The sequence below is a fragment of the Polypterus senegalus genome, chromosome 8, assembly GCF_016835505.1.
Source record: "Polypterus senegalus isolate Bchr_013 chromosome 8, ASM1683550v1, whole genome shotgun sequence".
Classification (NCBI taxonomy): domain Eukaryota; kingdom Metazoa; phylum Chordata; class Cladistia; order Polypteriformes; family Polypteridae; genus Polypterus; species Polypterus senegalus.
The window spans coordinates 178,545,310-178,833,667 of NC_053161.1; the positions used below are offsets into that span (position 1 = coordinate 178,545,310).

The 288,358-nt window shown below is 41.7% G+C and overlaps 8 protein-coding genes and 1 long non-coding RNA gene across 13 annotated transcripts; 2 read left to right on the forward strand and 7 right to left on the reverse strand.

Moving 5' to 3' along the window:
* Nucleotides 1-1,643: 1,643 nt before the first annotated feature.
* On the reverse strand, nt 1,644-2,234 carry LOC120534729 (gastrula zinc finger protein XlCGF49.1-like). Its single transcript, XM_039762314.1, has one exon. It carries the CDS (start codon nt 2,232-2,234, stop codon nt 1,644-1,646), a length of 591 nt encoding a protein of 196 aa, XP_039618248.1.
* Nucleotides 2,235-9,843: 7,609 nt separating this feature from the next.
* Nucleotides 9,844-23,974, reverse strand: LOC120533535 (gastrula zinc finger protein XlCGF17.1-like). Its single transcript, XM_039760470.1, has 2 exons — nt 23,861-23,974; nt 9,844-11,039 (listed from the first exon to the last, which is right to left on the reverse strand). The coding sequence occupies exons 1-2, from the start codon at nt 23,946-23,948 to the stop codon at nt 10,066-10,068; spliced, it is 1,062 nt and encodes a 353-aa protein (XP_039616404.1). The 5' UTR covers nt 23,949-23,974; the 3' UTR covers nt 9,844-10,065.
* Nucleotides 23,975-43,869: 19,895 nt separating this feature from the next.
* On the reverse strand, nt 43,870-61,554 carry LOC120533552 (zinc finger protein 391-like). The gene is made up of 3 exons (XM_039760485.1): nt 61,487-61,554; nt 51,686-51,800; nt 43,870-45,672 (listed from the first exon to the last, which is right to left on the reverse strand). Exons 2-3 carry the CDS (start codon nt 51,720-51,722, stop codon nt 45,107-45,109), a joined length of 603 nt encoding a protein of 200 aa, XP_039616419.1. The 5' UTR covers nt 51,723-51,800; nt 61,487-61,554; the 3' UTR covers nt 43,870-45,106.
* Nucleotides 61,555-71,690: 10,136 nt separating this feature from the next.
* Nucleotides 71,691-87,400, reverse strand: LOC120533506 (gastrula zinc finger protein XlCGF57.1-like). 4 transcript variants are annotated; one of them, XM_039760424.1, is made up of 3 exons: nt 87,325-87,400; nt 78,557-79,021; nt 71,691-74,199 (listed from the first exon to the last, which is right to left on the reverse strand). In XM_039760424.1, exons 2-3 carry the CDS (start codon nt 78,981-78,983, stop codon nt 72,713-72,715), a joined length of 1,914 nt encoding a protein of 637 aa, XP_039616358.1. In that variant the 5' UTR covers nt 78,984-79,021; nt 87,325-87,400; the 3' UTR covers nt 71,691-72,712. The 4 variants fall into 4 exon arrangements, with proteins under 4 accessions (XP_039616358.1, XP_039616355.1, XP_039616357.1 ...); XM_039760421.1 differs by having other exon boundaries at nt 71,691-74,202; XM_039760423.1 differs by lacking the exon at nt 87,325-87,400 and adding an exon at nt 82,668-82,743 and having other exon boundaries at nt 71,691-74,202.
* On the forward strand, nt 82,893-85,811 carry LOC120533563. Its single transcript, XR_005634535.1, has 3 exons — nt 82,893-83,246; nt 85,006-85,364; nt 85,580-85,811. It is a non-coding gene; the product is annotated as an uncharacterized LOC120533563 (long non-coding RNA).
* Nucleotides 87,401-92,156: 4,756 nt separating the features above from the next.
* On the reverse strand, nt 92,157-119,679 carry LOC120533505 (gastrula zinc finger protein XlCGF57.1-like). 2 transcript variants are annotated; one of them, XM_039760419.1, is made up of 3 exons: nt 119,606-119,679; nt 113,293-113,724; nt 92,157-94,078 (listed from the first exon to the last, which is right to left on the reverse strand). In XM_039760419.1, exons 1-3 carry the CDS (start codon nt 119,631-119,633, stop codon nt 92,589-92,591), a joined length of 1,950 nt encoding a protein of 649 aa, XP_039616353.1. In that variant the 5' UTR covers nt 119,634-119,679; the 3' UTR covers nt 92,157-92,588. The 2 variants fall into 2 exon arrangements, with proteins under 2 accessions (XP_039616353.1, XP_039616354.1); XM_039760420.1 differs by having other exon boundaries at nt 119,554-119,677.
* A 129-nt stretch (nt 119,680-119,808) lies between these two features.
* LOC120534731 (zinc finger protein 271-like) lies at nt 119,809-178,413 on the forward strand. The gene is made up of 5 exons (XM_039762315.1): nt 119,809-119,891; nt 127,764-128,233; nt 135,534-136,507; nt 160,260-160,746; nt 176,899-178,413. The coding sequence occupies exons 2-5, from the start codon at nt 127,798-127,800 to the stop codon at nt 177,870-177,872; spliced, it is 2,871 nt and encodes a 956-aa protein (XP_039618249.1). The 5' UTR covers nt 119,809-119,891; nt 127,764-127,797; the 3' UTR covers nt 177,873-178,413.
* A 20,697-nt stretch (nt 178,414-199,110) lies between these two features.
* LOC120533511 (gastrula zinc finger protein XlCGF57.1-like) lies at nt 199,111-217,768 on the reverse strand. The gene is made up of 3 exons (XM_039760431.1): nt 217,453-217,768; nt 208,370-208,835; nt 199,111-203,548 (listed from the first exon to the last, which is right to left on the reverse strand). The coding sequence occupies exons 2-3, from the start codon at nt 208,776-208,778 to the stop codon at nt 202,410-202,412; spliced, it is 1,548 nt and encodes a 515-aa protein (XP_039616365.1). The 5' UTR covers nt 208,779-208,835; nt 217,453-217,768; the 3' UTR covers nt 199,111-202,409.
* Nucleotides 217,769-225,151: 7,383 nt separating this feature from the next.
* Nucleotides 225,152-256,347, reverse strand: LOC120534732 (zinc finger protein 585B-like). Its single transcript, XM_039762316.1, has 6 exons — nt 256,224-256,347; nt 245,400-246,501; nt 243,357-244,518; nt 228,823-229,087; nt 228,668-228,734; nt 225,152-226,806 (listed from the first exon to the last, which is right to left on the reverse strand). Exons 1-6 carry the CDS (start codon nt 256,344-256,346, stop codon nt 225,668-225,670), a joined length of 3,858 nt encoding a protein of 1,285 aa, XP_039618250.1. The 5' UTR covers nt 256,347; the 3' UTR covers nt 225,152-225,667.
* Nucleotides 256,348-288,358: the final 32,011 nt, after the last annotated feature.

Below are 288,358 nucleotides of genomic sequence, written 5' to 3' on the forward strand. Positions count from 1 at the left end.
AACTGTACAGGACAGCCGTAACACAGAGCACCAGACCACTTTAGGAATGAAAATTAAATTATTATTTCTGTTCATGCAATCTTACATCTTTGATCCGATTACAGATATGCTGGCTCAGGAGATAAAAGACCAGTCCCCCTGGCGTGGGCTTTGTGTGCATGACCATTGTGTTATGTAGCACCAGAAAAGTTGGAAATGGACAGGAAGATGGAAGAATGGAGAAGATCTTATAGGAAGAAGACAAAATATATGAGATGTAATGATGATCAGGGTCTAGAAGTTAGCCTGCAGGGAAAGCTATTGAAAAGAGTGGCTAGGTTAGGATCAGTGGTAGTGTTAGGGGCAAAGAGGCAGAGATAACACTCAAAGTGCAATGTGAATGGAACAGTTAGAAGAAGGTGTCAGGAGAGCTGTGTGATCAAAGAATTAAAATGAAGGTTAAAAAATGTTAGTAAGATAAACAATGATGTATGGAGCAGAGACATGGGCAGTAAAGGAGAAGACATTGGGTATGACAGAAATGAGAATGTTGAAATGGATGTGTAGAGTTACCATAAAAAAAGAATTAGAAAAGAGGTTTAACCTGAGTTCGAGAGATATCTAAGAAAGTACAGGAAAGCAGGATGAAGTGGTATGGACATGTGATAAGGACAGACAAGGAATATGTGGGCAAAAAGAGGAGGACCTAAAAGATGACAACTTCTGTCTACACAACAAACAATGAACCTTCCACCTTAATTAAAAGTAGAAGTGTCTGTGTGTGTCCCTCCCATTGCTATGTCACGGTTATATGCCAAATGGTATGAGATTTGAAAAAGTGGTACTAATGTTTGTGATGTGCCGTGTATTGGAACAAAAAAAAAATGCAATGCATTACAAAAATACCTACGGTGCAGTTCTTTATCGGAAATGTCCTCCAGAGCCTGCTAACCTTGTGAGAAAAGATTGTGGTAATGTCCACCACATCAGGCAACCATTACCTACTGAATACAAACTCCACAAACCAGTATTCACTAATGGAGTGGATTACATGGCTACTTCAGAATCCTGCCGACTATTCCAAGTGTTTTGTTCTTGGAAGATCCTAGAGTAACCCTATTGCCCCTTTCAGACTCTTGGTGTGCCCCAAATGCCATCTATAGTCCTTATTTTTCTTTTACCAGCCTCATCAGTGTCAGCACTGACTGCTACTGTAGTTCAACAGTTTCCCCTTCCCCCTCCCCCCCATCTTTCATCCCTGGTACTTAAATAGAATACCAGAGCAGACAGGACAGTAAGTTACACTTTTTATTCATATATTAAATAATTGTTATCAAATTGTGCCCATATATAAGCAAAGTAAAACTTTGGAAAAAATAATACCAATACACCCTAAGTAATAAGCAGTTCGTCTTGTGTGCTTAAGCTACCAGATGTCGTAGTATGTCGATCGGTCTCTGGACAGATATGGCCATCGGATAGAATGGTTGAGACACAAAATGGATGGGTCTTCAGAGACAAAAACATCTTTCTGTAAGCCTTAGTTTATCTTGTCCTGTGGTTCTTGACACACCTCTGGGACCACTGGGGGTGTTTTATATTTTCCTGTCGGGCAGACTTCTGCTCCCCCGTCCAACCAGAGTATCCCTTCATGTATGTTCAAGTTAGTTGCTCTTGAATGAGAATTGTTTACCACATTCACAACAGGAATACGGTTTCTCCCCAGTATGAACTATTTTGTGGGTTTCAAGTCCATTTCTTTTTGAAAATACGTTCCCACATTTACCACAACAATAGGGTTTACCTCCATTATGAATTCTTTCGTGTTTATATAGATGGCTCCTTGTTGAGAATCGTACACCACACTCGGAACAGCAGAGAGGATATTCCCCATTGCGAGTTCTCATGTGCTGGTTAAGATTTCTCCTGTCACCGAATCGTTTACCACATTCTACACAGCCGTATGGCTGAGTTCCAGTATGAATTGTCATGTGGCTATCGAGACGATGCTTTCTTGTATACCCTCTTCCACATTCAGAACAGCAATGGGGTTTCTCCCCAGTGTGAATTCTATTGTGGGTGTTAAGATTGGAGTTTCGTGAAAATTGTTTTATAAATTCAGAACAGCCATAAGGCCCTTGAGTCGTTTGGCTCCACTGATTGCCTTTGTCTTTAGATGCACATTTCAGAATTTTATTTTGCACTTGCAAGACACATGTTTCTTCCAAAGGAGTATTGTTCTCTTGTTGTGGCATGTTAATTGCGTCTATCTCCATTTAGTGCACAACTGGCAGAGAAATCAGAGGAATGATGAAGGAATTCAGGGAAACCAATCTTACCAAAGCAATTCAATTTAAATCAATTCACAAGAAGTTAATTAGTAGCACAAACACGGCACTCAATATATATAAAAAAAAAAGGGTTAGAATGAAAAATCTGTAGCCACGGTGGTCCCCTAGGACCAGACATGGTGACCCTTACTCTAAATCACATGGGGCTCTGATCTCTCCCTTAAAAAGTCAAACGAGGATTTTTAGCGCGATGAGAGAAGTCACAAAATCAACCGGAATGTTCAAGTAAATTCTAGAAAAAATAAAAAAAAAACACGATCCAAATCTATTGTCTCGTAAAAAGTGGACAGTCATATCTTCGAGATCTGAGACTGATCCACTTACACCTCCATCTCTACATCCAGACAAATGGCCGGTCTCTGACTGAAGGTCTTCTCCCCAGCCTCTTCCTTAATGCCCACTGTCCCCTGTTCACAATCCTCATTTTTAATGCACACACTCTTTGGTTTATGATGAGCGTATTCCCATTCACAGTCCTCTGTCTTAATATTTATGATCCTTTTCTACATCGCATTCATGTCAGACTGGTAAATCTCCTCTGTCACATCCATGTAAGTTCAGGTGTTAGACTCATCCTCCCACACTCTGTTGAAAGAACAGCAGATGAACAAAATGGAGTACAGAAAAGTTAGAATATCTCCTTTAAAAAGTCAGGTCAGACAGTTTAGAGACACCAAACCACAGTAAAAAAAATACAGGAACTTTGAAACAGTACACTCTTTGAATCTAAACCAAAGTGCATTTTTGGATTTAATTTCATCTCTCAGTTTTGAGCGGGTCATGCCAGTTGAATTCAACAAATTATCCAAAGAGTTTGCATCACTATTTGTATGTGTTATTTGCATATTAATGTGACAGGCACCTACTGTGAGTGCCAAGGTGGAAGGACAGGCGCCTCAGCCACGAATGAGGAGGAATTAATGCTGAAAGCCTACACCTTCAATAATGTAATTATTTCTTAATTTCAAATCCATTGTGGTGATGCACAGAGCTACAATTATGAGAACTGTTATCACTGTCCAAATACTTAACTGTAATAACTGTTTATACAGTGGGTATAGAAAAGAATCCTCCGCTTTGAAATATTCCTATTTCTTTTAAATGAAAACACAAACCAATATTTTCCAGCTTTACTTACGCAATGCAATATGTAACATCCAAGTGAAAGATATCAGAGCTACAGTTCAGAAAAACAAGAAATCTTGAGAAGAAAAAGGGATCCAATCCCCCCAAACTCTATCAGGTGTAAGTGCCCACCATCTCCATTGCGATTCCTGGCTTCCTTTCACCTGTGCTCAGTTGTAATGCTTGCGATTAGTGAAGCTGTTCCTAGAGCATTCATTCCCTTGCTTGGTAGAGCAACTGACAGCAAACAACTGACCATGGGTGGCCAGCTACTTTGAAAAGATCTCAGAGGGCTGTTCCACGAAGTGAGCTTATAAAATGGAGGATTATTTGTAATAGCCTCGCTTGAGTTAGCCTAACAGTTCACTTCAGGCTCATTGAGTTCCACGAACAAAATTCAGGTGTATTTAATCTCCGCTAATTCAAGCCAAGCTTGATAAGCGAGGCTCGTGCGCGTCCACGCGATATAAAAGGCAGCCTTGTTAATCGATGCTGGATAAGTAAGAATGGAAACTAAGGAAAGAGCTGCGTTTTTTTCGCAGGCGGAGCAAGAATTATTATTACAAGCCTATGAGGACTACAAAGCTATAATAACTAGAAAGGGGAACACGAGCTGTATTATCAAAGCTCGTGAGGCTGCATGGCAGAAAATGGCTGACAAGTTAAATGCGTAAGAACATGATTTTAGTAACTTTTGTGTTAAGGATGTCAAACTATTTAACAACTAAATGAGAACAGTTTCAAGCCTTCAAAATGTATAGTCATTAAAATTTCCTTTTACATATGCATTTTGTTACCAGTTGTAAGGTACTTGAAGGTTATTTTAACACATTGATAAACAGGACAGCATGTTAATTATATGGGTTCATCTTGGATAAAAAGTGATATATAATTGTAATTATTAATATAATTATTAATAATGCTTGGTTTCAGGAGCAACATGAGTGGAATGAAAAGGTCCTGGCAGCAAGTGAAGAATGCGTCATTATTGGCATATGCTCCAGTATTGCCACATTATGCAAAACTGCACAGGCTACTACAATGTCCCACGCTCTGTCTGGTGTAACTCTGAGATGCCGCAGGCAGTTAAACCTGGATTTTAACTGTCCAAATGTCATTTCAATGCGTGCCCTTGTCTTACAATGGGCATGGTTGAAATGTCTTTCTGCTTGTGTTGCAGGATCTGTATATGGTGTGAGAAGAAACGGTAGACATGGGTATCCTCTGTCACCAAGCAGCACACCAGGAAAAATTTCTATGATGGAAAGTAGACACATTAGACTGTAGTATAATAAACTATCGTATATTTGTGAATTTTAGTTGACTTGCCTTGTCTGAGGCTTTGAGCCAGTGAAGACTCGCGAAAAATTCTGGCATCATGTACTGATCCTGGCCATTTTGCCACAATGTTTGAAATTAGATGTTCAGCAGTGCATACCATCTGAAACATTTTAGGAAATGGTAATGACATACATTGCTAATGTTGGACGACTACACTTTCACCTCTTGTATATAAATGTGAGATATTCTCAGTACTTACCTGTACATTAATACTGTGATATGATTTGCAGTTTATGTAATCAGACTCTGTTGGACCTGCTGGAGCCTTTATCCTCACGTGTGTACAGTCAATGGCTCCAATGACGTTAGGACAGCCTGACAAATTAAATTCAGTTACTTATCAGGTAATGATTTATGTGCTGTAAATGAGTAGATGTTTAAAGATTAAGCACCATTAATTCCAAAGAAAGTTTCCTTAATGGCAAGAATTCCTGGGTGGCCAGGAAAGGTAATGAATATATTTAAAAAGGACTTTAATGCAACGCAAACCTTCCTGATTTCACGGCACACTGTAGCTTTGCTTAAATGTTCAGCATCCCCCACACTGTACAGAAATGAACCACTGGCAAAATAACGCAAAGCGATACACAAAGACTGTGCAACCGTAAGGGCTTTAGAGCGACGTGTGTTTTTAGAAATGTAAGGTTCTAATAACTGACACAAATATGCAATACTGTGTCTACTAAATCTATAGCGCAGATAAATAATCATCCGCAAAATGCAACGGATCTATCCTGGGCGAAGTAATTGTGGAACCTGTTGCCTTAAAGCTCTACGAATGAGCCTCGCTCCCTCATCAACTGGATTATGAATAAATGGGCACGCCATGGTTATTCATGTAAAAGCCTTCAATGCACTCCTGGTCATTTTATACTTTCTAAGTAATTAGAATCGCCTGCATGTAATCTGTAATAATTTTATATTGGAGGGTCGATGTGTGCGAAAGAGGGAGTGAACGGCAGCAGAATAATCCCAGCCCCGCAGAATGTCGTGCTGTGACATCACATGGCTTGTCCAATCATATTCATCAAGCTAAGCTAAGCTTCACAACTAACCTACCACGGAGCAGGCTTGTCCAAGAGCATATGTTGGCATAGTAATTAAGCGGAGCTTCAGGTTAGCCTCGTTCGTGGAACCGAATTTGGAGAAATTAAGCCGGGATTATCGAAATAAACCTGGATTTTGAGGTTAGCTCGCTTCGTGGAACAGCCCTCAGGGATAGAGTTGTGGACAGACATAAGGCAGGAGATGGATACCAAAAACATCTCAAAGGCTGTATCAATCCCAGGGAGCCCAGTAAAGTCCATCATAAAGAAGTGGCAATTGTTTGATACTACTAGGACCCTCCCTGGATCCGGCCGTCCCTCCAAACTGGATGGAAGAGCAAGGAGGAAACCTGTAGGAGAGTCTACCGAGAGGCCAGTGGCCATTTTGAAGGAGTTACAGGATTTGATGGCAGAGAGTGGTCATTAATGGTGTGCGTGTGACAACAATTTCACAAGCGTTCCACAATAGTGACTTGTGACTTTTTCCTTGCAATCCTCTCAAACTTCTCAAGAAAAGCCACATTAAGGCTCGCTTGAGCTTTGCCAGAATGCACCTTGATGATTCTGATGCCAAGTGAAAAAGGGTCTTATGGTCAGAAGAGACCAAAATCAAACTATTTGGCCTCAATACCAAACGGTACACCAATGCAGCTCATCATCCACAACACACCATACCTACAATAAAGCATGAAGGGGGCAGCATCCTGTTGTGGGGGGCCTGGGGCTCTTGTTAGAGTAGAAGGAAAAATGGATGGGGCAAAATACCATCAAATTCGGTAAGAAAACCTGCTACCCTCTGCCAGAAAGTTGAAGATGGGCAGAATGTTCACCTTTCAGAAGTTAGGGTTATGGATCTCAGGATTAAGAGCAAATGGGAATGAATCAGATGAAAAATGATACTTTTACATTTCTTGAGAAGCATTTAGAAAAACAAGTTTTACATAGTAGTCCCTGTTACTTTTGGGAAGTTCTCACCTTCTTTGAATGTAGAAATTTAAGTGAAATGAAAGTTAGGAGCATTTGCTATTTCACTGTGTATATATTTCAAGTCCCCTCTGTTCCTGATACACTTCACTTCACCTCCTCCCTGACTGTCTCCACACTTAAAAGCTCATCCCTTTTCAGACTTTGTCATATCTGTTCAAAATTTGCCCTACCAAAGTTAAACTTAAAAAATGTTATTCTGTGCATCTACGTTCCTCCAAAACAGTGTGAATTGCACGACATTACGGTGACTTGACCAAAGCAGTTCAATCACCTCTACGCCCTCAATTCTACCCTGATTATTACTTAAATACTAAATCCCAGACCCCCTCCATTGGTGTTTTAACATACCGTGTTAAAAACAGTCACTAATTAGGTCTAAACACTCTTGTATTTGTACCCATTTATTTGTAAGGTTAGACCAGTTAATATTCAGGTGGGTGAAGTCACCCAGGACTATAATATCACCCTTGTAAGCCTACATTTTAAATATTATTACACAGATGCAAATTAAAATTGCTGTCTTCATTGCGGGGTCAGCAGCACACTCCTAAAATAAGGCCACTTTACTTGATGCTTTCTAGCTGAATCCAGACGTCTTCACTAAGATGGGGCTCATCATTCAACTGAAGAAGACTTGCACTTACATTCTGTTTTACATAAATAGCAACCTTCCTTCTTTACGTTTCTGTCCATCTTTCCTAAAAATGTGTATCCATCTATTTTATACTCACGCCATCTTTGTTAATTATTCTCAGCTACATACAACTCCAACCTGCTTGTTTTATTTTCGATACGTTTAGCATTTAATTAAGTGAAATTTTAATGTGCTACTTATTTTACTTTAGCATTTTAACTTTGGGCTACAAATTCCATTACTTTTTTTTTTTAATTTTATAGAATTTATTAAAATCAAATAACATTCCATACAAATAACTCATGTTTTAGAAAACTAGGTTCGAAACAAATCGACCCCCCACCCATGAGAAGGAGAGCTAGGTCAGCAGAGTAAAACTATAATAGTAGGGAAAATAAGTAAATAAATAGAATAAAAAAGGGAAGAGAATCTGCTTCCTCAATTTAAATGCTTATTCTAAAATGTTATTATTAGATCCTGCCAGGTTTTGAAAATGTTTTGCACAGATCCTCTAAGAGAGAATTTAGTTTTTCCCAATTTCAAATACTACATAACATCAGTTACTCGCTGACTTAGAAGAGGTGAGTTAGGATTCTTCAGGTTGAGCTAAATAAGTCTACGTGCCAATAGTGAAGTAAAGGCAATTACAGTTTGTTTGTCCTTCTCCACTTTAGGCCTCTCGGTGAGCCCACCAAACACAACTGTTAGTGAGTTAGGAGGGATTGTGACACCAAGGCTGTCTGAATGGCATTTAAAGATTTTGGTCCAAAACCTACAAATTCTATTACTTATACATATTTGTTTTCACACTGGTGTTCACCCCGTTGTGTACTGTTCTAAACCTGCCCTGTCGTAAATTCCTTACTTCCCAGTCCTCCATCTCAACACATTGGTGTCCCTCTGTTTCAAATGTAACCCATCACATCACAAGAGGTCCCATCTGTTCAAGGAGTAGCACTGATGCCCAAGAGGTCTGTACGCCCCTCTATCCTACACCAAGATTAGAGCCACATGTTAATAAGCCTCCTGATCATCTCAGTCTTACATACAGTAACATGTGGCACAGACAGAACTTCAGAGAACATCACCTTGTCAGTTCTGGTCCTCAGTTTGGAACCTAACTCTTTAAATTTGGGCTGCAGAACTGACCGCATGCCCTTATTCATGTCATTTGATGGACAATGACCGCTGGATCCAACACCACTTCAGCCAAAGGTCCATCCACCCTTTCAATGAGGCCTCTAACCTGTGCACCCGGAATGCAACATACCATTATGAGGTATATCGTGTGAAAGAAAGTAAAGATGATCAAGGGTTAATATAGTCTTTTATTATGCTTTATTGCACCTATTTTAGAAGTAGCATGAAGAGACTGCTGCAACAGTCAGGTATAGTAACTACAGCGATTAGGAAACCAGATGGAGCAGGCCACAACCTTATTAGGAAACCAGATGGAGCAGGCCACAAAAAGATGGCAGACTACTACTCCCTTTCTGTGAAGAAAAATTAAAGATGCACCAGTAAGCTTCCTCCTGCCTGATTTCTGACTCAAAAGGGGTCTTACGGCAACAGTTTCTTCCACCCATATTATTAACTACAATCTATTTAATGTAAATATAGGGAATCCAACACAGACAACACTTAAGTCTTCTCTTATTGTAAAGGTTCTACTCTTAAAAGACATTACAGATGTGAACAACGTACTGTCAAAGATGAGGCAGTCATATGGCATGAATAGTTTTATTTTTAAATGGGCCGTCCTTCTCTACTTAACACTTGCCAAAGTAGGTATATAAAATTATTTCATTACAATTTTGCAGTTCATCCAAATGAGAAACAAAAATGATTTTTTATTGGTGCAGGCCGTAATCCTCTATAATGAATGAAAGGAATCCGTTCATTAAACAGGTATTTTGAATGAATTAAATCAGTAAAATACTTTAGCATCATCCTCTGTGATAGATGATGATGTTTTTATACATGATAATAGAATCCTGATAATAATAAAAACCAAAGTAGACCGATTTTTCATTTCAATCCTACCTGAAAAAGACAAAATGTTTTGGATGCATCACAGTAGAAATATGGTGATAGTTACAGCATAGGTTATTTTTTTGGTTTGCATTCATAAAGGTGCCTAACCCTTCAATAGATGGCTTCGTCGTATAAAAAGTAGCAGAACAAGATCAGCCCTTTATCTTCAAGTGACCACTAGACTATGACCAGTCCTCTTATTTTCTTGCTCTAGCTACACTGCTGTGGACTGACACCACATTCAAGGTCTTTTCTTCATCTGAAGATATTTCACTATCACTACCATCACCACCTTCCTAAGTACAGAAGCATCGGTTGGCCTTTTTTTTTTTTTTTATCCTGGGAGATGTGCTGTGTCAAAGTTAAAATCATGAAGCCAGTAATCAGTATGAATGACTTTATTGGGTCCTCATACTACACGAGTAGTTTCGTCTTGAAGAGATTCCATAGATATACTGTATAATGCAGCCTACCACATGAAGGTACTCGTCAAAACTAGAGTAGTTTGGAGAGGCAATATTTCACTTCTTCCTTCATTCTCTTCTTCTTCACCCTCCATCTTACTCCTTCAAGACATCCCCCCATTGTGTTTTTCCATGTGCTTCTTAAGCTGTCTGTTTTCTGAGAATCTCCTGCCACATTCCAAACAGCCATATGGCTGCTCCCCAGTATGCTGTCTCATGTGGATCTTAACATGCTGTTTTCTTGAAAATCCTTTCCCACATTCAGAACAGCCATAAGGTTTTTCTCCAGTATGAATTCTCTCATGGTTTTTGAGACCCTCTCGTTTTACAAATCCTTTCCCACATACAGCACAGCAGTAGGGTTTTTCGCCAGTATGAGTTCGTGTGTGGACCTTAAGGTGTGTACTTCTTGCAAATCCTTTCCCACATTCAGAGCAGGAATGGGGTTTTTCACAAGTATGAATTCTTTTCTGTTCCTCAAGACTGCTGTCTCTTGAGAAATATTTACCACACTTGGAACAACAGTGAGGCTTTTCCCCAGTGTGAGTTCTCTTGTGGCTCTTAAGTCCTCCACTTCTGGCGAATCGTTTGCCACATTCAGAACAGCAATAGCGTTTCTCTCCAGTATGAATGAGTGTGTGTCTCTTAAGATGTGTTCTTGTTGTAAAGCATCTCCCACATTCAGAACAGCCATAGCGTTTCTCGCCAGTATGAATTACTGTGTGTTTTTCAAGATACTGTTTCTTTGAAAATTGTTTTCCACATTCAGAACAGCCATAGATTCTTTGACTTGTATGGTTCTGCTGACTGCCGTTGTCTCTAGTTTGGCATTTCAAACTTCTCTTTTGCTCTTGACAGACATGCACAGCTTCTGGATTTGCACTATTCACCCGTTGTGGATTGTTACTAATGAAAAAAAAAAACGGATGAGAACTTATCTGCAAAAAGGATCTTTTCAAAGTCTCTGACCCAAATGTTGATTTCTTCATATTTTCACCATGCGGTGTCTGTTGTGGGTTGTCCTGATGTGAAGTCTCAATGGGTAAAGATGGAGAAAAGCGGAGATTCACCTTTGTGTCTGCAGAAAGAAATAAAAAAGGCACAATTGTCAGTGATTATGTGAAGTTGAATGGAAGACGTGACAAGTGGCCGCCATTTAGTGTAAATCGGCTCATTCCAGTTCAGACAATCCCAATTAGCACAAACGCTCTATTCTCGGTACAAAGTTTCATTTCATTTCTGACAGTTTATGCTTAGTCTGCTTAGGTCTGCAACTAAGAACTATTATAACAGTTGAGCACTTACTCCATTATTGTTTTAATTAAGTGATTGGGGTTTTAGAAGAAAAAAAAAATCCAACCATTTTATTCAAAAATGAAAGTTTTTTTCTTTCTTAACACATGATATAAAATGTTCCGAAAAAAACGCATAGCAAAATGTTACTAACAGTAAGGAGGGCTGAAACTATTGGTAAACTTTGATTAAAAAAAGGGACTTTAGCCACTAGATGGCAGAAAAGGGCCCAAGATGAACTGAGCTTTGCACATATGATGGGCACACATCCACAATTACATATAAAAGGACTACTGTGGGAAACTGCACACCGATTATAGAAGTGAAAATGCAGGCAAGTTTAATGTACAGTAGAGTAGCAACCCAGCGAGAAAATGACCTGCTCCATTTGTTAATAATAAAACTGCCCCACTGTCCAATCCTGCCTCAAGTCCTCCATCATTGTTCCGCTGCCAACAAAATCCATCATGAACAGTCTGAATGACTTCTGCCCAGCGGCACTCACATCTGTCATCATGAAGTACTTTGAGAAACTGGTGCAGAGTCATATCATCACCTGCCTGCCAGCAGACCTGGACCCATTTCAATATGTTTACAATGCAAAGAGATCCACGCAGGACGCTGTGACCACAGCCCTTCAAGCTGCCATGACCCACCTGGAGCAGCAGGGCAGTTACTGCTCTTTGTGGACTTCAGCTCGGCATTTAACACCATCCTCCCACACCGACTGGTGTCCAAACTGGCAGATCTGGGACTTCCATCACTCACCTGCAGTTGGATACTAGACTTCCTGTCTGATCACTTCCAGAGGGTCCGCCCCGGGCGGCACATTTTTGGGGGCGGCATTATTGGCCACAAGGCTCAGTACAATTTGTGTGTAAGCAGCAGGGTTCGGAAAAATATCACTCATGTATGAAAAAAGTCAAATTCCCTGATTTTTAACCACAAATCCTTGAAAAATAATGTTCAGACTGTCCTTCTGCATCAGACACAGCAGTTGAAATGTATGAGGCAATGATAAAAATAAACAAACATTACACCGATAAGAAATTCTAGGAAGATAAACAACTAATTTACAATTTAGAATTTCGTTATTAATCCAAATGCGTTCTTGCTCTGCGCAGAAAACATCCCCACCTATCACTTTGGTTCTGGTGTCTGAGCGGCACAAACTCGAGCTACGCCACTGGATATGACAAACGTTTCAAAGCCTTTCCTGTACGGACCTCGCGGTTCAGAAACAGTTTCATACCAAAAACTATAAAACGCACTCAATCAGTCCATCAATTGCACCTTGTAGAACTGTTTGTACTTATAAGTACGATCACCTCACTGTAAACTTGCACTACAGTTATAATATTGCACAACTTGCGGCACTTTATAAAGCACGTATTTACATATGATGATGAAATCATTTTTTAAATGAAATTCAAAATATGTTTATCTTATTATACAGATAAAACTAACTTTAACCACGCGGTGCCGCAGTGCTAGCGAGGAGCTGGCGCTCTGTTCACAGATTGTTCCTGCCTCGCGCTGTATTGTTGCTTGTGCAGACACGACACTGGAAAGATCGACGAACAGAATAATTAAACATGTACAGTACTACGAAGATATTTCAATGTTCCTTAAATGTTTTGAAGAATCCGCGTTCTAAGCTTACAGACGGCTTAACATCTGTTACAGAGATGATTGTGTGGCGATTGGGTATTTGGAGAAAGAAAAGGAAGGACAGGACTTGGAGGTTAGTACGTTAGAAAGAGACAGGACTGCTACAATGAAGTATTTCATCAAAGGTCGCGCACGGCGCAGCAAGCGTCTAGCGTGAGACATGGACAATCACTGCGCCATCGTGTTCCCATGTTTAATAACTTACTTTAACTCCTATCATCATGAAAATGATATCACGTATACATCTCAGCATTTTAACTACTCAGAGAGCTGCAATATCACAAATCTAACGGATTCTGTGTCCTGTCGGAGGAAGACAAAGCCCAGAAGCACATAGTGATTCACACACATAGAAGATCACGTACAAAACAAAGCATTTAACGTGCTACTTTAGTTATAATGGGATTGAGAAACTAGTAAATTAAACTATTTAGGACGAAGTTTATGATGTTCTACTTTAAAGACAAAATAAAACTACGTGATTAAAGTGGAAATTTAGAGCTTTAGTGTTTTTCCCCCCCCCAATGCATGCCTTTTTTTTTCTCTGTACTAATAAGTTTTTATAGGACACTCAGACGGTGGGCTACGACTCGCCTTTTCAAGGCGACTTTGATATCTGACAACTTTTTTTATTTCAGGCACTGTGCGACTTTGTGAACTTGAGCTAAATTAACAGTACAGATATAAAAAGGCTTGATTTTCATGTTTTTTAGCATTTATTTTAAGCTGTATTTCTCAGCTACAAGAGAAAACGTGAGAGAAACCATTTAGAATACACTCATGTTAAAATAAATCAGGTTTTCCAGGATTGGAGCATTCTTGTTTTTTTAACCCGGGGTTGAAACCCCAAAAAAAACGCTGTTAAAATGGTGGAATCACTGGATCTGGCCATCCCTCAAACTGGATGGAAGAGCAAGGAGGAAACTTGTAAGAGAGGCAACTGAGAGGCCAACGGCCATTGGCCACTTTGAAGGAGTTACAGGATTTGATGGCAAAGAGTGGTCATTGTGTGGCTGTGACAACAATTTCACAAGCGATCCACAATGGTGGCTTGTTCAGGAGGGTCGCACTTCTCAAGAAAGGCCCCATGAAGGTTCGTTTGAGCTTTTCCCAGAATGCAACTTGAAGGTTCTGATGCCAAGTGGAAAAAAGTCTTATGGTCAGATGAGACCAAAATCAAACTATTTGGCCTCAATACCAAATGGTACACCAATGCAGCTCAACATCCACAACACACCATACCTACAGTAAAGCATGGAGGGGGCAGCATCCTGTTGTGGGGGGCCTGGGGCTCTCATTAGGGTAGAAGGAAAAATGGATGGGGCAAAATAACATCAAATTCTGGAGGAAAACCTGCTACCCTCTGCCAGAAAGTTGAAGATGGGCAGAATGTTCACGTTTCAAAACGACAACAACCCAAAGAACAAAGCAAAATGGAGCACACAGTGGCTGAAGGAGAAAAATGTTAATGTCCTGGTGTGTCCAGTCAGAGCCCAGACCTAAATCACACTGAAAATCTGTGGAAAGATCTGAAGATAGCAGACCACCAACGCTCACCATCCAATATGACCGAACAGTTAAACTGTAAAGAAGAGTGGGGGGCAAATATTGAGTGGGCTCAATCGAGATGTGCAAAGCTGATAGAGAAGAATCAACAGACTCAAGGCTGTCATTAAAACAAAAGGGGGTTCAGCAAAATGACATTGACATTGGGGGGTCCTTTATTAATCTCAGTAGGTCTTGTTTTTGACTTTTTATAATTCTTCTGAACTGTAGCTGTGATATTTTTCACTTGCGTGATCTGTACAGACCTTCCCCAAGTAACAACAGTACCTCAGTCAATGACATTTTTACACAATCTGTTCTGTACTCTGCTCTCTATAAAGCTGTTGAGTCAACACAAGTCTACTTTGGCTCTGTTTTTAAGAACCTGACATTGTAAAGTGCCGTTAAAAAGCAAAGATTTATTGTTGTCTACTAACACATGCAACTGCATTCAAGTGTCACTTTAATAAGCAAAAACGCACTAACTGACTCTTTGATGAAGTAACTCAATTGTTACACATTAGTAACTCAAATATTTCAACTACATCCCCAAATGTACTGCCATGCAAACATTTTCAGACTTGTTGATCTGGGTGACACACGGCGGTTATGAATTACACCTTCATTTTATTTCCCCTTGACATACAGAAGCACTTTTCTTCACCACCAACAGCAAAACAAATGACAGTGTTTTCTCATGAGCTGTGCTAAAGAATACGAGCTGAATGGGACCATTTCAAAGAAACCAGCCAGAACTAGGAGTTATGGAGCTTTGAAGGAAAAAAAAAAACATTTCCCTTGGGTGTTTTTTCTTGCTGTTTTTTTTTTGTTTTTTGCTGTCTACAATGTGTCCCAACCTCAAAGGAAATGGCTTTAAAAATTAGCAAAACTAGTGGGCTTCACCCCCTGCACGCTTCACTTGTCAACCCCCCTGACCTGCGCTATGCATCAGCCACTTCGTGTCTCTGCCACTCACGTATGTGGATTTCACTTTCACCAAACAACAAATCTTTTCATTCTCACAGATACGCATCTTCGTTGGGAAGAAACATTACTTTTCGCTGGTGGCAACACAGATCAGATGATCTACTAGACTTAAAGTTTAAAGCCAAACAATATATTCAATCTCTTTTCGCTGTTCCGTTATTTCACCGAGTAATAGTTTCCGTTTGTTTGCTCTAATGCGATCTTTACTATCTGTGTTTTTGAGACTTTTGAATTTTTGTACTTCCATTATCTTTAACCTGCTCTGCATGTGTATCTTACCAAACGTTTTTGAATTCCTTTTACGACGTGCCAAGAGATTTAACTACACCCAGTTAATAAAAGACAAAATCTCGTCTTGCAAGATATGAAAGTATCTCTGAAAAAGTCTTGTCTAAACCCAGGACTTTATTATAATAGAGAGACACATTTCTCAGCTGTGGAAGGCTGGTGTAATTCATATGGTAGATTTCATCCAAATCATAATTAGTGGTGCAAAGGCTGGGCCATCTTAACAGCATTATAGGCCCCCCCCGGGCAAAGCAGTGCACTGTGGCGACCACTCAGCAAGTCACAACATACATAGATTAGCATGGGGGGCAAACGCGTTAAGACAGCCGTGTGCAAAGGCTATTTGTTAAATGAAAGTAGAATGAGCTCTCGATTTCTGCTATGCATACAAATGTAATTAAAAAAAACAAAAGTGGTTTTTAATTACGAACATCTTCTCTGCCTTATGGGTTTTACTTTTTATTGTACTCTATAGTTGGGTGAAAGTTCAGCATTACCTCCCCACTCGTTGATTTAAATCCCAGTGCTGTTGGACAGCATCCAAGAGAAACTGGCCCTCTGGGATCCCTCAAGGGGGCCACTGAATGAAGTGACAAAGACGTCTAAGCTGCGCCTGTAGAAGGACTCGTCACCCCTGCGCGCCTCACGCCGACTGATGACGTATAAACCGAAAAAAAAAAACAAAAAAAAAACACTGCGGCAGAGTGGAGACGGCATCCGGAAAATTTGCCCCCGATACAAGTTCACCGCAGATATTTTTGCTATCACCTACCTGAATCATTTAAACTTTGTTTAAAATTACCATAATCTGTATTTTTTTAATTTTGATTTTATTTTAAACTAGCAAAATACCCGCGCTTTGCAGCGGCGAAGTACTGCCTTAAAATTTTTATTAAGAAGAAAATTAAACCTTTTTAAACTGAGGGAGAATATACCAATAATTATTTGTTAAGGATCTCTTTGTATACCACATTGTCAGTTCGGCCCTCTGGTTGTAATATGACCAAGCTGTGCGCTGAGCTCACTCTTGAGCATGTAACGTACAGTCAGCCATGTGAACAGTAATCTTGTCTCAAATCTCACAGCTTGGATTGCTGCTGTCATAATCGGTTTGAGTTTCATGGTTTGTTTCAATTACGACAATATTTGCAGGACTTGTGTTGTAGAGACATTCAGCATCTGTCAAGCGTTGTAAGCATACAACCGGTTTCATCAATAACTTCACATCCAGCTTTTGAGAGTTTAAACATTCATAAACATCAAAGTGTCCACTACTCAAATCATCACCTGTGAATCTAAGATGTTTAAGAGACATTGGTGGTTGTCCAAAGGTGTAAAATATTTGGCCATTTCGGTAAACTTGAAAGTGACAACCGAACAATTCAGCGGCAGCCATCAACTCACATGCAGAACCATAGGTGAAGGGCTTAAGCATTTCACTCTTATAGTGCTACTTTGTAGTCTAATTATCTCTTGTACCGTCATCAGTCCACACCTTAAACCTGTCCCAGTCATTCAATACATAAGACACAATGTTCCTCTGGATATCAAGAGAGAGCCTGATATGGCCGTGCAATATGTAACAAAGGGAAAGGAAAAGGTAGGTGGTATCTCCGGGCATGGAAACCACTCGGTAAGTGACAGTTCTTTGATCGACGGTGATCACCTCGATAGACACGTTAATGGGGGTACGGTTGGAATGATAAAGGAAATGGCTACCTGAGAAATGTAAAGTAAGTCTAAAATACCTACACAATAACTATAATCGTAATAAACGAACAATAAAACAGCGGAGAAGCCATGGATTAAATAAAAAAGCTGCAGTTATCAGCAGGGAGACGTGAATCCCGTGGCAAAGTGTTTTGATTTGGGAAAATGGTTCAAGGGGTTCTTTAGTGTAAGTGGGCAAAAACCAGAGAGAAGAGGTCCGATACTTCAGTAAAATTTACTTATTCAATTATAACATATAAATACATATAATGCAGTATAATGCAGTAGTGATAGATTATAGAAACAAGTATATGCTTACAGTAATATCAAAAGACACAAACTTATGCTTACAGCAATATCAAAAGACCCAGAGCCATCATCCTAGACCAGTAGACTGAGGGAGCCCGCATGTCAGTCTCGTCAGAGGATCAACTCGTTAACCTTATCAAAGTACCGGGCGGTGTGCACATTCCCCACGGTTGAGCTTCCAAAGAAACTGAAGGCGGAACCTTCCCTTATATACTAATTGAGTGTCCTTGCCCCAAAAGTGGCTTACGTGCAAGCAGTGTATACAGAAGTGATCAGTTTCAGTACACACCCTTCCACAGGACACGGTATTGTTTTTCTTCTACTTGGGCCTGATTAAGGCAAGTGCACGGTACTAGAAGACACAGTAATATGCTTACATGTGAAAAAAGCCTCTCAAAGTGAAAAACAACTCCTTACATAGCCTTGGCTGTATCTTTAGAACATTCCCGGCATTTTCCCAAAACATTAGTCTTTGCAGCTGGCTTTGCGCTGGAGCGACCAATGCCCATCTGCACTCCTGATTCCCTTCCTCTCTTTATTTCACCTTTGCTTTTTACAGAGAAAAATCCTTCCATTACACAAAGCAAGGAAGGGAATGTAGAGACTGGTGCGACAGACAGCCAACAATGTGGGAGGCGTTGGGATGGGGACCCAACGCCGCCTCACACGGCGACCGAGCTGCAGGCTATGGACGTATATATGTACGTAAGTAGGATTCAGTTAGCGTTGGGAACCAACAACAACATTTATTTATATAGCACATTTTCATACAAACAGTAGCCCAAAGTGCTTTACATAATAAAGAATAGAAAAATAAAAGACACAATAAGAAAACAAAATAAGTCAACATTAATGAACATAGAATAAGAGTAAGGATCAATGGACAGGGGGGGACAGAAAAAACAAAAAAAAACTCCAGACGGCTGGAGAAAAAATAAAATCTGTAGGGATTCCAGACCATGAGACCGCCCAGTCCCCTCTAGGCATTCTACCTAACATAAATGAAACAGTCCTCTTTGGATTTAGGGTTCTCACGGAAGGGCTTGATGAAGACCCACATACCAAAATTCTTGAAGATGGGCCCATAAGTAACAAAGTTCAATACGGTGGCCGACAGTGGCGTCATACCAGCGAAGTAAGTACATTGGTTTCGGTTAGCGCAGGGAAGCCGCCTACCAAATTTCGTGAAGATGGGGCCATAAATAAGAAAGTTCAACATGGCGGACGTTGTCGACCGTTATCAACTGTTATGTGTAGAATTTCGAAATGAAACCTGCATAACTTTTGTAAGTAAGCTGTAAGGAATGAGCCTGCCAAATTTCAGCCTTCTACCTACACGGGAAGTTGGAGAATTAGTGATGAGTGAGTGTATGTGTATATATATGTATGTGTCTATGTGTGTGTGTGTATAGCTTTGGTCACCGAGTGCAAGGGAAAAATAATAAAATATAGTCTATAAAGTTATTAAACAGTAAAACATTAACGTTTTAAGAAGTACAGGTACATTGAGCACTACTGGAGTGGTTGTGGGTAAACTACATTTTAAAGACTGTGTAACACAACAGGTAAGTAACTAACAGCAGCTAAAATGTATATGGATCATCTCTCGGTAGTTGATCCCTTTTGAAAGGCGCTACACGACGGCTGTGGTATAGAAATTACATTTTCTATGTGAACGTTCAAATTTGTGCCTCTGGTAATGTGCCTTACCGGCATTTAAAGAAAATTAGTTTTGTGTCCTCTGCACTGTTAAGAGAGAAAGGCTTTGGTTTGGGATAAAAGGAAAAAAGGTGTAAAGAAAGGAAAGTTGCCTTTTTATAGAGAGTATAGAGATGTGTTCGCTGACGTTATGATCGCCTTTTGGGGACAGTCGCGGTGGGTCTTGTGTAGACTGGTGAGACGTCCCGCCATTAATCGGCTGTGATGGCACTGTCAGTCCTCCACTCGTATGCGTGTTTTCATAATCCGAGCTGAGGACCTCATAATCGTATACGTGCAAAAGAAAGTGTGAATCGCCTTAATATTAGTTTGCCGCGGTGTATAAAAGGGGTCCCGTGTTTGCACTTGTCTGGGCTATAGCGCAGGGGGAGGATGAAAAAAAAAAATTAAAAGTGCTCACTTTGACTTAAGGCAGAAGCGCAGTCAGCGTCTCAAAGGCGGCACAGCTATGCAGCGCTGGCTGCTCGACTTTTGCTGGGCAGGAGACGCCATTTTTTGCAGACACATTCACGTGATCAAAAGTCTCAGCGCTCTTTGGAGGTCATTCATATATTATATATATAGCAAAATACCCGCGCCTCGCAGCGGAGAAATAGTGTGTTAAAGAAGTAATGAAAAAGTAAAGGAAACATTTTAAAAATAACGTACCATGATTGACATTGTCATGAGTGTTGCTGTCATATATATGCCTGCCTAAATAAGTCACCCTCGCTTTGCTCTTACTTTATTTACCGTTCATTTAATCATGGCTAATGGCGGAAAAATTATAAAATGGAAGGAGGATGGCTTTACCAAAACAATTATTGATGGCGAATCGATTATTCATAAAGCTTGAATTGGTGATCTGTTTTTCTGTGTTAACCTCATATTTTTCATACTTCTTCTCAAACTAAGGTGGTGCGAGGGTAAAATGAATCGGGATGCGCTGATCAATGTAATCGGTGTACCAGGAAATCATGCATTGACAAAAGCTCCCCTTTGCTTGTAATGCAAAGTGTGATTAAATGCATTATTTTTAAACGCGTTATGGAGCACATGCATCGAAGCTTCTCAGCTGTGCTTGTGCTAAGAATAGGAAAGATTTTAAAAATAACGTAACACGATTGTCAATGTGACCTTTTGTAAGTAGTGCCTGGAGGATTCAGTGTGGAGAAACTCTAGAGACAGCGTGTGTATTAACTTGTGGATTTTTCTGGGAGTATTTGGTGGCAGTCTGACAAAGTTGCTTCGGAAGACGTCGTTAGCTGCGGAGCTCAGCTCAGAGCGAAATGAGGTGAATGGGAGGGGAGATGATGACGTGACTCCCCCACCCGCCTTAACTGTCAATCCCCCACAAACACAGTCTCACGGAATTTGCATTAGCACACCCCTTCACCTACAATTTTAACTTAGTTACAAAGTGATCAAAACTCTCGTTTATATCCTGCGTCCTCTCATTAAACTTGTATCCCGCATTACCTGTGGGCATGTGAAACGCCAGCGGCAGCCTGTCTATGAACTTAATTTAAAGTGTAGGTTTACATCGTGCTTTGTTTCCGAAGTAGCAGCACTCATGAATATGGTAGTATATGTCACTCGCTCGCTTCTTATTGTTTCGCTGCCTTCTCAATTATATAATGCATGTTTTCTTAAGCGCTTTTTGGAGGTCTTCCTGGTTTTCTACGCACTGCATTGACAGTCAGTTCACGTGAGTATATGGGCGGCGTGATGATGTAACATGAAACTCCGCCCCCCCACGGCTTTCGAGCTCAACTCCATTACTGTAAATGGAGAAAAATACCTTCCAGTTATGACCATTAGGCGTAGAATTTCAAAATGAAACCTGCCCAACTTTTCGTAAGTAAGCTGTAAGGAATGAGCCTGCCAAATTTCAGCCTTCTACCTGCACGGGAAGTTGGAGAATTAGTGATGAGTCACTCAGTGAGGGCTTTGCCTTTTATTAGTATAGATAAAAATGTACAATGGCAAAGAGATCCGTCAATAAGGGGCAAAAGAAAATTGGTAGAAAACGACAACCACATTTACGGGTTTTTAAAGAGAACGGAAAATGAACAACATGGAATCTGGGTTTGTGAAAAACGTTCCACCTGCAAAAGGCGTGTTTAATTTTTTTGCCAATTTTAACATGTGCATTTATTAAACTAAAATAAATTACAAGAAATAAAAAAAATTGTGTGCATTAATTACATTTCTCTAACATACTCATTATCTACAGGGGGCAAATTCTGGAAGGCGAATGGGTTGTATTAAGCTGACGTCATAATCAAAGCACGCACAAATGAAAACGAGGCGGCGGCCATTTTTACCGCGGAAAGAGTTGGACGACCATGACAATCAATGTATATGTAGTAACAGCAGCAAGAAAAATCCTAAGCTAAGTTTGTGTATACCGTTCGGTTTGTAAAAACCAAGGAAAAGAAACCAAAGAACTAACGGAAAGCTTGGCTAAAAGCCATCAATCGGAAAAACTTGAACGACCATACTGCCAGGAAGTGGCACGCTGTGCGTTTGCGAGCATTTCCTTACAGGTAGGTTAGATCCACACACAAATTGACTTTTATAAACGCAGTAAATATATTTCCAACTGCAGTTTCTTTCGGGAATGACAGGCTAAGAAAACAAAAATGTGACGGCGATTACTGACCGCATCAAAAGCTGCAATCTGGTCTACAGTTATAACACATACGTACGTACACATTAGTGCCTTTTAAAATAGGGATATAAAAGTGACAATTATTGATGAAATGTTAAAAAACATCCTGTATCCCATAGTGAGTCTTATCTTTAAATAAATCCATTTTGAAAAGATTTGTATTATCGAAAGGGTTTCTTTTAATTAAATACCAAGTATTCGCTTTCAATTCCAAATCAGCTAATTCTCTTGCAACTCAGCAAAGCATCTTTTTGACAGGAGCACCAGCATATATGCAGGATGAAGTCAACCCTGACTGGGTTCCTAACTTCAAACTAGGCTATGCTGATGACTCACAAACAGCAGTACTTAGTACAGTCAACCGATATATTCGTCAAAAGAGAAGGAATCAATGCCATACAACTAGTGATTCCAAAAAGAGAAAGGTAAATTTTATTTTTGTCATTCTTCTCTGTGATTAGACTTTACTTGCAATACCGCATCGAACTTTCTGCATCTGAGTGACGTACTACTTCTACATTTCTGGTAAAATGGCCGCAAAACCTAAATTGTGACGTAATACGCATGTAACTTAATACAACCCATTGTTGGGGGTGGAATGTGAGGGGTGACTTTTCCATAAACCAGTGGAGACTAGCGGGTGATCTGAGGCTGAAACGGGTCTCGAAAAACTGAAGCGGAGACACGTGTGCTGTGGGACTGACGATATTCTCTGCATTTCACGTGGACCCCCAGTGGATGATGGGCGTAAACACTAGGTTTGTCCAGTATGGAGGTAACGTTGAAGCTTCGCCACATTCAAGTCAAGTTGTGGAGCATGCACTGGTACAGCACGTTGCCGCACCCACTAAACGACGAAACAACTCAGGATCCCGGTATGCAACCCCCCAGGCAGACACGCGGTCCAGTCCCACTCTCCGGCAATGGCCCTCTATCTGCCGCAGCCAGGTGTTATGTGGGCGCCACTTGGCCTGGTCCAGCCACTCGGGTCCCCAACAATGAGGATCTTTCGAGCCGGATCGCCCTCGGGGAAACGCGCCAAATGGACGTAACTGACGCTCCCTCAAAATGCAGGTGATGTGCCTCATTCGAGACTCCATGAGTAACCGCTCATTCGACACAAAGTCAAACCAACGGTACCCAAAGATTCTCCGGACAGACACAATACCGAAGGAGTCCAGTCTTTGTCTCAGGTCACTGGACAGCGTTCATGTCTCGCAACCACTCGATAAAGAATTGGACCGTCGTCCTTGTGCAAAGATATCGGGAGCGCCACACACCCCTTTCCAGCGATCTTATGAGGACTGGGAGAGCATAGGGGATCACCAAATTACACATCACAAAACAAAAGTATACAAACAAACAATCAGGTTAGCCAGGAATGGCAGTATTGTGATCGAGGTGTATTACGAGTAACGCGCCACACGACCGAGGGCATTTTGTGTTCTTTTTATTTTTTTCGCTTTTTCACATCACTGACCGGGTATGAACGAGGTCGCAGAAAAATCGGAAGGAAAAACGTGACGAGAGAGGACTGGAAATTCAAAAAGATGAACAAAGCGAGCGGGGAGAACACGCGGAATCAATCAGCACTCGAAATATAGAGAAAGTAAAGACGATGGACACGAATGTGCCACTCGGTTCGGACCTAGAAGAACGGACAATCCGTCTCCATTTATTTTTTCTTTTTTTATTAAATAAACAAACTAAATTCGTTTACTCACCCCCTGTTCCTCGGTGCTGAGGTTTTCTGTACAATGCACCGCGTCCACACGTGCTGGGAAGTTTGTTGTTTCCACTTTGTGACGTCATGCGTCCCGCCTTGTCGTCCGAAGAAAGATAAGCTTTCTGCTGATTGGTTACGCCATCCTCATAGTAAAGTCTAATTGGTCACAACAGAAAGAAATACGCGGCGGTGAGACTGGTGGAGGAGCGGCTGCGGATTTACAGCTGTGGCCAAAGGTTTTTCAGAATATCTCAAGTACTGTATTGGTTTTCACAAAGTTTTCCGCTTCAGTTTTTTGAGATATTTTTCTCAGACGTTTCTAACGGTATACTGAAGTATAACAACACGCACTTCATAGGCTTTAATTTAGAATTGCATAACGTTTATAACATTTTGCCTGACGAAGGGGCCAGAGTTGCCTCTAAAGCGTGCATATTGTAATCTTTAGTTAGCCAATACAAGGGGTCATTTTGCTGGGCTTCTCACCACCTTCATAATGGCTAACACGGTACAACACCCAAAGTTTATGCAAAGAGTCAATATTTAGATAGATAGATACTTTATTAATCCAAAGGGGAAATTCACATAGTCCAGCAGCATACTGATAAAAACAATATTAAATTAAAGAGTGATAACAATGCAGGTATAACAGACAATAACTTTGCATAATGTTAACGTTTACCCACCGAGTGGAATTGAAGAGTCACATAGTGTGGAGGAGGAACGATCTCCTCAGTCAGTCAGTGGAGCAGGACGGTGACAGCAGTCTGTCGCTGAAGCTGCTCCTCTGTCTGGAGATTTGCATTGTTGGCCCTTCTTTCTCTTAAAAGACCTCTGCAATTCGCTCTGGCAGGCTGTCTGTCCATCAACTTCTGGGCCAAATCCTTATGGCCTGGTGCTCCATCATGCTGTAAAAGGCATTTTTGGTCACCAAGCTGTTCCTGAATGGTTGTGAGAAGCTGCTGTCTGTTTTGGTCCCATTCTTTATTCATGGCTGTGTTCTTTGGCACAAATTGTGAGTGAGCCCTGCACTCCCTGGGCTGAGAGGCAACCCCACATGACATGAATTGTCTCAGGATGCTTTACTGTTGACCTGACGCAGGACTGACCTTAGCGCCGCTCACCTTTGATTTTGTTCCGGATGCCCAAACAATCAGAAAGGAGATTTATCAGAGAAAATAACTTAAACCCAGCAGTCCAATCCCAGAATATCAGTCTGTCCCTGATGTTTTTCTTGGCTTTTTTGCTGCCGCTCTGAACAGGTGGTGCCGAAGAACACAGATGGTACCAAAACATCCTCCAAGACCAACTTCTCCCAACCATCCAACAACAGTTTGGAGACCAACAATGAAAAATCCAGTGTGGATGTCGAAGTCGGTAACAACAGGAGACAAACACCAATTTAAAGTAAAAAGCAATTTCTTTATTCTTGGTGAGTCAGAGAGGTAGCAGCTGCTGAAAGTTCATACTGCGACAAACCTCTCGCCTGCTAGCAGGAAGTCTATCTTCCTTTATACTCGAGTTCTTTGACAAGAAGAAAAAACAGAAACGTGGCAGATCATTGTGAGGTCATGCATAGATCGTTACAGCTTGCAGTCACACCCTGGATTGAAACATTCAGGAGCGCAGAGTGTTTCTAGCAGTTAAGAGTTATTAGCACATTCATGGTCTTAAGCCCTTGTTAGCATAAATACACCCAAGACCAAGTGCAGCGATCGCCCAGCTAACTGTCACAGGGTGTGTGCAACCTAAGCAGATTTAAACAATACTCACTTCCTCACTTTTTCTGCATGCACAAAGCTTATACAATATCAAAGGTTACATAAAAGTTCATTCAGTACATTACATTAGTTTAATACAAAATACAGTCTTAAGCTTGGCATTTTGTATTCTATTAGCACCATAATTTTATTATTTGGAAAGGCTGAAGCATTGTAATTCTAAATATTCTCTCTCTCCACCATGATGGAGCTCCGGGTCAGAAGGCAAAAGTGAGAACTAAGTGTCTCAGAGAAAACTTTGGGTCCATGGCCAGGAAACTCCCCAGATCTTAATCCCATTGAGATATTGTGGTCAATCCTCAAGAGGCGGGAGGACAAACAAAAACCCACCAATTCTGACAAACTCCAAGCATTAATTAAACAAGAAAAGACTGTCATCAGTCAGGATTTGGCCCAGAAGTTGATTGCCAGCCTGCCAGGACAAATTGCAGAGGTCTTATTATTATTATTATTTACTCTCTGCATAAACTTAATGAAATTGCCAATAAAAGCCTTTAAGACTTCTGAAATGCTTGTAATTCTACTTCAGTATATCTTAGAAGCATCCATCCATCCATTATCCAAACCCACTGTATCCTAAGTACAGGGTCACGGGAGTGTGCTGGAGCCAATCCCAGCCAAAACAGGGCGCAAGGAAGGAAACAAACCATAGGCAGGGCACCAGTCCACCGTAGACACACACACCTACACATCAAGCACACACTAGGGACAATTTAGAACCGCCAATCCACCTAACCTGCATGTCTTTGGACTGTGTGAGGAAACCCACGCAGACACATGGAGTACATGCAAACTCCACACAGGGAGGAGGAAAGCGAGAAAACACTGAAAATTAATATTTGTGTCTCAATCATGTGTCTCGCTCTCTGTGTGAATACAAGGTGGTGCAACTCTGGACATGTAAACGTCAGAATTTCCACTTACTGCCAGGACATTGAATTGCTGGCTGTAAATCTGCGTTCCTATTACTTGCCCAGAGCGTTGGGACACGTCATTGTTGTTACTGTTTGCATCCCTCCTCGGGTGGACGTGGAGATAGCGAGTGACGTCATCCATTCTGCTGTTACTAAACTACAAACGCAGCACCCTGAGGCACTTGTGCTAATCGCTGGAGACTTTAACCATGTAACGCTGGACAAAACATTACCTGCCTTCTCCCAGTATGTGGATTTTAACACCCGGGGAGATAGGAGTATTGACCTACTGTATGCAAACGTTAAAGACGCATACAGTGCCACCCCGCTGCCTGCACTTGGGAAAGCAGATCATAACCTGGTTCTGCTTCAGCCTCACTACAAACCAAGAGTGAGAGAGCTACCTACAACCACACGATCATTCAGGAAGTGGTCCCCTGAAGCACAGCAGGCTCTGAGAGACTGGAACAACGGACTGGGATATCCTGCAGGGGTCACATAGTGAGACCATTGAGGAGGTTGTTGACTGCACTACTGACTACATCAACTTCTGTATGGACATTGTAGTTCCAGTAAGAACAGTACGCTACTATGCTAACAACAAGCCATGGATTACAAGTGACATCAAGGGCCTTTTGAACCAGAAGAAAAGGGCTTTTAAAGGCGGTGATAAGCATGAGCTTAAGTGCATGCAGAAGGAACTCAGAGTCCAGCTCAAGGCAGTGAAGGAGCAGTACAGGAGAAAGATGGAGCAGAAGTTGCAGAATAACAGCATGAAGGAAGTGTGGGATGGGATGAAGATCATCACTGCCTGCAGCTCGAAGCGGGGTGCCACCATCGAGAGAGAAGTGGAGAGAGCAAACCAGATGAACAACTTCTTTAACAGGTTTGACCACCCTAACCCACTCTCACCTCAGAGTACTGCATCCTCCAACGATCCTTCTGCTGATACCAGCATAGGAGAGAGTTTCCCCCACCCACAATTACAGGAGCCCAGGTAAGCAGAAAGCTGAGGAGACTTCATGCCAGCAAAGCAGTGTGTCCAGATGGAGTATCGCCACGACTGCTGAAAGCCTGTGTGTTGGAGCTGGGGAGTCCTCTACAGCGCACCTTCAACCTGAGCCTGGGACATGGAATAGTTCTGAGGCTTTGGAAAACATCTTGTATCACCCCAGTCCCAAAGGTATCACATCCTAGTGAGCTGAACGACTTCCGGCCTGTCACTCTGACATCACATTTGATGAAGACCATGTAGTGGCTGCTGCTTCACCACCTGAGGCCACAGGTCCACCACGCCCTCGACCCTCTGCAGTTCGCATGCCAGGAGAAGGTGGGAGTGGAGGATGCCATCATCTATATGCTACACCAATCCCTCTCTCATTTGACAGAGGCAGTGGTGCTGTATGAATTATGTTTCTGGACTTCTCTAGTGCCTTCAACACCATCCAACCTCTGCTCCTTAGGGACAAGCTGACAGAGATGGGAGTAGACTCACACCTGGTGGCATAGATCATGGACTATCTTACAGACAGACCTCAGTATGTGTGTCTCGGGAACTGTAGGTCTGACAATGTAGGTCAGCAGCACAGGAGCCCCACAGGGAACTGTACTTTCTCCGATCCTTTTCAGCGTATATACTGTACATTGGACTTCCAATACTACTCGTCCTGCCACATGCAAAAGTTTGCTGACAACACTGCTATCGTGGGTTGCGTCAAGAGTGGGCAGGAGGAGGAGTACATGAAGCTAATGAAGGACTTTGTTAAATGGTGTGACTCAAACCACTTACACCTTAACACCAGGAAAACCAAGGAGCTGGTGGTGAATTTTAGGAGAACCAGGCCCCTCATGGACCTCGTGATCATCAGAGGTGACTTTGTTCAGAGGGTGCAGACCTATTAATACCTGGGAGTGCAGCTGGATGATAAATTGGACTGGACTGCCAATACTGATACTCTGTGCAAGAGAGGACAGAGCCGACTATACTTTCTTAGAAGGCTGGTGTCCTTCAACATCTGCAATAAGATGCTGAAGATGTTCTACCAGACGGTTGTGGCGAGCGCCCTCTTCTACACGGTGGTGTGCTGGGGAGGCAGCATAAAGAAGAGGGACGCCTCACGCCTGGACAAACTGGTGAGGAAGGCAGGCTCTATTGTAGGCATGGAGCTGGACTGTTTGACATCCGTGGCAGAGCGATGGATGCTGAGCAGGCTCCTGTCAATCATGGAGAATCCACTGCATCCACTGAACAGGATCATCTCCAGACAGAGGAGCAGCTTCAGCAACAGACTGCTGTCTCCGTCCTGCTCCACTGACAGACTGAGGAGACCCCACACTATGCGACTCTTCAATTCCTCCCGGGGGGGTAAACGTTAACATTATACAAAGTTATTTATTGTCTGTTATACCTGCATTGTTATCACTCTGTAATATTTTTTTATCATTATGCTGCTGCTGGAGTATGCGAAGATCCCCATGGCGATTAATAAAGTATCTACAGTATCAAAACTTTTGGCTATGACTGTACAGAGAATCAGATCACCGACGGACATGAAGGTAATTGAACAGAATTTGGACTGTTTGTCCCCAAGAAGTACGGACTTTGGCACGAAAAATGCAAATCAACCCCAGAACAGCAGCAAAGAACCTTGTGAAGACGCTGAAGGAAATGGGCAGACGAGTACGGGTATCCACATAAAAATGAGTCCTAGATCGACATAACCTTGAAAGGATACTGCTCAGCAGGGAAGAAGCCACTGCTCCTAAAAAAGGCAGTCTGCAGTGGCACATGGAGTTTAGATTTTACCCTTTGGATAAATGTCCTCTGCTCTGATGAATCTAAGAATGCACTGTTTGGCCATAATGACCACCATGATGTTGGGATGAAAGTTCATGAGGATTGCAAGTCAAAGAACACCATCCCAACCGTCAAGTATGGAGGTGGGAGCATCATATTATGTACATGGGGGGTGTTACACGGCATTTGCAGCAGCAACATCTCAAAACCTCAGCAAGGAATTAGTCACAAATGGGTCATCCAAATGGACAAGGACCCCAAGCAGACCTCCAAAGTTGTGGCGAAATGGCTCAAGGGCAACAAGGTCAAGGTATCGGAGAGGCCATCACAAAGCACTGACCTCAATTCAAACTGAAAAAATGCATATGAGCACAGGAGGCCTACAAACTTGTCCCAGTTACACCAGTTCAGTCTGGAGGAATGGGCCCAAATTCCAGCAACCTGTGGAAGGCAACCCAAAACTTTTGGATCAAATTAAAACAATTTAAAGTCACTGCTACCAAATATTAACAAAGTGTATGTAAGCTTGTGACCCACTGGAATTGTGATCTAGTAGATAAAAAGTGAAATAATCGGTCTGAACCTTGTTGGAAAAAATTACTTTTGCCCTGCATAATGTAGATGTCTTAAGTGATAGGCCAAATTTATAGTTTGTTAGTATTAAATCTGTGGAGGGCTTCTAAAGTATGTTTGAAAGAATTCACCCAAAGTGGATGGAAACCTCTGCCTTCAAACTGTACAGGACAGCCGTAACACAGAGCACCGGACCATATTAGGAATGAAAATTAAATTATTACTTCTGTCCACGCAACCTTACATCTTTGATCCGATTACAGATATGCTGGCTCAGGAGATAAAAGACCAGTCCCCCTGTTGTGGGCTTTGTGTGCATGACCATTGTGTTATGTAGCGCCAGAAAAGTTGGAAGTGGACAGGAAGATGGAAGAATGGAGATCTTATAGGAAAAAGACAGAATATATGAGATGTAATGATGATCAGGGTCTAGAAGTTAGCCTGCAGGGAAAGCTATTGAAAAGAGTGGATAGGTTAGGATCAGTGGTAGTGTTAGGGGCAAAGAGGCAGAGATAACACTCAAAGTGCAATGTGAATGGAACAGTTAGAAGAAGATATCAGGAGTGCTGTGTGATCAAAGAATTAAAATGAAGGTTAAAAGGTGGTGATAAGACCAACACTGACATATGAAGCTGAGACATTGGCAGTAAAGGAGAAGAAGTTGGGTATGACAGAAATGAGAATGTTGAAATGGATGTGTGGAGTTACCAAAAAATAAAAAAGAATTAGAAAAGAAGTTTAACCTGAGTGGGAGAGATATCTAAGAAAGTACAGGAAAGCAGGTTGAAGTGGTATGGACATGTGATAAGGAGAGACAAGGAATATATGGGCAAAAAGAAGAGGACCTAAAAGACGACAACTTCTGTCTACACAACAAACAATGAACCTTCCACCTTAATTAAAAGTAGAAGTGTCTGTGTGTGTCCCTCCCGTTGCTATGTCACGGTTATATGCCATTTGGTATGAGATTTGAAAAAGTAGTACTAATGTTTGTGATGTGCCGTGTGTTGGAATAAAAAAAAAATGCAATGCATTACAAAATTACCTACTGTGCAGTTATTTATTGGAAATGTCCTCCACAGCCTGCTAACTTTGTGAGAAAAGATTGTGGCAATCTACACCACATCAGGCAACCATTACCTACTGAATACAAACTCCACAAACCAGTATTCACTGATGGAGTGGATTACATGGCTACTCCAGAATCCTGCCGACTATGCCAAGTGTTTTGTTCTGATAGGATCCTAAAGTGACCCTATTGGCCCTTTCAGACTCTTGGTGTGCCCCAAATGCCATCTATAGTCCTTCTTTTTCTTTTACCAGCCTCATCACTGTGAGCACTGACTGCTACTGTAGTTCAACTGTTCCCCCTACTACCCCCCCCAACATCTTTCATCCCAGGTACTTAGATAGAATACCAGAGCAGACAGGATAGAAAGTCGCATTTTTATTCATAGATTAAATTATTGGTATCCAATTGTGCCCCATATATAAGCAAAGTAAAACTAAGAATTGGAAAAATAGTACCAATACAACCTGAGTAATTACCAGTTCATCTTGTGTGCTTGGGTTACCAGATGGCTCTCAGTTGAAGTATGTTGATTGGTCTCTGGACAGATATGGCCCTCGGAAAGAATGTTCGAGACACAAAATGGATGGATCTTCAGAGACAAAGACATCTTTCTGTAAGCCTCAGTTTATCTTGTCCTGTGGTTCTTGACACACCTCTGGGACCGCTGGGGGTGTTTTATATTTTCCTCTCAGGCAGACTTCTGCTCCCCCGTCCAACCAGAGTATCCCTTCATGTATGTACAAGTTAGGTGCTCTTGAATGAGAATTGTTTACCACATTCACAACAGGAATACGGTTTCTCCCCAGTATGAACTATTTTGTGGGTTTCAAGTCCATTTCATTTTGAAAATACTTTCCCACATTCACCACAACAATAGGGTTTACCTCCATTATGACTTCTTTTGTGTTTATAAAGATGGCGCCTTGTTGAGAATCGTATACCACACTTGGAACAGCAGAGAGGATTTTCCCCATTGTGAGTTCTCATGTGCTGGTTAAGATTTCTTCGGTCTCCGAATCGTTTGCCACATTCTACACAGCTGTTTGGCTGAGTTCCAGTATGGACTGTCATGTGGCTATCTTGTAAACCCTCTTCCACATTCAGAACAGCAAAAGGGTTTCTCTCTAGTGTGACTTGTTCAGTGGCTGTCAAGATGAATCCTTTGTGAAAATACTTTTCCACATTCAGAACAGCAATGGGGTTTCTCTCCAGTGTGAATTCTATTGTGGGTCTTAAGATTGGATTTTCGTGAAAATTGTTTTCCACCTTCAGAACAGCCATAAGGCCCTTGACTCGTATGGTTCCACGGATTGCCTTTGTCTTTAGATGCACATTTCAGACTTTTCTTTTGCTCTTGTAAGACACACGTTTCTTCCAAAGGAGTATTGTTCTCTTGTTGTTTCCGATGGGAGTGTTAGTGCCTCGGAAATATGTTCTTTAATATTGCGGCGTTTTAATAAACCTTTTCTATAAATAATTATAAATAATAACGGCGATATCCCTCTTTTCATCGATAGGCGGCGTCAAAGTCACAGAAAAGACAGAATATACTTAGCTTGTTTAATGCGGCTTACGTTGCTGTACAGACAGGGAAGACCAGCTAGTTTCATCTTTCACCGAAGAGGTCTTTTTAGTTTCTTTTGCTTTCGGGATTCGGCCGTGTAGAAACTGCTTTTTGCTGTCACAACGGAGAACTTTTGAGTCAATCGCTTCCACTCACTCAGGTCCTCAAAGGCTGGCAAGGTGCCAGCCTCTTATATAATGTGCCCACACGACCAAATCCCCAGTTCAATTACCAAAGAAGGTAGACAAACTTGTGCTAAGCATCAGACAGGCAGATCAAATAACACTTAGTCCTTTTAGGGCTGACAACAGCTGTCACTGTCTGTCTTTATACTTTGCTTGTCCCAGCAATTCTGACTGCTGACACTCTGTGCTAAATCTGGCTCAGCTCTTCATGGCATAGTACACAGAAAAAGAATGAAAAAATACATATAAAAGATCTAAAACAGATACAGTGACACAATTCTTAATATTATAACAAACTTATTATAACAGTTGTGGCGTGTTAATTGCGTCTATCTTTGTTTTGTGCACAACTGGCAAAGCACACAATTGCATGGGGGATCTTGTCAAAATATCTGATGCAAATGTCAAATTCATATTTCACCATGTGCTGTCTGTTGATACTTCACATCAGGACAGACCACAACAGGTAGACACAGAGAAAAGCTGAGACACTCCAGTCTATCTGCTGAAAGACATAAAAATGCACAATTGTAAGCGATTACATGACGTTGACAGATATGACAAGTGGCAGTCATTTTGTGTAAATCGTCTCATTTCAGTTCAAATAATAAACACCACCACCCAAATCCCACAACAAAGTTTCATTTTACTCCTGACAGTTTACTTTTAATCTGCTTAGGAGGCATCTTACTAGTATACCTGTCTTTTGAATCATTGATCAAGTGCAGCTTTAAAAAAAAAAAAAATCAGAGGAATGATGAAGGAATTCAGAGAAACCAATCTTAACAAAGCAATTCAATTCAAATCAAATTAATTCACAAGAAGATAATTAGCAGCACAAACACGGCGCTCAATAAAAAAAGGGTTAGAATGAAAATCTGCAGCCATGGTGGTCCTCCAGGACCGGACTTGGAGACCCTTGCTCTAAATCACAAGGGGCTCTGATCTTTCTCTTAAAAAGTCAAACTAGGATTCTTAGCGCGATGAGAGAAGTCGCAAAATCAACCGGAATGTTCAAGCAAATTCTAGAAAAAGAAAAAAAAAACATGATCCAAATCCATTCTCTCGTGAAAAGTGGACAGTCATATGTTTCAGATCTATATATATATATATATATATATATATATATATATATATATATATAGTAACAAAGGCGCTATATAGGCGCCTGATCCCACACAGATGGACACAGAGGCACGTATAAAAATAAACACACTTTTATTTTTCTTCACCCGTGGGCGCAAGTCTTCCCCGTGACCCACAGGCAATACACAGTCCAAAAGCACAACTCCACCACACAGCAACGCCACTTTTCTTCCTTTACCACCACTCCTCCTCAAGCTTTGTCTCCTTCCTCCCAACTCTGGCTCCTCGAGTGGTGGTGGCTGGGCCCTTTTATAGCCCACCTGGAAGCTTTCCAGGTGATTGATCACCTGGTCCTAATTGCACTTCTCGGTGGGGCTGAAGAATCGTCCAGCTGGGCTGTTGGAAGCAGACAACCCCCCCCAGCGGCCACACCGGGCACCAACCAAGCTGTACAGGACTCCATCTCCCATGTAGCCCTGCAGGTGGTTGAGGAATCACCGTTGGCCAGGGAGGCTGCCACCAAGTGTCCTGGGGTAGGTATTGGACTGCCCATGGTGGTTCCTCCAGAACATAAGCAGCAGGGGCATTCCTGCCGGGCATGGGACCTGGCTTTCCTTCACAATATATATATATATATATATCTATTGTGAGGAATTGCATCCTGGCCAACACCCCCAAACCACCAGATGGAGCCATCCCTGCAACATGGAAGGGCCCCGAATTTCAGCAGGGCATCATGGAACTTGGAGTCTTTCATCACAGCCTTGCTGGATAACATGGGGTCCACCGGAGGACGCTGCACGGTGGCCCAGGGACTTATACTTTCCTTATAACCTGGAAGTAATTCACAATCGTGGAAATGGAAGAAATGATATACTTCCGGGCTGAAGAAAAGAGTAGTTCTGATCTGACCTGGAAGTGCTAGGAATCAGAGGGCTTGGGATCAGAGGCATTTCCGGGTCACGGACTATAAAGGACTCTGGGAAATTCCAGACAAACGAGCTGGGCTGGGGGGAAGGGTGGCAACACATCTGGGAGTAGGAGGATTGGTTTATTGTGATTATTGATTTGTGTATTGATTAGTTTATGAGTATTGTGGATAGGAGGGTGCTTGTACACTGTACAATTGTCCAAATAAAGGATTATTGGACTTTTACCTGGTGTCTGGAGCTGGATCGAAGGGTTCAAGAGGACGATAGCACCTCTCTCTCTCTATATATATATATATATATATATATATATATATATATATATATATATATATATATATATATATATATATATATATATATATATAGATATATATATATATAGATATATATATATTCAGCAAAAAAAGAAACGTCCATTTTTCAGGACTGTGTATTTCAACAATAATGTTTTAAAAATCCAAATAACTTTACAGATCTTCATTGTAAAGGGTTTAAACAATGTTTTCCATGCATGTTCAGTTAACCATAATCAATTAATTAACATGCATCTGTGGAATGGTCGTTAAGACCTTAACAGCTTACAGAAAGTAGGCATTTAAGGTCACAGTTCTAAAAACGCAGGACACTAAAGAGACTTGTCTACCGACTGTGAAAGATGCCCAGGGTCCCTGCTCATCTGCGTGAACGTGCATTAGGCATGCTGCAGGGAGGCATGAGGACTGCTGATGTGGCTAGGGCAATAAATTGCCATGTCCGCACTGTGAGACGCCTAAGACAGCGCTACAGGGAGACAGGAAGGACAGCTGATCATCCTCGCAGTGGAAGACCACGTGTAACAACACCTGCACAGGATCGGTACATCCGAATATCACACCTGCGTTACAGGTACAGGATGGCCACAACAACTGCCCGAGTCACAGCAGGAACACACAATCCCTCCATCAGTGCTCAGACTGTCCACAATAGGCTGAGAGAGGCTGGACTGAGGGCTTGTAGGCCTGTTGTAAGGCAGGTCCTCATCAGACATCACCAGCAACAACGCCGCCTATGGGCACAAACCCACCTTCGCTGGACCAGACAGGAGTGGCAAAAAGTGCTCTTCACTGATGAGTCATGGTTTTGTCTCACCAGGGGTGATGGACGGATTCGTGTTTATCGTCGAAGGAATGAGCGTTACACCGAGGCCTGTACCCTGGAGCGGGATCGATTTGGATTTTTAAAAACACGTGGGTACAAAAACAGCTCTAAAGAGTTTGTTTAAATGAAAATATCAGACATTTTCCTGGAATTTGCTAAATTAACTGTACAGATATAATAAGGTTTGATTTTTTTTTTTTAGCATTTATTTTAAGCTGTACTTTTCAGGTACTAGAGAAACCATTTAGAATACACTCATGCTAAGATAAATCAGGTTTTCCAGGACTGGAGCATTCTTTTTTTTAACTCGGGGCTGAAACCCCTAAAAACCTCTCTTAAAATGGAGGAATCCCCATGTCTATCGCATATTAAAATTCAAGCCCTGCATTGCACTTTGCTATTTATGAATGCTGATGCTAGTTGACTTAAATGATAGTTTGATTCACTACTCGTTGACTGCACCACTGTTTTAAAGCTGCCGTGACTGTTCTTCTTCTTTCAGCTGCTCCCATAAGGGATCGCCACAGCAGATCATCTTCTTCCATATCTTCCTGTCCTCGTCATCTTGCTCTGTCACACCCATCACCTGCATGTCCTCTCCCACCACATTCATAAACCTTCTCTTAGGCCTTCCTCTTTTCCTCTTCCCTATCAGCTCTATCCTTAGCATCCTTCTCCCAATATACCCAGCATCTCTCCTCTGCACATGTCCACACCAACTCACCTCTCTGAGTTTGTTTCCAAACCATCCAACTTGAGCGGACCCTCTAATGTCCTCTCACAATGTTCTATTCAAACAACAAAGGCACAATATCGATCATTTAAGTAATGAAGGGACTTTTTATTAAAAAAAAAAAAAAAGCCATTGAATGGGATTTCTATTTTTGCTCTGGTATCGTACAGGTATCAAGTATCATGAACATTTACTGTTATTGATATTGAATGCAAACATTCTGGTATTGTGACATACCTAATTTGAAAATCTTTTAACAAAGGCGAGAAAATATTAGGCGAAACAGAAACAGTGTATTTTTAAACAAGGTGTGCATAGTCAGACACAAATCAAAATCAAACTGGTGCGTTATCAAAAATAGAATCACCAGCCCGAATCTGAGAGACTAAAACAGAAACTACCAGGAAGGCAACAATTAAAAATTGGGTACTTTTCTATTATCGTGACGGAAAGTGCACTTGGCTTTTATTTTGATACGTTCTCATGATGAAGTATTGCTTTAGTCCTGCACTGACCAATAGGCTGCAAGTAATTCCTGTGGGTTGTCATTAACATGAGTTAAACACAGGAATTAACTGTCATGTGACTCTATGAGAACGTATCAAAATAAAGGCCAAGGGCGCTTTCTGTCACAATAATAGAAAAGTACCAAAAATTATAATCCGCACACTAACCAGGGTCATCCACCAATCTCAGACAGTGATGGGACATGAAGGGTGACTCATTCTAGTGGATTTTGGGACAGACTGCCTAGGAGACACTCAACGTCTGCGCTCTGAAAGGGTGGTGCTCACAGGAAAACAAAGATAGCATTGTGACGCAACAGTAAATATTAAATTTAAGATGACATCAAAAAGTAACGTGATAGTCAGAATCACTGTGATTAAAAAAAAAACAAAAAAACACGAACAGACATTCTCAGTAAAAACCTTTTACAGGACAGCTCACAATAAAAACCCTAATTCTAACAAATTTGATTTTCAAACATTACTCCCACAAAAGCTGACCCTATGTGTTGACTTTTTGGTCTCCACTTACTTTCTCCAGACTGATTCGTAGGTGATGACTGGTCTCCTGGTGGTCTCCATGATGTTTCCTCAGTGGTCTTTGCATCGGAGTAAATATCAGACTTCTTGCTGACAGAATGCTGCTGAATGGGACATCTTTTACCTTGCGGGGAGACTGATCCACTTACACCTCCATTTCTACATCCAGACAAATGGCCGGTCTCTGACTGAAGGTCTTCTCCCCAGCCTCTTCCTTAATGCCCACTGTCCCCTGTTCACAATCCTCATTTTTAATGCACAGACTCTTTGGTTTATGATGGGCGTATTCCCATTCACAGTCCTCCGTCTTAATATTTATGATCCTTTTCTCCATCACATTCATGTCAGACTGGTACATCTCCTCTGTCACATCCATGTAAGTTCAAGTGTTAGACTCATCCTCCGACACTCTGTTGAAAGAACAGCAGATGAACAAAATGGAGTCCAGAAAAGTTAGAATATCTCCTTCAAAAAGTCAGGTCAGACAGTTTAGAGACACCAAACCACAGTAAAAAAAAATTACAGGAACTTTGAAACAGTACACTCTTTGAATCTAAACTAAAGTGCCGTTTGGATTTAATTTCATCTCTCAGTTTTGAGAGGGTCATTCCATTTGAATTCAACAAATTACCCAAACAGACTTTGCATCGCTATTTGTATGTGTTATTTGTATATTAATGTGACAGGCACCTACTGTGAGTGCCAAGGTGGAAGGACAGGCGCCTCAGCCACGAATGAGGAGGAATTAATGCTGAAAGCCTACACCTTCAATAATGTAATCATTTCTTAATTTCAAATCCATTGTGGTGGTGCACAGAGCTACAATTATGAGAACTGTTATCACTGTCCAAATACTTAATTGTAATAACTGTTCATACAGCGAGTATAGAAAAGAATCTCCTGCTTCGAAATATTCCTATTTCGTTTAAATGAAAACACACAAACCAATATTTTTTCCAGCTTTACTTACTCAATGCAATCTGTAACATCCAAGTGAAAGATATCACAGCTACAGTTCAGAAAAAATTATTTAAAAAATCAAAAACAAGAAATCCTGAGAAGAATAAGGGATCCCACCCCCCAAAAAAAAAAAACAAAAATAAAAAACTTGCGGTTACTCGCTTCCTTCCCCCTCTGACCAATTGTAATGAGTGTGATTAGTGAAGCTGTTCCTGGAGCATTCATTTCCTTGCTTGGTAGAGCAACTGACAGCAAACAACCGACTATGGGTGGCCAGCCACTTTCAAAAGATCTCAGGGACAGAGTTGAGGACAGACATGAGGCAGGAGATGGAGACCAAAAACATCTCAAAGGCTTCATCAATCCCAAGGAGCTCAGTAAAGTCCATCATAAAGACGTGGCATGTGTTTGGTACAACTAGGACCCTCCCTGGATCCTCCAGAATGGATGGAAGAGCAAGAAGGAAACTGGTAAGAGAGGCTACCAAGAGGCCAATGGCCACTTTGAAGGAGTTACAGGATTTGATGGCAGAGAGTGGTCATTAATGGTGTGCGTGTGACAACAATTTCACAAGCGCTCCACAATAGTGACTTGTAGCTTTTTCCTTGCAATCCTCTCGAACTTCTCAAGAAAGGCCACATTAAGGCTCGTTTGAGTTTTGCCAGAATACACCTTGAAGATTCTGATGCCAAGTGAAAAAGGGTCTTATGGTCAGAAGAGACCAAAATCAAACTATTTGGCCTCAATACCAAACGGTACACCAATGCAGCTCACCATCTACAACACACCATACCTACAGTAAAGCATGGAGTGGGCAGCATCCTGTTGTGGGGGGCCTGGGGCTCTTGTTAGGGTAGAAGGAAAAATGGATGGGAGAAAATACCATCAAATTCGGTAAGAAAACCTGCTACCCTCTGCCAGAATGTTGAAGATGGGCAGAATGTTCACCTTTCAGAAGTTAGGGTTAGGGTTATGGATCTCGGGGTTAAGAGTAAATGGGAATGAATCAGATCCCTCTGGTGCCAGGCCTGGGGGTGGGGCTCGATGGCGAGCGCCTGGTGGCCGGGCCTGCACCCATGGGGCTCGGCCGGGCACAGCCCGAAGAGGTAACGTGGATCCTCCTTCCCATGGGCTTACCACCTATGGGAGGGGCCAAGGAGGTCGAGGGCAGTGTGAGTTGGGTGGTGGCCGGAGGCGGGGACCTTGGCGGTCTGATCCTCGGCTACAGAAACTGGCTCTTGGGACGTGGAATGTCACCTCTCTGAAGGGGAAGGAGCCTGAGCTAGTGTGCGAGGTTGAGAGGTTCCGGCTAGATATAGTCGGACTCACCTCGACGCACAGCTTGGACTCTGGAACCAATCTCCTTGAGAGGGGCTGGACTCTCTACCACTCTGGAGTTGCCCCCGGTGAGAGGCGCCGAGCAGGTGTGGGCATACTTATTGCCCCCCGACTTGGAGCCTGTGCGTTGGGGTTTACCCCGGTGGACAAGAGGGTGGCTTCCCTCCGCCGGGAGAGGAGGGTCCGTCGGATAGTTGAACCTCGGATTCAGGAGGAACAGTGTGGTTTTCGTCCGGGTCGCGGAACAGTGGACCAGCTCTACACCCTTAGCAGGATCCTGGAGGGTGCATGGGAGTTTGCCCAACCAGTCTACATGTGCTTTGTGGACTTGGAAAAGGCGTTCGACCGTGTCCCTCGGGGAATCCTGTGGGGGGTGCTCCGGGAGTATGGGGTACCGGACCCCCTGATAAGAGCTGTTCGGTCTCTGTACAACCGGTGTCAGAGCTTGGTCCGCATTGCCGGCAGTAAGTCGAACCCGTTTCCAGTGAGAGTTGGACTCCGCCAGGGCTGCCCTTTGTCACCGATTCTGTTCATAACTTTTATGGACGGAATTTCTAGACACAGCCAGGGTGTTCAAGGGGACCGGTTTGGTGGACTCAGGATTGGGTCACTGCTTTTTGCAGATGATGTTGTCCTGTTTGCTTTATCAGGCCGTGATCTTCAGCTCTCTCTGGATCGGTTCGCAGCTGAGTGTGAAGCGGCTGGGATGAGATTCTGCACCTCCAAATCCGAGACCATGGTCCTCAGCCGGAAAAGGGTGGAGTGCCCTCTCAGGGTTGGGGGGAGATCCTGCCCCAAGTGGAGGAGTTTAAGTATCTTGGGGTCTTGTTCACGAGTGAGGGAAGAAGGGATCGTGAGATTGACAGGCGGATCGGTGCGGTATCTGCAGTGATGCGGGCTCTGCATCGGTCTGTCGTGGTGAAAAAAGAGCTGAGCCGTAAGGCAAAGCTCTCAATTTACCAGTCGATCTACGCTCCTACCCTCACCTATGGTCATGAGCTATGGGTAGTGACCGGAAGAACGAGATCGCGAATACAAGCGGCTGAAATGAGTTTCCTCTGCAGGGTGTCTGGGCTTTCCCTTAAAGATAAGGTGAGAAGCTCAGTCATCCGGGAGGGGCTCAGAGTAGAGCCGCTACTCCTCCACATCGAGAGGAGTCAGATGAGGTGGCTCGGGCATCTGATCAGGATGCCTCCAGGATGCCTCCCTGGTGAGGTGTTCCGGGCACGTCCAACCGGGAGGAGGCCCCGAGGAAGACCTAGGACACGCTGGAGGGACTATGTCTCCTGGCTGGCCTGGGAATGCCTTGGGATTCTCCCGGAAGACCTGGAAGAAGTGGCCGGGGAGAGGGAAGTCTGGGCTTCTCTGCTTAAGCTGCTACCCCCGCGACCCGACCTTGGATAAGCGGAAGAGGATGGATGGATGGATGGAAATTAAACTTGCTGTCTTCGTTGCGGGGTCAGCAGCACACTCCTAAAATAAGGCCAATTTACTTGATGCTTTCTAGCTGAATCCAGACGTCTTCACTAAGATGGGGCTCATCATCCAACTGAAGAAGACTTGCACTTACATTCTGTTTTACATAAATAGCAACCTTCCTTCTTTACGTTTCTGTCCATCTTTCCTAAAAATGTGTATCCATCTATTTTATACTCACCCCATCTTTGTTAATTATTCTCAGCTACATACAACTCCAACCTGCTTGTTTTATTTTCGATACGTTTAGCATTTAATTAAGTGAATTTTAATGTGCTACTTATTTTACTTTAGCATTTTAACTTTGGGCTACAAATTCCATTACTTTTTTTTTAATTTTATAGAATTTATTAAAATCAAATAACATTCCATACAAATAACTCATGTTTTAGAAAACTAGGTTTGAAACAAATCAACCCCCCACCCATGAGAAGGAGAGCTAGGTCAGCAGAGTAAAACTATAATAGTAGGGAAAATAAGTAAATAAATAGAATAAAAAAGGGAAGAGAATCTGCTTCCTCAATTTAAATGCTTATTCTAAAATGTTATTATTAGATCCTGCCAGGTTTTGAAAATGTTTTGCACAGATCCTCTAAGAGAGAATTTAGTTTTTCCAATTTCAAATACTACATAACATCAGTTACTCGCTGACTTAGAAGAGGTGAGTTAGGATCCTTCAGGTTGAGCTAAATAAGTCTACGTGCCAATAGTGAAGTAAAGACAATTACAGTTTGTTTGTCCTTCTCCACTTTAGGCCCCTCGGTGAGCCCACCAAACACAACTGTTAGTGAGTTAGGAGAGATTGTGACACCAAGGCTGTCTGAAAGGCATTTAAAGAGTTTGGTCCAAAACCTACAAATTCTATTCCTTATACATATTTGTTTTCACACTGGTGTTCACCCCGTTGTGTACTGTTCTAAACCTGCCCTGTCGTAAATTCCTTACTTCCCAGTCCTCCATCTCAACACATTGGTGTCCCTCTGTTTCAAATGTAACCCATCACATCACAAGAGGTCCCATCTGTTCAAGGAGTAGCACTGATGCCCAAGAGGTCTGTACGCCCCTCTATCCTACACCAAGATTAGAGCCACATGTTAATAAGCCTCCTGATCATCTCAGTCTTACATACAGTAACATGTGGCACAGACAGAACTTCAGAGAACACCACCTTGTCAGTTCTGGTCCTCAGTTTGGAACCTAACTCTTTAAATTTGGGCTGCAGAACTGGCCGCATGCCCTTATTCATGTCATTTGATGGACAATGACCGCTGGATCCAACACCACTTCAGCCAAAGGTCCATCCACCCTTTTAATGAGGCCTCTAACCTGTGCACCCGGAATGCAACATACCATTATGAGGTATATCGTGTGAAAGAAAGTAAAGATGATCAAGGGTTAATATAGTTATAGTCTTGTATTATGCTTTCCATATTAATATATTGCATCTATTTTAGAAGTAGCATGAAGAGACTGCTGCAACAGTCAGGTATAGTAGCTACAGCGATTAGGAAATATAATTTAAACTTGTTTAAGCAACCTTATTAGGAAACCAGATGGAGACTGTGCGAGCCACAAAAAGACAGAATGTTCTAGGTGGTGATGAAAGACAATGGCAACTGTAAGACTTGAGAGTCATCACATACACAGAAATTCCATGAAAGGATAAGAGCTGAACGTACAAAATATTAAAAAGGCCAAGAATGTAGTGAAATGAGACTTTTACTCGGATTGTTTCATTAACTTGTATACCTAAATAAATGTCATATGTAAGTGTAGACATTAGTTCTGCGCTGTCAATTGTCTAAAAATATGTGATTCTGACTTTGCTCTGGGACCATCTCTTGACACTTCTCCTCCCAGGACCGTCCCATGGCAGACTGCAGCTCCCTTTCTGTGAAGAAAAATTAAAGATGCACCAGTAAGCTTCCTCCTGCCTGATTTCTGACTCAAAAGGGGTCTTAGGGCAACAGTTTCTTCCACACACATTATTAACTACAATCTATTTAATGTAAATATAGGGAATCCAACACAGACAACACTTAATAAGTCTTCTCCTATTGTAAAGGTTCTGCTCTTAAAAGGCATTACAGATGTGAACAACGTACTGTCAAAGATGAGACAGTCATATGGCATGAATAGTTTTATTTTTAAATGGGTCGTCCTTCTCTACTTAACATTTACCAAAGTAGGTATAAAAATTATTTCATTACATTTTTGCAGTTCATCCAAATGGGAAACAAAAACGAATTTTTATTGGTGCTGGCCGTAATCCTTTTTAATGAATGAAAGGAATCCGTTCATTAGACAGGTATTTTGAAAGAATCAAATCAGTAAAATACATAATAATGCCCATCACTAGGGGTTATCTGTTGTAGACCAGAAGCTTCAATCATCCTCTGTGATAGATGATGCATTTTTTTTTTTATACATGATAATAGAATCCTGATGATAATAAAATCAAAGTAGACCGATTTTTCATTTGAATCCTATGTGAAAAAGACAAAATGTTTTGGACGCATCACAGTATAAATATGGTGATAGTTACAACATTGGTTATTGGTTTAAGGATACAGAAAGCCTTGAAGAACCTCTAGCATAGCTGGCTTCAAATCAAAGTGGGCCCTAGCATGAGGTTTTCCATCTCCTGCTCCTTTTCCTATTTCATACCATCTTTTGGTTTGCATTCGTAAAGGTGCCTAACCCTTCAATAGATGGCTTTGTTGCATAAAAAGTAGCAGAACAAGATCAGCCCTTTATCTTCAACTGACCACTAGACTATGACCAGTCCTCTTATTTTCTTGCTCTAGCTACACTGCTGTGGACTGACACCACATTCAAGGGCTTTTCTTCGTCTGAAGATATTTCACTATCACTACCATCACCACCTTCCGAAGTACAGAAGCATGGGTTGGGCTTTTATTTTTTACCCTGGGAGATGTGCTGTGTCAAAGTTAAAATCAGGAAGCCAGTAACCAGTATGAACGACTTTATTGGGTCCTCATATTATACGAGTAGTTTCACCCCGAAAAGATTCCATAGATATACTGTATAATGCAGCCTACCACATGAAGGTACTCGTCAAAACTAGAGTAGTTTGGAGAGGTATATTTCACTTCTACTTTCATTCTCTTATTCTTCACCCTCCATCTTACTCCTTCAAGACATCCCCCCATTGTGTTTTTCCATGTGCTTCTTAAGCTGTCTGTTTTCTGAGAATCTCCTGCCACATTCCAAACAGCCATATGGCTGCTCCCCAGTATGCTGTCTTATGTGGATCTTAACATGCTGTTTTCTTGAAAATCCTTTCCCACATTCAGAACAGCCATACGGTTTTTCTCCGGTATGAATTCTCTCATGGTTTTTGAGACGGTCTCTTTTTACAAATCCTTTCCCACATATATCACAGGAATAGGGTTTTTCGCCAGTATGAGTTCGTGTATGGACCTTAAGGTTTGTACTTCTTGTAAATCTTTTCCCACAATCAGAACAGCCATGCGGTTTTTCTCCGGTATGAATTATCTCATGGGTTTTTGAGACTGTCTCTTTTTGCAAATCCTTTCCCACATTCAGCACAGGAATAGGGTTTTTCCCCAGTATGAGTTTGTGTGTGGGCCTTTAGTTGTGTACTTCTTGCAAATCTTTTCCCACATTCAGAACAGGAATGGGGTTTTTTCACAAATATGAATTCTTTTCTGTTCCTGAAGACTGCTGTCTCTTGAGAAATATTTACCACACTTGGAACAACGGTGGGGCTTTTCCCCAGTGTGAGTTCTCTTGAGGCTCTTAAGTCCTCCACTACTGGATAATCCTTTCCCACATTCAGCACAGCAATAGGGTTTTTCCCCAGTATGAATGATTGTGTGGCTCTTAAGATGTGTTCTTCTTGTAAAGCCTTTCCCACATTCAGAACAGCCATAGATTCTTTGACTTGTATTGTTCTGCTGACTGCCGTTGTCTCTAATTTGGCATTTCAAACTTCTCTTTTGCTCTTGACAGACATGCACAGCTTCTGGATTTGCACTATTCACCCGTTGTGGATTGTTACTAATGAAAAAAAAAATAGGATGAGAATTTATCTGCAAAAAGGATCTTTTTAAAGTCTTTGACCCAGAAGTTGATTTCTTCATATTTTCACCATGCGGTGTCTGTTGTGGGTTGTCCTGATGTGAAGTCTCAATGGGTAAAGAGGGAGAAAAGCGGAGATTCACCTTTGTGTCTGCAGAAAGAAATAAAAAAGGCACAATTGTCAGTGATTATGTGAAGTTGACCAGGAGACGTGATAAGTGGCAGCCATTTAGTGTAAATCGGCTTATTCCAGTTCAGACAACCCCAACTAGCAGAAACGCTCTATTCTTGGTACGAAGTTTCATGTTATTCCTGACAATTTATGTTTAGTCTGCTTAGGACTGCAAATAAAAACCTACTATACCAGTTTACCATTTACTCCATTATTATTTTAAATTAAGTGATTGGGGTTTATAAAAAAATCCTATCATTTAATTCAAAAATGAAAGTTTTTTTTCTTCCTTAACAGATGATATAAAAGTATATTTACCAAAAAAAAAAAACCATAGCAAAATGTTACTAACATTAAGGAGGGCCAAAACCACTGGTAAACTTTGATAAAAAAGTGACTTTAGCCACTAGATGGCAGAAAAGGGCCCAAGATGAACTGAACTTTGCACATATGATGGGCACACATCCACAATTACATATAAAAGGACGACTGTGGGAAACTGCACACCGATTATAGAAGTGAAAATGCAGGCATGTTTAATGTACAGTACAGTAGCAACCCAGCGAGAAAATGACCCGCTCCATTTGTTAATAATAAAATAAAATTCATAGGGTGTTCCAATGCTTCAAAGCACATCACTCAATTAATTTAGATTGAGTGATGTAGTACTAGGGTGTTGTACCGTTAGCCATTATGTAAATTGATAATGAAGTTTAAACACTTTCATGAATAACTGTACCTCAAAAACATCACACCCTAAACTATTTTTACTTTAGATCTCCTTTGCTTATTTATCATCATCAACTAGCTATCCTCCGCGGATGCGCCCACGTAGTAGTGAAACAGGACAAACTTTAAAAATCAATAGACGTTTGCACCTTATCCGATGGTGTTCAGCTCTGATGCGAGAGCGTCCCCGGCACGGAGAGAAGAGCACGTGGCCATGATGTCCCTGGCAATCAGCAGCTGCCCTGTAAGACAGGGGTCGCCAACTCCTGTCCTGGAGGACCACCATGGCTGCAGGTTTTGATTCAGAAAATCAACAATTTTAGAAATGTCTGCTAATGCACCACAAGAGCAGCTACAAGCCACAGAATTAAAGAACGGGTGTCATTAACGACAAGAACTGGCAGCTAGTTGGGGTGAAATTGGTTGGAATTTGAGGCCCTGACTCAGTTCTGCTGGCTCACTCACTTCACATTTCCATTCTGTTTGGGTGCAGTTTAATAAAAGAAATGAAGCGACTCAGGGGAAGGATGAAGATGAAGGAAACCAATCTTAACAAAGGAATTCAATTCAAATGAATTCACAAGAAGTTAATTAGCAGCACAAACATCTCTCTATCTATCTATATTATATATATCTATATCTATCTCTATACAGGGAGTGCAGAATTATTAAGCAAGTTGTATTTTTGAGGAATAATTTTATTATTGAACAACAACCATGTTCTCAATGAACCCAAAAAACTCATTAATATCAAAGCTGAATATTTTTGGAAGTAGTTTTTAGATTGTTTTTAGTTTTAGCAATTTTAGGGGGATATCTGTGTGTGCAGGTGACTATTACTGTGCATAATTATTAGGCAACTTAACAAAAAACAAATATATACCCATTTCAATTATTTATTTTTACCAGTGAAACCAATATAACATCTCCACATTCACAAATATACATTTCTGACATTCAAAAACAAATCAGTGACCAATATAGCCACCTTTCTTTGCAAGGACACTCAAAAGCCTGCCATCCATGGATTCTGTCAGTGTTTTGATCTGTTCACCATCAACATTGCGTGCAGCAGCAACCACAGCCTCCCAGACACCGTTCAGAGAGGTGTACTGTTTTCCCTCCTTGTAAATCTCACATTTGATGATGGACCACAGGTTCTCAATGGGGTTCAGATCAGGTGAACAAGGAGGCCATGTCATTAGTTTTTCTTCTTTTATACCCTTTCTTGCCAGCCACGCTGTGGAGTACTTGGACGCGTGTGATGGAGCATTGTCCTGCATGAAAATCATGTTTTTCTTGAAGGATGCAGACTTCTTCCTGTACCACTGCTTGAAGAAGGTGTCTTCCAGAAACTGGTAGTAGGACTGGGAGTTGAGCTTGACTCCATCCTCAACCCGAAAAGGCCCCACAAGCTCATCTTTGACGATACCAGCCCAAACCAGTACTCCACCTCCACCTTGCTGGCGTCTGAGTCGGACTGGAGCTCTCTGCCCTTTACCAATCCAGCCACGGGCCCATCAAGACTCGCTCTCATTTCATCAGTCCATAAAACCTTAGAAAAATCAGTCTTGAGATATTTCTTGGCCCAGTCTTGACGTTTCAGCTTGTGTGTCTTGTTCAGTGGTGGTCGTCTTTCAGCCTATCTTACCTTGGCCATGTCTCGGAGTATTGCACACCTTGTGCTTTTGGGCACTCCAGTGATGTTGCAGCTCTGAAATATGGCCAAACTGGTGGCAAGTGGCATCTTGGCAGCTGCACGCTTGACTTTTCTCAGTTCATGGGCAGTTATTTTGCGCCTTGGTGTTTCCACACGCTTCTTGCGACCCTGTTGACTATTTTGAATGAAACGCTTGATTGTTCGATGATCACGCTTCAGAAGCTTTGCAATTTTAAGAGTGCTGCATCCCTCTGCAAGATATCTTACTATTTTTGACTTTTCTGAGCCTGTCAAGTCCTTCTTTTGACCCATTTTGCCAAAGGAAAGGAAGTTGCCTAATAATTATGCACACCTGATATAGGGTGTTGATGTCATTAGACCACACCCCTTCTCATTACAGAGATGCACATCACCTAATATGCTTAATTGGTAGTAGGCTTTCGAGCCTATACAGCTTGGAGTAAGACAACATGCATAAAGAGGATGATGTGGACAAAATACTCATTTGCCTAATAATTCTGCACTCCCTGTATGCATGTATGTGTATATGTGTGTGTGTATATATATATATATATATATATATATAGAAAAGGGGTTAGAATGAATCTGCAGCCACGGTGGTCCTCCAGGACTGGACTTGGTGACTCTTGCTCTAAAACACATGCAGCTCTGATCTCTCCCTCTCAAAAATGTCAAACGTTACTCCTTAACAATCTGTAGACGATAATGTCTGCTGCACAAACAGGTATTGCTAGCTAAGTGGAGGCAAAGTGCACTCCAACACGTGGCGAGAGGTAGAGCAACTCGAATAGAGGCTGGCACGAGAGTGAGGAGGGCCCCGTCTCTTCGGATTAGCGCGAATATATCGCTCCTGTTAGCGAACTAGGATTCTTAGCACGATGAGAGAAGTCACAAAATCAACCAGAATGTTCAAGCAAATTATAGACAAAAAAAAAAACCGATCAAAATCCGTTAAGTAGTTCTCGTTTGCTAACTAAGTGGAGTTAAGGAATCCCGAGGCTGGCACGTGAGTGAGGAGGGCCCTGTTCACTGCCCCCTGTCCTTGGCCTGCAGCATCACACTCTGATTTGCGAAAATAAATTTATACCACAAGCAAACCATGATACTTAGTGTAATGAGAGAAGTCACAAAATCAATCGGAATGTTCAAGCAAATTCTACAAAAAAAGAAAGCAAAAAAAAAATTAAAAAATACACCGAACCAAATCCACTCTCTCGTGACAGACAGACAGACAGACAATGTGTTGCCACCCACCCAGCCAGTCAGTAAGCACGTCACTCACTATCTCTCTAACTGTTTTACAGAAAAAACAAACCTCGTAGCTCATCACCACACTACACTAGCCACTCATCCTAACGCGTGTACATAAGTATATGATATAAAAAGAGGGTCAGATTTAAACAAGTAAAACAGGAGATGTTTGTGACATTTGAAATTTGAATCAGATTTGACTCATCCATTAAACGTTACTCTATTAAGTTTTTAACCTGCCAATGATGCACATTTAAATCTTATAATTGTAAACGTTACCAACCTGGCAGGAAGGAACTGTTCGACAAACTGAATTTCAAAAACATGTGGGTACAAAAACAGCTCTAAAGAGTTTGTTTAAATGAAAATATCAGACATTTTCCTGGAATTTGCTAAATTAACAGTACAGATATAATAAGGTTTGATTTTTTTAGTATTTAAGATGTATTTCTCAGCTACTACAGAAAACGTGAGAGAAACCAGTTAGAATACACTCATGCTAAGATAAATCAGGTTTTCCAGGACTGGAGCATTCTTTTTTTTAACTCAGGGTTGAAACCCCTAAAAACCTCTGTTAAAATGGAGGAATCCCCATGTCTATCGCATATTAAAATTCAAGCCCTGCATTGCACTTTGCTTTTTATGAATGCTGATGCTAGTTGACTTAAATGATAGTTTGATTAACTACTCGTTGACTGCACCACTGTTTTAAAGCTGCCGTGACTGTTGGTAGTTCTTCTTCTTTCAGCTGCTCCCATTAGGGGTTGCCAGAGCGGATCATCTTCTTCCATATCTTCCTGTCCTCTCCATCTTGCTTTGTCACACCCATCACCACAGCCATAAACCTTCTCTTAGGCCTTCCTCTTCTCCTCTTCCCTGGCAGCTCTATCCTTAGCATCCTTCTCCCAATATACCCAGCATCTCTCCTCTGCACATGTCCACACCAACTCACCTCTCGGAGTTTGTTTCCAAACCATCCAACTTGAGCGGACCCTCTAATGTCCTCTTACAATGTTTTATTCAAACAACAAAGGAACAATATTGATCATTTGAATAATGGAGGGACTTTTAATGAAGAAAAAAAAAAAAAGCCATTGAATGGGATTTCTATTTTTGCTCTGGTATCGTACAGGTATCAAGTATCATGAACTTTTACTGCTATTGATATTAAATGCAAACATTCTGGTATTGTGACATACCGAATTTGAAAATCTTTAAACAAAGTTGAGAAAATATATTAGATGAAACAGAAACAGCGTATTTTTATACAAGGTGAACATAGTCAGACAAAAATCAAAATCAAACTGGCGTGTTATCAAAAATAGAATCACCAGCCCGAATCTGAGAGACTAAAACAGAAGCTACTATTCATAAACCAGGAAAGCAATAATTAAAAATTGGGTTCTTTTCTATTATCGTGACAGAACGTGCACTTGGCTTTTATTTTGATACGTTCTCATGATGAAGTATTGCTTTAGTCCTGCACTGACCAATAGGCTGCAAGTAATTCCTGTGGGTTGTCATTATCATGAGGTAAACACAGGAATTAACTGTCATGCGACTCTAGATCAGGGGTTCTCAACGTCGGTCCTGGGACCCCCCGTGGCTGCAGGTTTTTGTTCCAAGCAGATTCCTAATCAGTGACAACACCTGATAGCACTGAGCTCATTTCATTAGCTGGTATTTTTTTTTCTTTTGTTCGACGTTCAGAAAAGCACAGCAGCATGATCTTTACATTTATAAATATTTCTGCTTTTGCTTTAGATTTAAATGCCTAACTTTCTTTTGTTGATTTCATTTTACTTTGCCCTTTCTCTGTGCAGTTTTTTTTCCCCCTTCATTGTTTCTTAATAATTACAACTTAAAACGAGCAGAGCAGACAGCCAGGCAGACAACACTGAATAATTAAAGGCTGCAGTTACTTTAGAGTCAGACCCACTAATTAGTAAATAATGGATTAACTAAACAATTAGAACACCTAGAAAAGTAGAATGAAAATACTGTTAAAAAGAAAAAAAAATACATTAACAACTGCTTGGTACATTTTTATATATATATTTTTTTTAGCAAACTTAGTGTTCTAATTTCTATATTGTTCCTTAACCACAGAACTTGGGAAATATCAGTTCACTAAATTAGCCCAGGAGTCCAATTAAAAACAGAAGCTGGTTGGAACAAAAAAAAAAAAAACCCAAAAACCTGCAGCCACAGGGGGTCCCCAGGACCGACGTTGAGAACCCCTGATCTATGAGAACGTATCAAAATAAAAGCCAAGGGCGCTTTGTGTCGCGATAATAGAAAAGTACCAAAAATTATAATCCGCACACCTACCAGAGCCGTCCACCAGTCTCGGACAGTGATGGGACATGACGGGTGACCCTTAGATAGCGTTGGAGCACCGATACCTTCAACACACATTTCTGAATCTCGAAGACATGTTGGATCACTAGAAAGAAAAAAAACAAAAAACACAACAAACATTTTAAGAACCACTGCAGTAAAAACTTCAGTATCTTGAAAAGCGCTCTAAACAGGGCCTTCAGAGAGTATTCAGATCCTTCACTTTTTAAACATTAGGTTGCAGCCTTGTGTTAAAATAAGTTAAATTCACTTTTTTTCCTTATCAAACAACACTCAGAATGACAAAACAGGACTTTAGGAATTTTGGACATTGTATTAAAACTGAAATCTCACATTGACATGCGTATCCAGAGCCCTTCCTTCATCTCAGGTACATCCTATTCTAATGCTCAACGTTTTTTGGAGTCCACCTGTGGACAGTTCAGCTGACTGGATACAATTAGGACTGATGCACACACCTGTCCATAAAAGGTCCGTCAGATGAGCAACAAGAAACTGTCTGCAGAGCTTCTGGACAGGACTGTGTTGTGGTACAGATCTGAGGAAGACTGTGGGACTGAAGGCTCCCAAAAGCACAATGACTTCTATAGCTCTTAAATGGAAGAAGCTTGGAGCAAGCACAACTCCTCCTATTGCTGACCACTTGGCCAAACTGAGCGGTTGTGGGAGAAGAACCTGGAAACAGCTGTCCACCAACCTGACAGTTTGAGAGGATGTCCAAAGAAGGAGAGAGAGAGAGAGAGAGAGAGAGGTTGGGCGCGCGCACCCACCACATGACGAACCACCTCAGGATCCCAAAGTAGGACCCGAGTGCAGCCGTCCATTATGGCGATACCTCCGAGCCACACTAGTTCAGAACAGTAGGAGGCGGAGGTCAAATCCTGCCAACACACACCACGTTTATCCCTACAAATTGGAGGACCTGCTTGCCTAGCAAAGAAGAATGGCAGAAAAATCCCCAAATCCAGGTGTCTGAAACATATCATCTCAAACTCAAGAAGACTCCTGGCTAGAATTCAGTAAGTACTGAGAAAAGGATCTGAATACTTGTGTCGCTCTGACATTTCAGGTTTTTTTTTTTAATTATTGCTTTTAATAAATTTTCAAAAAATTCCTAAAAATGTTTTTTTGTTTGTTTTATCATTCTGGGATACCCATGACCCTGATCAGGGGGGTTTGGTAAATGGATGGATGGATGCATGGATTCATCATGGGAGTACTGAGGGTTGATTGTTGAGAGGAAAAAAAAAAAAGTTTAAATGATGTTAGCACTTCAACCCACTGGGCGTGCAGATAATAATAATAATAATAATAATAATAATACATTTTATTTGAAAGCGCCTTTCAGAACACTCAAGGACACTGTACACAGTAAAAAATAATAATAAAAGAAAAATAAAAAGCAGGCAAAAGAGCAAGTAATTTACAAGATCATAAAACAGTTCCAAGATAGGAAAATGGAGAAAGTTATGTGGGATAAGCTATTTTGAATAGGTGAGTTTTTAGTCTAGACTTAAAAAGAGAGAAAGAGGTGATGTTTCTTATTTCAGGAGGTAGGGAATTCCAAAGTCGAGGAGCAGAGCAACTGAAAGCCCTGCTCCCCATAGTGGCAAGACGGGGGACAGGGACAGAGAGAGAAAGAGAAGAAGAGGATCTGAGGCACCGAGATGGGATGATGATCTGTACCAAATCAGAGAGATATGGAGGAGAGAGATGATGAATAGCCTTAAATGTATACAGAAGTATTTTAAAATTAATGCGATATTTGACCGGAAGCCAATGGAGCTGCTGGAGAACAGGGGTGATGTGGTGAATAGAAGGGGTCCTGGTGATAATACGGGCAGCAGAGTTCTGAACACGTTGAAGCTTATGAATTGATTTTTGAGAAAGACCAAAAAGAAGTGAATTACAATAATCAATAGTCCTCACACCTGCCTGCTGCCATTCCTGAGCAAGCTCTGCACTGCTGGTGCCCTGATCCCGAGCCATGAATAAGGAATGGGACCAAAACATGCTCCAAGAGCAACTTCTCCCAACAATCCAAGAACAGTCTGGTGACACACAATACCTTTTCCAGCATGATGGAGCACCGGGCCAAAAGGCAAAAGTGATAACTAAATGGCTCTGGGGAACAAAACATCGACAGTTTGGATACATGGCCAGAAAACTCCATAGACCTTAACACCATTGAGATATTGTGGTCAATCCTCAAGAGGGGGCTGGACAAACAAAAACCCACCAATTCTGACAAACTCCAAGCATTAATTATGCAGGAATGGGCAGCTGCCATCAGTCAGGATTGGGCCCAGAAGTTGATTGGCAGACAGCCTGCCAGGGCGAACTGCAGAGGTCTTGAAAAAGAAAGAAGGACCAACACTGCAAATATGGACTCTGTGTAGAAATGTCATGTCATTGTCAATAAAAGCCTTTGAAACTTATGAAATGCGTGTCACTCTACTTCACTATACAGTACCATAGAAACATCGGACAAAAAGGATCTAAAAACACTGAGGCTGCAAACTTTGTGAAAATTAATATTTGTGTCATTCTCAAAACCTTTGGCCACAACTGTAGAAGGCAAGAGGCTCTATAATCTTTTCTGAGACAGGACAGTGTAGTCTGTAAAAAGTTCCTAACATGAGAGAATCAGACAAAGACTAACATTGCAAAGGTTCCCTAGGGGTAATTGCTTCACTTCACCTTCACGTGGAAAACTGATCCCGAGTAGGGATTATCCAACACAACATGGACAACAGCTCATGCTTGATCTACCTAGCAGGCAGTGTGGTGTAACAGTTAAGGCTTTGAAGTTCAAACCCTGACGTTGCAGGCTCATACCGTGTAACGGACACTGCGTGACCATGAGCAAGTCACCTCGCCTACCTGTGCTTCAACTGGGAAATACGAAAACAAAAGTAATGGAACCAATTGGTCTTGTCCAGCAGATTATAAACAACATGAGCTGTTTTTCCACCTTCCAGGGATGGCGCTGCTCTTCTAGCAATTGACCCCTTAGTAGATATTCTGCTTACTCCACACACTCAAGTTGACAGAGGTGATCAGAGAGGCCTGACAGCCCATCTTAACCAACCCTTTGTGTACTCACTTGAGAAGTACGGTCTGTAAATTTAAAAGGTTAATAGGTTTGCATTTTCTATTTGTGTTAATATTTGCTGTGAAACTTAATTCTAATATATATATATAAAAGTATTGGCTGGGATTGGCTCCAGCAGACCCCGCCCTGTGACCCCTGTAGTTAGGATATATGGCTGAATGGATTCTCAAACAGCTCTGACTCCCATCGTAAACAGAGCTCTTTTCAGTCGTAGTAGCTGTCATGGAGGCACTCTTTTTCACCTTCAGTACAGTATGACTGATGTTTGCTTTGCTAATGTCCATACTAGGCTTTTTCACAGGGTTTATGGCACGAATAACTCATATTTACTCGCTTTATTTCAATATGGTTTTCAACTATAAAAGAAGAGGAGATGCAATAAATCATCATTCCTTTCTACATACAGTATGTTTGGAAAGAGTATTTCTTCCAAAAGGACAGTATACCAGTCAAAAGATCTCAGGGATAGGAGTTGTGGACAGACATAGGGCAGGAGATGGATACTAAAAACATCTCAAAGGCTTCATCAATCCCAAGGAGCCCAGTAAAGTTCAAAGTGGCGGCAAGTGTTTGGTACAACTAGGACCCTCCCTGGATCCAGCCATCCCTACAAACTGGATGGAAGAGCAAGGAGGAAACTGGTAAAAAAAAAAAGGCTACCGAGAGGCCAATGGCCACTTTGAAGGAGTTACAAGATTTTGTGGCACCGAGTGGTCATTGTGTGGATATGACAACAATTTCACAAGCGCTCCACCATGGTGGCTTGTTCAAGAGGGTCACACTTCTCAAGAAAGGCCACATTAAGGCTCGTTTGAGCTTTGCCAGAATGCACCTTGAAGATTCAGATGCCAAGTGGAAAAACGTCTTATGGTCAGATGTTAACAAAATCAAACTATTTGGCCTCAACACCAAACGGTCCACCAATGCAGCTCACCATCCACAACACACCATAACAACAGTAAAGTATGGAGGGGGCAGCATCCTGTTGTGGGGAGCGTGGGGCTCTTGTTAGGGTAGATGGAAAAATGGATGGGACAAAATACCATCAAATTCTGGAGGAAAACCTGCTACCCTCTGCCAGAAAGTTGAAGATGGACAGAATGTTCACCCTTCAAGACGACAACAACCTGAAGAACACAGCAAAACTGACCACACAGTGGCTGAAGGAGAGAAAAGTGAATGTCCTGGTGTGGCCAGTCAGAGCCCAGCGTGAAATCACACTGAAAATGAGTGGAAAGATCTGAAGATAGCAGACCACCAACGCTCACCATCCAATGTGACCGAACTTGAACAATTAAACTGTAAAGAAGAGTGGGGGACAAATATTGAGTGGGCTCAGTCGAGATGTGCAAAGCTGATAGAGAAGAATCAACAGACTCAAGGCTGTCATTTAAGCAAAAGAAGATTAAGAGGTGACATGATTGAAGTGTTTAAAATTATGAAGGGAATTAGTCGAGTGGATCAAGACTGCGACTTTAAAATGAGTTCATCCGGAACATGGATACACAGTTGGAAACTTGTTAAGGGTAAATTTCGCACAAACATTAGGAAGTTTTTCTTTACACAAAGAACGATAGACACTTGGAATAAGCTACCAAGTAGTGTGGTAGACAGTAAGACGTTAGGGACTTTCAAAACTCGACTCGATGTTTTCTTGGAGGAAACAAGTGGATAGGACTGGCGAGCTTTGTTGGGCTGAATGGCCTGTTCTCGTCTAGATTGTTCCAATGTTCTAATTCTAATTCTAAAGCAAAAGGGGGTTCAGCAAAATGACATTGACATGGGGGGTCCTTTATTCATCCCAGTAGGTCTTGTTTTTGATTTTTTATAATTTTTCTGAACTGTAGCTGTGATGTCTTTCACTTGGATGAGTCAGCATTGAGTAAGTAAAGCTGGGAATAAATATTGGTTTGTGTGTTTTCATTTGAGGGTGTAAAGCAAAAAATGGGAATATTTCAAAAGGGGATTCTTTTCTACACCCACTGTCGATGCAACATTTTTGTCCTTACACTGTGTGTGTGTGGCGTGATCTGTACAGACCTTCCCCAAGTAACAACAGTACCTCAGTCAATGACATTTTTACACAATCTGTTCTGTACTCTGCTCTCTATAAAGCTGTCGAGTCAACACAAGTCTACTTTGGCTCTGTTTTTAAGAACCTGACATTGTAAAGTGCCGTTAAAAAGCAAAGATTTATTGTTGTCTACTAACACATGCAACTGCATTCAAGTGTCACTTTAATAAGCAAAAACGCACTAACTGACTCTTTGATGAAGTAACTCAATTGTTACACATTAGTAACTCAAATATTTCAACTACATCCCCAAATGTACTGCCATGCAAACATTTTCAGACTTGTTGATTTGGGTGACACACGGCGGTTATGAATTACACCTTCATTTTATTTCCCCTTGACATACAGAAGCACTTTTCCTCACCACCAACAGCAAAACACAGGACAGTGTTTTCTCATGAGCTGTGCTAAAGAATACGAGCTGAATGGGACCATTTCAAAGAAATTGTTTGGAGTTTTCCAATCAGCCAGAACTAGGAGTTATAATGATTTAAAGGAAAAAAAAAAAAAAGTTTACCTCGAGTGTATTTATTTAAATGGCTTTAAAAATCAGCAAAACTAGTGGGATTCACCCCCTGCACGCTTGTCAACCCCCCATTCCCCTCCGCTATGCACCAGGCGTCTGTCACTCACGTATGTGGATTTCACTTTCTCCAAACAAAAAGTCTTTTAATTCTCGCAGATAGCCTCTTCATTAGGAAGAAACATTACTTTTCCTGGATGGCAACATGAATCAGACGATCTACAAGTCTCCGAAAGTTTAAAGCCAAACAATATCTACATACTTCTGTCATATCACCTATGTCCATATATTTGATCTCTTTTACCTTTTCATCAATATCGCATTAAATTTTGATTCCATATGCGGAATTACATCTTGACAACACCGCATATAACTGCCCGTGAGTGAATATCGTTTCTTTCTGTCTGACAAGAGCATTCACACAAATGAGAAATGATCGAACCGTGTGCGTGGCTGTAAATGTTGTAGATTTGTTCAAGCCTTTTCCAAATCTCTTTGCGTAAAGTCTTGTCTAGCAGGGCTTGAAATTTTCTCTCACAGGATGTCACTTTCACCAAACAACAAATATGTTAATTCTCGTGGATATGTCTCTACATTAGGAGGGCACATTACTTTTTTCTGATGGCAACACGAATTAGACGATCTACTAGTCTCCGACTTAAAGTTTAGAGCCAAACAATATATTCAATCTCTTTTCGCTGTTCCGTTATTTCACCGAGTAACAGTTTCCGTTTGTTTGCTCTAACCCGATCTTTACTATCAGTTTTTTGGAGAACTTTGAATTTACGTACTTCCGTTCTCTCTAACCTGCTCTGCATGTGCATCACGCCAATGTTTTTGAATTCTTTACGACATTCTACTTTGTCATCTACTCTTTGTGCCAAGAGATTTAACCACGTCCGGTTAAAAAGAGACAAAATCTCATCTCACAGGACATGAAAGTCTCTCTCCGAAAAAGTCGTCTCATCCCAGGATTTTTTTGTTATTATAATAGAGAGAAATATTCTCAGCTCTGGAAGGCTGGTGTAATTCATATGGTAGATTTCATCCAAATTAAAATTAGTGGTGCAAAGGCTGGGCCATCTTAACAGCATTATAGGCCCCCCGGGCAAAGCAGTGCACTGTGGCGACCACTCAGCAAGTCACAACATACATAGATTAGCATGGGGGGCAACTGGCCGGCGTGCCCACGCGTTAAGACGGCCCTCTGCAAAGGCATTTTGTTAAATTAAAGTAGAATGAGCTCTCGATTTCTGCTAAGCATACAACTAATCGTATATAAAAAAAAAAAAATCGAATTTCAAAGTGGATTTTAATTATTTACATCTTCAACACTGAGGCAGAGTGGAGGCAACCCGATATAGTACGGAGGCGTATTAGGGCCACGGTGAAAAGAAAAAAAACAAATACGGACACAGTGAAGAAAAAATCTAAATGTCGACATTTCCACTTTATTCTAATAGTTTATTTTGTCAGTAGAATGTCGCAAACTAAACTTCATCTTAAAGTTTAAAGTTCTGAAAACTCTGAGGTCTAAGTTTATAACTTGTTTTAATTTCACAAAGACGTTTATCGTGTGGTGATTTGTTATTTGCAGAAAGAAAAAGCAAGCATAGGACCTGGAGGTTTAGTACGTCAGACAGACAGCACGCCTGCAATAAAGAAACCCCACTGAGAAGAACATCCATTGAAATATGCTATCGTGTCTCCGATCATCACATCACGAAATCCACATTTACACGATATTCCAGTTAAACCAGTGCGATACCCATTCATATATCCAGTTTTTTGGAGTCTCGTCACACCTGCCATAAAGTTCTCTACACTGAACGTACAACTGGGGACCCCTTAATGCGAGGGAGCAGCACGACAGCCACGCCACCTATGTTTAATACATGCTTTAATGCATTTCATCGTGAAGAAGATATCAAATATTTATCTTAATATTCTGAATGTTCTTAGAGCAGGAATATCATGAAGTCAATGTGCGGCGGTCACTGCCGGCGCCTCTCAGTGCAAGAAGTCAGTTTAAGAAGCGCGTAGAGATTAACAACTGGGTCGGGGAACACTTAATATGAAGCATTTAATGTGCTACATTAACTTATGACGGGGTTTGAGAAAATCTAGTAAATTAAACATTCATTTTAAGTATTAGAATAAAGTGGAAATGTCGACTTTAATCTCGACGTTTAGATTTTTTTCCATCGTGGCTTCCGTAAATTAGAGTTACTGGGTTTCGCAGAGATTTCTCGTCAGCACCATTACACAATTTAATGCGTCCGAACACACTACGGCCGGTACGCAGCGCGCGTTTGCAGTTTTTGCCGCCTCACTATCTACGGTGCATCGCGGTGCTGAAGAACAAGCAGTGCGTCGCAGACAGTGCAATATCAATATATACGCACTGCGCCGTATAATACAGGGTGGCCCACGAAAAAGTAGCCCGCCTCCCTGGCGAAAAAAGGCGCCCTTCCATAAAAAAAGAAAGAACTTGAAATGCAAAAATCTTTACTCACTTTACAGAAAGTGCTGAAAATGATCTCCTTGTGCGTCAATACATGCCGCTCGCTCGTACTCACACGTTTGCACTACGTCTACACAGCTTTCGTGATGAGGGTAGTCAATCGGCGCGCCACTCTGGCAGGAAGGCGGGCTACTTTTTCGTGGGCCACCCTGTATAAAAATTTACAATGGCAAAGAGAGTGCCGTCAATAAGAGGCAAAAGAAAATTAGTAGATAATGACAACCACATTTACGTGTTTTCAAAGAGAACGATAAATGAACAGCATGGCCTCTGGGTTTGTGAAAAACGTTCCAATTTATTAAACTAAAATAAATTACAAGATAAAAAAAAAATAGGTGCATTAATTACATTTCTGCAACCTACTCACTATCTACAGGGGGCAAATTGTGGTAAGGGAAATATGTGGAGGGGTGAAATGTTGGGGCGACTTTTCCATAAACCAGTGGAGACTAGCGGGCGATCACAAGCTGAAACGGGTCTCGAGAAAGTGAAGCGGAGACACGTGTATCGTGGGACTGGCGATATTCTCCGCATTTCACGTGAACGCCCCCCACAGATGTGGATGATGGACATAAACACTGGGCTTGTCGAGTAGGGAGGCAAGTCAAGTTGCGGAGCATGCACTGGTACAGCGCGTTGCCACACCCACTACACGACGAAACAACTCAGATCTCGGTTTGCAACCCCCCAGGCAGACACGGGGTCCAGTCCCACCCTCCGGAAATGACCCTCGATCTGCCTCAGCCAGGAGTTATGTGGGCGACCCCTTGGCCTGGTCCAGCCACTCGGGTCCCCAACAATGAGGATCTTACGAGCTGGATCACCCTCTGGAAAACGCGCCACTTGGCCGTAGTGCCGTACCCTCACAATGCAGGTAACGTGCCTCATTCGGGACTCCATGGGCAACACAAAGTCAAACCAACGGTACCCAAGGATTTTCCCGAGAGACACAGTAACAAAGGAGTTGAGTCTTCGTCTCAGGTCACTGGATAGCGTCCATGTCTCGCAACCATATAGCAAGGCAGGAAGCACCATGACTCTAAAGACTTAGACCTTCGTCCTTTTGTATAGTTTTCAGGAGCGCCACACAACCCTTTTTCAGGACCTCATGACGATTGGGAGACCGGGGGTTGGGGGGTCACCACATTACACATCACAAAATAAAAGTATACAAACGATCCGGTTGGCCAGAAATGGCATTAGTCATTAGTGTGATCGAGTTGTATTAAAAGTAACGCACCGCACGCCCGAGAATATTTCGTATTCTTTTCATTTTGATATTTTTTTTTCGCTCTTCCACATCATCGACCGGACATGAACGCGGACGCAGAAAAACCGAAAGGTGAAACGTGACGAGTGTGGAATGAAAATTCAAAAAGATGAACGAAGCGAGCAGGGAGAAGAAGCGGATTCGGTCAGCACTCGTAATAAAGATAAAGGAAAGACCTTGGAGTCGAATGTGCCACTCGGTTCGGGCCTAAATGTACCGAAAATCCGCCTTTTTTTAAATAAACACGCTAACTTCTTTTACTCACCCCCTACTCCTCGGTGCTGAGGTTTTCTGTACAATGCACCGCGTCCACACGTGCTGGGAAGTTTGTTGTTTCCACATTGTGACGTCATGCGTCCCGCCTTGTCGCCCGAAGAAAGAGAAGCTTTCTGCCGATTGGCTGCGCCATCCTCATAGTAAAGTCTAATTGGTCACAGCAGAAAGAAATACGCGGCGGTGAGACTGGTGGAGGAGCGGCTGCGGATTTCAAGCTGTGGCCAAAAGGTTCTGAGAATATCCCAAGTGTTGGTTTTCACAAAGTTTGCTGCTCCAGTGTTTTTAGATAATTTTTTCAGATTTTTCTGTGGTATACTGAAGTATAAAAACAAGCACTTCATAGGCTTTAATTTAGAATTGCATAACGTTTATTACATCTTGCCTGAAGAAGGGGCCCGAGTTGCCTCTAAAGCGTGCATATTGTAATCTTTTTAGTTTGCCAATAAAAGGGGTCTTTTGCAGGACTTCTCACTACGTTCATAATGGCTAACACGGTACAACACACTAGTACTATAAGGTTTATGCAAAGTGTCCATATTTGCATTGTTGGTCCTTCTTTCTTTTACAAGACCTCTCCAATTCGCTCTGGCAGGCTGTCCATCAAACTTCTGGGTCAAATCCTTATGGCCCGGTGCTCCATCATGCTGGAAAAGGCATTTTTGGTCACCAAACTGTTCTTAGATGGTTGGGAGAAGTTGCTCTCTGTTTTGGTCCCATTCTTTGTTCATGGCTGTGTTCTTAGGCAAACATTTGTAAGTGAGCCCTGCACTTCCTTGGCTGAGAGGCAACCTCACACATGAATGGTATCAGTATGCTTTACTGTTTACCTGATGCAGGACTGATGGTAGCGTTGCTTACCTTTTATTTTTTCCGGATGCCCCAAACAATCAGAAAGGGTGTTATTCAGAGACAATGACTTGAACCCAGCAGTCCAATCCCAGAATATCAGTTTGTCCCTGATGTTTTTCTTGGCTTCTTTGCTGCTCTTCTTGATACCCATCAGGCCATCCACCAAAAGTCTTCACCTCCCTCTCACCTACCTTCTGCCATTTCTGAGCCAGCTTTTAACTGGTAGTGCCTAAGAACACAGATGGTACCAAAACATCCTCTGACAGCAACTTCTCTGAACCATCCGACAACAGTTTGAAGACCAACAATGAAAAATCCAGCATGGTGGCGCACTGGGCCAGAAGGCAAAGTGAGAACTAAGTGTCTCAGAGAAAAGTTTGGGTCCATGACCAGGAAACTTCCCAGATCTTAATCCCATTGAGATATTGTGGTCAATCCTCAAGAGGCGGGTGGACAAACAAAAACCCACCAATTCTGAGAAACTCCAAGCATTGACTATACAAGAATGGGCTGCCATCAGTCAGGATTTGGCCCAGAAGTTGATTGACAGCCTGCCAGGTTGAATTGCAGAGGTCTTGAAAAAGAAAGAAGGGCCAACACTGCAAATATTGACTCTGTGTAGAAATGTCATGTCATTGTCAATAAAAGCCTTTGGATCTTATAAAATGCTTGTAATTCAACTTCAGTCTACCATAAATCATCCATACATCCATTATGCCACCCGCTATATCCTAACTACAGGGTAATGGGGATCTGCTGGAGCCAATCCCAGTCAACACAGGGAGTAAGGCAGGAAACAAACCCCAGGCAGTGCGCCAGCCCACCGCAGGGCACACACACACACACTGGGCACACACAGAGCATTTGCCTTTGCTGTAGAAGGCACTGATGCACTTCACAAAATAGATGACATCTCGCGGAAGGAAAATGATGAGAGAGACACTGCAGCAACATCTCAAAAGCTCAGCAAGGAATTAGTCGCAAATGGGTCATCCAAATGGACAAGGACCCCAAGCGGACCTCCAAAGTTGTGGCGAAATGGCAACAAGGTCATGGAATTGGAGAGGCCATCACAAAGCCCTGACCTCAATCTGAACTGACAAACTGCATATGAGCACAGGAGGCCTACAAACCTGTCCCAGTTACACCAGTTCAGTCTGGAGGAATGGGCCCAAACTCCAGCAACTTATTATAAGAAGCCTGTGGATGGCGTCCCAAAATGTTTGGTTCAAATTAAAACAATTTAAAAGTCAATGCTACTAAATATTAACGAAGTGTATGTAAGCTTGTGATCCACTGGAATTGTAGTCTAGTCGGTAAAAACTGAAATAAACGGTCTAAACATTGTTGGAAAAAAATGACTTTTGCCCTGCACAGAGCAGATGTCTTAATTGATAGGCCAAATTTATAGTTTGTTAGTATAAAATATGTGGAGGGCTTATAAAGTAAGTTTGAAAGAATTCACCCAAAGTGGTTGGAAACATCTGCCTTCAACTGTACAGGACAGCTGTAACACAGAGCACCGGACCACATTAGGAATGGAAATTAAATTATTACTTCTGTCCACGCAACCTTACATCTTTGATCTGGTTATGGATGTGTTGGCTCAAGAGATGAAAGACCAAACCTGTGTTGTGGGCTTTAAGCAGATGACCATTTTGTTGTGTAGCTCCATAAAAGTTGGAAGTGGACAGGAAGAATGGAGAAGATCTTATATGAATTAGACAGAATATAGGAGGTATGATGATGATCAGGGTCTAGAGGTTAGCCTGCAGTGAAAGCTATTCAAAAGAGTGGATAGGTTAGGATCAGTGGTAGAGTTAGGGGCAAAGAGGCAGAGATAGCCCGCAATGTGCAACGTGAATGGAACAGTTAGCAGAAGATGTCAGGAGTGCTGTGTGATCAAACAATTAAAGTGAAGGTTAAAAGACGGTGGTAAGACCAACAATGATGTTTGGAGCAGAGACATGGGCAGTAAAGAGGACAGAAATGAGAATGTTGAAATGGATGTGTGGAGTTACCAAAAAAAAAAAGAATTAGAAAAGAGGTTTAACCTGAGTGGGGCAGATATCTAAGAAAGTACAGGAAAGCAGGTCGAAGTGGTATGGACATGTGATAAGGAGAGACAAGGAATATGTGGGGGCAAAAGAGTAATGGGAATGCAAGTATGGGAGAAGAGAATACTAGGGAGGTCAAAGTGAAGGTGGACAGATACATTAAAAAAAAAAAAAGGAGGGAAAAGGGTCTGGTGGATGAGAAGGTGCAGAACTAAGCTGAATGGAGAAGGTGGATCAAGCACATCGACCCCAACCTAGACGTGGGAAAAGATGAAGAGGAGGACCTAAAAGACGATTTACTTCTGTCTACACAACAAACAATGAACCTTCCACCTTAATTAAAAGGACGAGTGTCTGTGTGCGTCCCTCCTATTGCTATGTCACCGTTATATGGCATTTGGTATGAGATTTGAAAAAGGCTGCTAATGTCTGTGATGTGCCATGTGTTGGAATAAAAAAAAATGCAATGCATTACAAAAATACCTACTGTGCGTTTCTTTATCAGTAATGTCCTCCACAGCCTGCTAACCTTGTGAGAAAAGATTGTGGTAATCTCCACCACACCAGGCACCCACTACCTACCCAATACAAACTCCACAAACCAGTATTCACTAATGGAGTGGATTACATGGCTACTCCAGAATCCTGCTGACTATGCCAGGCGCTTTGTTCTGGTAGGATCCTAGAGTGACCCTATTGTCCCTTTCAGGCTCTTTAAATGGTGTGCCCCAAATGCCATCTACAGCCCTTCTATTTTTTTTCTTTTACCAGCCTCATCACTGTCAGCATGGACTGCTACTGTAGTTCAACAGTTTCCCCTTTTTTTTCCCCCCCTCATATCTTTCATCCCAGGTACTTAGAATAAATACCTGAGCAGACAGGACAGAAAGTTAACACTTTTTATTCATAGATTAAATAATTGGTACCAAAAATTGTGCCCATATATAAGCAAAGTAAAACTAAGGATTGGAAAAATAGTACCAATACACCCTGAGTAATAAGCAGTTCATCTCGTGTGCTTGGGCTACCAGGTGGCTCTCAGTCGCAGTATGTCGATCGGTCTCTGGACAGATATGGCCCTCGGATAGAATGGTTGAGACACAAAATGGATGGATCTTCAGAGACAAAGACATCTTTCTGTAAGCCTTAGTTTATCTTGTCCTGTGGTTCTTGACACACCTCTGGGACCGCTGGGGGTGTTTTATATTTTCCTCTCAGGCAGACTTCTGCTCCCCTGTCCAACCAGAGTATCCCTTCATGTACATCCCTGACATTTCTATTCTATCTTTTCATGGGACAACACTGAAGATATGACACTTTGACCCAATGTCAAGTAGTCTGTGTGTAGCTTGTATAACAGTTTAAATTTGCTGTCCCCTCAAAATAACTCAGCACACCGCCATTAATGTTTAAACCGCTGGCAACAAAAGTGAGAACACCCCTAAGTGACAAATGTCCAAATTGTGCTTAAAGTGTCAATATTGTGTGTGGCTGGCCACCATTATTTTCCAGCACTGCCTTAACTCTCTTGAGCTTCACAGGTTGCCACTGGAATCCTCTTCCACTTCTCCAGGACGACATCACAGAGTATGGAAAATAAAATTTGTATATTCATGTATTAGCATAAATAAATATATAAGCATTAACTTTAGTGCAAATATTAATGCAAGTTAGGCCTACTAAACAAATGGTTAAACAAAGGCACATGCCATATTTCTTTTTTAAATTGCAGCTTGGCTTTAGCTGCCAATAAAATTAAGCACGAGGACCCAGGAAGGGAGAAGATGAGGAGGCAATGACAGCCCAAGGATGGAAGAAGGGAAAACACCTGTTGGCTCTCAGCCGACCTAAAAAATAAGCGAAGCAGAAAAAGAAAAGATAATTGACAGAAAATAATATTGATGGTTCTAAAAAAGAGTTAATTAGGCCAGCTGCAGAGGACAGGGGAGTCAGATGAAGTGGCGAATGGGCTGCTTCGAGCGAGGTCGGAATGATAAGAAATGAGATATAAACTGTGATTTTTGAACTGTTCGGGGATCGGCCCGATTCGGCCAAATTGGGTTGAGTCCGTGTCGTTGTTTATTGCAATAAAACAATAAACTTGTTTGCCCATCCTCTTGACTCTTGAGAGCCTTCATTCGGGGTGAAGACCTCTGGTGTGTCTTTGCGACGACAATTTTCTCTTCGACAGGAGCTGCTGGATGTTAGAGACCTTGCGCTCCTCCATCTTCCATTTGAGTATAGGGTTTAGGTCTGGAGACATGCTTGGCCAGTTCAGCACCTTTACCCTGCGGCCCAGTTTCTGAAGGGAGGGGATCACGCTCTCCTTCAGTATGTCACAGTACATGTTGAGATTCATGGTTCCCTCAATGAACTGTGGCTCCCCAGTGCCGGCAGCACTCATGTAGCCCCAAACCACACCACTCCCACCACCATGCTTGACTGTAAGTAAGACACACTTGTCTTTGTATTCCTCACCTTGTTGCCGCCACACACGTTTGACACCATCTGAACCAAATAAATTTATCTTGGTCTCATCAGACCACAGCACATGGTTCTAGTAATCCATGTCCTTAGTCTGCTTGTCTTCAGCAAACTGTTTGTGGGCTTTCTTGTGCATCATCTTTAGAAGAGGCTTCCTTCTGGGACGACAGCCATGCAGACCAATTTGATGCCGTGTGTGGCGGGCGTATGGTCTGGGCACTGACAGGGTGACCCCCCTCTGCAGCAACAACATTTATTTCTATAGCACATTTTCATACAAACAGTAGCTCAAAGTGCTTTACATATTAAAGAATAGAAAAATGAAAGACACAATAAGATAACAAAATAAATCAACATTAATTAACATCGAATAAGAGTAAGGTTCAATGGCCAGGGGGGACAGAAAAAACAAAAATAAAAACTCCAGACGGCTGGAGAAAAAATAAAATCTGCAGGGATTCCAGACCATGAGACCACCCAGTCCCCTCTGGGCATTCTACCTAACATAAATGAAACAGTCCTCTTTGGATCTAGCAATGCTGGCAGCACTCGTACGTCTATTTTCAAAAGACAACCTCTAGCTATGACGCTGAGCACGTGCACTCAACTTCTTTGGTCAACCATAGCGAGGCGTGTTCTAAGTGGAACCTGTCCTGTTAAACCTGTCACTCTATGGTCTTGGCCACCGTGCTGCAGCTCAGTTTCAGGGTGTTGGCAATCTTCTTATAGCTGTGGCCATCTTTATGTAGAGCAACAATTCTTTTTTTCAGACCCTCAAGAGAGTTCTTTGCCATGTTGAACTGCCAGTGACCAGTATGAGAGTGTGAGAGCGATAACACCAAATTTAAACACACCTGAGACCTTGTAACACTAATGAGTCACATGACACCGGGGAGGGAAAACTTTAAAACACTGCTGAAACACATTACTTTAACATGGCCTTCTCCTAACTTCACTTTAACTTAATACTGATACTCTGTATGTTCAATTCATCACAATAACTATTCATAGTGGCTCCGTACTGACCCCAACTCTCTCTTCTGTTTCTTTTCCGGTGGCCTGCGCCACCTCCACCTACTCAAAGCATCCTGATGCACCAACATTGATGGACTGAAAGCCAGAAGTCTACGTGACCATCATCATCAGGTCCTTCCATGAAAACCCTAAATACTAAGAGGACTGTTTCATTTATGTTAGGTAGAATGCCCAGAGGGGACTGGGCGGTCTCGTGGTCTGGAACCCCTACAGATTTTATTTTTTTCTCCAGCCTTTGGAGTTTTTTTTTTTTTGTTTTTTCTGTCCACCCTGGCCATCAGACCTTACTTATTCAATGTTAATTAATGTTGACTTATGTTTATTTTTTATTGTGTCTTCTATTTTTCTATTCATTTTGTAAAGCACTTTCAGCTACATTTTTTGTATGAATATGTGCTATATAAATAAATGTTGGTTGATTGATTAGGGGTGTACTCACTTTTGTTGCCAGCGTTTTAGACATTAACGGCTGTGTGTTGAGTTATTTTGAGGGGACAGCAAATTTACACTTTGATACAAGCTGTACAAGGTCTACTTGACACTTGGGTCATATCTTCAGTGTTGTCCCATGAAAAGATAGAATAAAACATTTACAAAAATGTGAGGGGTGTACTCACTTTTGTGAGATACTGTATGCACAAGTTACTTCCCACTTGCTCCGATTTGGTATTTCAGCCTGTGGCTAAACATCTATGTGCAGAAGTCTTCTTTGATCCGATTAATCATACGTGTGCCTGAAAGAACTGTCTTATACATTATTTTTTAAAAATGTAAACTAAAAATATGGCTTATTTGATAAGACAGTCTACAAAATTATCACTATATATGCTAGAGATCAGTGCTGGGAGGTATGATATGGATTTTTCTTATACCGCAACACTGGTTTAAATAGCCTAAACAACATTAGGAACGTGGCGCAGCGGGAAACTATTCAAGGAGGGACCTTTTTCACTGCTACACCGCTAAACTTGCACACAACGGAGTACATGCGGTAGTAGAGGTATTCACTGGTGAAAATGGACAGAAAACATTCTGAAACTGAACCTGCAGCAGACGATAAAGTTGAACATGATGACACAGAAGAACGTTTGCCGAAAAAGGGAGCCATGTCTGTTGTCTGGAGATACTTTGGTTTATAAAAGGTCAGATGTGGACCATTATGTTCAAAAGTGTGAATACGGTTTGTACACCACTGGATAATACTGCAAGCCAAGTTGTACTTTGTTTTATTCTTCAATACTGGGTACGGTGTAATAGTGTGCGACATGCTGACTTTAATCGCGACATTTCTACTTTATTCTCGTCATTTATGTCGTCGACATGTAGATTTTCTCGTAATTTGTCATTGAAGTACAACATCGTAAACTAAACTTCATATTAAAATGAATACTTAATTTGCTATATTTGATCAAACTCTGTCATAAATTATGTAGCACATTAAAGGCTCTGTGTTAAGTGTTCTCCAAGCCAGCCATGTTAATCGCTATGTGCTTCTTAAACTGACTTCCTCCACACTAAGAGGAGGCGCAGGCAGCGATCACCACACAGAACACATTCACGTCATGATATCCCTGCTCCCTGAACATTTACAATGCTAAGATAATACTTGATATCATTTTCATGATGAAATGCATTAAAGCAGGTATTAATCATGTGGGGGCACAGTGGCATTGAGTTTGCACTGCTGCCTCGCATCAAGGGGGTCCCGGGTGTTCCCTGCCTTGAATTTGCACGTTTTTCTGGTGGGTTTACTCGGCGTGATTCAGTTTAACCTTTCACAGTCATATAGGCTGTGGGGTTTTGTTCTGCTATATTGACCCTGCTAGTGTATCTGTTACTCGTATTGTAATGGAAGGATTTTTCTAAAGAATCAGGAGAGCAGATGGGCGCTGGTCGCTCAGTGCAAAAACCAGCTTCAAGAAGGAAAAGTACTGGGAATATGGCCAAAGGGTTATGCTGACTTGTTTTTCACTTCGAGGGGCTTTTTATTATACAGCTCTTATTTTTGTGCGCCTCCTGGTATCAGGTGCTGTCTGGTTATGCTGACTTGTTTTTCACTTTGAGGGGCTTTTACTGTATACAGCCCTTATTTTTGTGTGCCTCCTGGTACCAGGTGCCGTCTCCATCAGGACCAAGTGCAAAACAACACCGCGTCCCGTGGAAGGGTGTGTACTGAAACTGATCACTTCTGTATACGCTGCTTGCACGTAAGCCGCTTTGGGCAAAGACGCTCAATTAGTATATAAGGGAAGGCTTCGCCCTCAGTTTTTTCGGAGGCTCAACCGTGGGGACTGCGCGCACCGCCCGGTATTTTGAAGGCAAATGAGTTGGTCCTCTGAAAAGAGGGCCCCCTCAGTCTACTGGTCTGGGATGATGGCTCTGGGTCTTTTTATATGTCTGTAAGTATTGTTTTGTTTTGCATGTCTGTGCATTATATGTGTTTGATTATTATAATTGATTAAATAAATAAAATAGAAGTATTGGACCTCTTCTCTCTGATTCTTTGCCTACTTATGTTCTAATCCCTTGAACCATTTTCCCAAATCAAAGCTCGTATTCACCCTGCGATGGGCTGGCTCCCTGTTTATGATTTGCTCCTGCTTGCTGGGATGGGCGCAACCCTGAATGGATGGCATAATTAAACATGTACAACAAACATTTTTTTAAAATTCTGAACAATTTGTGGTCCGAGTTTATAACTAGTTTTAATTTTACAAAGACGTTTTTTGTATGGCGATTGGTTAGATGGAGAAAGAAAAAGGAAGGATAAAAGCTGAGGATTTGATTCGTCAGACAGACAGCACGTATGCAGTAAAGAAAGCCCGCTCAGAAGAACATCCATTGAATTCTGCGTTTGTGTCTCAGACCACCAGATCACACAATTATTAAGTTAAATCTGTGCGATACCCATTCATACATCCAGTTTTTTGGAGCCTCGTCACGCCTGCCATAAAGTTCTCTACACTGAACGTACACCTGGGGACCCCTTACCGTGAGGGAGCAGCACTACCGCCACACTACCGTGCAGGTTTAATACCTGCTTTAATGCATTTCATCAGGAAAATGATATCAAATATTTATCTTAGCATTCTAAATGTTCAGAGAGCAGGAATATCATGAAGTGACTCTGTGTGACGATCGCTGCCTCTTAGTGCAGAGGAAGTCAGTTCAAGAAGCGTAGTGATTAACAACTGGGTCGGGGAACACTTAACATAAAGCATTTAATGTGCTGCACTAACTTATGATGGGGTTTGAGAAAATCTAGTAAATTAAACATTGATTTAAGGATGAAGTTTAGTTTACAACATTCTACTTTAATGACAAAATAAACTATGAGAATACATTGGAAATGTCAACTTTAATCTCGACATATAGTATTTCTTTTTTTTAACACGGTGGTCCTAATACACTTCTGTAGGGCTATACCACAAATAACATTATAAATGCAAGTTGCAGTTTTACTGTTTATGTATATAGCTTAGCGTGAAGCAAGGTCCTTATTAATGCAATTTGTCTTAATGATGGTGCAGCTGGTAAAGATGTCATCACCAGGTTACACTTGTTTTATTTTAATTTGGTGAATTGCGTGTAATGTAGCTGGGCTTGAAGTCTTGAAGTAATAGTATTATTACTGGAAGTTGCACTATTATTTATTTTATTGCTATTATTTATTAGTTTAAATATTATGCAGTTTAATGATGGTAAAGTTTAAAAAGTGACTTTAACATGTCAGTGGACAGAGACTGTTAACATTAACAAAGTGTAGTTGGTTGACAAAAAATATTTACTATTTCTTTTCTAAGACATTTTCAGTGCGATACAACTTTTGACAAGCACCTCTGGACATTTTATTAAGTCTAAATGCCTCTTTGGATGGTTGACAATATGTTGTCAAAACATTAGTTTAAGTTTTTGCACAATTTGTTCAATAAATACGTTCGATATTTTGACTGCAACTTGCATGCAATGTGATTCCTTCTCTTCATTAGTGCCACCCCCTTGAAAACTATCACTTTATAGGGCCATGCAAGCCTGTATTAATACTTGTGTGCACATTAAAATGTTTTTGTTTTTTTTTTTGTACAATGCACAATTCTCATGACCGTGGAATAGATATTTCTTAGCCAGTAATTGCAGTGGAAAATGTGGTTAACATCCACTCATGCATGGGAAAAAAATACCATCCAATACCGTTAAACCGGGATAATTTTGAAAAATACCATGTTATCGAAATTTGGTCATACGGCCCAGCATTACTAGAGATTACTAATTTTTTTCCCACTTTAGTTGGTACTCAAGATTATATTTTTCGACCCCTCCGTTTTCTGCAAGCCCCTCCTGTCATATTCCTTCACTGAACATTCTGGGTCAATGGTGTAAAAGCAGCAGCACATCTCCTCTTTATGTTCAGCTGACCACTGGATTGTATCTAGTCCTCTTAAAATGTCTTTTTCAGTGTATGCCTACATGTTATTTTCTGTTGCATTGTGGTGGGATCAGCAACACCGTCTATCTGCACTGTTGCCACAGTGAAGGTCTTCTCTTCATCTGAGTATTTTTAATTACCATCACTACCACCTTCATCTGCCCTTGTGTGGGGACAAGAGCTTGGCACATTCTTATCCTGCAAGAAGTGCAGGCCAGTGACGAGGAGTACTTTTGACCATGTTCTTACTAAGAAAGTAGCTTTGCCTTGACGTGATTGGGTACAGATCTTGTACAATGAAGCCCACCACATGAAGGTACTTGTCAAGGCTTAAGTAGTTTTTCCTCCTCTAAAATTTACTCGTTCACGGCTTCCCTCGAGTATGAACTCTCATGTGGCTCTTAACGCAATGTTTTCTTGAAAATCTTTTTCCACACTCAGAACAGCTGAAGGGTTTTTCCCCCTTGTGAATAATTGTGTGGCTCTCAAGGTGACTCTTTTGTAAAAATCGTTTTCCACACTCAGAACAGCAAAAGGGTTTCTCTCCAGTGTGAATTTTATTGTGGGCCTTAAGGGTGCTACTTTTTGAAAATCGTTTTCCACATTCCAAGCAGCCAAATGGCTTCTCTCCAGTGTGACTTGTCATGTGGTTGCTATAGCTGCTCTTGAAAGAGAATCGTTTGCCACATTCACAACAGGAATATGGTTTCTCTCCGGTATGAACTGTTTTGTGGGTTTCAAGTCTGCATCTTTGTGAAAATCCCTTTCCACATTCAGAGCAGCAATAGGGTTTCTCTACAGTGTGAACGCTATTGTGAGCCCTAAGATAGGATTTACTTGAAAATCTCTTTCCACATTCACAACAGCAATATGGTTTCTCTCCTGTATGAATTGCCATGTGGTTCTCAAGATGGCCTCTTTGTGAAAATCGCTTTCCACATTCCGAGCAGCCAAATGGCTTCTCTCCAGTGTGAGCTTTCATGTGGCTTTTATAGGTGCTCTTGAATGAGAATTGTTTACCACATTCGCAACAGGAATACGGTTTCTCCCCAGTATGAACTATTTTGTGGGTTTCAAGTGCATTTCTTTTTGTAAATACTTTTCCACATTCACCACAACAATAGGGTTTACCTCCATTATGAATTCTTTCGTGTTTATATAGATTTCGCCTTGTTGAGAATCGTATACCACACTCGGAACAACAGAGAGGATTTTCCCCATTGTGAATTCTCATGTGCTCTTTAAGATTTCTCCTGTCACCGAATCGTTTGCCACATTCTACACAGCTGTATGGCTGAGTTCCAGTATGAATTGTCATGTGGCTATCGAGCCGATGCTTTCTTGTAAACCCTCTTCCACATTCAGAACAGCAAAAGGGTTTCTCTCCAGTGTGACTTATTCTGTGGCTGTCAAGATGGATCCTTTGTGAAAATCTTTTTCCACATTCAGAACAGCAATGGGGTTTTTCCCCAGTGTGAATTCTATTGTGGGTCTTAAGATTGGATTTTCGTGAAAATTGCTTTCCACATTCAGAACAGACATAAGGCCCTTGAGTCACATGGTTCCACGGATTGCCTTTGTCTTTAGATGCACATTTCAGACTTTTCTTTTGCTCTTGTAAGACACACGTTTCTTCCAAAGGAGTACTGTTCACTTGTTGTGGCGTGTTAATTGTGTCTATCTCTGTTTTGTGCACAACTGGCAGAGCACTTAACTGCATGGGGGATCTTGTCAAAATATCTGATGTAGATGTCAATGTTATATTTTCACCATGTGCCGTCTGTTGATACTTCACATCAGGACAGACCACAACAGGTAGACACAAGGACAAGCTGCGACGCTCCAGTCTATCTGCCGAAAGACATAAAAATACACAATTGTGAGCGATTACATGACGTTGACAGATATGACAAGTGGCAGTCATTTCGTGTAAATTGTCTCATTTCAGTTCAAATAATAAACACCACCTAAACCCCACTACAATGTTTCATTTTACTCCAGACCGTATACTTTTAATCTGCTTAGGAAGTATCTTACAACGATACCTGTCTTTTGAATCATTGATCAAGTGGGGCTTTAAAAAAAAATTAAGAGGAATGATGAAGGAATTCAGGGAAACCAATTTTAACAAAGCAATTCAATTCAAATTAATTCACAAGAAGTTAATTAGTAGCACAAACATGGCACTCAATAAAAAAAAAGGGTTAGAATGAAAAATCTGTAGCCACGGTGGTCTCCTAGGACCAGACTTGGTGACCCCTGCTCTAAATCACATGGGGCTCTGATCTCCCTCTCAAAAAGTCAAACGTTACCCCTTAACAAGCTGTAGATGGTAATGTTAGCTGAACAGACAGGTATTACAAGCTAAGTGGAGGCAAAGTGCACTCCAACATGTTGAGAGAGGTAGAGCAACTTGATCGGAGGCTGGCATGAGAGTGAGGAGGGCCCCGCCTCCTCTGTCTCAGATTAGCACGAATATATCGCTCCTGTAAGTGAACTAGGATTCTTAACACAATGAGAGAAGTCGCAAAATCAACCAGAATATTCAAGCAAATTACAGAAAAAACAAAACCTGATCTTAATCCGTTAAGTAGTTCCCTTGTTTGCTAGCTAAGCGGAGGTAAGGAAACCAGAGACTGGCGCATGAGTGAGGAGGGCCCCGCCCACTTTCCCCTCTCCTAGGTCCGCTGCGTGTTTCTCAGATTCGTGCAAACAAATTGGTATCGCAAGCGAACTATAATACTTAGTGTGATGAGAGGTCGCAAAATCAACCAGAATATTCAAGCAAATTCTAGAAAAAAACAAAACACACACGATCCAAATCCATTATCTCGGAAAAAGTGTACAGTCATACAATTTGATTATATTTATACACTGCTCACAAAAATTAAAGGAACACTTTTTTTATTGGGCCTGGCATGAAATCAATTAAACCTGTCTGATAATTTTCTGGTTGGTTAAGCAGCTGAGGTCATTGTTAATCACTTTCAGCTGTATTCGTGTTCATGGACTTAACGACAGGTGCACTAAAGTGGCAACAATTAGAAAACCCTCAAAACAGGACTGGTTTTACATGTGGAGGTCATTTCAAGTTTCTCCCTCTTGATCTTTTTTGGCTGGTTTTCCACTCGTGCTAGTTTTGGCTTGAGACATCCTGTAGTGGGCCCTGTGCTCACTGCCCAGCACTGTGGAGTTCGACTGGCATTTGCTCAAGAACACCAGAATTGGCAAGTCCGCCACTGGCGCCCTGTACTTTTACAGGCGAGCAGGTTCACCCTGAGCAGCTGTGATAGACGTGAAAGAGTCTGGAGAAGACAAGGAGAACGATATGCTGCCTGCAACATCGTTCAACAGGACAGGTTTGGTGGTGGGTCAGTGATGGTCTGGGGAGGGATATCCATGGAGGGACGCACAGACATCTACTGCGTAGGAAATGGTGCTCTGACTGCCATAAGGTATCGAGATGAAATCCTTGAACCCATTGTCAGACCCTACGCTGGTGCAGTAGGTCCTGGTTTCCTCCTAATGCACGACAATGCCCGGCCTCATGTGGCAAGAGTATGCAGGCAGTACCTGGAGGATGAAGGAATTGAAACAATTGAATGGCCTTCACGATCCCCTGACTTAAACCCAATAGAACATCTGTGGGACATTATGTTTCGGTCCATTAGGCGCCGCCAGGTTGCTCCTCAGACTGTACAACAGCTCAGGGATGCCCTCATACAGAACTGGGAGGAAATGCCACAAGACACCATCCGTCGTCTCATTAGGAGCATGCCCCGACGTTGTCAAGCATGCATACAAGCTCGTGGGGGCCACACAAGATACTGAAAAGCATTTTGAGTTGCAGAAATTAAGTTTTTGAAAAAATGGACTAGCCTGCCACATCTTCATTTCACTCTGATTTTAGGGTGTCTACACAATTGAGCCCTCTGTAGGCAGAAAACTTTTATTTCCACTAAAAGACTTGGCATCCTTTTGTTCCTAAGACATTGCCCTGTCGTTATTTGTATAGATATCCAACTTCATATTGAGATCTGATGTATCTAATGTGTTTCTTTAAAGTGTGCCTTTAATTTTTGTGAGCAGTGTAGTTTTGTTTTGTTAGTTTTGTGTTTTGTTATATATCTATATAAAAAATATGTGTTGCCACCCAGCCAGTCAGTAAGCACGTCACTCACTATCTCTCGGACTGTTTTACAGAAAAAACAAACCTCGTAGCTCATCACCACACTACACTAGCCACTCATCTTAATGCGTGTACATAAGTATATGACATAAAAAGAGGGTCAGATTTAAACAAGTAAAACAGGAGATGTTTGTGACATTTGAAATTTGAATCAGATTTGACTCATCCATTAAACGTTACTCTATTAAGTTTTTAACCTGCCAATGATGCACATTTAAATCTTATAATTGCAAACGTCACCAACCTGGCAGGAAGGAACTGTTCGACAAACTGAATTTCAAAAACATGTGGGTACAAAAACAGCTCTAAAGAGTTTGTTTAAATGAAAATATCAGACATTTTCCTGGAATTTGCTAAATTAACAGTACAGATATAATAAGGTTTGATTTTTTTTAGCATTTACTTTAAGATGTATTTCTCAGCTACTACAGAAAACGTGAGAGAAACCAGTTAGAATACACTCATGCTAAGATAAATCAGGTTTTCCAGGATTGGAGCATTCTTTTTTTTAACTCGGGGTTGAAAGCCCAAAAAATCTGTTAAAATAGAAGGATCCCCATGTCTATCGCATATTAAAATTCATGCCTTGCATTGCACTTTACTTTTTATGAATGCTGATGCTAGTTGACTTAAATGATAGTTTGATTAACTACTCGTTGACTGCACCACTGTTATAAAGCTGCCGTGACTGTTGGTAGTTCTTCTTCTTTCAGCTGCTCCCATTAGGGGTCGCCAGAGCGGATCATCCTCTTCCATATCTTCCTGTCCTCTCCATCTTGCTTTGTCACACCCATCACCACATCCATAAACCTTCTCTTAGGCCTTCCTCTTTTCCTCTTCTCTAGCAGCTCTATCCTTAGCATCCTTCTCCCAATATACCCAGCATCTCTCCTCTGCACATGTCCACACCAACTCACCTCTCGGAGTTTGTTTCCAAACCATCCAACTTGAGCGGACCCTCTAATGTCCTCTTACAATGTTTTATTCAAACAGCAAAGGCACAATATCGATCATTTAAGTAATGGAGGGACTTTTAATAAAATAATTAAAAAAGCCATTGAATGGGATTTCTATTTTTGCTCTGGTATCGTACAGGTATCAAGTATCATGAACTTTTACTGCTATTGATATTAAATGCAAACATTCTGGTATTGTGACATACCGAATTTGAAAATCTTTTAACAAAGGTGAGAAAATATTAGGTGAAACAGAAACAGTGTATTTTTAAACAAGGTGAGCATAGTCAGACACAAATCAAAATCAAACTGGCGTGTTATCAAAAATAGAATCACCAGCCCGAATCTGAGAGCCTAAAACAGAAACTACGATTCATAAACCAGGGAGGCAACAATTAAAAATTGGGTACTTTTCTATTATCGTGACGGAAAGTGCACTTGGCTTTTATTTTGATACGTTCTCATGATGAAGTATTGCTTTAGTCCTGCACTGACCAATAGGCTGCAAGTAATTCCTGTGGGTTGTCATTATCATGAGGTAAACACAGGAATTAACTGTCATGTGACTCTATGGGAATGCATTAAAATAAAAGCCAGGGGCGCTTTGTGTCACGATAATAGAAAAGTACCAAAAATGAAAGTCTGCACACTAACCAGAGCCATCCACCAAACTCAACAGTGATGGGACATGAAGGGTGACCTTTATCTTGTCATTCTGATGGCATAAAAGTAGTTGCTCATTCCGGTGGATTCTGGGACAGACTGCCTAGGAGACACTCAACGTCTGCGCTCTGAAAGAGTGGTGCTCACAGGAAAACAAAGAAGGCATTGTGACGCAACAGTAAATATTAAATTTATGATGACATCAAAAAGTAACGTGATAGTCAGAATCACTGTGACAAAAAAAACAAAAAAAAACCAAAAACAGAAATATTCTCAGTAAAAACTTTTTACAGGACAGCTCACAATAAAACCCTAATTCTAACAAATTTGACATTCAAACATTATACCCACAAAAGCTGAAATTTCAACCCTGTCTGTTGACTTTTTGGTCTCCACTTACTTTCTCCAGACTGACTCGTAGATGATGACTGGCCTCCTGGTGCTCTCCATGATGTTTCCTCAATGGTCTTTGCATTAGAACAAATATCAGACTTCTTGCTGACAGAATGCTCCTGAATGGGATTTATTTTACCCTGAGGGGAGACTGATCCACTTACACCTCCATCTCTACATCCAGACAAATGGACGGACTCTGACTGAAGGTCTTCCTCCTTGACTTGTTTCTGTATCCCACTGACGACAGGCTTCTCCTCAGCCTCTTCCTTAATGCCCACTGCCCCCTGTTCACAATCCTCATTTTTAATGCACAGACTTTTCCGTTGATGATAGGCGTATTCCCATTCACAGTCCTCCTCCTCCTTAATATTTACGATCCTTTTCTCCATCGCATTCATGTCAGACTGGTACATCGCCTCTGTCACATCCATGCAAGTTCAAGGAAGTGTTAGACTCATCTTGCTACACTCTGTGGAAAGAACAGCAGATAAACAAAATTGAGTCCAAAATATCCCCTACAAAAAGTCAGGTCAGACAGTTTAGAGACACCAAACCACAGTAAAAAAAAAATATACAGGAATTTTGAAACAGTACACCCTTTGAATCCAAACCAAAGTGCCATTTGGATTTAATTTCATCTCTCAGTTTTGAGCGGGTCATGCCAGTTGAATTCAACAAATTACCCAAACAGACTATGCATCGCTATTTGTATGTGTTATTTGTATATTAATGTGACAGGCACCTACTGTGAGTGCCAATATGGAAGGACAGGCGCCTCAGCCACGAATGAGGAGGAATTAATGCTGAAAGCCTACACCTTCAATAATGTAATCATTTCTTCACTTCAAATCCATTGTGGTGGTGCACAGAGCTACAATTATGAGAACTGTTATCACTGTCCAAATACTTAACTGTAATAAGTGTATATACAGTGGGTATAAAAAAGAAGCCCCCCTTTGAAATCGTCCATTTCCTTTGAAATGAAAACACACAAACCAATATTTTCCCAGCTTTACTTACTCAATGCAATCTGTAACATCCAAGTGAAAAATATCACAGCTACAGTTCAGAAGAATTTAAAAAAAATCAAAAACAAGAAATCCTGAGATTAATAAAGGACCCCCATCCTCTCCTAAACTCCATCAGCTGTCAGTGCCCACCATATCCATTGCGATTCCTGGCTTCCTTCCACCTGTGATCAGTTGTAATGAGTGCGATTAGTGAAGCTGTTCCTGGTCCATTCATTCTCTTGCTTCGTAGAGCAACTGACAGCAACCAACTGACTATGGGTGGTCAGCCACTTTCAAAAGATCTCAGGGACAGAGTTGAGGACAGACACGAGGCAGGAGATGGAGACAAAAAACATCTCAAAGGCTTCATCAATCCCAAGGAGCTCAGTAAAGTCCATCATAAAGACGTGGCATGTTTTTGGTACAACTAGGACCCTCCCTGGATCCTCCAGAATGGATGGAAGAGCAAGGAGGAAACTGGTAAGAGAGGCTACCAAGAGGCCAATGGCCACTTTGAAGGAGTTACAGGATTTGATGGCACAGAGTGGTCATTAATGATGTGCATGGGACAACAATTTCACAAGCGCTCCACAATTGTGGCTTGTTCAGGAGGGTCACACTTCTCAAGAAAGGCCACATTAAGGCTCGTCTGAGCTTTGCCAGAATGCACCTTGAAGATTCAGATGCCAAGTGGAAAAAAAAGTCTTCTGGTCAGATGAGAACAAAATCAAACTATTTGGCCTCAACACCAAACGGTCCACCATTGCAGCTCACCATCCACAACACACCATAACAACAGTAAAGCATGGAGGGGGCAGCATCCTGTTGTGGGGGGCCTGGGGAACTCGTTAGGGTAGAAGGAAAAATGGATGGGGCAAAGTAACGTCAAATTCTTGAGGAAAACCTTCTACCCTCTGCCAGAAAGTTGAAGATGGACAGAATGTTCACCTTTCAACACCCCAACGACACAAAGAACAAAGCAAAATGGACCACATGGTGGCTGAAGGAGAAAAAAGTGAATGTCCTGGTGTGGCCAGTCTGAGCTCATACCTAAATAACACTGAAAATCAGTGGAAAGATCTGAAGATAGCAGACCACCAACGCTCACCATCCGATGTGACCGAACTTGAACAATTAAACTGTAAAGAAGAGTGGGGGACAAATATTGAGTGGGCTCAATCTAAATGTGCAAAGCTGATAGAGAAGAATCAACAGACTCAAGGCTGTCATTAAAGCACAGGGGGGTTCAGCAAAATGACATTGACATTGGGGGGTCCTTTATTCATCCCAGTAGGTCTTGTTTTTGATTTTTTATAATTCTTCTGAACTGTAGCTGTGATATTTTTCACTTGGATGTTAGAGGTGGCATTGAGGAAGTAAAGCTGGGAAGAAATATTGGTTTGTGTGTTTTCATTTAAGGGTGTAAAGCAAAAAAATAGGAATATTTCAAAAGGGGGGATTCTTTTCTACACCCACTGTAGATGTAACATTTTCTGTCCTTACACTGTGTGTGTGTGGCGTGATCTGTACAGACCTTCCCCAAGTAACAACAGTACCTCAGTCAATGACATTTTTACACAATCTGTTCTGTACTCTGCTCTCTATAAAGCTGTCGAGTCAACACAAGTCTACTTTGGCTCTGTTTTTAACAACCTGACATTGTAAAGTGCCGTTAAAAAGCAAAGATTTATTGTTGTCTACTAACACATGCAACTGCATTCAAGTGTCACTTTAATAAGCAAAAACGCACTAACTGACTCTTTGATGAAGTAACTAAATTGTTACACATTAGTAACTCAAATATTTCAACTACATCCCCAAATGTACTGCCATGCAAACATTTTCAGACTTGTTGATTTGGGTGACACACGGCGGTTATGAATTACACCTTCATTTTATTTCCCCTTGACATACAGAAGCACTTTTCTTCACCACCAACAGCAACACACAGGACAGTGTTTTCTCATGAGCCGTGCTAAAGAATACGAGCTGAATGGGACCATTTCAAAGAAATTGTTTGGAGTTTTCCAGTCAGCCAGGGCTATGATAGGAAACAGAGTTATGGAGCTTTGAAGGAAAAAAAAGTTTCCCTCGGATGTATTTTTTTTTTTTTGCTGTCTACAATGTGTCTCAACCTCAAAGGAAATGGCTTTAAAAATTAGCAAAACTAGTGGGCTTCACCCCCTGCACGCTTCACTTGTCAACCCCCCTGACCTGCGCTATACATCAGCCACTTCGTGTCTCTGCCACTCACGTATGTGGATTTCACTTTCACCAAACAACAAATCTTTTCATTCTTGTGGATACGCCTCTTCATTAGGAGGGAACATTACTTTTCCCTGGTGGCAGTATGATTTAGATGATCTACTAGTCTCTGACTTAAAGTTTAAATCTGAACAATATATTCAATCTCTTTTCACTGTTTCATTATTTCACCGAGTAATAATTTCCGTTTGTTTGCTCTAATGCGATCTTTACTATCTGTTTTTTTGAGACTTTGAATGTTTGTACTTCCATTATCTCTAACCTGCGCTGCATGTGTATCGCACCAACATTTTTGAATTCTTTATGATGTTCTACTTTGTCATCTACTCTTTGTGCCAACAGATTTAACTACACCCGGTTAATAAAAGACAAAATCTCGTCTTGCAGGACATGAAAGTATCTCTCTGAAAAAGTCTTGTGTCGTCCCAGGATTTTTTTTTTATTATAATAGAGAGACATATTTCTCAGCTGTGGAAGGCTGGTGTAATTCATATGGTAGATTTCATCCAAATTAAAATTAGTGGTGCAAAGGCTGGGCCATCTTAACAGCATTATAGGCCCCCTGGGCAAAGCAGTGCACTGTGGCCCCTACCTACTCGACCACTCAGCAAGTCACAACATACATAGATTAGCATGGGGGGCAACTGCCCAGCGTGCCCACGCGTTAAGACGGCCCTGTGCAAAGGCTAAGGCATTTTGTTGAATGAAAGTGAAATGAGCTCTCGATTTTTCTAAGCATACAACTGCAATTGAAAGAAAAAAGTCAAAGTGGTCTTAATAATTACGAACATCTTCGCCGCCTTATGGGTTTTACTTTTCATTGTGAAAGTTCATCATTACCTCCCCACTCGTTGATTTCAATCCCAGTGTTGCTCGACAACGACCGAGTGAAACTGACCCTCTGGGATCCCTCAAGGGGGCCACTGAATGAAATGACAAAGAAGTCAAAGCTGCGCCTGCAGGACTCGTCACCACCGCGCGCTCACTGATGACGTATAAACCGAAAGAAAAAAAAAAGAAAAAAAAGAGAGTGGAGGAGAAGATTATCGCTGCGGACCGGAGACATTGTGGGCGGATCTGAAGGCGGGATAACTGTAAATGCAAGTGGATAGTATCGGCTAATTCAGAATTTCAACGAATGAGATTGGTGTTACTCTATGACAATCAAAAACTGTCCAATTATCACCGTTTGAAGTTGTCTATCAAGTGGAACTTTAACCAAACGTTTCGCAGTTCGTGTTCCCTACCTCTTTGAGTTCCGTCTTATAGAGTGTCTTCTTAAATAAACTGTTGTTGTACCTAGCGACGAGATTCCATTAAATGAAAGGAGGCAAAAATAAGAAGCTGCGGCGATGAAACTCCATTAGTCAAAAGAAGACGTGGCGACGAAACTGATTGCTCGTATTTTTGACAATGGAAGTAAGTGTGCTTCGAAATGAAAACGTTTGAAATGTGCAGTATTTTTCGTATTTTTAATCTTTGTGTTGCATGGTTATGCTTGTACCGTAAACCTTTACGTTTGTATTAATCATCATTTTCGCTGTCGTAATTGATTTTAATTCAGGTTTGAAGTGGACCGGTAGTCGGCGGTACCGGCAACTGTATAATTATACATATAATTAATATTTTACAATGCAAGTTTCACATGAACTCCTCGACTGCGCATGGAAAACAAAAAAACTTTTACAAACATCTAGGAAACGCCTGATCACGATATTACATTTTTTTCAGTTTAGCTCCTTATCTTGGAGTAATGTGTCTGAATTGTAATACCAAATAATCTGCCATGTTTTTGTACCGTCAATTTTAATAGAATTTCATGGTAGTTTTGTGCTGATGATGCCTGCCATTTCTAAACTGTTGAAGACTTTCCTGCAGTGGGCAGTGCGCCACTAAATTATACGTGAGTCAGACTGACAGTCGCGATGTTCACAGAGCCTTTCAGTTTAATTACAAGTGACATTTAGATTTTTTTTCCTTTCAGCCAACTTGCTACAAGAATATCTTCTGGAAATTGTAATTTACCGGATTTTACATTAACATCCATTTCTTAAACTCTTAATTCACTCGTAGTGTTTGACTTTCACGTGTCTTTTTATTTTTCTTTCCTTCTTTTCCTAGGACATCCCTGCTGGTTCAGTAGACTGTGGAGTAGACACGTTGATGGTGTTTGAATATGAACTGTAGGCTTTATGTGACTTGACATTTGTGTTTCGATTGTGTAGGAGTTCAGTTCTTTATCTCTTATTCTCTCTCAGTCTGCTCTTTATCTGACCAGTAAGGACCCTTTGATTTTACTGTCACTCTTTTAAAGATGCGGATATTTATTTTTCTTCATGTGTGGCATACTTTTAATTGTGGCATTCATTTAACGTGCCCTCCACTATTAATGACACCCCTTATAAAAATGTTAATTTTAAAAATATTTATTTCTTAATGAGGGCTTTGTTTTTCTTTGAATACATTTTTTTTTTCAATTAGTATACAAGTCAGATGTTCCTAATTTTTTCAGTTCAAGGTGACATTTCTTCAGCAAACAGGGATTTTTTTTTGTAACCCTTCTTAATAATTTTTACAAGAGGTACCAATAATAGTGGAGATCACTGTATTTATCCTGTTTATCTTAGGATGACATGCCTGTGACTTGCATATTACTTTACGTAGTGTCCAGATTGGGGTATTCATGATACTCTGAAATAATTGATGTATTTTAAAAAAAGCTATTGAGATAACCATGAACAAGAGTTTTTGTAATGAACCACAGAGTAATTCTCACAGTTTGAACTCCATTCCAAAGTGTCTACTTTTATGAGAAAGCAGGAGTATTCAGGCCAAAACCAGACATCTTGCACAAGACAAATACTTCATGTGACAGTCTGATGTATTTATTTGTGTGTCCACCGTGTAGGACAGCAGGCTGGCTGTGTGGCTGGCTGTGGGGCAGCTGACTGGAGAACAAGGAGCTCAGGTTTATGAGGCTGCAGATATCAGCAGGGCCTCCAGGAGGACTCAACATGAAAAACTGTTGGAGTTCATCATAAAGGGCCATGGAGCAGATGATCACTTGCTGTTAACTTAGTTCAGATAACAAGTTAAACTTTATTATTGTAATCTATCTAGTAGCAGAGAGCTGGGATGACTTTAGAGCACCAAACTCTTGCATTTTCTTGTCCAACAGGCTGTTGTATCTCAAAGGTGTCATCCAAATGCATTAAAATGATCCTAAAGGTCACCGGGTAATGACCTCTATACAGTAGAAGATGAGGAGCTGACAGATGGCCTCTACAACTACCTGATGAAGTGCTGTGAAGAGCTGTAGGCACTTTGTGAAGATCCACAGAGTTCACGTCATTCTGGATGTGCTGATGCCGGAGGCTCATTTGGCTTCAGTGAGTCTCTGAGTACAGAAAGTGTCTCTGTGAGTGACGTCCTCTCTGTTTCTGTGTCTGTCATCGGTTCTTAATAAAGCTCGAGGAACAGTTGAGAGGATTTCTCTAGCAGAGGCAGAAGGTCTGATCATTGATGGACCAGCAGACGGTGAGTGGGACGTCATGTGGTGTTGGGGGGTAGAAAGTCTTTTCTTTTCAGCACCATTCGTCTGTTAATCAGAATACCATTTTACTGGTAGTGGATTTAAACCAGAATCTAAACTAAATAGATATAAATGTAAATATATGTTTAAAGTGAAATTTAAAATACGCATTAATACACTTTTAGTATTGTTGAAAGTTTTTTTTTTTTTTCTTTTTAAGGTGAGTGAAGAGCTTGACACACTTGAGCTTCAACTGTTGGGAGTACAAAGACAGACAGCATCACTGAGACTTTTCAACTTGGGATTCCATCTCAGCGCCTCCTCTGATAAACGTGTCACTGGCTTTACTGGTCTTTGGCCTTTTGGATTTCTGAGTGCTGAACTGACTGACGAGTTGTGGAGATTTGATTTAACTATTGATGTCAATAATAAAGTCCTGCATGTTTGAAATGGTCTCTGTATCTGTTTTAGCCAATTCATTCCATCTGCATTTTTTTCTTTAATTTTTATAAGTGCATTTTACTTCTTTGAACATTACATGCAAACAATACAAGCCCTGCTTCAGTATATTCCCCTGTTTTGTTGGAATGCACAAAGAAGATTAATTATTCTTTCAGTTCAACTGACCCATCATTATTGTTAATTGTAAATATTTCTTGAAATGGCTGTACAATTTATACTGAATAATTATTAATAACATTTTGTTTTTGGTAGTGACAATACTAAGTGTTTAGTTTCATTTGTGCTGGTCCAATCACCTCGTGTATTAACACAACTAGAACTGATAGATGTGAGCAGAGCCTCCTCTTGCATCAACAGTGTCTACAAATGGCACTTTGCTGGACTCGCCGGTAATCCCACAGGATAAAACATCTTGGAAACTGAGCATCCTGATCAAGACTTTACTGTTCACTTACAGTCATAGTCTACAACAATAAGGGTCTTACTGATTATCATTATTTACGTGTCACATTTTCAATAAAGCCCTGCCCGGGGTTTGTTTCCTGCCTCGCGCCCTGTGTTGGCTGGGATTGGATCCAGCAGACCCCTGAGACCCTGTAGTTTGGATATAGCGGGTTGGGTAATAGATGGATGGATTTTCAATAAAACTTGCATTGTCTTTAACTGAAAATGCAGCTTGTATATATATATATATATATATATATATATATATATATATATGAACAAAATTAAAGGAAAAGAATTGAATACTCCTGATAAATGGAGAGTCAAAACTTTTGAAGCTCAGTATTCTAAAACCACAACTCACAGCAAGAACCTCGTTATTGTAAAGTCTTGACAAAGTGTGTGTCAGTGTTCTCATTATCTACATGGGGCAAATTGTGGAAGGCGAAATATGGTAAGGGAGAAATGTGGAGGGGGTGAAATGTGAGGAGCGACTTTTCCGTAAACCAGTGGAGACTAGCGGGTGGTCAGAGGCTGAAACGGAGACACGTGTGCCGTGGGACTGACGATATTCTCTGCATTTCACGTGAACGTTCCCCCGAGTGGATGATGGACGTAAACACTGGGTTTGTCGAGTAGGGAGGTAACGTTGAAGCTTCACCACATTACACATCACAAAGTAAAATTATACTCACAAAATAAAATTATACAAACAATCAGGTTAGCCAGGAATGGTATTATTGTGATGGAAGTGTGTTACGAGTAACGCGCCACACGCCCGAGGACATTTCGTATTCTTTTTATTTTCATGATAAAACCAAATCGCTCTTCCACATCACCAACCGGACACGAACGAGGACACAGAAAAATCGGAAGGATAAACGTGACAAGTGTGGACTGAAAATGCAAAAAGACGAACGAAACGAGCAGGGAGAACACGCGGATTCGATCAGCACTCGACATAAAGAGAAAAGAAGGACGATGGAGACGAAAATGCCACTCGGTAAGGAAAATCCGCCTCCATTTTTCAAAATAAACAAGCTAACTTCGTTTACTCACCGCCTGCTCCTCGGTGCTAAGGTTTTCTGTACAATGCACCGCATCCACACGGACTGGGGAAGTTTGTTGGTTCCACATTGTGACGTCATGCGCCCCGCCCTGTCGCCCGAAGAAAGGCGAGCTTTTTGCTGATTGGCTGCGCCATCCTCATAGTAAAGTCTAATTGGTCACAACAGAAAGAAATACGCGGCGGTGAGACTGGAGGAGGAGCGGCTGCGGATTTCCAGCTGTGGCCAAAAGGTTTGAGAATATCTCAAGTGTTGGTTTTCACAATGTTTGCTGCTTCGGTGTTTTTAGATATTTTTGTCAGATGTTTCTATGGTATACTGAAGTAGAAAAACAAGCACTTACTAGGCTTTAAATTAGAATTACATAACGTTTATTATAGTTTATTACAAATGGCCTGAAGAAGGGGCCCGAGTTGCCTCGAAAGCGTGCATATTGTAATCTTTTTAGTTTGCCAATAAAAGGGGTCATTTTGCTGGACTTTTCACTACGTTCATAATGGCTAACACGGTACAACACACTAGTACTATATGGTTTATGCAAAGAGTCAATATTTGCATTGTTGGCCCTTCTTTCTTTTACAAGACCTCTGCAATTAGCCCCGGCAGGCTATCCATCAACTTTTAGGTCAAATCCTTATGGCCCGGTGCTCCATCATGCTGGAAAAGGCATTTTTGGTCACCAAACTGTTCTTGGATAGTTGGAAGAAGTTGCTCTCTGTTTTGGTCCCATTCTTTATTCATGGCTGTGTTCTTAGGCAAAAATTGTGAGTGTGCCCTGCACTCCCTGAGCTGAGAGGCAACCTCACATATGAATGGTCTCAGGATGCTTTACCGTTGACCTGACGCAGGACTGATGTTTTCTGACCCTGATGTTTTTCTTGGCTTCTTTGCTGCCCTTCTTGACACCCATCAGGCCATCCACCAAAAGTCTTCACCTCGCTCACACCTGCCTGCTGCCATTCCTGAGCAAGCTCTAAACTGGTGGTGCCTAAGAACACAGATGGTACCAAAACATCATCTGAGAGCAACTTCTCCCAACCATCCAAGAACAGTTTGGTGACCAACACTGAACAATCCAGCATGATGGAGCACCAGGGCATATGGCAAAAGTAAGAACTAAGTGTCTCAGAGAAAACTTTGGGTCAGTGGCCAGGAAACTCCCCAGATCTTAATCCCATTGAGATATTGTGGTCAATCCTCAAGAGACAGGTGGACAAACAAAAACCCACCAATTCTGAGAAACTCCAAGCATTGATTATACAAGAATGGGCTGCCATCAGTCAGGATTTGGCCCAGAAGTTGATGGACAGACAGCATGCCGGGGCAAATTGCAGAGGTCTTGAAATTTAAAGAAGAGCCAACACTGTAAATAATGACTCTTTGCATAAACTTCATGAAATTGTCAATAAAAGCCTTTGGAACTTATGAAATGCTTGTAATTCAACTTCAGTTTACCATAGAAACATCTGACAAAAAGATCTAAAAACACTGAAAATTAATATTTGTGTCATTCTCAAAACATTTGGACATGGCTGTACAAAGAATCAGATCACCAACAGACATGAAGGTAAGTGAACAGAATTTGGACTGTTTGCACCCCAGAACAACAGCAAAGAACCTTGTGAAGATGCTGAAGGAAATGGGCAGACGAGTACGGATATCCACACTAAAATGAATCCTAGATCTACACATTCTGAAAGGCTGCTGCTCAGCAAGGAAGAAGTCACTGCTCCTAAAAAAAAGGCAGTCTGTAGTGGCACATGGGGTTCAGATTTTTACCTTTGGAGAAATGTCCTCTACTCCGATGAATCTAAGAATGCACCGTTTGGCCATATTGGCCATCATGATGTTTGGAGGAAAGAACGTGAGGATTGCAAGCCAAAGAACCCCAACCCAACCATCAAGCATGGAGGTGTGAGCATCATGTTATGTGGATTGTTCGGGGAGTTTGGGCATTTGCCTTTGCCGCAGAAGGGACTGGTGCACTTCACAAAATAAATGGCATTGCAAGAAAGGAAAATGATGGGGAGACACTGGAGCAACATCTGAAAAGCTCAGCAAGGAATTAGTCACTAATGGGTCATCCAACTGGACAAGGACCCCAAGCAGACCTCCAAAGTTGCATCAAAATGACTTAAGAGCAAGAAGGTCAAGGGATTGGAGAGGCCATCACAAAGCCCTGACCTCAAGCAAAAAACTGAAAAAGTGCATATGAGCACAGGAGGCCTACAAACCTGTCCCAGTTACACCAGTTCAGTCTGGAGTAATGGACCTAAATTCCAGCAACCTGTGGAAGGCGACCCAAAATGTTTGGCTCAAAATAAAACAATTTAAAGTCAAATATTAACAAAGTGTATGTAAGCTTGTGACCCACTGGAATTGTGATCTAGTCGATAAAAAGTGAACATTGTTGGAAAAAAATGACTTTTGCCCTGGACAGAGCAGATGTCTTAATTGATAGGCCAAATTTATAGTTTGTTAGTATAAAATATGTGGAGGGCTTATAAAGTAAGTTTGAAAAGAATTCACCCAAAGTGGATGGAAACTTCTACCTTCAACTGTACAGGACAGCCATAACACAGAGCACCGGACCATATTAGGAATGGAAATTAAATTATTACTTCTGTCCATTATGGATGTGTTGGCTCAAGAGATAAAAGACCAAACCCCTAGTGTGGGCTTTGTGCGGATGACCATTGTGTTGTGTAGCAGCAGAATAGACAAAGTGGACAGGAAGATGGAAGAATGGAGAAGATCTTTGGAAGATAAATAGAAAGAAGAGAGAATATACAAAGTATAATGGTGATCAGGGTCTAGACGTTAGCCTGCAGGGAAAGCTATTGACAAGAGTGGATAGGTTAGGATCAGTGGTACAGTTAGGGGCAAAGAGGCAGAGATATCCCTCAAAGTGTAATGTGAATGGAACAGTTAGAAGAAGGTATCAGATCAAAGAATTAAAGTGATGGTTAAAAGATGGTGGCAAGACCAACAATGACGTATGGAGCCAAGACATGGGCAGAAAAGGAGAAGAAGTTGGATATGACAGAAATGAATGTGTCGAGTTGCAAGAAAAGAATAAGAAATGAGGTTTACCCTAGTGGGAGAGATATCTAAGCAAGTACAGGAAAGCAGGTTGAAGTGGTATGGACATGTGATGAGGAGAGACAAGGAATATGTGGGCAAAAGAGTAATGGGAATGCAAGTATGGGAGAAAAGAATACTAGGGAGGTCAAAGTGAAAAAGGAGTGAGAGGCTAGGAGCAGGCGCTGATACAGTGCATTGCCGCACCCATCACATGACAAACCAACTCAGGATCCAGATTAGGACCCTAGTGCAGCCATGCACAACGGGTGACACCTCAGCACCACACTAGTTCAGATGGAGTGAAACAGTCGAAGGGAAGGTGGACACATAAATAAAAAGGAAGGAATTGGGGATTTCCCTCCCGTTGCTATGTCACGGTTATATGCCATTTGGTATGAGATTTGAAAAAGTGGTGCTGATGTTTGTGATGTGCCATGTGTTGGAATAAAAAAAAATGCAATGCATTACAAAAATACCTACTGTGCAGTTCTTTATTGGAAATGTCCTCCATGGCCTGTTACCTTGTGAGAAAAGTTTGTGGCAATCTCCACCACACCAGGCACCCAATACAAACTCAACAAACCAGTATTCACTAATGGAGTGGAAGACATGGTTACTCCAGCATCCTGACAACTATGCCAAGTTTTTTGTTCTGGTAGGATCCTAGCGTGACCCTATTGTCTCTTTTAGACTTTTTATTATGTACACCTAAATGATGTGCCACAAATCCCATCTATAGCCTTTCTATTTTTTTCCTTTTACCAGCCTCATCACTGTTAGTACTGACTGCTACTCTAGTTCAACTGTTCCCGCCTTTTTCCCCCCTCACATCTTTTAACAGGATAGAAAGTTACACGTTTTATTCATAGATTAATTACAGGTATCCAATTGTGCCCCATATATAAGCAAAGTAAAACTAAGAGTTGGAAAAATAATACCAATACAACCTGGATACTAAGCAGTTCATCTTGTGTGCTTGGGCTACCAGATGGCTCTCAGTCGCAGTATGTCGATCGGTCTCTGGACAGATATGGCCCTCGGAAAGAATGTTCGAGACACAAAATGGATGGATCTTCAGAGACAAAGACATCTTTCTGTAAGCCTTAGTTTATCTTGTCCTGTGGTTCTTGACACACCTCTGGGACAACTGGAGGGGTTTTATATTTTCCTCTCAGGCAGACTTCTGCTCCCCTGTTCAACCAGAGTATCCCTTCACATATGCACAAGTTACTTACTGCTTGTTCCGATTTGGTATTTCAGCCTGAGGCTAAACATCTATGTGGAAAAATCTTATCTGATCTGGTAAATCATACGTGTGCCTGAAAGAACTGGCTTATACAGCTTCCCCTTAAATATTATTTTTTAGAAACATAAATTAAAATTACGGCTAATTTGATAGACAGCCTACAAAATGATCACTATATATGCTAGAGATTACTAATTTTTTTCCCTACTCTAGTTGTATTGTTTCAGTTGGTACTTAAGATTATATTTTTCGACCCCTCCTGGCATATTCCTTCATTGAACAATCCGGGTCATTGGTGTAAAAGCAGCAGTACATCTCCTCTTTATGTTCAGGTGACCTCTGGACTGTATCTCGTCCTCTCCACTAACAGACTGAGGAGATCGTTCCTCTCCCACACTATGCGACTCTTCAATTCCACCCGGGGTTAAACGCGAACATTATTCAAAGTTATTGTCTGTTTTTACCTGCATTTTTATTACTGTTTAATATTGTTTTATTGTATTAGTATGCTGCTGCTGGATTATCGTGAATTTCCCCTTGGGATTAATAAAGTATCTATCTAAATGTCTTTTTCAGTGTATGCTTACATGGTCTTTTCTGTTGCATTGTTGTGGGATCAGCAACACCATCTATCTGTACCGTTGCCACAGTGAGAGGTCTTCTCTTCATCTGAATATTTTTAATTACCATCACTACCACCTTCATCTGCCCTAGTGTGGGGACAAGAGCTGTGCACATTCTTATCCTGCAAGATGTGCGGGACAGTGACAAGGAGTATTTTTGACCATATTCTTACTAAGAAAGTAGCTTTGCCTTGATGTGATTGGGTACAGATCTTGCACAATGAAGCCCAGCACATGAAGGTACTCGTCGAGACTTGAGTAGTTAGGAGCGTGACCACTTTTTTCCTCCTCTAATTTACTCGTTCATGGTTTTCCTCGAGTATGAACTCTCATGTGGCTCTCAACACAATATTTTCTTGAAAATCTTTTTCCACACTCGGAACAGCTGTAGGGTTTTTCTCCAGTGTGAATAACTGTGTGGCTCTCAAGGTGACTCTTTTGTAAAAATCGTTTTCCACACTCAGAACAGCAAAAGGGTTTCTCTCCAGTGTGAATTCTATTGTGGGCCTTAAGGGTGCTTCTTTCTGAAAATTGTTTTCCACATTCCAAGCAGCCAAATGGCTTTTCTCCAGTGTGACTTGTCATGTGGCTGCTATAGCTGCTTTTGAAAGAGAATCGTTTGCCACATTCACAACAGGAATATGGTTTCTCTCCGGTATGAACTCTTTTGTGGGTTTCAAGTTTGTTTCTTTGTGAAAATCCTTTTCCACATTCAGAGCAGCAATAGGGTTTCTCTACAGAGTGAATGCTATTGTGAGCCCTAAGATAGGATTTACTTGAAAATCTCTTTCCACATTCACAACAGCAATAGGGTTTCTCGCCAGTATGAATTGCCATGTGGTTCTCAAGATGGCCTCTTTGTGAAAATCGCTTTCCACATTCCAAGCAGCCATGTGGCTTCTCTCCAGTGTGAGTTTTAATGTGGCTTCTATAGGTGCTCTTGAATGAGAATTGTTTACCACATTCACAACAGGAATACGGTTTCTCCCCAGTATGAACTCTTTTGTGGGTTTCAAGTCCATTTCTTTTTGAAAATACTTTCCCACATTCACTACAACAATAGGGTTTACCTACATTATGACTTCTTTCGTGTTTATAAAGATGGGTCCTTGTTGAGAATCGTGCACCACACTCAGAACAACAGAGAGGATTTTCCCCATTGTGAGTTCTCATGTGCTGGTTAAGATTTCTCCTGTCACAGAATCGTTTGCCACATTCTACACAGCCGTAGGGCTGAGTTCCAGTATGAATTGTCATGTGGCTATCGAGACGGTGCCTTCTTGAAAACCCTCTTCCACATTCAGAACAGCAAAAGGGTTTCTCTCCAGTGTGACTTGCTCTGTGGCTGTCAAGATGGATCCTTTGTGAAAATCCTTTTCCACATTCAGAACAGCAATGGGGTTTCTCCCCAGTGTGAATTCTATTGTGGGTCTTAAGATTGGATTTTCGTGAAAATTGTTTTCCACATTCAGAACAGCCATAAGGCCCTTGAGTCACATGGTTCCACATATTGCCTTTGTCTTTAGATGCACATTTCAGACTTTTCTTTTGCTCTTGCAAGACACACGTTTCTTCCAAAGGAGCACTGTTCACTTGTTGTGGCATGTTAATTGCGTCTATCTCCGTTTTGTGCACAACTGGCAGAGCACTTAACTGCATGGGGGATCTTGTCAAAATATCTGAATCAGATGTGAATTTCATATTTTCACCATGTGCCGTCTGTTGATACTTCACATCAGGACAGACCACAACAGGTAGACACGGGGCAAAGCTGAGACGTTCCAGTCTATCTGCTGAAAGACATAAAAATACACAATTGTGAGCAATTACATGACGTTGACAGATATGACTAGTGGCAGTCATTTCGTGTAAATTGTCTCATTTCAGATAACGAACACCACCACCTAAACCCCACTACAAAGTTTCATTTTACTCCTGACAGTTTACTTATAATTTGCACCAGTGTTTTAAATCATCAATCAAGTGGGGCTTTAAAAAAATAAATAAATAAGCAAAAAGTGGCAGAATTTTATTTAAAAATAAAACGGTTTGTTCCTTACACAATGTTATAAAACTACATTTTCAAAAAAAACAGCAACTGTAAGAGTAGAACAGGTATCCCGGCCAGGAAGGAGGATGGTGTCATACCTGGCTGGTAGACCACAACAGAAAGACAAAGTGATTGGCCGTGAAGACTAGAAAGTAAATTTGTGTCCAACAGGTCAAATAATGGATGGACCAGCAATAGCCAGTGTTGTGGTGTGAAATTTTGCATATAAGTTGATAAATATTTTGTATGTCTTTATTTGTAACTAATAACACTAATGGCTATCATTGGTAAGAACAGCAGTGGTTATATGGTTAAGTACCCCTTCCCCGACTTTTAAGACTTATACTTCACGCGACGCGACGCATTCTGCAGCAGGCGCTGCACGCATACTTTACATAAATCTGGAAGAATCCACCAGGTGGCAGTGTGAGATATTATCACGGTGAGAACAGGTTCGGCTTCGCTGTGTTGTGAATTGCCTGGAACAGCCATTAAACTCTGATGACACCTTACCACAATATTATTGAAAATAATGTTTAATGATTAAGTCCATCGATCCAGGGATGTGCCCATTCCAGCTAGCATTGGGCACGAGGCTGAAACAATCCCTGGATGAGGCATCAGCTCATCGCAAGGTGAATACAAGCACTCGCATACACGAGCGTCATTTTAGTGTCACCAAATCTGCATGTCTTTGGAAGGAAACCGGAGCTCACTCTGGAAACCCAGAAGGAAAACATGGAAACTCCAGGCAAGGAATATCAGCTACGTGACTCCTTGTGAGACAGCAGTGCTACTGCCCTGCCACTGTGTCACCCCATGTGTGTAATTATTAACAGTATTCATCATTTAAACGAAATTAATGATTTATCTGTAAAATGTAACGTACAATGCATTTCTTCATGAAAGTGATATCAAGTATAAATCTAAGGATTCTAAATGTACAGAGAGTTGGAATATCATACATTTAATGTGCTCAGTGTGGCGATCTATTGCTATTTGCCATTGCTGTCAGTACCAGAGGAAGCCCTAGAAAAAAAGACGGCACAGAAGATGGAATGTAGGACTTTTTAAAATGTATCGTGTCATTACAATCCGGAATATGCAACGCTTGAATATAAAATCACCACAAATGCATCTGTATGCTGGCATTTTGCTTCACCACTTCGAACCATTCATCAAACATCGAAGCGTGCACACCGATCTCGTAGGATCCGCAAAGCGGCTTTCTGTCACATGTTGATAGTAACCAGAGACTCTGACGTCACATTCCAACTTTTATCACACTGCGCCCCCCGACTTTTACTGGTACTGCAACTCGCATACGCATGCCATTAATTTCTGAGTATCTGCTCAGAGGACGCATCAAATGAACGCTGGGAACGAGTGGCAGCCATGATGCGGGCGCTTACACGTTCTGTGTGTGAAGTATAAATGAGCTCTTCATCTCTTTGTAATTTTACGACAGTGCCTCAAACCAGTTTGGCAAGCAATTCTCTGCAGGACTCTCTCAGTCAACCCTCAAAGGAAAGCCAGACCACCTAGCTGTCAAGATTCATCTTAACAAATGGTTTTGGGGGCAGGTGTGAAAGGTTGTGTGTGCCCCCATTGGTCTGAAGTATGGCTGTTTGGAATTGGCCTGAATCAGAGGCCATTCTGGAGCATGGCACCCAATTGGTGTAAGAGTTTGGACAAAGAATGCATCAACTCAGTTGCTTTACCTCACACTTTCACTCTCTTACCAACTGATGAAGGAGCATCTCACACACCATGAATTGAAAAGGACAACACTATGAAGAGCACAGCTCGGCAGCCATATTGAGACAGGCATGCGGCCTGTTCTGAAGAAAGTTAAACACAAATGAGGACTTAACGAGAGACATTTTAAGTAACTAACAAGTCTGTGTGCCACCTGAAACTACACATCAGCATTTATCAGGTTGTATGGCTGCCAATATTCACGTGTACTTTGCATATTGATATTATTTATGAAAATTATCTCAAAAAAAAAAAAAAAACACACAATGCTGGTCTTTTACTATACCTAATTGCCTGAGGTTATAAATGTAGAAGGGAAGGTGGGGAGAGGTTATATGGTACAATACCTTATAAATAGTGGTAAGTCTCGGAGATTTGAGGCATATTGAGGCTACATATTAATAATACAATAGGGGAAAGCAGAGTAATTACTCTACCAAGACAAAACAGCCAGGAATCTGGAACAGTTCCATCTCCCATATGCCAGGTGCAAGTGGTCCTCACATTGGAAACCCAGTGGAGACCCCTGCAGGGGTGCTTGGGATATGGAGTCCAGAAATACAGCCCTGTTGGGGTCACTGGGTATCGATAGAGGGTGCTGTCTGGGGAGGACCTCCCCACTTTCATTAGATAGATAGATAGATAGATAGATTTCTACTTTATTAATCCCAAGGGGAAATTCACATAATCCAGCAGCAGTATACTGAAACAAAGAAACAATATTAAATTAAATAGTAATAAAAATGAAAAAAAATTAAAATAAAATTAATGTTCGCATTTACTCCTTATGGCTTGGAAGTACTTCCTGGAAGAGGTGGCATGACACTGGAAGCACTCCCCGAATATGGCTTAAAAAAAGGGGGGGCTCCATGCCACATATGGATGACTCCAAGTCGGGAGGTAGTGGGGTACACTATTGGAGGAGGAGGAATTGCAACTGGATCATTTGTGTCGTGTGATCATTGGAAAAGAGCCGTGTTTGCATAAATACCTTTTATTTGAAGAATTGACTTTCTTTCTATCCATTACGCAGAGGCAACAAAAGAAAAATTACAAAAAGATATTTTGTCATCTGGTAGAACAGTGCATTTGGAAAGCATTCGTCTTATACAAACATGTAGCTGGAAGAACGTATGCCAGCTTGTAGAACAAATCACTGCCGTACATCCACACTACCACTAGAGAGACACGGTCAACCAACACATCGCAGATCAATCTAGAGTGTCTTATTGGTAGACATGTTATCGATTATATACCTCCAACAGAAACAAACAAACAAAAACAAAAAAAAACAAAATCCACCTGTGCAGTGTGCTGTTGAAAAACTGATAAATCTGGAAAGAAAATCGGAAAAAAAACACGCAATTATTGTTTCGACCGTGATGTTGGATTGTGTCTTTCACCGTGCAAGATTTAACACACAAAGGAATCATTTTGAAATTATATACTGTTTTGGCATCGTCACTGTTATTATTCATTTCATATTATTACTGTATCATTACTATTATTTGTATTATTATTATACTTTTCAGATTTAATAAAAATTTAATTTTCATGTCAAAAAAAAAAACAAAACACAAATGCAATGTTTTTTACATGTTTTTGTTTTTTGAATAGAATGCAACGCTAAGGAGGTTAGAGGGTAGGAGGCTGAAACAACTGCTAACTTTGACAAAAAGGTGTCTGGGGTGTGGTGTTCGAATTTAGTCACTAGATGGCAGCAAAGCCACAAGATGACATGGCCTTTCTGCATTTTGGGCGCCTTTTTCTTCATAGTATGCAGAACTAGGGTGATGTACCGTGTTAGCCATTATGGATATGGTGAGAAGTGAAGCAAAATGACCCCTTTTATTAGCTTTTGTCACCAACACAGAAATTTCAACGGTGATGGCTCAACCCAAAGGGTATGAGAAAGTCACCAATATAATAAAATGGGGTTTGACTTTTAATAAGTCATTTGAGCCTGTGAAGATATCGATTTCTACCACAATTGACACATCACTTAGTTTATTAAGTATTTTGCCAACAGAAGAAAAGCAAGGTTTAAATGAGTAGCAGTTTTTCTGCTCATTCTTTTGGCAAAACGCAGTTTGATTCATAATCAGTTTTTTTTTTATCTTCATTACACTGTGATTGGAGGGATGGCACACACTTCTGTGCAGGAAAGTCAAATGATATTTATTGTAGGCTACCATCTTGTGCTGATCATGATAAACTGAACTGTAACAAGTAGTCTCTGTTCTCTATCGACTGGAGTATTCATTTGATGTATGTGGATTTATTTTAGGGATGCTTTGCAATGGGAAATCACCCAATTCATGCCTAAATCAATTCTAGTTATATTGTAAAATACGTTTAACTCAAAATGTTCTCCTATTGTTGCTTTAAGTGTGCTTATTGACTAGACCAGGGGTCCTCAATCACGATCCTGGAGGCCCAAAGTGGCTGCAGGTTTTTGCTCCAACCCAGTTGCTTAATAAGAAGCCCCAATTGCTCAAGTAACACTTCTGCTTCACTTTAGTTGTCTGGCACTTTAAGATTTTGAACCCTTATTGCTTATTTTAGTCTTGAACAGCCGTATTCTTGATTTTTAAATCGATCCTATTTAGCAATAACATGCAGGTGACAAAAGACAGCAGAAGTTCTCCATTTCGCTTGTTACCATTTACACCTCTGTGTATATATTTATCATGCACTGTTGGGTTTAATTAAATACTTGGAAGAAAGTGAAGAACTGAGAATTGCTCCTCCATTTTAGCCTTCAAATCATTTGGATGAGATCCTTAGAAATACGAGAATGAGCCGACATAGAGTTCAAGCAGTAACAAGACATGAAATTAAATTATTGGCAAGAATTGCTTTCTAATTAAGCAACCGGGTTAAAACAAAAAACCTGCAGCCACTGTGGCCCTCCAGGACTGGGACTCAGGACCCCTGCACAGGAGCATGGGGTTCAAACTGTGCGATGCTCAAGCAGCTCTTAGGGGATATGAGGGAAAGACAAAAAAATAAACTGGGAACAAGTGATCCTTAAAAAAATACACCAAGCCTGATCTCGTCTTTCTGTGCCGTGAGCCTTCACTCCCATCTCTCCCACCCCACTGTGCTCTCCTCAACTGACAGGATTAAATAAGTGCATTAGGAGGAAGGTTGATGTAATACAGGGGTGCCCAATACGGCAAATCGCGATCGACCGGTAAATCGGAAAGGTAGTGCAGGTAGATCGCATTGCATTTTAAATAAAAAAAAGTTTTTTTAAACGTTAGTCTATCATATATCCTCCCTATGGTATTTGCCACTTCAGGGCGCCAGTCTGAGATCTCCTTTCTTCTAACACACTGGTCATCCTGCACGCACGATCAAACGCGCGAGCTACTGCAAAACTACAGCTGTGATCCAGTAAGCCTTCCAGTTTATATCAACTAAAGAAGGGATTTAAAAAAAAAAAAGTGTTTTTATGGGTTGGATGTGGAATTGGAAGAGGATTTTTTTTCTCTCAGAATGTCCCAATCGAAGTGCGTTTGTCTGATCTGTCAATCTATCATTGCTATTCCAAAGAAGGAAAATGTGGAAAGGCACTTTCAAACTGTTCATAAAAACTATGAAACTGACTTCCTTCCAAAAAGCGATCTGAGAAAGAGAAAGGAGAGGGAACTAAAATCGCAGTTAATCGGACAGCCGTCATTTTTCACTCGGCTGAATTCAGAAGGAAAGGCAGACACAACGAAGCGTCGTTCTGGGTGAGTCACTCGATCATTAAGCATAAGAAGTCCTTCCAAGATGGAGAGATGATGAAAGAGGCCTTCGTTGAGACAGATGGCTAGGGAGAAATTCTTGCTGAGATTTTAAGACCCCCTTGTCATTAAACATGCAGAATACAAGCAACTTAATAACGATCACTGGCCGCTAGACTTGGCATTTTTATTCCGATCTGACCAACATGTTGAATGAGCTTAATTTACAGCTGCAAGGAAAAGACAAAACCAATATGGTGAATATGATTAGCTCAGTTAATGCTTTCAAATGAAAAATGCAACATCTATCCTCAAAGCTGCAGCGCCTTGATTTGGGGAACATCCAAAACCTCGCGTCAGAGCTGGAGACGCAATGGAAGGCGTGTGTGCAACTTGACTGCATACGCTATACAGAGCAGATTGAAAACTGCCTCTCAGACTTTGACAGACGATTTCAAGACTCAGCTTTACTTCCATCCATCCATTATCCAACCCGTTATATCCTAACTACAGGGTCACGGGGGTCTACTGAAGCCAATCCCAGCCAGCACAGGGTACAAGGCAGGAAACAAACCCCGGGCAGGGCGCCAGCCCACCACAGTCAGCTTTGACTTTATATATTCCAACGCTGACTTTATACATTCAGGAGCGACTTTATATATTCTTTATATATCCGTAATTACAAAGAGGAATATTTCATTTATGTTAGGTAGAATGCCCAGAGGGGACTGGGTGGTCTCGTGGCCTGAAACCCCTGCAGATTTTATTTTTTTCTCCAGCCGTCTGGAGTTATTTTTCTGTTTTTTCTGTCCACCCTGGCCATTGGACCTTACTCCTTTTCTATGTTAACTAATGTTGTCTTATTTAAATTTCTTATTTTGTCTTTTATTTTTCTTTTCTTCATTATGTAAAGCACTTTGAGCTACTTTTTGTATGAAAATGTGCTATATAAATAAATGCTGTTGTTGTTTATATATTCTGACGATAACTTTATATAATCAGGTGTTGGTGTTATATATTCCAAAGACTGACTTTATATATTCTGAAAATCATTATATTTGCCTGTTTGGCACCCCATATAAAGTATACTCAGTATGTATCATTTTTAATGTACGTAGATCATTTCGACTTGGTCATTTTAGAAGTATCTCGCAAGGCGAAAAAGTCTGGGCACCCCGATGTAATAAAACACAAAAGGTACTAAAAAGAGGACTAAAAGATCAGCACATGACCTGTGAACAACAATTTCTATAGCATGTTTTCATAGAAATGATGTGCTTTACAGGATGAAGAAAGAGAAAAAAAGAAATATAAAAAATAAAATTAGGCAATACTAATAAACACAGAATAAAAATAAAGTCCGATGGCCAGGGAGGACAGAAAAAAAAAAGAAAAACACAAACCAGGGGTTCCAGGCCACGAGACCACCCAGCCCCCCTAAGATCAATTATCTCAATCAGTCATCTGAACTGGGCAGTTGTCACCAACACAGAAATTTCAACGGTGATGGCTCAACTCAAAGGGTATAAGATAGACACCAATATAATAAAATAGGCTTTGACATTAAATAAGTCATTTGGGTGTAGACCAACAGACCAGCCAGAGTAAACGTATGCATTGACCGACACTGTATGTAAATTGAACGGTTAATAAAACAGACTTCTCTCCTTTCAATTTCATCTTTCTGTGACAGCCTGCTGTGATGGATGCTCCCTCCTCAGCCTGGTGCTGCCAGAGTAATAAACGACGCAGATGAATGGGCTTCCTCCTGCCCGATTACAGACTCGAAAAGGTTTTACGAAACTTGACCTGGTAAAGGATAGGTGTCTTTCTTTAATTAAGATGTTGTTTTCTACCATAGTTGACACATCTCTTAGTTCAGTTGTTTTGGCAAAACACAGTTTGATTTGTGATTAGTTTTATCATTACACGGAGATTGGAGGGAAGATACACACTTCTTTGCAGGGAAGTAAAAAAAAAAAAAATCGCATTTATTGTAGGCTACCATCTCATGGTGAACATGACGACTACTTGGCACAATTCAGTTTCTGTTCTCTATCGACTGGAGTATTCCTTTGATACATGTGGATTTATTTTAGAAATACTTGGCATTGAAAATCGGCCAATTCATGCCTGAACCAATTCTAGCTGTTTAACTGTGCTGTAAAAAGCCCGGGGGGGGTCCTAGAACCCATTGAAATTGTTAGGAAAAAAATTGAAATGTAGAGATATCAGGTAATTGAAAAGAACTGCTCTGGGTATCTCTCTCCTAGGAGGATTGGTTTTGCTTATGTGCTCACCTCACTTGTGTATTAGCGGCGGGAGGAAAACTAAAAGGGATACCGTCTTGCAGATGTTTGCAGCTAAGCGACGTTGTCCTTCTTCCTAGGTTTCGTTTTGCTGAGGTGCTGGCCTCACTTGTGTTATTAGCAGCTAAGCAAGTTTTCTGTTTAGTTTTCTGAGCCCTTACCCCGACTCCACCTCTCACTTCTAGGCCGGCCGGACAGACACACGCACTTCCACACGAAGACGTTATATAGAAGATATGTACAACTCAAAATCTGCGGTGGGCTGACGCACTGCCCTGTGTTGGCTGGGATTGGCTCCAGCAGACCCCCCTGACCCTGTAGTTAGGATATAGCAGGTTGGATGATGGATGGATGACTCAAAATGTTCTTCTATTGTTGCTTTAAGCTAGTCCCACTATCAAAGTGGTTATTGACGAGAGTATGGGGTTCAAGCTGTGCGATACTCAAGCAGCTCTTAGGTGACATGTGAGGGAAAGACATTTACACCAAAAATAAACTGGGAACAAGTGGCCCTTAAAAACACCGAGCCTGCGTTTTGACAGGGTCAGGGCCATCTTTCACACCCCCTCATCCCCCCAGAGAGAAAGCTGCACAGTATGTGTGTGTCTCTCTCTCTCCAACGTCTAAATATTGTAATGTTGTTATTTTCTAAGAACATTTGCAGAAAGTTTGACTATCATAGAAGCACAAACAATAAGGAACAAAAATGAATGTTATAATCATTAGTTGCTCATGGAGTCCCGAATGAGGCACATTACCTGCATTGTGAGGGAACATCAGTTACTGGACTATGGCCATGTGGTGCGATTCCCTGAGAGTGATCTGACTCTTTATTGTTGAGGGCACAAGTGGCTGAGCCAGGCTAAGGGGGCACCAACAGAACACCTGGCTGTGGCAGATACAGTAGGGGGTCATTCAGGGAGGGTGCGACTGGACAGCGTATCTGCCTGAGAGGTTTCCAACCAGAATCCAAAGCTATTTCATTGTGTGGTGGGTGAGGCTATGTGCTGTACCAGTGCATGCTCCCCAACCTGATCGGGCTTGTAACATTACATTTTAGTGTTTATTAATATTAATCAACAATGAGAACCAAATAAAAATAAAAACACAAAGAAGGCGGTAATCCAAGATGACAGCAAATAGTAAATGAAAAAATATAAAATGTTTATATATTACTCCCTACTATAATAAATACAAAAAAAGCTAAATGTTCTCAATCCAAACGACTCCTACTTTGGTGATATACAGAAAGAAAATGGGTAGTTCACCAACCCCAAATCCATAAAAAGAAACAGCTTTTAAATTAGCCCTAAACAAATAATATATATATATATATATATATGAGTGGTGCATGGCCGGCCATTTATCCCGGCCAATACCCCCAAGCCAACGGGTAGAACCCACCCTGCAGTATGGAGGTTCCCCGAAGACCAGCAGGGTATCATAAACATTGAAGTTTATATACGCAGGGAGACTCTAGGAGATGCTGCAGGGAGGAACAACGGGTATTTTCCCTACCCGGAAGCACACATGGACAAGGGGAATGACGTGCTTCCGGGGTGAAGAAAAGAACATTTTACCTGACCCGGAAGTGATTGAGAGTCACATGGACTGGGATTGGGAACACTTCCAGATCAGGGAATATAAAAGGACTATGGGAGCTCCCAGACGGCGAGCTGAGCTGGGTGGAAGGGTGGCAATGCGTCAGGGAGTGGAGGATTGTATTATTGTGATTATTATTGGTTTGTGTATGAGTATAGTGGAGGAGAGGGTGCTTTGTGCACTGTGGCAATTTAATGTCGTGGACAAGGGTTCAAGGGAGCGAGAGCACCCCCTATCTGTCACTATATATATATATATATCATAAAGTAGTTTTTAATCCTGAGCTTTCAACCCCTACCAGGGGTCTTCATCAGAGGATAATGCTTAGACTTACAAGAATCAAAGGCAATATATAGCAATACCTTACAGGGGGAGGAGGGGGGTGGTGGCTAGGTCCGTGTGTTGGGGTGAGGTTGTTGGGAGTAAAGCCCAGGATTAAAAACTACTTTATGATACGTGATTCATTTTCTCCCTTAGTGGATCTCCAACTGCTAATATGCAAACCGTATCACAGACCTTCTCTTCCATATATATATAGTGAACTGGGACCCGGACACAGGCAGATGGACATCGTATATTCACCCACAAACACTGTTTATTTACAATACATTTACAATTTGTTTCAGTGCACTTCCCAGTGCCTCCAGCACCATTCCCCCAAATGTCCAGGCCTCACAGTCTCTGTGCCTCTCTCTTGGCCCCTTAAATAGGAACCCGGATGGGCTCCAGTTGCTTCCCGGCATTCCTCCGTAGCCATACCCCAGTGTGTCGGAAGTGCCCGGCTGCGCACCCGGAAGCCGTCCGGGTGTCCCCTGTCTTCCTCCCAGCACTTACTGGAGTGGCGAAAGTGCTGGGCTCCCGGGATATTCAGGCACTGGGGCGTCTTCCTCTTCACAATACCACATAGATTTTCTATGGGGTTAAGGTCAAGCGAGTTTGCTGGCCAATCAAGAACAGGGATACCATGGTCCTTAAACCAGGTACTGGTGCCAGGTCCTGTTGGAAAATGAAATCTGCACCTCCATAAAGTTCGTCAGCAGCAGGAAGCATGAAGTGCTCTAAAACTTCCTGGTAGATGGCTGCGTTGACCTTGGACCTTAGAAAACACAATGGACCAACACCAGCAGATGACATGGCACCCCAAACCATCACTGACTGTGGAAACTTTACACTGGACCTCAAGCAACGTGGATTCTATGCCTCTCCTCTCTTCCTCCAGACTCTGGGACCTTGATTTCCAAAGGAAATGCAAAATTTACTTTCATCAGAGAACATAACTTTGGACCACTCAGCAGCAGTTTTGTCTTTAGCCCAGACGAGACACTTCTGACGCTGTCTCTTGTTCAAGAGTGGCTTGACACAAGGAATGCGACAGCTGAAGCCCATGTCTTGCATACGTCTGTGTGTGGAGGTTCTTGAAGCACTGACTCCAACTGCAGTCCACTCTTTGTGAATCTCAAAACACAGTTTTGTTTCACAGTCCTCTCCAGGGTGCGGTTATCCCCATTGCTTGTACACTTTTTTCTACCACATCTTGTCCTTCCCTTCGCCTCTCTATTAATGTGCTTGGACACAGAGCTCTGTGAACAGCCAGCCTCTTTAGCAATGACCTTTTGTGTCTTGCCCTCCTTGTGCAAGGTGTCAATGGTCGTCTTTTGGTCAACTGTCAAGTCAGCAGTCTTCCCCCTGATTGTGTAGCCTACAGAACTCAACTGAGAGACCATTTAAAGGCTTTTGCAGGTGTTTTGAGTTAATTAGCTGATTAGAGTGTCGCACCAGGTGTCTTCAGTATTGAACCTTCTCACAATATTCTAATTTTCCGAGATACTGAATTTGGGACTTTCATTAGTTGTCAGTTATAATTATAAAAATTAAAAGAATTAAACATTTGAAATACATCAGTCTGTGTGTAATCAATGAATCTATTATACAAGTTTCACTTTTTGAATGGATTTACTGAAATAAGTCAACTTTGTCATGATATTCTAATTTTATGACCAGCACCTGTATATCTACACTCACCTAAAGGATTATTAGGAACACCTGTTCAATTTCTCATTAATGCAATTATGTAAATCAACCAATCACATGGCAGTTGCTTCAATGCATTTAGGGGTGTGGTCCTGGTCAAGACAATCTCCTGAACTCCAAACTGAATGTCAGAATGGGAAAGAAAGGTGATTTAAGCAATTTGGAGCGTGGCATGGTTGTTGGTGCCAGACGGGCCGCTCTGAGTATTTCACAATCTGCTCAGTTACTGGGATTTTCACGCACAACCATTTCTAGGGTTTACAAAGAATGGTGTGAAAAGGGAAAAACATCCAGTATGCGGCAGTCCTGTGGGCGAAAAATGCCTTGTTGATGCTAGAGGTCAGAGGAGAATGGGCCGACTGATTCAAGCTGATAGAAGAGCAACTTTGACTGAAATAACCACTCGTTACAACCGAGGTATGCAGCAAAGCATTTGTGAAGCCACAACATGCACAACCTTGAGGCGGATGGGCTACAACAGCAGAAGACCCCACCGGGTACCACTCATCTCCACTACAAATAGGAAAAAGAGGCTACAATTTGCACAAGCTCACCAAAATTGGACAGTTGAAGACTGGAAAAAATGTTGCCTGGTCTGATGAGTCTCGATTTCTGTTGAGACATTCAAATGGTAGAGTCAGAATTTGGCGTAAACAGAATGAGAACATGGATCCATCATGCCTTGTTACCACTGTGCAGGCTGGTGGTGTAATGGTGTGGGGGATGATTTCTTGGCACACTTTAGGCCCCTTAGTGCCAATTGGGCTTCGTTAAATGCCATGGGCTACCTGAGCATTGTTTCTGACCATGTCCATCACTTCATGACCACCATGTGCCCATCCTCTGATGGCTACTTCCAGCAGGATAATGCACCATGTCACAAAGCTCGATTAATTTCAAATTGGTTTCTTGAACATGACAATGAGTTCACTGTACTAAAATGGCCCCCACAGTCACCAGATCTCAACCCAATAGAGCATCTTTGGGATGTGGTGGAACGGGAGCTTCGTGCCCTGGATGTGCATCCCACAAATCTCCATCAACTGCAAGATGCTATCCTAGATAGATAGATACTTTATTAATCCCAAGGGGAAATTCACATAATCCAGCAGCAGTATACCGATACAAAGAAACAATATTAAATAGTAATAAAAATGAAAAAATAAAATTAATGTTAGCATTTACTCCCCCGGGTGGAATTGAAGAGTCGCATAGTGTGGAGGAGGAACGATCTCCTCAGTCTGTCAGTGGAGCAGGACAATGACAAAAGTGTGTCACTGAAGCTACTCCTCTGCCTGGAGATGACACTGTTCAGTGGATGCAGTGTATTCTTCATGATCGACAGGAGTTTGCTTAGTGCCCGTCGCTCTGCCACAGATGTTAAACTGTCCAACTTTAATCCTACAATGGAGCCTGCCTTCTTAACAAGTTTGTCCAGGCGTGAGGCGTCTTTCATCTTTATGCTGCCACCCCAGCACACCACGCGTAGAAGAGGGCACTCGCCACAACCGTCTGGTAGAACATCTGCAGCATCTTACTGCAGATGTTGAAGGATGCCAACCTTCTCAGAAAGTATAGTCTGCTTTGACCTTTCTTACATAGAGCATCAGTATTGGCAGTCCAGTCCAATTTGTCATCCAGCTGCACTCCCAGATATTTAAAGGTCTGTACCCTCTGCACAGTCACCTCTGATGATCACAGGGTCCATGAGGGGCCTGGGCCTCCTAAAATCCACCACCAACTCCTTGGTCTTGCTGGTGTTAAGGTGTAAGTGGTTTGAGTCGCACCATTTAAAGTCTTTGATTAGCTTCCTGTACTCCTCCTCCTGCCCACTCCTGATGCAGCCCACAATAGCAGTGTCATCAGAGAACTTTTGCATGTGGCAGGACTCCGAGTCATATTGGAAGTCTGATGTATATAGATTGAACAGGACGGAGAAAGTACAGTCCCCTGCGGTGCCCCTGTATTGCTGCACACAATGTCAGACCTGCAGTTCCCAAGACGCACATATTGAGGTCTGTCTGTAAGATAGTCCACAATCCATGCCACCAGGTGTGAGTCTACTCCCATCTCAGTCAGCTTGTCTCTAAGGAGCACAGGTTGGATGGTGTTGAAGGCGCTAGAGAAGTCCAAAAACATAATTCTTACAGCACCAGTGCCTCTGTCCAAGTGGGAGAGGGATCGATGTAGCATATAGATAATGACATCCTCCACTCCCACCTTCTCTTGGTATACGAACTGCAGAGGGTCGAGGGCGTGGTGGACTTGTGGCCTCAGGTGGTGAAGCAGCAGCCGCTCCATGGTCTTCATCAGATGTGACGTCAGAGCAACAGGCAGGAAGTCATTCAGCTCACTAGGACGTGATACCTTTGGGACTGGGGTGATACAAGATGTTTTCCAAAGACTCGGGACTCTCCCCTGTTCAAGGCTCAGGTTGAAGATGCGCTGTAGAGGACTCCCCAGTTCCAACGCACATGCCTTCAGCAGTCGTGGTGATACACCATCTGGACCCACTGGGCCAACATTTCTAAAGAATGCTTTCAGTACCTTGTTGAATCAATGCCACGTAGAATTAAGGCAGTTCTGAAGGCGAAAGGGGGTCAAACTGGTGTTCCTAATAATCCTTTAGGTCAGTGTGTGTGTGTGTGTGTGTATATTATATATATATATATATATATATATATATAAATAAAATCCAACCTGTCTGTCTGTCTGCTTTTCACCAGAGAACTACTTAACGGATTTAGATCAGACTTTTTTTCTATAATTTGCTTGAATGTTACAGTTGATTTTGCAACTTCTCTCATGCACATGTATCATAGTTCACTTCCGGTACCGATTTATTTGTGCAAATTGGAGAGAGACGCAGAGGGCCTTTGGGGGGCCCTCCTCACTCACGCGCCAGCCTCGGGTTTCCTTAACTCCACTTAGCTAGCGAAAGAGAGAACTACTTAATGGATTTAGATCGGTTTTTTTTGTATAATTTTCTTGAACATTCCGGTTGATTTTGCGACTTCTTTCATTGCACCAAGTATCATAGTTTGCTTGTGGTACCGATTTATTTGCACAAATCATCCGAGTGAACGGGGGCAGCAGGGTCCTCCTCATTCACATGCCAGCCTCGGGTTTCCTTACCTCCGCTTAGCTAGCAAATAAGAGAACTGCTTCATGGATTTAGATCAGGTTTTTTTTTTTTTCTCTTTTCTGGAATTTGCCAGTTGATTTTGCAACTTCTCTCATCACGCTAAGAATCATAGTGCATTTGCAGGAGTGATATACTCGTGGTAATCAGGGACAGAGGCTGCAGGCCGATGGGAGGGGGTGAGCGTGATGTCAGGAGTGGGGAGCCGGGCAGGGAGCTCCTCACTATCCTGTTTCACTACTATGTGGGCAGAACTGTGGGGCATGGCTAGTAAAGAAGGCGGCTAAGGAAGGCTCCCAAGTTTGCCTAATGTCCTTACCTTGCATCCATCAGCTGAGCCACCTGGCCTTCCTTACACTGGTGCACTCTCTCTCTCTCGCTATATATTTTGCTATTCCATTTGATCAACCATCACTGGGACTATTTATGAAGAAGAAGCAATTCCCCCAGCTACCAGACCTCACTCAGGGAGCCACCACTCAAAATTAAAAGGGCGTTAGAAAAAAAAAAAATATGCACATACGCAACTCTGATCAAAACACAAGGACTAAACCAATATTCAATAACTAAAATATCAACACAAAATGATCACCCAAACCAAAATGTTATATCAAAGCAAAACTGCTGCTTCAGCATTGCTTCTCTTTTGAAGGACATGCCGATTACCTTCAAGCACTGCCATCAGCACCTCTAGTTTGTTATGAAGGTGTGTTAATCCAGATGAACATATCCATGATTGTATGAGCCAACTAAACTCTGTGTTTTGGTACCGGCTGATCCGCTGCTGCAAAACTTTGGTATAGTAAGCCAGGAATTGTTTTGAGATGAAGAATTATTCAATCTCTCTTACTGGAACTGAGCTGCGGTCATTTGTCCCTGGCTTTGTGGTCTTAAATAACAAAACATACAAAAATCAGTAGAGCCATCTTCTCTTATATATAAACATCTATACGTGGAAGTGTGTCCGTCTCTCTAGCCCTGAAGTGTGAGGCTACAGCACGAAGCTCAAAGAAAGCGACTCTGTTTCCAAAGTGAAACTTGCTTAGCCGCTAATACACAAGCGAGGCGAGCACATCGGCAAAACAGAAACTTTGGGGACAGAAAAGCTCGTTTAACCATTGATAGACAGTGGAGGAGAGCAGGTTGGCAAAACGAAACCGCCAAGAAAACAGAATCTCGCTTAGCTGCTAATGCACAACTGATACGATTGATTGATTGATTGATTGATTGAAGTGCCAGAATCCATGGTTTCTAGGAGTCTCAGCTTATACAGCTATTCTTATATATAAACGTCCACATGTGGAAGTGTGTGTGTGTGTGTGTGTGTGTGTGTGTGTGTGAGCGTCTGCCTGTTCGGCCCGTAAGTGTGAGGCTACAGCATGAAGCTCAAAGAAAGCGACTGTCACCAAAGTGAAACTTGCTTAGCTGCCAATGCACAAGCGAGGTGAGCACTTCAGCAAAACGAAACCTCAGAGGAGACAGAAGTTCGCTTAACCACTGATAGACAAGGGGGGGTCGAGCACATCCGCAAAACGAAACCTCTGAGGAGCCACTAATGCACAACCGATGCGATCGACTGATTGAAGTACCAGAATCTGTGGTTTCCAGGAGTCCAGGCTTTTTACAGCAGAGGCTTACACAGCTAGTATTTAATAAAAGCTGATCAGGATAGAAGCAAAAGTCAATCCTAGATCCAGGTATCTGGTAAATGTAGGGTAAAACATGCCACCCTCATCCAGAAAGCTGAATTTAAAGAATACATTTCACTTTCCAAGATGGAAACAAAAAGAGCAAAACCAACCTAAGGAAGGAATGGCTAAAAAACAAAAAAAAAAAACAAAACAAAAGGACAACCCTTTCTCTGAAGTGGTCCAGTCGGAGTGAGGACATCAAACTTACAGAAAATATGTGGACTCACCTATAGAGGGTGCTGTGTACAGGAGATCCCCAAGATCTTGTAGTTTGACCTCGTCTCTAAATAAATGTAGGAGGAAAGTACAAACTCCAGGAGTGCCAAACTGATAGAGAAAGAGAGTTGATGGCGGAATCAAAAAGGGGAAGGGGAGGGGAGGGAGGCACACTTGAGTAACATCAAGCTACTAAATGTTTGTCATTTTTTTATTTGCCCAAAAATTCATTTGTTTTTATACCATAATGTTGTTTACAAGAATCATAATGAAGGAAATAAAATAATTTTGGTTTTGCTATTGAGACTTAACATTAACAAAAGGTGTCATTTCAATAAGTTTTGTGGCGGACCTCCCCTGGAGAGCTAGATGGCAGCCCCCTTGGATTGTACCGGTACCTAGGACTTATGGGAGTTGGAGTTTGGTGCAGCGCTGTTGGGATTCCTGGACGCCAGTAGGGGGTGCTGTAACTGCTGCAGAGCAGATCTTCTGGCAAACTCGGATGTGCTGCTAGAAATAAGTCCTCAAACACCTGGAGCACTTCCGGGTGATTTACAGTCCCTGACAAAAGTCTTGTCGCTTGTGTACAAATTGACCTGAAGTGCCGCTAAAATATATTTCTAATCAAGATTTTGTTACAAGAAATGGGTCATTTCAATCCCATCAGCTTTTGTAATAATGTTTCAGTGCAAAACGAAACTGACAAAAAGTATTCTAATATTTACAGCTTGGTAAAGCCCATTGAGTCAATTTTTGGCAAGACATAAGTGTTGTCGCCTTGTCATATGAGCTTCACCTGTGATGACTAATGGATCAATTAGGGTCTCAGGTGTGTATAAAAAGAACCCCAGTACACTAGACCTTCACATCAACTGCAACTAGACCTCTGCAAACATGCCTAAGATTCACCCTGAGACTAAAGTGTTGATTATCAAGAGGCTGAAGACCAAATCCACTGCTGCTGTGGCAAACACCTTCAATGTGTCTCAGCGTCAAGTTCAGAGGATAAAAAAAAGATTTGAAGAGACTGGAGACGTTTTTGACAAGTCCAGGTCAGGAAGACCCCGCAAGACAACTGCTTGAGAGGACCGTTTGTTGGCTCGAAAATCCAAGGCCAGCCCATTTTCTACTGCAGCAGAGCTCCACGAGACCTGGTCACCTGAAGTCCCTGTGTCAACCAGAACAGTTTGTCAGATTCTGTCTCGAAATGGCCTCCATGGTCGAATCAGTGCCCATAAGCCAGCACTAAACAAAAGACAATTGAAAAACCGTGTGGCATTTGCCAAGGCCCACAGCCTGCTAAAAGGATGGATGCTGGAAAAGTGGCAGAAGGTGGATTTTTCAGTTGGATCTTCTGTTGAATTACACCACAGTCACCGCAAATATTGCAGGAGACCTACTGGAACCCGCATGGAGCCGAGATTTACCCAGAAAACAGTGAAGTTTGGTGGAGGCAAAATCATGGTCTGGGCTTACATCCAGTATGAGGGTATGCGAGGGATCTGCAGGGTGGAAGGGAACATCAATAGTCTAAAATACCAAGAAATCTTAGCTACCTCTTATATTCCCAACCATAAAAAAGGCCAAATTCTGCAGCAGGATGGTGCTCCATCGCATACTTCCATCTCCACATCAAAGTTCCTTAAAGCGAAGAAGATCAAGATGCTCCAGGATTGGCCAGCCCAGTCACCAGACATGAACATCACTGAGCATATGTGGGGTAGGATGAAAGAGGAAGCCAAAGAATATTGATGAACTCTGGGAGGCACGCAAGACTGTTTTCTTTGCCATTCCTGAGGACTTCATCAATAAATTGTATGAATCCTTGCCAAACCACATGAATGCTGTCCTTCAAGCTCATGGAAGTCATACAAGATATTAAATTTGGATCTCACAGCACCACAAGTTAATTTGCTGACATATTTTTGGATTTGCAGTAAAGTTTTTTGTTTTCTGTATAGGCGACAAAACTTTTGTCTTGCCCAAATTTGACCTTTCTGTCTTGATTAAATGATAAATCTTTTTTCAGTGAAACTAATTTATTTCAGTGAAACTAAACATCATTTGGGAGGGCTTTAGCTTTTCATATGAGCTATTTTCTAACACCAGTTGATTAATTAAAAGTCAAGTTAATAGCAGGAGTTTCTACAAAATAGAGAAGCGACAAGACTTTTGTCAGGGACTGTATAAAAGGAGCCCGCAGCCACTACTCTGGGAGCCAAAATTGGGAGGAGTAGAGCGATGCTTGCCCAGGGAGAGTGAAGGAAAAAGAAACAAAAGGAGAAAGAAAAGTGTATTGTTATTGTGTTTGGGACTGTGGTGCTGTGCTTGTGGGAGATGGGGAAGATGTTTCCCATAATGGAAAAGAGAAAATAAAAGCCCCCTTTTTTTTTTTTTTAAACTTGTGTCCTACGCCTGTCTGTGTCAGGGCTGCCTTTTACAGTGTGTATAGACATTTTTAAGTCTCCACTTACCTTCTCCACACCGATTTGCAGATGATGGCTGGCCTTCTGCCATTCTCCATGATGTTTCCCCAGGGATCTGTGTGTCTGAATAAATATCAGACTTCCCACTGACAACATGCTCCTCAACAAGACAATTTCTACTTGGAGGGAAGACATATCCACTTACACCTCCATCTTGACAGCCAGACTTTGACTGAAAGTCTTCTTTCTCGTCTGGAGTCTTACACTCCTGCAAGTCACCGATGACGGGCTTCTCTTCAGGCTCATTCTTAATGTTCAACGTCCCCCGTTCACAATCCTCATTCTTAATGCAGAGCCTCTCCTGTTTAGGCTGGATACGATCCCATTCACAGTCAAAAACCTCCTCCTTGATATTCACAGCCCTTTTCTCCAAGGCATTCATGTCCGCCTGGCAAGTCTCCTTCGTCGTATTCCTCCGGTCTGTGGAAACAAAATATTTTAGCTCAAATAGAGTCAAATGAAAAGAAGATCTGAACTCATTTCAGTTTTTTTGTTATTGTACCTCCTTAACAAAGTCAGCTCAGAGAATTTGGAGATAAACTATAGTGAAGGTCTAACAATATGGGGGGGGGTGTTTGAAATGACACTCTTGTAGTTGGTGCCACATGTACTACTAATGCACTGATGTCAAACTCCAAGCCTGGTGGGCCACGGAGGTGGCAGGATTTCATCCTAACCCTTTTTTTAATCGGTGAACAGGTTTCGCTGCTAATTAACTCCTTTACCCTTCAGTTTAATAGCCCTGTTTTTAAGGATTCAGTCTTCCGAATTGATTCTTTTCATCGTTAAATGGCAGCCAAACAGAAATGAGATGTGAAACGAGCCAACAGATGACCAGCTAAAACGGGGCTTTAACCTGCAAACAGTTTTTTTAATGAGAAACCAATTCTTGCCGTTAATTAAACCCGTTATTTAATTCCGCAGCTTGTTGCTGCTCTCATTCTGCCACAGCAGACATTTCCAAAACTGTTGATTTTCTGTTTTTTTCTAAGAACACATGTCAAGATGTTCTGGTGACCTGAGAGATCAACCTTACCAAGACCTTCACCTTTCTTTATTTTCACATATTGTGTGATGGGCGCAGGTGAGCTGGTCCTTGTTTCATGTCCCATTATTGTTTGGCTGCTAAGTAAGGAAAAAGAAACGACAAAGTGGTCTGAGTCAAGTTAAAACTAAAGCTAAAGAAGTTCATTAATGAACCAGTTAATTCACTAATTAAGAAGATGGTTGGAATGAAAACCTGCAGCCACTGTGGCCCTCCAGGACCAGAGTCCGACACCCCTGCCTTAATGCATACCAGAGAAAATCGGTTGCTGTGGGTTCGCCCCATAATGGGGATAAGGAGGAGACATGGCGCAGATTGGGCTGTTGGCCTAAAGCGGATTTAACCTGGAAAGGGAGGAGAGGGGGAGACATCAGGTTAGAGTTGAAGGAGCAACAGGGTGTTAGCACAGAAAATCTCCAATGGGAGCCACCTGCGGGAAGATGTTTTTATTTCTTCAGGGTCACAAGTGGGACGCGTCTCAGAAGACAAACTGTTTTATATTTGATCTGGAGTAACCAACGTATTGACCAGTAGGGCAGAACATTACTTTTATTGCCATTGGCTGGCTGTTTTGCTTCCGGCTTTTCATTGTCCTCTTACAACCAGACTGTGGTATTTTTGGGAAAAGCATTATCAATCGTGATTGCATCACACACCCTAATTTGTTAATTTCCAACTATGTTCTAGTACTGTAATGTATTGTGGGGGGTTAAGTTATTTGTCTTTAAATACGTAAACACATTTTTTCGCTTCTTTAATGCTTCTCATGGAGTGCTGGCTTAAGATATACAGAGAGGGGGTTAAATAATGCCGAGTGTTGGTCTCTGAATCCCAATTAGATTTCTGTTAAGTAATTAAGTTTGCAGTTATTACTATAGTGGTGTCCTGATTGAGTGGCTGCACTGGGGTTAGTCCGTCTCCTTGGGGTAGCAGTCCACACTCATTGAACCCAATCCAACAGTGCTGCTTTGACTTAATCTCACTTGTCCATTATGAGAGGGTCATTCCCCTACCGCTAGATGAGACTAATGTGAGAAATACTGGCCACAATGCGGCATTAGTCTTACACTATCATTTAATCAGCAAGGCTCCAGACATAGGGTCAGATTTATAAAACTGGCGCGCGCACGCACCAAAAGAGACTTGAAATGTACGTACACACCTTTACATGCAAAAGTCAGGATTAATAAAACAAAACTTGATGGGAGAACTTGTGCATATTTACAGCAACTCTGACCTACGCATGCACAACCTCTTGGAGTAAGTGGGAAATGGCGACACCCTTTGTCAAGCAGGGAAGACTTGCACGTATAGTAACTCCCATCACCAAGCTGTAATTATAATGTGCATTGACATCACCAACACAAAGCTTAAAAGTGATGAGAATGATGTTCAGGCTCTATTTTGGTTCCCTTTTCAGAGGGCCAATGCTGTGGGTTGTGATGTGAAATTTTGCATACAAGTTGATAAATATTTTGTAAGTCTTTACTTGTAACTTAGACAAAGCAATTTAATATTAGTGTTACATTATTGATAACAACAGCAATGGTTTGATGGTTTAAGAATCCTGTTGTGGGCTGGCGCCCTGCTGCTGCAAGAATTATTACAAGAAAATACGAACACACAACTCCAGTTCTTAAATCCTTACACTGGCTCTCGGTTAAGTTTAGGGCAGATTTCAAAATCCTCCTTTAAACATATAAAGCATTAAATGGCTAAGGTCCGGCTTACTGGTCTGAACTTATCATGACTTACAAACCTGAACGCACATTAAGATCTCAAGATGCTGGTCTGCTTATGATTCCAAGGATTAATAAAATAACAGTGGGAGGTCGAGCTTTTAGTTACAGGGCCCCTAAACTGTGGACTGGTCTGCCTGCTACTATAAGAGATGCCCCTTCAGTCCCAGCTTTTAAATCCCAGCTGAAGACTCACTACTTCAGTTTAGGACACCCTGACTAGAGCTGCTGATTAACTCTACAGACTGCATCTCTGTTGTTAGTCATTAGCATTAAAACATAAGTAACATGATTGTTATAATTTGTTACTAACCCTCACCTATTCCGTTTCTCTTCTTGGTACTCAAATGTGGCACTTGGTACCACGGCCCACCTGCCAAGTTGTTTTGCTTGCCTAAAGTAAAGTCATCCCTGATGGAGAATCACAGAAATCGTTGGGTAGAGGGGTCCTTTCATCGGATTGGCTGGCCCAGCACTGTCTCAGCTGTGGAATGGCCAAATGGGGGAGGGCATATCCTGGTATATCCTGGACAAAAACCTTCTCCAGAGTGCTAAGGACCTCAGACTGGGCCGAAGGTTTACCTTCCAACAAGACAATGACCCTAAGCACACAGCTAAAATAACGAAGGAGTGGCTTCACAACAACTCTGACTGTTCTTGAATGGCCCAGCCAGAGCCCTGAATTAAACCCAATTGAGCATCCCTGGAGAGACCTAAAAATGGCTGTCCACCAACGTTTACCATCCAGCCTGACAGAACTGGAGAGGATCTGCAAGGAGGAATGGCAGAGGATCCCCAAATTCAGGTGTGAAAAACTTGTTGCATCTTTCCCAAGAAGACTCGTGGCTGTATTAGCTCAAAAGGGGGCTTCTACTAAATACTGAGCAAAGGGTCTGAATACTTAGGACCATGTGATATTTCAGTTTTTCTTTTTTAATAAATCTGCAACAATTTCAAAAATTATTTTTTTTGTCTCTCAATATGGGGTGCTGTGTGTACATTAATGAGGGAAAAAATTAATTTAAATGATTTTAGCAAATGGCTGCAATATAACAAAGAGTGAAAAATTGAATTGGGTCTGAATACTTTCCGTACACAATGTAAATCACAGAGCCTCCAGAATGAACAGCAGCCCATGAGCCAACACCTCTCTCACATCACTTGTGTTGGACTCTGGTATTTATAAAGCTACTGAGTAACCACAAGCTGATCACCTGAAGGGACAACCGAGGAAGTTACACACAGGACAAGCCACAGGGCCAGATGGAGCGAGTCACTGACCAACTTTGTGGTGTTCTCTGTCACCGGTTCAGTCTGCCCCTATGGCCCCAGAAAGTGATTGTGCTGAGAGACAGCGAGCACAAAGTGTGCTAAATAAAAGGCTGAGTGAAGGAAAGGAAGCTTACAAAGCCAAAATAGAAAACAAACTCATTCAGAATAACATGAAGGATGTCTGGAATGGACTGAGCATCATTACTGGACTCAAGCAATCCACAGCTCAGGTGCTAGAAGGGGATGTGGACAAAGCGAACACCTTCAACCAATTCTGTAAGCGATTTTTAACTTACACTTTCTTCCAATGACCAGTTTTCCCACACCATCCTTACTACATCAACAACTCCTACCATGTCAACAGGAACGGCCAGTGACAAGTCCACCTCTGACTACCAAGTGTCCATAACTGAAGACCAAGTAAGGGGACAACTAAGGTAGCTACACAGAGGAAACACTGCAGGAACAGATGTAGCCTGTCCTCGAGTTCTTAAGGCCTGTGTTGACTAACTTTGTGGTCTCCTCTGTCACTTGGCCAGTCTGTCCCCAAGGCTACAGAAAGTGTCACTGCTGTGGAAAATATCCTGCAGTGTTCCTGTTCACCTAATGTCTACAGACTAGTGGCAATTACGTCTCATATCATGAAGACCTTTGAGAGACTAGTCCTGGACTATTCGAGTCTTCTTGTGGCAGACCACCTGGACCCACTGCAGTTTACTTTTCAGACAAAGATCAGAGTGGAGGATGCAATTCTCTATCTGCTCCAAAAGACTTATTCTCACGTGGACAAAGCTGGTTACACCATGAGGATTTTTTTTTTTTTGGTTTCTCAAGTACCTTTAACACCATCCAGCCATCCCTGTTAAGGGGTCAACTCGGAGATATGCTGGTGGATAAGCCTGTGCTGTCCTGATAATGGACTATCTGTGGGGCAGACCGCAGTTTGTGAGCACCACAAGGACCAGTCCTGACTCCTTTTATCTTCACTCTGTACACCTCGGACTACAAATATAACAGCTGGTCATGTCACTTGCAGAAATTCTCAGATGACTCTGCATTTATGGGGGGGCATTACTAAAGGGGATGAGACCGAGGAGAGGAGACAGATGGAGGCGTTTGTTTCTTGGTGCAAAACTTAACATCAGTTAAACCAAGAAACTGCTTATTAACTTTTGGAGCGCAAAACATCCTCTATGTTTGGTCACAATTCAGGGAATGGTTCAAGAGGTAGTGCACTCCAGTACTTGGGGGTCCACATCTATGACAGACTGGTGTTGTAACACAGCGGAACTATATAAGAATGGGGGAAATGACATCCTTCTATAACTTTGTAATGGCCAGTGCATGTTCCTACAATGTGGTGTGCTAGGCTGGTAACATCTCTTTACGAGAGACCCACCAAATCAACAAGGTAATTAAAAGGGCAGGGTCAGTTATGGGATATACTTTGGACCGCCTGTTGAGGGTAGTGAAGAATTAAAACATAACTGAGTGTCATTATGAACACTGCTGCACATCCTCTTTGGGACACTGAAGACTTACAGTCAATTAACCATTCAAGGGAAGAGAGTCAAAAAACCTGCCTTAATAGCAACAGCCTGTATTGCACCTTACTATGACTGTCAAGTCAGAAGTTTTCATTATTTATTATTTTAAATTTTCTTCCTTTTTAGCCATTCTGGTTTGTGTTCAAACTATAGTGTACCTGTGTACACATAAACAAATAAATGGCTTCTGTAAAAAAAACAAATCTCTCCCTGGGGACAAAGTTCTATCTAAACATAAAATCTAATATAAATTTATCGGTGTCTAATTTATTGTTTTTCTTTTCTTGGACATCACGTAAAGCACTTTCAGCTGCATTCCTTTCATGAAAATGTGCTACAGAAGTAAACGTTGTTATTAAAGCTCGACTCCTCACGGACTCTCTTAATGAGCTGCTCGACACACAGTACGTGACCAGGTGGACACAGCAGACTGACTGGAGAAAGAATCTCATAAATGAGACGGTGACGGAGTGAAAATAAACTGAAAGACAAAACACCGAAAACCAGGGCAGTGCAATGAGACGGAGACGCCGAGGCCTCGAAGCGGTGAGGGCAAACGAGCACCACTGGGCGCAAGAAGAAAAAAAAAACCAAAGGGCTGAAGAAACACTTTTTAACTCAAACAGCCCGAACTCCGTTCACTTACCCCGTACTGTATGTCTTTTCTGTTTAATAGTTGTTGAGAAACCAAATCATACCTCGTATCCCTCGGTGATTTGATTTCATTCTCTACAGCACAAACCACCAACACCGCTGCAGCTTCTCCGCCGACTTGCCTTTCTGTTGTGACCAATCACAGTCAATGTTTACGTTGTTGTGAGGCTGCAGCAGCCAATAACCAGCAACTCGATAATAATGGAGCTCCGCCCAAAATTTACGCAAAAGAACAAGGCGGGGAAAGTGACATCACACACGGAAACGCTAAACTTTCCTAGAGCGCATACTTAACGCGGCGTCTTTTACAGAAAAGCAAAGGGCACGGAGGTGAGTGAACGAAATTTGACTGTTTACTTTAAAATATGGGGACGGAATGTTTGAGCCAAGCGGTGCATTTACGTCCATCGTCTTTCCTTTGTCTTTATCTCGGGGGCCGATCGAATTCTCCGGTGAGCTGTGCGTCCTCTCCGCTCGCTTCGGTCACAGTCCCCACACTTCTTCTCCTACTTCTGTGCGTACAAGTTAAAGTCGGCTCGGTGCTCCGTAAGAGCGAGAAAACTAATGTCATGAAATTAAAAAGAATATGAAACGTCATCAGACCTATGACACATCGCTCAAAATTATGGAGGAATATTTCGGACAAAAATAAATAAATGCGTAAATAAAAGTACTGTGAAATGTGAGCATAAATAAATAAATGTGTCATGAAATGAGAGCATAAATAAATAAATGTGTCACGAAATATGTTTTTCGCTGCTTATTTATTTATTTCATTTTGTCCTTAACATTCCTGCAAACCGTCATGAAATACGACTTGAAATAAAACTGTCACTTTCACTCGTCAAAGTTGAGAGGGTGGGCTCTAACACGCCCTCTAGTTACTGATTGGTGAATCGATAGCACAATAATTAATTAGAAAAATGCTTACTACTGCCGATGAAATGGATTCTGCCGAAGATATTACGTATTTCAGAGAGAGAATTGAAGATTTATCGGAAGAAATTACAATGTTGGCGGCCCTTTTAGATCCCGATTTAGATTTAACTATTTTTGAAATTATCGAAGAACAGGTGGACCGGACTCTACTACACTCCAGTTCAGGTGACGCAGTTCCCTGCTCTGGACGTCCATCCTTTGACATTCCAGCTGAGTCAATAGAACACCTTCTGTTATGCGGTTTAAAAGTACAACAGATTGCAGATCTATGTGGTGTATCGGAGAAGACGATCACAAGGCGAATGAGCCAGTTTGATATACGGTAAGCTGCACCGGCTGTATTAGTTTACAGTGGGTACGGAAAGTATTCAGACCCCCTTCAATTTTCCACTCTTTGTTATATTGCAGCCATTTGCTAAAATCATTTAAATTAATTTATTTCCTCATTAATGTACACACAGCACCCCATATTGACAGACAAAAAAAAAGAATTTTTGAAATTGTTGCAGATTTATTAAAAAAGGAAAACTGAAATATCACCTGGTCCTAAGTATTCAGACCCTTTGCTCAGTATTTAGTAGAAGCCCCCTTTTGAGCTCATACAGCCAGGAGTCTTCTTGGGAAAGATGCAACAAGTTTTTCACACCTGGATTTGGGGATCCTCTGCCATTCCTCCTTGCAGATCCTCTCCAGTTCTGTCAGGTTGGATGGTAAACGTTGGTGGACAGCCATTTTTAGGTCTCTCCAGAGATGCTCAATTGGGTTTAAGTCAGGGCTCTGGCTGGGCCATTCAAGAACAGTCACAGAGTTGTTGTGAAGCCACTCCTTCGTTATTTTAGCTGTGTGCTTAGGGTCATTGTCTTGTTGGAAGGTAAACCTTCGGCCCAGTCTGAGGTCCTTAGCACTCTGGAGAAGGTTTTTGTCCAGGATATCCCTGTACTTGGCGCATTCATCTTTCCCTCGATTGCAACCAGTCATCCTGTCCCTGCAGCTGAAAAACACCCCCACAGCATGATGCTGCCACTTCACTGTGGGGACTGTATTGGACAAGTGATGAGCAGTGCCTGGTTGTCTCCACACATACCGCTTAGAATTAAGGCCAAAAAGTTCTATCTTGGTCTCATCAGACCAGAGAATCTTATTTCTCACCATCTGAGTCCTTCAGGTGTCTTTTAGCAAACTCCATGCGGGCTGTCATGTGTCTTGCACTGAGGAGAGGCTTCCGACAGGCCACTCTGCCATAAAGCCCTGGCTGGTGGAGGGCTGCAGTGATGGTGGACTTTCTACAACTTTCTCTCATCTCCTGACTGCATCTCTGGAGCGCAGCCAAAGTGATCTTTGGGTTCTTCTTTACCTCTCTTCCCCGGTAGCTCAGCTTGGCCGGACGGCCAGCTCTTGGAAGGGTTCTGGTCGTCCCAAACATCTTCCATTTAAGGATTATGGAGGCCACTGTGCTCTTGGGAACCTTAAGTGCAGCAGAAATTTTTTTGTAACCTTGGCCAGATCTGTGCCTTGCCACAATTCTGTCTCTGAGCTCTTCAGGCAGTTCCTTTGACCTCATGATTCTCATTTGCTCTGACATGCATTGTGAGCTGTAAGGTCTTATATAGACAGGTGTGTGGCTTTCCTAATCAAGTCCAATCAGTATAATCAAACACAGCTGGACTCAAATGAAGGTAATCTCAAGGATGATCAGAAGAAATGGAAAGCACCAGAGTTAAATATGAGTGTCACAGCAAAGGGTCTGAATACTTAGGACCAGGTGATATTTCAGTTTTTCTTTTTTTAATAAATCTGCAACAATTTCAAAAATTCTTTTTTTTTGTCTGTCAATATGGGGTGCTGTGTGTACATTAATGAGGAAAAAAATTAAATGATTTTAGCAAATGGCTGCAATATAACAAAGAGTGAAAAATTGAAGGGGGTCTGAATACTTTCCGTACCCACTGTATATAACATTTGATACAAATGTTTCCTGAATAGAACAATGAAACCGATAACAAAGCATTAAATAGAATAAAGAACAACAAACCAGAGTAAGATACTAAATTCAATACTAAAAGAAAAAGCCTAACAAATAACCTAATTTGTGATATAACAGAAACACAAATTATCCTGAGCACCTGGACAGGGAGGTAAACTGAAAGAAAGGGCAGAATGTTTAGTTAAGTTAAAAGCCTTCTTAAATAGATGAGTTTTAAGTTGTTTTTAAAAGAATGAATGGAGTCGGCTGATCTAATTAATTTCGGGATGTCATTCCAAAGTCTGGGTGCTATGGAGCTGAAGGCCCTGCTGTCACCCATAGAGTGTAGATTAGTGTGGAGTTCAACAACATTACCATAATCGGAGGACCTTAGTAGGCAAACAGGAGCAGAGTGGTTTAGAAGGTCACTGATGTAGTCCGTTGCAAGGCCCTTTAAAGCTTTGTAGGTTGTCATTAGAATTTTATATTCAATTCTGTAAGACACAGGGGGCCAGTGAAGGCGAAGCAGGATGGGTGTTATGTGCTCACTGCTGTTGGTTTGTGTCAGGACTCTTGCAGCTGAGTTTTAAATAAGCTGGAGGTGTGATAGAAGATTAGAAGGGGCACCTGCCAGTAGGGAATTACAATAATCCGTGAAAGGGAGCGAAGGTGCAAGTGATGCAGGTCCCAAAAGCTCGCTGATTCCAGAAGATCACTTGAAACTAGAAATGGCCTACTCCTCGTAAGCCGGAAGCATCAGCTGTAACCCCGTGGAGAAATAATGACACCAGAGAAATATGGTAATAAAATGAGATGTATGTATTTAACTTGTTTTAAAAGGTAATATTCATTCCCAATAATACAATGTATAGTCAGGTATACATACCTATTCTGGCCAGAGAGAAGTCAAGGGACATCACAGCTGAGTGGGGGAATGCTGACAACCAGAAGTTCCATCTGGCAGAATATTGACGTCACAGAGATGTTTCTGACTTCATGTTGGAACCTCGTCATTATGACCACTCGCATATTTACGTATTCATAGAATTCATGTCAGATGTGGACAACTACCACATGGGCTGTGTGCCAACATCTTCACCTGTTCTCATCATTTATGGCTTCTGCAGACTGTAGCTCTGTTTTGGTCCGGCAGACATCAACACTTTTGAAAATGACCTACTTGTGTGTCGTTCACACGTTTTCTGCCCATCTCGCTAGCCTGCACCTTGCAGTTGTCATTTGTACATCTTTCTGCCAGCTTCTCTTTTTCAGCTGAATTGCATGGCTTTAAAATCAATTTCATAGATTATATTGGCGCAAAATAACCTTCTTGCTACAGGAGCTGACCTTATTACGAGGAGCAAACCATTCCACGATTTAGAACCAGCCACCGCAAAGGAACAAACTGCACACATGGGACCTTAAGTAATAGCTTAATGTGAAAACCTCAGCTGCCTGGCTGATAAGTATGGAACAAGAAGTTCAGCTAAGTACTTTGGCGCTGACCCATGTTATTAAAGTTTACCCTGTAACTAACAAGGAGCCAATGAAGAGAGGCCAACACCAGAGTGACGTGATCCATTTTTCTATTGCAAAAAAAGTATGTATTTAGACTATATGTCCAAAAGTTTGGGGACACTTGACCATCACACGTTTATGAGCACGTTGGTATGCCATTCCAAAACCATGAGCATTAATGGTTCACCCCACCTCCAAAGATTTCACTCTTCTTACCACCAGATTTTTCAGTGTGTCTATTGGGAATTTGTGCCATTTGTGAGGTCCAGTGCTGATGTTGGAAGAGACGATGTGGCTCATGGTTACCAGTGGTGTTCAGAAAGGTTGAGGTCAGGCGTTTGTGTAGGACACCCAAGTTCCTCCCTGGACAGTCATTCTTGAACACAAAAGGGCCTTCATGAAGTTGAAGCACCCAGTTGTGTGCTTGTGCACTGTAGCATTAACATTACCATTCACTGGGACCAAGAGGACTCGTCCAGACCCTGCCATTATCCTTCCTCCACCAGACTTTACAGTCCAGAAGGTGGTGTTCTTCTTGCATCCACCTAAACCAGATTGGTCCATCAGGCTTCCAGATACTAAAGCTTGATTGATCACTCCAGAGAACATGTTTCTACTGCTCTAGAGGCCGATGGCAGTGTAATACACAGCACTCCAGTCAACACTTGGCATTGCGCACAGTGGTCTTAGGCTCGGCCATGGAAACCCATTTCATGAAGCTTTCCATGCACAGTTCTTCTCCACAGGGTGGTCCAGATCTAATTGTGCAGATCCAGATCGTCAGGATGACTTTGATTTATGCAGGGACGATTCCAGTTCAGCGTGAAGACGATTCTTCATGTCGTAAGTTCGCACACTTCTCGATGGTCCGGGATTTTTCGGGTGATTTTCTATGTAATAAACTTAATAAGTTATAGCGTAATGAAATTTGCATAATTACATCTGGACCACCCTATAGATATTTCTTCCAGAAGCAGTTTGGGACTCAGTTGTGAGTGATCCCACACAGGAGCGGCCATTTTTGTGATTTTCGGCCTTCCTTGCCTAACCACTTCATGACTGAGCTGTTGTTGATCCTTGATGCTTTCACTTCACAATTAAAGCACTTTCAGCTGAGCAGGACAGATCTAGGAGAGCAGACATTTCACATACTGCGTTGTGGCAAAGGTGGCATCCAATGACAGTGCTACATTCAAAGTCACTGAGCTCTTCAATATGACACAATGTGTGTCAGTAGAGATTGCACAGTTATGTGCTTGAATCGATGGACCTGTTAACAAAGGTACAGCTGAACTCAAACATGTAGAGGAAGATCCACCTACATTTGTTCATATTTTGTGTGTGTGTATGTGTGTGTGTGTATATACAGTGGGTATAGAAAAGAATCCCCCCTTTTGAAATTTTCCCATTTGTTTTTCTTTACAGCCTTAAATGAACACACACACAAAAATATTTCTTCCCGGCTTTACTTACTCAATGCAATCTGTAACATCCAAGTGAAAGATATCACAGCTACAGTGCAGAAGAATTAAAAAAAATAAAAAACAGGACCTACTGAGATGAATCATCCCCCATGTCAATGTCATTTTGTTGAACCCCTTTTGTTTTAATGACAGCCTTGAGTCTGCTGATTCTTCTCTATCAGCTTTGCACATCTAGATTGAGCCAACTCAGTATTTGCCCCCAACTCTTCTTTACAGTTTAACTGTTCAAGTTCGGTCATATTGGATGGTGTGCGTTGGTGGTCTGCTATCTTCAGATCTTTCCACTGATTTTCAGTGTGATTTAGCTCTGAGCTCAGACTGGCCACACCAGGACATTCACAATTTTCTCCTTCAGCCACTGTGTGGTCAGCTTTGCTGTGTTCTTCAGGTCATTGTTGTGTTGAAAGGTGAACATTCTGCCCATCTTCAACTTTCTGGCACAGGGTAGCAGGTTTTCCTCCAGAATTTGACAGTATTTTGCCCAATCCATTTTTCCTTCTACCCTAACGAGAGCCCCAGGCCCCCCACAACAGAATGCTGCCACCTCCATGCTTTACTGTAGGTATGGTGTGTTGTGGCTGGTAAGCTGCATTGGTATCGAGGCCAAATAGTTTGACCATAAGACCTTTTCCCACTTGGCATCAGAATCTTCAAGGTGCATTCTGGCAAAGCTGAAACAAGCCTTAATGTGGACTTTCTTGAGAAGTGGCTTTTTCCTTGCGACCCTCCCAAACAAGCCAGAATTGTGGTGCGCTTGTGAAATTGTTGTCACATCCACCCAATGACCACTCTGTGCCATCAGATCCTGTAAATCCTTCAAAGTGGCCATTGGCCTCTCGGTAGCCTCTCTTACCAGTTTCCTCCTTGCTCTTCCATCCATTCTGGAGGATCCAGGGAGGGTCCTAGTTGTACCAAACACATGCCACTTCTTTATGATGGACTTTACTGGGCTCCTTGGGATTGCTAAAGCCTTTGAGATGTTTTTTTGTCTCCATCTCCTGACTTATGTCCGTCCACAACTCTATCCCTGAGACCTTTTGAAAGTTGGCTTACCACCCATAGTTCGTTGTTTGCTATCAGTTGCTCTACTGAGCAAGAAAATGAATGCTTCAGGAACAGCTTCACTAATCACACTCATTACAATTGATCACAGGTGGAAGAAAGCCAGGAACCACAATGGAAATGGTGGGCACTTACACCTGATTGAGTTTAGGAGGGGTTGATCATTTATTAATCTCAGGATTTCTTGTTTTTGATTTTATAAAATTCTTCTGAATTGTAGCTGTGATATATTTCACTTGGATGTTAGAGAGTGCATTGAGTAAATAAAGCTGGAAAAAATATTAGTCTGTGTGTTTTTCATTTAAGGCTGTAAAGCAAATTTAATGGGAATATTTCAAAGGTGGATACCCACTGTATATTTTGTGTATATATGTGTGTGTATGTATGTATGTATGTATGTATGTATATATATGTGTGTATAATATATATATATATATATATAATGGTAAATAGGGAGTGCTCTCGCTCCCTTGAACCTCTGTCCACGACTCCAGATACCAGGTAAAAGTCCCAATAATGACTTTATTTGAATGCCACAGTGCACAAAGCACACTCTACACCACAATATTCATTTAACTCACAATAACACACTAAACCAATCCTCCAGCTCCCAGACGCATTGCCACCCTTCCACCCAGCTCAGCTCCCCGTCTGGGAGCTCCCACAGTCCTTTTATATCTCCTGACCCGGAAGTGTTCCTAATTCACAGTCCATGTGACTCTCAATCACTTCCGGGTCAGGTACAAATTCTTTTCTTCACCCCGGAAGCACGTCATTCCTCTTGTCCACTTGTGCTTCCGGGGCATAGGGAAAATATCCATTGCTCCTCCCTGCAGCGTCCTCTAGTGGCCCCCATGGCATCCAGCAGGGCTGTGCATAAAAACTCCATTGTCCATCATGCCATGCTGGTCTTCTGGGGACCTCCATGCTGCAAGGAGGGCTCCACCTGGCGGCTTGGGGGTATTGGTCGGGATAAACGGGCGGCCATCCTCCACAATATATATATATATATATATATATATATAAAATATACACACACACACACACAGACACAGTAGAGATATATACTTTTGCCTCTTCTTGTATTGTCACATTTTTACTATCGTTTAGGGGTCTCCAACTGAAGGGATCAACAACAGGAACTTGAAATGTTTTGGGTTCTTTTTTTTGTTTTTTTTTGTTTTTTTTTCTCTTTAGTGAATGCAAATTCCTTTATTTTTTTTTTAATATTCACAGAGTGGAAGAAGCAGCCATTTCCTGTAACTCTTAGATGGATGTGAAACAGGAGATGTACCAGACGGACATGTTGGACATGGAGTTAAAGACTGTAAATATTAAGGAGGAAGAAGTCTTCAAATGGGAGCATGTTCACCATCAACAGCAGAGTTTGTGTATTAAACATGAGGACTGGGAACTGGAGACCGTGAGCATAAAGGAAGAGTCTGAGGAGAAGCCTGTCATTAGTGATATGGAAAAATATGAAATTATAAACAGAGTCAAGAAAGAAGACCTTCAGGCAGAGTCTGTCTGTCAGTCTTTGGGCCAAGATGAAGGTGTTAGTGGATTAGTCTTCTTTCACAGTAGAAATTGCCCTGTTCAGGAGCGTTCTGTCAGCATGATGTCTGATATTTATTTAGACTCAACAACCGAAATATCAAGAGGAACATCTAAAGGTCATCCATCCTGTACCAATCAGATGGGAGAAGGTAAGTGGAAAGGAAAACTCAATATACAAGGGGGACTAAAATGTCAACTTACTCTGATTGAAATTTCAGCTATTTTTATTTAGCCAGATTTTTTATTTAACTTTATTAAACCAGATTGTTTAATGGAATCTTGGAAAGTGAGAGGATCCCTGAGGAGTGGAGAAGAAGTGTACTTGGTGTCAATATTTAAGAATAAGGGGGATGTGCAGGACTGTAATAACTACAGGGGGATACAATTGGTGAGCCACAGCATGAAGTTATGGGAAAGAGTAGTGGAAACTCGGTTAAGAAGTGAGGTGATGATTAGTGAGCAGCAGTGTGGTTTCATGCCAGGAAAGAGCACCACAGATGCAATGTTTGCTCAGAGGATGTTGATGGAGAAGTTTAGAGAAGGCCAGAAGGAGTTGCAGTATGTCTTTGTAGACCGGGAGAAAGCATATGACAGGGTGAGGAGAGAGGAGCTGTGGTATTGTATGAGGACGTCGGGAGTGGCAGAGAAGTATGTAAGAGTTGTACAGGATATGTACGAGGGAAGTGTAACGGTGGAGAGGTCTGCGGTAGGAGTGACTGAGGTTGTTATTACATCATGGATCGGCTCTGAGCCCTTTCTTATTAGCAGTGGTGATGGACAGGTTGACAGACAAGATTAGATAGGAGACCCCGTGGACTATGATGTTTGCTGATGACATTGTGATCTGTAGCGATAGTAGGGAGCAGGTTAAGGAGACCCTGGAGAGGTGGAGTTAGGCTCTAGAGAGAAGAGGAATGAAGGTCAGTAGGGAACAAGACAGAATACGTGTGTGAATGAGGTGGGAGGTCAGTGGAATGGTGAGGATGCAGGGAGTGGAGTTGGCAAAGGTGGATCAGTTTAAATAAAACTGGGATCAACAGTACAGAGTAATGGGGATTGTGGAAGAGAGGTGAAAAAGAGAGTGCAGGCAGGGTGGAATGGGTGGAGAAGAGTGTCAGGAGTTGACGTTCTTAAAAATGAAGTTGGATTTTAAAGGTTGTCTTTGTTATCCCCTTTAGTTTTTTTTTTAATAATTATAACTAAAAATGTTCTTCAGTGGTTACTTTAAGCTAGTCCCAATATCAATATCATTATTGACTTCAGCTGAGGGTTTGCAAGCTGTATGACACCTGAGCAGTTCTTAGATAATGCAGGAGGGAAACACACTCTTAACAGACTGGCTAAACTTGTATCTGCCTGCTTAGCTTCATGTCAGTCTGCCTCATAGTGCTGCTGTGAGACTCCACTCTTATCTCTGTCACAAGCCATCTACTAAAGCAGATGGCCTGCTACTAGTTTGGACTGACCAGGACTGAGGTGGTAATAAGAGTTGGCAGATGTACAAAAAAAAAAAAGTGATTTTATTATTCCACGAGTTGAACTGAGGGTAGGAACACAATGGGTGAGAAAGAAGATTTTTGGAGTGAGTTGAATGAAGTGATGAACAGTGTACCCAAGGGACAGAAAGTGGTGATTGGCCTGGATTTCAATGGACATGTTGGTGAAGGGCACATTGGAGACGAGGACATGATGGGTAGGTATGGTGTCAAGGAGAGGAATGAAAGAGGTCAGAGGATAGTTAATTTTGTCAAATGGATGGACATGGCTCTGGTGAATACATATTTTAAAAAGAGGGAGAAACATAGGGTTACGTACAAGAGTGGAGGAAGATGCACACAAGTAGATTACATCCTATGCAGAACAGTTGATCTGAAGGAGATTGAAGACTGCAAAGTGGTGGCAGGGGAAAGTGTAGTTAAGCAGCATAGGATGGTGGTCTGTAGGATGATTTTGGAGATCAAGAAGAGGAAGAGAGTGAGGGCAGAGCCAAGGATCAAATGGTGGAAGTTGAAAAAGGAAGACTGCAAGGTTGAGTTTAGGGAGGAGGTGATACAGGCACTGGGTGACAGTGAAGAGTTACCAGACAGCTGGGAAAATACAGCAGATGTAGTAAAGGTGGCAGCAAGAAGAGTGCTTGGTGTGACATCTGGAAAGAGGAAGGAGGAAAAGGAAACCTGATGGTGGAATGAGGAAATACAGGAGAGTATACAGAGGAAGAGGATGGTAAAGAAGAATTGGGATAGTCTGAGAGATGCAGAAAATAAACAAGAGTACAAGGAGATAAGGCACAAGGTGAAAAGAGAGGTGGCGAAGGCTAACGAAAAGGAGTATGATGAGTTGTATGAAAGGTTGGACACTAAGGAGGGAGAAAAGGACTGGTGGGCTAGATAGAGGGACCGAGCTGGGAAAGATGTGCAGCAGGTTAGGGTGATAAAGGATAAAGATGGAAACATACTCACAAACGAGGAGAGTGTGGTGAGCAGATGAAAAGAGTACTTTGAGAGGCTGATGAATGAAGAGAACGAGAGAGAGAAGAGGTTGGATGATGTGGAGATAGTGAATCAGGAAGTGCAACGGATCAGCAAGGAGGAAGTGAGGACAGCTATGAAGAGGATTACAAATGGAAAGGCCGTTGGTCCAGATGACATACCTATGGAAACATGGAGGTGTTTAGGAGAGATGGCAGTGGAGTTTTTAACCAGATTGTTTAATGGAATCTTGGAAAGTGAGAGGATACCTGAGGAGTGGAGTAGAAGTGTACTGGTGCTGATATTTAAGAATAAGGGGGATGTGCAGGACTGCAGTAACTACAGGGGAATAAAATTGATGAGCCACAGCATGAAGTTATGGGAAAGAGTAGTGGAAGCTCGGTTAAGAAGTGAGGTGATGATTAGTGAGCAGCAGTATGGTTTCATGCCAAGAAAGAGCACCACAGATGTGATGTTTGCTCTGAGGATGTTGATGGAGAAGTTTAGAGAAGGTCAGAAGGAGCTGCATTGCGTTTCTGTGGACCTGGAAAAAGCATATGACAGGGTGCCTCGAGAGGAGCTGTGGTATTGTATGAGGAAGTCGGGAGTGGCAGAGACATACGTAAGAGTTGTACAGGATATGTACGAGGGAAGTGTGACAGTGGTGAGGTCTGCAGTAGGAGTGACTGAGGTTGGGATTACATCAGGGATCGGCTCCAAGCCCTTTCTTATTTGCAGCGGTGATGGACAGGTTGACAGATGAGATTAGACAGGAGTCCCCATGGCCTGTGATGTTTGTTGATGACATTGTGATCTGTAGCATTAGTAGGGAGCAGGTTGAGGAGACCCTGGAGAGGTGGAGATATGCTCTAGAGAGGACAGGAATGAAGGTCAGTAGGGACAAGACAGAATACATGTGTGTGAATGAGAGGGAGGTCAGTGGAATGGTGAGGATGCAGGGAGTAGAGTTGGCAACGATGGATGAGTTTAAATACTTGGGATCAACAGTACAGAGTAATGGGGATCGTGGAAGAGAAGTGAAGAAGAGAGTGCAGGCAGGGTGGAATGGGTGGAGAAGAGTGTCAGGAGTGATTTGTGACAGACGGTTATCAGCAAGAGTGAAAGGGAAGGTCTTCAGGATGGTAGTGAGACCTGCTATGTCATATAGGTTGGAGACAGTGGCACTGACCAGAAAGCAGGAGACAGAGCTGGAGGTGGCAGAGATAAAGATGCTAAGATTTGCATTGGATGTGGCAAGGATGGACAGGATTAGAAATGAGGACATCAGAGGGTCAGCTTAAGTTGGACTGTTGGGAGACAAAGTCAGAGAGGCGAGATTGCGTTGGTTTGTTCATGTGCAGAGTAGAGATGCTGGGTATAATGGGAGAAGGATGGTAAGGATAGAGCTGCCAGGGAAGAGGAAAACAGGAAGGCCTAAGCGAAGGTCTATGGATGTGGTGAGGGAGGACATGCAGGGGATGGGTGTGACCAAACAAGATGTAGAGAACAGGAAGATATGGAAGAAGATGATCAGCTGTGGTAAGGAAAAAGAAATAATACTGTGGAAAAAAGCCATATGTAACAAACCTAAATATCAACATAAATAGACTAGGAGTGGTATATGTTTTGAGACTGTCACAAACGCACAACCTGATGTTGCAATCATGTCAGTCCAGCGCACACTTTTTTTTTTTCTGTTGCTTGTGCATGAGTCCTTCTGATCGACGTTGCCCATTGTATTATTGTAGGTTACCATAGCATATGAATAAGTGACTTCCACATTTCCCTTGACATGAATGTTGACACTTCCTGCACTGTAAACAATACCTTGGGGGCTAGTGTCTTTCTTGTCCTTTCACTTAATCGCTGTCATTTAACCTTTTTTGCCACACACCTACTTGCAACACTCTGAAGCTTCACGTGATCAAATTCACCAGGTATACCGCATTGGGTTGACCGTCCAGTGCTGTATGCATCAGTTGATGACGGATTCACACTGCCACCACTATTGCTTGATTCAACTAATGGTTCACTGTTGGTTTGTTCTGAAACTGGCTTTACAGTTTTTTTTTTTTGTGTGTGTGTAGGCTCCACCCACTCATGAATATTGATGAGTTACCATAGAGTGGCAAAACACATAGAAATATTCATCCCTTTTTTCTGTTGCAGCATGATGTTATTTCATCTACAAGATGGCAGCAGTAGGCCGTCCCAAGAGTTGTGTGCGCTGAACACTGTTTGTTTATTTTATCATTACAGCTTATCCCAAGACACACTTGGGTTTAACAGAGAATTCTGTTTTTATATAGAATTCTAAGCCCAAGAGAGTCATGGGCGTTAACACCAAGGAGATTAAGCCCTGCATTGTATGACTGCCAATACTAATGACAGTTTGGGTATCTATGTGATGGATAATAGCACAATGTTAAAGCTCTCTTTATTGTTAGTGTTTATGTTGCCTTCAGAAAGTATTCAGACCCTCTCATTTTTTTACATCTTGCTATGTTGCAGCCTTGTGCTAAAATCACTTACATTCATTTTTCTCTCGACAAGCAACGCTTCATATCCCAGAATGACAAAGTGAGAGTAGGATTTTTGGAATTTTTGAAAATGTCAAATTGACACATCTATTCAGACCCTTTTCTATACACTTGAAGTTTGGCTCAGGTGAATCCCATCCTATTGCTCATTAAGATTTTCATCCATCCATCCATTATCCAACCCGCTATATCCTAACTAGGACGCAAGGCAGGAAATAAACCCTGGGCAAGGTGCCAGCTCACCGCAGTCATTAAGATTGTTCTATTCTTTATTTGGAGCCCACCTCTGTGAAGTTCAATTGACAGTTCCAAGTTCCAGGTGTGAAAGTCCCACATTTGATCCAAAAAAAGGGGTGAGGTTGAAGGAGTTGCTAGCAGAGCTTAGAGACAAGATTGTGTTATGGCACAGAGCTGATGAAGACTATAGCATTGGAGGTTCCCAATGCCTCCACAAGTCATAAATGGAACTACCACAGCTCTTCTTGGAGCTGTCCCAACTGAACAATCTTTAGGGAAGTAAGTACGTCAGAAAGGCGTTCGTCGATCTAGGCTATACAAAAGCCTTTCCTCAGTAATAAACTCATGAAAGCCCACTTACAGTTGTGAAAATGGCACACAAAGGACTCTCCAACTCTGAGAAACAAGTTCAGTATTATGTCTGGAGGAAACCAGAAACCGGTCATCACCTGTGCAATGCCTTTAATGAAACCTGGTGGTGACACAGTTGAGAGAAAGCTGAATGGAACAAAATATGGACACATCCTTAAGAAAAACCTGTGGATATCAGGTTGGGGTGAAGGTTCACCGTCCAATATGACAAAGCCAAGGCAACACAGGAAGGGCTTTGGGGACAATTCTTGCATATGTGCTTGAGTTACCCCACCAGAGCCCGAACTTCTCTGGACAGACCTGAAAATGGTTTTCCACTGATGTTCTTCATCCAACATGACAGAGCTTGAGGGGACCTGCCGAGAAGTAGATCAGAAAAATCCCCAAATCCAGGTGTGCTAAGCTTGTTGCGTCAGACTCGACAAAACTTCTCTCTGGAGTCAGTGCCAAAGGTACTTCAGTGAAGTGCTGAGTAATGGGTCTAAATACTTGTGACCATGGGACATTTCTGTTTTTTCTTTTTTTTTTATTTTCTTTTTTAATAAATCTGTTGTCTGCGGTTGGCTGGTGCCCTGCCCGGGGTTTGTTTCTTGCCTTGTAGTTAGGATATAGCAGGTTGGGTAATGGATGGATGGATAAATCTGTTGTAAGAGGCAGCCGGCAGCGCAATCCGGTCGGGATGTCCCTGAGATGGAAGGATTGGGGAAAGCAGCTTTTTTAGGACATTGCCTCCCCCAAGACGCTAGAAGGCAGCTTCCCTGGATTGCAGCGGTGCCCTGAATTCCTGCAGGGCGCTATGGGACATGGGGTTTCACAACACAGCCCTGCTGGGTGCCACCAGGGGATGCTGTGGGAAGATGGTGGGATTCGAAGTTCTCACCTAGCCCCAAAGTACTAGTGGATCACAGAAACCCCAAATCACATCCTGGCTGATCAAAAACCTGAATTCTCCGTCAGACACAGAAGTGCTGGCAGGTCACATGGACAGAGGAGCAGAAGCACTTCTGGGTTAAGGACTATAAGAAGGACTGCTGAAAACCCAGCAAAGGGGCCAGAGTCGGGTGGACGGTGGACAAAGCTTGCTGGGAGGTGTGGAGGACACACAGAGAGTGAGAATTGTAATTATTATTGTATGTACTTGTGTTATTGTGGCTGTGGTGCTTGGAGAGCACAGTTCAAGAAGAAAAAGAAATTAAAGATCTTTTACCTGATGTCCTGAGTGTCTGCCTGCTGGTATTAAAAGGACAACAGTGCCACCTCGCATACACACTGTCAAAATTCCAAAAATCCTGTTATTGCTTTGACATTCTGGGATATCAAGTGTTGCGTGATGAGAGAAAAAATGAATTTAAACAATATTAGCCCAAGAAGAAACTGTGAAAAAAGTGAAGGTACTGAGGCGCGATTCTCAGAGGGTGATCTGGTTCGCAGGACCCTCATTGTTTAGGTCCTGAGTGGCTCGACCAGGCCAAGGGGATGCCCACATAACACTGACAGATAGAGGGCCATTTCCGGAGGGTGGGACCGCCTTTCTGCCTGGGGGGTTGCCAACCAGGATCACGAGCTGTTTCATCATGTGGTGGGTGCGTATACCAGTGCATGCTCCCCGACCTGACCTGAATATATTTTATATTGTGTTATAGAAAAAGGCACCGTTTTGTTCACTTGAATAATGGAAGTACTTTCAACAAAATAAATAGGGTTTCTGTTTCTGCCATGGTATCGAATATTGTAAAATTTCACTGATATTGATATCAAATACAAAAATTCCAATAGCGCAACATCCCTAATGTTCATTTATATCATTGTTCAATTCTGCATGTCTTCTGCAGGTATAGAGGAGAGTCTCAGCTTTCCCTCGTCACCTTTGGTTCAGACTTCATTTCATGGCAAAGCACAACAGTCAGCGTTTGATGGAAACCTGAAAATCTGGACATCTGGATCAGAGGTTTTGACACCAGACTTTTTGAAGTTCAGTTCTCAACCTGACAGGAAGCAAACAAGAACGGACACCATTATTACCCAACACAATGGGGGTCTGGGCCCTTTGTACATCTATCAAGAGCAAATGAAAAGTCTGAAATGCAAATCTAACAAAGGCAATTGGTCAATCCAACCAAGTCAAAAGCCATACCTTTGTTCCGAATGTGGGAAAAGCTTCTCTGTCAGGAGCCACCTGCAAACACACTGCAGAATTCACACTGGAGAAAAGCCATATGGCTGTTCTGAATGTGGAAAACGATTTTCAGACCGGAGCAATTTTCAGGCCCACATGAGAATTCACACTGGAGAGAAGCCATACGTCTGTTCTGAATGTGGAAAAAGTTTCTCACAGATCAGCCAGCTTCAGACCCATAGAAGAATTCATACTGGAGAGAAACCATATAGCTGTTCGGAATGTGGTAGCAGATTCAATGACAGGGGTAGTCTTCACAGACACTCTCGAATGCACACTGGGGAGAAGCCACATGGCTGTAGTGAGTGTGGCAAAAGATTCTCGCAAATGAACCAGCTTAACACTCACACCAGGATTCATACTGGAGAGAAACCATATTGCTGTTCGGAATGTGGCAAATGTTTCTCTGACAGAGGAAGCTTTTTTAAGCACTCCAGGGTTCACACAGGAGAAAAGCCATATGGCTGTACTGAATGTGGCAAACGATTCTCTAACAGGAGCTGTCTTACCCGCCACATAAGCATTCACACAGGTGAAAAGCCATATTGTTGTTCTGAGTGTGGGAAAAGATTCTCTAGTAGTGGCAGTTTTCGGTATCACCAAAGAATTCACGCCAGAGAGAAGGAGAAGGCCTAGAAGGAGAAAAGCTGGTCTTAGGCAAAGGGGAGGGGGATTTTATAAAGATGCTGCAGTACTAAGCTTATCAGCTTGTTGGGTGCTGTGCCTGGACTGGGCTTCCTTCAATTTTTTGATCTAACCAGACTGTATTCACAAGTTATCCATTTCTTACAAATTGTTTGTCTCATAGATGAGCCAAGTGCCATTTACTGCTATAACATCTCATCTAGTCCCATCATTGTAAAATAATCGAATCGCCCCCTTGCTCAGATGTAGTGTTGTCCTTGTAGTGCTTTCAGAACAATCTGCGTCCCGCACCATTATGAATGGAGAGAGGTCATGATAAGGGATCTCTGTGGTTTGGGGTGGTGTTGACATGTTGCATGTTAATTAGCACATATAAGTAAGAATTTCACTGTACTTTACAGATGGTACAATATTAAACCTATGAAATTATTTTGTAGGCACACTCTCTTTTCCTTAACTGTGAAAGTTTTCTTTCTTATGTACAAACTCGCATAGTTCTATACAGCAATCAATTAACCCTGCCCACATTTTAAGCTGACCCACTGGAACTAGAGTCATTATTTTAAATTGACGATATAACAATTTTTATCGATACTTTCACTTTAATTAAATTTTTTTGAATTGCCGCTGTGAAAATCTATTTGTTGACAGATCTCCTAATTCATGAAATATATTGAATGGTTGTTCCCACAAAAGTGTAAATGATTAACAGTTTGTTTAGATCAGGGGGTTCCCAACTCCGGTCTTGGAAGACCACCATGTCTACAGGTTTTCATTCTAACCATTTTTTTTTAATGAGTGACCTGTTTGTGCTGCTAACTAACTTCTTGTGAATTCATTTTAAGATTTGTTCCCCTTAATTTTTTCATCATTCCTCTGAATTTCTTCATTGTTCCTCTGAAATTTTTCATTTCTTTCCTTAAATGGCACCCAAACAGAATTGAAATGTGAGGTGAGTGAGCCAGCAGAAGACCAACTAAGTCAGGGCCACAAACTCCAACCAATTTCACTCCAGCCAGTTGCGTCATTAGGCGCCAATTCTTGTCGTTAATTACACTCGTCCTGTAATTCCGTGGCTTGTTGCTGCTCTCATTGTGCAATAACAGACATTTCCAAAATTCTTGACTTTATCTTTTTTAACAACACTGCTAAAATGTTTGTGGACCTGAGCAGATCGCCATTCCTGAGACCTCCATGTTTCTTTATTTTCAGATATTGTATGATGGACACCAGTTGTTTTGGCTTATTTTGTATCTCATTATTGTTTGGCTGCTAATGAAGGGAAAAAGAAACGAGTCTGAGTCTTCAAGAGCAAGTCAATTAAAAATTACTTCAAAAGAAGTTAAATTAGCATCAAAAATCGGTCACTGATTAAGAAAAGGGTTAGAATGAAAACCTGCAGCCATGGTGGTCTTCTGGGATTGGAGTTGAGGATCCCTTGTTTAGACATCCTTTTGGTAAGTAGCATTAAGAAAAAACAGTTCGATTCTTGATAATTTGTAATCAACATTACACTGGGACCAGAGAGAACACACACAGTTCTTTGCAAGAAAATAAGATCTTATTTACTGTAGGCTACCATCTCATGGTGGGCATGATGAACTGTGGCAACCAATTCTGTTCCTTTAGGCAGAGTATTCAAGGTGTTGATTTGTTTAAGTGATTCTTCTCTAATTGGGATTTGGTTAATTTGTGCATGTACTAATTCCTATACAGCAAATCAGTTGTATAGTTTATCAATGGTTGAAGATTTCTTGAAGCTTGCAAGAACTCATGGTATTTATGCAGAGATCCGAATTTGACACACATTAGTGGATTCTGGTATTTTCTGAATGAGCTCCAATTACCTCACCAGTCTGGAAGTATTTTATGCTAACCAAAGGTAAAACACATGCAGTGTACAACGCAGGCAGGGAAGAGTTGCAATAAAAGAGCTAAACAACAAATATCTTCCAGCACTTAAAAAGACCTCATCCTTCCCTCAAGACAAGTAATCAAACAGCTAACCAGGGGCCTCATGTATAAACGGTGCATACGCACAAAAATGTTGCATACTCCCATTTTCACGTTCAAATTGCGATGTATAAAACCTAAACTTGGCGTAAAGCCACGCACATGTCCATGGTAGCTCATACCCTGTCATACAAAAGATCTCCTCTCGGTTTTGCAAATTGGCGGCACCCAGCGTTGAATCAGTGCTGCTGTTCCTGTGTGGTTACCCTTTCTGTTTTAGATCCACATCCCTGATGCGGCTTTATAAATACACTGAAATTAACCGCATATTGTTCATTAGTTTAAGGCATCCCATCGTAATTAGCCTGTAACAATATAATGGTCCATAGAATGGTCAAATATTCCAAATACCATAGCTGCTTTAGCGTTGTTACTCTCACTGCACCTTCTTCTTATTCTTCTTCTTTCAGCTGCTCCCATTATGATCCCAATGATCCACAGTGAATCATTTTTTGCCATATTACTCTCACTGCACCACTCAGAGTATTTATATCACTGTATCTGAGTGTGAATCACAGCAGCAGCTGATCGGAAAGAGAATTATCAGTATACAGCTTCAAGCACACGCTGCCTCAGCCATGCTGTCTATTGAACTGCCCCCATACGACAAACGTTTTAAAGCCTTTCCTGTACGGACCTTGCGGTTCAGAAACAGTTTCATCCCAAGAACTATAAATGCACTCAATCAATTGCACCTTGTAGAACTGTTTGTACTTATAAGGACAATCACCTCACTCTAAACTTGCACTACAGTTATAATATCTCACAACCTGAGCCACTTTATAAAGTGTGTATTTACATATGATGACGATATCATTTTTAAGATGAAATGCAGCAAAATATGTTTACATAGATAGATACTTTATTAATCCCAAGGGGAAATTCACATAATGCAGCAGCAGCATACTGATACAAAAAAAAATATATTAAATTAAATAGTAATAAAAATGCATGTAAAAACAGACAATAACTTTGAGTAATGTTAGCATTTACTCCCCCGGGTGGAACTGAAGAGTCGCATAGTGTGGGGTCTCCTCAGTCTGTCAGTGGAGCAGGACAGTGACAGCAGTCTGTCGCTGAAGCTGCTCCTCTGTCTGGAGATGATCCTGTTCAGTGGATGCAGTGGATTCTCCAAGATTGACAGGAGTCTGCTCAGCACCCGTCGCTCTGCCGTTGCAAACTGTCCAGCTCCATCCCTTCAATAGAGCCTGCCTCCCTCACAAGTTTGTCCAGGTGTGAGGCGTCCTTCTTTATGCTGCCTCCGCAGCACAGCCACTGCATAGAAAGGGCACTGCCACAACCTTCTGGTAGAACATCTGCAGCATCTTATTGCAGATGTTGAAGGACACCAACCTTCTAAGGAAGTATAGTCAGCTCTGACCTTTCCTACACAGAGCATCAGTATTGGCAGTCCAGTCCAATTTATCATCCAGCTGCACTCCCAGGTATTTATAGGTCTGCACCCTCTGCACACAGTCACCTCTGATGATCACGGGTCCATGAGGGGCCTGGGCCTCCTAAAATCCACCACCAGTTCCTTGGTCTTGCTGGTGTTCAGGTGTAAGTGGTTTGAGTTGCAGCATTTAATAACTCTTTGATTAGCTTCCTATACTCCTCCTCCTGCCCACTCCTGATGCAGCCCACAATAGCAGTGTCGTCGGCAAACTTTTGCACGTGGCAGGACTCGAGTGTATTGGAAGTCTGATGTATATAGGCTGAACAGGACCGAGAAAGTACAGTCCCCTGCGCGCTCCTGTGTTGCTGACACAATGTCAGACCTGCAGTTCCCGAGACGCACATACTGAGGTCTGTCTGTAAGATAGTCCATGATCCATGCCACCAGGTGTGAATCTACTCCCATCTCTGTCAGATTGTCTCTAAAGCGCAGAGGTTGGATGGTGTTGAAGGTTCTAGAGAAGTCCATAAACATAATTCTTACAGCACCACTGCCTCTGTCCAAGTGGGAGAGGGATCGGTGTAGCATATAGATGATGGCATCCTCTGCTCCCACCTTCTCCTGGTATGCGAACTGCAGAGGGTCGAGGGCGTGGCGGACCTGTGGCCTCAGGTGGTGAAGCAGCAGTTGCTCCATGGTCTTCATCACATGTGACGTCAGAGCAACAGGCCGGAAGTCATTCAGCTCACTAGGACGTGATACCTTTGGGACTGGGGTGATACAAGATGTTTTCCAAAGCCTCGGGACTCTCCCCTGTTCCAGGCTCAGGTTGAAGATGCGCTGTAGAGGACTCCTCAGCTCCAACAAACAGGCCTTCAGCAGTCGTGGCGATACTCCATCTGGACCCGCTGCTTTGCTGGCACAAAGTCTCCTCAGCTCTCTGCTACCTGGGCTGCTGTAATTGTGGGTGGGGATGTCTCACCTATGCTGGTATCAGCAGAAGGATGGTTGGAGGATGCAGTACTCTGAGGTGAGAGTGGGTTAGGTGGTCAAACCTGTTAAAGAAGTTGTTCATTTGGTTTGCTCTCTCCACGTCTGTCTCGATGGTGGCACCCGCTTCAAGCTGCAGCCAGTGATGATCTTCATCCCATCCCACACTTCCTTCATGCTGTTATTCTGCAACTTCTGCTCCAGCTTTCTCCTGTACTGCTCCTTCGCCGCCCTGAGCTGGACTCGAGTTCCTTCTGCATGCACTTAAGCTCATGCTGATCACCGCCTTTAAAAGCCCTTTTCTTCTGGTTCAAAAGACCCTTTATGTCACTTGTAATCCATTGCTTGTTGTTAGCATAGCAGCATACTGTTCTTACTGGAACTACAATGTCCATACAGAAGTTGATGTAATCAGTTGTGCAGTCAACAACCTCCTCAATGTTCTCACTATGTGATCCCTGCAGGATATCCCAGTCTGTAGTTCCAAAGCAGTCTCTCAGAGTCTGCTCTGCCTCAGGGGACCACTTCCTGAATGAGCGTGTGGTTGTAGGTAGCTCTCTCACTCTTGGTTTGCATTGAGGCTGAAGCAGAACCAGGTTATGATCTGCTTTCCCAAGCGTAGGCAGCGGGGTGGCGCTGTATGCGTCTTTACTGTTTGCATACAGTAGGTCAATACTTCTGTTTCCCCGGGTGTTACAGTGCACGTACTGGGAGAAGGCAGGTAATGTTTTATCCAGTGTTACATGGTTAAAGTCTCCAGCAATTAGCACAAGCGCCTCAGGGTGCTGTGTTTGTAATTTAGCAACTGCGGAATAGATGACGTCACTTGCTACCTCCGCATTCGCTCCAGGGTGGATGTAAACAATAACAACAATGACATGTCCAAACTCTCTGGGCAAGTAATAGGGATGCAAACTTACGGCCAACAGTTCGATGTCCCTGCAGCAAGTGGAGATTTTAACATTTGCATGTCCAGAGTTGCACCATCTTGTATTGACATAGAGAGTGACACCTCCTCCTTTCTTCTTCCCACAGGTAATTGCGTCTCTGTCTGCTCTAACTGTGCTAAACCCGGGTAGCTCCACGTTAGCATCTGGGATGTTAGTTGATAGCCACGTTTCACTAAAACACAGCAAACTGCATTCTCTATAGATCCTGACATTTTTCACCAGTGCAGCTGGTTTGTCAATCTTATTTGGTAGTGAGTTCACATTTCCCAGGATCACAGAAGGCACTGAAGCTTTGTAGCGCCACTTTCTTGCTAGACGCGTGGCTTTTATCTTAGCACCGGCTCTGCTGCCCCGATACTACCATCTTATCTTGTCAGGTAAATAGGGAACCACACCGGCGAGCACATTTGTTCTCAGTGCTTGAAGTTGACTACTTGAATAGACGAGTCTCGGTGTGTAAAAATCCATCAAGTAGTAAAAAGTGTCCATGGAACAAGTCCACATAAAAGAAAGTGGTAGGAGTTTAACAGTGAAATAAAGAAAATAAAGAAAAATAGATAAAAAGGTAGAAAGATAAAGACTTTAAAGATAAAGTCTTACACAGAGCTGCTGGAAAGGCTGCCACTCGTGTTGGCGCCTGAGTCATATTTTATTATATTATACAGTTAAATGTTAATATCATTTAAATAATCAATATTGTTAATAATTAAACGTGAGGACACGGTGGCGCAGCGCTAGCTAGTTCACGGATTGTTCCTGCCTCGCGCTTTATTCTTTGTGCTAGCGAGAAAAGGGAAGGATAGATGGATAGAACGATTAAACACGTACTATGAAAATATTTCAATATTCCTTAAAAGTTTTGAAGAATTGGCATTCTAAGCTTACAGATGGCTTAACGTCTATTACAGAGCTGATTGTTTGGCGATTGGGTATTTGGAGAAAGAAAATGACAGGAATTGGGGGTTAGTATGTTTGAAAGAGACAGTACTGCTGCAATAAATTATTTCATCAAAGGTCGCACATGGCGCAGCAAGTATCTTGCGTGAGGCATGAACAATCACTGCACCACCGTGTTCCCATGTTTAATAACATGCTTTAACTCCCATCATCATGAAAATGATATCACGTATACATCTCAATATTTTTAATTATTCAGAGAGCTGTAATATCACGAATGTAATGGATTCTGTGACCTGTCGGAGGAAGAGAAAGCGCAGAAGCATGTAGTGATTCACGCACATAGAGCACATAGAAGATCAAATACAAAACAAAGCATTCAACATGCTACTTTAGTTACGATGGGATTTGAGAAACTAGTAAACTTAACGATTTTAAGATGAAGTTTATGATCTTCTACTTTAATGACAAAATAAAACTACGTGATTAAAGTGGAAATTTTAAGATTAAAGTTGACATTTCAAGCTTTTTTCTCACTGGGCCTATGTTTTTTCCTTTTATCTGAACCCTAATAAAATATCATATGACACTCAGACAGTGGGCTATGACTCGCCTTTTCACGGCAACTTTGATATCTGACAACTTCTTTTTTATTTCGGGCACTGTGTGACTTTGTCAACTTGAGCTTTCGAGTTTCTCTGACACTCTATGTCACTTGATCAACTTCCTTTTGTTGTTTATACCACTGTTTAAACCAACACATAGTACATTTTCTTTGTCTTCACTTGGTATTTGCTGAAATTCTTCTATCAATTGCTTTTGCTATTGTGTTTTCACAGAATGCTGAGTTTAAGGGCTATTTATATTGATTTGCATATTTAAAGAGGCATAATTCTGGGAGGAGTTTGGGAAGTGGCAGCAGGCGTGTGCATGTGCGTTACTTTTCACACTGACCGGGATTTATGGAGGGGAAGAACGTGGAAGTTGGCGAACGCACAGATTTATGCATTTGGATTTTTTTGTGCATACGTAAATGTCTGCTTTTGTCCTTACGCCATGTTTTAGTGTAAATTCTATGCACGCCGTTATGCATGAGGCCCCAGATGACTGAGAAAGCTGCTAGTGCAAGGATTTACAAATTGGGGGGCTGCTGTGGGAGGGTTTGTGGCAGCCCTGCCAAGGCTGACATTCTTAAAAATGAAGCTGGATTTTAAAGGTTGTCTTTGTTATCCCCTTTAGTTTTTTTTTTTTTAAATAATTATAACTTAAAATGTTCTTCAGTGGTTACTTTAAGCCAGTCCCAATATCAATATCATTATTGACTTCAGCTGAGGGTTTGCAAGCTGTATGACACCTGAGCAGTTCTTAGATAATGCAGGAGGGAAACACACTCTTAACAGACTGGCTAAACTTGTATCTGCCTGCTTAGCTTCATGTCAGTCTGCCTCATAGTGCTGCTGTGAGACTCCACTCTTATCTCTGTCACAAGCCATCTACTAAAGCAGATGGCCTGCTAGTAGTTCGGACTGACCAGGACTGAGGTGGTAATAAGAGTTGGCAGATGTACAAAAAAAAAAAAAGTGATTTTATTATTCCAAGAGTTGAACTGAGGGTAGGAACACAATGGGTGAGAAAGAAGATTTTTGGAGTGAGTTGAATGAAGTGATGAACAGTGTACCCAAGGGACAGAAAGTGGTGATTGGCATGGATTTCAATGGACATGTTGGTGAAGGGCACATTGGAGATGAGGACATGATGGGTAGGTATGGTGTCAAGGAGAGGAATGAAGAAGGTCAGAGGATAGTGAATTTTGCCAAAAGGATGGACATGGCTCTGGTGAATACATATTTTAAAAAGAGGGAGGAACATAGGGTTATGTACAAGAGTGGAGGAAGATGCACAAAGGTAGATTACATCCTATGCAGAACAGTTGATACTGAAGGAGATTGAAGACTGCAAAGTGGTGGCAGGGGAAGTGTAGTTAAGCAGCATAGGATGGTGGTCTGTAGGATGATGTTGGAGATCAAGAAGAGGAAGAGAGTGAGGGCAGAGCCAAGGATCAAATGGTGGAAGTCGAAAAAGGAAGACTGCAAGGTTGAGTTTAGGGAGGAGGTGAGACAGGCACTGAGTGGCAGTGAAGAGTTACCTGATGGTGGAATGGGGAAATACAGGAGAGTATACAGAGGAAGAGGATGGTAAAGAAGAAGTGGGATAGTCAGAGAGATGCAGAAAGTAAACAAGAGTACAAGGAGATAAGGTGCAAGGTAAAGAGAGAGGTGGCGAAGGCTAAAGAAAAGGTGTATGATGAGTTGTATGAGAGGTTGGACACTAAGGAGGGAGAAAAGGACCGATTGGCTAGACAGAGGGACCGAGCTGGGAAAGATGTGCAGCAGATTAGGGTGATAAAGGATAAAGATGGAAACATACTCACAAGTGAGGAGAGTGTGTTGAGCAGATGGAAAGAGTACTTTGATAGGCTGATGAATGAAGAGAACGAGAGAGAGAAGAGGTTGGATGATGTGGAGATAGTGAATCAGGAAGTGCAACGGATTAGCAAGGAGGAAGTGAGGACAGCTATGAAGAGGATGAAAAATGTAAAGGCCGTTGGTCCAGATGACATACCTATGGAAACATGGAGGTGTTTAGGAGAGATGGCAGTGGAGTTTTTAACCAGATTGTTTAATGGAATCTTGGAAAGTGAGAGGATGTCTGAGGAGTGGAGAAGAAGTGTACTGATGCTGATATTTAAGAATAAGGGGGATGTGCAGGACTGCAGTAACTACAGGGGAATAAAATTGATGAGCCACAGCATGAAGGCATGGGAAAGAGTAGTGGAAGCTCAGTTAAGAAGTGAGGTGATGATTAGTGAGCAGCAGGTTGGTTTCATGCCAAGAAAGAGCACCACAGATGTGATGTTTGCTCTGAGGATGTTGATGGAGAAGTTTAGTGAAGGCCAGAAGGAGTTGCATTGCGTTTCTGTGGACCTGGAGAAAGCATATGACAGGGTGCCTTGAGAGGAGCTGTGGTATTGAATGAGGAAGTCGGGAGTGGCAGAGAAGTACGTAAGAGTTGTACAGGATATGTACGAGGGAAGTGTGACTGTGGTTTCTTATTTGCAATGGTGATGGACAGGTTGACAGATGAGATTAGACAGGAGACCCCGTGGACAATGATGTTTGCTGATGACATTGTGATCTGTAGCGATAGTAGGGAGCAGGTTGAGGAGACCCTGGAGAGGTGGAGATATGCTCTGGAGAGGAGAGGAATAAAGGTCAGTAGGAACAACACAGAATACATGTGTGTAAATGAGAGGGAGGTCAGTGGAATGGTGAGGATGAGGGAGTAGAGTTGGGGAAGGTGGATGAGTTTAAACACTTGGGATCAACAGTAACGAGTAATGGGGATTGTTGAAGAGAGTGCAGGTAGGGTGGAGAAGAGTGCCAAGATTAATTTGTGACAGACGGGTATCAGCGAGATTGAAAGGGAAGGCCTACAGGACGGTAGTGAGACCGGCTATGTTCTATGGGTTGGAGGTGGTGGCACTGACCAGAAAGGAGGAGACAGAGCTGGCGGTGGCAGAATTAGAGCTGCTAAGATTTGCATTGGATGTGACGAGGATGGACAGGATTAGAAATGAGGACATGAGAGGGTCAGCTCAGGTTGGATGGTTGGGAGACAAAGTCAGAGAGGCGAGATTGCGTTGGTTTGGACATATTCAGAGGAGAGATGGTGGGTATATTGGGAGAAGGATGTTAAGGATAGAGCTGCTAGAGAAGAAGAGAAGAGGAAGGCCCAAGAGAAGGTTTATGGATGTGGTGAGAGAGGACATGCAGGTGATGGGTGTGACAGAATAAGATGCAGAGGACAGAAAGATATGGAAGAAGATGATCCACTGTGGCGACCCCTAATGGGAGCAGCTGAAAGAAGAAGAAGAAGAGGAGGAGAAAAAAAATAGTTGCTAATGCAAATGATTGTGCCAGAAAAAATATAATCCTATGACAAAACAAATCTAATTTTGAAAATGCAAAGAAAAATACAACATATAAACCATAGAGGCTCTTACCCTGATATATACACAGTCACGTATACTTCGTGTAAGGGTATCGGCAGCCTTTAAAACAAAGCTGAACTCTGTTTAATCCCCTGTCATAAATGGATCTCCTCAAAAAAATCTCACAAGCTGTTTTGGGTTCTCAGGAACCTAAACGGTGCCTTAACATCAACCAACAGCTCAGCCACTAGGCACATCTTAGCCTGGCGTACCTCGTACAACCACAACCTCAAATCTCTCCGAATGATCGTTCCTCCTCTTGTGGCCACAACTGTACTTATAAAGGCTTCTCAAGCCCCCTGGTCAGCGCGCCTAAACATCGGGAGATACCATTTCGTGTTCTACCGGGGGAATGATACACCGCGAGCAAACATCAAAGTACTGACATTAAAATACACATAATTAAACACTAAATAACAAAATAAAAAACCATTAAAGGTTACTAAGTCACAAGCAGAAATGTTACAGTACACTTATGCTATTAATCCAAAATGGACTCCCTTTTTTGTAAAAAATTGATGTACTTGTATGGAATAATTACAATCCATTCATTCATTATCCAACCGGCTATATCCTAACTACAGGGTCACGGGGGTCTGCCGGAGCCAATCCCAGCCAACACAAGGCACAAGGCAGGAAACAAACCCCAGGCAGGGCGCCAACCCACTGCAGGGCACACACACATACACCACACATCAAGCACACACTACGGACAATTTAGAATCGCTTTGGACTGTGGGAGGAAACGGGAGTACCCGAAGGAAACCCACACAGACACGAGGAGAACCTGGGAAATGAACCCGGGTCTCCTAACTGTGAGACAGCAGCACTACCCACTGTGCCACCATGCCTCCCATGATTAAAATAAAATTAAAAAAAAAAAAAAGATTTCCAAGCATGTCGTCTAATTTTAAGTTGTCTCTAAACAAGTGTACAGATTAAGTTTGGATAGAGTTCATATCATAGGCTGATAGCAAGTAGCGAGCCGCGTACTCATCACAAATTTTAAGAAGATTATAACGAATAACGAGCTGAGTGGGCCGACCTCATCACGTCATTTGTTGAAGGATGCCTGAGCCGGTTTGGAGACCGCATAGAAACACATGTTGTCTTATCCCCAAAAATAATCATTAGGAAATAAAGATATCCACAAAAAAAAAAAAACATTTCTATGCCAATTTTAAAAAAATAATGTCATTTAATTGATGTTGCACGTGTTTTATAATCATAGCCTTTTATTCGGCAACGCGTTTTTCAGGAGTGTCATCTTTGAATATCAGTTAAAGAATCTGAGATTGTATAGGAGGTTATTGTTCACTTACTCGTATGTTTTGAACGTATTTACACAAGATGGTTGAAATAATAAACCTTTAAGGCGATCTCAAGTATTGAGGTTTACTTAAAAGAGAAAAAAAATAAAAGATGTTTAAATGATGGGAAACTGGAATTTATAAAAGGTTTAGCAGCACCACAGCATTTATTATTTGTTGAAAACACACGGTGCCCTCCATAATGTTGAGGACAAACAGACATTTCTCCATGATTTCCCAGTCTGCTCCACAGTTACAAATCACAGACATTGTGATTAAAGTGCACACTACAGACTGTCATTTAAGGGTCTTTGCAGACATTTTGGTCACACAGCACTGTTTCCACACGGTCCCCCCATTTCAGGGCACCATAATGTTTGGCACACAGCAATGGCAGGTTTATTAAAGCCACTATCACATTTAGGACTTTGTCACATATCCCAGCATGCAATGACTGCTTGATGTCTGCGATTCACAGATGTCACCGGGTGCTGAGGGTCTTCTCTGGTGATGCTGTGCCAGGCCTCTAATGCAGCCATCTTCAGCTCCTGCTTGTCCTCTTAGGTTCTCTCTTCAGTATATGGAAGGCCTGCTCAATTGGATTTAAATCGGGCGACTGGTTTGGCCATTCAAGAATTTTTTTTAACTTCGACAAACTCCTGTGTGACCTCAGCAGTACGTTTGGCTCATTACCTTATTATAGGAGGACGTGCCGTCCAGCGAGTTTGGAGGCCTTTACTGGAACTTGAGCAGATTGGATGTTTTCTCTACACCTCAGAATTCATTTTTTGCCATCAGCAGTTCCATCATCAGTGAAGAGAAGTGTGCCAGGACTTGGGGCAGCCATACATGCCCACCACATAACACCCCCAGCACCGTCATGTTTAACAGATGAGGTGGTCTGCTTTAGATCTTGGGCAGTTCCTCTTCGTCGCCACACTCTTCTCTCACCATCACTCTGATCAAGTTCATGTTTGTCTCATCTGCCCACAAGACCTTTTCCCAGAATTCTGCAGGCTCTTTAAAGTTCTTTTTCACAAACTGTTATCTGGCCATCCTGTTCTTTTGTGGTCTCCATCTTGCAGTGTATCCTCTGTTGTTCTGTTCATGAAGTCTTCTGCTGATAGTCGTCTCTGGCACATTCACACCGGCCTCCTGAAGACTGTGTATGATCTATCAGACAGACATTTGAGGCTTTCTCTTGACCACAGTGAGGACTCTTCTACCCCTCAGCAGTGGAGGTCTTCCTTGGCCTACCTGTCCCTTTGTGATCACTGAGCCCACCAGTGTGTTCTTCCTTCTTCATGATATTCCAGACTGTTGATTTTGGTCATCCTAAGGTGCCACTGACATCTAAGCCCATCTTTTTTTTTTTTGTAATGTTACTGTATAACTAATGTGGGTGAACATGGAGTGCATGGTGTACAGTTTCTCTTTTAAGAGAGTCAGTAAATTTCAGTGTATGTTTACATGCAATGACAATAAGGGCATTCATTCATTCATTCATTCATTCTTGTTTATCCACCTCATGATTAACTTTCATTGGCAATTGGTCCTCATGTTGACCAATGGCAACTCCAGACTCCAAATTGTAGAAGCAAGTTGATGTATCTTATGAAGCCATGAAACCCACTTGAGTGATCACAAACACCTGGGACACCAGTTGTGCCAAACATTATGGTGCTCTGAAATGGGGGAAATGTGTAGAAAAAGTGTTGTGTCACCAAAATGTCTGCAAAGACCCTTAAATGACAGTCTGCAGTGTGCACTTCAATCACAATGTCTGATTTGTAATTTTAAACTGTGGAGCATTGGGGGAATCAAGGAAATAATGGGTCTTTGTCATGAACATCATGGAAGGCACTGTGTATGAACACACAGAGAGCCACTCTAATCCAAAACAGGACTCAGTCATGATGCTCTTACGTTGGAAAGTTTAAAGAATCTTAAGCCAAAATTCAAACTTAACACAAAGCCTTGAAAGTCAGCTTATTTAGATCTGTCCATCTGCCCACCCATCTTCTAAACCCGCTTATACAGAAAGCTGGAGCCTAGCCCAGCAAGCAGAGCACACAAAGCAGGGCTAATCCCTGGCCAGGGTGCCACACAGACATCAGGGGACGAGGCACCAATGCCTTCCCTAACCTGGAAACTGGAGCCCCAAAATCTCATACATGGACATTGGGAGAACATACAAAGTCCACGAACGGAGCACCCAAGATATGAGCGCCAGTGTCTGTCTTGCAATGCAACAGCACTCTGTGCCACAGTTTAAATCTCCTTGCCGGGTTTTGTAATCTTTGGACATCCCACCTAGGGTGGGGACAATAAGGCATCCTGAACAGGTATTGCCTCCATTTAGTCCATCCATCCATCATGGCATCCCACCCAGTACTCCAATTCTGTCCTCCACCCAACCCACCTCTGGGGCATCTACAGCATGTTCTCCTCATGTCCATATGGGTTTCCTTGGCAATCCACTGACATCCAGATGAGGTGTATTGGCCCTGTTGTACTTTGTGATAGACTGGTGCCCTGACCCATGTTATTCCTGCCTTCTGCTCAATGCTAGCTGGCATAGGCTCCAAATGCCCCGCCTTGGATTTGCGGGATAAGAAATGGATGGAAAGAAATCGAGGTCTGCATATCGGACACCATATCAATAAAAAGTGCTGCACGCCATTGTCACGTCTTGATTTACAATTACAATGACATAGAAGACCCAAAAGACGACTGTTGTATCACCCTGTTACCCCGAAGTCCGTTAAACGATCTCCATTTTATTGACAGGCGCATTTGTAAAGAAACTACCCCGTTATTTATTATTTTTTTTGGGGGCGGGGGAGTTGTTTGGCAGAACAGATCATAGACTGCAGCCAAAAAACTTCGTCATTAATTTGATTTTGTTTAAGGTGCATCAAGATTACCAAATGGGTTTATCAGTGAGTGTCTTTCACTTTACTACAATGTCGGGGGCCGCTCGTCATTGCTCTGCTTGCCCTTGCGTTTAGCCCACCCTGGTCGGCACTGATGTTCTCCACGTGAAGCTCGATTCCTCACGGACTGCCTTAACGGGCGGCTCGGCACCAAGGACTAAATGAACAATGAAACTCATAGAGCTGTTAACACGGAAACTCTGGACCGCACAATGAAAAAAATGATGGGATAATCCTTATCGCGTATGTATGGGAAAGTATAGCGTATGTATGATTTATTTTCACATACGTACGCAATACGGGTAATCCCACAATTTATTTCATTGTACGGTATAGAGCCTCCGTAGCAAGAAATGATCGCCTATGACAGTTAAAAAAAACGCCCGATAATCACAGATGGAGACGAACGGAGACTGAGTAGCGGACGACCAAACTCGACTCGCCAGCTCATGTGCGGTGCGGATTCACAAGGAAAGAAAAAATAGCGCTTGGATCAGACAGGGCTCGACAGAAACTCTCCCTAGTGTTGTTTTTTTTCTTGTTTGTTTAATAAAGACCTCAAACTCCGCAGCACCACCTCCTCTTGTCACGACGCCACGCGCACTGGGAGCATTCGGACTGCCTGCTGGTGACGTCACCTCTCCACGCCCCTTCTTTTCCCAGGCAGATGAAGGCAAAGCTCGCTGCTGATTCGCTGTCCGATATACACTAGGAACTGTGACTTGTCAGGAGCGTGAAGCGGGTGGGTGAGGGGTTGGCAATAGCCGATCTGCGCCACGCATGCGCCAGCTGCATCCTAACTGAACCTTGAGGCACGGTGAGTATTTCAGACCGAGAAAACGGAGAACTGATGGGGTAGAATTGGGCAGCTAGTCAAAAGTAAAGAAAAATAAAAGGGTTTTGAGGGCTCGGGGTGTGGTGTGTAGGTGCTTACCTGGCGCCCTATTCAGGGATTACTCCTACCATGTGCTCAGTATTTGCCGGGATTACTCTGGTTACATGAATCGAGAAGATGGATGGATGAATGGATGGAATCTGAAATAAGAACATGTCAAAATAAAATAAAAAATAAATAAATAAAACCATTATATTCCTTGGTCACCCAACACCCAAAATGATACCTTGGTTATTTTTAAAGGCCAACAACTGCTCAAAGATGCAGGTGGATGAGCCTATGGTGTCCTGATAATGGACTGCCTGTCAGGCCGACAGCAATTTGTGAGACTCAAGGACTGTGTGAATAACACTGGAGGACCATAAGGACCAGTCCTCTCTACTTTTCACGTCACCCTGGGCACCTCAGAGTATAAATGTGACACAAGGTCATGTCGCTTGCAGACATCCTCAGCTGATTCTGCATTTATGGAGTGGTTTGATAAAAGGGTTGAGACAGAGGAGAGGAGTGAGGGAGAGAACTTTAAGAATTGTCTGCAACTTAACATCAGCAAAACCAAAGGGACATTTTATTGACTTTCACCACACCAAGGTGCCTCTGTGTCTGGTCTATTCAGGGAGAAGATATAGTGGTGGTCCACTCCTACAAGTGCTTGGGGGTCCACATCAATGACATGTTGGACTAGTCTCAGAACACAGAGGAAGTATAGAAGAATAGGCAGAGGAGCCTCTCCCTCTTTTTTAAGGAGACTGCTATCCTTTAATGTGGGAGGTGAAATCCTTCATATCTTCTACAAGTCTATGATGGTCAGTGTGATGTCCTGGGCTGGTAACATCACTTTCAAGCAGGGCCCACCAAGTCAACAAGCTGATTAAGAAGGCAGCCACCGCTATGGGACGCTTTCTGGACCCACTGGAGGTGGTAGTGGAAGAAGGCAAAACTGGGTACAATACAATACAATACAATTTATTTTTGTATAGCCCAGAATCACACAAGAAGTGCTGCAATGGGCTTTAACAAGCCCTGCCTCTTGACAGCCCCCCAGCCTTGACTCTCTAAGAAGACAAGGAAAAACTCCCCCAAAAACACACTGGTAGGGAAAAAATGGAAGAAACCTTGGGACAGGCAGTTCGAAAAGACACCTATTATACCATTATGAACAATGAGCACATCCACACACACTACATTTACTTCATTTGCTTTTATCCAAGTCAACTTACAACATTTATAATACAATACTGGTTTTCCAATTGGAGCACAGGCAGGTCAGGTGACTCCCTCAGGGTCACACGGTGGTGGGATTTGAACCCACAACCACTGCACCATCGACTTTCAGCCGATGAATTAAACCACAGAAGTGAGTCAAGACACACAACCGGCGCTCCTTCATACCTACAGCAACACAACTCTCACCTCACTGAAGAGCCTCTATGTCCGGTCTCTAGTCAGGGTGTAGATGTAGAGGTGGTCAACTCCTACAAGTACTTGGGGGTGCACATCAATGAAAAACTGGACTGGTCTCATAACACAGAGGAACAAGAGAAGAAAGGCCAGAGCGCGATCTCTGTTCTTAGGAGACTGAGCTCCTAGTGACATCCTTCACATCTCCTAGAACTTGGTGATGGCCAGTGTGGTCTGCGAAGCTAGATTAGATTATCCATCCATTATCCAACCCCAATATATCCTAACTACAGGGTCACGGGGGTCTGCTGGAGCCAATCCCAGCCAACACAGGGCACAAGGCAGGAGACAAACCCCGGGCAGGGCACCAGCCCACCGCAGGACACACACACACAAACACACTAGGGCCAATTTAGAATCACCAATCCACCTAACCTGCATGTCTTTGGACTGTGGGAGGAAACCCACGCAGACACAAGGAGACCATGCAAAACTCCACGCAAGGAGGACCCGGGCAGCGAACCCGCAGGTCTCCTTACTGAGAGGCAGCAACTGCTGTCCCAGAAGAAAGATGCTGGGTATATAGGGAAAAGAATGTTAAGGATAGAGCTGCCAGGTAAAAGGAAAAGAGGAAGACCTAAGAGGAGGTTTATGGGTGTGACAGAACAGGATGTAGAGGACAGCAAGATTTGGAAGAAGATGATCTACTGTGGCAACCCTTAAGTGGGAGCAGCCAAAAGATACTTTAGTTGTAGTTATGTGTTATAATATAATCATGTTATTTATTTTTTGAAGTTCTGTTAAAAATGACGCTGAGAAAAAAATGTGTTCACTATCGGTCTATAAGTTTGGTTCTTCCTCCATCCAGTAGATGGCAGCAATACACCTTATTTTAGAAGTGGGCTATTTAAAGCTTTCCAGAGTTGAAGCTGACGACGTCACCGGAAGTGGGATGACTCGCCGTGTTTACAGGCGCACGCTGAAGTGGTTGAATCGATTGGCGGGCTGACGGTATCCGACTGTCCGGAAAAAAATAATAAACAAAAGAGAAAGCAACGGTACGTACTGTGTTATAAAGTGAGAGCGAAAGAGGAGTGGAGTAGAGGTCGGAGTGCGCGAGCCCCGCATGAACGTCCTCCTCCTCCGCCTCAGTTGTGCGGTGCGCCGCGGGCTCCGCTCACTCACACGTACGAAGTGGCCGCCCATTAAAGGACGCCGCTTTGTTGCGGTTCTCTACGAATGATGCTTTATACCAAAGATGACCATTTAAGGTTGCCTGCATTTCCCTTTTTTTTTTTTTTTTTTCCTCTATGTCTTTGTATCCGTTTCTCTGTTTGGTTTTCGTGACCCCGGCCCCCTAGTTCGGTCCTAGTTCTGTTTTTATTTCGCTTCGACACACACCGCCTGTCAGTGCTTCGCTTCACGCATGCTCCGCGCCTTTGAACGTGAAGGGCGAGGTGTAAAAAAAAGTGGCCGCTGGTCACGAAGGGCTTTCAGCGCGCATGCAAAGGGTCGGGCATTTCTCGCTGACTCTCTTCTCTGTATACTTATAAAAGATGCTATATAAATATTTATAATTGATATCTATCAGTTAGTCTTTATATCTATTTAAAGGGGATGGTGGTTGTTGTTTGTTGTAATATTTCTGTGTTTACTTTAAAACAAAAAAGCCTTTTGGAAAATAATGCTATCTGTCTGTATCTATTATATAGTGCCTTTCATATCTGTCTATTTATATAGTGCCTTTAGTGATAAGTCAAAGTTGCACCTTTTATTGGCTTAAAAGATTACAGTATGCAAGCTTTCAAGGCAATTCGGTCTCTCTCTCTCTCTATATATATATATATATATATAGTGCCTTTCAAATTTCTCTATCAATCGGTCATATAGTGTCTTTCACCCATTCATCTCTATCTATCGTATATTATCAGTCGTGTAGTGATTTTCCTAACCATTTATCTATCTGCTATGTAGTGTCCTTTACTTTCTATCAATCTTTTATACGGCACCCTTCTACCTATCTGTCCTTCATGTAGTTCCTTTCCTAACCATCAATCTGTGTTTAGTTTATCTTCAGCTAAATCTAAAATTAGTAATTTCAAGCAGTAATAGCCATTATACACACAAGTAATAACTTGCCTAATTTTTTACAGTCACTGTAATGGCATCTTGATAAAAAAAAGATATGAAGACAATTAAAATATTTGCATGCGGTTTATTAACTTCTGAAAATAGAAAAGTCTTTAAGGCACTTGGTAACAAACTATAGTAAGGACTGTGAATGAAGGTTAATAACTGAACCGGCACGCTGTTCCAATATGATAGAAGAAGGCAGAATGGTCTTGGAGAGCTTAATCCACGTGTAGCATTGGTTAAAAGAATATGCAAACACATCATGGAATGTGCTAGACTGGTAGTAATCCATATATGGCAGAGTAAGTGATGAGCAGAACACATAAGTGGCTCAGTGAATGAGCTTAAGAAGTACACTTTGAGGCTTTGTAGGGCTTAGCAGTAAGCCTTAATACAAGTAGCCTCATCGGCACAAATGTGACGTCCACTTTGGTTAAGAACAACCCCTCCAGAGCTCTCCTGTGGCACATCACAAACATTTGTAATAATAAAGTACATTCCTACAAGCATTTTGTAATACACCATCTACTGGAATGACAATTCAGTACTGGTGTCTTCATAGATGCCATCTGGTATGGGATTCATTAAAGGAATGTTAATGTGTGTGATGCGCTATGTGTTAGAATGAAAAATGCAATGCATTTTATTACTGCAAATGTTTATGATGATCAATCTGTTGGAATTATTACGGGTGATATGTAGATTATTTGGGAAAGGGAAGTGCATTTACGACTGAAGCATTGCATTGAATTGTCATTCCAGTAGATGGTGCATTACAAAATGCTTGTAGGAGTGTACTTGATTAGTACAAATGTTTGTGGTGTGCCATCTGTTGGAATGAAAAATGAAATGCATTTTAGTACTGCAAATGTTTATGATGCTCCATCTGTTGGAATTATTACAGGTGATATGTCGATTATTTAGAAAAGGGAAGCACATTTAGGACTGAAGCCAGAAAAGACTTCTATAAGCAAAGAACTTTGGAAATCTGGAACAAACTACAGACTCATGGAGTTGAAGTAGAAACCCCAATGACCTTTAAAGAAGAATGTGAATGAGATGCCGGGACATCTTAGCTATTAGCTAAACAAACAAGAGACAAATGGACTGAATGGTCTTCTCTTGTTTGTCAAATTTCTTACGTTCTTAGGAAAACCGAGAATACAAAATATGATTTTTGAAATTTATGAATCCATTTTTTTTAAACACAAGTGATTAATAATAAAATAAGCAGGTTCTAATGTGAGTCAATGTTTTCTTGCAGGAATAGTATAATGTGCACCTGTAAACAAATTCACAAACCTCGGGGTGTTGCAAGATCAGTAAAAAATGAGTTCACTTGGTTTGGAAATCAAAACCAATTAATTAAAGAAAGAAACTTCTCATCTAGAGGACAAGTCTGATGAACCTTTAAAGTTGGCAATTAGTCAGGAGAAAAGCTGTTCATTACATCTTTTATTACTCCTCGCCAAATGCCAGACGGGGAGCTTCCGCCACAGAAGCCAGTTACAGAATGATCACGGAATAAAAGCAGTTGACATACCAGTGCTAATTAATGCGATTGGTTAAAATACATAAGGTGTTTAAAAGCCGAAATCAAAGCCTTTCTCCATTATGTCCCTGTTCTTCGATATCTCTTAGTTTAGATATCACCCTTGAAAACTCTGCGTATGTGATAACTGTACAGTTTTTTTGTTTACAGGACATCTGCTGAGCTCTTAATCACCCATTTTTGGTTGATGACATCAACCTGCCCTCTGGTAGCGTGCAAGGAAGACCTAATCTGGGTATTTAAAATCCCCAGAGGGCATTGATAAGTAGATCAGGCAACATTCTTTCAGCGTAATGGTGCATCACATGCTCGAGGACAACAGTGCAAATTAAAAGGAAGCATATTTAAAACCGAAGCCAAGGAGCACTTCTTTACGCAAAGAGTTTGTTGGACTCTGAAACAAAACTACCGAGACAGGGAGTTGAAGTAGAAACCTTTGAGAAGAATCTGAGTGAGATGTTGGGCCTGCTTAGCATTATTATTATTAAGGATAAGATTGACTAACACATGGCAAGGACAGGAGTTTAACTGAACAGTCAGAATGGGCTCAGAAGAGGGAGGTCGTGTTTTACTAACAGGCTGGAATTCTATGAGGAGGCAACAAAAGGAAACCACCAGAGTGGTTCAGATGATATTATTTATCTGGACTTTCAGAAAGCATTTGATAAGGTGCCACATGAGAGGTTGGGCATCAAACTAAAAGAAGTGGCAGTTCAGGGTGATGTTTTTAGATGGGTGTATAGTTGGCTCAGACACAGAAAGCAAAGGGTGGTGATGGTGTGAGGAACCTCATCAGAATTGGCCAATGTTAAGAGTGGTGACCAGCTGGTGGCAGTGCTAGGGCCGCTGCTATTTTTAATATTTATAAATGATTTAGGAATATAAGTAACAAGCTGGGTAAGTTTGCAGATGATACATAGATAATTTGGAGTCCATTACATCATTACAGAAGGACTTGGATAGCATACAGTTTTGGGCAGATTTGTGGACGATGAAATTTAATGTTAGTGAATGTAAAGAATTACACATACGAAGTAAAAATGTTAGGTTTGAATACACAATGGGTGGTCTCAATATCGAGAGTACACCTTATGAGAGGATTTAGGAGTCATAGTGGACCTCCAGACAGTGTTCAGGAGCGATTAAGAAGGCTAATAGAATGTCAGGTTATATAGCGCCTTGATGTGTGGAGTACAAGTCACAGTATCATCTGCTCAAGCTTTATAACACACTGGTGAGGCCTCATCTGGAGTCCTGGGTGAAGTTTTGGTCTCCAGGTTACAAAAAGGACATAGCAGCACTAGAAAATGTCCAGAGAAGAGCGACTTGGCTGATTCAGAGACTACAGGGGATGAATTATGAGGAAAGATTAAAAGAGCTGAGCCTTTACCGTTTAAGCAAAGGAAGATCAAGAGGAGACCTAACTGAAGTGTTTAAAATTATGAAGGGAATTAGTACAGTGGATCAAGTTTTAAAATGAGTTCATCAAGAACACGGGGGGCACAGTTGGAAACTTGTTAAGGGTAAATTTCGCACAAACATTAGGAAGTTTTTCTTTAGACAAAGAACGATAGACACTTGGAATAAGCGACCAAGTATTGTGGCGGACAGTAAGACTTTAGGGACTTTCAAAACTCGATGTTGTTTTGGAAGAAATAAGTGTATAGGACTGGCGAGCTTTGGTGTTCTTGTCTGAATTGTTCTAATGTTCTAATTTTGTTTCGCCTGTTGGTTTTTGATTGCCTCGTCTCATTTTGACTCCTTAAATTTTGACCTTTTGCTAGCTGAATGGTCTCCTCTCGTTTGTTAAATTTCTTATGTTTTTTATGTAAGAAAAAAAAAATCACTTTTCAATAAAGCGCTTGCACGTTTACATGAACATTTTTAACCAAATTGACTGATGAATCGAAACATTAATCAGGCAATTAACTGTACTTGGCACAATAGTTGTTAGCTGCAACCCTGAGCAGGCTAAAAATAAACTATCACGAATACAACTAAACTTTGCGGTGGGTTTTGAGTAGTGTTGTTAGTCAGAGGAACAGGAAGTGTATTTCTGACTGAAGCCAAGGAGGATTCTTTATACAAAGAGTCTGTGGGACTCTGGAACAAAACTACCGAGGCAGGAAGTTGAAGCAGAAACTTTGACAACCTTAAAAAAGAACGTGAATGAGATGCCAGGACAGGTTAGCTAGTAGCGAAACACACAAGTGACAAATGGACTGAATGGTCTCCTGTCATATGTCAAGTTTCTAATGTTCTTATGAAAACGGAGAATAAGAAAGTAACAAAAAAAAACATAATTTTTTTGGAATTTATGAAAAGATTTGTCAGACGCAAGTGATTAAAAATAAAAAAGCAGATTCTGATGAGAATCAGTATTTTCTCGCTGGACTAGTATCACATGCACCTGTAAATACATTCACAAACCTTAGTGGTCTTAGGGGAGCCACCCCGATGTTCACAACCAATGAGCATACGGAATCATTTACAAATTGTCGTAGGACGTTACGTTATGGTTTGTCTTTGCCTTGTGGTGTCCAAGTAGACCTCTTGTAAGCCAGGTCTTTGGTCCATGTAAAAACTCACGAGAAGGTCCAGGTAAGAGAAGCTTGACTGATTGGGTGGCAGATTGCTGGCTCAGATGTGTTTGGGGCTTTTCTGATTTTGGTTCATTTTGTTCTGTCTACAGGGCAAATAAAAGGGGGTGAAGTTTACAGTGACAAATGCAGAATGGAAGAGAATCCTCCGAGTGTCCAGTAGCCTCTCCAGATGTCATCATAGTAGCACAAGTAAGTGACTTTAGAAGAGACGACTGATGACACATGAAAACTGAGGTGCTGTGTAGACCAGTATTGCCATCTTGGACATGTGGTGTGGAGGCTAACCGCAGGAGTGCCAGCTTTCAAAGACTGGGCCAATCGGCAGCTTGAAGCCGATCGCTATGCTTAGCCAATCAGAACGAGGAAGACCACTTGCATCCATGTGATTAGCTGGTATGTCTTGTGTAAAACAGACCGAGAGAGGCCTGTCAAGCTGAAGCACACCCATAGATGGCCGGAGAGACTGGCTGCCTGGGGTAAGGCCCTTTATTTTATTTGAGGGGGCAAACATCGAGAGCCAGACCTGCCACTGCCTGCTATGGGCTTGTTTCTGTTGCTGACAATTGGAAGTGTTGGCTGTTGTCAGTAAAGAAAAACTGATGGGTGACAAGTACAAGGTGTTACTATCATTATAATATCCCTAATTGAGAGAAGGCCATCTGTCGAGGAGACTACAACATTGAGGTGCAAGCGGCCCCCACGTAAAACAGTTGACCTGAAGAGAATGTCCGGCTACACCCGAGTGTCCACGTATACCATGGAGAACAAAAGACTTGTGGTCATTAAAGAAGAACTAGACGATGACAGTTATTGGGAGTCTGGGCAACGTCAGACAAAAGAAGAGAATTGTCAAGGGGGGCTGGCAGTCATTAAAGGAGAGCCTGAGCCAACATCCGACACCTGCGACATTGTAAGCCGCGTCAAGTCTGAAGACGTTGAATCAGAATGGGCCTGTCGGCCTGTGCGTCTACATGGGGAGGGAAGTGGAACAGGCGTGACAGAGAGTGAACTGCACTTTGTCCGTCTGAAGAGCGAGTCTTGGGACTGGGATGTGATGAAGACTGAGAGAGCATCGAGTTTAAGGTATTCCAGTGAAGGTAAGAGCTGAAATCGAAAAATCTGGGTAACATGTCATGTGACTGACCTGAAGGGGCCCCCAGCCAATTATTAATTAAAAAGGTATCTTATATGATTGACGCATTCTAAGTTGAAAAGTTAAAAGGTGTGTGGGTTCCTTCCATGGCTTAAAGTTCTATTCCTTTTCCTTGCCTTATTCATTTATTTTTCAGTTTGGGTTATTTCTTATTTTATGATTTCTACAAATTTTTATTTAGCCTTCATCTTTTATTTTTTTGTGAGGCACAGACTTGTTTATGTACTGTTTCTTTAAATGTTCCCTGTCTTTTAGAGGTGGGACCACCCCTTGCATCACTGTTAGACACCACCCCAGACCCACAATTTTAGTAAATAAATCCTTCTTTTATTGCCCTTTTTTCCCTCCCCTTCAAATCAAGGGTTTAAGTAATCCACTCCCTTTTGGGGCAGTTTGATCGTATTTTGTGACTATGGTTTTATGTTTGATTTTTTTTTTTTTTTTTTTTTAAGCTCAAACCCATTTGCTCCGTGTAAACTGAAGCCTGCCAGGTGGGTAGACACCCCGACTGTTGGCGAGTGAACCTTTTCTGGACAGGCTAGCTTGGATTCTGGCCTGCTTTGTGGTAACAGTTTGGAGGCCATTTTGTTTGCTGAATTCACAACTTAACTAGTTTGCTTTTGGTGTTACTGTCTTGTAACCTTGTAGTAGGCACACACTCTTCTGTAAAGCCCAGATTGCCAGAGTGTTGAAGTCCTGGTTAGAACATTAGAACCCTCTAGACCACAGGTGTCGAGCTCCAGTCCTGGAGGGCCGCAGTGGCTGCAGGTTTTCATTCTAACCATCTTCTTCATTAATGACCAGTTTTTGCTGATAATGAACTTCTTTTGCCTTAATTTTCATTAACTTGACTCCACTCTCTTAGTTCTCTTTTTCCTTAATTAGTAGCCAAACAATAATGAGACACAAAACAAGCCTCCACATCACACAATATCTGAAAATTAAGAAGAGTGATGGTCTTGGTAAGGTTGATCTCTCGGGTCACCAAAATATTTTGACGGTGTACTTAGAAAAAACAGAAAAGTCAACAGTTTTAAAAATGTCTGCTGTGGCAGAATGAGAGCAACAACAAGCCAATTAACAGCAAGAATCCACTTCTCATTAAGAGATTGGTTGGAGTTTGAAATCCCAATTTAGCTGGTCATCTGTTGGCTCGTTTCACATCTCATTTCTGTTTGGCTGTCATTTAATGAAAAAGGGAATAAATTCAGAGGGCTGAATCCTTAAACACAGAGCCAATAAAATGAAAAGAAGTGAATTAGCAGTGAAATATGGTCACTAATTAGGAAAAAAGTCAGAATGAAAACCTGCAGCCACTGCGGCCCTCCAGGCCTGGAGTTCGACACCCCTGCTCTAGACGAAAACGAACGGAGCTCGCCAGTCTTATCCACTGATTTCTTTCAAAAAAACATCAAGTCAAGTTTTGAAAGTCCTTGACGTCTTGCTGTCCACCACAGTACTTGGTCGCTTATTCCAAGTGTCGACTTGGTGTTATTTTAGAAGAACCTGGATAGGACTGGCAAGCTTTGTCGGGCTGAATGGCCTTTCCAGATTGTTCTAATGTTCTAATTTTGTTTTGCCTGTTGGTTCTTGATTGCCTCGTCTCCTTCTGATTCCTTGTATTTTGACCTTTTGCTTGCTTTTTGATTTCTTTATCATGCTCCAGACATTTTTGGCTCACAATAATCTTCAAGCACCCTGCATGTCCTCAACACACCTTTTCTGTTTTAGTACTGAACAGATTTTGTTTCCCCAGCGTGCATTTATTTTGATTTAGGTTTTTTGTTGTCTGCGGTGGGCTGGCTTCCTGCCTTGCGCCCTGTGTTGGCTGGGATTGGCTCCAGTAGACCCCTGTGGTTAGGATATAGCAGGGTGGATAATGGATGGATGGTTTTTTGTTGTTTTGTAATTGTTTCATGTTTTTAAGTCATTTTCATTATGTTCGATCCCGGCCAGTACTTTATATATGGTAAGAGGTTGTACAGTCCAACCACAGTGTAGCAAAATGAATGCCCTGTCTGTGAACCAAGCAGCAGCCACAGCACCTGCACTTCAGGACAGGTCATTCACCTGAAGCTAAGCCTGTTCAGGCCCGGCCAGTATGTGAATGGGAAACCATCTTGGAAAAGCTTGAGTTACTGATAGAAGAGATGTTGGTGAGGCCAGCAGGGGCGTTTAAGCTATGGTCTGAATGTGAATCCCAGTGCAGTGACGGTGCATACTGCCTTGTAAACATGGCACTATCCTTCGGATGAGACATTAAACCGAGGACCTGACTCTGTTTGCTCATAAACGATCCCTGGGTATCCTCCTTAAATAGTAGGATGTATCCCGATATCTTGGTAAATTGTCCACCACGGTCGAGTCATTCTGGCCCCCTGATCATCCCCTGTCTCTAATTGTCTCTCTCTCTCTCTCTCACTACCACCTAATAGCTTGTGTGTTGAGTGTACTGGCACAAAAGTAGCTGCCACCCGTCACATCGACCAGGTGGATGCTATACATTAGTGGTGGTTGACGTAGCTCTCCACTCACTAACGCGCTAGTGAAAAAAGTGCTATAGAAATGTAACATTAGAACAGTCTAGACGAGAACAGGCCATTCAGCCCAACAAAGCTCGCCAGTCCTATCCACTTGTTTCCTTCAAGAAAACATTGAGTCGAGTTTTGAAAGTCCCTAACGTCTTACTGTTTACCACACTACTTGGTAACTTATTCCAAGTGTCTATCGTTCTTTGTGTAAAGAAAAACTTCCTAATGTTTGTGCGAAATTTACCCTTAACAAGTTTCCAACTGTGTCCCCGTGTTCTTGATGAACTCATTTTAAAATACAAGTCTCGATCCACTGTACTAATTCCCTTCATAATTTTAAACACTTCAATCATGTCACCTCTTAATCTTCTTTTGCTTAAACTGTAATGGCTCAGCTCTTTTAATCTTTCCTTATAATTCAACCCCTGTAGACCTGGAATCAGCCTAATCGCTCTTCTCTGGACCTTTTCTAGTGCTGCTATGTCCTTTTTGTATCCTGGAGACCAAAACTGCACACAGGACTCCAGATGAGGCCTCACCAGTGCATTATAAAGGTTGAGCAGAACCTCCTTGGACTTGTACTCCACAGATCGTGCTATATAACCTGACATTCTGTTAGCCTTCTTAATGGCTTCTGAACACTGTTGGGAAGTTGATAGCTTGGAGTCCACTTTGACTCCTAAATCCTTCTCATAAGGTGTACTCTCGATTTTTCAACCGCCCATTGTGTATTCAAACCTAATATTTTTACTTCCTATGTGTAATTCTTTACATTTACTGACATTAAATTTCATCTGCCACAAATCTGCCCAAGCCTGTATGCTATCCAGGTCCTTCTGTAATGATATAACGGATTCCAAATTATCTGCTAATCCACCTATCTTGGTATCCTCTGCAAACTTAACCAGCTTGTTACTTATATTCCTATCTAAATCATTTATATATATTAAAAATAGCAGCGGCCCTAGCACTGCCCCCTGCTGGTCACCACTCTTAACATCGGCCAGTTCTGATGAGGTTCCTCGCACCATCACCATCTGCTTCCTGTGTTTCAGCCAATTCTGCACCCATCTAAAAACATCACCCTGAACTCCCACTTCTTTTAACTTGATGCCCAACCTCTCATGTGGCACCTTATCAAATGCTTTCTGAAAGTCCAGATAAATAATATCATAAACTCCACTTTGATCGTATGCTTTTGTTGCAACCTCATAGAATTCCAATGTAAAGATTTTATTAATAATAATAATAATAAATAATATTATTATGTTGGTTTATTATTTAATATTTATTGCTGTCTCTCCGGTAGCAGGACATATTAATTTCCAATCCTTGATACTTGCCTACAGAGTAGTTAGAGGGTCTATATATATGGAGACACCTCTAAGGTCCGATGCTCTTTCTCGACCAATCGGGTCTGCTGATGAAAAGCTCCTGGTGATGTCACCTCTGCGTTGTATCAAATCTCAGTTTTGCTCACATGTCATAACTAGCTGGCCCACCTCCATGCGAGGTGTTTAAGAAGCGTTTGCAGGCCCTCTGGTTGGGTGATGTTGATATCAGCTGTTTAGTAATCTGGGAATTGTAACTCGCTTGTCTTGTTCTGAGCTCTTCACTTTTGTTAATTTTGTTACCTTTTCCTGTGACTTGATTATGTTTACCTTTTTTGTAAGTCACTTTGGATAAAAGGGTCTGCTGGAGCAAATACATGGAGATGTAAATGCAGCTCCTTTCCCTGTACTTTGTGGGAGGTGAGACCACCCTGACTTCACTCTTGCCTTTTATATTCGCTCAGAGAGAGGAACTCCACAGTGGATTGTTGAGTTTCTGGAGAAGCTTGTGAGTATTGCCCTTCTTGTTGCTTTTTGTGTCTGCGCAGTGGTGGCGCTGCTGCCTCGCAGTTAGGAGACCCGGGTTCGCTTCATGGGTCATCCCTGTGTGGAGTTTGCATGTTCTCCCGGTGTCTGCGTGGGTTTCCTCCGGGCGCTCCGGTTTCTTCCCACAGTCCAAAGACATGCAGGTTAGGTGGACTGGCGATTCTGAATTGGCCCTAGTGTGTGCTTGGTGTGTGGGTGTGTTTGTGTGTGTGCTGAGGTGGGTTGGCACCCAGCCCGGGATTGGTTCCTGCCTTGTGCCCTGTGTTGGCTGGGATTGGCCCCAGCAGACCCCCGTGACCCTGTGTTCGGATTCAGCGGGTTGGAAAATGGATGGATGGATGGCTCTTTCATGGACTCAGGTTCAGAATCTTGGGGTTATTTTTGACAGTCAGAAGAGAAAAACAGATTCATTCTGTGGTCAAGTGTTGCTTTTTCCAGCCTCTTTTAGCCAAGAATAATTCCTTTTTTTTATCTCCTATGGATCTTAAGAAAGTTACTCCTGTTTTTCTCTGTTCTCGGCTTGATTACTGTAACTCGTCGTACTCTGGGTTGCAGTTGGTTCAGAATGCTGCTGCTTGTTTTTTGGTTGGGGCATGAAAGTTTGATTCGGTTTTTCAATTTTAGTGTCTCTACTCTGGCTGCCAGTTAGTTTCGGAATTGACTTTAAAATTTTGTTGTTGGTTTTTAAATCTTTACACAGGTTTGCTCCAGCCTTCTTCTTCTTCTTCTTTTGGCTGTTCCCACTAGGGACCGCCACAGCAGATCATCTTCCATAAACCTTCTCTTAGGCCTTCCTCTTTTCTTCTTCCCTGGCAGCTCTATCCTTAACATCCTTCTCCCAATATACCCAGCTTCTCTCCTCTGTACTTGTCCAAATCAACACAATCTTGCCTCTCTGACTTTGTCTTCCAACTGTCCAACTTGAGCTGACCTCTAATGTCCTCATTTCTAATCCTGTCTATCCTTGTCAAGCCCAGTGCTTAACTCGGCCACCTCCAGCTCTGTCTCCTGCTTTCTGGTCAGTGCCGTCTCCACCCTGTATAACATAGCAGGTCTCACTACCATCCTGTAGACCTTCTCTTTCACTCTTGCTGATACCCGTCTGTCACAAATTTCTCCTGACACTCTTCTCCACCCATTCCACCCTGCCTGCACTCTCTTTTTCACCTCTCTTCCACAATCCCCATTACTCTGTACTGTTGATCCCAAGTATTTAAACTAATCCACCTTTGCCAACTCTACTCCCTGCATCCTCACCATTGCACTGACCTCCCACCTCATTCACACACGTATTCTGTCTTGTTCCCTACTGACCTTCATTCCACTCCTTTCTAGAGCCTATCTCCACCTCTCCAGGGTCTCCTCAACCTGCTCCCTACTATCGCTACAGATCACAATGTCATCAGCAACCATCATTGTCCACGGGGTCTCCTGTCTAATCTCGTCTGTCAACCTGTCCATCATCATTGCAAATAAGAAAGGGCTTGGAGCCGATCCCTGATGTAATCCCACCTCCGTCACTCCTACCGCAGACCTCACCACTGTCACACTTCCCTCGTACATATCCTGTACAACTCTTACGTACTTCTCTGCCACTCCCGACTTCCTCATATAATACCACAACTCCTGTCAAGGCACCCTGTCATATGCTTTCTCCAGGTCCACAAAGACGCAATGCAACTCCTTCAGGCCTTCTCTAAACTTCTCCATCAACATCCTGAGAGCAAACATCACATCTGTGGTGCTCTTTCTTGACATGAAACCATACTGCTGCACACTAATCACCACCTCACTTCTTAATTGAGCTTCCACTACTCTTTCCCATAACTTCATGCTGTGGCTCATAAATTTTATCCTCCTGTAGTTACTGGAGTCCTGGACATCCCCCTTATTCTTAAATATCGGCAACAGTACACTTCTTCTCCACTCCTCAGGTATCCTCTCACTTTCCATGATCCCATTAAACAATCTGGTTAAAAACTCCACTGCCATCTCTCCTAAACACCTCCATGCTTCCATAGGTATGTCATCTGGACCAGTGAGCTTTCCATTTTTCATCCTCTTCATAGCTGTCCTTGCTTCCTCCTTGCTGATCCGTTGCAGTTCCTGAATCACTATCTCCACATCATCCAACCTCTCTCTCTCTCATTCTCTTCATTCATCAGCCTCTCAAAGTACTCTTTCCATCTGCTCAACACACTCTCCTCACTTGTGAGTACGTTTCCATCTTTATCCTTTATCACCCTAACCTGCTGCACATCTTACCCAGCTCGGTCCCTCGTGTCTAGCCAATCTGTACACGTCCTTTTCTCCCTCCTTAGTGTCCAACCTTTCATACAACTCATCATACGCCTTTTCTTTAGCCTTTGCCACCTCTCTCTTTACCTTGTGCCTTATCTCCTTGTACTCTTGTCTACTTTCTACATCTCTCTGATTATCCCACTTCTTCTTTGCCATCCTCTTCCTCTTTATACGCTCTTGTATTTCCTCATTCTACCACCAGGTTTCCTTTTCCTCCTTCCTCTGTCCAGATGTCATACCAAGCACCCTTCTTGCTGTCACCCTTACTACATCCCCTGTAGTTTCCCAGCTGTCTGGTAACTCTACACTGCCACCCAGTGCCTGTCTCACCTTCTCCCTAAACTCAACCTTGCAGTCTTCCTTTTTCAACTTCCACCATTTATTCCTTGGCTCTGCCTTCACTCTCTTCCTCTTCTTGATTTCCAACATCATCCTACAGACCACCATCCTATACTGCTTAACTACACTTTTCCCTGCCACCACTTTGCAGTCTTCAATCTCCTTCAGATCAACTCTTCTGCATAGGATGTAATCTACCTGTGTGCATCTTCCATCACTCTTGTACATAACCCTATGTTCCTCCCCCTTTTTAAAATACGTAATCACCACAGCCATGCCCATCCTTTTGGCAAAATCCACTATCCTCTGACCTTCTTCATACCTCTCCGTGACACCATACCTAACATGTCCATTGTAATCTGCTCCAATCATCACTTTCTTTCCCTTTGTTCATCACTTCATCCAGCTCACTAGAGAAATCTTCTTTCTCCCCCACTGCACACCCAACCTCCAATTTCCAGCTTCATAATCATTGCTCTGCCTGACACTCCTTTTACCTCCAAAACAATCTTGACATGCTGTTCCTTCAGAATAATCCCTACTCCATTTCTTCTCCCATCCATACCATGATAGAACGATTTGAATCCACCTCTGATCCACCTGGCCCTACTCCCCTTCCATTTAGTCTCTTGCACGTACAATATATCAACCTTCCCTCTCTTCATCATATCTGCTAACCCTCTCCCCTTACCAGTCATACTGCCATCATTCAACGTTCCTACCCTCAGTTTCACTCTTTACTTTCCTTCTCACCTCCTGCCTCTGGAGACGTCTCTCCCCGCTTCACCTTCTTAGGCCAACAGTAGCCCAATTTCCGCCAGCACCCAGTTAGCTAACAGTACTGGTGGCGGTCGTTGTTAACCCAGGGCTCGACTGATCCGGTATGGAAATTTGTATCGCTGTCTGCATATTGATTTGGCAAAATTTTATACCGGATGCCCTTCCTGACGTAACCCTCACCATTTATCCTGGCTTGGGACCGGCACGAAGAAACAGACAGGTTTGTGCATCCCCTGTGGCTGGGTTGTGGGTTTGCTCCCACCTACCTATCTGAATTGTGTGTTTTACACCAGCCACCCAGAGAGCTTTGACTTACTGCTCAGTTGTCTCTTGTGGTCCCTCGTACTAAGTGCAAAACTAAGGGGGACAGCTGCTGCACCTTGTCTGTAGAATTCTTGACCTTACTACATTAAGGAGTCCCCTTCAATTGAACTGTTTAAAACGAGACTGAAGACACATTTCTGTTCTCTAGATTTCCATGATCTTCGGTAATGCTGGTAGTTCTACCATCTTAGCCAGTGGTTTGTTTCAATTTACACTTGGTATGATTTATATTTTATTGTATTTTATTCTATTTAGTTTTTATTTTATGCTTATTGTATGTGCTGTGTAAAGCACTTTGGCTACAGTGTTGCTACAGATGTTGTATTAAATGTGCTCTATAAATAAATTGAACTGTTACAACCAGATTTCAATTTTTAGTCCTTTGTAGGCCACAGCCTGCAGGTAGCGGTTGGGATGAGCCTTTGTTGGGCAGTCAACTGACATTCCTGGCCAGCTTTGTGGTGCTTCCATGTTTGTGTTTCCGAATTACAATATTATAAGCAGTGAGGGGGTGTAAATAGGTGAATACCCTTCGAAAAGTAGAAGTGACTTGTGCTGTGCTGGGGAACTTTCTTGTTGCGTATTTTAAAAGCGGGTGCTTTGAAGAAACAATGGGGAGAATCTATAAAAAGAAAGCAGTCAAAAGCTCAATAGAGAGTTTTACTTGTGGCTTCCTGAGTTGAGGTTCAGACCTACTTTTGAAGGGAGGTCATTAATGTCTGAGGATTCATTGTTTCATATATTTCACCATTTGGCGTCATGCAATGAAAGACTTTGAAAACCAGTTTGGAGTAAGCATGTGAAAGTCCAAACCCACACCACTCGGGCCTGCCATTATTATCAGGTCTGTTTGTCCCATCTTGGTATGAAGTAAAGCATTTAGAAGACAGAAAAAGAGCTCTGGATAAAGAGGCACTTGGGAGAAACCAGTGAGTCTTTTATTGATTGGTTTCAGAAGAACACTTTACCAGTTTATCATCTGTACTGTTGTTAGTGTTACGCTGGCTCCTCATCTTTGTATTGGGATTGTCTGTATTACGTACTAGCCAAGGTACCAGAGGTTGCCTGGGTATAACAAACGAGGAAAACCGTCATTTGAAAATTCAGCCTGGCTGATCAAAACCAAAGATGAGGCAAGAAGACATACAGTCGTGGCCAAACGTTTGAAGAAGGACCCAAGTGTTACTTTTCACAAAGTTTGCTGCTTCAGTGTTTTTAGATCTTTTTGTCAGATGTTTCTCTGGTATTCTGAAGTAGAATTACAAGTATTTCATTAGTTGCAAAGGCTTTTATTGACAATGACATGAAGTTTATGCACAGGGTCCATATTGGCAGTGTTGGCCCTTCGTTCTTTTTCATCCATCCATCCATTATCCAACCCACTATATCCTAAAGACAGGGTCATGGGGGTCCACTGGAGCCAATCCCAGGAAACAAACACCGGGCAGGGTGCCAGCCCACCACAGAGCTCACACCAAGCACACACTGGTGACAATTCAGAATCGCCAATGCACCTAACCTGCATGTCTTTGGACTGTGAGAGGAAACTTTCTTTTTCAAGACCTCTGAAATTCACCCTGGCAGGCTGTCAATCAACTTCTGGGCCAAATCCTGACTGATGGCAGCCCATTCTTGCATAATCAGTGCTTGGAGTTTGTCAGAATTGGTGGATTTTTGTTTGTCCCCCCACCTCTTGAGGATTGACCACAAGTTCTCAATGGGGAGTTTCCTGGCCAGGGACCCCAAATTTCAATGTTTTGTTCCCCGAACTACTTACCTTGTGACCCAGTGCTCCATCATGCAGGATTGTTCATTGTTGGTCTCCAAACTGAGATGAATGGTCTTAGGATGCTTTACTGTTGACCTGACGCTGGACTGATGGTAGCGCCGCTCACCTTTTATTTTTTCCGGATGCCCCAAACAATCAGAAAGGGGATTCATCGGAGACAATGGCTTGACCCCAGCATGTTTTTCTTGACTTCTTTCCTGACCTTCTTGACACCCACCAGACCACCCTCCAAAAGTCTTTGCTTCATTCCCACCTCCCTGCTGCCCTGCTATTCCTGAGCAAGCTGTGCCCTGGTGGTGCCCCGATCCCGAGCCAGGAATCAACTTTAGGAGACGCTCCTGGCGCCTGCTGGACTTTTTTGGACGCCTTCTTCACAACAACTGAACCTCTCTCTCTCTCTCTCTCTCTCTCTCTCTCTCTCTCTCTCTCTCTCTCTCTCTCTCTCTCTCTCTCTCTCTCTCTCTCTCTCTCTCTCTCTCTCTCTCTCTCTCTCTCTCTCTCTCTCTCTGATGTTCCGATGAATGGTTGATTAAGGTGCAATCTTACTAGTCCTTGCCTCTGAAGCGCTTTTTGTGCTAAGCAGTGAAGACTGCACATGTGCTAACCATGGCTAACGGAGGGAGTACACGGATTTCAAGCACCAGCCTCTTTTTAAAGCATCCAGTGTGCTATTGTAAGTTCATTCAGCATGATAGAGTGATCTCCAGCTTTGTCCTCATTGACACTCTAACCCGTGTTAACGAGAGGATCACTAAAATGACGTTGGCAGGTCCTTTTGTGGCAGGGCTTACATGCAGTGGAAATGGTTTATTTTTTAGATTAAGTTCATTTTCATAGCAAAGAGTTACTTTGCAATTCATTGCAATTAATCTGATCACACTGCATAACATTCTAGAGTAGATGCAAATTGCTATCAGTAAAACTGAGGCAGCAAACTTTGTGGAAATTTAACATTTGTGTCATTCCCAAAACTTTTGGCCACAACTGCACTCTTAGACAAAAGCTGTAAACCAGCGAGGCAGTGACACTTCTATCCAAATTTGTGGAGAAGAAAATGCGGTACATGTGGTTTTAGGTGAGATTGCACTTTGTCCACAACAACACATGGTGTGTGTGTGTGCTGAAGGTTTCCTCCTATAAGCCCCAGCACGCGCCTTCTGCCAGATGGTAATCCACATGTCTGCACTAGTTTCTGTTGCATCCCCTCTCCCCATTGCACAATACCACTTATACAGGGTGGCCCACCTCCACTGAGGTGACTCCCATCTCATCTCCCGCCGGATAGAGTGCACATGAACACGCTGAAATGGGCACAGAGATGTATTGACTCCCAAGGAGATCACTTTCAGCATCTTCTGTAAATGGGAGGACCACATTTCATCATTTTTCTCTTCACCTCATAATGCAGTGTTGTGGGGTACGAAATCTGAACATTTTGGTTTATATTTCCACTATATTTTGCTCAATCCCAACAAGATGAATTCAGATGCAGGACACTTGTGTAGGCATTATAATAACATATGCATATCCTCTTCTCTTATACCTCACTTTCATAACGGCTGTTCACAACATCTTGCCATATTGGTTTTACAGCCTGGGAAAGGAAGACTTGCCAATACCTGAGGCTACATTAAAAAACTTTATTAATTTGTGAAAAGATAGATTAAAGAGTTTGAGCAAAATTCATACATCATATTAACAACTAGACAATCAGGTGCATGCAACAATCATGTGTTGTGAAACCCTGGTAGAATTTTATAATAAATATGCCTCGTCTGAAGAGCAACATTGGAGAGAAGGAGGGATGAAGATCTCGGGAGAAGAGAACCGAGTGACGGCTACATGCAGCCGTTTCCATCTGATCGTCAGAAAAGCATCTCATGACCAACGACAAGTGCTAAGATGACAAGCCGACTGCAACATTCATCCTTGTCATCTTTTTCGTAAGCTTTTTCTAAAGAAGATAGATAGATCTATCTATCTATCTCTATCTATCTATCCATCCATCCATCCTTGTACTATCAGTCCTATTTTCTATTATTCTATGTTCTATTTGGTACTAGCAGAATACCCGCGCTTTGCAGCGGAGAAGTAGTGTATAAAAGAAGTTATGAAAAAGAAAAGGAAAAATTTTAAAAACGTAACATGATTGTTAATGTAATTGTTTTGTCATTGACATGAGTGTTGTTGTCATATATATATATATATATATATATATATATATATATATATATATATATATATATATATATATATATATATATATATAAAATATAGCAAAATACCCACGCTTGGCAGCAGAGAAGTAAAAAGAAAAGGAAACATTTTAATAATAATGTAACATGATTGATAACGTAATTGTTTTGTCATTGTCATGAGTTCCGACTTGGTTCAACATTACTTGGCAGCAGGGAAAGTGGGGCAAGTTGCACTGGTGCATTTGTGTCTCCCATAAAAGCAGCTTCACTTGAAATCACTTTGTGATTTTGCACGAGTAAAACGTCTGCTGGATTTAGGGTTGCCACTGCCCTTTAAAATAATGGAATCGTCCCGTATTTTAGAATGAAATTGCGCGTCCCGTTTTGAATCAATACGGGGCGGGTTTTGTTCTGTATTATTTTTTTTTATCTTTTTTTTTTTAAAGCAGCGTCTCATGCAAATCTTCTCACACGCATTTTATGAAGATGCCTCCTTTCCTACTTTTGATTGGGTAATACTTGATGTCATCGTTAGTTTGATTGGTCTTTTTAACTGTCCAGGCGAGTCTTTTAAGTAGTGTCTGCAAAGTGTGCGTCCCTTATTTTTTTGTATTAAAAGTGGTAACCCTAGCTGGATTCTTCTTTAACTCTTCTGCTTTCTATATCTTCTGCATTGCATTCAGGTCTTTCAAGTTATCGTGATGTTTTGTCTCATAGTGCCGTCTTAGATTAAATTCTGTAATTACAGCCACATTAGTTCCACAAATGAGACACACGTGTTTACCGGCAATGTCGGTAAACATATACTCAGCCTCCCATCGGTTTTTAAGGGCTCTATTTTCAGAATCAACTTTTCTTTTTGGCATCGTGTGGGCTAGCTTCGCAATAACTTGCAGCATCATAAGCTAGACTTGATTAACGCGGTAAGTGTTCGGCAAGGCAGCTGAAGCGCTGCATTATGGGATCTGTAGTTTGTGTTACCAGCGCTTCATATCCCCGGACCATTAATAACAACAATATACAACTCTCGTTTATATCCTGTGTCCTCTCATAAAACATGTATCCCGCATTACCCGTGGGCATGCACGGCAGCGGCAGCCTGTCTATGAACTTAATTAAAATTTTATGTTTACACCGTGCTTTGTTTCCGAAGTAGCATCACTCATGAATATGGTTGTATATATGTCATTCGCTCGCTTTTTATTGTTTCGTTGCCTTCTCAATTATATAATGCATGTTTTCTTTAACACGTTTTGGAGCTCTTTCTGGTTTTCTACGTACTGCGTTTAAAAGTCAGTTCACGTGATTACGTGGGAGGCGCGATGATGTCACACGAAACTCCTCCCCCACAGCTTTCGCGCTCAACTCCATTACAGTAAATGGAGAAAAATCGCTTCCAGTTATGACCATTAAGCGTAGAATTTCGAAATGACACCTGCCCAACTTTTGTAAGGAAGCTGTAAGGAATGAGCCTGCCAAATTTCAGCCTTCTACCTACACAGGAAGTTGGAGAATTAGTGATGAGTGAGTCAGTGAGTGAGTGAGTCAGTCAGTCAGTGAGGGCTTTGCCTTTTATTAGTATAGATTATTATTCCTGTAATAAATATCACACTGCTTTTAAACTTTATATGCTTTGTCTTCATGTCTAGAGTGATTAAAGTAATAAGTTAGATTTATTTGAGCACCTGGTGCAGCCGGAGGTTTGCCATACGCTTTGTGCCGTGAGGTTTATTAAAGCTGAGGGTGAGAGCTCCACCCAATAGTAGGGAACAGGACGTAAAATAAGGCATTCTTGGCTGATAAATGGACTATAGTCAAGGATGATGTGTCTTTGTATGTCTGAATATATTCTTGGAGACACAAAGTAATATTTAGGACTGCTATGTCTTTTAAACATTGTATGTTGTTCGTGCCGATAATAAGTAAGGCTCTTGAAATGCCAAGAGAGGGACAGGCTGTGTTATTCCTAAAACACTTGTGTGGTTTAAAATGCCAGAGGTTAACCAGCTATGAGTTTGTCATTAACAGGGCACTGTTGAGTTTCTGTGTGTATCTATGTATGCGTGTGTTACTCTTAAGGTGCAACAGTAGGTCAACCCGATAACGAATCTGGTGAGTACACTTACTCCTAGGTAAAATGTAAGTAGAGAGAAATATTACGATAATACTGGCAGTCATCTCGGTGGAGGCAGGACAGTTTTTCGTGGGCCACCCTGTATTTTAAGTTGTACCAACAGCAGCGCACATGCACCCCCTCCATCCCCCATGTTTGGAGTCTAAGCAGGCTGTCGTATGCCTTTTACTCACGAGTGGCTTCTGTCAAAGTCTCTTCACCTTTCACACCTGACTGACAGAATTCTGCTGAGGTGCTTGTCCCTCTGACTGGTTCTCCCATTTCAGGAAAGACTTCTGCCGCTCTATTATAGTGACCATTGGATTGTTTGTCACCTCCATGACTGTGGCCCTTCTTGCACGATTTTACTCGGTTGCCTCACAAACAAAAATACTGTTGTGTGCAAATGTGACAAAAATGGTGCGAGACTTCCAAAATTAACCATAAAGCAGGATAGTCACTGGTCAACCCAGAAGAGACTCACTCCGGACCAGCTTGCCCCCAAAATCTATCAGCAGGCTTCAACCTGGCTATGCCCAATATTGGAAAAATTGACTGAACAGTTTAAAATATAAAGAAATATCCCAAGAAATATCATATATACTCATGTGTAAGTTCTCCCGTGGATAAGTCGGGGCATGATTTTACCATATAATTTGTAATGTCGATCATATAAGTTGAAGGCAGAAAACTCACGCCATTGGTCCAAGAGACTCCTTTTGTTTTCTATGTATTGTGCCTACGTGACCACATAGTAATACCCAAACTATTCTGAAGTGATGTTTACGCTGATTTGTGTTTTTATAGCTCACACCCTCATACACCTTTATCGTAAGAGCATCCCTTATCTACGATGGAGCGTTCAATCAGAAGAAAATATGAAACTTGTTTTAAATGAAAAGTCATTGAAGCAGCAAAACAAATTGGTATCTGCATTGCTGCAGCAAAATTCGCTGTGTCTGAGAAACTGATGCGAGGTTGGAGGAGGCAAGAAGATGTATTAAGAAAAATGCCTAAAAAGTGCCAAATTGTGCTCTGTGAACTGGCATTGCCTCATGGCCAACACTGGGAAATCCTATTACAGAATGGTTTTCTGAACAAAGACAGAACAGATTTGTAGTTACAAGGAATTTAAGTGTTGTATTTTTGAATGGGGTCTGATTTTTATGATGGATTTTTTTTTTTGGGCTTCAAGACCCGACTTATACATGAGTATATATGGTAGATAAAAAAAAAAATACAAGGGATTACCGTAAGCGGTTGAGTAGTGGATTAAAGGGCAACAGAGTGCCATCTAAATGAAATTGTGTACACTTAATGATTCCTTCACTTATTTTTTTTAATTACATTTGTTTATTTGTTCCAAGCAATACTTCAGAGGGGGTGTAGTTACACAGTCTGCATTAAGACATGCAGAAGGGTTTTTAAGTAATCGACAGAAGTTGGGACACCTGTGCAAATTGTTTGTGTCTGTAGGTTGTAATCTATTAGTTGTTTCCTGATGGAAGGCCTCTTTGTAATATTTTGAAACTTCTTTGTTTCAGTTTTGCTAACCTAAACTTTCAATTTAAACCTTAGCTAGTTTGCTGGTTACCTTTTCACCATTTTAGGTCATTCACTGCATTTCAACTGATTAAATTTGAAGAAAAACATGCTCTAAAACGTTTGACCGGCAGTGTATGTTACTCCTATCCATTCAGATGATGGTGATGCAGCAGTGTCACAGCCGGCTTTACTTCATCAATATGCTGTTGTACGTTACATGATGAATTCTTGTCATTTTTGTTTCCTTTCTGATTGTTGTACTTACACAAAACTGTGCAATTTATGTATTTTTTTTCCAGATCTATTAGAAAACGGCACCTCCTCCCCATCTTCATCTCCTCAGAGCTCTGTTCAGCGTATCCCAGAGGAAAATGAAACTGTGAAAACTCTAGCATCTGGATTGGAGGTTTTGCTACCGGCCTCATTGCCACACAGTTTCCTGCCATTTGTGAAGTTAACACAGATCGACGCAATCAAGACTCAGCCACAGGCGCACGATACAAAATCTGCAAGTTCGGCGGTCTGCCACGAGAGCAGGAAAACCTCGAAAAGCAAACCTAAAGCTAAATACAAGCGGAGTCATTCCAAACAGAAGACATTCTGCTGTTCTGACTGTGGAAAGATCTTCTCTGTGAGGAGCAGTTTTTACAGCCACGTAAAAATTCACGCTCCAGAGAAGCGACATTGCTGTGCTCAGTGTGGCAAAAGATTCACTCTTAGGAGCACCCTGAACAGCCACATGAGAACTCACTCTGGGGAGAAGCCATACGCCTGCGTTGAATGTGACAACCGATTTTCACGAAGGAGCCACCTTCAGACCCACGCGAGAGTTCACACTGGAGAGAAGCCGTATTGCTGCTCTCAGTGCGGCAGGCAGTTTTCGCAGACGAGCAGCCTGAATAAACACTTGAGAATTCACACGGGGGAGAAGCCATATTGCTGTGCTCAATGTGGCAAACGATACGCCTCCAACAGCAGCCTTCAGGTCCACAAACGGTTCCACACTGGAGAAAGACCGTATCCCTGTTCGGAGTGTGGGAAACGATTCTCCAGAAGCAGCGACCTTCAGATGCACGTGAGGCTTCACACTGGAGAGAAACCATACTGCTGCCCCGACTGTGGAAAGAGGTTCACCAGAAGAAGCAATCTTCAGACGCATTCAAAACTGCACAAGGGGGAGAAACGGTACTGCTGCTCGAAATGTGGTGAACGTTTCTGTTTCAGGAACAGTCTTCGGTCTCACATCAGAAATCACTGCGGGGACAATCCTTAGTGAGGTGCTGAATGTGGCAAGTGATACACCATCAGTAGCAGTCTGCGCAGCCACCGGACCCCTCTGTTCAACTGGGAAGTAATCTGAATTAAACCGCTAAGCATCTCCTCTCATGTAGGATGAACTTGGAAGCTCTAGTAGGGTTGAGGGTATCAGCAGCCCCTGGGATTGGCCCTTGCGCTTTGGGGTGAGAAGCGTTCGTTCTTTAGTAAACCTTCAGTAATACTCGGTCACCAGGATGACCAGCTTCTGACACCGACTGGGGCAGGGAAGAGGCGTCTGTTAGCTGCGAACGTGGAGTCTTTGTAAGAGCGATGTCAGGCTGCTGCACGTCTTCTGAGAGTAAATGGAAAGTCATTTGTGTGTCAGTCAGTTGAGCTTAGGCAAGTTCTACCATAGGGAAGAATCTTCACAAGGTCTTTGACACATCTTATCCAGCATGAGTAAGTTAGTTTCTCTCATTTAGATTATCCTCCCTTGCAGTTGAAACTACAGGTGCATCTCAATAAATTAGAATATCATGGAAAAGTTAATTAATTTCAGTAATTCAATTCAAAAAGTGAAACTCGTATGTCACTCTGTGTGTAATGAATCTGTAGAATACATTTCATGCGTTTCTTTTCATTTTCCTGATTATGGCCTACAGGAAACCCAAAATTCAGTATCTAAGAAAATTCGAATATTACATAAGACCAATTAAAAATATTTTTGATACAGAAATGTTGGCCTACTGAAAAATCTGTCCATGTAGGCACACAGTACTTGGTTGGGGATCCTTCTGCATGAATTACTGCATCAATGCAGCTTGGCATGGAGGTGATCAGCCTGTGGCACTGCTGAGCTGTTATGGAAGCCCAGGATGCTTTGCTTCATTGTTGGCTATGGTGTCTCTCATCTTCTTCTTCCTCATAGATTCTCTATGGGGTTTAGGTCAGGCGAGTTTGCTGGCCAATCAAGCACAGTGATACACGCCAGGTATTGGGACTTCTGGCAGTGTGGGCAGGTGCCAAGTCCTACTGGAAAATGAAATTGGCATCTCCATAAAGCTTGTCAGCAGAGGGAAGCATGAAGCGCTCTAAAGTTTCCTGGTAGACGGCTGCACTGGCTTTGGACTGACTTGATAAAACACAGTGGACCAACACCAGCAGATGACCTGGCTCCCCAAATCATCACTGACAGTGGAAACTTCACACCAGACCCTCAAGCACCTTGGATTATGTGCCTCTCCACTCTTCACTTGATTTCCAAATGAAATGCAAAATCGACTTCCATGTGAATACAGGACTTTGGACCACTGAGCTGTTAACAGTCCAGTCCATTTTCTCCTTAGCCCAGCTGAGATGCTTTTGACGTCGTCTCTGGTTCAGGAGTGGTTCGACCCCAGAAATGCTGTCACATTTGTAGGCCACGTCACGGATACACAAGTCTGTGTGTGGCGGGCTCTTGAAGCACTGACTACACCCGCAGTCCACTCCTTGTTAATCTCCCCCAAATTCTTCACACTCCTGGCAAGGCTGCGCTTATCCCTGTTACTTGTGCACCTTTTCCTTCCACTCCACTTTCCATTTATCTGCTTGGACACAGCACTCTGTGAACAGCCATCTTCTTTAGCAGGGACCTTTTGTGGAATCCCCTCCTTGTGGAGTGAGGGTGTCGGTGACTGTCGTCTGCACAACTGTCAAGTCGACAGTCGGTGCGTGTGGGCCTACTGAACCAGACGGAGAGACCATTTCAAGGCTCGGGACCCCTTTGCAGGTGTTTTGGGTTCATTAGCTGAGTGAAGTGGGACACCAGGAGTCTTGAACTTTGTCACAATATTCTAATTTTTGTTAGATACTGAATTTTGGGTTTTCATTACCTGTAGGCCATAATCAGCAAAATGCAAAGAAATAAACGCTTGAAATGTATCACTCTGTGTGTAATGAATTACTGAAATAAATTAACTTTTTCAGGATATTCTAATTTATTGAAATGCACCTGTACATTAAGTTGATTCAAAATCTAAATAAAACTATAAGTAGCATCAACAGAAATGAACTCCATTTGACCACGTCTTGAGACTTTGGAGGCGTCAGGCACCTTATATTGCAGCAGCTCCCTTACACAAGTAACCAGGAACTTCTTGCTCATGCTGCTGAGTGGGAGTTTAAGTTTATTGCGCTGCCCGTAACGAGGTGGTCCTGCTTAAACGCCTGGGGAGGTGCGGGCCGACTTGCCTCTCAAAACCCTCAGCTGTTGACAGCTGGAAACTCGTACACCGCTGTGGTTGAAATTTAACATCTTACTAAAGAAAGAAACATCCTCTAACAGGACAAGTCAGTTATTAGGCAGGAGAAAAGCCATCCATCCATTATCCACCCTGCTGTATCCTAACTACAGGGTCATGGTGGTCTGCTGGAGCCAATCCCAGCCAGCACAGGGCGCAAGGTAGGACACAAACCCTGGGCAGGGCGCCAGCTTACCACAGGTCCCACACACCAGGGACAATTTAGGATCGCCAATGCACCTAACCTGCATGTCTTTGGACTGTGGGAGGAAACCCACGCCGACACGGGGAGAACATGCAAACTCCACACAGGGAGGACCCGGGAAGCGAACCCGCAGGTCTCTTTACTGCGAGGCAAAAGCCATTCATCCATCCATCCATTGTCTAACCCGCTGAATCCGAATAGGGTCACGGGGGTCTGCTGGAGCCAATTCCAGCCAACACAGGGCAAAAGCCATTCATTGTATCTTTAATAACTGCTCAGTAAAATGCCTTGGATGGAGCGTTCATCAAAAGCAGTCCGTTACTGCCTGGTCAGAATGATCAGAGAAATAGAATAGAGGTTCATTTTATACGCTACTGAATTTACATACAGCGTCAATCAGTGCACACATTTTACTCTGGTTGGTTCATTGGCTTACACCCATCCATTATCCAACTCACTATATCCTAACTACAGGGTCACGGGGGTCAGCTGGAGCCAATCCCAGCCAACACAGGGAGCAAGGCAGGAAACAAACCCCGGGCAGGGTGCCAGCCCACCGTAGTGGTTTACACCCAAATGACGTGTATAAAAGTCTGTTATATTCTGGTTCTTCTCACACCTTTGAGTTGCACCACCACCTTTGTAATTTCTGTACATATAACAATCCTCCATTCTTGTTGTTTACAGGACATGTGCTGATTTCTTAGTCCTCCTTCAGTACATTTTGTATGTTACATCAGCCTTTCTTCTGGTACATTCTTGATTTACCATCTCAGTATTTTACCTAAACCAATTCTTACATTTCGGTGTACATTTTATTGTTCCCTTGACCTTTATCTTGTTTCCCGCATTTACTAACCCTTTATGCTAATTCTTAAAGATGAATGCCATGTTACCCAAAAATGATTCTTCCACACCGGTCAGGGCCCCCAGATCCACGCCATACTGTATATACAGTACATTCAGAAAGTCTGCAGAGCCCTTCACATTTTACACCTTTTTGTTATGTTCATTTTATTTTCTCACTCAATTATGGAGCCCTGTAGGTGTCATGCAAATAAATTCTGTTCAGAAGAATTATTAGTCCATTCCAACATATTTTTAAACTGATTATTTGTATCTTTTCCCCTAACTCTTGTTTCAGTTGTACGGAGCCCCAGATTCATTCACACAGATTATTTTTATTTTGCCCTCTTGCAGTCCAGTTCTTATTACCGAGGCCCATACGGTTTTCCTGGCAAACGGCTCAGTGCACTGTTAAAAAATCAGATGAGGAACTATTTGGAAGACCACAGCAGTTGTTTTGAGGAGTCCCGAAACGGGCGAAGTTACGAGAATGGGATTTTCTCTTGAGAACGCGATATTCTGGAGGCAGCGCTGGAAACGTTAATAGAAGGAAAAGCAAGTTTCAAATCTAGTCGGTAATGCATAGAATAGAGTGATAGTATTGTGACGTGTGAGTCCCTGTCTTACACCCCAAAACACGAGGCTGAGTCTCAGTACTTTATTCAGGGTGAAACAGGACCAGCACGTTATTGTAGCGGGATCTCCCACTCTGCTATACATGGGCACAGCAGTCAGGCAGGGTCGTGGCCAGGTAATCCTGTTCCCTGCATCTCTATCTTCTCTATATATAATCTTCATTTGGATCTTGATCTTTGTTTGTCCGTGAATGAATTAGAAGAAGCACTAGATGGCAGTAGAGAGACAGCTAAAACATAGGCATTGCATTAAGAATCTCCTCCAGGCTTATACTACTGAAGACTGTAGTACGCCAGTCACACCTCAAAACACAGACATTCAAACTAAACAAATTGTTGTGCTTTAAATTAACTAAAGAGATCTTCATTTAGATCTTGATCTTTGTTTGTCTGCGAATTCCACACATGCGTAGACCACCTTCCAGTTTAGTACGTTGTTGGTACTCACGGATGTCAACAATGTGCCGGAATAACGAAAGGGGTGTTGGACAGTGTTACACTGGTTAGCTCCCGAGGTCTGGTTAGAGAATGAGATTGCCGAAGATTAAAGGTACGTGCCTACGTAACATGAATGAAAGAAAGACAGCGGGTAAAATGAATGACAACGTGACAGCACGCTCCGAAATTATTATTGTTACGCTAGAAGCTGGCGAGTGCTGCGCGCCTCAGTTGTACCGTGACTTGCTCACATGTCAGTGAAGTGATCCCTATTTATGCTTTAAAGAGTCTGGTAGGTAACGTGTCCCCCTTTAATAACCATTGCTCCGTGTATATTGCCTTACTCTTTGGATTGCCACAAAGCAACCTGCGAGATTGGAGAAAGGTTGAGAAGACATCGTGAGAGGAAACGACAGCGTCGTGAAAACGAGACAGACTGTGAATGGACATAAGCAGAAATGCTCCTACACCACCACATAATTACTATTCGGACAGTAGGCCATTCCTATTGAATCAATGTCCAAGGGTTTTCTTTTGTAATTTTGTTTCCCTTATAAAAAATCATAATGCTGTGCGACGAAGGGCCCAGTTCACGACTGGCAGCCGCATTTAAACAGGGAGCCCTTCACAGACAACTTTAACATGCGCAGCTTAGTTGGGCGCACACGGCTAGTTTACAATATTCCTTGCATCACCCATTGACGGCAGGCGCTCCTACTGTGACTGAGATCAACGTGGATTTCTCTTCACGGCGAGCAGCTACACCGCTAGGAGCCCACATTGCCCCGGCAGCCGATAAGCTCTCTTCCACAAACACGGCGATCGCACTTTGGGACTCTCATCGGCGTATCGTCCCATTGAGGGGAATCCCGAAAGAATTTAAAAACCTTACAGTATTGGCTGATTATAATCTTCTAGTTCACTAAACTCCATATCAGGAAAAATAAAATGGCTACTGAAATAAGATGGGTGGGGGGGGAACATGAGAAATAATTCATTAAAAAAGATTATGTAATTCGAATGAAAAGTCTGAAAAGAATTTTTGTTGTTATTGCTTTTAACCAACACCTACGGGGCTCCGTACTTCAATTCCCGAGAATGATAAAGTAAAATAAATTTTTGAAATTTGTGCAAATGTATTAAAAACTTAAAAGTATTCTAAGCCTTTGCTTTGGCTCAGGTGCGTCCCGTTGAAATATTTCTGCACCCTGTTTACGGCCCACCCACGGTCAATTCGTTGGACTGTACGGGAGTTGGAAAGGCACACGCCTGTCTGTATAGAGACTCCCATCGCTGACAGAGACCACGACTGTGGTGCTTAGAGACAGGACTGTGACAAGGCCCAGATTTGGGGACACCTGCAGCACTGAAGGTTCACAAAGAGTGCAAGGGCCTCTGCAAACCCTTAAGTGGGAGACATTTGGGTCAACCACGACTCAAGTAATCAGGGGAGAAGGGTCTTGGTAAGAGAGGTGATCTGGAACTTGACGGTCACCTCCAGAGAACCTGTGTGGAGATGGGAGAAAGTTCCAGATGGCCAATGATTACTTCAGCATGCAGTCCGCCAATTGGAGTTTAATTGCTGACTGGCCAGGTGAAACATGAAAGACTCGGAGTTGGAAAAAAAAGGCACTTCAAGAACTCTCAAAACCGTGAGAAACGAGATTCTCTGGCCTGATGAAGCCAAAATTGAACTGTTTGGCCTCCATTCTAAGAATTACGTCTGGAGGACATCAAGCACTAGAATGCCATTCCAATGGTGAGTCATGGCGGTGACAGCATTGGAGACTGGAAGACTTGTAGGGGTTGAGGGAAAACAGAATGACGCAAAGTGCTGAGAGAATCCATAATGAAAACCTGCTCTTGAGTGCTCGGGACCCTCCGAATGGGCCAAAGGTCCCCCGTCCCAAAGGGTCAACTCTGGGAATGTCCTTGCATGGCCCTGCCTGAACCCAACCAGATCTCTCTGAAGAGACCTGAAAACTGGCCGTCTACCAGCAGTGTCCTGTCCTGTCAAACCCAATGAAGACTCCTGGCTGGAATCATCTAAGTGCTGAGTAAAGGGTCTCTTTACTTGAGTCAAGGTGTAATATTCCAGCTTTTTTGTTAATTTCTAAAAATTCCCTTTGACATACTGATGTAGTGAGTGTTATCTGATGAGATAAAAAAATAAAACTAACATCACAAAGTATGTAAAAAGTGAACGGGTTTGAATATTTTCTGGCGGCGCCGTATATATTAACATGTTAACTGGTAAATTACCACTGAAGTATCTTAAGTCGTCTTATTATTTCCAATTTATTGTTTCACATTAAAAATGAACACATCTCCTACAGCATAAGTAAAGGAGGAGAGGCGAAGAGGTCACTGCGGGTACACAAGGAGTTCACAGTCTGTCTGCATTTAGAAATCCTCTTTGTGATTCTCAAAATATTTTGCTCCTTTTCCGTAGACATTATTAAGCTTACACTGGAGTCTGCATTGTTTTCAAAGCCAGGGTTGCGGGGGTCTGCTGGAGCCCACCCCAGCCAGCAAAGGACAGACACAAAGTAGGAAGAAACCCTGGACAGGGTGCCAGTCCATTGAAGGGCAAACACAGATTTGGGCCAAGTTAGGCTCGCCAGTTCACCTAACCTGCACGTCTTTCATGTACAATTTAATACCAAAAGAGAATGAATCCGAACACAGGGTCACGGGGGTCTGCTGGAGCCAATCTCAGCCAACACTGGGCGCAAGGCAGGAACCAATCCTGGGCAGGGTGCCAACCCACCGCAGGGAGCAAGACCCTTAACCTGTAATTGCTCCAGGGACGCTGTACAATGGGCGACCCTGTGCTCTGAGCCCAATGGGGTATGCGAAAACTAACAAATTCCTAATACAAGAAATTGTATAAGGCGAAATAAAGATAAAAAAAATATATAAAAATACAGAATTGATCCGCGCTGAAACACTCCACGCTGTGAGATCTGATTCAATCCTAATGTCTGTCACGGTAATTCATGCGCTTTGTGTCATTGCTGCCTGGTGTTCTCCATGTGTCTGCTAAGCTCCCTTGTCACAGCCCATTCTCCTTGCGTTGTTTTCAGTAAACGAGCAGACATTTAGTGTTAAACACGCAGTCCCTACTATTTTACATATGTTTGAAACCTTTTATGAATTATTCGATTAGTTCTGTCTGCAAAAGGAACTGACCTGATGAAACGGTACACTCTCTGACCAGACGTATGAGGACCCCTGAGTTGATTTCGTTCAGGGCTCGCTTTGTTAACGGGTGCATCGAAATCAACACTTGGCCCCTGACTGCTTTTAAATGTGGACTGGCATGGGATGTCACCTTTGTCACGAGCCACTGACGTGAAGCCTCTGCTCAGGTACTAGTAGATCTGCCCTGGTCAGCTGTCAGCGCGGTTAGTGTGAACCGGGAACATCGAGGAGCAGCAACACGAAATGGTAGCCTACGGACATTTAAAGAGTGGGAATGCCCTGTGCTGAAGCAATAAAAAGTGCCTATCGTGTGTGGCACTGTGATGTTACAGCCTGACCAGGAAGCGCAACCGGGCAGACAGCAGCAAGACACTCCATTAACGGCATTAACGCGAACCGCAATAAATGATATTAGCGGGCTTGCAATCGAAAAAAAAAGTTATATCACGTATAAATATATAAACAAGGTTTCGGACGTTCAGCCTCGCGTGAGGTTTGCACGGTCTTAATAGCCGGCGCCGACTCTAAGCGCAATCGCGGATATCTGGGAATCCAGAAAGACAGCCGCAGGGGAGTCCATTTTGGTTAGCGGCGGGTGTACACAGCAGCGTCTTACTTTTCTTTTCTTTTTTTTCTCTTAGTAATCTCTAGGTTACGCGAAGTTGTGTTTTGTTATGTTAGTTAGTGATCTAGTACGTTTATTTCGTCTGCTAACGCTTTGTGTGTTTGTTTGAGCTGTGCAATTCCCCCTGCAAGTCCGAAATGGAATCATCCACCCTGTGTGCCTGCAAATGCTATACTGGAGAATTGAGTCGCCTTCGTCAGGACGGTGGAGGCGGGTCTGATCGAGAGTGAGAGTGAGAGTGAGTGTGTCAAGTGTGTGTGTCAGTGTGTGTGTTTGTGTTTGTGAGAGAGGAGCGCCAGACGAACTGGAGGCTGCTGGCTGATCAGTCGCTTGCTGGTAAGGAGCAGCTGCAGTTTTCCAGTGAACCAAAAGCAGCTGCGGAGATTTTGTTTTTCGTGTGCTTGTTTGTTTGCTTTGAGGAGTTGTATTTATAGATTGGACTGAAGCAGAGTCCAGTTTTTTGTAGTTTTTTTAAAGGCCGCTAATACCCTTTACTGGGTAAGAGCCTATGTTTTGTTTTTCTTACTCCATCTTTATTTTCAAAGTCAAAGTCAAAGTGAACTTTATTTTCATCTCAACCACATACAAGTATACAGATAGACGAAATTGCGAAGCTCAGCGTCCACAGTGTAACAACATGACGTGCAAATAAATTAAAAACAGAATAAAATTTTTAAAAAGATTAAAACACAAACAAGACAAGACATTGTGCAAAGATAGGACAAAGAAGTAGCAGCAATATTGATGTGTAAGATATGTAATATAATAAATAAATATAGATAATACAGAAATGATCAATTAACAATGACAGGTCAGAATGTTTCACAGCAGAAGGATATCAAAAGTGTGAAAATCCTTAAAGGTCAGTATGAGATTTTCAGTTCTTTTCTACATGTACACTTGTCTTTGTAGGACTGTGGTTTTCATGTATAAAAGTTCTGTTTTTAGAGGTAGGTGGTTGAGGCCGTATGGAAGATCCCAGGGGGCAGCCTGGTGTTAAGGAGCCTGACAGCTTGAGGTTAAAAACTATCCTGCCGCCTGGTAGATCTGGTTCTGATGCTGCAGTATCTTCTCTTGGATGGCAGAAGTGTGAAAAGTCCATGTGAGGGGTGTAAAGGGTCCTTCACAATGCTGCAGGCCTTGCGAATATTGCGTTTGTAAAATATGTCCTGTAGTGAAGGGAGAGGCACCCCAATAATGTTCTCTGCTGTCTTCACTATCCTTTGCAGGCTCTCGCTGTCGGATATGTTGCAGTTGCCATAGCAGACAGTGATGCAGTTGGTCAGAACACTCTCAATGGTGCCTCTATAGAACATGGTGAGGATGAAAGGGGGAAGACTTGCTCGCTTCGGCCACCTCAGGAAGTGTAGTCTCTACTGGGCTTTCTTGGTTAGTGATGAGATGTTATGCATCCACGTAAGTTCCTCAGTTATGTGCACACTGAGGAACTTGGTACTCCTAACAATCTCCACATCTAAACCGTTGATGCTGAGTGGAATGTGGGCAGGATGTGATTTTTCTGAAGTCCACGATTATCTCTTTTGTCTTGTCGACATTGAGAGATAGAATGTTGTCTTCACACATACAGACAGCCATTCCACCTCATCTCTGTATGCTGTTTCATCATCCCTGCTTATCAGTCCCAGCACCGTCGTATTATCCACAAACTTCCATCCATCCATTCATTTTCCAACCCGCTGAATCCAAACACAGGGTCACGGGGGGTCTGCTGGAGCCAATCCCAGCCAACACAGGGCACAAGGGAGGAACCAATCCTGGGCAGGGTGCCAACCCACCGCAGATCCGCAAACGTGATGATGTGGTTGGTGTTGTGTGTGGCTGTGCAGTCGTGTGTCAGCAGGGTGAAGAGCAGTGGACTAAGCACACAGCCCTGCGGCGCTCCAGTGCTCAGTGTGATGTTGCTGGAAGTGTTGCAGCCCATCTGAACTGACTGGGGCCTCTCTGTCAAGAAGTCCTCTTTTTTTTTTTTTCTCTTTTTTAATTATTATCATCGTCATTCTCACAATGTCAGTGGTTTTATTTCTGGACTAAATTTTGTTGTGTAGTGCAGTGGTTCTCAATCTGTGGGGTGGGCCCCCCTAGGGAGGCGTGGATGTGGAAAAAAAAAACAAGAATCAAAAATATGAAAAATACATCTAATGAAAGCAAAACAAATGAACTTAAACTACATTTTGATACTCGAAAAATAAATACAGAGTTAGTTAAATGTCGATAAAAGTTAAGTAGGTATAATAAAATATACATCTATGATATATCATTAATTAAAAAAGAACAAATTGGTATTAGTGGGCTCCTTTCAAAAAAACGTTAGGGGGGGCAATTAAGACTGTTATGAAAACTCGGGCAGCAAACACTTAAAAGCTGAGAAACGCTGGTTTAGTGTGTCATACACTTTTCCCCAGTAAATATTACACTAAGAATTGGGATTTTTTTTTTTTTTTTGTTTGTTTTGTTTTTAAATAAGCTATTGAGGAACAAAAATGGGGTCTTGTTCAAAAAGCGGAGGCCATCTCATTGTTGGTGTTTGTTTTAGACTGGCCTACCCCTACTACACACACCCTGAACTTAAGGTTTGTGGGGGTAAGGCCAGGTACACCAGGGTCCCTCATTTTAAACAGTTAGAGTAGAAGTGTCCTCCGCTTTTTGAACAAGACCCCAAATATGTAATTTTTTTTTATTACATGTGCCTCTCTTATTAAACCCTCCGGCCCAAACTCCTAGCAGGCCATCTGCTTTAGTAGACGACTTGTGACGGGCATCACTCACAACAGCGTACCAAACTGCTCCAGGAAACAACATCACTTTAAACAAGTGTGTGCCAGGGGCTTCCATGGTGGAGCCTGAGACCACTAAAACAATGGCAGGCATCAGCTGGAGGGCTATAAAGCGAGGGTCTCCAACTCCTGGCCTGGAGAGCTACTGTGGCTGCAAGTTTTCTTTCATTCGTGACCAGTTTTTGCTGCTAATTAACGATTTCCCTTTCTTTTAATGGACTCTGACCGCTGAATTGATTCTCTTTTCCTTAAATGGCACCTAAACATAAATCTGATGTCAAGTGAGCCAACATGACCAGCTAAGTTGGGGCCTCCAACTCCAACCCACTTCAGTTTCTTAATTTGAACCCGATTCTCGTTGCTAATTAAAGCCGTTATTTAATTCCATGGCGCTCGCTCATTCTGCCATGGCAGACATTTCCAAAACTGTTGGTTTAATTTTTGAAGAGCGCTGGCTGTCAAAATGTTTTGTGGAGGACCTGAGCAGATCAACATTACCGAGGCCTTCGCCTTTCTTCATTTTCAGTTATGGTGTGATGGACACAGGTTGTTGTTTATGTGTTGGTTCATTTTGTGTCTTAATATTGTTTGGTTAATTAAGGAAAAATGAAGGGGCCCCGAGTCTTAAGATGTACGTCAATTATAATAAAGGCAAAAAGTTAATTAGCAGCAAAATCTGGTCACTAATTAAGAAAAGGGTTAGAATGAAAACCTGCAGCTTCTCTGGCCCTCCAGGACTGGAGTTGGAGACCCCTGACTATAAAGTAGGCCACCAGAGAAGCAGTGGAAACGTAGAGAGAGGAATCCTGCTTCATGATGTGGCAGTCTGATGGACCAACTTGGGTTTGGTGGATACCAGAAGATCAACACCACCTTCAGGACTGTAACGTCTGGTAGAGGGTAGAGAACGGCAGGGTTTGGGTCTGGTCCCTTGGTCCAGTGAAGGCTGCCATTAATGCTGCGTCAGGCAGACGTTTGACACAATTGTGCAATTCAGTTTGTGAAGACCCCTTTCTGTTCCAGCTTGCCTGTGTCCCGGGTCCATAAAGACATGGAGGAACTTGAGGGGCTTGCACAGAGCCCTGACTTCAGCCCTTCTCGAACACCTTTGGGATGAACTGGTGAGCCGAGTCTTCTCATCTGATCTTTTGGCTGAATTGGCAGAAATTTGCACAGATGCCTCAGAATTATGTGGAAAGAAGACCGGAGGGATCTTCCATATGAATGTCCACGGTTTTGAAATGGGATGTGTGGGAATGAAAATGGGATGGTCAGGCATCCACAAAAAGCTGGGTGGGCCAGCCATATCGTTAGCATACCTGCAGGAGCATTTCTTTTACAAAAGTTTCCAATTTATATGTGCAGGGTTGGGGAAAAATAGGTTAATAGCTGTGAGTATGTGAAACACAAGAGTTTATTCTATGATTATTATTTATTAATTATTGTATTATTTGTTTGTATTTTTTAATCTTCTTCCAATTGTTATTAGCAAGAAGACTAGAAGAATGTGTAAATAATGAAGGCTGGTAATCTGAGTGCTGATGAGATGGTACCCAAGTGCACTGGGCCATTCTTTTGAGTTAATAAAGCTATTGAAATAATCCTAAATAACCCGCATGTCTTTTCTTTCTATACAAACAACTGTAAACCACTTCTGCCCACCGCGTACATACAGTTGTGCTTGAAAGTTTGTGAACCCTTTAGAAATTTCTATATTTCTGCATAAATATGACCTAAAACATCATCAGATTTTCACTCAAGTCCTAAAAGTAGATAAAGAGAAACCAGTCAAACAAATGAGACAAAAATATTAGACTTGGTCGTTTATTTATTGAGGAAAATGAATGAATATTCCATATCTGTGAGTGTCAAAAGTATGTGACCCTTTGCTTTCAGTATCTGGTGTGACCCCCCAATAACTCAACTAAACGTTTCCGGTAACTTCTGCTCATTCCTGCACACCGGCTGGGAGGAGTTTTAGCCCATTCCTCCGTCCAGAAGAGCTTCAACTCTGGGATGTTGGTGGGTTTCCTCACATGAACTGCTCGCTTCAGGTCCTTCCACAACATTTTGATCAGATTAAGGTCAGGACTTTGACTTGGCCATTCCAGAACATTCACTTTATTCTTCTTTAACCATTCTTTGGTAGAATGACTTGTGTGCTTAGGGGCGTTGTCTTGCTGCATGGCCCACCTTCTCTTGAGACTCAGTTCATGGACAGATGCCCTGACATTTTCCTTTAGAATTCTCTCATATAATTCAGAATTCATTGTTCCATCAAGCCGTCCTGGCCCAGATGCAGCAAAACAGGCCCAAACCATGATACTACCACCACCATGTTTCACAGATGAGATGAGGTTCTTAGGGCTCATTTATACTTCACGCTCAGAACGCTGCACGCCAAGATCATGGCTGCCACGCGCTCCCAGCGCTCATTTCACGCGCCCTCTGAGCAGGTCCTCAGAAATTAATGTGACGCTGCGGCGCGAGTTGCAGTACCAGCAAAAGTCGGGGCGAGTGTGCTAAAAAGTCGGAACTGTGACGCCAGAGTCTCTGTTTACTATCTACATGTGACCGCAAGCCTCTATGGAGATCCTTCGGGGATCGATGTGCGCTTTGCTGTTTGATGAATGGTTCAAAGTGTTGAAGCAAAATGCCGACATACAGATGCATTCGTGGTGCTTTTATATTCAAGCGTCGCATATTCCCGATCGTAATGACACGATACATTTTAAAAGTCTCACATACCATCTTTTGTGTCGTCTTTTTTATTTTTTTTATTTTTGCAACTTAACAACAGCAACATAATGTATAGCGTTATATTTGAACCACTGAGAAAAAAATAAAGGACACGGTGAAAACGTGTATTTTGTGATTAAAGTGGAAATTTCGGCTTTAATCTCGAATTGTCCACTTTAACCTCGTAGTTTACTTTATCATTAAAGCAGACCGTCGTAAACGTCATCCCAGTTTTTAATCTCTATGAGCTTCTTGGACCTGACAGCTGCGGCAAGCAGCAAAAGATCACCACACAGAACAAATTAAATGTCTGATATGCCAACTCTCTGCACATTTAGAATCTTTAGATTCATACTTGATATCACTTTCATGATGAAATGCATTAAAGTGTGTATGTTACATTTTACATATAATTTCATTTAAATAAGGAATACTGTTAATAATTACACACATGGAGGTGTCACGGTGGCGGATCAATAGCACTGCTGTCTCGCAGGGAGTTACGTTGCTGGTATTTCCTGCTTGTATTCCACACTGTGCTCCGGTTTCCTTCCAAAGATAAGCAGATTTGGGGATTTGGTGCCGCTAAAATGACGCTAGTGTATGTGTGCTTGTATTCACCTTGCGATGAGCGGAGACTTCGTCCAGGGATTGTTTCTCAGTCGTGCCCAATGCTTGTTGGAATGGACACATCCCTGGATTGATGGATTTAATCAATAAACATCCTTTTCACAGATACTGCGGTAAGGTGTTATCAGAATTTAATAGGTGTTTTAGGCAATTCACAACACAGAGAAGCCAAACATGTTCTCACCGTGATAATATCTCGCACTGCCACCTGGTGGACTCCTCCAGATTTACGTAAAGTACGCGCGCAAGTATAAACACTTCAACGCTTGCCTAGCAGGAGCGTCCTCTGCAGCATGCGTCGCGTGAAGTATAAATGAGCCCTTATGCTGGACTGCAGTGTTTTCCTTAAAGAGCCTTCAGTTGAGTTCATGCTTTTCTCTTTTTTTTGGATTAGTGCCCTGAACCGAGTGCTGACACAAAGTGCTGTGACAAGTTTTTAGGGAAAAAATGTGAAGATAAACGTTACAAACTACTAAAGACAGAACAAGTACATGTACATTTGACACACAGATTTGTTTAAACACGGGGAAACAAAGCAGATTGAAACTCTTTTACACAAATGGAAACCAACATCATCTGTCCATAAATTAATTGTTAACTCTGGCCAGTTGAGGGCTGTAGCCATCTGCACACACATCCAGATTTTAAAAGTGTGGCCTGCAGGCTTACATTAAATGTCACTTGTGTTTGTTCAATTTTGTCAGACCTTTTTCCTCATCTATTTAAAACTAACCTGAAGAAGAGTTTCCCTCAGCAAAGTGCAAGGACGTCACTAATTACAACCCACGCCTGACCTTTACTTTTGAAGGTGGGACGTTTTTCTCTTGTCAGGTGCCGAGATGCATACATTAAAAGAAAACGACCACACGTTTCAAAGAAAGGAGAGAAAAGGGAAACACCAGAATAGAGAAGCATCTACCAGAACAAAAGCTGCTGTCAGTTCATCAAAAGGAGCACCAGAGCCTCACCGCAGGTGACATGTCAGCACCACAGCTCTTTTGAAATTTCCTTTGTTTGAGTCCAACTTGATGTTCTCCTAGAAACCACACATTGATGACTTGTCTGTTGTGATGATATTATGATAAAAAAATATTCTTTAGAAGAAACTTCTATCATTACTAGTTTTAACCTGCAGTGAATACAACATCTCAGAGATTCAGGCCAGCTGACCTGGAGGAATACAGATGGGCCGAGATGAAAGACCACTAACTGAGCCTGGAATGGAAGAGAGACGTAAAATATATGGGACCCCTTCTCAAGAAAACTCCAAAGACAGATATAGCCATCTCTCTCTCTCTCTCTCTCTCTAACCATATAAATAAATACAAATAAATATAAATAAATATATACAGTGGGTAGAGAAAAGAATTCCCCCTTTTGAAATATTCCCTTTTTTTTTTTTGCTTTACAGCCTTAAATAAAAACACACAAACCAATATTTCTTCCCAGCTTTACTTACCCAATGTATCCTCTAACATCCAAGTGAAAGACATCACAGCTACAGTTCAGAAGAATTATAAAAAATCAAAAACAAGACCTACTGAGATTAATAAAGGACCCCCCAATGTCAATGTCATTTTGTTGAACCCCCCTGTGCTTTAATGACAGCCTTGAGTCTGTTGATTCTTCTCTATCAGCTTTGCACATCTCGATTGAGCCCACTCAATATTTGCCCCCCACTCATCTTTACAGTTTAACTGTTCAAGTTCATTCACATTGGATGGTGAGTGTTGGTGGTCTGCTATCTTCAGATCTTTCCACAGATTTTCAGTGTGATTTAGGTCTGGGCTCTGACTGGCCACACCAGGACATTCACTTTTTTCTCCTTCAGCCACTGTGAGCTCCATTTTGCTTTGTTCTTCAGGTTGTTGTCGTGTTGAAAGGTGAACATTCTGTCCATCTTCAGCTTTCTGGCAGAGGGTAGCAGGTTTTCCTCAAGAATTTGACGTTATTTTGCCCCATCCATTGATCCTTCTACCCTAACGAGAGCCCCAGGCCCCCCACAACAGGATGCTGCCCCCTCCATGCTTTACTGTAAGTATGGTGTGTTGTGGATGGTGAGCTGCATTGGTGGACCGTTTGGTATTGAGGCCAAATAGTTTGATTTTGGTCTCTTCTGACCATAAGACACTTTTTCACTTGGCATCAGAATCTTCAAGGTGCATTCTGGCAAAGCTCAGACGAGCCTTAATGTGGACTTTCTTGAGAAGTGCGACCCTCCTGAACAAGCCACCATGGTGGAGCGCTTGTGAAATTGTTGTCACATGCACACCATTAATGACCACTCTGTGCCATCAAATCCCATAACTCCTTCAAACTGGCCATTGGGCACCCAGTAGCCTCTCTTACCAGTTTCCTCCTTGCTCTTCCGTCCATTCTGGAGGGTCCAGGGAGGGTCCTAGTATCAGAGGTGTAGTTAGGGTTTTCAACGCCCGGGGACAACTGAAGATTTCGCGTCCCCTCCTGATTGCCAAAATGCAATGGGGAAGGGAAAGAAAATTTTTAAAAATATATTTAAAATAACAGTATTTTAAGAAAAAAAATTCATATAAGTCTCTGAAAATGATAACACCGCCTCGTGTTCTTTAAAATCTAAATCCGTCATTAGTTTTTGTAAGAAAAAATCATTATCCACATTTAAAAATGATTTTAAAGAAAGTATATAGCAAATTATAAATCAAAATAATTCTATATTTATAAAAATGCATTACCATTTATTCGTATGAAAATATGATGGGGACACGTCTAGACTTTTGCAGCCATCTACTAGAATACTTCACCACAGCCCAATCAATTGTCTATCAAACACAAATCACTTGGCACACACTTTGACAAAGATACACCATCAATCAATCAACATTTATTTATATAGCACATATTCATACAAAAAAAAAATGTAGCTCAAAGTGCTTTACAAAATGAATAGAGAAATAGAAGACACAATAAAAAATAAACATAAGTCAACATTAATTAACATAGAATAAGAGTAAGGTCCGATGGCCAGGGTGGACAGAAAAACAAAAAACTCCAAAGCTGGAGAAAAAATAAAATCTGTAGGGGTTCCAGACCAAGAGACTGCCCAGTCCCCTCTGGGCAATCTACCTAACATAAATCAAACAGTCCTCTTTGTATTTAGGGTTTTCATGGAAGGACCTGATGATGATGGTCACGTAGACTTCTGGCTTTCAGTCCATCAATGTTGGAGCATCATGATGCTTTGAGTAGGTGGTGGTGGCGCAGGCCACCGGAAAAGAAACAGAAGAGAGAGTGGGGTCAGTATGGATTTTAGAGCCACATGAATAGTTATTATGAAGAATTGAACATACAGAGTATCAGGATTAAGTTAAAGTGAAGTTATGAGAAGGCCATGTTAAAGTAATGTGTTTTCAGCAGTGTTTTAAAGTGCTCTACTGTATCAGCCTGGCGAATTCCTATTGGCAGGCTATTCCAGATTTTAGGTGCATAACAGCAGAAGGCCGCCTCACCACTTCTTTTAAGTTTAGCTTTTGGAATTCTAAGGAGACACTCATTTGAAGATCTAAGGTTACGATTTGGAATATAAGGTGTCAGGCATTCCGATATATAAGATGGAGCGAGATTATTTAAGGCTTTATAAACCATAAGCAGTATTTTAAAGTCAATCCTGAATGACACAGGTAACCAGTGTAGTGACATCAAAACTGGAGAAATGTGTTCTGATTTTCTTTTCCCAGTTAGGATTCTAGCAGCTGCATTCTGCACTCGTTGCAAATGATTTATGTCTTTTTGGGTAGTCCTGAGAGGAGTGCGTTACAGTAATCTAGTCTACTGAAAACAAAAGCGTGAATTAATTTCTCAGCATCTTTCAATGATATAAGAGGTCTAACTTTAGCTATGTTTCTTAAGTGAAAAAATGCTGTCCTAGTGGTCTGATGAATATCGATTTAAAATTCAGATTACACTCAACAGTTACCCCTAAATTTTTACTTCCGTCTTAACTTTTAATCCTAGTGCATTAAGTTTATTTCTGATAACCTCGCTGAATCCATTATTGCCAATTACCAAAATTTCAGTTTTCTCTTTATTTAGTTTGAGAAAATTACTATTCATCCATTCAGAAATACCAGTAAGACATTGTGTTAGTGTATCGAAGAGTCGGAGTCATCAGGTGCTATTGATAAGTACAGCTGTGTGTCATCAGCATAGCTGTGGTAGCTCACGTTGTAACCTGAGATAATCTGACCTAACGGAAGCATGTAGATTGAGAAAACAGCGGACCCAGGATAGAGCCTTGTGGAACACCATATCGGATATCATGTGTCTTTGAGATTTGATTACCACAACTCACAAAAAATTTTCTCCCTGCCAGGTAGGATTCAAACCAATTTAAGACACTGCCAGAGAGGCCCACCCATTGACTAAGGCGATTTCTAAGAATATTGTGATCAATGGTGTCAAATGCAGCACTCAGATCTAAGAGGATGAGAACAGATAAATGGCCTCTGTCTGCATTTACCGCAAGTCATTTACTACTTTAACAAGTGCAGTTTCTGTGCTGTGATTTGTTCTGAAGCCTGACTGAAAGTATCAAGAATAGCATGTTTATTGAGGTGGTCATTTAACTGCATAATGACTGCCTTCTCTAGAATTTTACTTAAGAAGGGCAGGTTAGAAATGGGTCTAAAATTTTCAAAGGCAGAGGGGTCAAGATTATGTTTCTTAAGAAGGGGTTTAACTACAGCAGTCTTAAGACAGTCTGGGAAAGACCCCCGTATCTAATGATGAATTTACTATGTCCAGAATATTGTCAATTAGAACGCCTGATATTTCTTTGAAAAACCTGGTTGGTATCGGGTCAAGGACGCAGGTGGAGGTTTCAGTTGAGAGATTATACTATGTAATTCAGGTAAATCTATCCTGGTGAAAGCATTTAATTTGTTTATAATGGAGTACCAGGGCTTTGGAGGTTCTGCAGTGTTGGGGAGATATACTATGTTATCTCTAATATCATTAATTTTTTGAGTGAAAAATACAGCAATGTTCTCACAGGTTTCACTGGAAGTATTCTGGGGGCATTCCTTTGTGTTCCCTGGGTTTAACAGACGGTCAATTGTTGAAAATAAGACTCTGGGATTACTAGCATTGTTATTTATAATATTAGAGAAATAGCAGTGCCTCTCAAGACGGACAGTGTTATTGTATTCTGTTATTTTAACTTTTAATATTTCATAGTGGATAGTTAGTTTAGTTTTCCTCCATTTACGCTCAGCTCTACGACATGTTCTTTTTAAATCAGACACTCTTTGGGTCTCATGTCACGAACGCCTCATGTCAGTCGCACGACCGGTTTAATAACGTTAAAAATGTTTCTGGGTGCGAGTCAAGCATGTTAGAGTAGTGGACGGGATACGTTATTGTCTGTTGGGTATATGGAACTGCTACGTGCTCTGAAATCAGAAAAAAAAAGATCTCCTCATACTGATGGAGTGATGGACGGAGTAGGCAAACGTTTATTTACTTTTTAGTGCATTTAAGAATGGAAAACATTTGATTCTAAAATTTTGTAACATCAATTTGGCGCCCCCTGGATGCTGCGCCCGCGGACAGATCCCCCACTATGCCACTGCCTATTAGTACCAAACACTCGCCATTTCTTTATGATGGACTTTACTGGGCTCTTTGGGTGTGATGAAGCCTTTGAGATGTTTTGGTCTCCATCTCCTGCCTCATGTCTGTCCCTGAGATCTTTTGAAAGTGGTTGGCCACCCATAGTCAGTGGTTTGCTGTCAGTTGCTCTACCAAGTAAGGGGATGAAGGCTCCAGGAACAGCTTCACTAATCACAACCATTACAACTGGTCAGAGGGGGAAGGAAGCCAGTAACCGCAATGGAAACGGTGGGCACTGACACCTGATGGAGTTTAGGAGGGGGGATCCTTTATTAATCTCAATAGGTCTTGTTTTTGATTTTTGAAAATTCTTCTGAACTGTAGCTGTGATATCTTTCACTTGGATGTTACAGATAAATATGCACATATTTCTATACTAATTCATTTGTGAATATAAATCTGATAAAGAAGAACAGCCCATTCCATCCATCAAGTGGTTTTGTTTAGCGGATAGCTAAGATGTCCCATCTGTTTGCTAAGCTGTTTTCTTGGTGCTTGTGATGATCAAGTACGTATGAAACTTCCAGTTTTTATATCTACTGTGCCTGAAAACACAAACTACAATCCCCAAAGCCCCTCCACATACACGCACACCCAGTTTAAAGCCACAGACCCATCAGCGTTGTTAACAGCATACAACCAACAAGACGCACTCAACATAAAGAAAGCCCCCTCTGTGTGGCAGCAGTACAAGCGGAGTAAACTCAAAATAATCTCAACAGAAAAGAAAAAAAAAATAATAATAAACAATGTTCTCTGAAAGATTTGAAGATTTATTTAGAAACCATATTTTTCAAAAGCAAGAACACAGCAAAAAGGCGACAAATTAATGACATAAAAGGAAATCCTCGAAAAAAAAAAAAAGAACAGTCAGTCAATCCACAGTCCAATAACAGTAAACACAAAGTAAAAGAAATTCAAAATAGCAGGAACCAAAGCCATTCAAACCGATACAAAAGTTCCAGCAACCGTGCGTGGGGCACATAAGAAGAAAATACCACCAAGCGAGCACAGAATACTGAAAAGTGAACGGAACAAAAAGAGAGAAATCATAAGCAACAGCATAACTGAAAAATAAGGTGGAAAAGACCGCAAGACAATTAAACGGAAAATGTGCTTGAATAGCAGCACCTATTTATGAAACCGCCTTTTGAAAGAAACATTTCTTCGGCTTTTTTAGAGCACTTTCATGTGGTTTTCCCCTCAAACATTTGCAGATCGATGCCATTTTAGAGGTGCAGGCCCTGAACAACACAACACACGGCTTCACTTTTATTAAATGGCCTTCTTTCCAGAACAAACTGAAGTGACGCTGACGGTTAAAGTGGCCTAATGTCACAATTAAGATCACTCCTCTTACTATTTTTGACAAGATTTTCTTTATTTGATTTCACATTTGATTCTTGTCTTTTTCCAAGTTTCTGTTAATTAGGAAAATGGAGAATGCAATTATGTACAGGAGTTCTCTACTTTCAGTATCATTTTAAAGCCGTTTTGTTTCGTTTAACTTTCTAACTTTAACTTTCGTACTAGCTGTGTGTGCTACGCGTCTAAGATGGGTTGAACTCCCAAGTTTGCTAATGCACTCTCTTGGAATGTGCATAGTAATAAAATGCATTCTTCATTCCAACAGATGGCGCATTAGCACCACTTTAACAAATTCCATACCAAATATCGTGTATCAGAGACATGGAAAATTGACAGAGAGAGATAATAGTTCTTTAACCAATAGTTCTTTAATTTGCATTGATCCTGCCCCTCCACCCAGACTTCAAACTGTCTTTTCTTGTTAGCATTGCAGATTCCAGGTTGTCCAAGACTGGGAGTTTAAAACAATATCCTAATTCCAGAGTGAGATCTTACTGCTACAGCTTTTGGCTGGTGTTAGTGTTAAGGATTTCTAATTAAGAACTCTTGGCATGATTTATGGTTACATTGTTCTATCTCATCAAAACACAAATTTTAAATTATAGAGTCATGGGATTAAAAAAAGAGAGTAAAAAAAAATCCTAATCCATTTGGGGTTCATATTAGAGTTACAGATCAGAGATAAAAATGTTAGACACAATTCAAAACGCTTAAGCTAGAAAACAAATAAGGAAACTGTATACCAAGCATTAACATCACACATCGCACAATTACACAGGCAATGGAAGATGAGAACATCACAAAATGGCACTATGGGTAATTAAAAAAAAAAAGGACAGAGAAAATTAAATTCCTTGAGTTCAAACCCCCACTTGGTGTGCTTAGGTCCGGTAAGGTCAGGTTGTGGAGCATGCCCAGATACAGCACGCTGCCACACTACGAAACAGCTCGGGGTCCCAGCTGGCAACCCCCCGAAGGCAGGCAGACACACCCTCTAGAAATGACCATCTATCTGCCAGGTGTTACGTGGGCATCCCCTTGGCCTGGTCCAGAAACTCACGTCCTCACGACCCTACCGTGGACCTGAGTGCAGTGTTATCCCCCTGTAGTTCATGCAATCCAGGTGACCCCCCTTCTCTTTCCAGATAGGGACAACAAGTCCTGTTATCCAGTCAGTTGGGATGATGCCCGTCTCCCAAATGGAACCAAAGATTGCTTGCAATGCCAGTCGTACCACCAGTCTGGACAAGTTCACCCCGGATACCACAGATCCCCGCAGCCTTCCCTACCCTCAGTGAGACTGAGCGGTTCACAGCTAATTGGAGGATCGGCCTCAAGAACCGCGGACCCAGAGATGTACTACTGGACGTTCTAGCCGATGGATCGCTTTAAAAGAATTGCAAAAAAAAACTCTGCAGAAGTTACAAAAAACGAATAAAATACACCAAACATCCCCATTTATTTTTAGAGAAAATAAAATAAAAAACGTTTTGAGCTTTGTTAGTGTTTTCCTGCTGTTTTGAACTTTGCCTCATTCATAATTATGAGGTCTTTCCCCTCCATCTCCTGACCCTAAATGTATTTCTCAGCCATTTTTCCTTTTCAGTGTAAACTCACACTTGCCGTCACATTTGTTATTCCCTTCTTCCACGAGTACATTGACTCGGACATCACCCTGGGCCATTTTCTGACAAGTTTGAGAGAGAAGCAGCTTTGTAATGGAAGGGATCGTAAGATGAGACTAGTTATTAGTTATTACCAAGGTAGTCCATCCTATGTTGCACCATAGCCAAACATTTGCAACACAAAAGAAAGAATTAAAAAATGTCACTCACCCAAGAATAGGTGTTGTGTCACTCACAAGTATCCGAAAAAGAATCTGCTGGACAAACAGTTAAGATCTACTTTCTAGTTCCAGTCAAGCTCCCTGAATTGCCTGCTGGCAAAAGGGAATGTCAGCAAATATGAAAACGGTGTAAACAAAGACCGAGCTAAACGCTTGTATTCGAGAAATTTAAGTGGAGTCGAAGCATAAAACACTCAGGGGGAGCTGGAGAATAAAATAAAAAAAATGAAAAACTGTAGGTTAACTCGAAGCGAGGATCACAAACAGGAAAGTGAACCTTCAGCAAAAATGCTGTGCAAAATCTGTGAAATCTAGCAATGGATGTGAATAATAATTTCTGTAATTATTTTCATATATTCTTTGAGGACACTTAAAGTCTTTTATGTTTTGTTCATTTCAACTCAATCTTAAAAGATGAAGATATTTTCACATCTTTCCATGATTCAGTCTTGAGTTTCTGTGAGTACTGCCATTCGATGGATATTTTGTTAGCAGTTGTTACCGTTTTGCTTGGGTAGTACAATCAGACATGCACGACATGTGATGTTATGCAGAGGGGTGGCAGCATCAAGCACTTTCTGGAAGCATCCAAATCAACGTTATAAAGGTTACGAGTGTCTGGTTTATAAATCTGAACTCTCGACTTTGAGTTTTGGTTTACATATTGCGTTTTGACATTTGGCTTTTCTTTATAGCAGTGTGAATATAATGGTGCCTTCCTTACTGGCATCACAAAAGACATGCAAAATATTTTAGACGCCTACATCATAATTTACCTGAACCTGAAGATTAAGAATTGAATCTCCATGACTCAACCCACCCAAAAAAAGAAACATAAAAAAATTGACAAAGGGCAACATGCAATCAGAAAAGAATTCAACTTGATTATAAAGACCCCATCGGCCAGAGGAAAGGAGGGGCTCAGGTCTCTTGAGGACTATCCAATACATTTACATTTTTTAGAACTGATCCGAGTCACACTTGGGAGTCCTCGTTTTGATTATCCCCCCCAAAATGTTTCCATTTCTGTTTTGCTGAGTGGTGAATTCACTCTGAGGTTGCACTATTCCCCTTATTCTCAAAAGGTATGTATCAAAAAGCTGATTTTTTGCATTGTTTTGAAGGGAAAAAAATCCAGCTTCCATAACTGGGGTAAGCAAGGTGGCACCTCAACTCCTTAATGTCCTCTCTCCACTCTTACTGCATTCCTTAATTTAATCTCTCCTTCCAGAATCTCTAGTTGTTATATTTACCAATATAAAATTCAGTCACTGCGAGTTAAAATCCTGTGGTCTTATTTGGTGTGAACTCTCATGTGGCTTTGAAGATTGCCCTTGTGAGAGAACCGTTTCCCACACTCTGAACAGGAGTACGGTTTTTCTCCAGTGTGAATTCTTTTGTGAGTGTAAAGAGTGCTGCTTGTGGAGAACTGTTTCCCACATTCAGGACAGCCATACGGCCTCTCACCAGTATGAATTCTTACATGGTTCTGAAGATCAACCTTCCGTGTGAATCCTTTTCCACATTCAGAACAGCAGAATGGCTTCTCTCCAGTATGAATTTTTGCGTGGCTGTCCAGATTGCCCTTTTTCAGGAATTGTTTGCCACATTCTTGACAGGCATATGCCTTCTCTCCAGTGTGAATTCTCTGGTGAACATTAAGACTGCTGCTGCAGGAGAACCGTTTCCCGCATTCAGAACAGGAATATGGCATTTCTCCACTGTGAGCCCTTAAGTGGGTCTGAAGACGATAATTGTAGGTAAATTGTTTGCCACACTGTGGACAGCAGTAGGGCTTCTCTCCAGTGTGAACTCTTTTGTGTTGATGAAACGAGCTTGATTTGGAGAATTGCTTGCCACATTCAGAGCAGACATAAGGTTTTTCACCAGTGTGAATTCTCGTGTGGCTCCGGAGATCACCTTTCTGTGCAAACCCTTTGCCACAGTATGAGCAGCAATACGGTTTCTCCCCAGTGTGAATTCTTGCATGGTCCTGAAGGTCACCCTTTCGTGCAAATTCCTTTCCACATTCTGAACAGACAAACGGTTTCTCTCCAGTGTGGGTCCTTGTGTGGTTCTGAAGATTGTGCCTGAATGAAAATCTTTTACCACATTCAGTACAGCAAAATGGTTTCTCTCCAGTATGAATTTTCATGTGGGCCTGAAGCGAGCTCTTTTGGGAGAATTTTTTGCCACATTCAGAACAGCCGTACGGCTTCTCTCCAGTATGGATTCTTGTGTGGATCTGAAGATACCACCCGTGCGAAAACTGTTTCCCACATTCAGAACAGCGGTACGGTCCCTCCGAACTATGAATTCTTTGGTGGCTCTTAAGAGTTTCTTCTTTTGAAAACTGCTTCCCACATTCAGTACAGCAATGTGAATTTCGGTTTACATGCTTTGATGGATTGCTTTTGCAATTAGATTTAATATCTGTAGAGAAAAAAAAGCTAAATTGTAACTGTATGAAGCAGATGTAAAGGCCTCACAAGTGGCAGCAATTTAGTGAAAATCATTTCATTGCAATTCTAATAAGCCCAACATACACCAACAGCACCAGGGTTACCCCTCTTTTTTAGAAGAAGACGAAGACAAGTAAGGCTCTGACTTAAGCTCATATGAAAAATAAAATATAAAACCTTCCAAGTGGGTAAATACTTTTATAGACACTTTACAGAGGCATGCAGAAATATTCAATCCCCTTTGAAAGTCCTTATAATTATCTGCATAAGATTTCTAGATTTATCCATTCAGTGTCTTTATAACATGAACACTTAAGCTGTGACAATAAAATTCCAAGTCCCAAATAAACCATTTTCTGTAGATATTTAACTCTGAGGCTAGGGATCTGCACTGGTAATCGGAAAGTTGCCGGTTCAAATCCTGTAAATGCCAATAGGGACTCTGCTCTGTTTGGGCCCTTGAGTAAGGCCCTTAACCTGGAATAGCTGAACGCTTTGAGTAGTGAGAAAAGCGCTATATAAATGCAAAAAATTATTATTATTATTATTAATTATTAAAAAGAAACACTCCAAAGTTTGTGTTTGCATAAGTATTTAAACATCTCTGCTTTGGAAGTTCCAGGTTTACACAAATGAATCATGTGGCCGAAATTTAACATCTTATTAAAGAAAGAAACATCCTCTAACAGGACAAATCAGTAATCAGGCAGAGAAAAACTGTTCATGGTGTCTTTAATTACTGCTCAGTAAAATGTCTTAGAGGGAGCGTTCATCAAAAGCAGTCTGTTACAGCCTGGTCAGAATGATCACAGAAAACAAAGAATAGAAGTTCATTTTATAAACTACTGAATTTACATACAGTGTCAATCAAGGCAGACATTTTACTCTGTTTGGTTCGTTGGTTGACACCAAAATGATTTATATAAAATGAAAGTCTAATATACAGTATTATATTCTGGTTCTCCTTATACCTTATGAGATGAGCCACCACCCTTGAAATTTCTGTGCATATAACAATCGTCCATTCTCGTTGTTTATAGGACATCTGCCGATTTCTTAGTCATCCTTCAGTACATCTATACTAATAAAAGGCAAAGCCCTCACTCACTCACTCACTCACTCACTCATCACTAATTCTCCAACTTCCTGTGTAGGTAGAAGGCTGAAATTTGGCAGGCTCATTCCTTACAGCTTACTTACAAAAGTTGGGCAGGTTTCATTTCGAACTTCTACGCCTAATGGTCATAACTGGAAGGTATTTTTCTCCATTAACTGTAATGGAGTTGAGCTGGAATGACGTGGGGGGGCGGGGTTTCGTGTGACATCATCACGCCTCTCACGTAATCACGTGAACTGACTGTCAACGCAGTGCGTAGAAAACCAGGAAGACCTCCAAAAAGCGCTTAAGAAAACATGCATTTTATAATTGAGAAAGCAGCGAAACAATAAGAAGCGAGCGAGTGACATATACTACCATATTCATGAGTGTTGCTACCTCGGAAAGAAAGCAAGGTGTAAACCTAAAGTTTAAATGAAGTTCATAGACAGGCTACCGCTGGCGTTTCACATGCCCACAGGTAATGCGGGATACAAGTTTAATGAGAGGACGCAGGATATAAACGAGAGTTTTGATCACTTTGTAACTAAGTTAAAATTGTAGGTGAAGGGGTGTGCTTATGCAAATTCCGAGACTGTGTTTGTGGGGATTGACAGTTAAGGCGGGTGGGGGAGTCACGTCATCATCTCCCCGCCCATTCATCCCATTTCACTCTGAGCTGAGCTCTGCAGCTAACGCCGTCTTCCGAAGCAACTTCGTCACACTGCCACCAAATACTCACAGAAAAATCCACAAGTTAATACACACGCTGTCTCTAGAGTTTCAACACACTGAATCCTCCAGGCACTACTTACAAAAGGTCACATTGACAATCGTGTTACGCTATTTTTAAAATCTTTCCTTTTCTTAGCACAAGCACAGCTGAGAAGCTTCGATGCATGTGCTCCATAACGTTAAAAATAATGCATTTAATCACACTTTGCATTACAAGCAAAGGGAGTTTTGTCAATGCATGATTTCCTGGTACACGATTACATTGATCAGCATCCCGATTCATTTTACCCTCGCACCACCTTAGTTTGAGAAGAAGTATGAAAAATATGAGGTTAACACAGAAAAACAGATCACCAATTCAAGCTTTATGAATAATCGATTAAGCCATCAATAATTGTTTTGGTAAAGCCATCCTCCTTCCATTTTATAATTTTTCCGCCACTAGCCATGATTAAATGAGCGGTAAAAAGTAAGAGCAAAGCGAGGGTGACTTATTTAGGCAGGCATATATATGACAGCAACACTCATGACAATGTCAATCACGTTACGTTATTATTAAAATGTTTCCTTTTCTTTTCATTACTTCTTTAACACACTACTTCTCGCTCTGGTAGGGGTATTTTGAGAGATAGATATTATATATATATATATATATATATATATATATATATATATATATATATATACATATATATCATATAATATATGAATGACCTCCAAAGAGCGCTGAGACTTTTGATATCATGAACGTGTCTGCAAAAACTGGGGTCTCCTGCCCTGCAAAAGTCGAGCAGCCAGCGCGTGCATAGCTGTGCCGGCCTTTGAGACGCTGACTGCGCTTCTGCCTTAAGTCAAAGTGAGCACTTTTAATTTTTTTCATCCTCCCCCTGCGCTATAGCCCAGACAAGTGCAAACACGGGACCCCTTTTCTACACCACGGCAAAATAATATTAAGGCGATTCACACTTTCTTTTGCATTATCACGATTATGAGGTCCTCACCCGGATTATGAAGACACGCACACGAGTGGAGGACTGACACTGCCATCACAGCCGATTAATGGCGAGGACGTCTCACCAGTCTACACAAGACCCACCGCGACTGTCCCCAAAAGGCGATCATAACGTCAGCGAACACATCTCTCTATACTATATAAAAGAAAGAGGAAACTTTCCTTTCTTTACACCTTTTTTCCCAAACCAAAGCCTTTCTCTCTTAACACTGCAGAGGACACAAAAATAATTTTCTTTAATTGCTGGTAATGCCGGTAAGGCACATTACCAGAGGCACAAATTTGAACGTTCACATAGAAAATGTGATTTCTATACCACAGCCGTCGTGTAGCGCCTTTCAAAAGGGATCAACTACCGAGAGATGATCCATATACATTTTAGCTGCTGTTAGTTACTTACCTGTTGTGTTACACAGTCTTTAAAATGTAGTTTACCCGCAACCACTCCAGTAGTGCTCAATGTACCTGTACTTCTTAAAAGCGTTAATGTTTTACTGTTTAATAACTTATAGACTATATTTTATTATTTCTCCCTTGCACTCAGTGACCAAAGCTATACACACACATATATAAAAGCTATACACACAAGTATATGTATGTGTATATATATATATACACACACACGTACATACATACATATATATATATAATTTGTGTGTGTGTATGTATGTATGTGTGTGTATATATGATGTAGATAGGTATGTATATATATATATGTGTGTGTGTGTGTGTGTGTGTGTGTTTGTGAGTGTGTATATATATGACAGCAGCAATCCAAGCTGTGAGAAAACAGTAAAAAGGAGGCGTGTCAGACGTCGTGATACATTTTCTGATGCAGCTACCGAAAACAACTTCGTGACGCTGCCGCCAAATACACAAAACAATTACTTTGACAATCATGTTACATTATCTTTAAAATGTTTCCTTTTCTTTTTCATAACTTCTTTAACACACTACTTCCCCGCTGCCAAGCTGGTGTGTATATATAGATATATATAGATATATAGATATAGATATATATATATATATAGAGAGATAGATAGATAGATATGAGAACAACACTCATATCAATGACAAAACAATTACATTAACAATCATGTTACGTTATTTTTAAAATTTTCCCTTTTCTTTTTCGTACCTTCTTTAACACACTACTTCTCCGCCTGCGAAGCGCGGGTATTCTGCTAGTTTTGTATATGACATCAACCTTTTTTCTGGTACATCCTTTATTTAAGTTCTTATATTTTAGTGTACATTTTGTTATTCACTTGACCTTTATTTGGTTTCCCACATTTATTAACCCTTTATGCTAGTTCTTTAAGATGAATGCTATGGTATCCTAAAATTATTTGGCACAAAGGTGACAGTTATATGACAGACATAATAACATAATGAAGTCCTACTTGTCAGTCCTTTCTATCTTTCTGGATACAAAATACCCCCTTTGTAAGGGCCACAGTGGTGGTTAGACAATCACTGCATAAATGAAGACAAAGGAGCATTCTGCCGATGTGAGAAACAAAATAACCGAAATGACCAAGGCAGGAAACTGCTAAAAAAAATAGACTTAGTGTGAAGGTCCCGTTGCGCACCACCTTTGTGCCATTTGTGATTCATTTGTCATTTGTGTAAGCCTGGAGCTTCCAAAAACTCACAGATTTAAATACTTACACAAACTTTGGAGTTTATTTCTTTTCTTGAGTTAAATATCTACAGAAAACGGTTTACTTGGACTTTAGAAATGTGTTGTTACAGCACACATTCAAAATACTGAATGGATAAATGTGTACAAATCTTTTGTCATGTAGATAATTATGATGACTTTCAATGTCAAGAAGATTGAAATCTTTTCCATATCACCGTATAAGAATGCCGGAGAGCAAAGGGTGAGCTATGGAGAGCAGCTCACGTGCGGCCAGGTTTTGATATTCGGACTTTGTTTTGCTTACCATCTCCAGGCTGATTTGTAGACGATGGCAGACCATCCAGTGTCCTCCTTGATATTTCTTCAGTGGTCTTTGTGTCTAAAGAAGTATCAGACTTGACACTCACTGAATTCTCCTGGACAGGACAGTTGCTACTCTGAGGGCAGGCCAATGAACTTACACTTCCATCTTGACACAGAGACTTACAGATGGTCTCTGACTGAGGGTCTTCCTCCTTGACTCGGTTTATAATTTTATGCCCCTGCATATTATCACTGATGAAAGGCTTTTCCTCGGACTCGTCCTTAATGCCCACAGTGAACTCTTCATAATCCTCCTCTTTAATGTCCACACTCCCCTTCTCATGGTGCACATGTTCCCACTCACAGTCCTCCTCCTTAATATCTACGGTAATTTTCTCCATGACATTCATGTCTGCTCTGTCGCTGTCATCAATGGGTTACAAGAAACTGCCGCTCCTGTATCTTGTCTGTGGAAAGAAAATGTTTTAGTCAAGATGAATCAAAAGAAACCTGAACACATTTCAATTAATCAGTCAAGTCAGACAACATGGAGAAAGCAGACTTCGGTCAGAGTATATGGTCAATGAGGGGGGGCCTCAAGTCACTTCACTCAATGAATGAAACGTATATACTAAGTTTTGTCTTAACTTATCACATAGTCATTACACAATGCAGTAATCGATAAGCCTGCTACAGATTAGGGTGAATTCTTAAGTTTTGGTGTATTCAAAAGTTTCCTTTAACTAAATTGTGCAGACAAACACACATGTACATACGCACAATGCTTGCGCCAAAATGTGAAGGGAGACAGATTTGGTTTACCCGTTGTTGACATTTAGATCATGGAAATCCCAGTTCTTATTCCTAAAGCCTCTGATGGATATGACTGCTTGCTGCTAAAATTCTGAGAACTAAAAAATGCTGAGTAAACATCAAACAAAATGATGAAATCGTTAAAATATACTCACTGGCCACTTTATTAGGTACGGTTGTTCAACTGCTTGTTAACATAAATATCTAATCAGCCAATCACATGGTAGCAACTCAATGCATTTAGGCAGGTAGACATTGTCAAGACGACCCGTTGAAGGTCAAACTGAGCATCGGAATGGGATGGAAAGATGACTGAAGTGATGTGGTGTGGTTGTTGGTGCCAGATGGGTTGGTCCGAGTATTTCACAAACTGCTGATCTACTGGGATTTTCACGCAGAACCATTTGTAGGGTTTACAGAGAAAGGGATGAAAAAGGGAAAATATCCAGCGAGCGGCGGTTCTCTGGGTGAAAATGCCTTATTGATACCAGAGGTCAGAGGACAATGGCCAGACTGGTCTGAGCTGACAGAAAGGCAACAAGCCTTATTACAATGCTGGTGTGCAGAAGAGCATCTCTGATTACACACCATGTCAAACCGTGAAGCGGGTGGACTACAGCAGCAGGAGACCACACTGGGCGACACTCCTGTCAGCTAAGAACAGGCGACTGAGGCCACAATTCACACAGGCTCACCAAAATTGGACAACAGAAGATTGGAAAAACGTTACCTGGTCTGATGAGTCTCGATTTCTACTGTGACATTTGGAAGGTAGGGTCAGAGTTTCAAGTCAACAACATGAAAGCAGGGATCCATCCTGTCTTGTATCAACAATTCATACTGGTGGGGGTGGTATTGGAACATTTTGGGCCCCTTCATACCAACTGACTGTCATTTAAACGCCACAGCCTAACTGAGTATTGTTGATGACCATGTCCAACCCTTTATGACCACCATCTTCTAACGGCTCCTTCCAGCAGGATAATGTGCCATGTCACAAAGTTCAGAGCACCTCAAAGTGGTGTCTTGAACATGACAATGAGGTCACTGGACTCTAATGGCATCCACAATCACCAAATCTCAACACCTTTGGGATTTGCTGGAACAGGAGATTTGCATCATTGATGTGCAGCCGACAAATCTGCAGCAACTCCGTGATGCTGTCATGTCAGTATGGACCACAATCCCAGAGGAATTTTAGCAGCACCTTGTTGAATCTACACCATGAATAATTACAGCAGTGCTGAGGACAAAATGAGGGTCCAACCCCCTAATAAAGTGGCCAGTGAGTGTAAATAAAATGTGATATGTGAGTCTATTTCTAAATTACAGTAAAGCTTTTCAGCTATATCACTCACTCTTGGTATAGAGATGTGTGGAAGTGGCGGGAATTCGAAAAAAAATATTAACAAGTTTTTCAAAAAGAAAAAAACAGTAAGGAAACGGAAAGTTAAGAAATGAAATCAAAGTTTTACAAGGGCAGCTTATGAAATACAGAATGATTGAAATGAGCATGAAATTTAAATATGAAATGCAAAAGAAAATCAGAGCGCTACTCTTGGATGAAAGAAGAAAAATTAAAATGTTAGAGGAGACTCATGCAGAGAACAGATGGAAACGCTCAAGGCTGTTCTTTAAAAAAAATAAGGAACCCAGTAAAATCAAAACATACTGAAGGATTGCTGCACGAGGGAAAGATATACACAGATTGCAACCCTTACACTAATATTTCAGGCTCATTAAATAAAGAATTGTACAAAGAAAAAAAAAGTTAATGAATTGTTACAAGAAAGTTGGGGAAAAAAAGGTGCTGCCTAAAGAACAGCAAAAAAGATTAAAGAAATAAAAATTGATGGAGCAGAAGCAGCACTAAATAGTGTACAAAAGGGAAAACACCAGGAAGAGATGGACTCCCAAGTGAATTTTATCATAAATAAAAAATGACCTGCTAGAATTATCCGAAGAAATTAAAAACGAGCATGAAATGCCAGAAACATCAAGAACTGGCATAGTCAGCAAAAAAGGAGAGTTTGTTATGTCAAGACTATCAAATATTACCAAAGTTTTATAACAAATAGAATAAAAATATATTTTACGGATTGTTATTTCACACATACAAACAGGTGCAAGAAAAATAAAAGCATCAAAAAAAATATCAGCCCGGGATATCATGGCTTAAAATTTGCTAGTGAAAGGAAATAGTTACACACATTTTCATGGAGAACTCTAGAAAAAAAAAAAAGGCGCAGTGGTAGTGCTGCTGCCTCACAGTAAGGAGACCTGGGTTCGCTTCCCGGTTCCTCCCTGCGTGGAGTTTGAATGTTCTCCCCGTATCTGTGTGTGTTTCCTCCTAGGTGCTCCGGTTTCCTCCCACAGTCTAAAGACATGCAGGCGAGGTGCATTGGCGATCCTAAATTGTCCCTAGTATGTGCTTGTGTGTGTGTCCTGCAGTGGGCTGTGTTCCAGGGCCTTGCACCCTGTGCTGCCTGGGATTGGCTCCAGCAGATCCCCATGACCCAGTGTTATAGCCTGTTGGATAACGACTGACTCTGAAGAAAATGCAGTCGGCTCAGTGTCTCAAGAAATTACATGAAGAGTAAGATAACAAACATTTGCAGAAGTGAAGTCATTCCAATAGAATGTGCCGAGCCCTTTCTGCATTTTTTTTTTTGTTGGTGTGTGCAATTGAGTTTCCTCCTATTATAAAAAATTATGAAAATCAACAACTCAAAGTAGTAAGAGACCCAGAACGCGGAGGAGCAAACTACTGTCCTGTTGAATATGGAGGACATGTCTATAAAACATATAGAAAAAATAGGCATAGAAAGGCTATTAATGCGCAGAGTAACCTTCTGTGAAGCATCAGGCTGAACAATAAACAGCGGAAAATGTGAAGAATTACCACTGACAGAATAGAAACAATGCCATAATATGTTATGAAATCAACTTAAAAAAAAAGGTACAACACACTGGGGGTTAACCAATATATAGAAAATTAAAACCTGGCGAGATGTAACAGGGCAAGCAAAAGTTTGGGTCTACTGTCATTAAGGAATCCAACCATTGAAAGTAAAATCTTTTTAATTAAGGCAGTAATTCTACTAAAAATACCCTTTATCACTGCAAACCTCCATCAAACCAACAATGAGATAAAACGGATTAGATACAGGAAAGTGTTTTTATGTTCTGTTGGGATTCCAAATGTGAAAATGTTGCAAGAATTAAACTGATGAAGGAATAAAGCAAAGTAAAGGAGGTAAAAGTTTATCGAAAATAGAAGAATCTAATATACAACAGCAGCAGTCAACATTGTGTTAAATCAAGAAGGTAAAGCTGCTGGAGTGATAACTGTATCAAAATAAGGAACCTGCCAAAAAAATAAACCAGTAGCTTTTACTTTACCGAATTTCATAATTATGCAGTAAAAATGTTTGAATGAAACAATTTAAAAAGATTTGGGAAACCTCGAAAGAATTCATTACATTTACAAATCAAAACAATGAACAAGGGAGGGCGTTTCGGCAAAAGAAAAGACGGGAGGTAATCTGGAGACAAATCTGAATACAGAATTACAAAAATAACACAAAATGACCTCTGGTGGCTCAGTTTAAGAAACGTATATCCATTAGTGACGTTTAAGGGTGAGTAACGAGGTAAAATACCTTCAAGCAAATAGTCATGCAACACCAACTGTACTTTAAGTTGTTTGGGACTGAATGGAGGTTCAAGATAATATGGAATTAAGTAAAGAAAAGATGGGGCACAATTTGTAAAGACCCTACAATTTGTCATGACGTCCCAACCCCTTCTATAATCATGCAGTCACATGTGATCATCAAGATGGTGTCTCAAGCCATTCACCTACACTGAACCTTTAAAAGCACCGACCTTTACAACGCAATGTCATCTCATTCCATCCTTCTACACTGAACCTCAATTGCTATAACAGAGGTGAACTCGGATGAGGACGAGGGTCCTACATTGGAGAAAAAGAACAGAAGCTCACCACGTAAGAAACGTCCACTCACACATAACAACAATGCAGCTGCATCAGGTGTAAGGCGAAAGATGGTACCATTTAGATGAAGCAAGAGGTCAGGTGTCACCCTGCCAGCCAGTCTGCCACACACCTGTCCTTCAATGAAACAGCACAGCTTACAAAGCTCGCCAACGTATCATGAAAAGTCCTGTTTCTGATTATCTTTACATAAGAAACATGCTTTTATTTAAGTAACATATACCACATTGAATGTTACTTATCTTGATTTATTTACTTATCTTCCAACAGCGTAAAGTCACAAGTAGACTGCAGAGCTTCCTGTGTTTGATCGACATGGGCACGCTGACACAGTACATGTTCACTGAAGTGACTTTAGCTGCAGGTTCTGTTGCGTCCCGCGCAACTGCAAAAGATCCCAGTCGCCCCACGGAGAAAGACTTTCTGAGACTACGGTCATAAAGCTTATGAAACAGTTTCTAGACAAAGGCAGAACTGCAACAACAGTTGCGTGTGTAACAACTGTGTAAATCGACACATTTACAAAACAAAAAAGACGCTAATGGAGAGGTGCGAATGGATTTATGGTGGGCCAGGAGTTTTTCTGTAGGTTTTGGTAATTTTAGTGTTAAACAGGTGTGTCTGCTGAATTAAAAACAAGACATCACATATTGAAATAGTAAGAATTTGGAAACCTGAACTCCTTGATGACTCTCCTACTCGTAAACAATAGGGCACAGGGGACCACAGAGTAAAATGAACAAAGAATCTCAGACATCTGAGTGCTGTTTGTGCAGCCCTTGTCATGGAGTGATGCCAGGAGTGGGTCAAATAACCAAGGCATCCCATATCCAGTACTGGACTACATGATCAGGTCCATGTGGTTAATGTGGCCTCTGTGTAATCTGAACACCCAGGAAAGTCTTTCTTTGTGGATGAAATGCAAGCGTAACGGCTATCATTCGGCGTACTGTGCTCCTGAGATGCACCCCAGTTAATTCAAACTTCTGAAGAGCCTTTGTGAACGAGTACAATGCTGAACCAGGGAGAGGAGTTTTTCCCTTACAATGTGTTAAGTTGCTTTGTTTCATTTTTTGAAGCCACCTCTGCAGATACCGGGGAGATAACATACGTTACATGTTTAAACCCACACTTAGAAAACAATGAAAAACAGAGTATTTTCAGTCCATTGTCAAGTTCAGTGGCCTAGCAGAAAGAGACTGGAAATGTGCCTGCAAAAATGCTTTAATTTAGTAGTGACGTCCGCAACATGCAGATTAAATATTAGCAAAATCATCACACCATCTCAGCACGTATTCATGTAAATATATGACGGCAAACAGGCCTTATTATATGAATTCTACTTTATTAAATTAGCCAAAAACAACACACAAAGGGGCTACCAACATTGTGCATGGAAGTGGGTCATATGGTGTATAAAAACCCTTAATTTTATTTTGCATTTTGAAAAATTAATCACAAAAATAGGAATAAAAGAAGGTTCAAAAGCTTTTTTTGTGTTTGTTAAAGTACTTTAACTTCTATTTATGTTCTAATCAGTGCTGCCCTTTTATTTACTAATTTTAACATGCCTTTACCATTTTAGTTTAAACATTCAATACACTGACCCCTGCCAAGTCTGGGCAATCGACAGCTTACTAAATAAATGATCAAGTACAGCATTTAAAAATTAAATGGGAAACAGACAGAAGAATCAAAAAACGAAAAGATGAAGTCATGCGGCAAAATTAACTAACTAGGAAATTAAGCTTATTGATCATTTGACAATCTGGGTTTATTCAATTTTTTACATCCAAATCTATTTCCAATTGTATTTTTCTTTTCTTTTATCCATCCATGGGGCGGCACGGTGGTGCAGTGGGTAGCGCTGCTGCCTCGCAGTTAGGAGACCTGGGTTTCCTTCACGGGTCCTCCCTGCATGCAGTCTGCATGTTCTTCCCGTGTCTGCGTGGGTTTCCTCCCATGCAGGTGATCCTATATTGTCCCTAATGTGTGCCCTGTGGTGGGCTGAGGATTTTTTCCTACCTTGCACCCTATGCTGGCTGGGATTGGCTCCAGCAGACCCCTGTGACTCTGTGTTAGGATGTAGCAGGTTGGAGAATGACTGACCGACTGACTGATCCATCCATTTGCAAACTTTTATTCCGAGTAGGGCTGGAGGAAGATGCAGCCCATCCCAACAAGCATAGGGTACAAGGAAGGAATAATCCCTGGATAGAGCGCCAGTCCGCCGCAGGGTAAACACACACACACACACCAGCGCCAGTTTAGAATTTCCAGTTCACCTATCTTGCATGCCTATGGACTGTGAAAGGAAACACACCAGACACAGAGAGTATCAAGTGGTCAGACATTTATAGATGTTCCTTAGATTTCTCAACCTTTGTGGTGTCGTGACCCTTTTTTTTTTTTTATCATGTTAGCATTTTCACAACCCAATAAAGGGGTAGGGTCGGGTCAGAAAGAATCGGGTTCAACCCACTAGTTCTCTACTATGACCAACTACCATCATAAACAACTGCAAACCATGACCTGACTTAGTGACTGAGAACTGACAAGAACCTGAGGAAATAAAAAAAAACAAAACCTGCTGCAAGTCCACATAAGAGATTTAGAGAAAAAAGAAAAAAAATAAATAAAGAGGCTACACAGCCAAGAAAACAAGTATTGTCTTCAAGTCTGGAGTAAGAAAGTAGTGCACATTTAAAATTAAATAAATGTTTTATAAATATTATTCTTTACATTTACTTGCTTAGCAGATGTTTTTATCCAAAACAACCTACAAAAGGCCAATGTGATCATGTAGCATCGGCCCGAGGACTTGTGTTACAGAACAAGGATACAAAATCGATTACCACAAATGAAGACCTCAACATAAAATCTTAAGTGAGTTACAATTCCCAGACTTACAAAACATGGCGAAAAGCACGAAGACAGAAATTCACCAAACATACTGAGGTAGTGAGCGTTTCAAATGGGCAGGGGCGGCTCATAACAGCTACACATCAAGTCTGGACTGAGATTCAACACTACACAGAGGTGGCATCACCAGACGCCATTCAACAGCAGACCTGAGTGAGAAGCACAGGACCTCAATCGTGTCTCCTCATATCTAGGAGCTGACCCACCGAGTACTCTGTGGACAAGCATCAAGAATTTGAACTTAATACATGCTGCCTCTTGGAGCCAATGTAGTGATCTGAAAGGAGGAGTGACATGTGCCTGCCTTGGCTGACTGAACACCAGCTGTGCTGCTGCCCTTTCAATATCCTACAGCATCTTGGTGACACACACTGGCACTCCTAGTTGCAGTAGTCCAGACATGAGAACCCCAAATCCTGGACCAGGAGTTGAGCTGCATACTCTGTCAGATAAGATACGGTCTGTTAATCTGCAAGACCCAGAGACTGCAGCAACATGATCCGTGAAGAACAGCCGGGCAACAATCACCATCCCAAATACCTTTGATGTTTGAGTTTATATAAAAAAAGGGGGGGTCTTATCGTACAAAGTCAGCAACAAATAAGATGATTAATGAATCGCGCAGATGAAGAAACAGAAAGGATATCACGACTCGCGCTCCACTGTGTATGAGGACGATGCGGGAGTGGGCGGTGCACGGGGGTTGAAAATTGGACTAAAAAAATGTAAAAGCGAGACGAACTGAGCGGAGACGAGCGGTTGGGCAATAGAGACGAATGTCCCGCTCAGCTCGGCCCAGACACGATGATAAACCTCGCATCGCTAAAGCTCCTGAATTCCGAGAATTTACTCCATTGACTGGTGTGACTTCTTCTTGCCATGTTACCAGATCTTATAATGGCCGGAGTGTCCATTTGTGACGTCACACATTATCCCTGTTCAGGAGTTTAGGGAGATATTCCAGACCGCTGTTGAATTGCTGCTCCACCCACACAAAAAGATAATATTCTTTTTTTCATAAAATAAAGGCACATGTGCGGTATAGCTGTACATTTAACACGGTCGCCAAATGCCATTTCTGCATGCACTGATTATTATGTTTAATTTTAAATACCTAAAAGTCTTAGCGGTCAGCGTTAAGTCACAATTAGAATTCGAGTTATTAGAATGCACTTTGCATATGTTCGCTTGGAGGCAAACCCCGTTAAGTTTCTCCCTGCAAAGCTCGTACTTCCGAGATTTCGCCTAACCCGTTAAAGGCTGCAGTCCGCCATACCTCCGTGGACATAACCCACACACGACATCGGCTCACACGTCTACTTAAATCTTACCTGCACGGGCTGCGCTCCCACGACTTCAAGCGTCATTAGCGGTGTAGATTTCAGTTCGGATAATCCGTTAAGTTAACGACGTCTGTGAGAAAATATCCGAGTCGAAACTGAGCTGGAGCTGAGCAAAACAGGCAACGCTGTGTGTCACGTGACTCCGGCCGAGCCTTCGCGCTCTTCCGCCTTTTGATTTAGCGCATGCTCCTTAGCGAACGGCAAGCGACCCGCCTCTTTCGTGTACGAGCTCGCGCGCCCAAGTCAAGACACTGCGCTCGAGGGGTCAGTCAGACCTTTCTGTCTTTGCGCTTCTCAGAATAACAGCGCGCGTAACAAGAGCAATTTGTTAAATCAGAGGGCTGTTCCACGAAGCGAGCTTATAAAATCGAGGATTATTTGTAATAGCCTCGCTTGAGTTAGCCTAACAGTTCACTTCAGGCTCATTGAGTTCCACGAACAAAATTCAGGTGTATTTAATCTCCGCTAATTCAAGCCAAGCTTGATAAGCGAGGCTCGTGCGCGTCCACGCGATATAAAAGGCAGCCTTGTTAATCGATGCTGGATAAGTAAGAATGGAAACTAAGGAAAGAGCTGCGTTTTTTTCGCAGGCGGAGCAAGAATTATTATTACAAGCCTATGAGGACTACAAAGCTATAATAACTAGAAAGGGGAACACGAGCTGTATTATCAAAGCTCGTGAGGCTGCATGGCAGAAAATAGCTGACAAGTTAAATGCGTAAGAACATGATTTTAGTAACTTTTGTGTTAAGGATGTCAAACTATTTAACAACTAAATGAGAACAGTTTCAAGCCTTCAAAATGTATAGTCATTAAAATTTCCTTTTACATATGCATTTTGTTACCAGTTGTAAGGTACTTTAAGGTTATTTTAACACATTGATAAACAGGACAGCATGTTAATTATATGGGTTCATCTTGGATAAAAGTGATATATAATTGTAATTATTAATATAATTATTAATAATGCTTGGTTTCAGGAGCAACATGAGTGGAACGAAAAGGTCCTGGCAGCAAGTGAAGAATGCGTCATTATTGGCATACGCTCCTGCTGCAGTATTGCCACATTATGCAAAACTGCACAGGCTACTACAATGTCCCACGCTCTGTCTGGTGTAACTCACAGATGCCACAGACAGTTAAACCTGGATTTTAACTGTCCAAATGTCATTTCAATGCGTGCCCTTGTCTTACAATGGGCATGGTTGAAATGTCTTTCTGCTTGTGTTGCAGGATCTGTATATGGTGTGAGAAGAAACGGTAGACATGGGTATCCTCTGTCACCAAGCAGCACACCAGGAAAAATTCCTATAATGGAAAGTAGACACATTAGACTGTAGTATAATAAACTATAGTATATTTGTGAATTTTAGTTGACTTGCCTTGTCTGAGGCTTTGAGCCAGTGAAGACTCGCGAAAAATTCTGGCATCATGTACTGATCCTGGCCATTTTGCCACAATGTTTGAAATTAGATGTTCAGCAGTGCATACCATCTGAAACATTTTAGGAAATGGTAATGACATACATTGCTAATGTTGGACGACTACACTTTCACCTCTTGTATATAAATGTGAGATATTATCAGTACTTACCTGTACATTAATACTGTGATATGATTTGCGGTTTATGTAATCAGGCTCTGTTGGACCTGCTGGAGCCTTTATCCTCACGTGTGTACAGTCAATGGCTCCAATGACGTTAGGAAAGCCTGACAAATTAAATTCAGTTACTTATCAGGTAATGATTTATGTGCTGTAAATGAGTAGATGTTTAAAGATTAAGCACCATTAATTCCAAAGAAAGTTTCCTTAATGGCAAGAATTCCTCGGTGGCCAGGAAAGGTAATGAATATATTTAAAAGGACTTTAATGCAACGCAAACCTTCCTGATTTCACGGCACACTGTAGCTTTGCTTAAATGTTCAGCATCCCCCACACTGTACAGAAATGAACCACTGGCAAAATAACACAAAGCGATACACAAAGACTGTGCAACCGTAAGGGCTTTAGAGCGACGTGTGTTTTTAGAAATGTAAGGTTCCAATAACTGATACAAATATGCAATACTGTGTCTACTAAATCTATAGCGCTCGTATAAATAATCATCCGCAAAATGCAACGGATCTATCCTGGGCCGAAGTAATTGTGGAACCTGTTGCCTTAAAGCTCTACGAATGAGCCTCGCTCCCTCATCAACTGGATTATGAATAAATGGGCACGCCATGGTTATTCATGTAAAAGCCTTCAATGCACTCCTTGTCATTTTATACTTTCTAAGTAATTAGAATCGCCTGCATGTAATCTGTAATAATTTTATATTGGAGGGTCGATGTGTGCGAAAGAGGGAGTGAACAGCAGCAGAATAATCCCAGCCCCGCAGAATGTCGTGCTGTGACATCACATGGCTTGTCCAATCATATTCATCAAGCTAAGCTAAGCTTCACAACTAACCTACCACGGAGCAGGCTTGTCCAAGAGCATATGTTGGCATAGTAATTAAGCGGAGCTTCAGGTTAGCCTCGTTCGTGGAACCGAATTTCGAGAAATTAAGACGGGATTATCGAAATAAACCTGGATTTTGAGGTTAGCTCGCTTCGTGGAACAGCCCTCAGGTCATCCGAGCTGCATCGAGCTGGAAGCATTTGCGTCGACTCCTCTTGCCTAGCATCTGGCATGAACTATCTGCTTCAGGCTCTGCAACATCATCTCAATTGGATATTTTCGAACCTCGATTTTACTTCCTGAGCCATTTTTTGGTAGATTTGCTTGAATGCTTTGGATCTTCGTCGTGTTGGAAGACTTGCTTTTTCCCCAGTTTTACCTTCTGGACTAATGGCATGATGTTCTATTGAAGAATCCTCTGGTATGATGTGAAGACCCCTCTTGTGCACGTACAGATTTACCAAAAAATCGATATTTAATCAGAGCTTGTTTATCTCATCTGACAAAACAAATGTGGGCTCCCCATCACTTAGGGAGCCACAGGCCAAGTCCAAGTCCTTAGATGATGAGCAGATGGGATCAGGGTGTCAAGTCATATCTACTGGCTTGTTTGGAGTTTCATTATTGATGGGAAACTAGTTAAAAGAATGCAATGGACAGAATTCACCTTACTAAAGTAATAAATATAGACAAGCAACACAAGCATCATCAATCCATTATCCAAACCCTCTTATTCAAGACCAGGGACCTCATGCATAAAGGTGTGTGTAGAATTCACACTATAACATGACGTAAACACAAAAGCTGAAATGTGCTTATGCACAGAAAAATCCAGATACAGGAATCTGTGTGTTCGCCAGCTTCTGTGTTCTTCCGCTACATAAATCCCGGTCAGTGTGAAAGTAACGCTTGTGCACGCGCCTGTTGTCCCGCCCCAACTCCTCCCAGAATTACGCCTCTTTGAATATGCAAATCAATATAAATAGCCCTTACGCTCAGTGTTCTGTGAAAAGACAATGGGAAAAGCAAGTGGGAAAATGGAAGAATTTCAGCGAATCCCAAGTGGAGGCAATGAAAAACATACTATTTGTTGGTTTAAACAGTGGTAAAAACAACAAAAGGAAGCTGATCGAGTGACATAGTGTGTTGGAGAAACTCGAAAGCTCAATTTCACAAAGTCCCACAGTGCCGGAAATAAAAAACAAGTTGTCGGATATCAAGGTCGCCGTGAAAAGGCGAGTTGTAGCCCACCGTCCGAGTGTCATATGAAACCTTATTAGGGTACAAAGAAAAAAAAAAATAGGCACAGGGAATATAGGGAATAGGGAAAAATAGGGAAAAAGCACAAAATGTCAACTTCAATCTCGAAAATTAAAACTTTAATCATGTAGTTTATTTTGTCATTAAAGTAGAACATCATAAACTTCATCTTAAAACCATTTAAAATAGTTTCTCAAGTCACATCGTAATTAAAGTAGCACGTTAAATGCTTTGTTTTGAATGTGTTCTTCTATGTGCTCTGTGTGTGTGAATCACTACGTGCTTCTTAAAGCGTCTCTCTTCCTCCGACAGGACACAGAATCCATTTAATTCATAATATTACAGCTCTCTGAATAACTAAAATACTGAGATGTACACGTGATATCATTTTCATGATGGTAGGAGTTAAAGCATGTTATTAAACATTGGAACACGGTGGCGGAGTGATTGTGCGCGACCTTCGATTGAATAATTTATTGCAGCAGTAATCAGGGGCGGCTCTAGGCTCGTGGCAGCCCTGGGCAGAGAAAGAATTTGTGGCTCCTTCGCCCGCCAAGGTCTGTAAGGTATCCTATGCACGGTGGATGGCCACTTCCATTGCAGACACTGAATAGCTGTCTCGTGCTCATGACACAAGCATTTAACTTTTGTCGAAATTTGCCGCTGCGTTTTTAGCTGTGTCGTTATTTTCTCGTTCTGGTTTATATTCAACATATATTGGCGTGGCGGCCCTGTGCAGGTGCACAATTTGCACATGCCTAAGGCTGCCCCTGCAGTGCTGTCTCTTTCAAACATACTAACCTCCAATTCCTGTCCTTCCTTTTCTTTCTCTAAGTAACCAATTGCCACACAATCAGCTCTGTTATGGACGTTAAGCCATCTGTACAGTAAGCTTATAATGACAATTCTTCAAAACTTTTAAGGAACATTGAAATATCTTCGTAGTACGTGTTTGATTATTCTGTCCTTCATGCCAGTCCCAGTGAATCATACAGTGTGCGGCAGGAACAATCGTGAGCAGAGCGCCAGATCCGTGCTAGCGTAGCGACACCGTGTCCTTTAATTATTAACAATATAGATTATTTAAATGAAGTTAAAGATTTATTTGTATAATATAATAAACATATTTTGCTGCATTTCATCTTATAAATGATATCGTCATCATATGTAAATACGCGCTTTACAAAGTGCCACAGGTTGTGCGATATTATAACTGTAGTGCAAGTTTACAGTGAGGTGATTGTACTTATAAGTACAAACAGTTCTACAAGGTGCAATTGATTGAGTGCGTTTAGAGCTCTTGGGATGAAACTCTTTCTGAACCGCGAGGTCCATACAGGAAAGGTTTTGAAGCGTTTGCCGTGTGAGAAGTAGTTCAAATAGGAAGCATGGCTGAGGCAGCGTGTGCTTGATGCTGTATACCGATAATTCTCTTTCCGATCAGTTTCTCCGAGTGGTGCAGTGAGAGTAATATGGAAAAAGATGATCCGCTGTGGCAACCCCTAATGGGAGAAGCTCACAGAAGAAGAAGAAGGTGCAGTGAGAGTAACAACGCTAAAGCAGCTATGGTATTTGGAATAGTTTGACTAGTCCGTGGACCATTATCTTGTTATAGGTTAATAACAATCAGATGCATTAAACTAATAAACAATATGCGGTTAACTTCAGTGTATGTATAAAGCCACGTCAGGGATGTGGATCTAAATTAGAAAGGATAACCACACAGGAACAGTAGCACTGCTTTGATGCTGGGTGCCGACAGTCTGCAAAACTGACTGAAGAACTTGCGTACGCCAGGATATGAGCTACTGTGGAAATGTGCATGGCTTTACGCCAAGTTTAAGTTTTATACATCGCAATTTGAGCGTGGAAACATTTGAATGTAACATTTTTGTGTGTACGCACGGTTTATACATGAGGCCCCAGGTCTTAGTACAGTATGCATTTACTAAAAGAGGACTGAAACTGGGGATTAGGGTCATTGCAGTGTGCCTGAGAACTAGCAATGGATTAAAACTTAATGACTAAGTGCAGCTGCGGTGGGCTTCTGGGAGGAGGTCAAGTGGAAAAAGTTGCATACTGACTTAGACGACCTTGTGATCAGGTTCAGGTTTTAATATCCAATTTAAAATATCAACCCTGTTTTATACTTATGTTTGAATTGAAATTTTGCATGATCCTGAATCAAATATATTTAACTTCATGCCATAGAAAAAAACAAGTGATGCATGGAAATATTTATTGCTATTAAAAACAGACACACATGGAGCAATAAACATTTAGCTAATATGAATTTTCAGCCTCAAGAACCGCGGACCCAGAGATGTACTACTGGACGTTCTAGCCGATGGATCGCTTTAAAAGAATTGCAAAAAAAAAACTCTGCAGAAGTTACAAAAAACGAATAAAATACACCAAACATCCCCATTTATTTTTAGAGAAAATAAAAAAAACGTTTTGAGCTTTGTTAGTGTTTTCCTGCTGTTTTGAACTTTGCCTCATTCATAATTAGGAGGTCTTTCCCCTCCATCTCCTGACCCTAAATGTATTTCTCAGCCATTTTTCCTTTTCAGTGTAAACTCACACTTGCCGTCACATTTGTTATTCCCTTCTTCCACGAGTACATTGACTCGGACATCACCCTGGGCCATTTTCTGACAAGTTTGAGAGAGAAGCAGCTTTGTAATGGAAGGGATCGTAAGAAGAGACTAGTTATTAGTTATTACCAAGGTAGTCCATCCTATGTTGCACCATAGCCAAACATTTGCAACACAAAAGAAAGAAAGAATTAAAAAATGTCACTCACCCAAGAATAGGTGTTGTGTCACTCACAAGATTCCGAAAAAGAATCTGCTGGACAAACAGTTAAGATCTACTTTCTAGTTCCAGTCAAGCTCCCTGAATTGCCTGCTGGCAAAAGGGAATGTCAGCAAATATGAAAACGGTGTAAACAAAGACCGAGCTAAACACTTGTATTCGAGAAATTTAAATGGAGTTGAAGCATAAAACACTCAGGGGGAGCTGGAGAATAAAATAAAAAAATGAAAAACTGTAGGTTAACTCGAAGCGAGGATCACAAACAGGAAAGTGAACCTTCAGCAAAAATGCTGTGCAAAATTTATGAAATCTAGCAATGGATGTGAATAATAATTTCTGTAATTATTTTCATATATTCTTTGAGGACACTTAACGTCTTTTATGTTTTGTTCATTTCAACTCAATCTTAAAAGATGAAGATATTTTCACATCTTTCCATGATTCAGTCTTGAGTTTCTGTGAGTACTGCCATTCGATGGATATTTTGTTAGCAGTTGTTACCGTTTTGCTTGGGTAGTACAATCAGACATGCACGACATGTGATGTTATGCAGAGGGGTGGCAGCATCAAGCACTTTCTGGAAGCATCCAAATCAACGTTATAAAGGTTGCAAGTGTCTGGTTTACAAATCTGAACTCTCGACTTTGAGTTTTGGTTTACATATTGCGTTTTGACATTTGGCTTTTCTTTATAGCAGTGTGAATATAATGGTGCCCTCCTTACTGGCATCACAAAAGACATGCAAAATATTTTAAACGCCTCCATCATAATTTACCTGAACCTGAGGATTAAAAATTGAATCTCCATGACTCAATCCACCCAAAGAAAGAAACATAAAAAAATTGACAAAGGGCAACATGCAATCAGAAAAGAATTCAACTTGATTATAAAGACCCCATCGGCCAGAGGAAAGGAGGGGCTCAGGTCTCTCGAGGACTATCCAATACATTTACATTTTTTAGAACCGATCCGAGTCACACTTGGGAGTCCTCGTTTTGATTATCCCCCCCCAAAATGTTTCCATTTCTGTTTTGCTGAGTGGTGAATTCACTCTGAGGTTGCACTATTCCCCTTATTCTCAAAAGGTATTTTTGGAGGATACCTGATACATGCATCGTCGGCGTCTTCTCTCAGCATTTCTATTTGTGTCTCACACCCAAGCCTGAAAAAGAGTCTCACTTCCTTTGATAAGCGAACTAATAAGGAAGTGACACAGCTGGTAACTGCCCTTCTCAGTTTCCATCTAGACTGGAGGAGGAGGAAAAAAAAAAATATCACATTATCATAATAATATAATGACATCACTATTGACTATGAATTAACTTCCACCCCACCACCAAAAGTCAGACTCTTTCTGGGTCCTTCTACATATAAGGAGTAAAGCACCTGGAAGTTAGGGAGCAGCTCTTAAATATGATGGATCCTGGCGAGAACCAGCCTGAACTGAAGATCTCTTATCTGATAGGACCATCAGCCCTGCAATATTCAAAGCTGATTTTTTGCATTGTTTTGAAGGGAAAAAATCCAGCTTCCATAACTGGGGTAAGCAAGGTGGCACCTCAACTCCTTAATGTCCTCTCTCCACTCTTACTGCATTCCTTAATTTAATCTCTCCTTCCAGAATCTCTAGTTGTTATATTTACCAATATAAAATTCAGTCACTGCGAGTTAAAATCCTGTGGTCTTATTTGGTGTGAACTCTCGTGTGGCTTTGAAGATTGCCCTTGTGAGAGAACCGTTTCCCACACTCTGAACAGGAGTACGGTTTTTCTCCAGTGTGAATTCTTTTGTGAGTGTAAAGAGTGCTGCTTATGGAGAACTGTTTCCCACATTCAGGACAGCCATACGGCCTCTCACCAGTATGAATTCTTACATGGTTCTGAAGATTAACCTTCCGTGTGAATCCTTTTCCACATTCAGAACAGCAGAATGGCTTCTCTCCAGTATGAATTTTTGCGTGGCTGTCCAGATTGCCCTTTTTCAGGAATTTTTTGCCACATTCTTGACAGGCATATGCCTTCTCTCCAGTGTGAATTCTCTGGTGAACATTACGACTGCTGCTGCAGGAGAACCGTTTCCCGCATTCAGAACAGGAATATGGCATTTCTCCACTGTGATCCCTTAAGTGGGTCTGAAGACGATAATTGTAGGTAAATTGTTTGCCACACTGTGGACAGCAGTAGGGCTTCTCTCCAGTGTGAATTCTTTTGTGTTGATGAAACAAGCTTGATTTGGAGAATTGCTTGCCACATTCAGGGCAGACATAAGGTTTTTCACCAGTGTGAATTCTCGTGTGGCTCCGGAGATCACCTTTCTGTGCAAACCCTTTGCCACAGTATGAGCAGCAATACGGTTTCTCCCCAGTGTGAATTCTGGCATGGTCCTGAAGGTCACCCTTTCGAGCAAATTCCTTTCCACATTCTGAACAGACAAACGGTTTCTCTCCAGTGTGGGTCCTTGTGTGGTTCTGAAGAATGTGCCTGAATGAAAATCTTTTACCACACTCAGTACAGCAAAATGGTTTCTCTCCAGTATGAATTTTCATGTGGCTGATCAGATTGCTCTTATGAAAAAATTGTTTGCCACATTCAGAACAGCAAAACGGCTTCTCTCCTGTATGAATTCTCATGTGGGCCTGAAGCGAGCTCTTTTGGGAGAATTTTTTGTCACATTCAGAACAGCCGTACGGCTTCTCTCCAGTATGGATTCTTGTGTGGATCTGAAGATACCACCCGTGCAAAAACTGCTTCCCACATTCAGTACAGCAATGTGAATTTCGGTTTACATGCTTTGATGGATTGCTTTTGCAATTAGATTTAATATCTGTAGAGAAAAAAAAGCTAAATTGTGAGTAACTGTATGAAGCAGATGTAAAGGCCTCACAAGTGGCAGCAATTTAGTGAAAATCATTTCATTGCAATTCTAATAAGCCCAACATACACCAACAGCACCAGGGTTACCCCTCTTTTTTAGAAGACGACAAGTAAGGCTCTGACTTAAGCTCATATGAAAAATAAAATATAAAACCTTCCAAGTGGGTAAATACTTTTATAGACACTTTACAGAGGCATGCAGAAGTATTCAATCCCCTTTGAAAGTCCTTATAATTATCTGCATAAGATTTCTAGATTTATCCATTCAGTGTCTTTATAACATGAACACTTAAGCTGTGACAATAAAATTCCAAGTCCCAAATAAACCATTTTCTGTAGATATTTAACTCTGAGGCTTAGGGATCTGCACTGGTAATCGGAAAGTTGCCGGTTCAAATCCTGTAAATGCCAATAGGGACTCTGCTCTGTTTGGGCCCTTGAGTAAGGCCCTTAACCTGGAAGAGCTGAACGCTTTGAGTAGTGAGAAAAGCGCTATATAAATGCAAAAAATTATTATTATTATTAATTATTAAAAAGAAACACTCCAAAGTTTGTGTTTGCATAAGTATTTAAACATCTCTGCTTTGGAAGTTCCAGGTTTACACAAATGAATCATGTGGCCGAAATTTAACATCTTATTAAAGAAAGAAACATCCTCTAACAGGACAAATCAGTAATCAGGCAGAGAAAAACTGTTCATGGTGTCTTTAATTACTGCTCAGTAAAATGTCTTAGAGGGAGCGTTCATCAAAAGCAGTCTGTTACAGCCTGGTCAGAATGATCACAGAAAACAAAGAATAGAAGTTCATTTTATAAACTACTGAATTTACATACAGTGTCAATCAAGGCAGACATTTTACTCTGGTTGGTTCGTTGGTTGACACCAAAATGATTTATATAAAATGAAAGTCTAATATACAGTATTATATTCTGGTTCTCCTTATACCTTTTGAGATGAGCCACCACCCTTGAAATTTCTGTGCATATAACAATCGTCCATTCTCGTTGTTTATAGGACATCTGCCGATTTCTTAGTCATCCTTCAGTACATTTTGTATATGACATCAACCTTTCTTCTGGTACATCCTTTATTTAAGTTCTTATATTTTAGTGTACATTTTGTTATTCACTTGACCTTTATTTGGTTTCCCACATTTATTAACCCTTTATGCTAGTTCTTTAAGATGAATGCTATGGTATCCTAAAATTATTTGGCACAAAGGTGACAGTTATATGACAGACATAATAACATAATGAAGTCCTACTTGTCAGTCCTTTCTATCTTTCTGGATACAAAATACCCCCTTTGTAAGGGCCACAGTGGTGGTTAGACAATCACTGCATAAATGAAGACAAAGGAGCATTCTGCCGATGTGAGAAATAAAATAACCGAAATGACCAAGGCAGGAAACTGCTAAAAAAAATAGACTTAGTGTGAAGGTCCCGTTGCGCACCACCTTTGTGCCATTTGTGATTCATTTGTCATTTGTGTAAGCCTGGAGCTTCCAAAAACTCACAGATTTAAATACTTACACAAACTTTGGAGTTTATTTCTTTTCTTGAGTTAAATATCTACAGAAAACGGTTTACTTGGACTTTAGAAATGTGTTGTTACAGCACACATTCAAAATACTGAATGGATAAATGTGTACAAATCTTTTGTCATGTAGATAATTATGACGACTTTCAATGTCAAGAAGATTGAAATCTTTTCCATATCACCGTATAAGAATGCCGGAGAGCAAAGGGTGAGCTATGGAGAGCAGCTCACGTGCGGCCAGGTTTTGATATTCGGACTTTGTTTTGCTTACCATCTCCAGGCTGATTTGTAGACGATGGCAGACCATCCAGTGTCCTCCTTGATATTTCTTCAGTGGTCTTTGTGTCAAAGAAGTATCAGACTTGACACTCACTGAATTCTCCTGACAGGACAGTTGCTACTCTGAGGGCAGGCCAATGAACTTACACTTCCATCTTGACACAGAGACTTACAGATGGTCTCTGACTGAGGGTCTTCCTCCTTGACTCGGTTTATAATTTTATGCCCCTGCATATTATCACTGATGAAAGGCTTTTCCTCGGACTCGTCCTTAATGCCCACAGTGAACTCTTCATAATCCTCCTCTTTAATGTCCACACTCCCCTTCTCATGGTGCACATGTTCCCACTCACAGTCCTCCTCCTTAATATCTACGGTAATTTTCTCCATGACATTCATGTCTGCTCTGTCGCTGTCATCAATGGGTTACAAGAAACTGACGCTCCTGTATCTTGTCTGTGGAAAGAAAATGTTTTAGTCAAGATGAATCAAAAGAAACCTGAACACATTTCAATTCATCAGTCAAGTCAGACAACATGGAGAAAGCAGACTTCGGTCAGAGTATATGGTCAATGAGGGGGGTCTCAAGTCACTTCACTCAATGAATGAAACGTATATACTAAGTTTTGTCTTAACTTATCACATAGTCATTACACAATGCAGTAATCGATAAGCCTGCTACAGATTAGGGTGAATTCTTTCTTAAGTTTTGGTGTATTCAAAAGTTTCCTTTAACTAAATTGTGCAGACAAACACACATGTACATACGCACAATGCTTGCGCCAAAATGTGAAGGGAGACAGATTTGGTTTACCCGTTGTTGACATTTAGATCATGGAAATCCCAGTTCTTATTCCTAAAGCCTCTGATGGATATGACTGCTTGCTGCTAAAATTCTGAGAACTAAAAAACGCTGAGTAAACATCAAACAAAATGATGAAATCGTTAAAATATACTCACTGGCCACTTTATTAGGTACGGTTGTTCAACTGCTTGTTAACATAAATATCTAATCAGCCAATCACATGGTAGCAACTCAATGCATTTAGGCAGGTAGACATTGTCAAGACGACCCGTTGAAGGTCAAACTGAGCATCGGAATGGGATGGAAAGATGACTGAAGTGATGTGGTGTGGTTGTTGGTGCCAGATGGGTTGATCTGAGTATTTCACAAACTGCTGATCTACTGGGATTTTCACGCACAACCATTTGTAGGGTTATGCATATGAAATGCAAAAGAAAAGCAGAACGCTACTCTTGGATGAAAGAAGAAAAATTAAAATGTTAGAGGAGACTCATGCAGAGAACAGATGGAAACGCTCAAGGCTGTTCTTTAAAAAAAAAAATAAGGAACCCAGTAAAATCAAAACATACTGAAGGATTGCTGCACGAGGGAAAGATACACAGATTGCAACCCTTACACTAATATTTCAGGCTCATTAAATAAAGAATTGTACAAAGAAAAAAAAAGTTAATGAATTGTTACAAGAAAGTTGGGGGAAAAAAGGTGCTGCCTAAAGAACAGCAAAAAAGATTAAAGAAATAAAAATTGATGGAGCAGAAGCAGCACTAAATAGTGTACAAAAGGGAAAACACCAGGATGAGATGGACTCCCAATTGAATTTTATCATAAATAAAAAATGACCTGCTAGAATTATCCAAAGAGATTAAAAACGAGCATGAAATGCCAGAAACCTCAAGAATTGGCATAATCAGCAAAAAAGGAGAGTTTGTTATGTCAAGACTATCAAATATTACCAAAGGTTTATAACAAATAGAATAAAAATATATTTTACGGATTGTTATTTCACACATACAAACAGGTGCATGAAAAATAAAAGCATCAAAAAAAAAAAAAAAATCTCAGCCCGGGATATCATGGCTTAAAATTTGCTAGTGAAAGGAAATAGTTACACACATTTTCATGGAGAACTCTGGAAAAAAAAAGGGCAGCATGGTGGCGTAGTGGTAGGGCTGCTGTCTCACAGTAAGGAGACCTGGGTTCGCTTCCCGGTTCCTCCCTGCGTGGAGTTTGAATGTTCTCCCCGTGTTTCCTCCTAGGTGCTCCGGTTTCCTCCCACAGTCTAAAGACATGCAGGCGAGGTGCATTGCGATCCTAAATTGTCCCTAGTATGTGCTTGTGTGTGTGTCCTGCAGTGAGCTGTGTTCCAGGGCTTTGCACCCTGTGCTGCCTGGGATTGGCTCCAGCAGATCCCCATGACCCAATGTTATAGCCTGTTGGATAACGACTGACTCTGAAGAAAATGCAGTCGGCTCAGTGTCTCAAGAAATTACATGAAGAGTAAGATAACAAACATTTGCAGAAGTGAAGTCATTCCAATAGAATGTGCCGAGCCCTTTCTGTATTTTTTTTTGTTGGTGTGTGCAATTGAGTTTCCTCCTATTATAAAAATCAACAACTCAAAGTAGTAAGAGACCCAGAGCGCAGAGGAGCAAACTACTGTCCTCTTGAATATGGAGGACATGTCTATAAAACATATAGAAAAAATAGGCATAGAAAGGCTATTAATGCACAGATTAACCTTCTGTGAAGCATCAGGCTGAACAATAAACAGCGGAAAATGTGAAGAATTACCACTGACAGAATAGAAACAAAGCCATAATATGTTATGAAATCAACTAAAAAAAAAAGGTACAACACACTGGGGGTTAACCAATATATAGAAAAATAAACCTGGCGAGATGTAACAGGGCAAGCAAAAGTTTGGGTCTACTGTCATTAAGGAATCCAACCATTGAAAGTAAAATCTTTTTAATTAAGGCAGTAATTCTACTAAAAATACCCTTTATCACTGCAAACCTCCATCAAACCAACAATGAGATAAAACGGATTAGATACAGGAAAGTGTTTTTATGTTCTGTTGGTATTTACAAATGTGAAAAAGTTGCAAGAATTAAACTGATGAAGGAATAAAGCAAAGTAAAGGAGGTAAAAGTTTATCGAAAATAGAAGAATCTAATATACAACAGCAGCAGTCAACATTGTGTTAAATCAAGAAGGTAAAGCTGCTGGAGTGATAACTGTATCAAAATAAGGAACCTGCCAAAAAAATAAACCAGTAGCTTTTACTTTACCGAATTTCATAATTATGCAGTAAAAATGTTTGAATGAAACAATTTAAAAAGATTTGGGAAACCTCGAAAGAATTCATTACATTTACAAATCAAAACAATGAACAAGGGAGGGCGTTTCGGCAAAAGAAAAGACGGGAGGTAATCTGGAGACAAATCTGAATACAGAATTACAAAAATAACACAAAATGACCTCTGGTGGCTCAGTTTAAGAAACGTATATCCATTAGTGACGTTTAAGGGTGAGTAACGAGGTAAAATACCTTCAAGCAAATAGTCATGCAACACCAACTGTACTTTAAGTTGTTTGGGACTGAATGGAGGTTCAAGATAATATGGAATTAAGTAAAGAAAAGATGGGGCACAATTTGTAAAGACCCTACAATTTGTCATGACGTCCCAACCCCTTCTATAATCATGCAGTCACATGTGATCATCAAGATGGTGTCTCAAGCCATTCACCTACACTGAACCTTTAAAGGCACCGACCTTTACAACCCGATGTCATCTCATTCCATCCTTCTACACTGAACCTCACGTGCTATAACAGAGGTGAACTCGGATGAGGACGAGGGTCCTACATAGGAGAAAAAGAACAGAAGCTCACCACGTAAGAAACGTCCACTCACACATAACAGCAATGCAGCTGCTCCAGGCATAAGATGGTACCGTTTGGATGCAGCAAGAGGTCAGGTGTCACCCTGCCAGCCAGTCTGCCACACACCGGTCCTTCAATGAAACAGCACAGCTTACAAAGCTCGCCAACGTATCATGAAAAGTCCTGTTTCTGATTATCTTTACATAAGAAACATGTATAGTATATGTTACTTAAATAAAAGCCACATTGAATGTTACTTATCTTGATTTATTTACTTATCTTCCTACAGCGTAAAGTCACAAGTAGACTGCAGAGCTTCCTGTGTTTGATCGACACGGGCACGCTGACACAGTACATGTTCACTGAAGTGACTTTAGCTGCTGGTTCTGTTGCGTCCCGCGCAACTGCAAAAGATCCCAGTCGCCCCACGGAGAAAGACTTTCTGAGACTACGGTCATAAAGCTTATGAAACAGTTTCTAGACAAAGGCAGAACTGCAACAACAGTTGTGTGTGTAACAACTGTGTAAATCGACACATTTACAAAACAAAAGACACTAATGGAGAGGTGCGAATGGATTTATGGTGGGCCAGGAGTTTTTCTGTAGGTTTTGGTAATTTTAGTGTTAAACAGGTGTGTCTGCTGAATTAAAAACAAGACATCACATATTAAAATAGTAAGAATTTGGAAACCTGAACTCCTTGATGACTCCTAAACAATAGGGCACAGGGGACCACAGAGTAAAATGAACAAAGAATCTCAGACATCTGAGTGCTGTTTGTGCAGCCCTTGTCATGGAGTGATGCCAAGAGCGGGTCAAATAACCAAGGCATCCCATATCCAGTACTGGACTACATGATCAGGTCCATGTGGTTAATGTGGCCTCTGTGTAATCTGAACACCCAGGAAAGTCTTTCTTTGTGGATGAAATGCAAGCGTAACGGCTATCATTCGGCGTACTGTGCTCCTGAGATGCACCCCAGTTAATTCAAAGTTCTGAAGAGCCTTTGTGAACGAGTACAATGCTGAACCAGGGAGAGGAGTTTTTCCCTTACAATGTGTTAAGTTGCTTTGTTTCATTTTTTGAAGCCACCTCTGCAGATACCGGGGAGATAACATACGTTACATGTTTAAACCCACACTGAGAAAACAATGAAAAACAGAGTATTTTCAGTCCATTGTCAAGTTCAGTGGCCTTGCAGAAAGAGACTGGAAATGTGCCTGCAAAAATGCTTTAATTTAATAGTGACGTCCGCAACATGCAGATTAAATATTAGCAAAATCATCACACCATCTCAGCACGTATTCATGTAAATATATGACGGCAAACAGGCCTTATTATATGAATTCTACTTTATTAAATTAGCCAAAAACAACACACAAAGGGGCTACCAACATTGTGCATGGAAGTGGGTCATATGGTGTATAAAAACCCTTAATTTTATTTTGCATTTTGAAAAATTAATCACAAAAATAGGAATAAAAGAAAGTTCAAAAGCTTTTTTTGTGTTTGTTAAAGTACTTTAACTTCTATTTATGTTCTAATCAGTGCTGCCCTTTTATTTACTAATTTTAACATGCCTTTACCATTTTAGTTTAAACATTCAATACACTGACCCCTGCCAAGTCTGGGCAATCGACAGCTTACTAAATAAATGATCAAGTACAGCATTTAAAAATTAAATGGGAAACAGACAGAAGAATCAAAAAACGAAAAGATGAAGTCATGCGGCAAAATTAACTAACTAGGAAATTAAGCTTATTGATCATTTGACAATCGGGGTTTATTCATTTTTTTAAATCCAAATCTATTTCCAATTGTATTTTTCTTTTCTTTTATCCATCCATGGGGCGGCACGGTGGTGCAGTGGGTAGCGCTGCTGCCTCGCAGTTAGGAGACCTGGGTTTGCTTCACGGGTCCTCCCTGCATGTTCTCCCTGTGTCTGCGTGGGTTTCCTCCCATGCAGGTGATCCTATATTGTCCCTAGTGTGTGCCCTGTGGTGGGCTGGCGCCCTGCCGGGGATTTGTTCCTGCCTTGCGCCCTATGCTGGCTGGGATTGGCTCCAGCAGACCCCTGTGACTCTGTGTTAGGATGTAGCAGGTTGGAGAATGACTGACCGACTGACTGATCCATCCATTTGCAAACTTTTATTCCGAGTAGGGCTGGAGGAAGATGCAGCCCATCCCAAAAAGCATAAGGTACAAGGAAGGAATAATCCCTGGATAGAGCGCCAGTCCGCCGCAGGGTAAACACACACACACACACCAGCGCCAGTTTAGAATTTCCAGTTCACCTATCTTGCATGTCTATGGACTGTGGAAGGAAACACACCAGACACAGAGAGTATCAAGTGGTCAGACATTTATAGATGTTCCTTAGATTTCTCAACCTTTGTGGTGTCGTGACCCATTTTTTTTTTTAATCATGTTAGCATTTTCACGATCCAATAAAGGGGTAGGGTCGGGTCAGAAAGAATCGGGTTCAACCCACTAGTTCTCTACTATGACCAACTACCATCATAAACAACTGCAAACCATGACCTGACTTAGTGACTGAGAACTGACAAGAACCTGAGAAAATAAAAAAAAAACAAAACCTGCTGCAAGTCCACATAAGAGATTTAGAAAAAAAAAAAAAAGAAAGAGGCTACACAGTCAAGAAAACAAGTATTGTCTTCAAGTCTGGAGTAAGAAAGTAGTGCACATTTAAAATTAAATAAATGTTTTATAAATATTATTCTTTACATTTACTTGCTTAGCAGATGTTTTTATCCAAAGCAACCTACAAAAGGCCAATGTGATCATGTAGCATCGGCCCGAGGACTTGTGTTACAGAACAAGGATACAAAATCGATTACCACAAATGAAGACCTCAACATAAAATCTTGAGTTACAATTCCCAGACTTACAAAACATGGTGAAAAGCACTAAAAAAGAAATTCACCAAACATACTAAGGTAGTGAGCGTTTCAAATGGGCAGGGGCGGCTCATAACAGCTACACATCAAGTCTGGACTGAGATTCAACACTACACAGAGGTGGCATCACCAGACGCCATTCAACAGCAGACCTGAGTGAGAAGCACAGGACCTCAATTGTGTCTCCTCATATCTAGGAGCTGACCCACCGAGTACTCTGTGGACAAGCATCAAGAATTTGAACTTAATACATGCTGCCTCTTGGAGCCAATGTAGTGATCTGAAAGGAGGAGTGACATGTGCCTGCCTTGGCTGACTGAACACCAGCTGTGCTGCTGCCCTTTCAATATCCTACAGCATCTTGGTGACACACACTGGCACTCCTAGTTGCAGTAGTCCAGACATGAGAACACCAAATCCTGGACCAGGAGTTGAGCTGCATACTCTGTCAGATAAGATACGGTCTGTTAATCTGCAAGACCCAGAGACTGCAGCAACATGATCCGTGAAGAACAGCCGGGCAACAATCACCATCCCAAATACCTTTGATGTTTGAGTTTATATAAAAAAAGAGGGGGTCTTATCGTACAAAGTCAGCAACAAATAAGATGATTAATGAATCGCGCAGATGAAGAAACAGAAAGGATATCACGACTCGCGCTCCACTGTGTATGAGGACGATGCGGGAGTGGGCGGTGCACGGGGGTTGAAAATTGGACTAAAAAAATGTAAAAGCGAGACGAACTGAGCGGAGACGAGCGGTTGGGCAATAGAGACGAATGTCCCGCTCAGCTCGGCCCAGACACGATGATAAACCTCGCATCGCTAAAGCTCCTGAATTCCGAGAATTTACTCCATTGACTGGTGTGACTTCTTCTTGCCATGTTACCAGATCTTATAATGGCCGGAGTGTCCATTTGTGACGTCACACATTATCCCTGTTCAGGAGTTTAGGGAGATATTCCAGACCGCTGTTGAATTGCTACTCCACCCACACAAAAAGATAATATTCTTTTTTCAATAAAATAAAGGCACATGTGCGGTATAGCTGTACATTTAACACGGTCGCCAAATGCCATTTCTGCATGCACTGAGTATTATTATTTTTAATTTTAAATACCTAAAAGTCTTAGCGGTCAGCGTTAAGTCACAATTAGAATTCGAGTTATTAGAATGCACTTTGCATATGTTCACTTGGAGGCAAACCCCGTTAAGTTTCTCCCTGCAAAGCTCGCACTTCCAAGATTTCTCCTAACCCGGTAAAGGCTGCAGTCCGCCATACCTCCGTGGAGATAACCCACACACGACATCGGCTCACACGTCTACTTAAATCTTACCTGCACGGGCTGCGCTCCCACGACTTCAAGCGTCATTAGCGGTGTAGATTTCAGTTCGGACAATCCGTTAAGTTAACGACGTCTGTGAGAAAATACCCGAGTCGAAACTGAGCTGGAGCTGAGCAAAACAGGCAACGCTGTGTGTCACGTGACTCCTGCCGAGCCTTCGCGCTCTTCCGCCTTTTGATTTAGCGCATGCTCCTTAGCGAACGGCAAGCGACCCGCCTCTTTCATGTACGAGCTCGCGCGCCCAAGTCAAGACACTGCGCTCGAGGTCGCGCTTCGAGAGGTCAGTCAGACCTTTCTGTCTTTGCGCTTCTCAGAATAGCAGCGCGCGTAACAAGAGCAATTTGTTAAATCAGGTCATCCGAGCTGCATCGAGCTGGAAGCATTTGCGTCGACTCCTCTTGCCTAGCATCTGGCATGAACTATCTGCTTCAGGCTCTGCAAGAGCATCTCAATTGGATATTTTCGAGCCTCGATTTTACTTCCTGAGCCATTTTTTTGTAGATTTGCTTGAATGCTTTGGATCATCGTCGTGTTGGAAGACTTGCTTTTGCCCCAGTTTTACCTTCTGGACTAATGGCATGATGTTCTATTGAAGAATCCCCTGGTATGATGTGAAGACCCCTCTTGTGCACCTACAGATTTACCAAAAAAGTCGCTATTTAATCGGAGCTTGTTTATCTCATCTGACAAAACAAATGTGGGCTCCCCATCACTTAGGGAGCCACAGGCCAAGTCCAAGTCCTTAGATGATGAGCAGATGGGATCAGGGTGTCAAGTCATATCTACTGGCTTGTTTGGAGTTTCATTATTGATGGGAAACTAGTTAAAAGAATGCAATGGACAGGATTCACCTTACTAAAGTAATAAATATAGACAAGCAACACAAGCATCATCAATCCATTATCCAAACCCTCTTATTCAAGACCAGGGGCCTCATGCATAAAGGTGTGTGTAGAATTTGCACTATAGCATGACGTAAGCACAAAAGCTGAAATGTGCTTATGCACAGAAAAATCCAGATACAGGAATCTGTGTGTTCGCCAGCTTCCGTGTTCTTCCGCTACATAAATCCCGGTCAGTGTGAAAGTAACGCTTGTGCACGCGCCTGTTGTCCCGCCCCAACTCCTCCCAGAATTATGCCTCTTTGAATATGCAAATCAATATAAATAGCCCTTAAGCTCAGTGTTCTGTGAAAAGACAATGGGAAAAGCAAGTGGGAAAATGGAAGAATTTCAGCAAATCCCAAGTGGAGGCAATGAAAAACATACTATTTGTTGGTGGTAAAAACAACAAAAGGAAGCTGATCGAATGACTTAGTGTGTTGGAGAAACTCGAAAGCTCAATTTCACAAAGTCTCACAGTGCCGGAAATAAAAAACAAGTTGTCGGATATCAAGGTCGCCGTGAAAAGGCGAGTTGTAGCCCACCGTCTGAGTGTCATATGAAACCTTATTAGGGTACAAAGAAAAAAAAAACAGGCACAGGGAATATAGGGAATAGGGAAAAATAGGGAAAAAGCACAAAATGTCAACTTCAATCTCGAAAATTTCCACTTTAATCATGTAGTTTATTTTGTCATTAAAGTAGAACATCATAAACTTCATCTTAAAATCGTTTAACTCAAATCACATCGTTATTAAAGTAGCACGTTAAATGCTTTGTTTTGAATGTGTTCTTCTATGTGCTCTGTGTGTGTGAATCACTACGTGCTTCTTAAAGCGTCTCTCTTCCTCCGACAGGACACAGAATCCATTTAATTCATAATATTACAGCTCTCTGAATAACTAAAATACTGAGATGTACACGTGATATCATTTCATGATGGTAGGAGTTAAAGCACGTTATTAAACATTGGAACACGGTGGCGGAGTGATTGTGCGCGACCTTCGATTGAATAATTTATTGCAGCAGTACTCAGGGGCGGCTCTAGGCTGATGGCAGCCCTGGGCAGAGAAAGAATTTGTGGCTCCTTCGCCCGCCAATGTCAGTATGGGATCCTATGCACGGTGGATGGCCACTTCCATTGCAGACACTGCATAGCTGCCTCGTGCTCATGACACAAGCATTTAACTTTGGCCGAAATTTGCCGCTGCGTTTTTAGCTGTGTCGTTATTTTCTCGTTCTGGTTTATATTCAACATAAATTGGCGTGGCGGCCCTGTGCAGGTGCACAATTTGCACATGCCTAAGGCTGCCCCTGCAGTGCTGTCTCTTTCAAACATACTAACCTCCAATTCCTGTCCTACCTTTTCTTTCTCTAAGTAACCAATTGCCACACAATCAGCTCTGTTATGGACGTTAAGCCATCTGTACAGTAAGCTTATAATGACAATTCTTCAAAACTTTTAAGGAACATTGAAATATCTTCGTAGCACGTGTTTAATTATTCTGTCATTCAAGCCAGTCCCAGTGAAGCATACAGTGCATGGCAGGAACAATCGTGAGCGGAGCGCTAGCGTAGCGACACCGTGTCCTTTAATTATTAACAATATCCACCCATCCATCCATTTTCCAACCCGCTGAATCCAAACACAGCGTCACAGGGGTCTGCTGGAGCCAATCCCAGCCAACACAGGGCACAAGGCAGGAGCCAATCCTGGGCAGAGTGCCAACCCACTGCAGGACACACACAAACACACCAAGCACACACTAGGGCCAACTTAGAATCACCAATCCACCTAACCAGCATGTCTTTGGATTGTGGGAGGAAATTTATTAACAATATAGATTATTTAAATGAAGTTAAAGATTTATTTGTATAATATAATAAACATATTTTGCTGCATTTCATCTTATGATATCGTCATCATATGTAAATACGCGCTTTACAAAGTGCCACAGGTTGTGCGATATTATAACTGTAGTGTAAGTTTACAGTGGGGTGATTGTACTTATAAGTACAAACAGTTCTACAAGGTACAATTGATTGAGTGCGTTTAGAGCTCTTGGGATGAAACTCTTTCTGAACCGCGAGGTCCATACAGGAAAGGTTTTGAAGCGTTTGCCGTGTGAGAAGTAGTTCAAATAGGAAGCATGGCTGAGGCAGCGTGTGCTTGATGCTGTATACCGATAATTCTCTTTCCGATCAGTTTCTCTGAGTGGTGCAGTGAGAGTAATATGGAAAAAGATGATCCGCTGTGGCAACCCCTAATGGGAGCAGCTGACAGAAGAAGAAGGTGCAGTGAGAGTAACAGCGCTAAAGCAGCTATGGTATTTGGAATAGTTTGACTAGTACGTGGACCATTATCTTGTTATAGGTTAATAACAATCAGATGCATTAAACTAATAAACAATATGCGGTTAACTTCAGTGTATTTATAAAGCCACGTCAGGGATGTGGATCTAAATTAGAAAGGATAACCACACAGGAACAGTAGCACTGCTTTGATGCTGGGTGCCGACAGTCTGCAAAACTGACTGAAGAACTTGCGTACGCCAGGATATGAGCTACTGTGGAAATGTGCATGGCTTTACGCCAAGTTTAAGTTTTATACATCGCGATTTGAGCGTGGAAACATTTGAATGTAACATTTTTGTGGGTACGCACGGTTTATACATGAGGCCCCAGGTCTTAGTACAGTATGCATTTACTGAAAGAGGACTGAAACTGGGGATTAGGGTCATTGCAGTGTGCCTGAGAACTAGCAATGGATTAAAACTTAATGACTAAGTGCAGCTGCGGTGGGCTTCTGGGAGGAGGTCAAGTGGAAAAAGTTGCATACTAACTTAGATGACCTTGTGATCAGGTTCAATGGACTTAGTATGGTGAGTAACAGTACACAATTAATTCTGCATCCGACAGACTGTAACAGACACTAATATCCTATTTAAAATATCAACCCTGTTTTATACTTATGTTTGAATTGAAGTTTTGCATGATCCTGAATCAAATATATTTAACTTCATGCCATAGAAAAAAACAAGTGATGCATGGAAATATTTATTGCTATTAAAAACAGACACACATGGAGCAAGAAACATTTAGCTAATATTAATTTTCAGTAAAACGAAGTAAAGTTGGGTAATCAAGTGCACACTGAGAAATGCTGCTGCCAGTTTCCCCCGTGCTTGCTGAGTATTCTGTAGCTCACACACTGTTATATACTCTGATGTTTGCACTGAGCTGAAAAACTTGCAAATATTGCCCCACCATGAACTAGGTGTTCAGTACACTTTGATGAATGTTACATTAATTCTGTTATTAGTAAAGGATGAGCACATAATGAATGACAAGTATCAACTTCTCTATATTACCGATTTACAGTAGATTGAGGGGCAGCTATATAATGAATAAGTATTGCATACGTGTGTTATATGGAAGAGCATGAAGTTCCATTACAGAAAAATACTGGTGTGGTGCCAAATCCAGCCCTCATTTTAGCTTGGGCATGCACGTGAGTGGAGGGATGATTTGGTAGGGAGACAAGCAACACTTGCATTACTTTTTTCTTGCATATGTCAAAGCCCTAGGGCAGGGGTCCTCAATCACCGTCCTGGAGGGCCACAGTGGCTGCAGGTTTTTGTTCCAACCCGGTTGCTTAATTAGAAAGTAATTGTTGCCAATAATTTAACTGCATGGCTTGTTAGTGCTTGAACTCTGCTATGCCAGGTCATTCTCATATTTCTAAGGATATCATCCAAATGATTTGAAGGCTAAAATGGAGGAGTAATTCTCAGTCCTTCACTTTCCTTCCAAGTATTTCATTAAACCCAATAGTGCATGATAAATACACACAGAGGTATAAATGGTAACAAGCGAAATGGAGAACTGCTGCTGTCTTTTGTCATTTGTATGTTATTGCTAATTAGGAGCCATTAAAAACCGAGAATACAGCTGTTTAAGACTAAAATAAGCAATAAGGGCTCAAAATTGTAACGAGCGAGACCACTAAAGTGAAGCAGAAACATGTTACTTGAGCAATAAGTGCTTCTTATTAAGCCATTGGGTTGGAGCAAAAACCTGCAGCCACTGTGGCCCTCCGGGATTGGGATTGAGGACCCCTGGTCTAGGGTGTGCACCCAGGTGACCCTAATGGTACTGACACAATTATGCTTTTTGTCGCCCCTGAATTTCTATATACTTTCCATACATTTCACTGCCTTTTCAGACCCTTAAAGCAAATAATGAAATAGCAACACACATTTCAATCTGATGCAGCTTAACAGTTCCAATTAATTCTGAATAAGTTTATATGAGGATATTTTAATGGATATTTTTTGCTGTGCTCTGTCCACTATAAATTAAGAGGAATGTGTAGCTGCAAATTGTTAACTGTGACAGGATGAGATATGGCTCACCGCCATTAATGAGCAATCAGACAGTAGATGGACAAACTGAGGAGAAACATGAAGCTGCGCATTAGTTAAAATGGATATCCATCTTGTTTTGCGGTTCACTGCAACAGCACTTAGATTACAGGATCATCTACTTTTAGTATGGCACTGCAGAGTCTGATCTTCATCTGTAGCTAGTATGGCACTCTCTCAGGTACACTGTAACAGCACTGACAGATTTAAGGAAATTTTACATTTATATAAAAGAGTAAAAGTCAGTTGAGCATCTTTATAGAGCGTGTTTGGGCACTAGCACATATTGGAGTAAAAGGAATTAGCGGATAAGCTGGCAAAAAATAAAAGAAGCTATGAATGGGCAGAGGTGAAATCAGTCCATCCATCCATCTTCTTAACTCTGTTCTTATTCTAAGCAGCCATCAGGCATAAGGCAGAAACATCGCCAGGACAGGCACCAGTCCATCATTGGACAGAAGTCAAATCGAGGTTGTGACGGACAGCCAGCAGCTCGACCCGGTTGGAACGCCCCTGAAATGGAAGGATGGGGGAAGGCAGCTACTTGCCGACACTGCCTACCCCAAAACTCTGGAGTGGAGCGGTGCTCCGGATTCCTGCAGGGCATCCTGGGATTTGGAGTTTGGTTTTTCAGCCCTGTTGGGTGCTGTGGGTGTCGCCATGGAAAGCTGTCGAATTACCTGGGGACTCATCCTTTCCCTAATAGCCCAGAAGTACGACGTTGTCATGAGGATGGAAGCCCTGAAGTATTTCCAGAAGGACTTCCAGGTCAAGTGCTATTTAAAGGACTGATGGGAACCCAGCAAGCGAGCCGGAGTTGGGACATAGAAGACAGAGCTTGCTGGGAGGTGTGAAGGAGAGAATTGCATTGATTTATTGGTTATTTGACTGTGTTATGGTGCATGTGGTGCTTAGAAAGAAGAAAACTATTAAAATACTTCTGAGTGCTTTGACGCTGTGTCCTGTGTATCTGTCTGTTGGGTTCAAGGGGCGACAGCGACCCCTAGCATTCCTACAAGGTGAACAAAGAATATTATGAAATTAAAAGCAACATATAAAAAAATTACCATGTCACATTTAATAAAAAAAAACACTATACTCCTCCATGGCATATACAGAATTGACTGGTGTACTCCGGATATCCTGTACAATGCAGCTAACTTTATTTAAAAAATAAATATATGTAAAACAAACTTTAATATCACAGCAGATAGAGCGCTTGTTAAAAATTTTACCTCACATTTTACCCTGGGAGACTTGCAGTCAGCATGAATTACTTTTTTTTAATTTTCCTTTCATTCAAAAAGAATAGCTTCAGCCTAATGAGACCCGATATGGATTTTACACAACAAAGCCCATAATGGGTTGGTACTCCTCAGGATGCAAGAAGTTAGAAGAGTGCTTTTCCATTCCTTTCAATTTAATCCTCCATTTTACTTGACTTCACTGCAACATGAATCCTTTTGTGTTTCTTAAGGGAACCTTTGTCGGAGAACTGCTTGCCACATTCAGAACAGCTATACGGCTTCTCTCCAGTGTGAAGTCTTCTGTGGACGTGAAAATTGCTGCAGCCAGAGAATTTCTTCCCACATTCAGGACAGGAATACGGTTTCTCTCCAGTATGGACTCTTTTGTGAGTCTCCAGACTCATCAATTGTGAAAATCGTTTCCCGCATTCAGAACAGCCATATGGCTTCTCTCCGGTGTGAACTCGAAGGTGTGCTATGAGGTGGCTCTTGCAAAGGAATCTTCTCCCACATTCAGAGCAGAAATAAGGGTTCTCTCCCCTATGATTTCTTATGTGGACCTGAAGAAACCTCATGTATGAAAATTGTTTTCCACATTCAGGACAGGAATGTGGTTTCTCTCCAGTGTGATCTCTGGAATGGTTATGAAGACTCCGTTTATCAGAAAAGCTCTTGCCACACTCAGAACAGCAATAAGGCTTCTCCCCAGTATGAGTTCTTGTATGGGTCTTAAGTATGCTCTTTTGTGAGAATTTTTTGCCACATTCAGAACAGCCATAAGGTTTCTCTCCAGTGTGGACTCTTGCATGGATCTTTAGATAACTCTTGCTGAAAAATTGCTTTGCACACTCAGAACAGGAATATGGTTTCTCTCCGGTGTGAACTCTAGCATGGCTCTCTAGATGTCTCCTTTCCAGGAAGCGTTTGCCACATTCAGAACAGCCATAATCATTTCCAGTATGGATTCTTTTATGGACATACAGAGAGCGCCTATGTGAAAACTGCATCCCACATTTAGAACAGCAATGTGGCTTTAGGTTTACATGGTTTGATGGATTGCCTTTGTCTATAGATTTTGTTTTAAAACGTTTTGTTGGCTCTTGGTGGACATATAAAGCTCCAGAATTTGAATTGCTCACCTGTTGTAGAGTATTACTTACATCTATCCTTGTTAGCTTGACAACAGGCAGAGAATTCAACTGCAAAGAGATCTTTGATAAAATCTCAGGTCCAGATGTCGATTTCTTCTTCTTTATACACAGTTTGTGTTTCAGGTAGTCTTGAAGTAAAGTCTTAATAGGTAGAGATGGGGAAAAGCTGGTGCTCTCCTGCATGCCTGGGGAGACAAAAACCATGAAAAGCAGAGTTGTGAGCAAACTGTTTGAAGCGGATTGATAAACCTGACAAGTGGCAGCCCTTTAGTGCAAACTGGCTCATTCCAGTTTTAATAAAGCCAACACACTGTGACAAGGTGCGAAATGTGACAGAATTGGGTTGGGAGTTGGTAATCTCCAATCAAAGCCTGGAGGCGAGGTCGATAGGAGTAACAAGGGTGCAATGCTTTTTAAGCGCAGCAGGGTCAGTTATTGGCGGTCATTTAGTTTTTGGGCAATCAGTCATTGGAGAGTGAAGGCAGTTCAAGTCAGAGCAATGTAAAGAATTAAGAAGGGTGAGATCATAGTGATAGAGGACCACAAACTACCCATAAGTCATTGTGAACATGTGTTGTGTCAGCTTCTATAAATTGTGGTTAACACATAGTTTACAAATTGCCCTTACTTTATGATGTACCTTCTTATCAAAAAACAAATTTGTTAGTAACAATTTAGCTGTATATCTTGATTATTGCATACCGTTTACTGAATTGTTAAATTAAAACAGGCATGTTGAACTTTTTGCAAAAAATAAAAAACGTATTGTTAATATTTCAATAAATCAAATACAGCATCAAAACAGCACATGTTAAAAATAATGAATTTCTCTCACCTTATAACCCTTATCACTAAGCAGTGGCAGTGATATACAGTGCCATCCTAACATATGGGCACTGGCCAGGGGCCCCCCCATGATGTTTCTGATGCCTATGTATGTTTCTGTTTTGCTATCAAAACAGGGGCTCCAACACACTACTTTGCCCAGGAGCTTATGATGCTATTAAGACAACCCTCCCTAGTGATTATTCCGGAAAGCTATTTCCCAGTTTTGAATAGTAATTACCATTTTCTGAACAATGTGCTAGATTTCCACTTTTCTTTTGCTTGTTCACTTTCAGTTTCAACTTACTGCCAGTCTGATTTGTAGATGATGGCCTTAGTAGTCTTTTCTTAGTTTTCTTTGCATCGGCATGAACATCACACTTCACACTGACAGAATGCTCCTGGACAGCAGAGGCTCCACTGTGAGGGCAGAGTAGTCCGGTTACAATTCCATCTTGAGCCCCAAATTGATAGATGGATTCTGACTGAAGATCTTCTTTCGTGACTCTGTCTATTAGTTTATCCTCTTGCATATCACTGATGACAGGTTTCTCCTGAGACTTGTCCTTAATGCCCACTGTGTCCTGTTTAGAATCCTCCTCTTTAGCCCCAGATTGACAGACAGGGTCTGAGTGAAGGTCTTCTTTCGTGACTCTGTCTATTACTTGATCTTCCTGCATATCATGGATGACAGATTCCTCCTCAAGCTCATTTGTAATGCCCACTTTGTCCTGCTTAGAATTCTCCTTTTTAGCCTCAGACTGACCTATAAGCGCCGACTGAAGGTCTTCTTTCTTGACTTGGTCTATTAGTTTATCCTCTTGCATATCACTGATGACAGGTTTCTCCTGAGACTTCTCCTTAATGCCCACTTTGTCCTGTTTAGAATCCTCCTCTTTAGCCCCAGATTGACAGACAGGCTCTGACTGAAGGTCTTCTTTCTTGACTCTGTCTATTACTTGATCTTCCTGCATATCATGGATGACAGACTTCTCCTCAGGCTCATTCTTAATGCCTACTTTGTCCTGCTTAGAATCCTCCTTTCTAGCCTCAGATTGACAGATGAGCTCCGACTGAAGGTCTTCGTTCTTGACTCGGTCTGTTACTTTATCCTCTTGCATATCACCGTTGACAGGTGTCTCCTCAGATTCATCCTTAATGCCCACTGTGTCCTGTTTAAAATCCCCCTCTTTAATGTTCAGACTCTCCTGCTTGTGGTGCAGTTCCCATTCACAGTCCTCTTCCTTAATATTCACAGTCCTTTCCTCCATGGCATTCATTCCCATCTGGCATGTCTCCATTGTTGTAGCCATTGAAGAGTTACAGGAAAAGGAAGCTTCTTTCTGTCTGTGAAAAGAACATGATTTAGTTTACCTAGTGATAGTCTTTAGAAAAAAAAAAAAACAACAAAGTAAAAACCGCACACGAACACATTTCATCTATCCAGGTAGCTTAAGGAGGACACTTCCAGATAACACAGACATTTTTCATTTAGATGACAAAGTTTTGCTTTATGTTTACCTGTGAGTTACTACACCAAACAGAAATGAATACGTCTGCTACAGATTATGTCTCTCTTTCTTGAGTTTGGTGAAGCCAAAATGTACTCAGCATGAATCTCATATGATCCAATATGGAGTTACTTTATTTAATTCCTTTGCTTTCCTTTCACTTACAACTGTATGCATTTCAACAAATGGTGAATGCGTTTGAGGGTTTCAGAATAAATGGATTAATAATACATAAGTGTCACTGCGTAGTGTATGTATTCAGTATATGCTGTAATGTAGTTGTGTCTTTACAGAGTGTTTGCACTTCAGTAGCAGCACACTTGTTTCACTCTTGAGTGTGTGCACATTTAAGAGTGAATGATATCCCAAAAGGCACCTTACACTTCTTTACGGAAAAAACCCTCTCTAGACATTGCCAGGTTATGGAGGCTGAGGGCTCCCGAGCTAGAGATGTTTTTGGTGTCCTACTTAAACGAAATGTTATGATTGCTCTACACATCAACTTCAAGTTCTCAGATATGCCTAGAGAAATGCAAATGATGACTACAGAGCCTTAGCTGTAAAATGAAGGGCACAAATCTGAAATTATGAGAAATACAGAATGCCAAGCATCAAAGCAGCCTCCAAGTTTATATCTTTAACTAGCCATTGGTGCACAGATGACAAGTAACTATCAAAAACCAAGGTGTGAAAAGTCAACCAGAGAAGATCAGTTGAAATGGCCACAAAGCAGCAATATCAAACACCGCAAAGGCCATTAACACAGACAACCGCTTATTTTCAAAAATGGACTTTTCTGGATTTCTTAGCAGCATAGTTCTTGATCAAATGACTAAAATCCCATTTTTCAAATGACATCAGAGCCTAACAATTCAGTCTTTCTTGTTCCATTACAGGTACGAGCCAACATTTCACTAGACTAACCTTGGAGAACGACTGTTCACCACTTGCATGTGTGACAATGCAATGCCATGTAAAGTCTGAAAGCAACATCTACATTTAGAAAAATGCCCTGTAATTGTCTCTTTCTGGAGCAGATGAAATACCTTACATGCTTATGAATTTTCTAAACTGGACAATTTGATAACCACTGTCCCACCATGCCTCAAACAAAAGATGTAGACAGAACAATCACCACAAACTAGCAATCAGTGAAAATCTCTCCCCGTTTTTCCAGTCATCCTATCACTACTATAAAGGCCATGGCACACTAGATGGCTTTTCCAGTGATCTACAGTCATAGCCTTCATTTACATAATCTTAGCGAGTCGGAGGCAGTTGGCAGTGAGCTTCCATGAAACATCATCTCAAACTCAAGCCCCAAATGTGGCCAGGCTGGAGCGGCGAATGGAGTGAGGCAACAATGCAATGTCCTCTAGCAGCACTTTGTTATTTTGTAATGTTTGGGGGGGACTTATGAGCCATTGTCATCTTTACAAAGAGTGAACCCCAACTATTAAATACACACCCAGTGCTGTATATATACCCCTTACCCCAACTCCACCTCTCACTTTCGGGACGGACAGATGCACAAACACACTTTGGTAGAAAACGAAGACTATAATCACCAAGTTGGTGAAAATGGTGAACCGAGGACTGGATTTGCAAACATTTAATGCGAGTTTCAATATCAGTCCGTTTGAAAGATGATTATACATAGAACTAAAACTTTAGCAATGTATTCGGAGTTTATTGTTGTAGTCCATTTGCCATGTTGATTGTTTAATCTGACTTTGCTACAGCTGTGTATTATTATTAATGATGTTGGTGCTGGATTATTATTATTATTGTTTGTAACCTCTGATCTCCAAACACCCCACCCATGGTCACTTCTCCACCCTGACAACATATTCCTTGTGGATGAAGACTGTGAAGATCTGGGGCAGCAGTGGAAGACTTGTTTGGACGCCAATGGTATGCAGTTGAACATCAATAAGACAGACTAAATAGAGTGTGGTCCATAGACTAACGGCCCATCAGTATTGGCGGCAAAGACTTGAAGAAGATCGCCGACTTCAAATATCTCGGCTCAGTCATCAGCAGAGATGGCAACCTGCTCCCTGACATCCATGCAAGGATCAATGCTGCATGGCTGAAATGGCGAGATATCACCAGAGTCCTCTGTGACCCCCGCATGCCAGACGGTGGGGAATCCAGTTGCCCTCTATGGCTCAGAGTGCTGGACAGATACTGGAAAGCACAAAGGGGCCCTGAGTGTGACTGAAACACGGATAGTGCCTAGGTTTGACGAGACTAGACCGTGTCATGGACACTGACGTCCAGAAAAGGATGGCAGTTGCACCAATCATGGAAGGCTACGATGGTATGGGCATGATGCCCACGGAGATGAGAACTCAGTGAACAGAATGGCACTGCGCCTGAACCGTGAGGGGAAACCAAAAAAATGTTTGATAGACCGAATCAAGGAGAACAAGAAGAAAAAGAAAAATCGCAAGTTTTGCCCCAGAGGATGCCCTGGATTGTGTCAATTGGAGGATATGTTGCAGATAAGCAGACCCTGCAATTGTGTGGGACTAATGCTAGGAAGAAGAAAGTAACTTATACTTTTTTGCCTCATCATCCCAATGTCTACAGGATAGTTGCTTATGTACTGACAAAATTTAAGAGACAAACTGGTGTTGCTGTCTAATTTTGAAAAAAAGGAAAGTTCCATTATGTTCTACTGAAAATTACTACACATTTCAATATTTTTTTACAGCCAAGCTCTGCAAAATCAATATTTTTTACATCCAAAATATGCTACATACCGTTTACTGATGCATTACAAATAAACTGAAAAAATCTGTTAATTGTCCAGTGTAAACCTGTTAAATAGCGAAGGTAAATAACTGTAAAATGTAAAATGGTAAAGCGCTGTTTCAGTTACAGTGAAGTTACGATATTTGCATAAGGACACGCCCCTTTTTACCATAGTGTTCCTGGTCAACTTAAACCGAGTCATCAGACGTAGTCTTCCCTGCGTGCTGAAGGTTGTATGAGGTTACGGAAGCTGATTTATAGTGGGTTGTATTCGATTAGCTAGCAGACCTGTAAGACACCATACACCACAAAATCAAATTTGACTTCCCCGCCAGACAATGTGCCACAGCTTCCTTAAATATTAAATTGTTTTCAGTGTGTATAATTAAATGGTACATTTTTGCAATTGCTTGTTGTTACATTACTGATGCAAACTTTGTACTGGGATTTATTAATAACTAGCAAAATACCCGTGCTTCGCAGCGGCAAAGTACTGCATTAAAATTTTTATTAAGAAGAAAATTAAACCTTTTTAAACTGAGGGAAAAATATACCAATAATTATTTGTTAAGGATCTCTTTGTATACCACATTGTGAGTTCGGCCCTCCAGTTGTAATATGACCAAGCTGTGCTCTGAGCTAACTCTTAAGCATGTAACGTACAGTTGGCCATGTGAACAGTAATCTTGTTTCAAATCTCACAGCTTGGATTGCTGCTGTCATAATCGGTTTGAGTTTCATGGTTTCTTTCAATTACGACAGTATTTGTAGGACTTGTGTGCGTTGTAAGCATACAACCGGTTTCATCGATAACTTCACATCCAGCTTTTGAGAGTTTAAACATTCATAAACATCAAAGTGTCCACTACTGAAATCGTCACCTGTGAATCTAAGATGTTTAAGTGGCATTGCCGGTTGTCCAAAGCTGTAAAATATTTGGCCATTTCAATACACTTGAAAGCGACAACCGAACAATTCAGCGGCAGCCATCAATTCACATGCAGATCCATAGGTGAAGGGCTTAAGCATTTCACTCTTCTAGTGCTCCTGTGTAGTCTAATTATCTCCTGTCCCGTCATCATTCCACACCTTGAACCTGTCCCAGTCATTCAATACATAAGACACACTGTTCCTCAAGAGCGAGCCTGATATGGCCGTGCAATATGTAACACAGAGAATGGAAAAGGTAGGTGCCATCTCCGGGCATGGAAACCACTCGGTAAGTGACAGTCCTTTGATCGATGGTGATCACCTCGATAGACATGTTAATGGGGGTACGGTTGGAATGATAAAGGAAATGGGTACCTGAACAATGTAAAGTAAGTATAAAATACCTACACAATAACTATAATCGTAATAAATGAACAATAAAACAGAGGAGAAGCCGTGGATTAAATAGACAGGCTGTAGTTATCAGCAGAGAGACGTGAATCCCGTGGCGAAGCAAGGAAGGGAATGTAGAGACTGGAGCGACGGATGGCCTTATATAGGCAGGCAGCCAACAACATGGGGGCCGTTGGGTGGGGGACCCAACGCCGCCTCACACGGTGACCGAGCTGCAGGCTATGAACGTATATATGTACGTAAGTAGGATTCAGTTAGCATTGGGAACCCGCGTACCAAATTTCTTGAAGATGGGCCAATAACTTACAAAGACTGTTGAAAAGTTCAGTAGAATTTCGAAATGAAACCTGCCTAACTTTTGTAAGTAAGCTGTAAGGAATGAGCCTGCCAAATTTCAGCCTTCTAACTACACGGGAAGTTGGAGAATTAGTGATGAGTCTGTGAGTGAATGAGTGAGTGAGTGAGTGAGGGCTTTGCCTTTTATTAGTATAGATCTAATAACCAATCTTAATGCACGTAAAACATCTAGGCAGTGCGGCATAAACACCAATAATTTAATTGCAATTATTACTTTAGATCAACAATGCATTAAAACTATAAAAACAGATTGTAGATTACATAAAAAATACACACAGAGTGATGCTAGCAAAATAACTTAGTTTCTGTTCCAAATATCAATAACGCACATACTATTCATCTCTGCGCCTCCGAAACATTAAATATGGCACTATTAAATGTTAGAGCTTTAACTAACAAGACGTTTTATATCAATGATCTTATTAGTGATAGAAAAATTGATTTTATTGCACTAAGTGAAACGTGGCTTAGCTCAGATGGCGCGGCTGTTTTAATCGAATCTGTGCCTCTGGATTACAGTTTTACTCGTGCGGATCGCCAAGGAAAAAGAGGCGGCAGCTTGGCAAACATTTACTCAAGCAGGTTAAAATGTAAAGATGTCAGTTTTGGTAAACTTAAATCATTTGAGTATCTTGCCGTTGTTATTCATGGAGATTCTCACGTTCTAGTTTTATCCGTGTATAGACCTCCTAAATATAAACGTCTTTTTGAGGAATTCTCTGACTTAATGTCAATTTTAATTACTAACTATGACACACTCCTAATAGTTGGGACTTTAATTTTCATATAGATAATCAGTGTGATCTAAAAGTAAAAGAATTTATGAACCTCCTGGATTCTTTTGATTTGAGACAACTCATAAATCAGCCTACACATAAAGCAGGTTAGACTTAGTGATTACCAAAGGACTAAAAGTTGATGCAAAGCAGGTCATTGATATCAGTCTATCAGACCATTTTCTTCTACTTTTAATATAGAAATAATGATAAAAACACTCATGAGAAGCATATTGTTAAAAACGCTTCTTTGACTCGCAGCAGCTTTAAAACTTACAAACATTTTAAGCAATCAGTCCGTTTATAGTGCCAGCTATAATAGCGAGGATAATGTAAATAGTAAGGTGGAAAGATTTAATTCTAAAGTGAGAGCTGCTGTTGACAGAGTTGCACCTGAAAAGACAGTGAAAAAATCTTCTAGCATTGTATACCATGGAAGACCCAAAGAGTGTCTGATTTAAAGAGAACATGCCGTAGAGCTGAGCGTCAATGGAGGAAGACTAAACTTACTATCCACCACGAAATATTAAAAGTCAAAATAACAGAATACAATAACACTGTCCGTCTTGAGAGACGCTGCTATTTCTCAAGATTATAAATAACAATGCTAGTAATCCCAGAGTCTTATTTTCAACAATTGATCGCCTACTAAACCCAGGTAGCTCAAAGGAATGCCTCCTAAGTGCTTCCAGTGAAACCTGTGAGGCTGTCGCTGTATTTTCAATCAAAAATTAATGATATTAGAAATAACATAGTATATCTCCCCAACACTAAGGATCCCCTAAACCCCAGCATCCTGTTATAAACAAATTAAACTCTTTCACTAGGATAGATTTACCTGATTTAAAAAAATAATCTCTCAATTAAAACCTCCACCTGTCCTTGACCCGATACCAACAAGGTTTTTCAAAGAAGTATCAGGCGTGCTAATTGATAATGTTCTTGACATAGTAAATTGTCACTAGATACTGGGGTCTTCCCAGACTGTCTTAAGACTGCTGTAGTTAAACCCCTACTTAAGAAACATAATCTTGACCCTCGCTCTTGAAAATTTTAGACCCATCTCTAACCTGCCTTCTTAAGTAAAGTTCTAGAGAAGGCAGTCATTATGCAGTTAAATGACCACCTAAATAAACATGCTATTCTTGATAAATTTCAGTCAGGTTTTAGAACAAATCACAGCACAGAAACTGCACTCGTTAAAGTAGTAAATGACTTGCGGGTAAATGCAGACAGAGGCCATTTATCTGTTCTCATCCTCTTAGATCTGAGTGCTGCATTTGACACCATTGATCACAACATTCTTAGAAATCGCCTTAGTCAATGGGTGGGCCTCTCTGGCAGTGTCTTAAATTGGTTTGAATCCTACCTGACAGGGAGAAAATATTTTGTTAGTTGTGGGAATTACAACTCAAGACACATGATATCCAATATGGTGTTCCACAAGGCTCTATCCTGGGTCCGCTGTTATTCTCAATCTACATGCTTCCGTTAGGTCAGATTATCTCAGGGCACAACGTGAGCTACCACAGCTATGCTGATGACACACAGCTGTACTTATCAATAGCACCTGATGACCCGATTCTATTGATTCACTAACACAATGTCTGACTTGTATCTCAGAATGGATGAATAGTAATTTTCTCAAGTTAAATAAAGAGAAAACTGAAATTTTAGTGATCAGCAATAATGGATACAATGAGGCTATTAGAAATAAACTGGATACATTAGGATTAAAAGTCAAGACGGAGGTAAAAAGCTTAGGGGTGATTGTTGACTGTAATCTGAATTTTAAATCACATATTAATCAGATCATTAGGACAGCATTTTTTCACTTAAGAAACATAAGTAAAGTTAGACCTCTTATATCACTGAAAGATGCTGAGAAATTAGTTCACGCGTTTGTTTTCAGTCGACTAGATTACTGTAACGCACTCCTCTCAGGACTACCCAAAAGATATAAATCGCTTGCAACTAGTGCAGAATGCAGCTGCTAGAATCCTAACTAGGAAAAGAAAATCCAAACACATTACTCCAGTTTTGATGTCACTACACTGGTTGCCTGTGTCATTCAAGATTGACTTTAAAATTCTGCTTATGGTTTATAAAGCCTTAAATAATCTCGCCCCATCTTATATATCAGAATGTCTGACACCTTATATTCCAAATCGTAACCTCAGATCCTCAAATGAGTGTCTCCTTAGAATTCCAAGAACAAAACTTAAAAGAAGTGGTGAGGCGGCCTTCTGCTGTTATGCACCTAAAATCTGGAATAGCCTGCCAATAGGAATTCGCCAGGCTGATACAGTAGAGCACTATAAAAAACTGCTGAAAACACATTACTTTAACATGGCCTTTTTATAACTTCACTGTAATTTAATCATGATACTCTGGATATTCAATTCATCATAATAACTATTCTTGGTGGCTCTAAAATCTGTACTGACCCCTACTCTCTCTTCTGTTTCTTTTTCCGGTTTCTCCTACTCAAAGCATCATGATGCTCCAACATCAATGGATCAAAAGCCAGAATTCTACGTGACCATCATCATCAAGTCCTTCCATGAGAACCCTAAATCCAAAGAGGACTGTATTATTTATGTTAGGTAGAATGTCCAGAGGGGACTGGGCGGTCTCATGGCCTGTTTTTTTTTTTTTCCCTGTCCACCCTGGCCATCAGACCTTACTCTTCTTCTATGTTAATTAATGTTGAGTTATTTTATTTTCTTACTGTGTCTTTTATTTTTCAATTCATCATCATGTAAAGCACCAAGACCTACGCTTTTTTGTATAAAAATGTGCTATATAAATAAATGTTGGTGTTGACCCTGATAATTCTAATGGTTTATTATTTGCCATATTTATTACACTGCACGAATTTCTGGTTATGGTTAAACATTTCCTTCTGTTGGGGTGTTTTTTAAAAAAAAAAAACAAGTTTTTTACCACAAAGTTATACCGTAGACCTAAAAATATTGTCATCTTATTTATTACGGTAAAATGTTGACAACCTAGTTGCCAGTTTTTATCGTAAAAACATTTTTATAGAAAAATACTGTTACTTTTTACGGTAAAATTCTGTCCACCCAACTGCCAGTATACTTTGCTGTAAATTTTAAATTATCATCATTTTACAGCGAGATGACTTACCAAACTTCACTTACGAGAATTACCAAACAAACTAACCATCACCTCTCTCTGGGATGTGGGCACATAAAGAAGCAACCGGAAAACATGCAAAATCCGGGTGCAACGTGCTACTACTTTAATTGACATTAAACTTCGGGATCTAATTTGAAATCTCTCTACTTTTCTGCGGTTGAAACAAAACATACCGGGATTAGCGCTTAATAATAAACTGAAGGGAAACACAGGAAGCATCTCCCAGAATATGCACTTCTTAAATAAAGTCACTTAAGTTAAATATGCATATCATGTTCTGTTTCTTGACTTTTGATTTAAACCATGACCCCACACACACCCTGAATGAACAAAGAATCTCATAAATCTTCAGCGATTCCACACGAACAATCAGTTGCTGCGAGCTTGAATGATCCTGTTAACCAAAGCGCTCGATTACTAAGAGAATATAAACCGAAAGACGAAGATTAAAAAGGTAGCGGCGGTGTGCATATAGGCTCTCGGAAGTAGAATTATAACCGGGGGAAAGTAAAGCGAAGTGAGCAGAGACGAGGACACGTGGGCTCGCAGCGGAGTGCGCTGGCGACAAAGAGGAAATATGCCACATGGCTCCAATCGGGATCTTTACTTTTGGGAGAGTAAAAACGCCGAATTCCTATAACTCCACTGAGTAAAGCGATTTTCTTTTACAAGGTATTCGATCTGGAAATGATCAGAGTTCATATTGGTGGTGTCACCCGTTTTCATTCAAATTCTCTTTCTTGGGTGATAGTATACGCGAGGTCGCTGTCGCTTTTAAGTATCAGAAACATCGATTAAACAATCCCTTCTTTTCTCATAAATAGAGGATTAAATGATAAACAAAGGCACGAGAATAGCATTACTTCAAATAAAACACGATCCCCTCATACCACCTGGATCATTTTTGTTTTTAAATCATGTCATATCATCATCAAATTGAAATCATAAAATGAGTACGTCAGCGTTATGCCACAGTAATAAAATCAACTGGCAGTAAACCCCTTATAACGACATTCAAGTGAATTTTCTCCCACCTAAGATGTTACTTACATTCTTTTTCTCCAACGCATCAGTTACCGCAAACAGCTACATACACCGTCGGGGACACAGCCTGGCACAAGACATCAGCAAACTTTACTTATTAAACATTCATACCTGTACGAACCGCACCACAGCTGCTTCAGCTTTACAAAACGGGAGAGGTCCACTTCTGACCGTCCGATTAACTTCGAGGCTTGTGAAAAACATCCTCCTCCCGACAGAGGTGTACTTATGCATGTCTGGGGCACAAGGCGTGTCACTTAACTACAGCCGAGACTTCGCGCTCTTCCCGCGTTTGATTTGGCGCATGCTCCTTGTCGAGGAGGCAACCTACCCGCCCATTTCGTGCCCGCGCTCGACTGCTTTGTCTTCACTTGAGCGCGCACGCCTCACTCGCACCTTTTCTTCTTTGTTCTGCTTTGCTCGCTTATCTACAGCCATTTGTACAATCAGACGTTTCGTGTGATTATCTGAGGCGAGTCCGACTTTTAAGACGTTAGGACTTGCTTAAAATATTTTAAAAATGTATTTACACATATACTGCATAAGAAACAAGAACATGTCGTACAAATAAGCGCGTTGAGTATGAACAAGGCGATATATAAATAAAAGGTTGCTGATTTTGTATGTCTTTTAAAGCACTTTGAGCTACTTGTAGAGTATGCAAATTTGCTAATGTTTTAGTTCAGCTGGAGGGTTCAGGAACACCCCTGGATGTCCTTCAGATAGACACTGCCCAACTAATGTGGCGTTGGAGGAAACTCCAGTCCAGAGAGCTAGTGGGTTATGGTCAATTAAAAGTGTTCGGCAACTGATCAAAACTGTCCAGCAGGACCGTCAGAATTACTAAAGTCAGGCACCTTGTTGAGCTATATGTCATCTCTGATACCTGACACCCTCAACAGGACTGAAGACCCCCCAGTGGGTCACCGGTAACCAAAATAAAGGATTGAAGAGGGGAAAAGAAACTGACAGACATGCATCAGTCTCTTGTGTCACCATCCCAGTGCTGCATTATGCGGGCTGGACTTAAAAGTCCAAAGCATGATTATAAAATGTGGGAATAAATGAAATAAAAGACGAAACTAAGCCGGACATGATAAATTGTAAAACATCCATCCATTTTCCAACCCGCTGAATCCGAACACAGAGGTCTGCTGGAGCCAATCCCAGGAACCAAGCCCGAGCAGGGTGCCAACCCACCGCAGGACACACAAACACCAAGCCCAATTTAGAATCGCCAACCCACCTAACCTGCATGTCTTTGGACTGTGGGAGGAAACCCATACAGACACGGGGAGAACATGCAAACTCCACGCAGGGAGGACCCGGGAACTGCAAGGCAGCTGCGCTACCACTGCGCCACCGTGCAGCCCACAATTTTAAAACAACAGTTTAAAACTTATAGACACGAGACTGTTTCTCCAAATCCGAGAGCATGGTCCTCAGCCGGAAAAGGGTGGACTGCCCTCTCAGGGTTGGGGGAGAGATCCTGCCCCAAGTGGAGGAGTTCAAGTATCTCGGGGTCTTGTTCACGAGTGAGGGAAGAATGGAGCGTGAGATCGACAGGCGGATCGGTGCATTATCCGCAGTGATGCGGGCTCTGCATCGGTCTGTCGTGGTGAAAAAGGAGCTGAGCCGTAAGGCAAAGCTCTCAATTTACCAGTCGATCTACGCTCCTACCCTCACCTATGGTCATGAGCTATGGGTAGTGACCGAAAGAACGAGATCGCGAATACAAGCGGCTGAAATGAGTTTCCTCCGCAGGGTGTCTGGGCTTTCCCTTAAGGATAGGGTGAGGAGCTCAGTCATCCAGGAGGGGCTCAGAGTAGAGCCGCTGCTCCTCCGCATCGAGAGGAGTCAGATGAGGTGGCTCGGGCATCTGATCAGGATGCCTCCTGGACGCCTCCCTGGTGAGGTGTTCGGGCACGTCCAACCGGGAGGAGGCCCCGGGGAAGACCCAGGACACGCTGGAGGGACTATGTCTCCCGGCTGGCCTGGGAACGCCTTGGGATTCTCCCGGAAGAGCTGGAAGAAGTGGCCGGGGAGAGGGAAGTCTGGGCCTCTCTGCTTAAGCTGCTGCCCCCGCGACCCGACCTCGGATAAGCGGAAGAGGATGGATGGATGGATGGACGAGACTGGTTGTCCAGAATAAAGTGAAACGGCACCCGGGTGGACATCACAGATTAATCATCTGTCGTACGAATGTCTAAAACCTGCCTCAGAAGTATATGCCGTGTTAGGAAACATTGTTATTAAATAAGTTACATCTTTAGCCATGACAAATAATATTTTGTAAAGCTATGAAGAACTGCGCATTATTAAGAGTTGATGCATGCAGACCTGCATTTACCTTGTCGCCTGATGAGTCAGTTACTTAAAGATAAGCAAAGACAATGCCGATAAAATCCATAAAGTCTTGATCACGCTCACTATAATAATTGTAGAAATCTTTAATGGCATAATAGCAGCCTGATATAATCCAAAATACACGATTCGTCCGCCTGTTAAAAGGCAGTTCATGAGTTGTGCAGATGTTGCTGTCACGCTGCCCTAAAGGTTTTAAGGTTTAGGCAACCCCTATAAATTGAAAAAGTGTCATGACGTGTGGAAACAAATACTGCTATTGCTTAAATTACAAACCTACGTTACAGGAAACTGTAGAATGTGTGCACAGATTGCACTAAAATAACAAAAAGCTCTAATTTAAATTGGAGTAAATAAAAATACTGTTGGTTTTAACTTTGCAATAGGAAGCAAGCCTCTGTTATACCGTCCTGTAAATACTGGCCATACTTTTAAGAAGGTATTAATTGGATAAGTGTGGATTTTAAAATGAGGCAGCGACTCACATGACAAAGAAATATGATAATCCGGTTTAAGTAAATAAAAATGTCTCCACTTTTGTTGAAAGCTTATCATAAATGTGCAAACATTTTTCCTTTCAAACCCTGATCAGGTGTAAAGGAAAAAATGCTCTTTTAATAATAATAATAATAATAAATGAGACGGGAGACAAGTTCTTGCAAGAAGTACAATGTGCCTGATATGCGTGAATGAAGGTTGTGTATTTTAGGAACTATTACGGTAAAGAGTATGGTGGCGCAGTGGTTAGCAGGCTTGCCCGGCGATAGGAAATAAAGATTCAAGCATGAATATTTTTCTTTTTGAGTCAGGATGTTCTTTGTGACTGCGTAGCCTTTTCTGGAAATGCTTTTTTTGTTGTGGAATTGTGCCTCGTGATTTCCCGATGGGTGGATTCACCTTGTTGTCGCTAAAGCGGATCGCCTCGGAGTTTCCATGATCTGGAGACTAGCGCCGTATGAAACTGAGCTAGAGATGCTCCTAATTTAATTTAAATAAGACCAGCTTGCGTCCTGAGAAGTTACTTGACTGTCGTGATAAGCATGAAGGGCAAGAAGTGTTTAAGTGCGTTGAACGGTGAAAACCTTTAATAGTGCGTTGAACGGTGAAAACTTTGTATAAATAAAATAAAAAGCACAACCTCGAGTGAGTTTATAGCATGTGTGATAGAGATCTCTGTGAATGAAATACATTTGTAAAGGAACTTTGTTCTGTGAATGAAGTGCAAAAAGAGAACGCGAGTATGAGAATTTGTGATATTTGAAAGAATGAAGCAATTGCTAAGTGTGTAGCAATGGCTGCAAAGAGTGGAGGCTGTTTGTTTGTGAACAGTTGCTTTCTCCAGTGTGCTGAATGTGTCTAAAGATCTTCTGCATTAGCCTGGTAAACTACTTGGGCACGAAGTGGGATAAACTCTAGTAACGAAAATGAAAGAAGATTAACTACTCTTATTCAGAGTCTGGGGTGGCAGATGCTCTTATATGTCATTGTTGTAAGTCTGTGCTTTGTCTGTCAGCTGACTAATTAATAATGTGAAGCAAACCCTAATAACATAATAGCATAGTAACAGGGGATCATATCCAAACTTAAGTATACTAGTAATGTATGTGAACATCTAAAACAAAATGCTATAGCAAGTAAAATGAAAGTAATATAAGAATAACTTAATTTGTATTTGTAATCCATCCTCTGCCTATAGTCAGTGAGCCTGGAATGTTATTGATGAAGAATGGCGACACATGCTGTGTTAAATAAAACTGACTTACTGACCTTGCATGAATCTTAGAAAAAGTTTAACTGAAGACAAAAGGACAGCCTATAGTGTGGTCAGTTAGAGTTAAGAATTAAAAAAAAATCCAAATTTCAATAAAGTATTATAAGCATTAAAAATATGTAACTTCAAAACTATAGATGTTCTCTTTTTCTCCCGATTCAGCAAACACCCTGCGATCAATGGATGAAACACACCATATTTTTATACAAGCTGCAAGAAATAGTTTAACAGCAAGTTTAGACAGAGAAATTAGATATAATCTGACCAGACTAAGGGGTGGTGAATGTTTGTCTATCAATCATAAATTAATGAACAGCAATTATTGGAATTATTTCTTTGAATGCTGATTAATTGTGCAAGTGTAAGGGTAAAACATCCTATATTTACAGTATATTAAAAAAAGAGTTTAAATATTAAAATAATTGTAAAGTGCAAACAAGCCAAATGTTGTATATTAAACTAGACTAATTTCTTTCTCTAGGCTTCATATCAAATACAGTAAGGAGGGTTTACATATTTTGATGTATGTCAAATGAATATTTTTATTAACTAGCAAAATACCTGCGCTTTGCAGTGGCGAAGTACTGCATTAAAATTTTTATTAAGAAGAAAATTAAACCTTTTTAAACTGAGGGAAAATATACGAATAATTATTTGTTAAGGATCTCTTTGTATACCACGTTGTCAGTTCGGCCCTCCGGTTGTAATATGACCAAGCTGTGCGCTGAGCTTACTCTTGAGCATGCAACTTACAGTCGGCCATGTGAACAGTAATCTTGTTTCAAATCTTACAGCTTAGATTGCTGCTGTCATAATCAGTTTGAGTTTCATGGTTTGTTTCAATTACGACAGTATTTGCAGGACTTGTTGTGTTGAAGTGACATTCGGCATCTGTCAAGCGTTGTAAGCATACAACTGGTTTCATCGATAACTTCACATCCAGCTTTTGAGAGTTTAAACATTCATAAACATCAAAGTGTCCACTACTGAAATCGTCACCTGTCAATCTAAGATGTTTAAGAGGCATTGGCGGTTGTCGAAAGGTGTAAAATATTTGGCCATTTCGGTACACTTGAAAGCGACAACCGAACAATTCAGCGGCAGCCATCAATTCACATGCAGATCCATAGGTGAAGGGCTTAAGCATTTCACTCTTCTAGTGCTACTGTGTAGTATAATTATCTCCTGTACCGTCATCAGTCCACACCTTGAACCTGTCCCAGTCATTCAATACATAAGACACAATGTTCCTCCGGATATCAAGAGTGAGCCTGATATGGCCGTGCAATATGTAACAATGAAAATGAAAAAGGTAGGTGCCATCTCTGGGCATGGAAACCACTCGGTAAGTGACAGTTCTTTGATCGATGGTGATCACCTCGATAGACATGTTAATAGGGGTTGGAATGATAAAGGAAATGGGTACCTGAACAATGTAAAGTAAGTGTAAAATACCTATACAATAACTATAATCGTAATAACCATGAACAATAAAACAGCGGAGAAGCCGCAGATTAAACAAAAAGGCTGTAGTTATCAGCAGGGAGACGTGAATCTCGTGGCGAAGCAAGGAAGGGAATGTAGAGACAGGTGCGACGGACGGCCTTATATAGGCAGGCAGCCAACAGTGTGGGAGGCGTTGGGATGGGGGACCCAACGGCACCTCACACGGTGACCGAGGTGCAGGCTATGGATGTATATATGTACGTAAGTAAGATTCAGTTAGGGGAACCCGTGTATCAAATTTCTTGAAGATGGGCCCATAAATAACAAAGACTGTTGAAAAGTTCAATATGGCGGCCGACAGTGGCATCATACCACCGAAATAAGTACGTACATTGGTTTGGTTAGTGCAGGGAAGCCGCCTACCAAATTTCGAAGATGGGGCCATAAATAAGAAAGTTCAACATGGCGGACGTTGTTGACCGTTATGACCGTTACGTGTAGAATTTCGAAATGAAACCTATTTAACTTTTGTAAGTAAGCTGTAAGGAATGAGCCTGCCAAATTTCAGCCTTCTACCTACAGGGGAAGTTGGAGAATTAGTTGAGAGTGAATTAGTGTGCGTTGGAAAGTTCAATATGGAGAATTAGGCGCTTGGACAAGTGGCGTGACAGTGCCATGCCACCGAAATAAAGTAAATACATTGGTTTGGTTAGCGCGGGAAGCCACCTACCAAATTTGGGGCCATGAATGAAGATGGTGTCAGCCTTCAAAATGAAACCTTACGCTGTAAGGAAGTTTGCAAAATTGCAGCCTTCTACCTACATGGGACGTTGGAGAATTAAGTTCAATATGGCGGCCGACAGTGGCGTCATACCATCGAAATAAGTAAATACATCAGTTTCGGTTAGCGCAGGGAAGCAACCTACCAAATTTCGTGAAGATGGGGCCATACGGAAGTTTGAAAATTGGTGAGAAAGTTCAACATGGCATACCATCGAAATAAGGCGGTTGTTAGCGTAGGGAACCGTTATGGGGCCGACTGTTATGACCGTTCGACTGTTATGACCGTAGAATTTCAAAATGAAACCTGCTTACCTTTTGTAAGTAAGCTGTAAGGAATAAGCCTGCCAAATTTCAGCTTTCTACATACACGGGAAGTTGGAGAATTAGTGACGAGTCAGTGAGTGAGTGAGTGAGTGAGTCAGTCAGTCAGTCAGTGAGGGCTTTGCCTTTTATTATTATAGATCACTTCAATAATAATTAAATGTATTAGAACTGAATACATGGATGCATTTGTGCAACCCGACATTTGCGCGATAGACATATGAGCGCCGACAAAATAGCGCCGATTAAAACACGGCGTCAAAATCGCGCAGACAAAATCGTGCCGACAAAGTTTCATTAAATATGAATTACTAGTTTAAAGCATATATAACAATGTTTATTTTAGAAGTCAATATTATGACACACGGCATGTCATCAGGACGGCACACAGATAGTCCTTAAGATCACGCCCTGCATATGTAGGAAGAAATTGCAGCAAGACGTCTTGATAGTTGAGCGTATTTAGACTTGCTGGCTGCCTGACTGCTGGTAATTCCGCTTTGTATACCACGCGTTATGCCAACCCTTGACTGAGTTATTTGTTCGCGGCATGCCATCAGCAGTTCTAACAGTTATAACCTAGCACATAATGTGTACCTAATGTGCACATACGCGTCCCACTCTCTTGGCCTCTCTCGTGATTTTGTCGGTGCTCATTTGTTGAAAACCAGTTAGCGGGTTTGTCGGCGCTCATTTGTCCGTCGCGGTTTTCTCGGGGTGCATATGTCTATCGCATTTTTGTCAGTGAACCATGCATTTGTACCTGTTAGTGATTAATTTTATGAAGATTTGTTATTACATCAGTGTATTAAGGTTAGTGCTCAGTGATAATGCACATAGCTGAATGAATTGTTAAATCAGTTACACATTAGGAAATTGATATTATATGGGAATAATTCAAGAGTTTACCATTAGTCTATATAAACTGTGCTGTTGTGATATCTTAAAGACATTTAAGAGATTTGTCTCTTGATAAGATAAGATACAGTTTGTTATAGGGTATAGATGTGTTAAGATTTTGTTTTAAACAAAACTAAAACCACTTAAATTATAACAAGATGTTACATATTTGAACTTAAGACACCTGTGATATATAACTGATGCAATGTGTTAATTTTGTTTAGTGTTTTATCCTACTGAAGAAACATTTTCACTAGCCTATTTTAAATGTAATAATTTGCCATATTAATTTATCTCTAACTTTATTATGTATGATATGAGACTGAGAACTGAGAGTCTAGGATTTCCATTAATAGTGCCGTATTGTATTATACATATGATTGATAAAGCATTCTTTTATGTTATGTATTTGCTCCACCTTTCACCCTTCTTTATTTAGCCTAGCAAGTATTTTAGTTTGGCCAATCACTTTAGTGGTTGTTAAGGTCTCTCCAACTCAGTGGTAGAGTTCTATCAATGAAGAAAAGGTGGTGTACTACGAATGAAGATTTAAAGTGACTGTACTGCACTAATGACTCTTGATCTGCTGCACATACCTGATAAAAGCTGGTGAAGAACGACTTTCTTTTCCAGAAGTGGAAGGAGTGCAGAACCAAAGAAAGATTGTTAGTCCAGATAAGTAAATCTGATGCCATGTCATGTGCAGACATTTGCTGCGGAAACAAAGTTTTTATGGACTTTAACACAAACAGACCGTGAAATGCCACTGAAGAAAGATTACAGCTGTTGAATGTGAAGGGTTCCCTTGATTGACTGCTGTATCCAGTGAAGAATGTGAAGTGAAGTGTTCCTCTTCTAAAAGGACAGTCACCATGTGTGCATCTCATTAGCTCTCTAAAGGCAATCAGACTGTTTAGTTTCTGTTCCAGTAATGGCAAAGACTTTAGTTTCCTTTACCAGCCACACGTTTGTTCGGAAGGGATCTGCAAAGCCACCAAGCAAAAGACTTTATCTACAAACCACTGGGTTGGACAAGGCATGTGTATAGAAAGTTTAGGAATATACTTGAAAATGTTATAAGAAGGAATCAAAGGTATGAGGATATGCATGATTTACCAATGATGTTAAATTGTAAATTGAAAGGGAAAAGGACATCTGATAGTGAAGTTGGGGAGGATAAAAGATAGTGTACAATTTTGTAATAATACTAGTTAAGAACAATTATTATTAATCATAGCAATAAATCTGGAATAGTCTTTATGTTACAACTATTGTAACTCATATAAAGGGATCAGACACCAAAGGCTGGGGCACATATAGCAACATACTGAAGATAGAAATGATACGAGTGCCAAAGAATAGTGAAGTCCATCAAGATGCTATATACAAGTAGATTTATAATGTAATCTGAGGCTATGGTACCCACTGCACGGGCCCAGTGATATTCAGTTATAACACTGACTATGTAAGTAATAAAAAAACGTAACAGGAGATCTCCACCTACACTACCAGTGGGATACAGTGATCATTACTTAGTAACACCATGTTAAATGTAACTGTTCGTCCAAGTGTACTGTAACTTATCATTGTTAATATTTATTTGCCCTGGTATATTAGATGAATGAAAACAGGAGCTATAGTAGCACTACACCCCGCATTTCCACAAACGTTCTTGAGGAACTGTCGACACCAGCATTTCTCAACCTTTAAGTATTTGCAACCCAAGTTTTCATAAGAGTTTTAATTGCGCCCCCCTGACGTTTTTTTGAAAGGAGCTCTCTAATACCAATTTCTTTTTGAATTAATGATATATCATAGATGCATATTTTATTGTACCTGCTTAACTTTAATCAACAACAACAACAACATTTATTTATATAGCACATTTTCATACAAACAGTAGCTCAAAGTGCTTTACATAATAAAGAATAGAAAATAAAAGACACAATTATAAAACAAAATAAGTCAACATTAATTAACATCGAATAAGAGTAAGGTTCAATGGCCAGGGGGGACAGAAAAAACAAAAACTCCAGACGGCTGGAGAAAAATAAAATCTGTAGGATTCCAGACCATGAGACCGCCCAGTCCCTCTGGGCATTTTACCTAACATAAATGAAACAGTCCTCTTTGGATTTAGGGTTCTCACGGAAGGGCTTGATGATGATGATGGTCACGTAGACTTCTGCCTTTAATCCGTCCATCATTGTTGGAGCATCATGAAGCTTTGAGTAGGTGGAGGTGGGGCAGGCCACCACCACAAAGAAACCGGAAAAAGAAACAGAAAAGAGAGTAGGGGTCAGTACGGATTTTAGAGCCACCATGAATAGTTATTATGATGAATTGAACATACAGAGTATCAGGATTAAGTTAAATTACGATTAAAATGAAGTTATAAAAGGCCATGTTAAAGTAATGTGTTTTCAGCAGTGTTTTAAAGTGCTCTACTGTATCAGCCTGGTGAATTCCTATTGTCAGGCTATTCCAGATTTTAGGTGCATAACAGCAGAAGGCCGCCTCACCACTTCTTTTAAGTTTTGTTCTTGGAATTCTAAGGAGACACTCATTTGAGGATCTGAGGTTACGATTTGGAATATAAGGTGTCAGACATTCCATATATAAGATGGGGCTTAGATTATTTAAGGCTTTATAAACCATAAGCAGAATTTTAAAGTCAATTCTGAATGACACAGGCAACCAGTGTAGTGACATCAAAACTGGAGTAATGTGTTCGGATTTTCTTTTCCTAGTTAGGATTCTAGCAGCTGCATTCTGCACTCGTTAAAACGATTTATATCTTTTTGGGTAGTCCTGAGAGGAGTGCGTTACAGTAATCCAGTCGACTGAAAACAAACGCATGAACTAATTTCTCAGCATCTTTCAGTGATATAAGAGGTCTAACTTTACTTATGTTTCTTAAGTGAAAAAATGCTGTCCTAATGATCTGATTAATATGTGATTTAAAAATTCAGATTACAGTCAACAATCACCCCTAAGCTTTTTACCTCCGTCTTGACTTTTAATCCTAATGTATCCAGTTTATTTCTAATAGCCTCATTGTATCCATTATTGCTAATCACTAAGATTTCAGTTTTCTTTATTTAACTTGAGAAAGTTACTATTCATCTATTCTGAGATACAAGTCAGACATTTTGTTAGTGAATCAATAGAATCAGGGTCATCAGGTGCTATTGATAAGTACAGCTGTGTGTCATCAGCATAGCTGTGGTAGTTCACGTTGTGCCCTGAGATAATCTGACCTAAAGGAAGCATGTAGATTGAGAATAACAGCGGACCCAGGATAGAGCCTTGTGGAACACCATATTGGATATCATGTGTCTTGAGTTGTAATTCCCACAACTAACAAAGAATTTTCTCCCTGCCAGGTAGGATTCAAACCAATTTAAGACCCTGCCAGAAGCCCACCCATTGACTAAGGCGATTTCTAAGAATGTTGTGATCAATGGTGTCAAATGCAGCACTCAGATCTAAGAGGATGAGAACAGATAAATGGCCTCTGTCTGCATTTACCCGCAAGTCATTTACTACTTTAACGAGTGCAGTTTCTGTGCTGTGATTTGTTCTAAAACCCGACTGAAAATCGGAAAATCGATAATCGACATTTATCTAACTCTATATTTATTTTTCTAGTATCAGGATGTAGTTTAAGTTGTTTTGGTTTCAATAGATGTATTTGTCATATTTTCGATTCTTGTTTTCTTTATTTCACATCTTCAATGTTACTTCATGCTCCCCCCTAGGGGAGCCCGCCCCACAGTTTGAGAACCACTGGTCTACACTGTGAAGGGGGATCGAGTACCATTTGCTTTGTGGATAAGACAACAACAACAACAACAACAACATTTATTTATATAGCACATTTTCATACAAAAAAATGTAGCTCAAAGTGCTTTACATAATGAAGAATAGAAAAAAAGAGACACAGTAATAAAATAAAATAAGTCAACATTAATTAACATAGAATAAGAGTAAGGTCCAATGGCCGGGGACAGACCTTCAAGTATTGTTTTTGTCACAGATCCAGTGACAATGGGTGGACTGTAATCAGAATAATAAGTTTAATGTCATTGCGCTCTGTACAAAAATCCACTCACATGTTCAGGCCAGGCCAAAGTTAGCACACAGGGGCTCTCAGCATTTAGAACTGCTAGGTAAGCATTTCAAGAGACAAAGGTACAACTACGAAAATAGGCATTGTACTATTTCTGTATGTTAGATATGAAATTGAATCTTCTCCTGGCCTTGTTTGCAACCTAAGTAAGGGCCTGCACATGGAGAAAACAGTAAAAAGACTTGGACAGACAGCTCAAATCTGACGGATGGATGGGGATAACGTCATCCGTCCTGGAAATCCTTCCATCGAGCGATGAAAATGTCAGACTCTCACATGGGCTTGTCATTTGGCTTCCGTCACTGTTATGGTGCGTACATTGTCATTAAAGAAAGCTAAGTTATTTTCTCTTATGTGATTTTTACTGCCGTATCACTATGGGAGGGATATTGCCTTTTACATTATATCTATATATTTTCGGGTTACTTAAAACACGCAATTACAAAAGAACTTATTCCAACCAGGAGCTGTCGCCCCTAGAGGAAGATACATGGTCAGATGGGTAAGCTCCTGGTCAGGGTGGGAGTGGATCCAATTGTCATTGTTGTGAAAATGATCGGTTATTTTAGGTCTTGCACTTACTGCAAAATAAGTAATAAAAGAATACATAGATAGATAGATAGATAGATAGATAGATAGATAGATAGATAGATAGATAGATAGATAGATAGATAGATAGATAGATAGATAGATAGATAGAAACTTTATTAATCCCAAGGGAAATTCACATACTCCAACAGCAGTATACTGATACAAAGAAACAATATTAAATTAAAGAGTAATAAAAATGCATGTAAAAGCAGACAATAACTTTAAATAATGTTAGCATTTACTCCCCCGGGTGGAATTGAAGAGTCGCATAGTGTGGGGTCTCCTCAGTCTGTCACTGAAGCTACTCCTCTGCCTGGAGATGATCCTGTTAAGTGGATGCAGTGGATTATTCATGATTGACAGGAGTTTGCTTAGTGCCCGTCGCTCTGCCACAGATGTTAAACTGTCTAACTTTACTCCTACAATAGAGCCTGCCTTCTTAACAAGTTTGTCCAGGCGTGAGGCGTCTTTCATCTTTATGCTGCCACCCAGCACACCACCGCGTAGAAGAGAGCACTCGCCACAACCGTCTGGTAGAACATCTGCAGCATCTTACTGCAGATGTTGAAGGATGCCAACCTTCTCAGAAAGTATAGTCTGCTCTGACCTCTGATTATCAGAGCCCCTTAAGCTCTCCAGTTTGGTCCAAATGTTCAGAGTAGGAATAATTGAAAAGACCCACCACTTTTGCTCCCTGAATCCCCTGTACATTATAGAGGGCAGTTGCCAAAGTTCCAAGGAAGTTAAGAAAATCTTTGAAGGCCCTGATAAAGATGGCTGTAGGACAAACTAGAATCTTAATTTTAGTATTTTTCAAGTCTGAAGTAATTTCTTCACTGTCATTGTGTATCTTGGTTTGACACATGAAATTGCGCCTGATGTAAAAAAAAACATGTTTAATAAATTTTAATAAACACCCAGCTTGTTCTTGCCTTTATAATGGAGGTAAAGATTGCTGTTGTCCTAATGTGAAAAAAGGTCCTAAAGTTAACAAATACATCCACTTTAAAGTAGCAAAGGTTTAAGAAAATGTGCCCTCTACATTTCTGAAGAATTTTGCTTTAGGAACATGGGGTAAGACTCCCATGATTTTTTTTTTTACATCCATCCATCCATCCATCCATTTTCTAACCCGCTGAATCCAATACAGGGTCACGGAGTCTTAAGGGTAAGGACTTGAGAGCCCAAAGGAGTGCCATTCCTTCTGTCACAGCCAATATTTGAGTAGGCAAATTTCAAGTTACCAGCCCAGGTCCTTCTTTGATTTCAGTTACTGACCTCCTGACTGACTCCTGTTTTTCAGATTAGACTTCCGATCTCATCTCTGTTTCTGTGTTTAATCACTTGCATGATGCGTTCTTTGTCTTTGCCATCTCTTTTATTTAATCTTCTGCCTTCAGTTGTTTTGCTTTCTATGTTTTTGATGGCCTTCCAATATTTTTGGACTGTTTTAAGATTGCAGACTATTAAACATTTTAAATCCACCAATATCTCATCCTCTGTGACTCACTCTCAACATTATTTATGGCAGTGCTTTAAAGCCTGGTGCTTTGTGTCCACTTTGTCTGTGTCAGTAAATGTACAATGAACGTTCCTGCTTCTGTGAGCTCATCACGCAGGTCCTCATCCTTTCATGTGTGTTAAACTTTTTGTCAACACCAAAATTGAATGAGAAACTGATGTATTAACATGTCTGACGTAAGAGTTTGGTTGTTAAGGTTTATCGAAATGACAGGAGTCCTCTAGTCTGTTAAGATCTCTGAGATCGTTGAATGAATTTGTGATCCTACAGAACATCATCTGTAATGGCAGTGGGGGTCTTGATGATTTCTCAAGAGGTCCCACTTTATCCTAAGCGGTCTGCTCAAATGAGACTTCAGGTGAGGCTTGTGGGCATTTTGGAGTTTGAGAGAGTTCATATTCATAACTGGAGTTGCAAATCTTCACATTACTCATTTAGCAGCAGGATCTTTTCCCAAAGTGGATGCTTTTACATGGGAATGTGCAAATCATAAACCTATGATAAGAGTGTGTAGCTGAGGAGGATGAAAGGACTCAGAAAATCTACTGAAGTAAAATGTATAATTACGTAGGTATTAATAGATTCAAGTAAAATTACAATTATCTTAGGTGGAAACTAGTAAAGGAAAAACAAAACAGTAGTCTTAGAATAAAAACTATTTAAGTATAATTTGCTGTAGTCACTTCAAATCAACAAATCAATCAACCAATCAGTTAGTAAATATCCTCAAATATCCATGCCATGCATTGGAAAATATAAGCAGAATAAACATAGCATAGATTTTAACTATCAAAAGACATATAAATGATAAATAAATTATATACATGTCTTAGAGATAGAGGATATACTGTACTTTATTTGGCAATTTCATTTTTAACAAATGTAGACCTAATCATGTCTATATAATAATGATAAAAAATTATAAGAAAATCTAAACAAACACACAGCAGCCTTATTGGTCTCAACTTGTTATACTTGAGATGATTTAAATGGCGGTGCACGGTGTCTGTTGCTTATGCCTGCATGGACACATAGCGGAGTGGTGGTCTGAGCAAATCTCCATCACACGCCACACACGCCCCTGTTGCAAAATATTTAAAATACTAAAATGTGATATCTGTCTCTTTCATGAAGCAAATTACAGACAGCAATTCAACTTTCAAATCAGTTAACTAAGTCTCATCTGAATGTTACGCTATGCATACTAAAAAGAGCACCGACGTGGAAAGATCGAGACACACACCGAATGCGAGTTAAGCCCAGTAATGGTTTATTTCACAACAAATCTTAGTCTTCTAGTAGAGTGATCCTTTGCTGTAAAAGCCATGTAAGCCGCCCCATAACTGACAGTCACTTCACTCGACAGGCTATTCCACTCTCACAGTGTCCCTGATCGTCATCTAGTGATACATGTGGTGTCTCTTTCCCCGTCATCCTTGTTCTCATCTGCAGGCCTGTATTTATAATGCCCTGTGAGTCTCCACCTGCTTTCTCAGACTTGTAAAGTGTAATGAGGTTCCTGAAACGCAGAAATCAGCACACCCGTGAATACCCGGCTGTCAATCACCTGTCCAGCCCTGCCCATCTCTCAGACAGCTGTTCTTTTTGCCTTGGTGATTGATGCCCAGAAAGACCCACTCCTCCAAACCAAACCTTTTTGCCAGTCATCTTGTTGATTTGGTGGTCCTCTCTTGAAGTGATATTACTGACCGAGCACACCATAACGGTTATCACAGAGTCATCGAACATGTAAAGACTTCAATACCCACGGTAAAGGAGCACAGTCTCCTCAGTAAAAAGGCCTTGTGGTGTTATGGGTCCACAGCTCACTGAGCAAAGGCCATTTTTAAATAATCACCGCACCCGAGGCGGCTTCGTGAGGGGCGATGTTAGGCGAGCCGCGGGGCAGTCGTCGATGTGGGCGTTTCTCACCGTGTGCACAGGTGAGGAACTGCCCACATTCGTGATTGCTCCCGTGGCTAATGCTACAGCTGTGATGGCCCCGCGTCATTTTAAAAAGAAGCGCGAGTAGGTTTTGGGGAGGTGTAAAAAAATGGAGAGAGGAGAAAGGAGATGAGGAAAGAGGAAAGAGGAAAGAGGACGGAGGTTACAGGGAGCGAGGAAGCATGCGGTGCAAGAGAGACGGACAGGCGGTGTGTGCGTGTGGTGAGCGCCGATCGTGGGCAGCTGCGAGGAAGCTGGGTGTTAGGCCGACACCCAGGCGTTTGAGTTGATGTTGCTCCCGCTGAGCGACCAAGTAGCGGGAGTGACCAGGTGAAAGCGACGAGCCGCAGAAGGCCGCGGAAAGGCAGCGGAAGTCGGGAGGCTTGGTGGTGGAGTCCCCAGTGTGTGCGTCCTGGCCATTGGTGGAAACTAAGTCTCGGGGACTGGGATGAGTGCCAGACCGAAGCCAGCGATCGGGAGGTCTCCAGTCTCGTGTGTGTGTAGAAGAGGGCAGCTGCAGAGAACGTCTTGCCTGCTGCTAAGCCCAAACGGGATAAGCAGGTGAGACGCTACCAGAAAAGCACCAGACTTGTTGTTTTAAAGATTGCTTCCTAAAGAAGATTTTTAACCTCTCGTTTTAAAGGATTGTTTTTCTTATTGTTTTAACCTCCACGTTTTACCTTTTATGGATTTATTTAATGAAGAATTTGAATCGACTGCACTATTTGTTTATGAACAGTTTGTTTTGATGGACAGTTTTAATAAAAGCACTTTTGCACTTTTTACCTTCCCTTGCTGGAATTATTTGCCTCCACTGACTAGCTCACTCGGTAACATTATCGACGGTGTGGGGTTCAAGGGTTCTCAAACATCAAAGAGAGTGTGGAGCCAGAACCCACATCGTCACAGGCCTACATTGTCCTTTCTTATATTCAGCTTCCCGTATGCTTTATGAGACCAGTCCAGCATGTCATTGATGCTATTTCCTCAAATTTACTGTGAGACCACTACTGGATTGAGATAAGCAGTCATGTCAGACTGAATTCTAATCCCGGCCTCCAAAACATTTGTATCTGTGAATTTTCATCTTTTTATTTCCATTTCAGGTTTAACACAGAAGTTTCCTAAAGTAAAACAAACATTCTCTGATGAGGATCTCCTCAGGATCATTGAGTACTACAAGCACTATGTGATAGAATATGACATCACAAGTATCCTGCAGAACCTGGTCACCAAGAACATTCTCACCAATGATGAGGCAAAGGTAGGCAGGTCTCCTGTCAGTACGAGGCACAGAGAACTGAGTAGAGACGGTGAGCTCAGGAGAATTATCTGAGACTGCCTGACCTTCCATAGCAGGTCTTTCTGTTATTGTGAGGTCATCAGACCTACTGACCACACTGCTCTGCTCCTCCTGTAGTGTTTTCTAAACTGGCCTCTCCAGTCACTTGCTTGTCTTTCAGAGATTTAAAGCCAAAGAAGAATGTAATGGGCGAGCAGGTGTGGAGTCCTTCATCAGTGACATAATGAAGATGGGCAGTATGGTACTGGTGAGCCTGTGGGAGGCGCTGGCTGAAGAATTTACGAGATTTCCATCACCAAACCTGACAAGAATACTGAAGGAGGTGACAGAGCGTGGTGAGTTAATGGGGTCTTGAGAGAGAGCAAAACAATGAATGTGTACAAATCACTAAAGGAAACAAAGTAAGAGACACAGGAACACAAAACATAATATTACTGTTTTTAGCCCACTGGACACACAACTGTCAGGTCCATCACTTACACTGAGATATCTCCTTGTTGGGCGCCAATGCCTACACTTCCTCCAGTTTCTCTCATTTTCTTTTATGTATCTATTAAAGTCTTTGAAGGGTCCAGTGGTCAAACCAAATTATTTAGTAACTGTTGTGTTACTGTTACCCATGTGCCACCAGTCATGACCACACATTTGACTTGCATGGGCCCCTTCTACACTTTATAAGCCTACAACTACAGCTCAACTGGATGATCACTAATAATATATATATTTTTAATTCTTTAACAGGAAATCACAGATTCTGTTGTGTTCTGACACCCCTGATCTTATCTCACCCCTCAGGTCGTGTGTGTAGATTCCCCAGATGCCCACACTCATGCTCATCATATTTGTATTTTCAGATGTTTCCCTATCAAATCCACATGATTCTCATTGTTCCTCTGAGTTTTCAGTAAAGAGTTCCTGTTCTCCAGTTTGCCTTCTGCACTCCTCAGCATGATAAACACACAATACTGTATGTCTTCTGCTCCTAACTCTGTCTAGTGTTTCATTTCTTGGGTCTTCTTTCCTGGACAACTAATTTCAGACCTCCCAATATGGACACGCATTGATGGTTTGCTCTTTGCTTTCAGAAATTAACTGCTTCATGGTGGCCAAACAAAGTCCACATTAGCAGCAGTCTGTTAGTTTTTGATATTTTTCTGGTTGTATACGTCACTGTGCACTTCTGTATACTTGTGCCAATCTGCCCCTTTGCTGCTGTAATTGTCTCTTCTATCTCTATTGTTGTCTCCCCAGGACCAGACCGCTTGAAGGCCAGTCTCAGCCCGCTCCCATTGACACTTGTATTAAAGGTAAGCCACGGGTCTTGTGTCTCTGGTCATCAGCTCCTTCAGGACTGCTTAGAAAATCAGAACTATTGTGATGAGATCAGGACAGTCAGCTCCACAAGTTCACCAGTCCTATTCTCCTAATCTTCTGAAAATAACATTGTTAGCTTTTGGAGGTCCAGAAGTCTTACACTCCAACACAGTGTTTAGTTTCTTTATCCATGTGTCGGTTGTTCTCTCTGTGAGAAGAATGTTAACATTTGTGTGACATTTACACTCATCAAGTTTCCATTTAATGTAATAAATGTCGTCCAAAAGTAAACACCAGAGGTATTGATCTTTTATCCTGTGACTCAACATGTCCATAACCGGAGTAAAAAGGTAAGAACTTAAAGAGGATCTCTGCTGCAGACCCGCCTAACTGCGATCTTATCTGTAACTCAGGTCCTCGCTCCCTCATACATATTGTCAGGGATGCCAGGGGCCATGACCCGCCGGGCGCCAGGAAGGACCAGAAGAGGGTCCGAGCCCTGCCTGGATCACGTGGGGTTCGCCTTCCGGGTTGCTTTGGGGCCACGGGTCAAGGGCATGGAAGCCTTTCCTGTAGGAGCCCGTGGTCACGCCAGGAGGCGCCCAATGCATTGGGACCTGTTAACCCAGTACTTCCGCCACACCAGGAAGTGCTGGGGAAGACTATGATGGCGCCGGAGGCAGCTGGGAGGACAGCGGCACTTCCGCCACGCTGGGGCCAGAGGAGGAATGCCGGGAACACCAGGTGCTCATCCGGGTCATCTATAAAAGGGGCCGTCTCCATTCATTCGAGGCTGGAGTCGGGTGGAAGTAGGACGAAGCAAGAGGAGGGGGAGGCGGCCCGAAGAAAGGCATTTGTGGCCAGGACTGTTTGGAGTACTGTGCACTGTTTGAACTGGTCTTTGTGACCATTGTTTGGGTCTGAGTGACCAATTAGTTGTAAATACTGTAAATAAACGTGTGGTGGTTGTGCAAAACAAGATGTCTGCCTGTCTGTGCCCGGGTGCCGTTGACAATATATACACTTCTCTGGTCCTTATTTCTCTCTCCTGCACCTCCGGACCTCTTAACCCTACTTTATCATAAGCCTTCTCGAGGTTAGTAATTTCCATATGCAAGCCTGTTGTTGATTCTCTATGAGCTGTCTTATTTCAAAATCTGCATCAGACTTTACACTCCCTGATCCCCAGGGTGGTCTCTATCCTGAACCATCTCTCAACAACTCTTTCTTTAATTTCATTGTGTGTGACATCAGCTTTATCTCCCACTCGTTCTCACATTCCTGGATGTCTCCCTTCTCCTTATAAATGGGTACAGTCACAATGTTCCTCCACTGCTCGGTATTATCTCCTGTTCATAGATGTTGTCAGAGCTGATTTTTACAATTAAATATAATTTTAGCTATTTGATTCACTTTTATTCTTGTTAACTGTCACCTTTTGCCCTCATCACCTTAAAAATCATTTTAAATAAAGTATTTACAGTTGTGCTTGAAAGTTTATGAACCCTTTAGAATTTTCTATATTTCTGCATAAATATGACCTAAAACATCATCAGATTTTCACTCAAGTCCTAAAAGAAGATAAAGAGAAACCAGTTAAACAACTGAGACAAAAATATTATACTTGATCATTTATTTATCGAGGAAAATGATCGAATATTACACATTTGTGAGGGGCAAAAGTATGTGAACCTCACGGATGATCATTTAGTTTGAAGGTGAGGTGTCAGATGTCAGGTGTTTTCAATCAATGGGATGTCAATCGGGTGTGAGTGGGCACCCTGTGTTATTTAAAGAACAGGATCTATCAAAGTCTATGAAAGTCTATTACACTCCCAGGGAGCCTGGCAGTTTTGGTGGTGCACCTCACACACACCTCCATCCTTTTCCCCACATAGACAAGACCACCTGCACCCATCTACTAAAAATCCCACCAATTAAATGATCATTGAAGGAGAAATGATACCAGGGTATGTTGGAAGACACAACTTTATTGTAAGTTTCAAGGACACACAGCTTGCATCCTTTACCTCATCATACCACCTATATTATGATTCATAAAGGAGGAGAGAAACCAAAGTGTCTTAAAACAACTATATTAAAAAAAATTAAGAACACAGCAAGTATGACATCTTCTTCACTTTCAGAGTTACACAATGTGTGCTAAGCATTAACATTTTTGAAAGAATGAGTTAAAGCAGGAGAAACAAATACTGTGGCAACATATGCGCTCAAGTCTGCTTATTTATATACAGATGGGCAATCCCATTTGAAAAGAAACAAAAGCACACAAAATTGTATAAAAGTATGAGAACAAAAACAAAGAGGAAAAAAACCAAAGTGCAAACAAGGTCCGCTTCAGCAGTGAGCTTGAAATAAGACAGATTGTGTTTATGGTAGCACACGCTGTATCTATTTGTATTGCACCACATTACCTAAAACTATTTTCTCTGTTTGGAATTTAGCTAACCTCAAAAACTGGGATTAACAGGCTGAATCAGTCGTGTGCAAGTCTTAATGGGTTCCTCTCTCTGCCCAAACTCAGCTATAACGTCATCCTCATCTTTCTTGATGTGTCTCGAGATTCTCCTTTTGTAACAGAGCACACACACAGAACAAGCAGAAATACGCTGTTATATCTATAGGCAGATAGTGGCTTATGGAAGCAGATACCACAAATGTCTCCAACTGGCATGCACTCATTCTCTTAACATTCAGTACATTAGCTCTCCCTAAACGATTAACAGAGCTAAACACATCAGAATCCACGTTTTGCTTCTTTCTAGTAAAAGGCAGGAGACAGTCAGAGAGATGGTGTCTCCATGTGGAGAGCCCGCTGCATGCCTTAGCAGTGTCAGGCAGAGATGGACAGAAAGACAGAGGAAAAAGAGGATGCTGGTAAAGAACGTGCAGGTACCGTACTGAGGCCCTGGCGCTTTGGCTGTGTCTATGTGTTGGAAAATCGAAGGTGGAATTGGGTAGAGACTGAGAAACAGAAGGAGAGACAGAAGGCTGGCAAAAGTGTTCTGATGGTGTCCAGTCTCCTTCACAGCAGTAGGACTGAGTGACAGACAGACAGACAGACAGACAGAGAGACAGAGACACACACAGACACACACGGTGAGCCCTCTCCATGGATGCCTATTCCTGGTGTGACCCTATGAAGGCAGCATACAGAGCAGCTTAAGTAGAACCTTTTATTCAACATCAAAGTATTCTTCACTATCAGTTGACTTTAAAATTCTGCTTATGGTTTATAAAGCCTTAAATAATCTCGCCCCATCTTATATATCGGAATGTCTGACACCTTATATTACAAATTGTAACCTCAGATCCTCAAATGAGTGTCTCCTTAGAATTCCAAGAACAAAGCTTAAAAGAAGTGGTGAGGCGGCCTTCTGCTGTTATGCACCTAAAATCTGGAATAGCCTGCCAATAGGAATTCGCCAGGCTGATACAGTAGAGCACTTTAAAACACTGCTGAAAACACATTACTTTAACATGGCCTTTTATAACTTCACTTTAACTTAATTTAACGTAATACTGATACTCTGTATGTTCAATTCATCATAATAACTATTCATGGTGGCTCTAAAATCCATACTGACCCCTACTCTCTCTTCTGTTTCTTTTTCCGGTTTCTTTGTGTTGGCGACCTGCGCCATCACCACCTACTCAAAGCATCATGATGCACCAACATTGATGGACTGAAAGCTAGAAGTCTACGTGACCATCATCATCAGGTCTTACCATGAGAACCCTAAATACAAAGAGGACTGTTTCATTTATGTTAGGTAGATTGCCCAGAGGGGACTGCGGTCTAATGGTCTGGAATCCCTACAGATTTTATTTTTCTTCAGCCGTCTGGAGTTTTTTTTTGTTTTTCTGTCCCCTGGCCATTGGACCTTACTCTTATTCGATGTTAATTAATGTTGACTTATTTTATTTTCTTACTGTGTCTTTTATTTTTCTATTCTTTATTATGTAAAACGCTTTGAGCTATTGTTTGTATGAAAATGTGCTATAGAAATAAATGTTGTTGTTGTTGTTTTGCCATTTTCATTTCACAATCAAGAGTTAATGTGACTTGTGTGTCCCTACAACTAATGGTATGATTATGAAAACTTTCACATTTCCTAATCATTGCAGGCTGGTTTTCTTTACGTGGACCTGCTCCATTTTTGTACTGCTGAACTACTCATAAAAAGTGGTGACAATTTTACTTTACTTATTTATTGCTCAACCTTGCTGTTCCTTTTCCTCCTTTAGCCGTATGGTTTTAAAACTGGTGACACGTTCCTTTGGTACACTTTCATGAGGCAGTGAAGAGTTATTGCTGCGTTTTTTGAGACTGTGAATGAACTGTCTTCACATTTGACTTTACTGAGATGGTGGCAGGTGAAGAAACTCACTGGGGACACTAAGACGGTCAGCCGTGGTGGTGCAAACCAGAAACTTTAACTTTCATCCATCCATCCATTATAACGCTGCCAGAAGTTTCTGTGCACACATACCAGTTGGATTTTCTCCTCCTCTTTCAAAATGACCTTTAAATGCAAGTAGGCGATGAGTTAAAAGCTGTTTGCATCTGCAGTTCCTCAACTAAAGTATTATTTCTGTTATGCAGAAACAAATCATTGAGCTACAGTGGACATCTCTGTCTTGCATGCATATTACCATGGAACTGCTATACAATACAAAACAGCATTTCATAACAGATGTCAAATAAAAATCTAATCTTTTCCAAAGGTTTTAAAAACAGCCCAGTGTCTTTCATTATGCATCATCACTGCAACATCGTCCACATTTAGCTACAGCAAAGATGATAAAAGCTGGAGGATTGGGTTTCTTCTTTTTTCTTTTTTCAAATATGTGTCGGACAATTTTCTAGATGATAAACAAAAGACTGGGTCTCTCATAAGTTGAGAACGCTCTGCTATGGATGTGCAGGTATGTAGGAGGGAGGTGAACACCTCACGTGTAAAATTCACTATTGGTTGAGAAGCAATGCTGGACTAAATGGCTTTGCCATCACATTCAGTTAACTAGGTGCTTGACATTATTAGAAAATGTGACTGGCTCCTGAGTTACAATCTCCCATTTCAGGGCTTTGCATTTTCTACTTATGCCGTTTAGCATAAATATATTTCCTAAAACAAACAATGTTGTACTTCTTAGCATCAAGTGTCTGTAAAAACACAACACACAACACAACCTACCTTACAAAGGACATATACACAGTGCAATGGGCCAAAGCTGCTTCAGCAAAACCACAGCTAATATCAGAACAAAAAACATGCAGTGCATTTTATTAGGTTGAAAACTTGCCTGTTCAGAAGCATCAGCAAAACGTTCTTATGGATTTATTGTATCTTAACATCATTCCGTGCCTGGAGCTCATCCTGAGGACAGAGACACACATACACTGGCAGTCTGCAATTGATTGGGCATTATGTTCAACAGCACACATTGTAGGTAAGACATCCAAATTTAACATTTACATTTTAAAGACATCATGCTGCACCTTCTAACAAACACATTTATTCATCCATCCATCCATTTATATTGTGTGTGTGTCAGTCAAATACTGTTTGGAGCAGCAATAAGGATCCTTCAGTGCTACACGAGGAGGTTCTCTTTAACATCTCAGGGTTTTTCATCTATACAGATCATGGCTATGCATCTGTGAAGGTGAAGAAAATGAAATGTAGAATGAATGAAAGAAATTAAAAATCAGCATTAAGTGACAGATTCAAGTACAATGCAAAAGAATAAAAAACATATGCGGGTTAGAAGATGGATGGATGGATGTATATATATATATATATATATATATATATAGTCATAAAAACGACCAACAGACATATATCAATAGACATATAAAGGTTTGGGGCAGCCACCCATGTAATATTGTTTCAAAGGAAAACTTGCTCTTAAACATTTTTTTCATAAAACATATCACATATACTGTGGAGTGGTCTTCCTGCTTCTATAAGAGATGCCCCCTCGGTCTCAGCCTTTAAATCCCGGCTGAAGACTCACTACTTCAGTTTAGCATATCCTGACTAGAGCTGCTGATTAACTGTACAGACTGCATCTCTGTTGTTAGTCATTAGCACTATAACATAAGTAACATGATAATTATATTTGAATACTAACCCTCACCTATTCTGTTTCTTTTCTCGGTACCCAAATGTGGCCATTGGTGCCACGGCCCACCTGCCAAGTTGTTTGTCTGCCTATGGTAAAGTCATCCCTGATGGAGGATCACAGGAATCATGGGAAAGAGGGGTCCTTTCATCGAGCAACGTTTTAGCTGTGGCATGGCCAAATGGGGAGGCAGCTTGATGGATGAGGTCTCCAGGACTTTAAAATATCCAAACCTAATTATGTCATATCATCTACTGTTAAACCATTACTTCTAAAATTTTTATTATTATGCTGTATTAAGGAATTGTTCTGTTCTGTGTATTGTATTGTATTGACCCCTACTTTTGACACCCACTGCACGCCCAACCTACCTGGAAAGGGTCTCTCTTTGAACTGCCTTTCCGAGGTTTCTTCCATTTTTCCCTACAAGGTTTTATTGGGAGTTTTCCTTGTCTTCTCAGAGAGTCAAGGCTGGGGGGCTGCCAAAAGGCAGGGCCTGTTAAAGCCCATTGCGGCACTTCCTGTGTGATTTTGGGCTATACAAAAATAAACTGTATTGTATTGTATTGTATATCAAAATCAGTGGTTGAGAAATAAATAACTAAAATAAAATTGCCACCTCTTTTTATGAGTAATTCAGCAGTATAAAAATGGAGCAGGTCCACATAAAGAAAACCAGCTTGCAATGATTAGGAAATGTGAAAGTCTTCATAATTATACCATTAGTTGTAGGGAAACACAAGTCACATTCACTCACATTAAAACTAAATTTTGAAATGAAAAAGGCAAAACTGATAGTGAAGAATACTTTGATGTTGACTAAAAGGTTCTACTTAACCTTCTCAGTATTCTGCCCTCATAGGGTCACACCAGGAATAGGCGTCCATGGAGAGGGCTCACCGTGACTCTCAGTCCGTGTGTGTGTGTGTTTGTGTCCCTTTCTCTCTGTCTGTCTGTCACTCAGCCCTGATGCTGTGAAGGAGACTGGGCAACATCAGCACACTTTGCCAGCCTTCTCTCCCTCCTTTGTCTCCCATTCTCTCTGTCTGTCTCTCATTCTCTGCCCGTCTCAAGTCCTCTTGTACATCCTCTCTCTGACTCTGTCACTCATGTACTCTCTGTGCTTGGGCTGTGGCCGCCTAGGATTAGGATATCTCCTCCACCCATAAGTAACCGCCTTGCTTCCTTATAAGCCTGGCTTCTAAGACTGTCCTCAGCCACCATCCTTTCCAGAATACAGTCATCATAGCCGCCCCTTCTCGGAATATGGCTAAGATGGCTGCTACTTTGAGACTGCATACAAGATGGTTGACCCTTCCATTTGGATGACAGCCAAGATGGCCGCTGCCTTGCAAACCTCCCACACATCAAGTACAGCACAGATGGGGAACTTCACCTATTCAGGTAACTCATGAGTGCACTACTAATGCTTTGGGGATGGGACAGTCTACACTGATTGGCTAGGACACCTGTCAGATTTTTGATGGATATTGGTGCTGCTTGATAGGACTCCTGTATCACTCACTTTTTTTAAATGGTTGTCACTTGGACCCTCAATATTGTCAGCCTACCTTTGCTTAAATATGCGTCTTTGCTGCCCCAAGTTCTTCGTTACACCTTGCAGTTTGAAAGCAGAGCCCATTGAAGTGACCCATTGCTTTATTTCTTTATTCATTTTGTCACAGTGGGTGAACTTGTAATTGTACATGTCGTTATTTTGGAGTAGTTGTTATTTGCTGCCAGGCGGTGACTATTAACGCTGGTGCTGCCACATCTGCCTGTGTTAATGATATTGTCGGACCACTCTTGGTATCCTACTGTCCTCCGCACATACTCAGCTCCCCTTTCCTCCCTCTGCTCAGGTTTAGTTTCAGTTTTCCTTCAGCCACATTGCATGTCATATTAATGAGATTGACGTCTTTTTCCTTCTAGTTTACCATTTGTAATTACATCCTTCACACTTTGTATGACGTCTTTGGTCAAGCCTTTTGTAAAGTGTATGGATTCTCATCCTTTAACTTTCTTGGTGAGTTGAAGCTCTTTGTCCACATTTGTTATGATGAGGAGGACAAAGTCAACTCCATGTGGACTCAGCCTTTGGAAACACAACATGCTAACACAGCAATTGGGGATGGAACTCCCTCTTTTCTTTTTATTTTTTAGTACTGTATGACAAAGCAGTATGTTCATAAATCCTTAGTTTCAGTGATTTGATTCTTATTAGTATTATTTGTCATTATTTGACTGATATATATTCACCCGATGCTCGTAGCTTATTATATTGTGAAACACAGGTCACACCCTGACATGAGGCTTACTGGGGACGTCTTCTCAATTAGCTGCCCTCCAACAACATGCCAGTCTTCCACAGCTCCATACCCAGGCTAATAGATTTAAATTGCAGAGCTGCTTCATTAAGTGCTGCATCATCTTCTCTGTTAAGCACAGTTTCACACAATGACTGGACAGTTGTTTAAATTTCGGTGACAGTGTAGTGTCAGATGTGACAGAGAGCCAGGTATTGTTGACGTGGCTCCCTTTTACACAAAGCCTTACACATATCTTTCAACAGCACCCAAGATTTTTATATATCTAATGTTTTGTCGTGGTGGTGTCCACGGGTGACCCAATCCTCCTCTTAATATTCTTGATTATGTAGACCTTAAAAGAATGTCCCAAAATCCCACCCTCTTGCCACTCTGTCATAACTGACTGTTACTGTAGTTCAATACGTACCCTTTTTGTTTTACATTCTATAACTCCAGACACGTAGACAGAGTACTGGAAAAGTCAGGAGAAACAGTTACACACTTAAAGCTAATGTGTCTAAAGCAGGGGTGCCCACACTTTTCGGCTTGTGAGCTACTTTTAAAATGACCAGGTTGAAATGATCTGCCTACATTAAAAAAATATATATATATATATATATATATATATATATATATATATATATATATATATATATATATATATATATATATATATATATAGTGACCGTTTAGGGTCGTATCGCTCCCTTGAACCTCTGTCCATGATTCCAGACACCAGGTAAGAGTCCAATAATCGACTATATTTTTATGCCACACTGCACAAAGCACCCTCTCCTCCACTATACTCATATACAATAATCACAATAAACAATCCACCGACTCCCAGACGCGTTGCCACCCTTCCACCCAGCTCAGCTCGCCGTCTGGGAGCTCCCACAGTCCTTTTATTCTCCCTGACCCGGAAGTGTTCCCAATCCCCAGTCCATGTGATTCAATATCACTTCCGGGTCAGGTACAAGTCCTTCTTCACCCCGGAAGCACGTCGCTCTTCCTTTGACACACTTCCGGGTTATAGGGCACAAAGAAGTCTTCAGTCCTCCCTGCAGCTCCCTCTTGCGGCCCCTGTGGTACCTCAGCAGGGCTGAGGACAAAACTAATTAGTCCATGACTCCCTGCTGGTCTTGGGCACCTCCATACTGCAGGGAGGGCTCGATCTGGCGGCCTGGGGTATTGGCCGGGATGACAAGCCGACCAAATACCACTATATATATATATATATATATATACATACACACTCACACACACATACACATGCTGAGTATACTTTATACATAAAATGTATGTTGTCGTACCCTGCATAACTGAATAACCTTTATGGCACAATTACAATTCAATACATTTATGGCCACTACAGTATTTGGATTTAATAATGTTCATGTGGAAAAAGGCTGACTTGCATAAATAAGTAGAGCGAATAATGCAGTCAAAGAGCTTTTGAATTCAGCTGAGTGAAAATGACGGCTGTCCGATTAACTGCGATTTTAGTTCCCTCTCCTGTTCTCTTTCTCAGAAATGCTGTTTGGAAGGACGTCAGTTTCCTAGTTTTTATGAACAGTTCAAAAATGCCTTTCCACATTTTCCTTCTTTGGAATAGCAATGATAGATTAACAGATCAGACAAACGCACTTCAATTGTGACATTGTGAGAAAAAATCCTCTTCCAATTCCACATCCAGCCCATTCCCTCCCCAAACAATTTTTAAAAATCCCTTTTTAGTCAATATAAACTAGATCTAACTAGATCACTTAGATAGCTGGAGTTTTGCAATAGCTTGCGTGTTTGATCGTCGCGGGACGACCAGTGTGTTTAAAGAAAAGAGATCTCAGACTGGCCGCCCTGTATGTCAGTCAAGTGGCAAATGCCATAGGGAGGATATATGATAGACTAACATTTAAAAAAATTTTTTTGGAATGCAACGCGATCTACCTGCACTACCTTTGCGATTGATGCATTGGGCACCCCTGGTCTAAAGTATAAGCAAGCAGAGGTCAAATGAGAGTGTTGGTTGATAGGCTGATGATAGGCTTTCAGATGACTCGCTGTCTTTATGTTGGTTAATCTTTGGTCAGAAATAGCCCTCGATCCACCATGTCATCTGCAGGCATGAAGCAGACAAACCAGGAGATGGCCACTCATCAGAAGGAAAAATACCAGTGAGGGAGTGTAAGCCTCTACAACATTTATAATAATGAACATTGGAGCTTTGAGTTGTCTTGGTTTTACCATTCAGAACAATCCTTTTAAATAAATTGGATTAAATACTTGTAGAGAGTCTATTAGGAATTTAATAGTTTTTGTCTTCTTTTGTGAAAATGAAGGTTTTAAGTCTTCACCCTGTGGTAAAGTGATATCCACGGCTGATTCCATTTTAAAATAAATAATCAGCTGTGAGATGTGGCCGCTTGTCATCCCGGCCAATACCCCCAGGCCGCCAGATGGAGCCCTCCCTGCAGTATGGAGGTGCCCAAGACCAACAGGGAATCATGGACGCTGTAGTTTTTATCCTCAGCCCTGCTGGATACCTCAGGGCCGCAAGAGGGTATTGCAGGGAGGACCGAAGACTCATTTGTGCCCTATGACCCGGAAGTTCATCATAGGAAGAGCGACGGGCTTCCGGGGTGAAGAAAAGAACTTTTACCTGACCCAGAAGTGGTTGAGGATCACATGGACTGGGGATTGAGAACACTTCCGGGTCAGGGAATATAAAGGACTGTGGGAGCTCCCAGACGGCGAGCCGAGCTGGGTGGAAGGGTGGCAACGCTGCCTGGGAGCTGGAGGATTGTATTTGTGATTATTATATGAGTATTGTGGTGGAGAGTTTGCTTTGTACACTGTGGCAATTAAATAAAGTCAAGGATTGGACTTTTACCTGGTGTCTGGAGTCGTGGACTGAGGTTCAAGGGAGCGAGAGCGCCTCTATTGTTCACAGTGGCGTAGTCGGCAGGATACTCCAGCGTCTATTGTGGAGAACCTGAATAAAAATTTCTGTGGGCAGAGAACCCTGAAAAGACGACAGAGTCAGGAATCGTCACAGCATCGCCAAAACCCAAAAAAACGAGTCCAAAATGGGGAAGAGGAAGGGCAAGCAAAGCGACAACGCCAGCGGAGTGCCTTAGGTGCAATGGCCACGCCGGGAGGAGTCAAGGAGAGGCCTTACAAGTCCGGAGAAACCTCCAGGAAGCAACGATCACTCTAAGGTGCGTGCTGGGAACAACATTAAAAATCCTTTTATTTTTACTCACTTTGTCCCGTGCATGTACCTTGGAGATGACCACCTGAGGCTCCGAGGAGAAAGGAGACTGCCCGAAGCGATGGCCTGCTCCTGTCAAAGCCAGAGCGCCTAGGAGCAGATTTCCATGACGGTAGCGAGGAGGGACACGGCAACAAACCTGGTGCTGGCTGGGAAGGAGGAGGACCACGTCCGCTGTTTGCCTTCGACCCGAAGGAGCGGACTCGGACATTCCAAAGGGAAAGGGGAGGCGAGCGAGGGCCGCCACCCCACAAAAGGTAAGGAGGGTCGGGAAATGGCTGATCGGGTGGTCACAAAATAATAAAGACAGACCGCAGCGTGCTAAAAGAAGCGGCCCGATCCTCAACCTGTGAAGTAAAGAACTCCAAGTCCCAGAAGCCTCCATGAGACACTCCAGAGCACGTGCCAGAAGTGGACGTGTTCATTGGCTCTCGGCCGGCAGGAATGACGAACAAGGAAGTAAGTCTCCTGCCGACCAAAGTAAATAAGATTGACTTGCGAGAACTCGAGCGCTTGATCGAGCCGTAAATAGTTTCCTACAGGTCCTGACGACCATTGAAAAGATCGTCGGGGAATTGGGAGCTGCAGCCAAAGCGCCGTTGGAGAAGGTGCGGGACTACGTGCGGAGATTTGGTGGGGAGCCTTCCGTATATCATGATGTGGCGGTACAGGTATGTGAAACCCGTACCGTATATAAAACAAGAGGGACGCAGTGTAACCGGGCCCGCTTTTAATAAATAGCGGTGCCAGTACACTACATGCCCTACAAGAGAGGCTGGTGCGTTAACCGGTGGCGGCGGAAGGGTTAATCGATCCGGGGCAGCTAGACCGTGCTGACTCCTGGAGCGAGGCGGCCTTAAGACGCCGCCACGTCATTTATAAAGTAAAAGGGTGCAGACAGTAAAGGGTCTCTCTTCATTCAATAGAGACCCAGACTGTATATAAGCCCCAGAGGAAACAGGAGACTTCTCAAATAAAGCAGGAGTCTCCTGACAAGGTGGAAAAGGGCCTTAAGAATGTAAAGGCGGCCGGGAATTCTTCCCAACAGAGAAAGGAGCAGCCAGAAGTACCTAGGTGCTTCAAGTCCCACAGAGAGAGACTACCAAGGGGACGCGGCTGTGCTATGAATGCCACAGACCGGGACACGAGTAGAGAGGTTGTCCTAGGAGGGTAGAAAAGCAAAATATTTATTTTCACAATGTTCCTTCTAGGTTCACAGGGACCTGGTCTTTGGATCTCCTTGAGGAAGATGTCCGTGTGGGACAAGACGCGCAAAACCTTGGTTTTCTGCTGGGGAGGGGTGGGATACTGTGAGATGTGGCGGCTTGTCATCCCGGCCAATACCCCCAGGCCGCCAGATGGAGCCCTCCCTGCAGTATGGAGGTGCCCAAGACCAGCAGGGAATCATGGACGCTGTAGTTTTATCCTCAGCCTTGCTGGATACCTCCGGGGCCGCAAGAGGGTATTGCAGAGAGGACGAAGACTCATTTGTGCCCTATGACCGGAAGTTCATCATAGGAAGAGCGCGGCTTCCGGGTGAAGAAAAGAACTTTTACCTGTCCCGGAAATGATTGAGGATCACATGGACTGGGATTGAGAACACTTCATGATAACATGATAATTATATTTGAATACTAACCCTCACCTATTCTGTTTCTTTTCTCGGTACCCAAATGTGGCCATTGGTGCCACGGCCCACCTGCCAAGTTGTTTGCCTGCCTATGGTAAAGTCATCCCTGATGGAGGATCACAGGAATCATGGGAAAGAGGGTCCTTTCATGAACAGCGTTTCAGCCGTGGCATGGCCAAATGGGGAGGCAGCTAGATGGATGAGGTCTCCAGGACTCTAAAAATATCCAAACCTAATTATGTCATATCATCTACTGTTAAACCGTACTTCTAAAATTTTTATTATTATGCTGTCTTAAGGAATTGTTCTGTTCTGTGTATTGTATTGTATTGACCCTTGCTTTTGACACCCACTGCACGCCCAACCTACCTGGAAAGGGTCTCTCTTTGAACTGCCTTTCCGAGGTTTCTTCCATTTTTCCCTACAAGGTTTTATTGGGAGTTTTCCTTGTCTTCTCAGAGAGTCAAGGCTGGGGGGCTGTCAAAAGGCAGGGCC

Excerpts from the sequence above, each read along its gene's own strand:
- LOC120534732 (XM_039762316.1), bottom strand. The coding sequence starts at position 256,346 with ATGCATAAGTACACCTCTGTCGGGAGGAGGATGTTTTTCACAAGCCTC. Across the intron at positions 229,088-243,356 it reads TCAAGTAAAATGGAGGATTA|CGACAGAGCAGACATGAATG; the intron begins AATTGAAAGGAA and ends CATTGATGACAG. Across the intron at positions 228,735-228,822 it reads CTCTGTGTCAAGATGGAAGT|ACCACTGAAGAAATATCAAG; the intron begins GTAAGTTCATTG and ends TTTGACACAAAG.
- LOC120533535 (XM_039760470.1), bottom strand. The coding sequence starts at position 23,948 with ATGACGTCACAAAGTGGAAACAACAAACTTCCCAGCACGTGTGGACGC. Across the intron at positions 11,040-23,860 it reads TCAGCACCGAGGAACAGGGG|ACACAAAGGTGAATCTCCGC; the intron begins GTGAGTAAACGA and ends TTCTTTCTGCAG.
- LOC120533506 (XM_039760421.1), bottom strand. The coding sequence starts at position 78,983 with ATGGATGTGACAGAGGCGATGTACCAGTCTGACATGAATGCGATGGAG. Across the intron at positions 74,203-78,556 it reads TACGAGTCAGTCTGGAGAAA|CAGATAGACTGGAGCGTCGC; the intron begins GTAAGTGGAGAC and ends TATGTCTTTCGG.
- LOC120534729 (XM_039762314.1), bottom strand. The coding sequence starts at position 2,234 with ATGCCACAACAAGAGAACAATACTCCTTTGGAAGAAACATGTGTCTTG.
- LOC120533511 (XM_039760431.1), bottom strand. The coding sequence starts at position 208,778 with ATGAATGTCATGGAGAAAATTACCGTAGATATTAAGGAGGAGGACTGT. Across the intron at positions 203,549-208,369 it reads TACAAATCAGCCTGGAGATG|ATATTAAATCTAATTGCAAA; the intron begins GTAAGCAAAACA and ends TTTTCTCTACAG.
- LOC120534731 (XM_039762315.1), top strand. The coding sequence starts at position 127,798 with ATGGATGTGAAACAGGAGATGTACCAGACGGACATGTTGGACATGGAG. Across the intron at positions 128,234-135,533 it reads TACCAATCAGATGGGAGAAG|GTATAGAGGAGAGTCTCAGC; the intron begins GTAAGTGGAAAG and ends TGTCTTCTGCAG. Across the intron at positions 160,747-176,898 it reads TTTAAGGTATTCCAGTGAAG|ATCTATTAGAAAACGGCACC; the intron begins GTAAGAGCTGAA and ends TTTTTTTTCCAG.
- LOC120533552 (XM_039760485.1), bottom strand. The coding sequence starts at position 51,722 with ATGTCCCATCACTGTCCGAGACTGGTGGACGGCTCTG. Across the intron at positions 45,673-51,685 it reads GAGACTGGTGGACGGCTCTG|ACACAAAGGTGAATCTCCGC; the intron begins GTAGGTGTGCGG and ends TTCTTTCTGCAG.
- LOC120533505 (XM_039760419.1), bottom strand. The coding sequence starts at position 119,633 with ATGAAATCAAATCACCGAGGGATACGAG. Across the intron at positions 113,725-119,605 it reads AAATCACCGAGGGATACGAG|ACCGGAGGAATACGACGAAG; the intron begins GTATGATTTGGT and ends TTGTTTCCACAG. Across the intron at positions 94,079-113,292 it reads TGCAAATCGGTGTGGAGAAG|CAGATAGACTGGAACGTCTC; the intron begins GTAAGTGGAGAC and ends TATGTCTTTCAG.